This window comes from Chiloscyllium plagiosum, unplaced genomic scaffold, assembly GCF_037043375.1.
Source record: "Chiloscyllium plagiosum isolate Xiang-an unplaced genomic scaffold, Cpla_swu_hap1 HiC_scaffold_47, whole genome shotgun sequence".
Taxonomy (NCBI): Eukaryota; Metazoa; Chordata; class Chondrichthyes; order Orectolobiformes; family Hemiscylliidae; genus Chiloscyllium; species Chiloscyllium plagiosum.
The window spans coordinates 19,445,132-19,733,489 of NW_028270185.1; the positions used below are offsets into that span (position 1 = coordinate 19,445,132).

A 288,358-nucleotide genomic window follows, 5' to 3' on the forward strand; every position below is an offset into this window, starting at 1 on the left:
TTTTTCTGTTTGGGACAAGAGCAGGAAGTGACACCAATATAGTCTTTAGTGTTCCCGGAAAAAAAGGGAAAGAATGGGTCAGACTAAAGAAAGGCTATTCAAGATATTCCACAAAAAGGCAACCAGAACTGGGGCTCACTGGACACCCATAGCAGCAGGATTTATATGGAGGAAGTGAGTAGAGTTAAAGGAGACATTGACCAATGTGAGAACTTGTTCAGCCAGAATTGTGAGGGTTGGGAGCCACTTTGGCCTCGGTTCATGGAAGGTCAGGCAGCATCCAAGGAGCAGGAGAATCGACGTTTCAGACATAAGCCCTTCTTCAGGAATGAGGAAAGTGTGTCACACTTTCCTCATTCCTGAAGAAGGGCTTATGCCTGAAACATCGATTCTCCTGCTCCTTGGATGCTGCCTGACCTGCTGCCCTTTTCCAGCAACACAGTTTCAGCTCTGATCTCCAGCATCTGCAGTCCTCACTTTCTCCTCGGTTCATGGAAGTATTGGATGGAGACTAGAGAGATTGAATGTCCATGGTGAAGAGGGCACAGGTAGCACCATGAAAGTGGAAGTTCATGGAGTGATGTGGAGCATTAAAGGAGACATGGATATGATTGAGAAGAGATTCAGAAAATGAAGGAACAGTGTTGAAAAAAAATCTGCTCAGTCGGGCAGGAACAGTCTGAGATTTCCCATCCTCTAGGGGGTACTGTGGTCAAACCACACATCCTACAGAGTTGATAAAAAGTGGCACTGAAAAGGCACAGCAGGTCAAGCAGCATCGGCGGAGCAGGATAGTCGATGTTTTGGGTCAAGATCCTTCATCAGGACACATCCTGTAGGATGGCCTGTGGATAACTCTCTTGCATCGTAGGGGCTGCAATAAGTAACCCTCCCATCTTGATATGGCTGCTATAAGTTACCCCCCATGATGTAGGGGGTGCTGAGACTGGCCATCCCATCTTGTAGGAGGCAGTAATCTTGCTGAAAATATGAAGGAAAAGGAAATATAAAGTGACCTACTTCAGGGCAGGTGCTGTGCTAAATTCCCCATGCCTCACTTTCCTCCTCAGTTCCAATTTGGATTAATTCTAAAATATCACACTTACAAATTCATCAGCAGCAGGTTTCAAGACAACCAGTGAAGGTTCAGCCCACTCTTATTGTTCCTGGACAGAACCGCAGTCAGATCCACAAAGGAGATCCATTTACACCCATTGACCAGGAGATGTCAGCAAATGCAATCCCTCCAAGTTGTGAAGTTATTGGTTTTACAGAATTATCAGATACTGTATGGCTGCGAGACCATTCAGTCAGCTTGAACTAGTTTCATTATTCTTTGGATCATAGAATTATTACAGCCCAGGAAAAGGCCATTCAGCCCATTGTATCTGTACCAAATCTCTGGAAGAGTAACTCCCCCAGTCCCATATCTATGCCCTTTCTCTATAGCACTACAAATTATGAACATTTTCAGAGTGTTAACCAATTCCCTGAATCCTCCCGTTTAATCAGCCACCACCATATCCCAAGGCAGGCAGTAAATGTGGGAGAGATTCCTGTTCAGCCATGGGATGGAGAGGCCTCTCCCATCACTATGCATAGCATAAGGTTGCAATATGAATGGAAAAGGGTAGGTTGCTACAGCAACTTGGATTCCCTAAATGAATAGTTACACATCACCAATGCATTGCAATAGCGACCACAATTGAAAAGCATTTCATTGGCTGCTTTGGGATTTCCTGAGGTTCTGGATAAATGCAAGTACTTCCGAGAATATAGTCAATTCACAATATTGCTCTCTTCTTATTTGATTACAACCCACTGTTTCGCTTTGTGGTGGGACTTTCCTGACATTTGGTCACATGCTGCTACTACCCGGTTGATTCTGGAGGTTGGTGCTCCTCATACCTACATTTATGGAGTCACTAACTGTCCTCACTCTGTCTGGGAATCACTAAGGGAAACGTACTGATGGATAAGGAGAAAGGTTAAAGTTGTGAAGCATGTCTGGGCCAGGTGTTGGGCTACAGTAGTAACAGCACAGATTACTGGAAGATAGTAATGGAGAGGTAACATCATTACACAAGTGATCCAGGCGACCAGATCAGTGCTTTTAGGATGACCCCTCAAACTCTAATAGCTGGTGGAATTTAAGATCAATAAATAAATCAGGAATTGAAAGCTAGTTTCAGTAAAGGTGACTGTGAAACAATGATCAATTGTTGTAAAAATCCATCTGATTGTTTCACTGATCAGAGAATCCCTACAGTGTGGAAGCAGACCATTTGGCCCATTGAGTCCACACTTGGACTGTGGAAATGGGAGCAAATTTACACAGACATAGGGAGAACGTGCAAACTCCACACACACGGTCACCTGAGATTAAATTCCCTACAGTATGGAAACAGGTCCTTCAGCCCAACAAGTCCACACCAACTCTCCAAAGAACAACCCACCCAGACCCATTCCCCCACCCCATATTTACCCCTGCCTAATGCATCTAACACTATGGGCAATTTAGCATGGCCAATTCATCTAACCTGCACATCTTTGGATTGTGGGAGGAAACCGGAGCACCCGGAGGAAACCCACATAGACACGGGGAGAATGTGCAAACCACGCAGACAGTTGCCTGAGGTAGGACTTGAACCCAGGTCCCTGGCGCTCTGAGGCAGCAGTGCTAACCACTGAATCACTGTGAATCCTTTAAAGAGACCATGCAATGCTTTCCCCCACCTCCCAGCACTTTACAAACTCCAATTTCTAACTTTCTGCCTCCCAGTCTACAAGTACTCTACCCAACTTCACAACATCTAATCTTGCTTGTGGGTATGTTCATTGAGCTGGGAAGTTGATTCGCAGACATTTCATCCCCTGTCTCAGTGACATCTTCAGTGCTTGGAGCCTCCTGTGAAGCACTGTTCGACTGTATCTTCTGGCTCTGTTCGTGCTGCTTTTGGTTGCTGGTTCAGGTTGTCTGTTGTAGTAGCAGTATATTGGGTCCAGGTCTATGTGTTTGTTGATTGAGTCCGTGGATGAGTGCCATGTGTCTAGAAATTCTCTGGCTATCCTATGTATAGCTTGTCCTATGATCACTGTGTTGTCCCAATCGAATTTGTGGTCCTTGTCATCTGTGTGTGTGTGTGGCTACTAGGACAGCTGGCCGTGGTGTTTAGTGGCTAGTTGGTGTTCATGGGTGCAGATTGCTCGTTGTCTGCCTGTTTGTCCTATATAGTGTTTCGTGCAGTCTCTGTATGGAATCTTGTAATTGTGTTTGTCTTGCACATGATGGGTACAGGGTCCTTTGTCTTGATGAGCTGTTGTCTGAGCTTGGGCTGTCGGTTTATGGGCTGTCATGAATCTGATGGTTGGAGAAGGCTGGCTGTAAGTTCCAAGACGATTTTTATGTAAGGTAGCGTGGCTAGTGTGTTGGGTCATGGTATGTCCTCGTCAAGTTGTTTGTCTGTTAGGTATCTGCGGATGAAGTTGCGGGGATATCAGTTCTTGGCAAATACTCTGTAGAGGTGTTCTTCTTCTTCCCTTCATAGGTCAGAAGTGCTGGAGTGTGTTGTAGCCCTTTTGAACAGGGTCCTAATGCAGCTTCTCTTCTGTGTGTTTGGGTGGTTGCTGTTGTAGTTCAGGATCCAGTCCATGTGTGTAGCTTTCCTGTACACTTTTGTGATGCATTCACCATTCTGTGTTCTTTGTACCATCACATCCAGGAATGGACATTGAATGTTGGTTTCTTCCTCTCTCGTAAATCTGAACCCTGTGAGTATGGTGTTGATATCTGTTGTGTATTCTCAATTTCTGTTCCATCAATGACAACAAATGATCAGAGTTTGGGTTGGATTTGTGGTGGGGGGCTGTTTGTTCCAGTCTTTGCGTCACTGTTTCTGCTATGAGCCCAGAGGTGGGTAAGCCCATAGGTGTTCCATCGACTGGTTCATATATTTGGTTGTTGAATGTAAAGTGTGTCATCAAGCTTAGGCCTAGTAGTTCATCCACAGCTTCATCAGCAGATGCCTAACAGACAACCAACACAACAAGGACATGCCATGACCTAACACGCTAACCACTCTATACAAAAGACATCTCGGAACTGACAGCCAGCCTTTTCCAACCACTTGAATTCATGACAGCCCATAAACTGACAGCCACACTCAGACAACAACTCACCAGAACAAAAAACCTGATACTCATCATGAGCAAGATAAACATAATTTACAAGATTCCATGCAAAGACTGCACGAAACACTATATAGGACAAACAGGCAGAAAACTAGCAATCTGCATCCACGAACACCATCTAAATACCATGACCAGCTGTCTCTAGTAGACACACACAGATGACAAGGACCACAAATTCGACTAGGATAATACAACGATCCTAGGACAAGCTAAACATAGGACAGCCAGAGAATTTCTAGAAGCGTGGCACTCAACTGTGGACTCAATCAGCAAACACATAGACCTGGACCCAATATACTGGCCACTACAACGAATAAATGGAACCAGCAACTAGAAGCAGCAGGAATGGAACCAGCACAGCAGCACTTCACAGGAGGCTCCAAAGTGCTGAAGATGTCACTTAGGCAAGGGACGAAATGTCTGCAAACAGATCCACAACATGCAAACCTTGAACTTATCTAATCAAATCTGCCATGCAAAATTATGCCTAACTACCTTTGGGGAAGGCTTAGATTTTGCTAATGAAATACTTTGCTGGGGCTGTTTTCCCTGGTGCGTCGGAGGCTGAGGGGTGACCTTATAGAGGTTTATAAAATCATGAGGGGCATGGATAGGATAAATAGACAAAGTCTTTTCCCTGGGCTGGGGGAGTCCAGAACTAGAGGGCATAGGTTTAGGGTGAGAGGGGAAAGATATAAAAGAGACCAAAGGGGTAACCTTTTCACGTAGAGGGTGATACGTGTATGGAATGAGCTGCCAGAAGAAGTGGTGAAGGCTAGTACAATTGCAACATTTAAAAGTCATCTGGATGAGTATATGAATAGGAAAGGTTTGGAGGGATATGACCAGGTGCTGGCAGGTGGGACTAGATTGGGTTGGGATATCTGGTTGGCATGGACATGTTGGATCGAAGGGTCTGTTTCCGTGCTGTACACCTCTATGACTCTAAAACTTAAGCAACTCAGGCTCAGCACAAAATGGTTAACCTCTGTCTGATCTTTACAATGAATAGCAATCAGGACACCAGAGAACACAGAACTGGAGGGCAAAGCAATCCTCTTGGCATTTTCTACTTAGGTTTGTATCTTAACATTTGATCATTTCCTGCTTTTCTGACCAATTTTCATATTTAAAACATGAACAAATAATTCTTTCTGCTGTCTTAGCAATTCTCTGTTTTTTTTGCAAAATCACTAGGGAGTATCCCAGCAAAGCCTGGTGTGAGTTAGCCTTCCAAAGATTGAAAAGCTGTTTGATTCACATTATGCTTGAGCAGATTATGAGGCCATTTCAGAGGGCAGTTAAGACTCAGTTGCATTGCTGTGGGTCTGGATTCATGTGTAGGGCAAATTCCCAGTCAAAGGACATTAGTGAATCAATCAGATGGATTTTTATGACAATTGATCATCTTTAATGACACTAGCTTTCAATTCCAGATTTATTCAAGTCAAAATCCATCAGCTATTAAGATTTGAGGTCGTGTTCTAACTGACTTGGTCATCTGTCTAGTGATATTACATCTCCCCTATGTCTCCCGATAATCTGTGTTGTTTCTACCTAGCCCAGACTTCCTTCACAACTTTAATCTTTCTCTTTATCATCAGTCACAAAACAGCACGATATCAATATAAGTCTTTCTTCATTGCTTCGAGGTTCAGTTGTTGTTAGCACTCTGGGCTCTGAATCATAAGGTTTCGGCTTCAAGTGGGACTCCAGGGCTTTTGAATACCGGGATCCAGGCTGACATTCCAGTGTGGTACTGAGGGAGCGCTGTAATGTCAGAGCTGGAATATTATATCGAAGTTCCAAATGGTTGTAAAAGATGCTGTGCCACTATTTTGAAGAAAGTAGTGTAGTCCTGGCCAATTTTTATTCCTCCATCAACATCACAAAAACAGTTTATATAAAAGGGACCTGTGGGGCAATGTTTTCACGCATTGGGTAGTGAATATATGGAATGAGCTACCAGAGGAAGTAGTGGACGCAAATTTACAGCATTTAAAAGGCATCTGGATGGGTATATGAATAGGAAGGGTTTAGAGGGATATGGGCCAAGTGCTGGAAAAAGGGACTAGATTAGGTTAGAATATCTGGTCTGCATGGACAAGTTGGACCGAAGGGTCTGTTTCCATGCTGTATATTTCTATGACTCTATGACATTGCTGATTGTGGGAGCTTTCTGTGCACAATTTGCTGAGGTACCAACATTGTGACAATGACGACACTTACAAAAAAGTATGTCATTGGCTGTAAAGTACTTTGTGAAATCCAGTAGACATGAAAGGTGTTGTACAAATGCATACCCTTTCTTTCTCCCCCTGGACAGGCAAACAAGAATACAGGTAGAAATTAATTTTCACTTATTGTACCACACAGTGACAGACAGTAAATCTAGCAAGTTACAGAAGTTAAGCTGAACTCTTTCATCCGTTGTTTTGAATCAGGCCGATTGGATATTGTTTGTGATTACCTCAAATCTTGAAGCGTATTTTAAATAAAGCTTTGGAATACTATTAGTTTTGAGATGAAAGCTACATTAATCATGAGGAGTTAAATATTACTAAGTAATTGAAATACATTGTAGCACTGACCAAGTTTTTATTTTGCTTCCTGTTTTCAAGGCAAACAAAGGGAGCCAGAGTCTAATTTTATTTGAAAAGGAAACATGAATTCCTCAGGAAATCCTTTGAGGTATCCAGAACATTTCCAAAAAACATCAGATGCGCGGGCATATCAGAACTGAAAGGACAGGAGGAGGCCATTCAAGTGCCTTCAACTGTTCAATTAGATCATTTCCGATCTGTATCTTTGACCCTATTTCTCTGCCTTGTTTCCATATCCCTTAAAACTATATCCAGTGACGTCTGCACCTTGTGAAAGAACTTCTAAAAAAATTACATCCTTGCCTGGTTGACAGCTGCAGTAGTAAACAGTAAATGTTAATAGATGTAGTGTACATGCAGAGGAATTAAAGATCAAAAAATCTGTAAAGACTAAACTGCAAAAATGCATGCAGACTGTTGAAGCATTCTGTTGTTCAAGACAAATAGGAGCATTGCCTCACAATCTTAAATATAATACAATACAGCACAGGAACAGGCTCTTCGGCCCATCAAGTCTGCACTGACTCTTAATCCTTACTTAGACCCGCTACTTATTATTCTTATGCAGTTTCCATCCCTCTGTTCTTGTTGAACTTGATACTGAGTCTGGAAGGACTGATTAAAAGAAAGACATTCCTTCAGCTTTGCTGAAGATTTATTGAACAGTGCCAAGGATAGGGAGATCAGGCTAGTCCTCTGCCCTGTAGCCATCTCTCTATCCCCATCCACCCTGCCTGACAACTATTTTCTGAACTCCTTCAAGTTTCACAACATCCTTCCTATAGTAGGGAGACCAGAATTGCATGCCAGAGTCCAAAAGTGGCCTAACCAGTGTCCTGTACAGCCACAATACGACCTCTCAACTCCTACACTCTATGCGCCGCCTTCTTGAACTGTCCTACCTGTCCATCTTCCTTCCCTCCTATCCGTTCTGACCTATCACCATTACACCCCACCTTCATCTACCAATCGCATTCCTAGCTACCTTCCCCCAGCCCCAACCCTGTCCCATTTATCTCTCAACCCCCCTTGGCACGTACACTCCATTGCCCACTCCCATTCCTGATGAAGAGCTTATGCTCTCCTGCTCCTCGGATGCTGCCTGACTGGCTGTGCTTTTCCAGCACCACATTTCTTTTGGCATTGACCAATAAAGGAAAGCATACCAAACGCCTTCTTCACTATCCTGTCTACCTGTGACTCCACTTTCAAGTAACTATGAACCTGCACTCTTTGTTTAGCAACACACCCCAGGACCTTGTTACTAAGTGTATAAGTCCTGCCCTGATTTGCCTTGTTCACTTGTAAAAACTCTTCTAGTGAAAACAAAACTCTATACACACCAGAAATGTTCTCTGTCATACAGCTTTTAAAACAAATCCCACCATGAATACAAAAATGTTTGTAAGCATTTAAACTCCTTCAGACACATAGCCCAAAACCCACATGCCACTAGCTCAAACCTCCAGAATGAACAATGTTGAAATGTAGATAAATCATAAACTTTACATTACACTTCCTTAAAAAAGAAGACAAAAACTTAGTACAGAATATCAAGGTGTGGTGTTATTAAAGTGTAGTGCCATCTAAACCCCACTCAAACATAACAGAAGTCTTTATTCCTGAACTCCACCCCCCTGGAATAAAAAACCCTCGATCCAATCCAGTAAAATAACAGTCTTACGACTGACTTAGAGCATATTATTCATATCACTTTAAAAGCTCATCATCTACAAGATATAATGACCTCACTATGATCCTTATCAATGGATTTCCCCATCGGAACATTTCCCAATGCCAGGGAAAGGCAACTTCCGACGGGATTCACCTAATAATAAAAGCAATAGGATGGGGAGAAAAGCATAAAATCACTACTCAAAAGAGGTCAGGATTAAAGCAGGGAGTCAGACAGATGGCAGCAGACCTCAGTGATACCCTCTTACACAACAGGAACAGAAAATCTCAACGTTGCAATAATATCAGCTTAATGCAGAAGTTAGGAACGAGGACAATATCTTGTCGGTGGTTAGGGGAAGGAAATCCCTGTTTAGCACAAAAGCTCTCACTTTGTTTGGAAAGAGGTTTACCCTGGAGCTTTGGCCATTTTTAGATGCACTGTTCTTAAGATAGTTGAACCAGCAGCCCCTTTCATTAAAACTGAATTCCAATAAAATGTCTGAAGCTGAATAGGTCACTTGCATCCCAGAGCACCTAACACAGCCCTCCGATTCGGTTCCACATTTTGATAAGGTGATGGCTGATCTGATGATCTCAACTTCAGTTTTCTGTCTGCATCCCATAGCCTTTGATTCCCTACTCACTCAAGAATGTGTCTCACTCATTGAACAAATTCAATGGTACGGCCCCCATTGCTTTCTGTGAAAGATAATTCTACAGGCATAAAAGCCTCCCAGAGAAAAGAGTCTCCTCATTTCTGTCTGAATCTTAAACTATGTAGCCTCCCCACCTCATCTTCCCCACAAGAGAAAATGCCCTCTCTGTACATACCTTGTTAAACCACCCATAGGATCTTGGATGCTATAATAAAGTCACTTCTGCTTTTTTTAAACTGCAATGGTTACTCAATCTTTCTTCATAAGAAAATCCCTTTTTCCCAGGAATGAGCTGAGTGAGCATTCTCTGAACTGCTTCTAATATAATTATATCTTTTTTACAAGTAGGGAGCTAAATAAAGGAATGAAGGAAAGGAGGGAATGGATGACCACCTAGTATTCAAAGAAAAATAGGCAGGTAGTGCTGGAGATCCCTGGGGTCCTGCTCACAAATCGGTTTTCCATTCTGGAAGCTGAGAAAGTTGCTGGCACCACAAGGGAGTGCAGTCAGATCCAGGCTTCTAGCATCACAAGCAGCCTGATTATACAGGAGAAGGATGAAGAAGAAAGCAGGGGCGATAATGATAGGGGATTCATTAGTGACGTATTTCAGACAGGTGTTTCTGAGGCTGTAGATGTGACTCCAGGTTGGTGTGTTGCTTCTCATGTGTCAGGTTCAGGGATGTCACTGAGTGGCTACAGGACATCCTGAAGGGGTCGTGATGCACATTGGTACCAACGATATAGGTAGAACCAGGGAAGAGGTCTTGCCTCAAAACTTCAGGGAGTTAGGCAGTAGATTAAGAAGCTGGACCTCTAAGGTTATAACCTCAGCATTACTCCCCTTGCCAAAAAGTGTGATGCTGGAAAAGCACAGTGGTCAGGCAGCAAAACATTGACTCTCCTGCTCCTTGGATGCTGCCTGACCGGCTGTGCTTTTCCAGCAACACACCTTTTGACTCTGACCTCCAGCATCTGCAGTCCTCACTTTCTCCTATTACTCCTCATGTCATAGGCTAGCGAGCAGAGAAACAGGAGAGTGCATGGCATGAGGAGGGCGGATTTTAGATTCTTGGATCACTGGGACCATTTCTGGGGATGATGGGACCTCTACAATGGGATAGAGAGATAGGTTATTGAGCACCAAAGGCATCAAAGTGTTAGAGGGAGAAGGCGGGAGAATGGGTTTGAGAAACTTATCAGTCATGATTGAATGGCAGCACAGGCTCAATGGGCTGAATGGCCCTAGTTCCTGCTCCGATGTATTATGGTCTTATGGTCAGTCTGAAACTGAACCAGAAAGGGACCAACATCCTTGCAGGAGGATCTGGTAGTTCTGCAGAGAGGAGTTGCAGTAGGGCAGGGGTCACAGTGCATGTGTTCAATAGCAACACAGTATAACTTAGAAATGGAACCAAGAAAGAGCGAGTTCAGGCATGTGGTTGTCTCCAGGGAAAAAGGCAAAGCTGGATGGCCTCTACTTTAATGTTGGGGGAATGAAGGGTAATAACCAGATGGGTTATGGGCATGGATTGACAAATGGAACTGTAATGTTGTTACCAACACAGAGGGACCTGACTGGCAACTTAACATTCCATAATTCGGGAAGCAAGGGGAAGGGTGTAAAAGTAGAAGTGGTGTTGTATTATTAGTTAGGGAGACAGTTACTGCAGTAAGGACGGATGATATCTTGGAAGGGTTGTCAAAGGAGGCTTTATGGGTAGAATTTAGGAATTAAAATTGTGCAGTCGCACTGTTAGGATTGTATTATAGGCCAGCAAAAAGTCAACAGGCAATCGAGGAGCAGAAGATACGTAGCCAGTTCATTAAGGTGTATAAAAATAATACTAAAGTAATTATATTAGGGGATTTCAATGACGTCAATATTAATTGGGATAATCATAGTATAAAGGGTTTTAAACGAGGCTGGGCTTTTCCCAGCATTTTTGAAATGTGCACAGAAGAGCTTTTTATATTAATGTGTAGATGGTCCAAGAAGGGATGGTGAAGTGTTGGACCTAATTCTGGGAAACAAAGCTGGACAAATGTTCCAGGTGAAGTGAGGGAGCATTTTAATGAAAGCAACCACAACACCTTACACTTCAAATTTGTTATGGGAAAGGTGAAAGATGGTTTGCAAAAAAAGAGCTTTGAATTAGGGTAAGGCAGATTTTATTAAAATAAGGCAGGATCCGGCCAAAATTTAAATCTACAGCAGAACAGTTGAGAGGGATAGGGGACATTCAGAAAGATAAGGGACAGACCCAACACCTTTTGGGTGAAATGTAAGAGCAATAGGTCCAGAGAACCCTCAATATCTAGGAATGTACAGGACTGGATAAAAAAGAAAAGAGAGACATTTTAACAGGTACAAAGGGAACAAAACAATGGAGGTCTGAGATGAATTTAGGAAGTGCAAGGGGGAGCTCAAGAAAGCAATTAGGAGAACAAAAAGCTGGCATGAGAAAATGTTGGCAGGCAAGGTTGGGGATAATCCCAAAATAGTCTCCAAGTATTTCAAGGGGGAAGAGAATAACTAGGGAAAGAATAGGACCTATGAGGAACCCAGGTGCAATTTGTGCAGGAAGCCAGAGGACATTGGTAGAGTGTTAAATGAGATGTTTACATCTATCTCTACCTGAGAGAAGAAGAATGGCAAGTACAGAATTCAAGAAGATGGCCTGTGAAATTCTTGAGCAGATTGTTATAAAATGTTAAAAATCACACAACACCAGGTTATAGTCCAAGATACACCTGTTGGACTAGAACCTGGTATTGTATGATTTTTAACTTTGTCCATCTCAGTCCAACACCAGCACCTGCACATCGCGATATAAAATGAGAGGAGGTACTGGAGGTTTTGGCAGATTTTTAAAGTGGATTCATTACCAGGTTCGGGTGAGTTGTATCCCAGGCCATTGTGGGAGACGGGGAAGGAAATCACAGGAACTCTGTCCCAAATTTTTATATCATCACTGGCCACAGAGGAGGTGCCAAAGGACTGGAGGACAGCTAATGTGGTTCCAGTTTAAAAGAAGGGTTGTTCTGATAGATCAGGAAACCCTAGACCAGTGAGTCTAACCTCAGTGATAGGGAAACTACTAGAGAAAGTAATGAAGGAGAAAATTAATTTCCATTCAGCAAGGCAAGGTTCGATCATAGTTAGTCAGCATGGCTTTGTCAGAAGGAGGTCATGTGTAACAAATCTGGTGGAATTTTTCAACGAGGTGGCCAAGTGTTTGGATGAGGGTCGGGCAACTGATGTCATTTGTATGGATTCATGGGAAACTGCTAAAGAAGGTGAAAACTCAGGGGATTCAAGATAACTCGGTAGGATAGATCCAAAATTGGCTTAGTGATAGGAGACAGAAGGTGGTGGTAGAAAGCTATTCGTATGATTGGAGCTCAGTGTGCAGTGGTGTACCACAGGGATCAGTGCTGTGTCCTTTACTGTTTGTGATATTCAAAAATGATATAGATGAGAATGTGAGAGGGATGATAAGTAAGTTTACGGATGATGCAAACATTGGTTGGTGGTGGTCAATGATGAGGAAGATGTTAGGTTACAGGAGGATATAATTGGCTAGGTCAGATGGGCAGATCAGTGGCAGATGCAATTTAACCATGCGGTGATGCATTTTGGAACAGGAACAGACAAAGGAGTATTCAATGAATGACAAAACATCAGAAAGGTTAGAGGAACAGGGAGATCTTGGGGTGCTTGTCCACAGATTCCTAAAGGTGGTGGTATGGTTTATTAGGGTTAATTAAGAAAGCATACAGCCTTTATCAGTCATGGCACAGATTATAAAAGCAGGGAAGTCATGTTGGAGCTGTACAGAAAGAACTTTGTACAGGCTACAGCTGCAGTACCATATCCAGCTCTGATCACCACAATATAGGAAGGATGTGATTGTATTGGAGGAAATGCAAAGGAAATTCACCAGGATGTTGCCTGGGATACAGCATTTCAGCGCTGAAGAGAGTCTGGATAAGATCAGGTGTTTTCTTTGAAGCAGAGAAGGTTGCGGGGGGACCTGATAATCATGTGTAAGAATGTGAGGGCATGGACAGGGTGGATCGAAAGCAGCTGTTTCCCTTGCTTGAAGTATCAAAAACAAGGGGACGTAATTTTAAAATGAAAGACAGAAGGGTTAAGGGGGAGTTTGAGGAAAAATGTTTCACCCAGAGATGGTAGAAGTCTGGAATGCACTCCCTGGGGAGGGGGTTGAGGCAAGAAACCAAACAACTTTCAAAGCATATGTTGATGAGCACTTGAGGTGTCATAATGGGCAAGATCATGGGCCTGGTGTGGGGAAGTGGTACTAGTGTAGGTATATTTTCAATGGTATAGACTAGACGGGCTGAAGGTGAAGTAACTTTTCAGAGGCTGGTATCCCATCACCAAGTCACCCTTTATTTACATGTGGAGAATCTTCGACTATAGTATTCCCTCATACAGAATCAAACACCAAAGAGTCAGTAACCCTGACACTCAATCTTTTTATGTCAGCCAGGGCTCACTGATTGGACCACATTAACAGCCCTAATCAGGGGACTCATACTCTAAGACGTCAGGCTGACTGACCTCATTTCAATCAGGACAGAAGAGCCCCTCCTGAACTCTATGATTCTACGACCAAAAACCTGTGGTCTTTCCAAAGCCCTGTACAAATGGAGTAAAATGTCCCTAACATTTTAATCTATTCCCTTTTGTACTGAACACTAACATTCTACTTACATTCCCAATTACCTGTTTGTATCTGTATGGTAACATTTTGTGATTCAAGTATCTGCCACCCAGATCCACTGAGTTCTGCTGTCTCTGCATTAAACAATATACTGCTTCCATATTCTTCCTGCCAAACTGGATGGTTCAAATATTCCTACATTGTGCATCATCTGCAAACTCTTTTTTTGACCTTGAATATACTAAAACCCCACTCACCTTTGTACTCTATGCTACTTTCTCCCCACCCCCACCCTCCTCTCATTTATCTCTCCACCCTTCAGGCTCTCTGCCTGTATTCCTGATGAAGGGCTTTTGCCCGAAATGTCGATTTTACTGCTCCTCGGATGCTGATTGATCTGCTGTGCTTTTCCAGCACCACTAATCCAGATTCTGGTTTCCAGCATCTGCAGTCATTGTTTTTACCAAGTTGATTTTAACCCTACTGCGAACCCTCTTGCAAGGATGCCTGCCTTGAAGAAGTTTTCCTCCTCTCTCTACAAGAATCTCAGGGAGTCCCTCTCCTACTGCAACTCCCAGGTTATTTCCTCTGCCCTGAAGCTCTTCAACCATGTCCTGAAACAAACTCGAAGAACGCCTCATCTTCCGCCTCGGAACACTTCAACCCCAGGGCATCAATGTGGACTTCAACAGTTTCCTCATTTCCCATCCCCCCATCTCACCCCAGTTCCAAACTTCCAGCTCAGCACTGTCCCCGTGACTTGTCCTACCTGCCTATCTTCTTTTCCACTTATCCACTCCACCCTCCCCCTGACCTATCACTTTCATCCCCTCCCCCACTCACCTATTGTACTCTATGCTACTTTCTCCCCACTCCCACATTCCTCTCATTTATCTCTCCACCCTTCAGGCTCTCTGCCTGTATATCTGATGAAGGGCTTTTGCCCGAAACATCGATATTACTGCTCCTCGGATGCTGTCTGAACTGCTGTGCTTTTCCAGCACCACTAATCCAGAATCTGGTTTCCAGCATCTGCAGTCATTGTTTTTACCTACTTAAAAACTCAGTCTTGACAGTCCTCTGTGGTGAACAATTCTACAAATTCAGTACCCAAAAAGAGGAAAAACATCATGTTTATCTGACTTAAATGTGCAACCCTTTACTCTGAGATAATACCTTTTGGTCCTGGACTCTCCCATTAAGGGCAACAACCTCTCTCTGCATTTACCTTGTCAAATCCCCTGAGAATCTTCGTTATCTTCGCCTCTGTGCCCATTTCTTTGGACAAGAGTCTTCTTCCCATCCCACAGACCCTTTCGCCCAGCTCTAACACTCTCCCTCCACCTGGACCCCTTCCTCTGGCCTTCTAACTGCCACTTGATCTGTTCATTGAGAACTGTCAAAGTGACATTGATTGCCTAGTTTCTCTGCCACCCCCCTCACCCAATCCAATCTATCTCCCTCCGAACTGACTGCACTCCATATGCTTAAATGCAACCCTGACTTTGTTATTAAGCCTGCCGATAAGGGTGGTGCTCTTGTTGTCTGGCATACTGACCTCTACATTGCAGAGGCTGAGTGCCAGCTCTTAGATACCTCCTTCTGTCTCCCCCTGGATCATGACCCCAACATGGCACATCAGGCCATTATATCAATGACAGTCACTGACCTCATTTTGTCTGGTGACCATGGATACCCGCATGCGCCCCACTAATGTCTGTCTCTTTGTGAGGTATGTGGAACATTCCTTGTTCCGGTCCTTTTCCGACCCACACCCACAACTCTTTCTCTTAGATATCGATGCTATAATCAGTGCTGCTTTCCTCTCTTATCCAGAATTTAAAAAGTTAATCAATTTCACTTCCAATTTTCACCCCTCCCTCTGACTCCTCTCTTCCTTTCCCTTCCACAACATCTCTGTTTCCATTTCTGGGGATAGACCGGTCACTAATATCCACTATAAACCCACCGACTCCCACAGCAACTTGCTCTGTACATCCTCGCACCCTGCTTCCTGTAAAGACTCTATTCTATTCCCCCAGTTCCTTCGTCTCCATTGCATATGTTCCTATGAGGCCAACTTTGACAAGGGAGCCTCCGAAATGTCCACCATCTTCCTCAATGGGAGATTCCCCAGAACTCTTTTTGACTGGGCCCTCAACCAGGTCCGAACCATTTCCCGTGCTTCCACCCTCACCCCCTCTCTTCCCTCCCATAACAGCGATAGAGTTCTCTTTGTCCTTATTTACCATCCCACCAGCATCCACATCCAGAAGATCATCAGCTGCCATTTCTGCTACCTCCAGCGAGATGCCACCACCAGACACATATTCCCTTTCCCTCCCTTGTCCACCTCCTGCAGGGACCATTCCCTCAGGGACACTCTGGTCCACTCTTCCTTCACTCCCAGCACTCCCACCCACAGCCCAATGTCACCTTCCCCTGCAGAAGGTGTAACACCTGCCCATTTACCTCCTCCCTCCTCAGTATCCAAGGGCCCAAACATAACTTCCAGGTATAGCAATTCTTTACCTGCACTGCACACAATCTAGTCTACTGCATTCACTGCTCACTATGTGGTCTCCTCTACATTGGGGAAACGAAACATAGACTGGGTGACCCCTTTGCAGAACATCTACGTTCTGTCGACAAAAAAGACCCTGAGCTTCCAATTGCCTGTCACTTTAACACACTACCACATTCGCTGGCCAATATCTCTGTCTCAGGCTTGCTGCAGTGCTCCAGCGAAGCTCAGCACAAACTTGGGGACCCAGCAGCCCTCCAGTCCCAATATCAAGTTCAATAATTTTAGGGCTTGAACTCCCTCATGTCCCAGCCCCCTACCTCACACACCAGGCCTTGTTATCATATAGTCATTGCACACTACCTATTGTTAGCCACTAACGTTTCCCACTAACAGCTACTCACCCTCCCAGCCAGATCGTTATCAACTCCCTTGTCTGTCTAACTGTTCTTGTCTCTCTTTGGGCTCTTTCTCTACCTATCTTTTACTGCCACCGCCCCCCCCTCCCCGACCCCGAACCCCACCCTCCACTATCTTCTGCATATAAACCAATGTTTTCCTAGCTACTTTCTACTAGAAGTGCACACTTATCTAGTGGCACTTTCTCAAATACGTTTTCAAATTCCAAATACACTTCCTCTTCATCCTCTTTGCTTGTTATTTTCAACAAAACTCGAAAAAATTGGTGAAACACAATTTATCTTTCATGAAACGATGTGGTCTTTGCTCAATTGTGCTCTGATTTTCTAATTGCCAGGCTATTACACCTTTAGCAATGAATCCTAATAATTTCAATCAAGAAGACATTAGACTAAATGGCCTATGGTTTCCACCATTTTATCTCTCTTTTCATTTACAACTTTCCAATCTATTCAGACCTTTCCAGAGTTTAAAATATTTAAGAAGATAACCAATGCCTTGAACTCAGGTCATGTTTTAAAAAATAGAGTTGCCCATTTAAGACAGATAAGGAAATAGTATTTTTTTCTCTCAGAGGGTTAAGAGTCTTTAGAATTCACTTCCTCAAAAGATGGTGGATCACAAAATACCCTACTATGTAGAAGAAGGCCATTCAGCCTACTCCGACCCTCTGTAGACCATCCCATCCAGATCCTGTCCCCCACCCCATCTCTACATACCCCATGGCTAATCCACCTAGCCTGCACATCCTTAGACACAATTAAGCATGGCCAATCCACCTAGTGTGCACATCTATGGACTGTGGGAAGAAACCAGAAACCCACACAGACATGAGGAGAATAGGCAAATCCCACACAAATAGTCACCCATGGCCGGAATTGAAACCAGGTCTCTGGTTCTGTGAGGCAACAGTGTTAACTGCTGAGCCACCATGTGGATGGAGATTCTTTAAATATTGTTACAGTAGAGGTAGGTAGATTATTGTTTACCAGGGGGATAAACGATTCTTGGGGATATACCGAATGTAGAGCTGAGGTTAAAATCAAATCAGCATGCTGGGCAGGCTTGAAGGGCTGAGTGGCCTATTTTGTTCATATGCCTCTATTATCTCTGCTGCCGTTTCTTTGAAAGCCCTATGATGCATGCTGTCTCATCCAGGGGATTTGTTGGCTTTCAGGTCAAATAGTTTTCCAGCACCTTTTCCATGGAGACAATATTTTAAGTTCTCCTTCATTTCTCCTTTCCATTTCACCTTAAATGGAAAGATAAGCGGCAGGATAGCATATGTGCAGGCAGATTTAAACTTGAGACAGACTGGGAATGCAGCAAAAAGGAAGGATAACTTAGGACATCTTATGACTTCCAATATCTCTAATGATAAGAAAGTTAACATTAAGGCACTTTACCTGAATGCTCGTAGCATTCATAACAAAGCAGACGAACTAATGGCACAGATCATCGTGAATGATTATGATGTGGTAGGCATCACAGAGACGTGGTTACAGGAGGGTCAGGACTGGCAGTTAAACATCCAAGGGTTTTCAACTTATCGAAAAGACAGGGAGGTGGGCAGAGGAGGCGGGGTTGCCTTGTTAGTTAAGAACAAAATTAAATCTATGGTGCTGGATGACATAGCGTCGGATGGTGTGGAGTCTGTGGAATTGTGGAACCACAAAGGCAAAAAAACCATAGTGGGAGTTATGTACAGACCTCCTAACAGTGGTCAGGACCAGGTGCGCAACATGTACCGGGAAATAGAGAAGGCATGTCAGAAAGGCAAGGTCACAGTGATCATGGGAGACTTCAATATGCAGGTGGACTGGGTAAATAATGTTGCCAGTGGATCCAAAGAAAGGGAATTCATGGAATGCTTACAGGATGGCTTTTTGGAACAGCTTGTCATGGAGCCCACAAGGGAGCAGGCTATTCTGTACCTAGTGCTATGTAATGAACCAGACTTTATAAAAAATCTTAAAGTAAGGGAACACTTAGGAAGCAGCGATCATAATATGGTAGAGTTCAGTCTGCAGTTTGAAAGAGAGAAGCAAAATCGGATGTAATGGTGTTATAGTTAAATAAAGGTAACTATGAGGGCATGAGAGAGGAACTGACGAAAATAGACTGGAAGCAGAGCCTAGCAGGGAAGACAGTAGAGCAAAAATGGCGGGAGTTTGTGGGTAAAATTGAGGACACTGTACAGAGGTTCATCGCCAAGAAGAGAAAGATTATCCGGGGAGGGCTTAGACAGCCATGGCTGACAAAGGAAGTCAGGAAATCTATCAAAGAAAAAGAGAGAGCCTATAAAGTGGCCAAGAGCACTGGGAAATCAGAAGATTGGGAAGGCTACAAAAACAAACAGAGGATAACAAAGAGAGAACTAAGGAAGGAGAGGATCAAATATGAAGGTAGGCTAGCCAGTAATATTAGAAATGATAGTAAAAGTTTCTTTCAATACATAAGAAACAAACGACAGGCAAGAGTAGACATTGGGCCACTTCAAACTGATGCTGGAAGCCTAGTGATGGGAGATAAGGAAATAGCAGGAGAACTTATTAAGTACTTTGCATCAGTCTTCACAGTGGAAGACATGAGCAATATCCCAACAATTAAAGGGAGTCAGGGGGCTGAGTTGAGAATGGTTGCCATTACAAAAGAGAAAGTGCTAGAAAAGCTAAAAGGTCTTAAAATTGATAAATCTCCTGGCCCTGATGGGTTACATCCTAGAGTTCTGAGGGAGGTGGCTGAGGAAATAGCGGAGGCATTGGTTGAGATCTTTCAAAAGTCACTGGAGTCCGGGAAAGTCCCAGATGATTGGAAGATCGCTGTTGTAACCCCTTTGTTCAAGAAAGGATCAAGGCAAAAGATGGAAAATTATAGACCAATTAGCCTAACCTCGGTTGTTGGTAAAATTCTAGAATCCATCATTAAGGATGAGGTTTCTAAATTCTTGGAAGAGCAGGGTCAGATTAGAACAAGTCAACATGGATTTAGTAAGGGGAGGTCGTGCCTGACAAACCTGTTGGAGTTCTTTGAAGAGGTGACAAGTAGGTTAGACCAGGAAGCCCAGTGGATGTGGTCTACCTAGACTTCCAAAAGGCCTTTGATAAGGTGCCACATGGGAGGCTGCTGAGCAAGGTGAGGGTCCATGGTGTTCGAGGTGAGCTACTGGTATGGATAGAGGATTGGCTGTCTGACAGGAGGCAGAGAGTTGGGATAAAAGGTTCTTTTTCGGAATGGCAGCCGGTAACAAGCGGTGTCCCGCAGGGTTCAGTGTTGGGGCCGCAGCTGTTCACATTATATATTAATGATCTGGATGAAGGGACTGGGGGCATTCTAGCGAAGTTTGCCGATGATACAAAGTTAGGTGGACAGGCAGGTAGTACTGAGGAAGTGGGGAGGCTGCAGAAGGATCTAGACAGTTTGGAGGAGTGGTCCAGGAAATGGTTGATGGAATTCAATGTGAGCAAATGCGAGGTCTTGCACTTTGGGAAAAAGAATAGAAGCATGGATTACTTTCTAAACGGTGAGAACATTCGTAAAGCCAAAGTACAGAGGGATCTGGGAGTGCTAGTTGAGGATTCTCTAAAGGTAAACATGCAGGTTGAGTCCGTGATTAGAGGAAAGCGAATGCAATGTTGTCAATTATCTCAAGGGGGTTGGAATATAAAAGCACTGTTGTGCTACTGAGACTTTATAAAGCTCTGGTTAGGCCCCATTTGGAGTACTGTGTCCAGTTTTGGTCCCCACACCTCAGGAAGGACATACTGGCACTGGAGCGTGTCCAGCGGAGATTCACACGGATGATCCCTGGAATGGTAGGTCTAACATACGAGGAACGGCTGAGGATCCTGGGATTGTATTCATTGGAGTTTAGAAGATTAAGGGGAGATCTAATAGAAACTTACAAGATAATACATGGCTTGGAAAGGGTGGACGCTAGGAAATTGTTTCCGTTAGGCGAGGAGGCTCGGACCCGTGGACACAGCCTTAGAATTAGAGGGAGTAAATTCAGAACAGAAATGCGGAGACACTTCTTCAGCCAGAGAGTGGTGGGCCTGTGGAATTCATTGCCACAGAGTGCAGTGGAGGCTGGGATGCTAAATGTCTTCAAGGCAGAAATTGATAAATTCTTGATGTCACAAGGAATTAAGGGCTACGGGGAGAATGCGGGTAAGTGGAGTTGAAATGCCCATCAGCCATGATTGAATGGCGGAGTGGACTCGATGGGCCGAATGGCCTTACTTCTGCTCCTATGTCTTATGGTCTTATGGTCTTATGGTCTTATAGCTTCTGTGTTGATGAAAATTAAATGTTGTAACATTTTCTCTGATACAACATACAGTCTATGTGCACTTTATGATTCATATATAAATCTTTATTACTGAATGAAAAATAAACCTTTCATAATGATTTACAAACTACATATAGAATTGGAAAAAGCATGAAAATGTTTGATTCCCAAAAGGTAAGCTTCAACCTTGAGGTTATGGTCTGGATTTCTCAAATTGAGAAACCCCAGTTTCGTTTAAATTCTTCTTAGTACGAGTAGTTGAAGTTTTGTACCCCTGTGAAAATCAACCTTTTTACTTCTATTTTTCCACAGTTATATTATAATCATTTGGAAATGCTTTTGAATCAAAGCAAAACACCCAAAGGAATTGGAAAAAACAAATATTAAAGTACAGTTTATGTGTCATTGATCTGAAGATAAACAACATAAAGTTGTCAAATGTTTGCTGCAACATTTCCAATCTAGCAGAGAAGTAAAGTCTTACCACTGACAACATGATGACAATTTGATTGGGAGATTTTGCCTTTTAAAGGTTTGGTTTCATTCCATTTGTTGCCTTTCAAAACAAAATGTTTGAGAACGGGAGATATAGGAATTACAGGTCATTCTGCAAAAATGCGACAGTTGTGTTCTTCAGCAACCCCATGCTACAGAAAATCACGCTATAGAAAATCGCGCTGTAGAAGATTGCTAATGGAGAATCACTATACCCATTCAGTAGAAAGTTCATGTTATCCAAAAGGCAACCACAATTCGTTAATCACATTGTAGTCAATTTGCGTTGGCGAAACGTGCGTTATACCTGAACAACCTATATCTCAGAACTGATTGCGAGTACTTCAATCTCTAATCTTCAAACATCATGTAATGTGAACATTAAATACTAACTTGATTGAGTGTTTTTGAAGAAGTAACAAAGAAGATTGATGAAGGCAGAGCAGTAGATGTCAGCTGTATGGACTTCAGCAAGGCATTCAACAAGGTTCCGCATGGTAAACTGGTTAGCAAGGTCAGATCACATGGAATCCAGGGGGTACAAAATTGGCTTGAAGGTAGGAGACAGAGGGTGGTGGTGGAGGGTTGTTTTTCAGACTGGAGGCCTGTGACCATGGTGTTCTGCAAAGATTGGTGCTGGGTCCACTGCATTTTTCATTTATTTAAATGACTTGGATGTGAGTACAGGGGTGTGGTTAGTAAGTTTGCATATGACATCAAAATTGGTGGTTTACTGGACAGTGAAGAAGGTTATCTCAGAGTACAATGGGACTTTGATCAGATAAGCCAGTGTTGCATTTTGGTAAGGCAAATCAGGGCAGGGCTTATATAGTTAATGGTAGGGCCCTGGGGAGTGTTACTAAATAAAGGTACCTAGAGGTGCAGGTTCATAGTTCCTTGAAAATGGAGTTGCAGGTAGACATCTGGTAAAGAAGGCTTTTGGCCCGCTTGCATTCATTGGTCAGTACATTGAGTATAGGAGTTGGGATGCCATGGTGTGACTGTACAGGACGTTGGTGAGGCCACTTTTAGAATATTGTGTTCAATTCTGGTCTCCCTGCTATAATAAAGATGTTGTTAAACTTGAAAGATCTTGGGAGTTATCTACAAGCCCCCAAATAGTAGTCTGGATGTCAGATGTAAGTTGAATCAGGAGCTGAAATTGGCCTGTCGCAAAAATGTTACTATAGTTGTTATGGGGGATTTCAACATGCAGGTAGACTGGGAGAATCAGGATGGTATTGGACCTCAATAAAGAGACTTTGTGGAGTGTCTCCGAGATGGATTCTTAGAACAGCTGATGCTGGAGCCCACCAGGGAGAAGGCAACTCTGGATCTGGTATTGTGCAACGAACCAGAATTGATCAGGGACCTCGAAGTGAAGGAGCCACTGGGAAGTAGTGACCATAATACAATATGCGTCAATCTACAATTTGAGAGGGAGAGGGTACAATCGGAAGTGACAATATTTCAGTTGAATAAAGGGAACTATGGAGCTATGAGGGAGGAGCTGGCCAAAGTTCAATGGTGAAATACCTTAGCAGGGATGACAGTGGAGGAACAATGGCAGATATTTCTGTGTATAATGCAGAAGATGCAGGATCAGTTCATTCCAAAAAGGAAGAAAGATCCTAGGAGGAGGCATGGGTGGCCGTGACTGACGAGGGAAGTTAAGAAACATATAAAGTTAAAAGAGAAAAAGTATAACAAAGCGAAGATAAGTGGGAAAATGGAGGACTGGGAAGCTTTTAAAGAACAACAGAGCATTACTAAGAAGGAAATACGCAGAGAAAAAATGAGGTACGAAGGTAAACTGGCCAAAAATATAAAGGAGGACAGTAAAAGCTTTTTTAGGTATGTGAAAGGCAAAAAAATGGTTAAGACTAAAATTGGGCCCTTGAAGACAGAAACAGGGGAATATATTATGGGGAACAAAGAAATGGCAGAAGAATTGAATTGGTACTTCAGATCTGTGTTCACTGGGGAAGACACAAGCAATCTCCCTGAGGTAACAGTGGCTGAAGGACCTGAACTGAAGGGAATTTATATTTGCCAGGAATTGGTGTTGGAGAGACTGTTAGGTCTGAAGGTTGATAAGTCCCCGGGGCCTGATAGTCTACATCTCAGGATACTGAAGGTGGCTCATGAAATCGTGGATGCGTTGGTGATTATTTTCCAGAGTTTCATAGATTCGGGATCAGTTCCTGCGGATTGGAGGGTGGCTAATGTTGTACCACTTTTTAAGAAAGGTGGGAGAGAGAAGGCAGGAAATTATAGATCAGTTAGTCTGACCTCAGTGGTGGGAAAGATGCTGGAGTCTATTATAAAGGATGAAATTACGACACATCTGGATGGTAGTAACAGGATAGGACAGCATGGATTTATGAAGGGGAAATCATGCTTGACTAATCTTCTGGAATTTTTTGAGGATGTAACTCTGAAGATGGACAAGGGAGATCCAGTAGATGTAGTGTACCTGGACTTTCAGAAAGCTTTTGATAAAGTCCCACATAGGAGGTTAGTGAGCAAAATTAGGGCGCATGGTATTGGGGGCAAAGTACTAACTTGGATTTAAAGTTGGTTGGCTGACAGGAAACAAAGAGTAGTGACAAACGGCTCCATTTCGGAATTGTAGGCAGTGACCAGTGGGGTACCGCAGGGATCAGTGCTGGGACCGCAGCTTTTTACAATATATATTAATGATATAGAAGATGTATTAGTAATAATATTAGCAAATTTGCTGATGATACTAAGCTGGGTGGCAGGGTGAAATGTGAGGAGAATGTTAGGAGATTACAGGGTGACTTGGACAGGTGAGTGGTCAGATGCATGGCAGATACAGTTTAATGTGGATAAATGTATGGTTATCCACTTTGGTGGCAAGACTAGGAAGGCAGATTACTACCTAAATGGAATCAATTTAGGTAAAGGGGCAGTACAAAGAGATCTGGGTGTTCTTGTACACCAGTCAATGAAGGTAAGCATGCAGGTACAGCAGGTAGTAAAGAAGGCTAATAGCATGCTGGCCTTCATAACGAGAGGGATTGAGTATAGAAGCAAAGAGGTTCTTCTGCAGCTGTACAGGGCCCTGGTGAGACCACACCTGGAGTATTGTGTGCAGTTCTGGTCTCCAAATTTGAGGAAAGACATTCTGGCTATTGAGAGAGTGCAGCGTAGGTTCACGAGGTCAATTCCTGGAATGGCGGGATTACCTTACGCTGAAAGACTGGAGCGACTATGCTTGTATACTCTTGAGTTTAGAAGACTGAGAAGGGATCTGATTGAGACATATAAGATTATTAAAGGATTGGACACTCTGGAGGCAAGAAACATGTTTAAGCTGATGGGTGAGTGCCGAACCAGAGGACACAGCTTAAAAATACGGGGTAGACCATTTAGGACAGAGATGAGGAGAAACTTCTTCACCCAGAGAGTGGTCGCTGTGGGGAATGCTCTGCCCCAGAGGGCAGTGGAGGCCCAGTCTCTGGATTCATTTAAGAAAGAGTTGGATAGAGCTCTCAAGGATAGTGGAATCAAGGGTTATGGAGATAAGGCAGGAACAGGATACTGATTAAGGATGATCAGCCATGATCATATTGAATGGTGGTGCAGGCTCGAAGGGCAGAATGGCCTACTCCTGCACCTATTATCTATTGTCTATTGAAAGGGTTCAGAAAAGATTTACAAGGATGTTGCTGGGATTGGAGAGTTTGGGCTATAGGTAGAGGTTGAAGAAGCTTTGGCATTTTTTCCTGGAGCATCAGAGGCTGAGGGGTGACCCAATAGAAGTTTATAAAATCATGAGGGGCATGGCTGGGTGAATAGTCAGGGTCTTTCTCCCAGGGCTGGGGAGTCCAAAACTGGAAGGCACAGGTTTAAGGTGAGAGGGGAAAGATTTAAAAGGGACCTGAGGGGTAACTTTTTCTCGCATTGGGTAGTGCGTGTATGGAATGAGCTGTCAGAGGAAATTGGAGTCAAGAGTGTGGTGCTGGAAAAGCACAGCAGGTCAGGCAGCATCCGAGGAGCAGGAGGGCCGTCGTTTTGGGAAAAAGCCCTCATTTTTGCCTGTTCAGGGGAAGTTGTGGATGCTGGTACAATTACAACATTTAAAAGGCATCTGGATGAGTATATGAACAGGAAGGGTTTAGAGGAATATAGGCCAAATGTTGGCAAATGAGACTAGATTAATGTAGGATATCTGGTCCACATGGACAAGTTGGTCCAAAGGGTATGTTGCTGAAAATGTGTTGCTGGAAAAGCGCAGCAGGTCAGGCAGCATCCAAGGAACAGGAGAATCGACGTTTCGGGCATAAGCCCTTCTTCAGGAATAAGGAAAGTGTGTCCTAGCAGGCTAAGATAAAAGGTAGGGAGGAGGGACTTGGGGGAGGGGCTTTGGAAATGCGATAGGTGGAGGGAGGTCAAGGTGACGGTGATAGGCCGGAGTGGGGTGGGGGCGGAGAGGTCAGGAAGATGATTGCAGGTTAGGAAGGCGGTGCTGAGTTTGAGGGATTTGACTGAGACAAGGTGGGGGGAGGGGAAATGAGGAAACTGGAGAAATCTGAGTTCATCCCTTGTGGTTGGAGGGTTCCCAGGCAGAAGATGAGGCGCTCTTCCTCCAGCTGTCGTGTTGCCATGGTCTGGCGATGGAGGAGTTCAAGGACCTGCATGTCCTTGGTGGAGCGGGAGGGGGAATTAAAGTGTTGGGCTACAGGGTGGTTGGGTTGGTTGGTCCGGGTGTCCCAGGGGTGTTCTCTGAAACGTTCTGCAAGTAGGCGGCCTGTCTCCCCAATATAGAGGAGGCCACATCGGGTGCAGCGGATGCAATAGATGATGTGTGTGGAGGTGCAGGTGAATTTGTGGCAGATATGGAAGTGTCCCTTGGGGCCTTGGAGGGAAGTAAGGGGGGAGGTGTGGGCGCAAGTTTTGCGTTTCTTGCGGTTGCAGGGGAAGGTGCCGGGAGTGGAGGTTGGGTTGGTGGGGGGTGTGGACCTGACGAGGGAGTCACGGAGGGAGTGGTCTTTTCGGAACGCTGATAGGGGAGGGGAGGGAAATATATCACTGGTGGTGGGGTCCGTTTGGAGGTGGCGGAAATGACGGCGGATGATACGTTGTACATGGAGGTTGGTGGGGTGGTAGGTGAGGACCAGTGGGGTTCTGTCCTGGTGGTGGTTGGAGGGGTGGGGCTCAAGGGCGGAGGAGCGGGAAGTGGAAGAGATGCGGTGGAGGGCATCGTCGACTACGTCTGGTGGGAAATTGCGGTCCTTGAAGAAGGAGGCCATCTGGGTTGTACGGTTTTGGAACTGGTCCTCCTGGGAGCAGATGCGGCGGAGACGAAGGAATTGGGAATATGGGATGGCGTTTTTACAGGGGGCAGGGTGGGAGGAGGTGTAGTCTAGGTAGCTGTGGGAGTCGGTCGGTTTATAGTAGATGTCCGTGTCGATTCGGTCACCCGAGATAGAAATGGAAAGGTCTAGGAAGGGGAGGGAGGAGTCTGAGGTCGGGGTGGAAGATGTTGGTAAAGTGGATGAACTGTTCAACCTCCTCGTGGGAGCACGAGGCAGCGCCGATACAGTCATCGATGTAGCGGAGGAAAAGGTGGGGGGTGGTGCCAGTGTAGCTGCGGAAGATGGACTGTTCCACATATCCTACGAAGGGTATGTTTCCATGCTTACATCCCTATGAAAGGAATAGGCATAGCTAGCAATCTGTTGCCTGCTCTGTGGGAAGGGGTGGGAGTGGTGAGCTACAAACTCTCTAAGAACAACACAAGAAAATTCCTCTTTCACTGGAGTGAAAAATTACTTGATTGAACAGAAAAAAAAACATGCCCAGTACAATCTTTTTCAAAAAGCTATAATTTCCCAAACAACACAAGGGCTGCCTGTTCATTGAACAGAATCAATATGCATATATTATGGTCTGTGTCTCTGTCACCTCCTCCAACCTGACACTCCCTGAACCTCCACCTCCCCGACTCCCATCTCTCTGTGGCTCCATCACCTGAGTTCTCCTTTCACCTCACAATTGTGTCTTTCGGTTGATTGGCTTCACTCTGAGAGATTCAAATTCCCACCACCCCCTCCCCAAACCAAACTTCTCATGTTCTCTACATCCCTTTTTATAAATTTTAAATGAAATGGGTTTGCCCCTCAGGCTGTATGGCGAGATGAAATGTGCATTGCAAATGTTAAGAGTACTGCAATTGTATTGAGACACTGAAGAGTGAAATGTGCGGAATGGAGAACTGTTGAATTTGATTGCACTTACTGTAATTTTCAAATCAAAATGTTTCATAATGTACTGTTACAAATTTTCTGAATAAAGTATGTTGCTGGAGAAAAATAAATAAAAAAATAAATCCTGGCCTTGGCCAGCAAGGCTCACATCCTGAGAACCAAACAAAAACATAAGGGTAGCGCTCTTATCTCTGAGTTGGTCAAGATACCACTGCAGAGATTTGTGATTATAATCCAGATTGATACACAAATGAAACACAATTTGAGATGTTGTTGTCTGAAGGAGATGCTAGACAAAGGTTGTGTGGTAAATGATCCCACAATATCCCTCCAAAGAAGAGCAGGGAAGTTCTCACTAGTGGTCTGGACAGTGTTAGGTCCACAAGCAGCATTGCTGAAGGACAGTGGCCTCAAACATTTGCTCCATTGAATTGGATATCTAGAATCTGGCTTTACAGGAGTCAGTCAGGGTAAATTATGATTGAGCCACTTCTGGAGAGTTTGCTGTTGATGAGCACAATGTGAAGAGTAGTAACCTGCACACCCAGAAACATGCCGAGTGAGACTGTGATATTAGTTGGTGTTCATCCTTGATTTGACACTCAATATGTCACTTTAGGTCCATATGCCCCTATTCCCACGCACTGGTGAAGATGCATAGCTGAACAGGCTACTGTATGAGGGAACCATAGAGCCATAGACTTGGAGATGTACAGCACAGAAACAGACCCTTCAATCCAAGCCATCCATGCTGACCAGATATTCTACCTTAATCTAGTCCCATTTGCCAGGATTTGGCCCATATCCCTCTAAACACTTCCTATTCATATACCCATCCAAATGCCTTTAAATGTTGTAATTGTATCAGCCTCCACCACTTCCTCTGGCAACTCATTCCGTACATGCACCACATAATGCATGAAAAAATTGCCCCTTAGGTCCATTTTACATCTTTCTTCTCTCACGTTAAACCTATGCCCTCTCATTCTGGACTCTGGGGAAAAGCCCTGACTATTCATCCTATCTATGCCCCTTATGACTTTATAAACTTCTATAGGATCACCCCTCAGCCTCCAATGCTCCAGGGAAAAAAGTCCCAGCCTATTCAGCCTCTCCCTCTGGCTCAAACCCTCCAACCCTGGTAGCATTCTTGTAACTCCTTTCTGAGTTCTTTCAAGTTTCACAACATCTTTCCTGTAGCAGGGAGACCAGAATTGAACAAACACAAGATCATCACAAAAATAGGAGCAGGAGTAGGCCAGCCAGTTCCTTGAGCCTCCTCTTCAATAAATCGATTGTGGCTGATCTGACTGTGGCCTTAACTTCACTTTTCTGTCTGTCCGGCATTACTAATGACTCCCTTAAATCTGTCCAACTCAGCCTTGAATGTATGAAATGACTCAGCCTCTATTGTTCTCTGCAGAAGAGATTTCCACAAACTAATGATCCTCTGAGAGAAAGAAATACTGCTCATCTCCGCCTTCGTACAGAGACCTTCACCGAGTAATGAAGGAACAATGTTTGATGATACAACATCATATGACAGTGGGAGGATTGCATACAGAGGGTTAACACCCACATTTGCAAGGCAGCAGGGTGTCAAAATAATAGGAAAATTAAAAGCCTTTCACCGAAATTTCAAAGGTATGAGGGATCTTCAGGTAACACTTCACAAATGATATTTTCTCCACCAGGAGGTAAGGTAAAACCTTAAAAGTTGATGGATTTTCTTATGCTTACACATTGTCAGATATTTTATTCTTAGCTATTCTTAGGTAATCCTAGCTCTTCTAAAGTATTCTTGAATAGTTATAAATAACATCAAGTTGAATTCTATTAGATTCGATATTACATAACACCATAAGATATAGGAGCAGAATTAGGCCATTTGGCCCATAGAGTCTGCATCTTTTGATAGTGAACTTGTCCATTTAAAATGTACCACTTGTTAATGACTGTTAATAAAATTGTAAAATGAGTTTTAATTTTACATACTTCCTCAAGTGGGGTAGTGTATTTTTTGGAGAAAGAAATCCCAGATTCTTAAAATATCTCAGTGTTTACAGAACAGCAAAGTCTTTTTGAAAGGTAAGCAATCTATTGGAAGAATGATTACATTCTCAGCAGCCTTTTCTCCAGTGGGTTGGTAGTCTAAATCATACAAACCTAAGATTAAGCATTTGTGGAATTAGCTGGTTAAACTTGGCAGACCTACATTAAAAGAGAAGTACTAAGCTCTAAATAAGAGTTAAAAACTGGAAAAAAACTTCAGGTGGTGTCCAATCAGGTGTAATAATTTCCTATCTTGACAAAAATGAACTGAACTGTTTGAACATAGAACGTTACAGGCCCTTCGGCCCTCGATGTTGCACTGATCTGTGGAAGCAATCGGAAGAGCATCTATCCTACACTATTCCATTTTCATCCATATGTTTATCCAATGACCATTTAAATGTCCTTAAAGTTGGTGAGTCTAACTACTGTTGCAAGCAGTACATTCCACACCCCTGCTACTCTCTGATTAAAGAAGCTACCTTGTTTTATTTACAAGTGTTGAAGGAGTGTTTTACTGTCAGTGGTAATAAGACCCTTTGTCAGGTTGTGGGAGACATAGTTTGACATCTGGTTTCATTAAACATATGATCTTCAGGTGGAAAATATTATCTCAAGTTGGTATTAAACCCCTAATTGAGATTAGGTCTGGACATGATGACACCAGAAAGCATAGGCCTAAATGATCCCTTGCGAGAGCCATCAGTTTGTTTTAACAAATGGCACAATGCGATCCCAATTCCAGAGGATCAGCTCTGTTACATTCAAGATACAGGATTTTGATGGTGATGTGAGAGCTCACAGTGTTATTCTGGTTAACGCTTGTAGATGCTATTGAATGGGATGATCAGAATAAAAGCCCTGGGTTCAAATTCCAACTGCTCCAGAGGTGTGTAATAATATTTCTGAACAGGTTGATTACAAAATATATTGTCAGAGCCCGGGTGTCCCTGGAGAAGGAGCACACTGTGTCCTGCAACACCCTCAAGATTTTCAGAGAAAGGTGGGCACTGCAGGGAGTGGAGTGTATTATTTCCCCCTCCAACTCTGTTTTTATTTAATCCTTTCCTGATGAAGGGCTTTTGCCCGAAATGTCGAATTTCCTGCTCCTCGGATGCTTCCTGACCTGCTGTGCTTTGCCAGCACCACACTAATCTTCACTTTTATTTAATCCTTGCCCTCCACTTCACTGTTTGATTACACAGTATTGCCCTTTGGGAAGGGCACTGCTTGTTACTGGCCACGCGGGTGTTTCCTTTCTTCCTCGTGGTGGTACATAAATAGAAACTTACATACTTGTTGTTTTTCACTGTGTCCGACACCTGCACACACACACATGACATGGGTGCGGGGGAAAAATAAGCACTTAGGTGTTAGGTGGTAGTGTGGAGAAAAAGAAAAAAAGGCCTTGACCCACTGACCTCCTTTGTGAATGTGCACATTTTTTATCACTGTCAGGTGCTTTGATGAATAAGGCATGTTGGGGGCTTGTGTATATGGCAGGATTGTAGGCCCCAGCAACCAACATGTGTAGCAGTCAAGGTTTCTGATGAGGTTTCAACCCGAATCTGAGTAGTCATTAGTTCACTACTCACAGCCTCACAGACATTTATAGCAGAGAAAGAGGCCATTTGGCCCAGATATTTGCAACTTGCAACAGGTCTAGTCTAGACCTAACACAGATCAAGCATTTGCTGCTGATGCATGTTTCTCAGCAGCTGCGCTCTCAGACTAATCCCCTCAGCAATGTTAATCTCAATTCCATTGGTGTCATTTGTGTGGAAAGCAGGAACCAATTAATGATGGCAAAACACCTTAGGGATTTTAAGCAATCTTAACAAATATGAAGCTTATTGTCAGGGCCGGAATGCAGAACATTTCCAGCAGCTCCTGAACATGATGACACCCACAGATTTAGTTCCTCCATGCAATCAGAACTACAGTTGGGTTCAAATTTATGATCAAGTCTTCAACGCAACAGAGGGCAGCCCCCATTTATAGCTCCTATTAAATAAATCCTTCACTCTGCAATTAAGTCTAATAGCTTATTTGCAGTTTATTGGTTAGGCAAAGGTCTAGCATGTGACAACTGGGACATTGTGCACAGTTGCTTACTTACCCAGCATTGTAATTCTGCCCTTAGATTTGTTAATGAGTGTGCTTTAAGTGTTTAGCCTGATATCCAGCTGAAGTGGGGTGTCTAACAATTACTTGTGTAAATCACCACGATGGATTTGCTTCTGACTAGATCTGCAACACAACAGCATGCAGTGCAAATTACAGTTACTATGTGGCCATTTCCCACCTCAATAGACCATTCAAGTCTTTGGATTCCCAAGTGGGCTCTCTAAATGAGAATCTCACCAGTGAGCAACCTCACTGGGATCTTCTCTGGGTCTCTCTCTGTTGGCCAACATTACTCAACATCTCAATGCATGCTCCAAGGGCAGCAATTGCCTGGACCTTCAGTCAACAGTATCAATGAAGCACCAGCCTCACTGCATCATCATGGCACATCTCGGATTAACTTATACAATTACTAACATGATCATTCTAAAAGATGGAAGACTTAACCTAAATTTGTTTAATATTACACTCCATGACACTGCAATCCTGTTGCTGTAAAGTTTATGTCTTATGATTCTGCTTCACAAGCACCTGATGAAGAAGCAGCACTTTGAAAGCTAGTGCTTCCAAATAAACCTGTTGGACTATAACCTGGTGTTGTGTGATTTTTAACTTTGTCCACCCCAGTCCAACACTGGCACCTCCAAATAATACAATTTCCAATACCTTACATTACAATGCTGCTGCCAGGTTGCATTATGTTAAGGAACACAGATCCATCTCATGCATCGGCACAGGATTAATCTTAGGATTCTTAAGCTTGCTTTTTTAGCACACATTCACTTTGCATTTATTTAGATGTTCATGGTTATCTCTGCCTGCTTTGTCTTTCAGCACTGACAGAAAACCAGGCAGTTTGACAATAAATACCTGCAATGCACGGACAAGGGTGCTGACAATTGTGTGTGGCACTGTGCTATGTCAATTTCATATCTATAGCATGTGTCAGCAGCTTACATGACAAACACACTGGATGTGTGTCAAGCAAACTGCCATGTCTGCAAGTTTAAGGGGAACAGTTCTCAGTTCAGTCAAGAGGGATAGAGGACAGGAAGAGTTAGTGGTTTTGGAGGGAGGCAGTAGTTGGTAGCTATTGAGGGAAGATGCTGCATGCAATACTGAGATTGGCAAAGTGTGCACAAAGGTAGAGTTAGAGTGAGGGTGAGGCAGCAAGGAGAGGACGATGGCACCTACTGTTGTGGCGCATGGAAGGTCATTAACCTTCCTGCAGCACTGCTATACGTTCCTCTGGACCACAAACACAAGGCTGACCTAGTTGGCAATTATGGCATCAGTGGTGCAAGGTCCTGACACTGGTAAGTATGGCCGCCTCTGCTTAGCATAAGGTTGAACATGAACAGTACAGTAGAGTCAAGGTACACACCTAATGAGGTGAGCCGGGTACAACTGTTATGAGAAAAGTTGCTAGGATTCCCAAACTCTCCAATTTGTGGGAAAGTTCAGCCCTGATTTGCTAATGAATTGCAAGGTATTTCTTCACAGGAACAATGTTATATGATCCAACTCCCTCTTGCAGCCTTGCAGAATGTTGAAGCCACAATAAGATATTTCTTAAATAAAGTGAATCTTTTCCTCACCTCGGCATACACTGTAAACATTCTTCAGTAATGCAAGACCAGGAATATTATACCATCTAACCTTGTGACCCTTGGGTAACCCAGGTACTTTTCCAGTATAACAAGGGATAACGGGTAGGAAAAGATGGATAATTCATAGCTCAGTAAATCACAACATATTCCGAGACAGTCAGACAAATGAGAATTGCTTTAATAGGAATAACCAATTGAATATTTTAACATTAGAAATGCAAACAAAAAAGATAAAATTCCATTCGACAGAAAGCTAAAAGCATGTTTGTACAATACATTCCTTGCATAGTGATGGCAGTTTTGTGATATATCCTACTCAAGGACATACGCTGATTAATGGATCTATTTAAAAGGAAAGATCAACAGCATTAGGCACACAACATTCTCCCATTTAATAACCAGAGACATTCCAGTGCTCCACATTCCCAAATCTGTGAAAAACTTTGCGATACAGACTAGATCAGCCTGGCCTGATTGCCAGTAAGAGTGTGTTTACCTTTACATAGACACCCTCACAGGAGGCAAGATGACAGAAACATTGCAGCAACCAAGCTCTCCGTTTAATTGGTCTCATCTAACTCACTGTGAAAGTACATTAATAGTAACTACAGAGGCCAGGGAGATGGCTGTTTACAAGGGAAGATATGGCATATGAAATGAAGGAAAAAGAGAAACTAACACCTCCCTGACAATCAACTAATGGACAATCTGATACCTAAGCAAACAGTTTTTAGATGGTTTGGACTCAAGGGACAGTCTGTTCAGTTTTGCACCGGACAGTTTGAGTTTTGAGTGGGTGACCAGGAAATTTCTAAACTAAAAAGTAGAGAAATGGAAAAGGTTAAAGAGAAAGGCTATGGCCCCCCTCAGGCAGCTGAAATAAAGACAGCTAATGGTGCAGGAAAAGAAATTGGAGATGCAATGGTAGGCCAGGATTGAAGATGCTTTGAAAAGGTTGTTGGGACTAGAGATGGTTACAGGGATTTGGAAAAGTTATAGAAGTCTGAACAGGTCACAGATTTAGGAGCGGTATTGGGATTGAAGGGTGTTACTGAGATTTGGGAGTTTTAGTGAGGCTAGAAGAGGTTCCAGAGTGTTGGGAGGTTTATAATGGCTGGAGGAGGTTGCACAGAAGGGAGTAAATTTCTGCTTACATTATACAGCTTTGTAGCCCTGGGGTAAACGGTTGGCATCAATAATGGGGACCATGTAGCCATCAGATTGTCGTAAAACCTCAACTAATTTATCTAGTTCGCCAATTGGCATTGTTGTTTCAATTGTTACATATTGTGTATCTTTCTGAATTCTAAACTATTATGTAATCCTACAAAGAATGAAAACATTTTTACAGTCACAAGTTCAAGAATTTAACAGGGTTTTCAAACAATAGTTTAACATTTCTACCTTGCAGTGTTGTATATAATTCTGATATCACCCAGGATTGAAGGAAGTTTGTTGAAGTTAAAGAAGATAAAGTTATAGTTATACTCCATGTCAAATTAAGTTAACGTGACATTCCTTTTAACAGTTCCAGTTTAGCAAGCGGTATATCCGTGATTTGACGAGGGGAGCAGTTTCTAATATTTTCTCTCAGTCTGAGAGTAAGCATTCCCCTGAACTGTCAGCAGCCAACATGATATAATCATGTTTGGACATTCCCTAATCTCTTTGTCATTCTTTCAGCAGCCTTCCACCATTGGTTTATTAGCTTTCTTTATTGTACTAGATCTTGTATCCATCCATAATTCTGAGGACATCATCCAGTATAGATGGCCCTAAATCGAGATTCAAGCCAAGGGAAGATTCAGATCCACTCAGATATGTGTTAGAAGGGAAAAGGGTCTCATTATTGAGGGACATCTCGCTGTTGAAGATTAAGGCTCTCTTTCCATCCAGCTGCTCATTGCCAATGACTGAGCATTCCGAGGAAGTGTTTGACTCCGCCAATAAAGAAACTGAAGACCCTGTTTTGTTGAAGGTTGGGATGGCAAACACTTCTTCAGCACTGTGGAAACATTCTGTTGTACAGCTGACTGACAGTGCCCGTTGACCTGTGCCTTCCTCCAGGTGGAGTCTGGGAGGCTTTGGAGGAGCTTGTTCCTGGTCCTGGCTTTTGTGAGTGCCACCGAATGCCGGAAGAGAGACAGCATTCTTCAGTAGGGTAGGATAGTCACCTGCTCCATTGTTAAAACCTCGCTCATAGTTATATTCTTCATCCAGTCCTTGTCCTGTACTTTGAGAAGTTGGCTTCTGGTTGAGGTTTGGAAGGACATCATACTTGCCCTGTAAGAAGGAGATGTCCCCAAACATGTCACTTTCACCATCCTTCCCAATGTGGGCACTGTGACGGAAATCGCCCAAGGGTGGACTGATCATGTCACTAGACAGAACATCACGCAATCTCATCTTCTTGCCCCGCTTTGGGGTCGAAGTCTTTAGATACATGGGGGTTTTGGCAGGCATGTTGCACCGGGTTTCTCAAGCTAAACGAGTCCTCAAGTGATAGAAAAGCCCAAATGCTAGAAAACAGTTCTTGATTTCTCTTCAGCAAAGCATCTCAAACAGCTCCCGTTTCATTCAAATATTGGCAACACAGTTCAAGATAATTGTCACATTGACAGCAGCGTCACTGATCTTGGTTATACCTCAGATTCCACAGTTGCAAAGGCAAGAGGCAGGACTATACAGCATCTGTCACCTCCTTACACATCGAAGCCTGAAAACACACAAACAAATGAAGAATTAAATATTTATTGCACTAGTTTTACATTGTTAACTAGAAATGTTTAATCCTTTATAAGATTTTAGCTCAATTGGCTTTTCTTCACTACTTAGCCTGTTATGAGTGGTTATTTACTGGGCTGACAGTCCGAATTTAAAGGATTTGAACCAAATCAGAAGATTGCTTCATCATATGCCTTCATGTTGGAGATGGTGGCAGAGATAGGGAGGGCTCCAGACTGGAGGAAAGTATAGGGATAAGGAAGGGTGTTGAGCTAGAGGAAGTTAGGGAGAATTGAGAGGATTATAGACCTGGTGGAGTTACAGAGAGTTGAAGAATTATCACAGCTGAAGGAATTTTACACATTTAGGAGATTAGTAGAGCTGGAGGAGATTATAGAGATTTAGGAAAGATACATGACGAAAGAATGGTAAAGAAAAATTTAGACATCCAGTCTCTACAACTCTAGTGACACTAATGAGCCCAATTTCATAAGTCAGGATCCTCGCGGTGTCAGTGACACCTGGAAGCTGTGGGAGATGAAATTCTGGACACTCATAAAGTGAATTCAATTTCCACAAAATACTACTGCTGTCAATAATAAAGAAAACAATCAATGGGTTGTTCCTTAACTCTCCCAGCAAAGGATCGACACAACAATAAAGATTGTAGGGAAAAAAACACACATTAATTCATGTTTTGTTGCTCTCTCAAGGAACCCTCTTGACCTCAGTGCTAAAGCTCCTGAAATCCTCCACCCACAGTGCTCTTGCCCATTAATATGAATGTTGAAAATTATGAATGGACCCTTGTAAATCATTTCTGCTGAACTTGAAGTCAATTCTATTTCCATGAGTAAAATACTGCAATAATTCCCATTATTTATTTGATTTAAACATTCTACTGCAGGCCAAGTGTCAAAAATTCAGTTGAATTCAAACAGTAAACAAGACCATTGCCAGTTTTAGTCCTGAAAAGATTCCGTTGTTATTGATCAACTGTGAAGATACTGCCAAATTACGGAGGAGAATTTTATCAAAAATGATGGAAAAGTACTGACTTGCCATCATTCACAAATAAGACCTACACTGCTTCACCCAAACCTTGGAGCGGCACCAAGTTGGTCAGTGTTGCCTGGAACACCCTTCTTCAAACTCAAGGTTTTGACATCACATTTGCATGTTTACGCAAATATTCTGGAGTATATTCTCCTCTTTCTTACTATCTGTCCACACACACTGTTACAGCAATAGTGCAGGGCAAGAAAAAGCAGAGAAACACAAACATAACTTTGCATATATAAATCCACCTTTATGATTGCTGAAAGCAAATCCTTAGAGTGAAGAGAGGGTTAACTCCAGGGTCTAGCTTTTCCAATTGACATTTTCTGGACCTTTTAGTATTAAAGCAGTTGGAGCTTGATCATGGACTTTATGGCCCAGAGGTAGGGGCACTACCACTGCAACACTGGAGACAACATGATTTTAACATTAATAAGAAACTTCAGACACAAGTACTTAAAGGATATTAAGTATATACATAATGGAATCACAAATCCTCCTGGGTAGAAGTAGACATATGGGGTCTCAGCCCTCCCTTATTGGAAGCTAGATACGATGAATGATGTTTCCAAACATTCTTACTGCCATAAACTACCAGTTGGGAGTCAACGTTGTGTAAAATGCCTTCTTCAACAGACACTCTTATGCTGATGTTTGATGAGTCCATGCAGGAGAAAATAATGCAAGGATACATTTCACAACCAATGAAGTGCTTTGAAATGCCATCACTGTGATAATATTGGAAACGCAACATCCAATTTATACACTGAAATGCTAGATTACCTAAACTATCAAACCTATTCAGCATAATCTGTGTTTTGGAGGATCAGCATTGTTTAAAACATGACAGATATGTGTTGAAAGCTACGTATAAGGTGGCCTGGAAACCATTATCGCCTGGCTATGGGCCCGCTACAATCAACAGTTTGAATTTTAGTTCCCAAAGATTCTCAATAACTGTTTGTTGGCAGAATGCCCACATTCCCAGAGTGATTGATTTATTGGCCTTCCCAAAGGAGACAATTCAAAATCACCATAAAATATACCCCAAAGTTCATATCCAAGGTGATGGTTTCATTTAGCCTGGAAAATGGCCCAGTTTTTCAACAGCATGCATCATTCAACTAAAGCTATTCCTGAAAGGAAAGGCTAGTTTATACAGATCCAACATCAGAACTGGTTACGAAGCAAAGTAGGTCAGATGAATAAAAGAATTCTCCGAATGATTTGATCCCACTCAATTACTATTTCCCTTTTCTCGAAATGAATCAGGTCTATTCAAGAGTGTGCAATGAATGGATGTCATGAGTGTTTATTAACTTTATGGTTAATATTAAACACATTTTTCAATGAAATACTTTTATTACAGTAATGGTGATGCTGATCACAAAATAGGATAGAGCATTTAGAGTGACTGGGAAAGGTGCCATAGCAGAAAGTAGAAGAGGAATCTAATTTTTAAAAAAAGTGGCAAGGATTCAAAGCAAAGTCAGAAACCAAAATCAGAACCAACACACTTTAATAGAGAGGGCGAGAGAGAATCTCAAAATGCTGAATTTTGACAGGGCTGAAAATGTGTTGCTGGAAAAGCGCAGCAGGTCAGGCAGCATCCAGGGAACAGGAGAATCGACGTTTCAGGCATAAGCCCTTCTACAGGAATGAGGAAAGTTTGTCCAGCAGGCTAAGATAAAAGGTAGGGAGGAGGGACCTGGGGGAGGGGCGTCGGAAATGAGATAGGTGGAAAGAGGTCAAGGTGAGGGTGATAGGTCAGACTGGGGTGGGGGCGGAGAGGTCAGGAAGAAGATTGCAGGTTAGGAAGGCGTTGGATGGATTTGACGGTCGATGGATTTGACTGAGACAAGGTGGGGGGAGGGGAAATGAGGAAACTGGTGAAATCCGAGTTCATCCCTTGTAGTTGGAGGGTTCCTAGGCGGAAGATGAGGCGCTCTTCCTCCAACCGTCGTGCTGTTGTGGTCTGGCGATGGAGGAGTCCAAAGACCTGCATACCCTTGGTGGAGTGGGAGGGGGAGTTGAAGTGTTGAGCCACAGGGTGGTTGGGTTGGTTGGTCCGGGTGTCCCAGAGGTGTTCTCTGAAACACTCCGCCACAGATTCACCTGCACCTCCACACACATCATCTATTGCATCCTCTGCACCCGATGTGGCCTCCTCTATATTGGGGAGACAGGCCGGCTACTTGCGGAGCGTTTGACCTCTTTCCACCTATCACATTTCCGACGCCCCTCCCCCAGGTCCCTCCTCCCTACCTTTTATCTTAGCCTGCTGGACAAACTTTCCTCATTCCTGAAGAAGGGCTTATGCCCGAAACGTCGATTCTCCTGTTCCCTGAATGCTGCCTGACCTGCTGCGCTTTTCCAGCAACACATTTTCAGCTCTGATCTCCAGCATCTGCAGACCTCACTTTCTCCTGAATTTTGACAGGGGTAGGCAAGAAAGATTGGGGCACAGAATCAATTGGTTTGTCTGTCCCTTTTCCTCCCTCTGTTCAACCTGGATTTTGCTGGGATAGTTAGATCTTTAATGTTTGAATATTTCAACCCTACCCATTTATTTTTTTTTAGTTGAGAGCCAGCCCCAAAATATGAGACACTCGGGGAAAAGAAAAAGTTACAGAAAGAATATTTTAAAATAATTATTAGTATATATACTGCTCATCAGAAATCATCTGGAAATTCCCTTGGATTGATATCAAGAGCTAGGAATTATATTGAAACCCACAGTCTGCAGAGATATTGAACACTTAACTTCTCCCAGGTCACAAATCTCAGAAAAGCTGATTCACAATAAACACTGGGAACAACGAAGATGCTTTAGATAACCAATAAATGTATCAGCGCTCCTTTGTGAAATTTGGATGAACTTGCATTTAACTGGTTGGGGATTGCACAAACCAATTTGAAACTTCAAGCATAGGCATTCTATGTTTGGCTTTGGAGACACTTGCTTCTGTATCAGAAATGGACTACCGCAGTACAAGGCTGCAGCTCACCACCTCTTTATCAAGGGGCAACTAGAGACAGGCAATAAATGTTGGCCCAGACAGTGACACACACACCTCATTAATGAATAAAAACAAAAAGAAAAACTCAAGATCCATAACAAACTGCCATGCCTAGACCAGCCTGGTTGAGCTAGTGCTAACCACACTCAGAAATGTTGGTGAAACATAGAACTAGTCTGTGATGCTGATACAATCAAAGCAGGAGCCTTCACTTCAACTGAGGGAGTGTTGCCTTATCAGAGTCGCTTTAAAATGAGACATTAAACAGAGTCTGACTAACTTTTCAGAAAATGCATAAAATATTTCATGGTCTCAATTAAAGCAAGTCCTTCTGATGTCCTGGCCAACATTCATCTCTAAAACAATATGAAAGACAGAATGGGCCATAGCAATCCATAAAAATATTGGGTAATTTATGACATACGCTATTATTAATGTGCAAGACAGCCAGAGATTTTATGGATAAAGAAATATGCTACAAGTTGCAAGTCTCCAGAACAAGCTGTTTGATTTACCTTGCACAAGCATAATCTCATCCTTAATCTTCTTGTTCATTTTAAAAACTAGATTTGTAGTAGAGGGCATATGTTAAGATGAGAGGGAAAAGATTTAAAAAGTATCTGAGGGGCAACATTTTCACACAGAGGGTGGTGAGTGTATGGAATGAACTGCTAGAAGAAGTGGTAGAGGTGATACAATTACAACATTTAAAAGATATTTGGACAGGGACATGAATAGGAAAGGTTTAGATGGATATGGGTCAAATGTAGCCATATGGGACTGGTAAAGTCTGGGAAACCTAGTCGGCAGGGACGAGTTGGACTGAAGGGTCTGTTTCCATACTGTATGATTCTATGAGAACGATACTGGATTTGCACACTAACTGCTATCAGCTTTTTTTTAAATCAACCTGTTTGGACGTGTTATGACATACTTCTGGAGCTGCTGGCACTTGAACCTAGACCTCCTTGCTCAGAGGTTAGAACATACAACAATGCCTCAAAAGCCTCACTAACCATTCTAAAACTTGTCACCAAAAGTAGCGGCTGGTATCTAACAGCAAGTACTTTAGTAATTGTTAATGCAACACCAATAAATCCAACAGGTGCATACTTTTGAACTGTGGGATTCATTCCTGCATGAGGGTGCAGTGGTACTGTCCCTACCTGTAGATAAAGAGGGCTGGGTTCAAGTGCCGCCTGCTGCAGAGGTATGTCATAACATCTCTGATCAGATTGATTTGAAAAAGATTCCTGCATGTGGTAAATTAGGTTAATAAAATTCAATGTTTACACTTCTCAAATTTCAACCTTATATCTTATTTTTTTTCCCTTCCTTTTCTTGTTCATTGTTCACTATCCTAACTGACCTTTATTTATAATTTTACTCTAATTCACATACTTGTTCCATGCTTCATCTTTCCCTTGCTTTAATCCTTAAATCTTACAGTTTGGTAATTCACTTAAGTCCCAAATGCCTTCTTTTTCTCCCTGTCTGACCAGAATGCAGTAGTGAAAAATTATATCCAAGCTGAAATGTGAGGGAAAAGGTCTAACTAATAAACTAACCATGTTGCCAATCCAGAAGGATTTGGTCATTTATTTCATTGCTGTTGCAAAATGGCTGCTCTTTGCCTGTCACAACTTAATTAGTTACAAAGCAATTTTGAAATTTCTGAAATATTTTAAAGGCATTAAATAAATAAATATTATAAAATCTGGTCATTATATTTAATCACGGAATTGTTACAGCACAGGAGGAGGCCATACAGCCTGCCATTACTGTACCAGTTGTTTAAATGAGCAATTCATTTACTGCCTTTTTCCTCCTTCCCCCACGTAACCATGCACATTCTTTTCAGATAACAGTCGAATTCTCTTGACAATGCTTTTCATGAATCTGCATACATCATGCGAGTAGGCAATATATTCCAGATCCTAATTACTTGCTGAGTGGAAAACATGTTTTCCCTTTGTCACTTTTGCTTCTTGTACCAATTATTTTAAAACTTTGCTCTATTGTTCTCCATTCCTTCATTATTGGGAACAGACCCTTCATGATTTTGAGCAAGCTTTTTAATCAAGTTGTTTTCATGCGTAACACACCCCCTAGTCACAGAGTCACACAGCACTGAAACATATCCTTCGATCCAAATCGTCCATGCTGACCAGGTTTCGCAAACTAAACTAGTCTCATTTGCTTGAATTTAGCCCATTTCCCTTTAAACCTTTCCTGTTCATGTACCTGTCCAAATGTCTTTTGAATGTTCTAATTGTACATGATTCTACCATTTCCTCTGACAATTGAAAACCATTAAATGAAGGATCAAGTTATATTGTGCAGTAAAGCAACAAGGTTGAATACAGCAAAAGATGAGATAAATTTAGAAGCAGTAATCTGATTGCTTAGATGATTACAAAATAGAGAGAAACTGTTTCCAATGGCTAATAGGGACCAGAGTACACAGACGTAAGAAATCGAATGCAAAAGTAGGTAAAAGTTCTTTATCGTTAACGTTTGAAAAAGCACTGCCTTATCAGGTGGTGGATACAGATTAAGTAGTAGCTTTCAAAAGGCAAGAGGGATAAATATCGATATGAGTAAAAGTTGCAATGATATGTGGAAAGAGGAGGAAGTCAGGCTAAATTGATTGCTCTTCAAAAGATCCACCACAAACTGAATAGAATGAATGGCCTCATTCTATGGTGTACAAGCAGGAGGCTGGAAGAACACAGCCAGCCAAGCTGTATCAGGAGTCAACGTTGACGTTTCCACCTCCTGATGCTGCCTGGCTTGCTGTGTTCTTCCAGCCTCCTGCTTGTATACCTCAGATTCCAATATCTGCAGGTTTTTTTGTGTCATTCTATGGTATAGCATGATTCTATGATTTAATTACATGAAAGTTTCCAATTAAGTTTGGACAGGAAGTGAAGACTGATTTGGTTAAAGAATGATCCAAATCTGTGGCTCTGGTAAAGAATGAATTAAAGTTTCAGGCAGCATGTTAAACAGGACCGGGCAGAAAATTGCTGTGCAATAATAATAGCAAGTGGATTTACATCTTTGTACAAAATGATTCCATCTCTTATTTTACTGTCTTGATAATTAATTTAAAATAAGTTAATCAATACTTCTGCTAAAATTGTGGATTATAGAATTTTATATCAGTCCCTCATATCACAGGTTGATTCCAATTCCTTTTGCTTAAATACTTAAATAACTCCACAAAGGCCGGAATCATTACCTGTCACCCTTTAGTTGCACGTGCATTGTCCACAGCACTGATCCAGCTAGCTCAGAGCTGGCTCCTAGAGTGAACAGAACTTCTTTCACTCCTATTTATATCTGTCAGGCAGGACTCCCTGATTGCACCAGGTTAAAAGCCCCAATCAGGAAATTCATATTCTCTGATATCCACTTGGCTGACATTGTTCCAATTACTACAAACACAGGTAGAATAAAGTGAGAAGCAAGGAGGGCAACATATTTACAGCTCAGCAGAAACAAGAGTCAAAGTTTCTAAAAGTGCTGGCCACACGAATAGACTACCTACAGATACCTAAGAGGACAGGGGCCTTCTTTATAAACCTGTCTCTACATCAAGTTCACCTTGACCATATTTTGGACTTAAAGCTCAATTAATCCAATTAAGGATGTGATTTATGTAATTCTGCTATAATTCATCACCAATTCCCACACTCAACTAAGATTAAACTGGGGATAATCACAATGTGCCTCCTAATGTTTGTCACCTTTGAATAAAAAATGTTTTATATTTGATTCCCCAGCAATAAAACTAACATTCCATCTGTTCTGTCCATACTAAGAATCCTTAATGGGTTTCTGCAGTGCATCTTGCAGGTTGTACACATTTCTGCCACTGACTGTCAGTAGTGGAAAGAACGGGAGTGAATGTTTGTGGATGTGGTGCCAATCAAGCCGGCTGCCTTGTCTTGAATGCTTTTTGAGTGCTGTTGGACCTGCGCCCATCCAGGCAAGTGGGGATTATTCCATCACATTGCCAGTGGTGGATGGGCATTGTGGAGTCAGGAAGAGATTTGTTCATTGTCTGATTTCTATCCCGTGACCTGCTCTTGGAGCCATAGTTCAGTTTCTGGTCAATGGTAACCCCCAGGATGTTGATAATCAGGGACTCAGTAATGGTAATACCTTTGAATGCTAAGAGGCACTGGTTAGATTCTCCTTTAATGGAGATGGTCATTGCCTGACATTTGTGTAGCGTGAATGTTGCTTGCTGGCTTTCAGTCTACGTTCAAACAATTCCAGGTCTTGATATATCTGGATATGGACTGCTTCAGTATCTGAGGAGTGGCAATTGATGCCAAACATTGAGCAATCAACGGCGAACATCTCCACTTCTGTCCTTCTGATGGAGGGAAGGTCACCGATGGAGCAGCTGAAGATAGTTAGACTTAGTTTCTTAGCCTTTCACATGTCCCCACATTATACTCCATCTGCCAAATTTTGCCCATTCATTTAAAGAAATGATAGAGGGATTTGGAGAGGTTATGTCTTCTTGACAAAGTATTTTCCACTTATCTTCGTGTCACCATAAAATGTACCCACACTCAGTCCTTTCATCCAAGTAATTGAAAATAGTTGAGGTCAGATGCACTGATCCCTGTGACATTATATTTGAACCAGCTTGCCAACATGAAAATGATGTATTTATCTCTACTCTATGGCTGTTGTTAGGTCACCAGCTCTTTATCTGTGCTAACATGTCACACCATTTCATGCTGTCTGATGTCATTTCATACTGTACATGGAGCAGGTGATTACCTTGACTCACTGTTCAACTATGAACTGAAGGCTCTGCAGCTTTTACCTTTAGAAATTTATAACAAATCATCCTGCACCGTTGTCATCTATGTAATGGCAGAGGCCGAAATGTTTGCTGGCACAGTACTCAGATGGAGCCGTACATCTGTTTTATTGGAAAGAAGATTAAATGATTTTTTTAAAGAAGGGGGTGGTTTATGCAGCTGGCCTCATAATAAAGATGCCAAATACATAATATACTTAATGGACCACAATTAGGAGCCATGTAAATGTGAGTGGAACTGCATGGCATTTCACCAGTATAATGAATTTTTAAAAGTGAATGCAACAAATTCTGCCGAGACAGAAATGCTTGCTCTGTGTCCTTGGAAAGCACTTGGGATAACAAATAAGTTTTAATTTTCTTTTTCCCTTAAATGCCTCTTATTGCAAATGAGAATTTTGATTAATTGGACAGCAATAGCAAAATTAGGGTAAATTGACTGGGAGGCATTAATAGGAATCATAGGAGTGAACTATTACCTGCCTGAATGTTTTGAGAAGATAGGGGCTTCCGAAAGGTGGTAAGTCATCTGCTCGCCTTTTGTCTCTGCTTCATGTTGGCATCAGCTGTCAGGGCTTTGACTACTGGAGTTACTTCCCGAAAACTCCCAGCATTTCTTTCCTCCTTTAAGATGTTCCTTAAAACTGACTGCTGACCAATTAGCCCTAATATCTCCTTATGTGGCCCACTATCAGATTTTGCTTTATAAGGCTGCTGAGCTGTGTTTTGGGATGTTTTATTATGTTATAAATAGAATGTGTAAATGTCAAATTGATTTCCACCAATTATGAAATTTCATAATCTACAACAGTAAGTAATGCAGGGGAGACCTCTTCCAGTAATTAAAACTGATCAAGCAACAAAACTAAATGAGTAACTTACTTTAAATATGAATTTTCACAAGCTCAAGTCAGATTACTAGTACATATCATGCTGCTTTGGGAATTTTCACTCAATAAAAAAGAATAGGCTATGAATTCAGGAAGGAGAGGAACTTAGTCCATCGTCTTCTCTTAGCTTCATGGTCTTGACTTCGTGCCAACATGGGGACAGGAAAGCATGTTTATGGGTTCATTTAAAAGAGCTGCTGTTTCTATATTGCACATCTCCCACTGGATGTTTTTCCTATTAAATACTAAGTACTCTCTCCCATTCAGACTGCTGAAATCAAGCACACCATCACCCAAAGAAGCAGCTGGATTAAGGTTTTACCCAGTAGAGGTCAGGGCACTCATAATAAAACCCTGTGTAAGGCAGCATTTTACTGATTCTGGCATCAAGGAGCCCCAAAACTGAATTTTGTGGGAATTGGGGAACATTGGTTGGAGTCATAGCTAGCTCCATTGAGAAATAGTTGTGGATGTTGGACATCAATTAACTCAGTCATGGGAAATTGCTTCAGGAGTTCCTCAGTGTACATATTTTTTAATCAACCTGACCAACGAGATAATTACACACCTGTGGAACAGGTAGGACTTGAATCCAGGTCTCCTGACCCAGAGGTAGGCTAGTTCCACCATGCCATGATAGCCCATAATTCCTCAGGGCAGTGACTTGGACACAACTATCTTTAGCTGCTTTGATACCTTTCCCTCCATCTGGGGTCAGAAGTGGTGATGTTTGCAAATAGTCTCACCAAGGTCAGTATTTTTCACAACTCCTCAGATTCTGAAACAGTCTGTATCCATACACAGCAAGAGTTGGAGAACATCCAGGCTATGGAGTAGTCCCCACTTGCAGCTTGTAAATTGCTCTCGGAAATTTTTGATAATTTAAGTATGAAACATTTAGTTTTACTTTCTTTATCGTTTCTTTATCTTTCTCGACCCAAGCTTTCCCTCAACTTATTTTTCTTACTGAATCCGAAATGAATTTAAATCTCCCTACTTCCTTCTACATTTTTTTTCCTCTTATTTTCAGTTCTTAAAATCTCATTACTTAAGGAGATCGGTATTTGTCCTGTGGTTCACTCTGATCTTAAGCGCTCCACTGACCCCGTTATAAACTCACATTCCAGCACAAACCGTTTTTGAATTGAGAGATTCCGGATAAACATGAATTGGTGCCATACGATTGTGGATCATTAATACCAAAGTAATCCAGGAACGAGAGGGATATCAATAATTTGCAGCCTCTTTCCCATTTGATCAAGAGTAGCATTCAAAAGTGAGAACTTCGCCTCCACTCAATTGTAACCCTTGAGCTAAAATACTGATGGAACTGCGATCAAGAAACATTTTATAACTGTCTACATCTCAAACAGCATGAAGGGAGACTCCAAGTGAACATGACTTAAAAGCTAAATTCAGGCAATCTTTATTTTCAACGTAAAGAGAGGGTCCAACAACACGAAAGAAAATCACTATCTGTACAGATCACTGAAATCTGCTTACCTGAAGTTGTTCCAATGTCTGCATTCAGTTCCGAAATAGTTTTGTTTCTATCTGGTTTGACTGCAGTTGGAAGAAAAAATTGCTGGAGCGACCAGCCGACCGCAAGATGTCTGTGTGTGTTCCAGCTCCAGGCGTGTTCTGGAGCTCACTAAATTCCTAGCAGGCAGCTCACTGCTGAAGATCTGTCCAACGTCAAGAAACAATTTGAGTCACTCTGCCACATGCTTTGAAGTGCGAGAGTGTGCGCAGAGAGCAGGCAAAGCTGAGGGCAGGGGGATTGGGAGGGGTGGATTCTTACCATGTTGCTCCAACCTCAGGAAGCTGACGTCAGAATGATAACACCGCTTAAGCTTCTCCACAAGCTGTCCCTTCCTGCGGCTCTGGAAAATGCTACCTCAAATCTCAGCATTGCCGTTTGACCAGGCAGTGTGCGAGTCGCCTCCTCCTCCTTCTACCAGTTTTATTATGCTTTCAATAGTCAGTGTTACTTCTTTTTTCACTGGAGCATAGGAGGTTGAGTGGTGACCTTATAGAGCTTTATAAAATCATGAGGGGTATAAATAAGGCGAATGGCAGGTGTCTTTTCCCTCGGGTCAGGGATTTAAAGATTAGGGGGCATATTTTTTAGGTGAGAGGAGAAGGATTTAAACGAGACTTGGGGAATTCTTTTACAGTGCATGTATGGAATAGATTTCCAGAAGAAGTGGTGGATGTTGGTACAATCAACGTCTAAAAGACACTTAGATAAGTACATGAATGAGGGATATGGGCCAAGTGCAGGCTAGTGGGACTAGATTACTTTGGGGTTATGGTCAGCATGGACTGGTTGGACCGAGGGGTCTGTTACTGTGCTGTATGATTCTATGACTCTACAAAGGGAGGGCAACCCTTTCCAAAGTGTCACCAGCAGAAATGGGAGAGTATAGTTGTCTCTTCTGGATTATCAAATTGCTCTTTGATTCACACATAGACTTTCCTATGAGTAGACACTGCTTTAATCCTTCAATATACAGGTATCCCTAAAGAGTAGAGAGGAGAAGGGGAAAGAAGAACAGGGCTTGTATGGGTAAATATACAAAATAAAATGAAGGAAAACAAATATATTGTGGATTTTGAATGGCAGCACTGTCTTATAAAATATTGCTTAGCTTCTCTGTTTGAAAACATATGCATGATGATTTAAATCTATGATTAAGAAAATCCACCAATCAGTACATCTATTGATTAATAAAGCTGTTAATAATTAACACAATAACTCCCAATTGGAACATTATCTTTAACTAGAATGAAGATAGTTGTGAAGGTCCATTATTGTGGAAAGATGTTGAAGATTAATGAATGCTATCCCTTTCCAAAGTCCTTGATCCAACATGGACTTTGAAATAACCAGACATTTTTTCCTCCTCCTGTTGTCCAGTTTGGTGAGACTTTCGTCATCTGAGTCGACATGTACACATCCAAATATTATCAAAGTTTCTCTAACAATGCTTCTCTTCTCACTACAACACTATTAGCTTGGGATTTCCCTCAGGGGTCCACTCTTTTGGGTCCTTTCCCTTCCTCAACAACATCCTGTTCTTGGACAACATTACGAGGTAAATTTCCAGATCTGTGTTGATGATGTTCAACTCCACCTGTTATCAGACCCTTTCAGCCCCTTCATACCACTAGACTGTTTATCCAACATACAAGCTTTGTCTGCATGAAATGGTACTTCCATCAGCTGAAGGCTTGGAAGAGTGAAGTTATTGTTTAAGCTCCTTCATCACCAACTGCATCTCCCTTAACTCACTTTGCACCATCAATACATAATCTCAGAAAGTGTTCTCAACTGTTCATGCTCTCTGTTCCTAAAAACAAACACTGATTCTATAGCACTGGAATTTAAATCAAGATCTCAGGACAAGTCTTTTGCCTAAATTATTGACCTTTTCAGAAGCTGCTGTGTATTTACAGCATAGCATTTTATTTGTTCATGGGATATGAGCAAAATTTGCAACCAGCATTTTAGCCCATCCCAGATTACCTTTGAGAAAGTGGTGGTGAGCTCTCTTCTTGAACTGCTGCATGTCACATGGAGGTTATGCTTGCAAAGTGATAGTGTCACTGGACTAGTATTCCTGAGGCCCAGGCTAATACTCTGGGAACAGGGGTTCAAATAGCAGCTGGTTGAATTTAAATTCAATACATAAAATCAAGAATTGAAAGCTAGTCTTATTAATGTTAACCATCACCACTACCATCAGTTGTTGTAAAAATCCATCTGTTTCACTAAAGTTCTTTAGGAAAGAAATAAACAAATTGTGAGGTTCTTGTTCAGATTTATGTAGAGAGAGGGAAGACATTGGAAGTTCGGGTGAGCTTAAAAGTGGCCAAATCCCTATCTCGGATGCGTTAGATCCCAGGCTGCTGTGGGAGATGATAGAGGAAATTACATGGGCTCTGACCCAAATTTTTATTCATCTCTGGTCACTGGGGAGGTATCAGAAACATAGAAACATAGAAGATAGGAGCAGAAGGAGGCCATTCAGATCTTCAAGCCTGCTCTGCCATTCATCACGATCATGGCCAATTGTCCAACTCAATAGCCTAATCCTGCTTTCTCCTCATAACTTTTGATCCCATTTGTCCCAAGTGCTATACCTAGCTGCTTCTTGAATACATTCAATGCTTTGGGTGAAGAATGTCTCCTCATCTCCGACTTAAATGGTCCATCCTGAATCCAAATCTGTGACCCACGATTCTGACGCACCCACAATCGGCAACATCCTCCCTGAATCTATGCTGTCTAGTCATAGAGATGTACAGCACGGAAACAGATCCTTCAATCCAACTTGTCCATGCCGACCAGATATCCTAACCTAGTCTAGTCCACCTGCCCGCACCTGACCCATATCCCTCCAAACCCTTCCTATTCATATACCCATCCAAATGCATTTTAAATGTTGCAATTGTACTAGCCTCCACCACTTCCTCTGGCAGCCCATACCACACGCGCACCATTCTCTGAGTGAAAATGTTGCCCCTTTGGTCTCTTTTATATCTTTCCCCTCTCACCCTAAACCTATGCCCTCTAGTTCTGGACTCCCCCACCCCAGGGAAAAGACTTTGTCTATTTATCCTTTACATGCCCCTCATAATTTTGTAAACCTCTATAAGGTTACCCCTCAGCCTCCGACGCTCCAGGGAAAACAGCCCCAGCCTATTCAACCTCTCCCTATTGCTCAAATCCTCCAACCCTGGCAACCTCCTTGTAAATCTTTTCTGAACCCTTTCAATTTGCACAACATCTTTCTGATAGGAAGGAGACCAAAATTGCATGCAATATTCCAACAGTGGCCTAACCAATGTCCTGTACAGCTGCAACATGACCTCCCAACTTGTTACATTTTGTTCCCTCATCCAAATCATTAATATATATTGTGAATAGCTGGGGTCCTAGCACCAATCTCTGTGGCACCCCAATAGTTAATGCCTGCCAATTTGAAAAGTACCCATTAATTCCTACTCTTTGTTTCCTCTCTGCCAATTAGTTTTCTATCCATCACAATACACTTCCCACAGTCCCATGCACTTTAATCTTGCACAATAATTTCTGATGTGGGACTTCGTCAAATGCTTTCTGAAAGTCCAAATTGACCATATTGACTGCCTCCCACTTGTCAACTCTACTAGTTACATCTTTGTAGAATTCCAACAGATTTCTCAAGCATGATTTGCCCTTCATAGGTTCATGCTAACTCTGTCTGATTCTGCCACTGCTTTCTAACAAAGAACTGGAGAACAGCTAATGTGGTTCCACTTTTGAAGAGGGATGATTGGGTCACAGACTAGTGAGTTTCCCATCAATGGTAGGGAAACAATTGGAGAAAATTCTGAAGGAGAGAATTAATCTCCACTTGGAAAGGCAAGGTTTGATCAGGGATAGTCAGTCCATGCTTTGTCAGAGGGATTGACTGTTAGGTTTACAGTGAGGAAGAAGGCCTTAGGTTACAGAGGAATTTAGAAGTAGTGGTCAGATGGGTATATCAATGGCAGATGGAATTTAATCCTCATAAATCTGAGGTGATGCACTTTGGAAGAAGCAACAGGGGATGGGAGTACTCAATGAATGGCAGGACACTAGGAAACTCAGAGGAACAGAAGCAGTGGTTTTCTACAGATCCCTGAGGTGGTAGAACAGGTTAATAATATGGTTAAGAAAGCATATCGTAGAATCCTTACAGTGTGGAAGCAGGCCATTTGACCCAACAAGTCCACACCGACCCCCCAAACAGTAACCCACCCAGACCTATTCTCTTAACCCTATTACTCTACATTTACTCCTGAACACTATTGGCAGTTGAGCATAGCCAATTCACCCAACCTGCACATCTTTGGACTGTGGGAGGAAGCCGGAGCACCCAGAAGAAACCCACGCAGACACGGGGAGAATATGTAAACACCACACAGACAGTTGCCTCGGCTGGAATTGAATCTGAGTCCCTGGTGCTGTGAAGCAGCAATGCTAACCACTGAGCCACCGTGCCACCCATGGGACATGACTTTATCAGTCATGACATAGATTATAAGAGCCGAGAGGTTATTTATGTTGGAGCTGTACAAAATTTGCTTATGCCACAGCATTTATGGGATGGCATGGTGCTCAGTGGTTAGCACTGCTGCCACACAGCACCAGGGACCCAGGTTCAATTCCAGTCTCGGGCGACTGTCTGTGTGGAGTTTGCACATTCTCCCTGTGCTCTGGTTTCCTCCCACAATCCAAAGATGTGCAGGTTAGGTGAATTGGCCATGCTAAATTTCCCTTATTGTTCAGGGATGTGTAGGTTAAGTACATTAGTCATGGGTAAATATAGGGTAGGAGAATGGGTTTTGGTGGGTTACTTTTCCAAGGGTTGGTGTGGACTTGTTGGGCTGAAGGGCCTGTTTCCACACTGTAGGATTCTATGATTCAATTCTTTATGCTGTTCTGGTCACTGCACAATAGGAGGAAAGTGATTGTACTGAAGAAGCTAGAGAGGAGATTGCCCATTATGGAACATTTTAGCTATGAAGACAGCAAGAAGTTTGGTTTGTTTTCTTTAGAGCAGAGAAGGTTGAGGGGGGATTCAGATTGAGATGTATAAGATTATGAAGGACATAGGCACAGTATATAGAAAGTAGCTGTTCCCCTTATTTGAAAGGTCCATAAAAAAGGGGCACAATTTTAAGGTGAAAATCAGAAAGTTCAGAGGGGATTTGAGGAAACATTTTTTCACCCACACGGTGATGGGAATCCGGAATGCACTGCCTAGGAGGGTAGTTGAGTTGGGAAACCTCACAACCTTTAAAATTACTTGGATGAGCACTTGAAATGCCATAACATTCAAGGCTGTGGGCCATGTGCTGGAAAGCAGGATAATTTTGTACTGTATTATTCTATGATTCCATTTAATCTGTCATTTTTATTTGGGATAGCTGATAGGTGACCTGTAGCAATGTGGTTGACTCTTAGTAGCCCTCTGAAAGAGTCTGAGTCAAAAAGTGTGGTGCTGGAAAAGTCTTCACTTTCTCACAGTCTTCCAAACATGGAATAGGATATAAATCAGAATTTGTAACTGCATTGCCTTTGTGACAATCCACACACAATCATTGGGTACCATCTGGTTTTGACACCATTACTATGGGGTGAACTCATTTTGATTACGTTGTCATTGAGCATGCGTCCAATGTCTTTTTGAATCAGTGCCAAGTTGAGAAAGTTAAGTCTATAGGATTGTTGCTTAATTGGATCAGCATTCCTACATTTGCATCATGCTTACTTAGACTAATACTTCCCAGCTTATTCCCACATATCTCCCCATGAGATTGTAATAACTTTTTCAGGTCATTTCAATTTTCCTCTGGAAGGTAACTTAATAATTTATTCCAATTTTTGAGAACATCCTTATTGTCCAATTTAAATTGAGGAATGTCCAATTCAGAATCATAAGAACTTGGTTCTTCACTCTGTATTGTAACCAATAAAACACATTCTTCTTTTGCTTTCCTTCCATACTAAAATACCTTTTGAGCTTATTCACATGACACACTCCATGAGATTTATTTCTTTTCAATGTTCTTATCAAATAATTCACCTCACTCAATTTCCTTTTGATTTTATATGGCTCACTAAACCTTGCTTTTAAAGATTCACCTACCACTGGAAGTAACACTAACACTTTATCTCCACTAGCAAACTTCTGAATTTTTTCTGAATTTTTGATTTCTTGTCTGCTTCCTGTTTCATCACATGTTGTGCTACTTTTAAATGCTGTGCAGCCAACTCTCCCACTTTATTTAATCTTTCCCTAAAATTTGACACATAGTTCAAATGTGTGGTGTCTGAACTCTGACCCACCAACCTCTCCTTAATTAATTTCAATGATCCTCTCACCTCATGCCCAAAAATGATTTCAAATGGACTGAATTTAATTGATTCATTAGGTACATCCCTAATAGCAAAAAGTACAAATGGAATTTCTTTATCCCAATCCTCTGGATAGTCTTGACTATAAGCCCTTAACATGGTCTTTAAAGATGTCACTGTTCCAATATTGCCTGCGATTCCGGATGGCACACAGTGGATTTGAATTGTTTTATTCCTAAGCCATCCAAAACTTCCTTGAATAATTTTGATGTAAAATTTGACCCTTGATCTGATTGTATCTCTGTGAGTAGTCTGTATCTAGTAAAACATTTCGGTAACTCGTCTGCAATCCTTTTATCCATAATACTGCATAATGGAATGGCCTCTGGAAATCTAGTGAACACATTCATTATGGTCAACAAATTCTGATTCTCACATTTTGTTTTAGATAGGGGTCCTATGCAATCATATAAGACCATTGTAAAAGGTTCTTCAAATATTGGGAATAGGTGTTAAACGTGCTGGTTTTATCACTGCCTGAGATTTTCCAATTACCTGACATTTATCACATGCCCAGCAAAATTCAACCACATCCTTATGCAGTCTGGGCCAAAACGAAAAATGTTTTTAGATCTTGGCTTGAGTTTTCCTCACTCCTACATGACTTCCCACTGGTAATTCATGGGCTCCCTGCAACATATTTTCTATAACGCACCGGTAATACAATTTGATGAACTTCTGCCCATTTTTCGTCTGCCTGAAGATATGATGGTTTCCACTTCCTCATCAAAATGTCATTTTTAAGTTAGTAACATTCAGGGATACACTCAAATTCTTCTTCAGTGTAGCTGTTTTAATTCAACTTTTCACCTTTCTGTTGCAGTCCAGTCAATTTCTCCGAATTAAAAATATCCACTTTGTCCTCTGCTTGTTCTTGATTTTTTTGTCAACCATTTGATCAAACATGGTATCTATACTTCAACTTCCTTATCTATATTCTTTGATTTCTCCTCCAGTTTCAACCTGTGCCTTTGTGACTTTGTTACCACACAGTCAGGAAAAATCCCAGGATATGCTTTCTGTAATACCCTCAGTTGCCTCGTCTTCCGCCAGCTTTTCAGCCACAGAAGATATCACTGTGATCCAGCTATATCATTACCAAGGACAAACTGTATTCCTGGAACCAACAGTTTCTTTATTACTCCTGCCACCATTTCTGCACTTTCCACTGAATTCTCTAGCCTCACTTTATATAATGGAACATTTCTCGTCTCACCATGAATTCCATATATTACCACATTTGCTGGCAATATTCCTTCTGCATTAAATATCCCCATATCTCTCACCATCAAAGACTAGCATGCTCCCGTATCTCTTAAAATTTTAATTTCTTTACCTGCTCCTCTTGCACATACAAGTAAACTCACCCTTGCAAATACATTTTTAAGTGATATGGCACTTACTAAGAAAACCCTGACCAGGTTGTACATTCTGTTGCAGCGTTTTAATTTCCACTGTGCTTTCCTTTATCACTTCAACAAAACTCACTCATTTATCCTGTTTTCCCACAACCGTCTTCCCTGTGCTTGTTCTAAACCATCAACACTGTGATTTCATGTGGCCTACTTTATTGCAGTAAAAACATCTGAACTTCTTTACTTCTCTTCCCCCCTCACAGGTTGCCTTTTTACCTTGTGGTAAACTATCTTCACTACTTTCAATGAGGTCTCCTTTTCCCTTACCACTGGAGGATTTCCCTTTTCCTGAATTTCTATCTCTCAGATTGAAATTGATGTCAGAAGCCAAACTTTAACATATGAACCAACTCGTAATCATTTGCCATTTCCGCTGCTAATCTTCCAGTTTTAATTTTCTGCTCTTTGACACAAGTTGGAAGTGAATTTTTGAACTCCTTCAAAATAATGGTTTCTCTAAAAGCATCACGTGTTTGATCTATTTTCAATGCCCTAATCAAAATTACTTTGTTTGATCCTTTCAAACTCAATGTATCTTTGACCCGATTCCCTCATTAGATTCCTGAAACATTGTCAGTAGGCTTCTGATGCTAGTTCATATGCACTTAAGATGTCTTTCTTCACCTCCTCATACTCCCCAGATACCTCCGATAGTGTTGTAAATAACTTACTATCTCCACCTACCAACTTTGCTTGGATCAACAACACCAACATGTTCACTGGCCATTTCATTTGTTTAGCCACTTGCTCAAATAAAATGAAAAAGGCCTGTACGTCCTCCTCATCAACACTTGAACATATTTAAAAAGGTCTCCTGCAGGCCTTTCTCTATGATGGGAGAAAATGAGGACTACAGATGTTAGAGATCAGAGTCGAAGAATGTGCTGCTGGAAAAGCACAGCCAGTCAGGCAGCATCTGAGGAGCAGGAGAATCAACATTTCAGGCATAAGCTCTTCATCAGGAATGTCTGAAACATCGATTCTCCTGGTCATCGGATGCTGTCTGGACTGGCTGTGCTTTTCTAGCACCACACTCTTCAACTCTTTCTCTATGATGGGTTTGGTTGTCATCACTATCTCCCTCACTAAGCCTAACTTCTAATTCACCTCTACCCTTTTACGTCTACTTTCCTCTCTAATTGCCAACTTCTGAAGTTCAACTCTCTTTCTACTTTTCTTCTGCTAGGGCTATTCGTTCCTTTTCTTTTGGCTTTAATTCAAGCTGCTTCATTTGCAATTGAATTTTTGCCATTTCCAAAAATTTCAATGGCATTTCTGGCAATCATAAATATCAAGCTATTGCTGCAATTATGACCCCTTTTTGCACAGATGAGGGCAAACCCAACTCCAGCTGGGTCTGCCAATTCCAAATCTTTGCCTTGCTCACTTCCTGCAGAACTATGGATGTGATTTCTTCTACTTCCAGAAAATCTGAGTTATTGAAAGAGTCATTACTACATAAGGCACACCCTGTTTACACCGAAGTGAACACCCAAAACAAAAGACACTAACACTTACCACTCACTGCCTTTGAGTCCAATAATCTTAGCCCCAACTTGCACTTAGAAATTTTGATCCTGACAAGAGCCCCCAGTTTGTTATGGACCAGACAAGATCCACTCAAAATATTTTGAGAAGGTATCTTAGATCCTAACCTTTTCTTATTTTAAAGGCAAATGTAAAGTGCTTTGTTCTAGATGCAACTTAACTGGTCAAACTACTCAACATTAAGCAAAACACAATTTATTCAAATACTATAGTTAAAATACAAAAAAAGAAAGAAGAGCTTAGAAATACTTAACTCTATTGGAAAACCTATCAGAATTACAGATATAGTAACTATTACTAATTATCTGTTCCAATATAGTAACATCCCGTAAACACATCCCTTGGCAAAATGGCAAATTCATAAGTAAGATTTGCTCACATGCAACACCCACAGTTGGAAGAGAAACCCCAGCTTCTAGCTATAGCCAAAAGAGGGGAAATAATAGCAGCATCTTCTTCAAAACTCCAGCAGCCTCTGTAAAATCTAAAAGCTAAAGAAAGCCCAGAAATCCTGGTCTGTGAGAGCTGGTCACACCCACCAGGGTGCTTCTATTGTTCCAACTTTAAAAAAAAACCCAAGGTCTCACAAGCTGTTTACATTATCACAGACTGCTCGGTGGCCTCTCTTCAATCTCTCCCCTAAAAGAAATTAGGACAAAAAACACCTTTTAAAGCCACAGCATCATTACACTAGTGACCAGGTTCAAGTTTCTCCATCAGATGTGGTGTGCTTTACATCCAACTCAAGACTTCTCAAGTGTATACACCATGGTAATAGAGCAGCCAATGTACACACAGCAAACTTCCACAAATGGCACAGTGACAATGACCAGATAATTGGCTTTGCATGGTGTCGATTGAGCAATAAATATTAGCAAAAATCTTGGAGTTAACTAAAAACAGAAACTGATGCTGAAAATCTGAAATATAAATAAAAAATGTATTGGCATACTCATCAGATCACTCACCAATTTGAAATCCTTCACTTTTTGTTTCAAGTGTAAATAACTGGTGGGATGCCCCTGACACCAAATCATCTGCTTATCAGGTACATAAGTGGTCACCCAGTGAGCTTTCTCACTGGGATCACTTCCTTAGACAGTAATGCCCTGCCCTGCCTGAAGCTGACAACCAGCGGCAGGCAATCACTGTGAGCTGTGATGTTGGTGGCACAGTGACCCAGAAACCAGGATCTCCTGATACAGGAGGTACAAGGGGGTCAGAGAATCCAGTGCGGAGAGTGTATTCAGCAGACAGGGTAGGGGTTAGCTTTCAGCAGCCACCCTTATACCTTCACCCCAACCCCATGTTATAGATCATTTCTAGATTGCGGAAGATGGAGACACACCCATCCCCAAAAGCAGGCCTCTCTGTTTTATGGTTGAAAAGTTTGCCAGTGCCCTTGCCTTCTGGGAACTGAGTTAATTGCAGCAGTGGCAATAAGAGGCCCTTATTAACTGACTGCTTAACAGTGTCAATTGGTGGCAAGGTGAGGTGGCCTTCATACCCACAACCTAACTCCTGACAAGGTGGCAGGTTCTTCTTGATGTTAACCTGCCCCCTTCTTTTCCCCTTCTGTCACTTTTTAAGAAGGGGAAGGTTCTGCCTGTTAATTCCATTTCTCTCCACAGATGCTGCCTGATTTGGTGAATATTTTCAGCACTTTTTGTTTCATGCCAGGAATCTCTTAGCGCCATATCAGAGCTTGCAGACAAAGTTTCAATTTTTGTGCCCATGTGTTGGAATGGAATTTGAATTCATCACCTTGAGATTTGGAGGCTGGCTCCTAAGCCATAGCTAACTCATAACTAGTTAATCCTTTTTAGTGATTGTGGTTGATTAGGGCACACTGTTTTTCTTCAAAGTAACACCATGCAACCTTACACTCACCCCAGGGGGTCTTATGTTATAATTTAAGCTGAAAGACAGCATCACAAACAGCACAGCACTCCTTCAGTACTTCACTGGGAACTTCAGCCTGGATTACATAGAACATAGAACATAGAAGAATACAGCGGAGTACAGGCCCTTCGGCCCTCGATGTTGCGCCTATCCAAGCCCACCTAACCTACACTAGCCCACTATCCTCCATATGCCTATCCATACTCAAGTCTTACCATGAGACTTCAACACAAACCGTCTAATTCAAAGCAAGACTGATTTCCACACAGTCACACAACTTATTGTTTCTTAATGTTGCAGTAGGTTTGATCAGGAGGTTTGATGCATTTAGGCATGGAGTAATTGTTTGGCAAAATGAAAGCCAGAATCAAGTGGTAAAAGATGGCTCAGTGGTCAGCACTGCTATTGTATAGCGCCAGTGACCCAGGTTCGATTCCAGCCTTGGTGACCGTGGAGTTTGCACGTTTTCTCCCCGTGTCTGCAATGGGTTTCCTCTGGGTGTTCTGGTTTCCTCCCACAGTCCAAAGATGTGCAGATTAGATGGATTAGCCATGCTAAAATTGCCCTATAGTGTGCAGGCTAGGTGGATTAGCTATGGTAAATGTGTGGTTACGGGGATGCTGTTTGGAAGGTCGGTGAAGTCTTGGTGGGCTGAATGGCCTCTTTCTGCACTGTAGGGATTCTATGATTCTAAGTGTAATTATGACAGGGTTAAAACTGTTTTCATAGAGGTATTCCTGTGACCTATGGATTTGACCTGATATAGGCATACTGTTCTGTTCCATATTTGGCCAGAATGCTGAACTTGTTCTGTTGCCAAATGACGTGAGAATCACAAATTCTTTACTCATGTAGAATTAGGATTTCAGATAGCAGCCTGAGAGGCCTTTCTGAGAAAATCAAAACCATCTGCTGTGTGTTTTAATTGGTGGGAAATCTGTAGTTTGACTTTAGGCTATAAAAACTACATCTAATGAACCTTATCCAGGCCTCTTTTTATTTACAAAAAAGTGAAAAATTACTCAAATGTTCACAGTTGATTATTTATTTTCATCTATTATGGATAATTTCACATAAACATACCCTTAAAAATTAACCCTCCTGCACTCTTAGCTTTGTTCTGTCAACTGAGTACAACTTGGTTTTCACAGAGACCACACACTGCTTGTAAACTCTTTTGTTTCAAACTTGCTGACCTGGCGAGTTTTTACATTTGTGAAATTTGGTGGGTAGAGAAATATTAACTTTGGAATTTATAGTAGATTAAAATTAATGATTAGAGAAAGGCTTCCCCAGTCATTATTTTGTAGCATTTAATAACACAGAAGGAGATATTTCAGCCCATTGTGCCTATGCCTTCTGCTTGAATGTGACCCAACTAGATTCACTCCCTGTAGTGACTTTAACAAGGTCAGCCAGCTGGACAACATAGAATATGAGTTCCCTGATATACTGACATTCTGGTGCCTTATTCTGTATGAAACAGTACTATCGTCAAAGACTGTTCACATGTAAATAAAGGGTGACTTGGTGACAGGATACCGGCCTCTGTGGAGTTATTTCAATGGTGACGAGAGTGGGATTTCAACAAATCGCAAACCATTTTTCACAGCTGGATATACACCCAGTCCCTTGGATACAGGGTTTATATGCAAAGCTAGCAGTCGGGCTGTCTTTCGCAAAGCTGAACATGAGCTTCGCATATTTGCAACTCCTTTTAGACCAGGATTCCCTGATATTTGTTACAATTAATGCCCATAAAGTCTTATACCAATATACGAGACTGCCATTTGTCAACTTGTTCAATTTTTCAGTGGACGATACAGAATATTTTGCAGGTGTACCTCAGGTTTCCATTTATCTAGATGATGTCCTGATAATGGAGAAAACTAATGAGGAACACTTACAGAAGTTCGATATAGTCCTAAGACATCTTTCCAAGGCAAGTGTACACTTAAGAAGGGAAACATGCATTTTCTATGTCCCCTAAGTGGGCTAAAGAATCGACAAAAGTGGGTGACACCCATTGAAAGATAAAGTGAGGAGGATCAAAGGTGGCCCGGCTCCCATGTTTGTCCAGAAGTGTAGGTCATTTCTTGAGCTGGTAAATTATTATGGCAAGTCCATATATAATCTAACATCCATCTTGGCACCTTTGCATCAACTCCTAAAAAAGGGTCAGCCTTGGAAATGGTCAAACTAGCTTTCAACGAAGTGAAGACATGGTTATCATGCTTTAAGGTACTGGAATACAATGATCCCAAGAAAGATCTGGTATTGACATGTGATGCCTTCCTGCACTGCATCAGGGTGGTATTAGCTCATAGGTGGCCAATGGAGAGGAATGCCCTAGCATATGTATCCAGGACTTTGCTAATGCAGAGTGTAAGTATGCCCATATAGAGAAAGAAGAATTGGCAGTCTTATCTGGAGTCAGGAAATTCCACCAATACCTTTATGGACAGAAATTTCTGTTAGTCATGGATCATAAACCCTTACTTGATCTGCCTGAAGAGGACAAGGCAGTGCTGCCCATTGGTGGGCTCTAATACTAAGTGCTTATAATTCTAAGTTAGAACACCATCGGGTAGCTGAATAGCAAATGCGAAGCATTGAGCCAACTCCCATTAACAGATACACGACTGGTGATAGCAGAGTGATTAGATTAGATTAGATTAGATTACTTACAGTGTGGAAACAGGCCCCTTCGGCCCAACAAGTCCACATCGACCCACCGAAGCGCAACCCACCCATTCCCCTACATTTACCCCTTTTACCTAACACTACGGGCAATTTAGCATGGCCAATTCACCTGACCTGCACATCTTTGGACTGTGGGAGGAAACCGGAGCACCCGGAGGAAACCCACGCAAACACGGGGAGAACGTGCAAACTCCACACAGTGAGTCGCCTGAGTCGGGAATTGAACCCGGGTCTCTGGCGCTGTGAGGCAGCAGTGCTAACCACTGTGCCACCGTGCCGCCCACGAAGAGTCTGTAATGATATTAAATTTTCTGGATATGCTCTGAGTCACAGTGAACAACAATAGACTTTGGACTCAGTCCTTTCCAAACTGAAACAACTGACATTATTAATAGAGGAAACTAAAGGACCATCACAAGTAGGATTGAAACCTTTTTGGACCTGGAGAGACCAGCTCACTGTGGAGGACAGCGTACTGTTATGGGGGTCAACAGTGATTGTCCTGAGCAAAGGTCACTGACAAATACTGGCTGAATTCCACCAGGGCCAGCAAGGGTCTTCAAAATGAAGATGTTGGTGAGATGCTATGTCTGGCAGCCAGCTTGGACACAGATGTAGCTACATTGGTGAGGCAGTGCCCAGAGTGTCAACAAGGACAAAAATTACTGTCAGCAGCTCCCCCACATCTGTGGAAATGGCCTGGTAAACCACAGACTTGGCTGCATGTCAACTATGCATTCCTTTAATGGGGTCAATGTTTTTAGTCATTGTAGGCACCCACTCAAAGCGGTTGGACATGCATAACGTCCATTGTTCAAACACTGGAACAATGATAGAAAAACTGCGCGCATCTTTTGCAACACGCTGAGTCCCAGAAGTGTTGGTCATAGATAACGGGCCATTGTTTATCAGCAGGGAATTTGATTATTTCTTTAAGTCTAATGGGGATTGACCAATGAGGACAGCTCCATACCACATACCATCTAATAGCTTGGCAGAAAGAACAATCTAAACTTTGAAGGCTGCATTGAAGAAAGAGCCTACAGCCTTGCTAAATACCAAGCTCTCACAGTTCTTGTTTGATAATAGGACTACCATTAATGGAACCCCATGCATAACATGTATAATATTGGAACCAGCTCGCTTGATTGGCACTGAATCCACAAGTATCCACTCCCTCCACCATCGATACTCAGTAGCAGCAGTGTGTATTATCTACAAGATGCACTGCAGAAATTCACCAAAGATCCTCAGACAGTACCTTCTGAACTTGCGACCACTTCCATCGAGAAGGACAAGGACAGCAGAACTATGGGAACACCACCACCTTCAAGCTCAACTCCAAGCTACTCACCATCCTGACGTGGAAATGTATGCTGTTCTTGTCACTTGGTCAAAATCCTGGAATTCCCTCCCTAATGACATTGTGAGTCAACACACAGTAGAGGTTCAAGAAGGCAGCTCACCACCACTTTCTCAAGGGCAAGTAGGGATGGGCAATAAATGCTGACTAGCCTCTAAAAAACTGAATAAATAAAAAAGTAACACCAGCAGAGTTGCTTATAGGTATAAGCCTCCAAACAAGGAGGCTTACACAAAGTCTGACCTTCGTGGACTTGAGGGGAAGTGAGAAAAGGCATCAGGAACTCCAATGCCAGATTGAAGACTCTGCCAAGTGAGAGAGACAGTTGATACAGGGGACGAAGTTTGGTGTAAAAAAACACAGAAATAGTTCTACATGGACAAGAGAAAGTGAGGACTGTAGATGCTGGAGATCAGAGCTGAAAAATGTGTTGCTGGAAAAGCGCAGCAGGTCAGGCAGCATCAAAGGAGCAGGAGACTCGACGTTTCGGGCATAAGCCCTTCTTCAGGAATAGGTCAGGACCAGTCATTTATAAAGTTTGGGTAGGTGCGAAGGTCCAGAATTAGCATGTGGACCATTTGAAAGCAACCAATTCTGAAACGGTGCAGGAGCAAAACATGCCCCGCACCTCGGAACGTTTGGAAATGCTGCCAGCACAGTAGATTCACTCTCTCTGTCAAAGGTTGTTGATCCCTTTGAATCAGAGATGGCCATGACGGAGGTAATCCTCAACACTTTTGCTGCTGGAAAAAGAGAGCAATTGTCAAACTAGGTCCAAGAGGTGAGCTCCCATGCTTTACGTGACACCCGTGTCAGACGCTGAACTGAAGGAACCTTACCCAGTGTTAAAACACTCCAGGAGGCTCTTCAAGAAAAAGTACTGGCTTTTGTCCACTGACTAGGAGGGAGAGGGATGTAATGATTATAACAAGGTCAGCCAGGTGAATATGAGTTCCCTGATTGGGGCTCATGATTTGGAGATGCCGGTGTTGGGCTGGGGTGTACAAAGTTAAAAATCACACAACACCAAGTTATAGTCCAACAGGTTTAATTGGAAGCACACTGGCTTTCGGAGCGACGCTCCTTCATCAGGTGGTAGTGGAGGGCTCAATCCTAACACACAGAATTTATAGCAAAAATTTACAGTGTGATGTAACTGAAAATTATACATTGAAAAATTGAGTATCTGTTAAGCCTTTCGTCTGTTAGAATACCATGATAGTTTCACTTATATCATGTGGAAATCACAAAACCTTTTTTTAAAAAGTTGCATTCTCAGGTTAATTGTTAACAATGGTGATAGCTAGACAATATGTTGAAGGTGTTAGCCCCCTGTGTTCTCTGTCTATACCATGATGTTTAGATTGATTCTAATCTAAAAAGTGAGATAACGGAGTTCTACATGAATGCATGCAGTTTTTGAGCAAAGTACAACGTACCGGGCAAGTACAAATTCACCCCACAAAATATATTTGTGCATGTGGGTCTTTGTCTGTCTGTGTGTGTCTGTCTGTCTGGGTTGGGGGTTGTGTGTGTGAGAAAGTGTATGTGTGTATTTAGTGAGTGCAGAGTGTCTTAAGTCTGTGAGGGGGTGCATGTGTGAGTGTGTATGTCTGTAAGGGTGTGTGTGGGTGTCTGTGTGCACGTCTGTGTATATGTGTGTATAGGAGTGCCTGTGTGTGTGTGAGAGTGTGTGTGTGTAGGAGTATCTGTGTGTGTGTATAGTGCAATGGTGGTCACCTGTAATGTGACATGAACCCAAGGTCCCGGTTGAGGTCCTCCCTATGGGTACCGAACTTAGCTATCAGCCTCTGCTCGGCCACTTTTCACTGCTGCCTGTCCCGAAGTCCGCCTTGGAGGATGGTCACCCGAAGGTCCGCGAGCGAATGTCCTGGACCACTGAAGTGTTCCCCAACTGGGAGAGAACACTCCTGTCTGTTGATTGTTGTGCGCTGCCCATTCATCCGTTGTCGTAGCCTTTGCTCGGTTTCCCCAATGTACCATGCCTTACAGACACACACACTCCCACATTCACACATGCACCCCCTCACAGACTTAAGACACTCTGCACTCACTACACATTCACTTTCTCACACTCACAACCCCCAACCCAGACAGACACACACAGACAGACAAAGACCCACATGCACACATATATTTTGTGGGGTGAATTTGTACTTGCAGGGTTACATTGTACTTTGCTCAAAAACTGCATGCATTCATGTAGAACTCTGAGCTCAAAAACTGCATGAATTCATGTAAATCTCTGTTATCTCACTTTTTAGATTAGAATCAATCCAAACATTATGGTATAGACAGAGAACACAGGGGGCTAACACCTTCAACATATTGTCTAGCTATCACCATTGTTAACAATTAACCTGAGAATGCAACTTTTTAAAAAAAGGTTTTGTGATTTACACATGATATAAGTGAAACTATCATGGTATTCTAACAGATGAAAGGCTTAACAGATACTCAATTTTTCAATGTATAATTTTCAGTTACATCACACTGTAAATGTTTGCTATAAATTCTGTGTGTTAGGATTGAGCCCTCCACTACCACCTGATGAAGGAGCGACGCTCCGAAAGCTAGTGTGCTTCCAATTAAACCTGTTGGACTATAATCTGGTGTTGTGTGATTTTTAACTCTGATTGGGGCTTTAACCTGGTCCAAACAGGGAGCCCTGGCTGACATATCAGATACTGACACTCTGGTGTATGAATCTGCATGATACAGTACTATAGTTAAGGATTGTTCCTGTGTAAATAGAAGAAAACTTGGTGACAGGATACTGGCCTCTGTGGAGTTATTTCACTCCCCTGGTCTTTCCCTAGAGCTCTGCAAATTCTTTTCAAGAACCTATCTAATTTCATTATTATTAAATCTGTGTCCACTACTGTTTCATATCATGAAATCTATACCACAGCAACTCACTTTGTAAAACTTTATTCTCATCTTTATCCTTCCCCAGTTCTTTTATCACCAATGTGTTCCTTCTGCTTAATGGCATTTCCTATTTACTTTCATCAAAGGCCCATACCATTCAGAACGTGATTCCTCAATATTTACAGAGAAGATGGAGGGGAGGCCAAAAGCAGCTGGAAAAGCAAGAGAGATGGAGATAATTTTGATTTTAAGGACAGAATTCAAGAATTCAACTCTATCCGCATTGGTGGCTAGGCCAGCAAGTGAGGAGGGAGGGAACACAAACAGGAGAGATCCAAATATTGGATATTGCACTCAATTCAAAATGAATGAAAGAGCACAGGATAATCAAAACAAAAGTCCAGTACAAGTCAACAAAATATGTTTAAAAGCTTAATTTCAAGGAGAACAATATTTAGAACCTGTCAGAATCAAGCCTTTACATTTTACTTAACCAATCATTTCTATATTTTCTATAAAACTGCGCAGCTCACCAATGGAGTATACTGGTAGGTGGTCCTCAACCTGGGGCCACAAGATGCATATTATTTATATCTGCCTGTATCCATATATGTGTATCTGCACGTGTGTGTGAGAGACAGAGATACAGAGTATCTGCATGTCCATATGTATTTGTGTCTGTCTGTTAAAAGTGTGTGTTTCTGTTGTGTATGTCTGAATGAGTGTGAGCGTGTCTGTGTATGTGTCTATGTGAGAGTGTGTGTATACAATGGTGTATGTGCCTGTGTGCGTGACTGTATTCACAAGTATGTATGCATACCTATCAGAGAGTGATTGTGTATGATTTAGGTCCACTGACTCACTTTATTGGGATTAATGATTCCTTCAGAGTAATTCCTCTCATTATATTGGGATTGGTGATCAGAAAATCAAGTACATGAAACAAAATTATATCCATTATAACCAGTGCAGACAATTATTGAAATTGTGTGATTGAAATTGTTCAAAACTCTCTTCCTGTACACATGCAAAATTGGAAGATTTGGCTGCAAATTGCTTGAGATGGGGTAAATATAGTGGGATCCAGGGCTCATTGGAAAATGTTGAACTATGGCAGTTCACTTATTCTAACAATTGATTCAAAGTTCTACTTTAAATGCTGCACTAATAAAGTACAAATGAACAACTTAAAAAGAATGCATGAACCAGCATCTGAAAAAGTAGGAAAAGTAGTGAGGTCCTGAAGGATGCTTTCATTCCTCTGGAACAAACTAGAAATGGGTGCACCCGAGATCTCTTTTGGCTACATTCTGAAAACGTAATCTGTGCATTCTGAGTAAATTCATCTTAAAAATAACTTCAAAGCAATAATTTATTCCAGAGCCTAATGGTGGTTTGTTGTACCAGTCTGACCTGTGGCTTAGTTGCTAACATCATCACTTGAGAGTGAGAAGATTGTGGGGATTCAATTGAAGAAAAGTTTTAAGAAAAAGAAACAAGTGTGTAACGGGGCAGGACAGAGAAGAATGAACAATATTCAATGTATGACAGGAAGGAGCACAAAACATGAGCAGTAAAATGCAACAAAAATTAAAACCAGAATGGCTAATAACAATAAAAAGTCCAAGCTTTCTTTCTGAATAAGAAGATAGCTGAATTGACGGCACCAAAAAAAAACTAAACACTTGATAGCTATTAAAGAGGTGACCAGGACGGGGAACTCAACATTCAAGGGTATTTGTCATCCTGGAAAAATAAGTAAAAAGGAAAAGCAGGTTGAGTAGCTTTGGTAATAAATATGGCATCAGTGAGTAGTGATATATGTGCAATAGGTCATGATCTAGGATCAGTTTGGGTTTAAATAAGAAGTATCAAGGGAAAGTAGTTACAGATGGGACTTGTTTAAAGGCCTGCAAAGACATGCCTCAGTGTAAGACAAATTATAAATCAAAAAATAATGGAGGTGTGTAAGAAGGTAGCAGAAAGTGAGAACTACAGATTCTGGAGATCAGAGTTGAAGAGTGTGGTACTGGAAAAGCACAGCCAATCAGGTAGCTGGAGAAGCGAAACTTCAAGCATAAGCTCTTCATCAGGAATGAGGGGGTGGCCCAAAGGGGTTGAGAGATAAATAGGAGAGCTGTGAGGCTGGGGGGGGGAAGGGGAAGGTAGCTGGGTATGTGATAGGTAGATGAAGGTGGGGGTAAAGATGATAAGTTGGAGAGGAGGGTGGAGCGGATAGGTGGGAAGGAAGATGGACAGGTAGGACAGTTGAAGAGGGCGGTTCCGAGTTGGAAGGTTGGATCTGGGAAAATGTTGGGGGAGGGGAAATGGGGAAACAGGTGAAATCCACATTGATCCCATGTGGTTAGTGGGTCCCAAGGCGGAAAATAAGACGTTCTTCCTCTAGGCAACGGGTGCCTAGTTTGGCGGTGGAGGAGGCCCATGACTTGCATGTCATTGACGGAGTGGGAAGGGAAATTAAAGTGTTCGGCCAAAGGGCAGTGGGGTTGTTTAGTGCGTGTGTCCCAGAGATGTTCTCTGAAATGTTCCACAAGTTGGCATCATGCCCCCCAGTGTAAAGACCACATTGAGAGGAACGGACACAGTAAATTATGTGTTTGGAAATACAGGTAAATCTCTGTTGGGTGTGGAAGGATCCTTTGGAGTCTTGGACGAAGGTGAGGGGGGACATGTGGGTGCAGGTTTTGTACTTCTTGCAGTGGCAGGGGAAGGTGCTGGGAGTGGAAGGGAGGCTGGTGGGGAGCGTAGACCTAACAAGGAAGTCACGGAGAGAATGGTCTCTCTGGAATGTAGAAAGGAGTTGGGAGGGAAATATCTCTCTGGTGATGGGGTGTGTTTGTAGGTGGCGGACATAGTGGAGGATGATGAAATTTATCAGAGGTTGGTGGGGTGGAAGGTGAGGACGAGGAGGTTCTGTCCTTGTTGTGATTGGAGTGGTGGGGTTCAAGGGCAGAGGTGCGGGAAGTGGAGGAGATATGTTGGAGGGCATCCTCAACCAAGTGCGAGGGGAAATTGTAGTCTTTAAAGAAGGAGGCCATCTGGCCTATGGTGGAATTGATCCTCCTAGGAGCAGATGAGGCGGAGGTGGAGGAATTGGGAATAAAGGAGGCAGGAGGCAGGTTGAGAGGAGGTGTAGTCCAGATTCCTGTGGGAGTCGGTGGGTTTGTAGTAGATGTCCGCATTATGTCGGTCAATGGAAATGGTGATGGACTAGTCCATGAAGGGGAGGGCGGTATCCAAGATGGTCCAGGTGAACTTGAGGTCGGGGTGGAAGGTGTTTGTGAAGTTGATGAACTGTTCAACCTCCTCGTGAGAGCACGAGGTGGCACCAATACAATCATCAATGTAGTGGAGGAAAAGGTGGGGTATGGTGCTGTTGTAGCTGCGGAAAATGGCCTGTTCCATGTACCCAATGAAGAAGCAGGCAAAACTGGGGTGCATGCGGATGCCCATGACTATCCCTTTGGTCTAGAGGAAATGGAAGGATTCGAAGGAGAAATTGTTGAGGATGAGGACCAGATCAGCCAACCAAATGAGTGTGTCAGTGAAATGGTACTGATTGGGTCAGCAGGAGAGGAAGAAACTGGAGGCTTGGAGGCCTTCGTCATGGCAGATGAATGCGTACAAGGTCTGGAGGTCCATGGTGAAGATAAAGTATTGAGGGCTGGGGAAATGCACATGGCGGAGGAGGTGGAGGACGTGGGTGGTGTCCCAAACGTAGGTGGGGAGTTCCTGGACCAAGGGGGAACAGGACGATGTCATGATATGCAGAGATAGGTTCGGTGGAACAGGAGCAGGCTGCGACGATGGGTTGACTGGGGCAGTCAGGTTTGTGAATTTTGGGTAGGCGATAGAACCAGGCGGTGCGGATTCTCAGACTATGAGTTGGAGGCTGCTGGTGGGAGATCCCCTGAGGTGATGAGGTTGTGGATGGTCTGGGAGATGATGGTGATAGGAGGTGAGGTTGTGGTCGAGGGGGCAGAAGGAGGAGGTGTCTGCAAGTTGGTGCCTGGCTTCACTGGTGTACAGTCACTACGATTGTCTTGGGTGCTTTTATTTGTCATATTTACTGGACAAATCAGATAGGCAAGGGGACATGGAAATCAAATTTGTAGAGTGCATCACGGAATGTTTCTTAGAGGAGTACATTGCAAAGCCTATCCGGAAACAGGATATTTTAATCTAGTAATATATAATGAGGTAGGATTAATATGCAATCACATAACTGAGGATTCTCTAGATCTGATTGAGGTTTTTAAAATCATGAGTTAGCTAGATAGAATAGATAGGGTGAAACTATTTCAGTTAGTAAAAGAAACAAGGACGAGAGGGCATAGACTTAAAGTGATGTGCTAACAAAGCAAGGGTGATTTGAGAAAACCTTGCTCGGGTATTGAATGCGGTCTGGAAATCTGGTCAAAGCAGGTTCAGTTGAAGCAATTAAGAGGGCATTGGATGTTCTTTTGGATAGTAACAGTGTGCAGGACATGGGTAAAAGGCAGGAGACTGACACTAAATACAAACTGACTAGATAATAGAGCTGGTGCAGGCATAATGGGCCAAATGGTATCCTTCCACACCATTATAATTCTGTGATTCTAGGGGTAAGCAATCCCAGTAAGGTAGAATTTCACATTTAGTTTGAGGGAGAACAAATTGGATCTCAAACCAGCATCCCAAATCCATGACAGCCTGAACAAGGATCGATCCTGGTAGAGCTGGCACCAATCTGATCCACACCAACCATTCAGCCAACAATGCAACCAACAAACACCATCCCCAATCCCCACTCTCCCCGGCCACAATTCAAGGCGTTTGAATTGCTATGAGAATAGATATTTTTACATGCATGGGGTTGCAGTTTAGAGTTAAGGATAGTGACAGCACAGGCTCCAATTTCTTTTCATCACAGGCTGACCAGGAATCTCTCCCACTCTTATTGCCTGTCATTGGCATAGTTTACTGATTTACAAGGGGTGGCACGGTGGCTCAGTGGTTAGCACTGCTGCCGCACAGTACCAGGGACCTGGGTTTGATTCCTGCCTTGGGTGACTGTCTGTGTGGAGTTTGCACATTCTCCCCACATTTGCGTGGGTTTTCTCTGGCTGCTCTGGTTTCTTCCCACATTTCAAAGATGCGCAGGTCAGGTGAATTGTGTTGAGAGTGTGGTGCTGGAAAAGCACAACAGGTCAGGCAATATCTGAGGAGCAGGAGAATTGACATTTTGGGCATAAACCCTTCATCAGGAATTTTGTGAAGCAGATCAGGTGAATTGGTCAAGTTAAATTGCCCATTGTATTAGGTGCATTAGTTAGGGATAAATATAGGGTAGGAGAATGGGTCTGGGTGGGTTACTCTTCGGAGGGTCGGTGTGGACATGTTGGTCCAAAAGACCTGTTTCCATACTGTAGGGAATCTAATCTAATCTAATCTTGATTCTCAACCTATTTGGCTGTGTTCTGAATGCATTCTCTTTGGTCATTAAATCCTGCATGGTAACTTGAACCCAGAGCGTCTGGCTCAGAGACTACCACTTTGGCACAAGACCTCCTATAACAGTGAGTACACTTCAAAAACTAAGTAATTGGCTGTAAAACACTTTGTGAAGTCCTAAAGGATGGTCTACAATGGCAAGTCTTTCATTCCTCTGGAACAAACTAGAAATGAATGCACCCGAGATTTCTTTAGGTTACATTCTAGATAATTCTAGGTTTCTTTCATTCCTGAAGAAGGGCCTGTGCCCGAAACGTCGAATCTCCTGTTCCCTGGATGCTGCCTGACCTGCTGTGCTGTTCCAGCAATAAAGTTTCAACTACATTCTAGATAATGCCCATTGTGACTGAACATCCATGTACTAATCCCATTTGTATTTAGTGTTTAATCTGTAAGAAGATTAGCAAACATATCATCTATTTATAGCCCAGTATTAGGTCTTGCTCATCCAGTAAAACGTTTTAACGTAAAATCTGTCCACCGCAACTACGCGCAGGTGTTCCCACCAGGAGACATTTAAAAGTGCTGATTCTCCTAAAACTAGGCTCCTGTTAGAATACTTATGGGACTTGCCAGTACAGTGACATGGATTTGAGCAATGTTTCTGACATGGTCCCATATGACAGACTAGTCAGAACCCTTTGGATCCAAGGGCAAGATACAAATTTAATCCAAAATTGATCAGTAGCAGGAAACAAAAGGTAATGGTCAATGGGTATTTTTGTGACTGAGAGGGAATTTCAAGCAGAGTCCTGTACCAGATCACTTTTTTGTGGTATATTTTAATATTTTAGATTTAAGTGTAGGGACATGATTAATACTAAATCATATTCCTTTCTTTTTCCTTTCAATGCCTTCACATGTACAACTGGTGTCACAGAAGATGCATAGGGCCAATTTCTTGGAGGACCACAGTCCTTTTGAGGGCAACATCTTCACTGAAATGGGTGGGAATAATGGGTGACATTTTAAAAATTATTTTTATGGGATGTAGGTGTTGCGCGCAAGGCTAAAATTTGTTGCCCGGTTCTAAATACTCTTGAGAAAACGTGCTGAGCTTGCCTTCTTGGACTGTGCAATCCATCTGATTGGCTCATCTACAGGTCTGTTAGGGGAAAAGCTCCAGGATTTTTACCCAGTGACACTAAAGGAATGGTAATACATTTCCGAACAGGTTGGTGTGTGGTTTGGAGGGGAACCTGTAGGTGGTGGTATTCCCATGTGCCCATTGCCCGTGTGTTTCTGGGTGATAGAGGTCACAGGATTTCAAGGTGCTGTTGAAAGCGGCTCAGCAAATTGCTGCAGTGCATCTTCTGGATGGTACACACAACTGCCACTCAGTGTCAGATGTGAAGGAATGAATGTTAAGGTGTTGAATGGGGCATTTCTTTCCCCTGGATTGTGAGGAGATTCTTGAGTGTCGTTGGAGCTGCACATATCCAGAAAAGTGGAGAGTATTCCAGAGTTTCCAGCTCTGATATGGTCTTACAGTGTTAGTAGTTACATGGCTAGTTTAGTTTAGTTTCTGATCGATGTTAACCTCCAAAATGTTGACAGTGGAGAAAATCAGTGATGGCACATCTCACCACCTTTCTTATACTAATGCTCTCAGCAGGGCCAACCTCTCTTTGTTTCATTGCAGACCCACAGTAGGGTAGAAAGGGTTACATTAGGTAATGGGGTGGCTAGCATTTGTCTTCTGACCCACTACAAGGAGAGAATCCTTGGCTGAGTGGGAGATGATCAAGACTGCTCACATGGTAATGCCAAAACTCATTCCCTGGCATCCAAGTAAGAATTATTATCATGTAATTTTATTGCACAACAGGAAAAGTGAAGAAAGAACAAACCAAAAAGCTTGTGCAAATAAACAGAAGCTGCTTCTTCTTCAGAATCAAGACATTAAGTCAATGATGACTTCACCCAACTCAGTTTCATTAGAAAGGCCTGTCAATGAATCCTGTCTAGCTGAGTGCACCCAATGCTGCTGCGCTCTGTCATGGTTAATGTGATGTTCCTCATGATTAACATCCATATTCCTCACGGGAAGAATGCTGTTGTTCTCATAGCTCCTCATCATCTACTGCATCCCCTTTACAACTGCTGTAGTTGTCCTGAGCACAGCATGCAAGGATTATATCGTGCACTGTGTCTGTAATGTAGTGGAGTGGAAGGAACCCTGTCTTTGCATGGGAACCTCTTGAGAAGGCCCACCAACTGGTCCTTGATGTCCATGGTAGAGAAATAGCTACTCTGCATTTATGCTTGGCCTCAGACAAGGTGTTTCGTTAACAGAGTCACTAGCCATGATTGAAGAGGGTAGCTGTTATCTCCCAGCAGCCATCCTAGTAAGGTATCCAGCTCTTGCAATGAAGCAGAAACCTGAGAATTATCAAAGATAGAGGCTTCATAGTAGCTTCCAGGATACATGGCGCAGATGTCTAAGATGCAGTTGCAAGGATCATGAATAAGTTGAACACTGCCAAATTGAAACACTTACCTTTCAATGAAGTTAGTCGTGTTGCAACATGGAGCTCTCAATGCTATATTTGTATAGTCTACAGTGCCCTGAATCTGGAATGCTCCAGCAGATGAAAAAGTTCTGGTTTGGTATCACGGGCATCCTTATTTAGTGGCAGCACAATGACTCACGTGGAGGATTTGCCATCAAAGGCAAAAAACTGTGGGCATCTTACACTTTCATCGCTTCATGAAGGGTCCTTCTCATATGAGTTCTTCATTTTGAGGATGTTCTGCAGCCGCTGTAGGTTGCTGCTGATCCTAATCTTGTGGACACTTAAATTCCTCAATTTATATGGCCACTTGTTATATAGTGGCAACAACATTCGTGGGCGGCACGGTGGCACAGTGGTTAGCACTGCTGCCTCACAGCGCCCGAGACCCGGGTTCAATTCCCGCCTCAGGCGACTGACTGTGTGGAGTTTGCACGTTCTCCCCGTGTCTGCGTGGGTTTCCTCCGGGTGCTCCGGTTTCCTCCCACAGTCCAAAGATGTGCAGGTCAGGTGAATTGGCCATGCTAAATTGCCCGTAGTGTTAGGTAAGGGATAAATGTAGGGGTATGGGTGGGTTGCGCTTCGGCGGGTCGGTGTGGACTTGAAGGGCCTGTTTCCACACTGTAAGTAATCTAAATCTAATCTAACAGTGATTCTGGCTGCAATACCTGGTTTTCTCTGGTAACAATTCAATGATCCTGTGTGGGAAATTTTAGAATCAAAGCAACCCCTTAGTAAAATGTGATCAGTCAGTAGCTGCAGCAAATACAACTGACAGTTTACCATAGTACTCAATACAGTAGGACATGGAGGACTCAGACAAGGAGTGCAATGGATTGTCTCCACATGGGCCTTTCACACAGTACACCTTATTCAGGTGCACAAGCTATGTTGTACACATACAGTTGGAGATAGTAAATGGGGTAGGATCAATGACACCTTCTCTCCCCACAGTCACCCCTGTATGGCCCAAGAAAGGCAATATTGCATTTAATTGTAAAATATTTACAGTTCAGTGTGAGGAGAAAGAAGCTAAGGGTCCCTGTACAGACTACAATATCTTCGAATGTTTGTGAATTGCTGTCTGCCAGAGGCAATTTATAGCTCACCTGAGATTACTTTGTTTCGAGGACAGGACTAGAATTAATTTGTGATGATTAATATCATGGGCTAGATTACTTATGCCCAGGATTTGTATTCAATATAACTAGTCACTACATGAGGTATACATGTAAAATGCTGTGATTACACATCACGCACAATGCTCCTGCAACCAAATAAAATCACTTACTCTACTCACCCAGGATGTTCTAGCAACTTTTTTTCATTCTCATTATGCACTTGTGATTTGGATGAGGATGAAGTCAACACAGCTAATGCTCCAGAAAGTGAGTTGCAGGTTCTGCATGCTATTCTAAGTGCCCCCTGAAATGTTCCTTTCTACCGCTTCACATTCCAGGGGTAAAAACAGTGACTGCAGATGCTGGAAACCAGATTCTGGATTAGAGGTGCTGGAAAAGCACAGCAGTTCAGGCAGCATCTGAGGAGCAGTAAAATCGACGTTTCGGGCAAAACCCCATTCCAGTCCAACCCTTTTGTTTAATGCTTGACTTCTCCATTTTATGCCGAGCCCCAGGCCCGCAGGATAGTAGCACTTAATAAGGTGATGCAATGTCTCTCCGTCAAACCCAGGGCAAATGACCCCAAGACGCCTGGAGTACTCCCACATTATATCATCTACTTATGTATTGAGTTGTCAGTCTTCACAGCAATTGCCTCCTCTGCATTCCAACATGCTGTATCCTATCTCCACATTTGACTGAACCAACATTGCCACCATAGCAGTGGCTCCTGATAATACTCTCTTGAGTTTCAGTGCATAGATTCCCAAGATTGATTGTGGCCCACTCCCTTGATTGGAAGTCCTGCGATAGGATTAAGGTTAGATGTACCAGAATCCTGACTGATCTCTATTGAACTCCTTGACTAACTACCAATTATCTTAGATTAATTGGACTTGACCTGCAGGCCTGAACATAGTCCATTCCACGAACTCTAACAACACAAATCCCAGACCCTGCCTGACCGTAGTCCCACTTGACTGGACAAAGGACTACTCCCTCAGATTTTCAGACATGGCAATATGGTTGAAATCAAGCAGTGTGCTTGCTACATAAGCTGCTGCCACATGCTGTAGATGTGGCACTGCTATAGTATGTTGGCATAGCAACATGTCCATCCCTTCAGCTGGCAAACCTGACAAGCTGCCTGACTTTCTGCCTGTCCTAAAAGGTAAGACAAGACAGAATTACTGTGATCTTGTGATCTCTGAATGGAGTGGCAAGTAGCAAAAAGCAAGGCAACACAGGGATGCTGTGAACATTCAACTAAGTACAAAATGAGTGAACGTTAAGAAGCAAGCTAAGAGTCCTGATCTGATCGAGTAGATGGGTAATTTTCTCTGAATACAAAGCTGTCTAAAAGCAGTATTTCAAGGAAAGGTTTCGGTAACATCCAAAGTGCAGTTTGAAAGTATTGACTCGTATTATAAGTGACTCTGAGATGTGTGATTATGATGTGGTGATGCTGGTGAAGATGTTGGCAAGCTGCAGCCACCAAGTAACTGTTCTGATTTTCATTTCAGGAATTAGCACCATCTAGTTTCTTACTGTTACCTGGGAAAATAGTGATCTGCATGTAAATAGGCAAGCTTATATAGTAATTAAATGTCAACAAATGTAAAAGGCCCTTGGCCTGCTCATGAGACGGAGTCTCCTTTGTCTGTCCAAAGCTTGTGGGGAAAATCAGATTTTATATCTTGATGTCTAGAATCTCATTTTTTTCATTCTTGTCATATATTTCTCACTGTCCCACCATTGCCCATAACATTTGTAACTGGGAAAATTCCACCTCGAGGCTGGATTTAGAAACTGGAGCAAGAACAAAGAGAGGGAATATTTAACTCAAGAACGATCTTCAAGACATACTTCCCCTGTAACAGTATGTGATGTATTACACCAAATGGACTGCGGTGATTCAAGAGGGCAACTCATAACTTTCTTAAGCACAACTACGGACAGGCAATAAATGCATGCTCACATTTTGTGAGTGAATAGAATAGTTCAATTGTGTTTATCATTAAATGTTTTAGACATAATACTGAAATATAACATTGATAGTAAAGATGGGAGATATATCCACAGCCTATAATGGGAACAATTAGCAACAATCTGGCTAGCAGAGGGACAATAAGACATTCCAAGTGAAGACAGGTGTGCGACATGGCTGTGTATTATTCAGTTTATACACAGAACAAATATTCAGAAAATTAGATATAATTCAAGGATAAAAATTGGAGCTGAGAACACAAATATGTAGTATGTTGATGACGCCTGCAGATTCAGAAGGCACTCTACAAAATATTGAAAATCAAATAAACTCTCAGCTTAGAATATGAATTGAACACAAACACCAAAAATACAAAAACTATGTTAGTCAGAAGGAATGGAAGAAACTAGTGTGATATTGCCGGGCCTACTGAGTATTTCCAGTATTTTGTTTCATTTTGCCTTTGCAATCATCACTACACTCAGTTTTTTGTCTTCCTCCTCAATTGTTATATACACGCTGGTGGTGCCCCATTAATCCAGAGGAATTCATGCTGCTCTAATGTAACCTATTGTAATTGGCTTGCATTAATTTTGAAGGAGGCTTGATAGCAGATTACTAATTATATTCTGGCTGTTCAAAGGGGCGCTTGACTGAATATTGATGAGTATGGCACTTTAGTGGAAATTGTTTGTTGACATTCTTGCTTTTAGTTAACTTAGGTTCAGTGGTGTCATCACTGTAACTTTGGATATTATCTTGTTGTGTTACATCTCACATCTAGTGGGCAATATGCCTTTAAAAGTCATGCCCATTATAACATCACCATATGACTTAATAAAAGTCCCCAGTCTCCACATTACTGGGACCACTTGCAGCACGATATGTTGAGAGAAGCATTCTGTAGTTTGTGACTAATTTGTTGAGTATTAGACTGGACATGGCAGTCTCTGTAATCAGGAGAAAGTGAGGACTGCAGATGCTGGAGATCAGAGTCGAGAGTGTGGTGCTGGAAAAGCACAGCAGGTCAGTCAGCATCCGAGGAGCAGAAGAATTGACATTTCGACCATAAGCCCTTCATCAGGAAGGGCTAATGAAGGAGCAGTGGTCTGAAAGTTAGTGCATCCCATTAAACCTGTTGGACTATAACCTGGTGTTGTGTGATTTTTAACTTTGTATACCCCAGTCCAACACTGGCATCTCCAAATCATGATTGAGATATCAGAACCTTAATAAATGTCGACTGAACCTTTCTACACTATACACGATATGGCCCATGTCTAGTTTTCATGTCACAGTAGCTAAAATATGTATTACTTCAGAAGACATAAATATCTTGAAGGTAAAAGTTCATGACTGCATCCATAGCAGATGATGAAGACACAACAGATTAGGGTTAATAATGTGGCTATTTATAAAGAAATGGCTCCAAGTTATTAGATTATGGTGGCAGCAGTGGGATCTGGATGTTGTTGTCACTATGACATGTGACTTAATAATGAAAAGATTTATTACTTACCAGCTGTGAGACATAAAACATCAAATCTAATTAAGGTTAAATGGCAAATAAACCATGGAGCTTTTCTTAAAGAGCTTAAAATAATTGTACATTTAAGTTTAAAATTATCATGAGTAACAATTAAATAAGTATGAGTGATAGAGATGTAGACATATACTATATTCCTTCCATCACTGATGGACACTGGTAGCAATGCGTTCCATCAGTTACAAAAATATTTCACATTTAATATTTCTTGGAGGACTTAGATTTTGAAGCATTGTGGAAAATGGATATATTTCGAATGCAGAAATACCTGGAGTGGTCTCTTCAAAAGTATTAATTGGAAGGTCTCTGTGGATATTGGAGATAATTTTTAAACAAGGCTTTCTAGAAATTGCATGACCGGTGATACTGCTTGCTTTGTTGTGTCCTCTGCCGGAGCTGTTTGAACAGTGACTGGTCTTCAATTGAAATTAAGAGTTTGAGAGGCAGGGTTATCCAGTCGATCACTCAAATTTCTGAAAAAAAGAAAATCCTTTTGAGTTCAGCTTGTAGATTATTGTTCTTCTGAATGAGTGATTCAAGGAACATCTTAGTATTGTATTTCCTGACCAAGTTGTGTCTGCAAAGACCCGAGAGACAACCACATATGATTAGTGCCTTGACGGCACATGCCAGGATATCACATATTTTGAAATGTCCTACACTTTATCCTCCAAGAACAATCCATTTGCCTAAAATGTTTTTTAAAATGACAATCTCTGCAGAATTTGTAGACGCGGGTGTTGGATTAGGGTGTACAAAGTTAAAAATCACACAACACCAGGTTGTAGTCCAGCAGGTTTAATTGAAAGCACTAGCTTTCGGAGCGCTGCTCTTTCATCATGTGGTTGTGGAGAATAAGATTGTAAGACACAGAAATTTATAGCAAAAGTTTACAGTGTGATGTAACTGAACTTATATACTGAAAAAGACCAGGATTGTTTGTTAAGTCTCTCATCTTTTAGAATGACCATGTTGGTTTCAGCTCTTTCATATGTAAATTGCAAAACTTTTTTAAAAAGTTACATTCTCAAGTGAACTTTAACAATTGGTGTTTACAATAATTGGTAGGGGACAGGGTTGGGGGCGAGGGGGGTGGGGGCGGACAGGGGTGGGTTTTCGCACACAGTGTGCTTTTGCCTTGTGTCCCGAGCGGGGAGCAGACTTCACAGAAAAGTCCGAGCCCCAGAGGAAATCAATTAACCGAATGATCAATTATCCGAACAAAATAGTGCCCGCCCATCTCGTTCGGATAATTGAGGTTTCTCTGTATTCCCCTTTTTTTTCTGATTATATTGATATGTCAGTCACTTGCTTTGAATTTTGGTAAAAACATCTGGATCATAAATTTGTTTGTTCTCTCCACATACCCTGACCCATGGGTCACATGCTTCCCCTTTCTCATCTTCTCCCCTCCTGAAGGCACAACATTGTCAAACTGATAGCAAAGTGCTCTAATCAGCTAAAAGCAGATTAATTCCTGAATTACACAACAAACCAAAATCACTTTTCCTCCATACAAATCCTGCTGTGCAGCTGTTAGATACATTTCCAATTTCATCATGCGTTGAAATCCTGTTTGGTAATATTACTAACGGACGCATTAAAATTCATAAGATTCTGACTGTCATTTAACAGAAGCATTAAGGTATGGATATTATAACAGTGTAGAAAATAATGTAATTTGAACTCAACAAATCTACTATAAATAACATTCAATATGATTTAAAGTCCCTCAAATTAAGAGAGTAATATTCAATTATAAGGTTCAGAAGTTCGTATTACCTTCATGTAAGCACAGGTCTCCAATCTTCTTAAACATCAAGCTTAGGCTTGCCAACTTCATCACCCCGGTGTGTGCTGACCCATAAATGTTTCTGATCATGCAATAGCCTCACCCATTTCAATTTATTTTAACATCCTCTAGATGTACAAATCCCTGAGCATTCTGCGTTCCTCAAATTCTAGCATCTTGATTTGATTTATTGTCACGTGTACCTAAGTACAGTGAAAAGCTTTGTTTGTGAGCTTTACAGGCAGATCATAGTAAGCAAGGACATGCAGATCATAGAGTGAAAAAACTTGGGACAGAGTGAGGCATACAGTTTACACTGCACAGGACATGCATGAAGCAAGATCAACATTGATAAGATCAACATTATTTGAAGTTTAGAGAATCCATTCATCATTCCAATAACAGTAGGGAAAAGCTGCTCTTGAACATATTGGTGCATGAGTTAAAGCTTCTGTATCTTCTGCCTGATGGAAGAAGTTGTAGGAAAGTATTAGTGGAATGGAATGGGTCTTTGATGATGTTGGCAGCCTTTCCATGGCAATGAGAGATGTAAATGAAGTCCATGGATGGAAGGTTGGCTTCCGTGATGGTCTGGGTTATGCACACAACCTTCGGTAGTTTCTTATGGCCCTGGAACAGCAGATGCTGTACCAGGCCATTATACACCTGGATAGTATGCTTTCTATGGTGCATCTGTAGAAGTTAGTGAGGGTCCTTTTAGACATACCCAATTTACTAAGCCACCTGAGGAAGAAGAGGCATTGTTGTGCTTTCTTGACCATCGCATCTACATGGCAAGTCCAGGACAGGTTGTCAGTTATCGTCATTCCTAGGAACTTGACATTCTCAAACCTCTCAACCTCCACTCCATTGATATAAATGGGGGCATATTCTCCTTTCTTTCTGAAGTCAATGATCAGTTCTTTTGCTTTGGTGACATTGAGAGAGAGGTTGCACCACGTCACCAAGTTCTCTATCTCCTTTCTGTATTCTGACTCATCGTTGTCTAAAATCCATCCTACCATTGTAGTGTCGTCAGCAAACCTGGAAATGGCGTTTGCTTGGAATTCGGCTACAAAGTTGTGGGAGTACAGTAGGGGGCTGAGAATGCATCCTTGTTGGGGCTCTTGTTTTGAGGGTTATTGTGGAGGAGATACAGTTGTCTATGTTCATTGATTGTGGTCTATGGGTCAGGAAGCTGAGGATCCAGTTGCAGAGGGCAGAGCCGAGACCTCGTCTCGGAGTTTTGAGATTAATCCGGAGGGTTAATGGTTTTGAAGGCGGAGCTGTAGTTGATGAGCAGGAGCCTGACGTAGGCGTCCTTGTTGTCCAGATGTTCCAAGGATCAGTGTAAGGCTCAGGACATGGCATCCGCTATGGACCTGTTGCATCGGTAGACAAATTGCAGGGATCACGGCAGGCTGGGAATCTAGAGTTGATGTGGGCCATGACCAGCATCTCAAAGCACTTCACCTTTGTGAAGGTCAGTGCCACTAGGTGATAGTTATTAAGGCACGTTACATACGCTTTCTTAGGTACTGGGATGATGGTGGTTGTCTTAAAGCAGGTGGGGATTACAGCTTGTGGGAGGGAGAGGTTGAAGATGGCAGTGAATACCTCCATCAGCTGGTCTGCACAGGATCTAAATGCACAGCTGGGGACCATCAAGGCCTGCCGCTTTTCTTGGGTTGATTCTCAGGAACACCAATCTGACGTCTACAGTGGTGATGGTGAGAACAGGTGCATCTGGGGTGGTCAGGTCAGGTGACACTGCGCCACTGGCATTCTGCTCGAACCGAGCATAGAAAGCACTGGGTGCATCAGAGAAGGATGTGTCTTTGTCTGCTATCTTGCTCTGCTTCATTTAGTACCCTATTATGTTCTTTAGGCTTTGCCACAAGTGGTGGGTGTCCGTATGGTTGGTTTGGGCCTCTAACTTGGTCCGGACTGCCTCTTGGCATCCCTGATGGCTTTTTTAGGAGATTATATCTGGACTTTCTATATAGGTCTGGATTGTCTGACTTGAATGCTGGTCTTCAGTAGGCAGTGGATTTCTCGGTTCATCCAAGGTTTCCGGTTGGTGAACACCCAGATTAACTTCTTTGGCATGCAGGCCTCCATACATTTATGAATAAAGTCTGTGACGATGTTGGCATACTCGTTAGGTTTTCCGCTGAATACTTGAATATGGTCCAGTCCACTGACTCCAAGCAGTTCTGAAGATGCTCTTCTTCTGCCTCGGACCAGCACTGTATTTCTTTCTGTGAAGGACCCTTCCATTTCAGCTTCTGCTTGTAAAGGAGGAAGAAGTGTTGTAATTTGCACCTCCCTGATTTTCACTTCTTTACCATTAATATGTAAGCCTTCAGCTGCAAGATCCTAAGCTCTGTAATACCTCTCCCTAAATCTCTCTGTCTCTTTCCTCCTTTAAGAGGATCCTTAGAAATTACCTCTTTGACCAAGCTTTTGTCTGTCCTAACATGGCTCAAAAAAGGGATCCACTGCAGGCAGAGTCAAGATAACATTTGATGGGGAATAAAGAAATGGCACAGAAACCAAACAAATACTTTGTGTTTGCTTTGACATATGAAAATATTGAAAATACTTTTGTCCAGAAATAATGGAGAATCTAGGGACTAATATAAATGAGGAACTGCAAGATATTAATATTCGTAAAGATAAACTCGAGAGAAATCCCCTGGACCTAGAGTGCTGAAAGAGGTGTCTGTAGAAATAGTAGATGCATTGGTTATCATCTTGCAAAATTTTACATGCCCAGGAATAGTTCCTGTGAATATAACCCAAGAATTTAAAAAATGAAAGAGAAGGAAAAGGGGGAACTACAAATCTGTTAATTGATATCAGAGGGAAAATGCTAGAATCTATAAATAAATAATGTGATAAGGGGACACTGAGAATGTGATGGTAGTATTAGCAAGAGTCAACATGGATTTGTGAAAGGAATATAATTTCCAAACAGATCAGTCAGGGGATTTTTTTGGAAATATAACTGGCAAAATAGATAAGGGAAAACTGGTTGAAGTGGTATATTTAGCTTTACAGAAAGCTTTTGATAAGGCACCAGATAAGAGATTAGTAAACAAAATTAGAGCACATGGGACTCAGGGATTATACTAGCATTGATTGACAACCTGTTAACAGACAGAAAATAGATGATAGAATTAGAGTTAGGTTTCTTGTCATGTGTACTCAAGCGCAGGGATATGTGAGTACTGCAACATACAAGAGTATACAAGAGTCGCTATTTCTGGTGCCATCCTAGGTATAGATACCGAAGCACAAAATTTTAGGTTTAAATTAGAAAAATAAACAAATAAAGGTAAAAGTTCAGCATTGAGTCCTTCTAAAACAGGGAGGCCACACTGGGCTTCACTTCAAGGCTGCGAGTGCACACTGGTCTTCCTCAATGAGGCCAGGAGCCTGTGTTGGGCTTCCTCGAGACCAGGAGTCCATGCTGGGCTTCTTCAAGGAGGCCTGGAGTCCACATTGAGATTCCTCAAGGCTGGAAGTCTGTGTTGAGCTTCCAGGAGGCTGGGAGTGACCCGTGTCCATCCCCACTGGGTTTCCTTGAGGTCGGGAGCCCCATGAGTCTGGGCTGGCTCAACTCTCAACCACCGATGCCATCTGAGGAAATGAAGGTAAGTAGAGAGAAAAGAAGAAACCGAAAGAAATAAAAACACAAAAAGAGAAAAAGAAGGAAAGGACACGATCCAGCTTAGGATCCATATTTCACCGCCATCTTGTCCATGCAATAGAAATAAATGGGTCATTTTCAGATTGGCAGGCTGTACCTAGGGATGTGCCACAAGGATCAGTGCTTGGGTGCCATCTATTCACAATCTATAATCAATTATTTGGGATTAGGAATTTTTTTTATTCTCTTGTGTTACTGGCTGGCCAGTATTTATTGCCCATCCTTACTAGCCCTTGAGAATGTGGTGATGGTGAGCTGCCTTCTTGAACCGCTGCAGACTATGTCTGTTGGTAGACCCACAATGCTGTGAGAGAGGGTGTTCTAGGAGTTTGACCCAGTGACAGTGAAGGAATAGCGATAAACTTTCAAGTTAGGATAGTGAGTGGCGTGGAGAACTTGGAGCAGATGGTTTCCTATTGATCTGCTGCCCTCGTCCTTCCAGATGAAAGTGGTTGTGGTTCAGTAGGTGCAAACTAAGGATTCTGCAGATAGTACACACTGCTGGTACTGAGCGTTGGTGGTGGAGGGAATAGATGCTTGTGGATATGGTGCCAATCAAGCAGGCTGCTTTGTTCTGGATGATATTAGCTTTGAGTATTGTTGGAGCTGCACTCATCTACATAAGTGGAACATATTCCAACACACTCCTGGTATTAGTGCCTTGTAGATGGTAGACAGGATTTGGGAAGTAAGGAGGTGAGTTATTCAATGCAGTATTCCTAGCCTTTGACCAGCTCTTGTAGCCAGTGCATTTATATAGCGAATTCAGATGAGTTTCTGGTGGTAAACCCCACGAAGCTGATAGTGGGGGATTCAGAATTAAATGTCAAGAGGTCGGGGTTGGAATGTATTCTATGTCTCTCCAATAAGAGACATAGATACATAGAGCAGTACAGCACAAGAATAAGCCCTTCAGCCTACCATGTCTGTGTAGACCATGATGCCATTCTGAACTAATCCCAACTGCCTACACATGATCTGTACCCTCTCTATTCCCTGCCTGTTCATGTGTCTATCTAAGTGCCTCTTAAACTCTGCTAACATATCTGCTTCTATCATCTCCTCAGGCAGCATGTTCCAAGCACCTGCCACTCTGCATAAAAACAAACTTTCCTTGCACATCTCCTTTAAACTTTTTCTCTTTCACTTTAAACCTATAGCCCTTTATAGTTGACATTTCCACCTGGGAAAAAGATTCTGCCTACTCACCCACTTCATGCTTCTCATAATTTTATATACTTCTATCAGGTCCCTTAGCCTCCGACACGCTCATGAAAAAAATCCACATTTATCCAACCTCTCCTTATAGCTAATACACTCTGATTCAGGCAATATCCTGACAAACCTTTTTTTGCATCCTCTCCAAAGCCTCCATATCCTTCCTATAGTGTAGTGACAAGAACTGCACACAATACCCTAAAAGTGGCCAATCTAAAGTTTTATGCAACTGCAACATAACTTGCCTATTTTTATACTCAATGCCACAACTGATGAAGTTTAAAATCACACAACACCAGGTTATAGTCTAACAGGTTTACTTGGAAGTACAAGCTTTTGGAGCACTGCTCCTTCCTCATGTAGCTAGTGTGGCAGGATCATAGGACACAGAATTTATAGTAAAAGATCAAAATGTCATATAACTGATGCAATGTATTGGATAAACTTGGATTGTCGTCAAACCTTTAATGACTTAGAATGGAATTTCATTAATTAATATGTAGATCCCAGAACTTCTTTGCAGTCACATTCCCAAGATAATTTAAGGTTTCATAAAAGAAGGTGACATCTCAGCTCAGGTAACGCATTAAAGGTGTGAGGTTAAAATCTGTATTCCAACTTTCAGTCAGACCAGTTTTATTTCCAAAGTAGGAATTTATAAAATGACACATGGACTGATTGCCTCCACGTCACAACTGAAGGTAAGCATGCCGTATGCCATCTTTATCACCTTATCCATTTGTGTTGCTACTTTCATGGAGCTATGGACTTGGATCCCTCTGTACATCAATGTTCCTAAGGACTCTGCCATTTAATGTACACATTTTTCTTGTATTTGACCTCCCAAAATGCATCACCTCACACTTTTTTGTTCAGTACTATACCAATAGAAGTCATCTTAGGGCAGCACGGTGGCTCAGTGGTTAGTACTGCTGCCTCACAGCGCCAGGGACCCGGGTTCGATTCCTGCCTCAGGCGACTGTCTGTGTAGAGTTTGCATATTCTCCCCTTGTCTGTGTGGGTTTCCTCCCACAGTTCAAAGATGTTCAGGTCAGGTGAATTGCCATGATAAATTGCCCATGGTGTTAGGTGCATTAGTCAGGGGTAAATGTAGGGGAATGGGTCTGGGTGGGTTACTCTTCAGAGGGTCAGTGTGGACTTGTTGGGCCAAAGGGCCTGTTTCCATACTGTAGGGAATCTAACCTAACTTGTCCAGATTAAACGCCACCTGCCATTCCTCTGCCCAACTTTCTAACTGACCTATATCCTCAGATAACCTTCCTCACTATCCACAACTCCATCAATTTTCTGCGTTGTCTGCAACTTACTAATGAGACCACCTATATTTTCATCTAAATCATTTATGTATTATAAACAACAGAAATTTCAGCGCCGATCCTAACGGAACACCACTGGTCACCAGAAAAACATCCCTCCACAACTACCATCTGTATTGTATGATCAAGTCAATTTTGTATCCAACTTGCCAACTCACCATGGATGCCTTATTATGAGGAAACTTGCTAATTACTTTCGTAAAGTCTATGTAGGCAACATCATCAATTCCTCAAAACCTCAATCACCTTTGAGAGACCAGATCTCCTCTGCATAAAGCTACGCGGACTGTCCCTCATAAGTCCATTCTTCTCCAAATGCTCCTGTTCCTAAGAATCTTCTCCAATAATTTCCCTACCATTAATATAAGGCTCACCGGCCGATAATTTCCTGGATTATCCTTGGTCACCTTCTTAAACAAAGGAACCACACTGGCTATTCTCCAGTTTTCTGGGACCTCACCTTTGGCTAAAGAGGATACAAAGATCTCTGTACATGCACCAGCAATCTCCTCCCTTGCCTCTTTCAGTATCCTGGGATAGATCCCATCAGGCCTTGGGAACTTACTGACCTAAATGTTTTTCAAAACACCCAACACCTCCTCCTTAAAATTGACATATCCTAGCGTATCAATATACCCTTCCCTAATCTTACAATCATCCATATGCCTGACATATTTATGGCACGAGTGTTACTTGCCACTTGTCAGCCTAAGCCTGGATATTGTGCAGGTCTTGTTGCATTTGAACATGGACTGTTTCATTATCTAAGGAGGTGAGAATGTTGTGCAATCATAAAACATAGAACAATACAGGGCAGAACAGGCCCTTTGGCCCTCGATGTTGCGCTGACCTGTGAACTATTCTCAGCTCATCCCCCTACACTATCCCAAAATCATCCATGTGCTTATCTAAGGATTGTTTAAATCTCCCTAAGTTGACTACATTAGCAGGTAGGGCATTCCACGCCCTTACCACTCTCTGCGTAAAGAACTTGCCTCTGACATCTGTCTTAAATCTATCACCCCTTAATTTGTAGTTATGCCCCCTCATACATGCTGACATCATCATCCTAGGAAAAAGACTTTTACTGTCTACCCTATCTAATCCTCTGATCATCTTGTATGTCTCTATCAAATCCCCTCTTAGCTGCCTTCTTTCCAATGGAGAACAGACCCAAGTCTCTCAGCCTTTCCTCAGAAGACCTTCTCTCCAGACCAGGCAACATCCTGGTAAATCTCCTCTGCACCTTTTCCAATGCTTCCACATCCTTCCCGAAATTTGGGGACCAGAACTGTACACAATATTCCAAGTGTGGCCGCATCAGCGTTTTGTATAATTGCAGCATGATATTGCGGCTCCGGAACTCAATCCCTCTATGAATGAAACCTAACACACCTGCCTTCTTAACAGCACTATCCACCTGGGTGGCAACTTTCAGGGATCTATGTACATGGACTTCAAGATCCCTCTGCACATCCACACTACCAAGGATCTTTCCATTGACCCAGTACTTTGCCTTCCTGTGATTCTTCCCAAAATGCATCAACTCACATTTAGCTGCATTGAACTCCATTTGCCACCTCTCAGCCCAATTCTGCAGTTTATCCACATCCCCCTGCAACCTGTAACATTCTTCCACACTGTCCACTACTCCACCAACTTTAGTGTTGTCTGCAAATGTACTAATCCATCCACCTATGCCTGCGTCTAAGTCATTTATAAAAATGACAAACAGCAGTGGTCCCAAAACAGATCCTTGTGGCACACCATTAGTAACCGGACTCCAGGCTGAATATTTTCCATCAACCACCACTCGCTGCCTTCTTTCAGAAAGCCAATGAACATCCCCATTTCTGACCTGATGATGGAGGGAAGAACATTGATGAAGTAACTGAAGATGGTTGGGCCTAGGACACTACCTTCAGGAATGCCTGCAGAAAATGCCAGGAGCTGAGATGACTGACCATCAACAAGCATATATATGCTGGTAGAGAGTTTCTCTCCTGGTTCCCATTGATGCTAGTTTTGCTAGGGCTTCTTGAGGCCAAACTCAGTCAAATGTGGCCTTAATGACAAGGGCTGTCACTCTCACCTCACCTCTGGAATTCAGCATTTTTGTTCATGTTTGAACCAAGACTGTAATAAGGTCAGGAGCTAGGTGGCCCTGGTGCCAGACTGGATATCAGTCAGCAGGTTGGTGTGAGACAAGTGCTGCTTGATAACACTGTTGATGACACCTCCCATCACCTTATGATGATTGGGAGCAGACTGATGGGGTGGTACCCAAATTGGCCAGTTGGATTTGTCCTGCTTTGTGTACAGGACATACCTGGACAATTTTCCACATTGTCAGATAGGTGCCAGTGTTGTAGCTGCACTGGAAAAGTTTGGCTAGGGGTGCAGCGAGTTCCAGAATATAAGTCTTCAGCATTATTGCCAGAATTTGTCAAGACCCACAACCTTTGCAGTATCGAGTGCCTCCAACTGTTTCTTGATATCACATGGAGTGAATCAAATTGGTTGAAGGCTGGCACCTGTAATGTTGGGACCACTGAAGGAAACACAAATGGATCAGGACTTCTGGCTGAAGATTGCTGCCAATGCATCAGACTTATCTCTTGTATTGATATGCTGGGCTCTTCCTTCATTGAGGATGGGAATATTTGTGGATCCCTTTTGTAACAGTCCCAAGTTTGCAGGTAACACAACACTAAATAATGGGGCAAATTGTGAGGAGGATGCCAAGGCCCTTCAAGAAAATTTGGCAGATGGGATACAATATGAAGAAATGTAAGGTTATCCATTTTAATTGTAAATTCAGAATATATTTTTCTTAATTTTCAAATTCATTAGCTGCTGTTTTAGTGTGTTGGTGGATTTGCGGGCTACCATGATGCCAAAAGGTCTCAATAGTCTGCCAGTCATTTCCGAGATGTTTTTGATGTAGGGGAGAGTACCTAGGGTTTCTGGGCACGTTTTGTTTGCTTGTTTGGGTTTGTTGCTGAGAAATCAGCAGACTGTATTCATTGGGTACCTGTTCTTTATGAATATGCTGTATAGGTGATTTTCCTCTGCTCTTCATAGTTCCTCTGTGCTGCAGTGTGTGGTGACTCATTGAAATAAAATTCTAAAGCGGTTTCATTTGTGGGTGTTGGGATGATTGCTTCTGTATGCAGCTAGTGAACTTGAAAGATCCCATATAGACAACAAACAAAACTAGTGTCATTTACAAAATACCTTGCAAGAACTGTAACAAACCCTACATTGGACAAACAGGCAGAAAATTAGTCATCAGGATACATAAACATCAACTAGCCACAAAAAGACATGACCCACTCTCACTAGTATCCTTACATACAGATGAAGGAGGACACCACTTCGACTGCGACAACACCTCCACCCTAGGGCAAGCCAAACAGAGACACGCACAAGAATTCCTAGAAGCATGGCATAGAATATGTTTGTCTATCAACAAACATATTGACTTGGACCCCATTTACCACCCTCTGAGGAAAAGAACAGAAGATGACATAACCACAGGAAATGACATCACTAACCCAAGGAAACCTAAACACATAAATAGAAAGCGGTCACTAACACCAGTGCTTCACCGGCGCCTCACTGATGATGTTACCTAGTATGGTAGTGAAATGTCAAAAAATGAACCTCCAGCCCAGCAAACTTACATCCAGAACCTCAACCTGACCTACAAATCTTCTCAAAACCCATCACTTAATTTATTATACAAAATACATTACCTTGTAACTTATGCTCATTCTATTTCTAATTCATTCATTAAAAGTACATTAACTTTTATTCAGGCAGGTACATTCCACCCATTCTCACATCTTATCCTCAAAGCTTAAAAGTAGGGTAGAGATGAAATCCATTATTGCAGTCAGATCTAGTGCCCACCTCTTAATTGCTTTGAATCAGCTGCATGTGCATAAAACAGTAAAATAATTGACTATTTCTTGGATAACATTGTTATTTCTTTCCTGAAAATACAACTTTGAAACAATATCAAACATATCAGATTTTCTCATTATACAAATGTAAAACCTTATTTAAATTTTGTTGGACCTTTCTCAGTAAAAAGCATTAAGTTGAAATAATATGTCCTTAAATTGTTTTTGTCAGAAATGACATTTTTAACAAACTTAGAAATGTATAACTACGGTAGCTCAACTGAATGCTGCTGCTCCAGTTTGCTGATCCTCCGACTCACTAACTGTCCTTTCATGCCTGTTGCTTCCCACCTTACCTGCTCTCCACTTTGATCATCAAGTTTCTGTTCACCATGTCTTCCACTTGCTGCTTCTTTACCCATTCCAGTCACTCCCTAGCCTTTTCTCTCTTCTGTACAATTGCTACGAGTGAGGTCTTGGGAGAGGGGTGGTGAGGGAGAAGTGTATTCATTTCCTGAATGATGGGAAATTGGAAGTGTAGATATGCAAAGGGGCTGGGTGTCCTTGTCAATTCATCACTGAAGGCTAGCATGCAGGTACAGCAATCTATTGCGAAGGTAAATGGAATATTAGCCTTTATTGCAAGAGGATTTGAGTACAGCAATAGTGAGATATGACTTCTATTATATAGAAGCTTGGTCACATTGCACCAGGAAAGTACTGTAAGCAGTTTTTTGGTCTCCTTATCTCAGGAAAGATATTACTGCCATAGAAGGAGTGCAGTGAGGTTCACTGGATTTGTTCCTGGGTGGCAAGATGATCCTATGAAGAGAAATGAGCAAAATGGCCCTGCATTCTCTCAAGTTTCAAAGGTGATCTCGATGAAACGTATAAACGGTTTGAGACAGGCAGAGTAGATATTTTCTCCCAAATAGGGAGTCTAGAACCAATGGGCACAATTTAGAAAAAGGGAGATGCCATTTATGACTGAGGTAAGGAGAAATTCTTTTACTTACAATTTATAAATCTTTGGAACTCCAGAAGACTGTGGAAGCTCAGTCGTTGAGTATATTTGAAAACAGAAGATATAAGATTTCTGATTACCAATAGCATAAAGAGTTATATGGATAGTGTGGGTAAAAGGCATTGAATTGTTAGATTAGCCATGATTGTATTAAATGGCAGAGCAGACTCAGTGAGTAGAATGGCCTAATCCTGTTCCTATGTTCTTAAGAGAGGAGGGAACAAGAGGCACTCCAGTTTGAAGGGTAGTAAGGAAAGTGGCAAGCAGAAGAATGACTGGGTGAGAGAGTGGCAGTGAGTCAGAGAGAGGTGGAATGTAGCAGAGAGCTGGTGAGTTAAGAGAGGCAGCAAGCTGGAGGTCAGTGAGTGGGAGTGAGTCAATGAGCCAGAAGAGGGTCAGCTAGCAGGGGAATAAGCATATGGGTGGCAGATGGGGTTCAGCAAGTCACAGAAATAGCAAGTGCATATAGTAAATACCACTGATGTATTCTTCACAGAGGTAAAAAGGTTACTTTGAACGTGAGGACAAGCCTCTCCTAATTGGTACAGAAGAGGTCAGGTGGTGCTCATAGATCTCTGGAACTCAATGACTTTAAAATGCAAAGATGTTGAATGAGATAACTTAAAATGAGCACTTAATGTAGAACAATTAGTGCTGAAATATCTAATTCAGAATATGGCTGCATTCTGAAACCAAAACTGACAGCACTATTAAATGGACAGTGACTTTTGACATAATTCTGCTGGTGACTGGAATATTTCTCCAGCTGTCTTGATACATTTTCACCTCATTTTTCAAAGTATTGTGACCATATTAAATTATACCAGCGAAAACATTTCCCAAATGTTCACCAGATCAATTCAGATCACTAAAGGTACCATAATAATGGAAAGTATTCTCCTATTTCTACAAAAATGCTTGGATAAACTAATTTGGTCCAGATTCCCTCCAGAGATGAAAATTTAGCCTGAATCATTTGGCCGAAATAATCTGTGGTCCAGAACCAACTCTGGGTTGTTCTATCTTCAGACTAACCAAATACTGACTTGTGATCAGAAGAAATATGTTCAATTGGTACTCAAAGAGCACCACCTACAGGGCTTTCAAGGTGGAGCAGCCTGTGTCACAAAATGTTTTTTGAAAACATTTTGACCAAGCATCCACATCAAGAAAGTTAACCTCTATCTGGCCTCTCTACAGATGTTGACAAGCTGTGTGATTTTGGTATGTTCTCTGTTTACTTAGAACAATTATTTGTTACCTTGGGATGGGGTAAGGAAAATAATTTAGTGTGATTGGGGGAGCATAATATCTAGAGTCATAGAGATGTACAGCATGGAAACACTCTTCAGTCCAACTCGTCCATGCTGACCAGATATCCCCAAATTAATCTTGTCCCATTTGCCAGCACTTGGCTCATATCCCGCTAAAACCTTCCTATTCATATACTCTCACCTTAAACCTATACCTTCTAGTTTTGAACTCCTTTACCCTGGGGAAAAGACTTTGGTTGTTCATCCTATCTATGCCCTCATGATTTTATAAGGTCACCCCTCAGCCTCCAACACTTCAGGGAAAATAGCCCCAGTCTATTCAACCTCTTCCTATATCTCAAACCTTCCAACCCTGGTCACATCCTTGTAAATCTTTTCTGTACCCTCTCAAGTTTCACAACATTTTTGCTGTAGCTGGGAGACCAGAATTGAATGCAGTATTCCAAAAGTGGCCTAACTAATGTCCTGTATGGTTGCAAAAGACCTCCCAACTCTAATATTCAATACACTGACCAATAAAGGCAAGTGTACCAAATACTTGCTTCACTATCCTGTTTACCTGCAATTGCATTTTCAGGGAATATTAGATTACCTACAGTATGGAAACAGGCCCATCTGCCCAACAAGTCCACACCAAACTTCCGAAGAGTAACCCACCCAGACCCATTCCCCTACCCTGTATTTACCCCTGACTAATGCACCTATGGGTAATTTAGGATGGCCAATTCACCTGATCTGCACATCCTTAGATTGTGGGAGGAAACCCACACAAACACGGGGAGAATGTGCAAACTCCACACAGACAGTCGAACCCAGATCCCTGGCACTGTGAGACAGCAGTGCTAACCACTGAGCCACCATGCCACCCCACACCCCAAGCTCTCTTTGTTCCGCAATGCTCCCCAGGACTTTACCCTTAAGTGTATATGTTCTCCCTGATTTGCCTTTCCACAATGCAGCACCTCACATTTATCTAAATTAAACTCCATCTACCACTCCTAGGCCCACTGGATCCAGGTCCTGTTGTATTCTGAGATAACCTTCTTGGCTATCTACTGCATTACCAATTTTGATGTCATCTGCAAACTTACTAACCATACTTCCTATATTCACATCCAAGTCATTTATATAAATGACAAAAAGTCAAACGGATCCTTACGGCACACCGATGGGTCACAGGCCTTGAGTCCAAAAAGCAACTCTCCACCACCACCCAAATATGTTCACTGACTGTACTCCCTGGAATATCCTCCCTCAGTACAGCCATAATGTTATCCCTAATCAAAAAGCCATTACCCCTCTTCTCTTGCCCTTCTTTCTATCCTTCACATTGCACCTCTACCCTAGAACATTTAGTTGCCTGTCCTGTCCATCACTGAGCCACATCTCTGTAGCAGTTATGATATCCCAGTCCTGTGTTCCCACCCATGCCCTGAGTTCATCTGTCTTACCTGTCAGGCATCTCACATTTAAGTAAATGCAGTTTAATTTATCAGTTCTACCTCGTTCTCTACTTTGTTCCTGCCTGACTTGCTCCTATTCCCAAGTGCACCATCCTCACACTGATCTCTTTTCTCACTATTTCTCTGGGTCCCACTCGCTTCCCAATCCCCCCACATTACCAGTTTAAATCCTATTGTGTAGCTCCAGCAAATCCCCCCACCAGTATATTAGTCCCCTTCCAATTCAGGTGCATCTCATTCTTCTTAAACAGGTCACTTCTACCCCAGAAGAGATTCCAATATCCAAAAATATGAATCCTTCTCTTCTCCACCAGAAGTAACTAGCCTTGAGGACATGATTTTTGACTTGCTAGTTCATTTCCTTTATTCTCTCCTCAGAATCTTGTCCTTTTTCTCTGCCTATGTCGTTGGTTCTAATTGTACAATAACCTCCTGCTGGTCCCTCTCTCCTTTGAGAATATTCTGCACCCTGACCGAAACATCCTTGATCCTAGCACGAGGCAGGCAACTCACCTTTCTGATCTGTCATCTGTCTGTGCCTCTGACTAGAGAGTCCCCTATCGCAATCAATCACTTGGAACCTGATGTATTCTTTAAAATATTCTTTTCTCAGACTGGTAACTGTCCCTCTACTGCAAGAAATGATTATATTCTAAGAGATTACCTTGACCGGCTGCTGCAGATTGGTACATTTCAAAGTCCAGGACTACATGCTGAGGGATGCACTAAAGCTTGGGGCACGTGCTGCCAAGGTGCAATGGGAAAAGACAGCTGTCCAGGGTCTTTCTGCCAAATTATAACAAGGGCCCGTTTGGTTGTCAGACCTTCTTGTTGCCTCCATATGAACATAACAGCACGGTGGCTCAGTGATTAGCACTACTGCCTCACAGCACCAGGGGTCTAGAACACTTATATGTACTTACAGATGATTTTATGAACAAAGTATATTTTTGAAATTTAAAAAAAGCCCAATTTGTAGCAGACCTCCTGTTTCTGCTGGAGTGCAGGATATCACACCTCAGCAACTAAAGGAAATGGAGCTGTGGGCCCACAGGCCTCAATTTGGTCAGGTAGTACTGATTGCTGTTCCTCCAGCCTGGATATTCTGCTGCTAGGAGGCAACTTCAACATCTCCTAGGGAAGTGGTGGTCAGATGCCTCCTCATAGCAGATACTATGTACAGAATCAATTCTGCGAGACAAATTAACACGTATGCCCCAGCAGTAAAGAGTGAGTGGCTGGTCGTTCTGCAACTGCTGCCATTTTTGCTGGCGATGTGCAAGCCGGTCATTCTGGTGACTTGAACTGTATCATCAATGCAGCTGGACTCAGCTCAAGGACAGAATTCCTGTTTGTGTCCTGGGTATTGTTGAGATGGTGTTCTTCTCTGACCTCTACCTTCTGTTAACTGTCTGTCACCTTCAGGACGATCAGCAAAGGAAAGTGGAAGCTGAACATACTAAGGAGCTCAAAAGGGATTACACAGATTGGAGAACTATGAAATCCCTCTTTGAGTCTCCAGCAGACTGGTGGGGAACAGTTGAGGAGAACATCAAGAGGTTCTTTCATCATTAAAGGTGTTCAAAAGGTGAGAGAGTAAGATGGGCAGTCCTGTCCAAACTCCAGAAAAGCATGCAGAACTTAGTCCTGCTGCAGACAATGGGGGTCAATATCAAGGAGGATTTCCAGGAGATAAACAACTTGCAAGCCTCTCTTTTTGCCTCAGAGACCTCCAAGATAATCTTCTGGTCTAGAGTCCATTCTATACATGTGCTTCTTCTCCCAAAAGATGCACCGGCAGAGCTCTGATCAAAAGCCTGAAGGAAGAAGATGTCATTTCAGTCTGACATCCCAAGGATAGCAAATCCTTTATGCCAGACTGTGTGACACGATGCCCACAGCATGTTTTCTCAGTTGTTCCCATATTCTGTGATAAAGATCTTAAATGATAGCATGTGGGAGAGGCTAGATCAGCCATTAGCTCTGGATGAGTTGACCAAGGCCCTTGAGTCCTTTGAAAAGAATAAAACGCTCGGAAGCGATGGCTTGCTGGCCAGGTTGTATTCAACTTTATGGGTCGTGATTCGCCAAGACCTGCTGGAGGTATACAAGAGCATACTTCTATCAGGTAGCATGTGCGAATCGATGAAAGAAGATATTATTAGCTTTTTCTACAATTAGAAGGGGGAGAGGGAAGAAATTAGATATTGGTGATCAGTTTCAATGTTAAATTTAGATTATAAAATTGTGTCCAAGGTCATCACCAATTGAGTTAGGTCTGCTCTGAGCTCAATGATTCACCCCAACCAACTAATGTATACTGGGCAGGAAGGTCTCTCCGAGCCTTGAGCTTCTCAGGTATATGATCACCTAAGTGCAGGAAAGGGAGAATGGACATCTGTCTAATCAGTTTGGACCAGGATATTGCCTTTGACAGGATATTGCACACCTACGTGAGGGATGTGTCCTCCAAAATAGGCTTTGGGGAGTGAATGCACAAACTACACCATTTTACACCAACATCGGTAGTGGAGTCTCAATCAACGGGTGGGAATAAGAAAGCTTCCTGATTAGATCGGCGGTCAGGCATGGCTGTGCCCTCTCTCCTGCTCTGTTTCTGTGTTGTATAGGGCCTTTTTCTGAGTCCTTCAGGAAGACTACAAGCCAGAGAGGGGTGACAGTTCTGGGCACAGAGACCAGCAAATCAAAGCCTCCCTATACATGATGACGTCACTGTTTTCTGCCTGGATCTGCTTCAGTACACAGACTCATGAGCATCTATGACCAGTTCGAACTGGCCTCAGGAGTCAAGGTAAATCAAGGCAAGAGCAAGGCCATATTCTTTGGGATTTGGGCCGATCAATTCTTTATGCCCTTTGCCATCAGGTCAGATTATCTGAAGGTCCTGGCCATAAGATTCGGAATGGCTGGGTGCGTGCCAAGATGTGAGAAGAGTGTATTGCCAACATGAGGTACAAACTGGTCAAATGGGAGCATCATTCTTTTTCCATTTCGGGTAAAAACCTGGTCATCACATTGTAAGATGTGCTCAGTTTTGCTGTGGCACATTTGTCAGAACTTTCCAACAAGATGTAGCTTGTCTGGTGGTGAGAAGGGCACTACCTGGGAGATCCTTCATGTTTGTGGCACACTGTCTACAAAGAGGTCACACATCTTCTGGAATGTGCCTATGCAAAGTTGTGGAGAGAGACGCAGTTGTTTTGTCAAAGTTCATCCCAAGCAACTCTTGTGATGCAGGACTCTATCCTCTACTGTCTGTTCCCCAGGACAACACTGAGACAAACTTCGACTGCAACCGCAAGATCATCAATGAAAAATGTTCTTTGATCTGCTCAAAAGTTGTTGGTCTTCCAGCACAAATAATTTACCTCAACAGAATGTTGCAGACTGCCACAGTCCAAGGTTCTGGAGAACATGCTGAGGGATGCATTAAACCTTGGGGCATCTGCCACCAAATTGCAGTTGGGCAAAACTATCATGTAAGATATTTCTGCCAAAGTTAAATGGGGGTCCGTTCAGTTATTAGCTCCTCTCATTGCGTCAAATATACTCAAATAGAATCCTTTGAGAGTAGGAAATGCTTTTGGTTTCTTGCACCTTCAGGGAATGTCAAATTCTAGTGTTTACTTTTCTCTATATTGCAAATATTATATAGAACTGCTTTAGTACCTGTGTCTGTGCATAGTTTTTAATGAATAAAGTGCATTTTTTCAATTAAAAAAATCTGTAGACAAGTGTTGGTTGGAGGATTGGGTGCATGAGTTAGTCTAGATATACACACTCTCCAACACCTCCACTTCACCTGTAAGTGTTTCTGACAAAGTCTTTATGCCTTCCTAAATGTACCTTCTTTGCTTTATTTGGTCACAAGCCAAAGATACCCAAGGGTTGGTTGGGATATTTGATGTCTCTAGGGTTATGAGGATTTCCCCCCTAAAACATTTTAGTTATCTTCCTGGTATTCTCCTTCTTTACAGTAATATATTCATCCAAACACTTGGAGATTTAGGTGTGTTCTGTTAGAAGACAATTCAGGTGCTAGTGTTAATACCAAGGTATTTTCCAACAATTACATAATTGTAATTATTGAAAAAAATGTATTTGCAATCTTAAAGGTTCTTTCTTTTCTTGCAATTCTTGTCCCTTTGTTTAAATGAAATTGTGGATCATCAGTGGCACCACACATTGAAACTCACTGATTTACAGATTTCCACTACTCATTCTTTGAAGAAAACCTGCTCATTAGTCATGGTCTCTTGTTCTGGATTCCATTCACCAGAAGAAAGAGTTTGTATTTATTGTATAAATTTATTTTAATCAGATCAGATCACCCTTTAAATTTATATTCAAAGGAATACAAGCCTAGTTTAGGCAACTTGCCCTCAGTTTAACCCTTTTAGTCCTTGTATAATGTGCATTCTGATATGATACACACTGCCATGATGTTTTCCAGTGCATTGCCTGGTGGCTTATGGTTAGCCTGCAATCAATCCTTTTGGTCTCTGGAGCTGTTCAGTATTCTGAGTTGGAAGATGGACCATGAATATGTCTCAGCAGCAGGGCCTCTTGTCTTTCACACATTATGTATTCTATTACATCATAGTAACTATATACAAGTTACACTAACTCTCCACATTATTAACTAAAACAAGAGACCAACTGAATCTCCACCCAGATGCTGATTGATATCAGACCCATCAGGACACAGGACGATGGAAACATGAACCCTTTCACCATCGTGACCTTATGCAATGAACAAATCTGACACAATTCATGGGCTTTCCCAAAAAGTGGAAGGTTCTAGCTCCTAAGTTAGCAGAGCTAATTTCTCCTGATCTTTCAAACTGCTCCCAATAGCTTGAAAGTTAAGGGATGATCAAATCATCCCTTAACTTTCTAAATTCCAGGGAATACAATTCTAGCCTGTGTAGTGTCTCTTTGTAATTTAACTCCAAACATTAAGTAAAATTATGCCTTTTTGATGGTTTAATGTCCAGAACCACTTACAATATACCAGCTATGCTCTGAACCAGGCTTTGTATAGCTATATTGAGACTTGACCCTCAGATTCTAATCCTCAAGATATAAAGGTCAGCCTTCATTTAGGCCATTTTTTTGCACCAGTTTGTGGCATTTTAATAATCCCAAGGATCTTTCTGTTTCTGTAGATTTTGGCTTTTCATTATTTCTAAACTGCTCTGTTCCTACCTTTTGGGTCAAATGAATAGATAGCCTTACTTTTGCTGACATTGAAATCTATATATCATAGTTCTGCCCATCTATATAATCAATTGTTATGTTCAGCTTCTATCCCCACTGCTCATAAATACTGCCTGTCTTTCTAAGTTCAGCAAACATGGCTATTATTTATCCAATAATGAATATAAATTAAAAACAAATACCAAGGCTGTTCGAGAGGTCTTCCTTTGTGAAAATTGCTTGCTGCACTGCCCCTACACTTAAATGATTGTACTTCAAAAGCAATTTTGATTGTCCCAAGATTATGAAAGATTTCACATAAACTCAATACCTACCTATGCTTTAAATTAACTAACCTTAAAAATTGGTAAAATCAACTAATGGTTAGGGGACAAACCACTAATCTATATATGTCACATCCTGCTATATTTTACCAATCCTAATATTTCAGATTCCAACTTTTCAAACTGTTTAAACATTCAATAGATTTTAATACCTATTCTATTATTCAATTTAGTGGATTGATCTGTGTGTTAACTCCATTGACCTACCTTACTTCCATAACCATGGAAACCCTTGTCCAACCAAGTGCAGAACTGAAATTTTGTTTGGTAACTAAATATCGACCAGGGATTTTCAGGAGAACTCCACTGGCCATATTCAAAATAGTGCCTTTTATATTGGCCTGAAAAGGTCATTTAAAACAGTCTGCTCTGCCAGTGTCAAACTCCCACAGAACTGGCACTGAAGACTTTAATGTTACATTCAAGCACTCTAGTGGTAATGGACAGAGGCAGAGTCGAAGTTCAAGGAAATGTTTACACTCACCCCCTCCATTTCAAAGATCATACATCGAACTGAATTGTTATTTTAATCAACTTGGTTGGATGTTATAACACATCTGGAGCAAGTGAGGGTTCACAAGAGCCCCTCAAACTGCATAAGTAGATGAATTTGAATCTCACAATGTCATCATGATCATCTTTGTTGTGTCGGAGAAGAAAAATGCTCCATTGCATTGTCCACCAATCAGATTCAACTTGCTAACTCATGCAGAACAAATGGTTGCTCCCTTTGAAATGTGGTATTCTTGCATCTGTCCTGATGAGTGCAAGGGTTGAACTTTGGCAAGCAGGCCTCTTTCTTTACCAGTACTGACTATCCATAAAAATGGTATTATTTCGAAAATAAATGGTACAGATGCTCGCAAAATTAAACACTCCGCATTCACCTACAAGTAAACCACGCCATTGAATAAAGAGGGAGTCAAATATCACCAGGATTCAGTCAGTTTCCAATCTCAGCTTGTCCAAGTGGTGAAGAGGACATAAAAACAGGGTGTGAGAGAGAGAGAGAGAGCTCACGGCAAGTCTCTCGTCGCCTCCGAGCCTTCCGGGCGTTGCCATGGCGACAGGACAGCACCAATATGGTCCCGATATCGCGAGATATCCTTGAGTCCAATCTCGCGAGATTAACCCCTCCCACCCGCTGTCTCCCGCTCGCGCGTCCTTAGCAACGGAGCAGGGCGTCACATGGAGAGTGGTCACTCGGCTCCCGCCGGCTACGTTTGGGAGCTGCTCCTGTCATGGCGTGACCCAGAAGCTCTCCTCTCCTTTTAACTTTTGTCCTAATGTTCAGTCAGGAGAGATTCAAGGCCATGAGCCTGCTGACGGGGGCCGCGGCCGGGATGGCTTCGGGCTTCCTGGGCTTCTATTACATGTGGCGGCACCACAAAAGCCGTCTGGTGCTGAAGGGCCTGGGGCCGGAAGGTACACTCCAGCCCTTCGCCCGGTCCCAGTCCACGACGCAGCCGCAGGCCAGGCCCCAGTCTCAGCCCCGCCCCCACGGTCCTTCAGAAGAGCATCACGAGATTCGGTGGCATCTGGACTCCATCCAAAGTTGCCTGGACGGTCTCAAGGCAGAGGTGTCGTCTCTCAAGGAGTGTATCCAGTTCATCGTGGAGAGGCAGACCAGCCTGAGGAAACCCAAGAGCTCCAGGAAGAAGAAGAGGAGATACGAATCTAAGCGAGATAGTGACGACTCGACGGAGTCTGTCTCCATCTACTTCACAGCAAACGCGGGGAAAGCCTCAGACAGCGAGAGTGAGACGGGTTTAGTTAGAGTTCCTGCTCCCAAAGGGTGAGTAACATTACCTGGTGCATCATATTGATTTTACTAGCTGTGTGACTTTGGGCTTTGATTTATATCGAAGTCCTCCTGCTGGCCGCCCTCAGTACCCCAGTTGGTGATTGGCTCAAGGGATATAAAATCAGCAGTGGAAAGATGAGATGGCTGTTCCTTGAGCTTATATTGAGCTTCATTGGAGTAGTGCAGTAGTCCCGAGATCAGAGCGGAAACAGTGTAGAATCAAAATGGTAGGCAAAAGGTTACTCTTGCAGATTGAATAAAAGTTTACTCTGCAAAACAGTTAAGCAGTCCACGTTTGACCTTCTCTAATTCTAACAAGCCTTTAAGGTGTGAAGCAAATACAATGTGCTAAATTGGAAAGAGGACAAGTAAATTGTTGCACAGAGGAGGTATACTTGGGGACTTGGATTGTGGAAAGGATAAAGGAAAAGTGTTTCAGAAGTTGGTCTGTTGCAGGTGACTGAGAAATAAACCAGAGTATCACAGAAGAAGCGGACTTAGTAGTGCTGGGAAGGTGATGGAGTCTTGTTTAGTGGCATTACACTTGACATAGTGATGAATGATGTGTTAAACAGAGACTGGTGGGATGGAAGGTTAGGAGAAAGGGAATCTTTTCTGTGGTTCTGGGAGGGAGGGTGGGAAAGAAGTGAGAGCAGGTAAAAACAATGATTGCAGATGCTGGAAACCAGATTCTGGATCAGTGGTGCTGGAAGAGCACAGCAATTCGGGCAGAATCCGACGAGCTGCATGTCGGATGCTGCCTGAATTGCTGTGCTCTTCCAGCACCACTGATCCAGAAAGAAGTGAGAGCAGATGAGGGCAAAATAGAATTGGTTGATTGTTTTTAGAAATAGATGGAAAGAGTGGGACAAGTTGGCGTTAAGATATGCAAAACTACATATTTGAATTTTCTGATGTCCTAGCTCATAAGGGGAATAGTAGTAGCATTTTGACCCCTTAAGCCTGCTCCCCCATTGAACAGAAACATGGCTGATCTGACTTCTTCACATTCACTTTCCTGTGTTTTCCTTGTAATCCTTAATTCCCCTGTTGATCAAGAGTCTTAAGTATATACAAGCACTCTGTTCCCCATAGCTCTCTGTGGCAAGTTCAACCTTGTGGCAAGACTCTTAACCTTTTTTTTTAAGATTACATTACAGTGTAGAAACAGGCCCTTCGGCCCAACAAGTCCACACCGACCCGCTGAAGCGAAACCCACCCATACCCCTACATTTACCCCTTACCTAACACTACGGGCAATTTAGCATGGCCAATTCACCTGACCCTGCACATCTTTGGACTGTGGGAGGAAACCGGAGCACCCGGAGGAAACCCACGCAGACACAGGGAGAACGTGCAAACTCCACACAGTCAGTCGCCTGAGGTGGGAATTGAACCCGGGTCTCAGGCGCTGTGAGGCAGCAGTGCTAACCACTGTGCCACCGTGCCGCCCACCGTAACCTTCTGGCAGAAGAAAATCCTCCTCATCTCAGTCATAAATTGGGGCCTCATTATTCTTAGACTGTGTCCTCTGGTCCTAGACTCTCCTATGAGGGAAAACATTATCTCAGCAATTACCCCATCAGGCCCCTTGAGAAAGTGAGGATTGCAGATGCCGGAGATCAGAGTCGAGAGTGTGGTGCTGGAGAAGCACAGTAGGTCAGGCAACGATGTTTTGGGAATAAGCCCTCCATTAGAAATGAGGCTTGTGGGTGAGTGGAGTTGAGATATTAATGGGAGGGCGTGGGACTGGAGGGTGCTGGGTATGTGATAAGTAAATGAAGGTGTGGGTGGAAGTGATAGGTCGGAGGGGAGGGTGGAGTAGGTGGGAAGGAAGGAAGATGGACAGGTAGGACCGGTCAAGGGGGTGGTGCCAAGTTGGAGGCTTGAGACTGGGATAAGGAGGGGAGGGGAAAATTAGGAAACTGGTGAAATCCACGTTGGTCCCATGTGGTTGCAGGGCCCCATGGCAGAAGATGAGGTGTTCTACCTCCAGGTGTTGGGTGGTTAGGGTTTGGTGAGGCCTGTGACCTGCATGTCCTTGGTGGAGTGGGAGAGGCAGTTAAAACGTTCAGCAACGGGGTGGTGGGGTTAGTTGGTGCAGGTGTCTCAGAAATGTTTTCTGAAATGATCCCCAAGTTGGCGTCCTGTCTCCCCAATGTAGAGGATACCTTATCGGGTGCAACGGATTCAGTAGATAAAGTGTGTGGAAGTACAGGTAAATTTCTGCCAGATGTGGAAAGATCCTTTGGGGCCTTGGATGGAGGTGAGGGGGGAAGTGTGGATGCAGGTTTTGCGCCCTGCATTGGCAGGGGAAGGTGCTGGAGGTAGGGGTGAGCTGGTGGGGGGTGTGGATCTGATGAAGGAGTCATGGAGGGAATGATCTCTCTGGAATGCAGATAGAGGTGGGGAGGGAAATCCCTAGTGGTGGGATCTGTTTGCAGGTGGCAGAAGTGGCCGAGAATGTAGCAATGTATGCAGAGGTTGATGGGGTGGAAGGTGAGTACCAGGGAGTTCAGTCCCTGTTGCGATTCGAGGGGTGGGGTTCAAGGACGGACAAGTGGCAAGTGGAGGAGATGCACTGGAGGGCATCGTCGACCACATGGGAGGGGAAATTGTGGTCTTTGAAGCAGGAGGCCATTATGGATGTTCTATGGTGGAAGTGGTCCTCCTGGGAGCAAATATGGTGGAGGGGGAGGAATTGGGAATAAGGGATGGTGTTTTTACAGGAGATTGGGTTGGAGGAGGTGTAGTCCAGGTAGCTGTGGGAGTCGGTGGGTTTGGAGTAAAAGTCACTGTTTGGTCAATCACTGGAGTTCGAGATGGAGAGGTCCAGGAAGGGGAGGGAGGTGTCCGAGATGGTTCAGGTGAATTTCAGAGCTGAAACTGTGTTGCTGGAAAAGCACAGCAGGTCAGGCAGCATCCAAGGAGCAGGAGAATCGACCTTTCGGGCATGAACCCTTCTTCAGGAATGAGGAAAGTGTGCCAAGCAGGCTAAGATAAAAGGGACTTGGGGGAGGGGCGTTGGAAATGCGATAGGTGGAAGGAGGTTAAGGTGAGGGTGACAGGCAGAAGTGGGGGTGGGGGCGGAAAAATCAGGAAGAAGATTGCAGGTTAGGAAGGTGGTGCTGAGTTCGAGGGTTGGGACTGAGACAAGGTGGGGGGAGGGGAAATGAGGAAACTGGAGAAATCTGAGTTCATCCCTCGTGGTTGGAGGGTTCCTAGGTGGAAGATGAGGCGCTCTTCCTCCAGCCGTCGTGTTGCTATGGTCTGGCGATGGAGGAGTCCAAGGACCTGCATGTCCTTGGTGGAGTGGGAGGGGGAGTTGAAGTGTTGAGCCATGGGGTGGTTGGGTTGGTTGGTCCGGGTGTCCCAGAGGTGTTCTCTGAAACGTTCCGCAAGTTGCACCTACTTTCAGAGAACACCTCTGGGACACCCGGACCAACCAACCCAACCACCCCATGGCTCAACACTTCAACTCCCCCTCCCACTCCACCAAGGACATGCAGGTCCTTGGACTCCTCCATCGCCAGACCATAGCAACACGACGGCTGGAGGAAGAGCGCCTCATCTTCTGCCTAGGAACCCTCCAACATGAGGGATGAACTCAGACTTCTCCAGTTTCCTCATTTCCCCTCCTCCCACCTTGTCTCAGTCCCAACCCTCGAACTCAGCACCACCTTCCTAACCTGCAATCTTCTTCCTGAACTCTCCGCCTCCGCCCCCACCCCCACCCCCACTCCGGCCTGTCACCCTCACCTTATCACTCTCATCTTAACTTCCTTCCACTTATTGCATTTCCAACGCCCCTCTCCCAAGTTCCTCCTTCCTACCTTTCATCTTAGCCTGCTTGGCACACTTTCCTCATTCCTGAAGAAGGGCTCATGCCCGAAACATCGATTCTCCTGCTCCTTGGATGCTGCCTGACCTGCTGCGCTTTTCCAGCAACACATTTTCAGCTCTGATCTCCAGCATCTGCAGTCCTCACTTTCTCCCAGGTGAATTTCAGGTCAGGATGGAAGGTGTTTGTGAGGTTGGTGAACTGTTCATCAGCTCCACAAGCACCTTCTACCCTGACCTCAAATTCACCTGGGCCATCTCGGACACATCCTCTCCCCCCCGACTTTATCCGAGTCCCAAGCCTCCAACTCTGCACCGCATCCTTGACCGGTCCTACCTGTCCATCTTTCTTTCTTCCTTCCCACCCATCCGCTCCATCCTACCCCCCAACCTATCCCTTCCACCCGCACTTTCATCTACCATCACATTCCCAGCTACCTTCCCCCAGCATCACCCCCTCCCCTTTATCTCTCATCCCCCTTGGCCCATAAACCTCATTCCTGATGAAGGGTTTGTGCCTGAAACGTCGATTCTCCTGCACCTCGGATGCTGCCTGACCTGCTGTGCTTTTCCAGCACTACATTCAAGCCGCTTAAGAATCTTGTAACTTGTGCAAATCTTCTCCAAAAATCACAATCTTGTATGCTTCAATCAGACTACGCTCATTCTTCTAAACTCCGGTGAATTCAACTGGCAAACTGTTTAGCCTTTGATCATAAAACATTCCCACTATACCAGGGATTGTCCTTGTGAACCTTCTCTGAACTGCCTCCAATTAAATGATATCTTTCTTTATATATAGGGGCCAAAACTGCTTAAATATGCCAGACGTAGTCTCACTAGCACCTTGTACAGTTGCAGTAAGACTTTGGAACTCATACTCTTGAAATATATGCCAACATTACATCAGCTTTCCTGGTTACCTCCTGCATGTGTACTAACTTTGTGTTTCATGTACAAGTACCCTTAAGGCCCTTTTGTGTTGCAAATTTCTGCAGGTACTCTCTATTTAAATATCTTGTTCTTTTGTTCTCCCTTCCAAAAAGAACTTCACATTTTCTCACATTATACTCCATTTGCCAACTTTTTGCTGACTACTTAACATATCAATATAGCTCTCTGTAAACTGCTTGAATCCCTCTCACAACCTGCCTTTCCATTTGTTTTATGTCATAGTGTGTAGTTGCCTCGGCCTCAAGCTCTCACTTGACCTATTTATATCTCTGTAAACTATACTCCTCTTTCAACTTATCTTTAGCAAATTGGCTACAGTACATTTGCTTCCTTCTTCCAATTCATTAATATATATTGTAAACAGTTGTGATCCCAGCTTCATCTGGAGGCTCACTGATGATGTTACGTAGTATAATGACAAAATGTCTGAAAACGAACCTTCCAGCTCAGCGAGCAAACTTACATCCAGTTGTGATCCCAGCATGGATTCCCTGTGCAGCACCATTGGTTACATGTTGACAACTCGGAAAAGAATACCTTATCCCCACTGGCTGTTTCCTGCTATGAGCCAGTTATCTATCTGACACTTTGATATTTTTCAGTTGCATGGGCAAAACTGCTTCCTTTTCACTATGGGCATCCATTTTCACTTTTCTTCAACTTGCTGCCTATAGCTGGTAGCTATTGAGAATCCTGTCATTCTCACCTTCTCTTGATGCATCTTCTTTTCTTTGCTGACTTATTACCACTCTCTTCAGCCTTGAGCAATGTCATTTAATCCCTCCTGCCCTACTCCTACACCTACATAGAGTCATAGAGATGTTCAGGACAGAAACAGAGCCTTCGGCCCACTCGTCCATGCTGACCAGATATCCCAATCCAATCTGGTTCACCTGCCAGCGCCTGGCCCATATCCCTCCAAACCCTTCCTATTCATATAACTATCCAGATGCCTTTTAAATGTTGCATTTGTACTAGCCTCCATGACTTCTCTGGCAGCTCATTCCATTCACGTACTAGCCTTTGAGTGAAAAAGTTGCCCCTTAGGTCTCTTTTATATCTTTCCCCACTCGCCCTAAACCTGTGCCATCTATTTCTGGACTCGCCCACCCCAGGGAAAAGCCTTTGTCTATTTATCCTATCCATGCTCCTCATGATTTTATAAACCTCTATAAGGTCACCTCTCAGCCTCCGATGCTTGAGGGAAAACAGCCCCAGCCTATTCAACCTCTCCCTATAGCTCAAATCCTCCAACCCTGGCAACATCCTTGTAAATCTTTTCTGGACCCTTTCAAGTTTCACAACATCTTTCCGATAGGAAGACCAGAATTGCATGCAACATTCCAACAGTGGCCTAACCAATATCTACATAGAACATAGAACATTACAGCACAGTACAGGCCCTTCGGCCCTCGATTTTGCGCCGACCTGTCATACCAATCTGAAGCCCACCTAACCTACGCTATTCCATGTATGTCCATATGCTTGTCCAATGACGACTTAAATGTCTTCCCTATTTGTTCTTTTCTTGCCCTGTACCTGCCAGCCGATTGAAACTATTTGAGGATATTTTTAATTTCTCCTTGAGGGGGCACTCGTTCATGTAGGAAGACAGACAAGTGAGTCCACAGATGGGTTTGTCGTCAATGGCAATTGATGCCTGTTGAGGAACCCAGCATTGGGAGGGTTAATTATCTCTATTCTTTTCTCCAGGTTTCTTCTTCCTTGGTCTTGCTGGTGACTCCATTGCATCATTGCTTACCTTTCTCCAATGATCCAAAGCTGATACATTGAGTGAGGGCCCAAGTTTGTTACTGGCCAGCGACCAGTATTCATGATCTACTTCCAGCTGGGCCAACTTTTGGTGGGATTTTTTTCCCAACTGGGAGACGCCCAAGAATCAAATGTTTCCCATGGCAATGTTCCTACTGCCAAGTAGGGGTTTAATTCCCTTCAACTTCTTTGCACTTGGTTTGGAGGGAGTGCCACTAGTTTTGGTGGTGGTTGCCCCATTGCCCTCATTTAATTCCACCTATTAATTCTAATTAACTCTTCACAGACAGTGCTAAGCATTTTCTTGATCTCTTTGAGATCCATAAACTGATACTTTGTTTATGTATGTTTGTATAAATACATATGTATATGTCAGTGTATGTATATTTTTCAGCATACATATTTGTGCATTTAGATAATAAATAGGAAATGGAATATATATTCCGCACTTATCTATATATAAACGTGTGTGTGTGTCTGTGTGTGTGAGTGAATATGTGTATATATGTCAAATGTTTCAACTAAACCATAGAGTCATAGATATATACAGCACGGGAACAGACCCTTCGGTCCAACTTGTCCATGCCGACCAGATATCCCAACCCAACCTAGTCCCACCTGCTGGCATCTGGGCCTATCCCTCCTATTCATATACCCATTCAGATGCCTTTTAAATGTTGTAATTGTACCAGCCTCCACCGCCTCCTCTGGCAGCTCATTCCAAACACGTACCACCCTCTGTGTGAAAATGTTGCCCCTTAAGTCTGTTTTATATCTTTCCCCTCTCACCCTAAACTTATGCCCTCTAGTTCTGGACTCCCACACCCCAGGGAAAAGACCTTGTCTATTTACCCTCTCCATGTCCCTCATGATTTTATAAACCTCTATAAGGTCACCCCTCAGCCTCTGCTGCTCCAGGGAAAACAGCCCCAGCCTGTTCAGCCTCTCCCAATAGCTCAAATCCTCCAACCCTGGCAACATCCTTGTAAATCTTTTCTGAACCCTTTCAAGTTTCACAACACCTTTCCGATAGGAAGGAGACCAAAATTGCCCGCAGTATTCCAACAGTGGCTGAACTAATGTCCTGTACAGCCGAAACTTGACCTCCCAACTCCTATACTCAGTACTCTGACCAATAAAGAAAAGCATACCAAATGCCTTCTTCACTATCCTGTCTACCTGCGACTCCACTTTCAAGGAGCTATGAACCTGCACTCCAAGATCCCTTTGTTCAGCAACACACCCGAGGACCTTACCATTAAGTGTATAAGTCCTGCTAAGATTTGCTTTCCCAAAATGCAGCGCCTCGCATTTATCTAAATTAAACTCGATCTGCCACTCCTCAGCCCACTGGCCCATCTAATCAAGATCCTGTTGTAATCTGAGGTAACCTTCTTCGCTGTCCACTACACCTCCAATTTTGGTGTCATCTGCAAACGTACTAACTGTACCTCTTATGGTCACATCCAAATCATTTATATAAGTGATGAAAAGTAGTGGACCCAGCACCGATCCTTGTGGTACTCCACTGGTTACACGCCTCCAGTCTTAAAAAAAAAACAACCCTCCACCACCACCCCCTGTCTTCTACCTTTGAACCAATTCATCCAAATGGCTAGTTCATGAGATCTAACCTTGCTAACCAGTCTCCCATGGGATCCTTGTCAAATGTCTTACTGAAGTCCATATAGATCACATCCACCATTCTGCCTTCATCAATCCCCTTTGTTATGTGTTTAAAAACTCAATCAAGTTTGTGAGACATGATTTCCTTCGCACAAAGCCATGTTGACTATCTCTAATCAGCCCTTGCCTTTCCAAATACATGTACATCCTGTCCCTCAGGATTCCCTCCAACAACTCCAAGTGGGCGGCACGGTGGCACAGTGGTTAGCACTGCTGCCTCGCAGCGCCAGAGACTCTGGTTCAATTCCCGACTCAGGCGACTGATTGTGTGGAGTTTGCACGTTCTCCCCGTGTCTGCGTGGGTTTCCTCCAGGTGCTCCGGTTTCCTCCCACAGTCCAAAGATGTGCAGGTTAGGTGAATTGGCCATACTAAAAAATTGCCCGTAGTGTTAGGTAAGGGGTAAATGTAAGGGTATGGGTGGGTTTCGCTTCGGCGGGTCGGTGTGGACTTGTTGGGCCGAAGGGCCTGTTTCCACACTGTAATGTAATCTAATCTAAAAAACTTGCCCACCACCGACGTCAGGATCACTGGTCTACAGTTCCCTGACTTGTGCATACCACCTTTCTTAAATAGTGGCACCACGTTAGCCAACCTCCAGTCTTCTGGCACCTCACCTGTGACTATTGATGATACAAATATCTCAATAAGAGGCCCAGCAATCATTTATTTAGCTTCCCACAGAGTTCTAGGGTACACCTGATCAGGTCCTGTTATAAGAAAAAATCTTTTTGCAGAATTCAAGCTATTTTGAAAATCCAACCTGTGCCATAAATTTTATTGTGACATTTAAATAAATGGAAATGTGGAAGTTCTGGACATAAAATGGCAGAGATGCAGATTCCTGTTAATCTCAAAAACACGAAAGAATTGTGGGTGTCAGAAATCAGAAACAAAAACAGAAATTGCTGGAAAAACTCTACAAGTCTTGCAGAGAGTCTTGCATGTTTTGGAGCCCATGACCCTCCTTCAGAACTGTTTGTAGCTCGGAAAAAACTGTTGTGTGTGCTGAAGATGGGGTGTGGGGAGGGGGAGGAGCAAACAATATGTGGAGATGGAGCCCAGAGAACCAGCACAACAATTGGGCGGAAAAAGGAGTGAGTAAAGGTCAGCCTGGGAGAATCAATAGCTGTTAATGGGAACCATCAGTAGCTGACATGGCTGTTAACACAATCAACCACAATGATGATCCTCAATGATTAGGCACTGCTGCATCTCAGCGCCAAGGACCTGGGTTTGATTCCAGCCTGTGTGTGGAGTGACTGTCTGTGTGGAGTTTGCACATTCTCCTCGTTTCCTCTGGGTGCTCCGGTTTCCTCCCACAGTCCAAAGATGTGCAGATTAGATGAGTTGGCTGTGTTAAATTGCCCATAGTGTTTAGGGATGTGTAGGTTAGGTGCATTAGTCAGGGGTAAATATAGGATGGGGAAAGGGTCTGTGTGGATTATTCTTCAGAGGGTCGGTGTGGACTTGTTGGGCCATAGGGCCTGTTTTTACACTATAGGGATTCTATGACAAGGCCTGGTGTGTGGAGGTTGGGATAAAGACATGGGAGAAGGTGCTCAGGATGTAAAATCTATTGAACTTAGTATTGAAGGCTGCAGGGTCCCCAATTGGAAAATGAAGTGCTGAGCTTTGCTGGAGCATTGCAGCAAGCCTGAGACAGACATGGTAGCCAGGGAACATGGTGGTGTGTTGAGGTGGCAGCTAACAGGAAGCACAGGATCATCATTTCCGAAGAAAGGTCTCCGGATCCAAAACTTTAACTCTGCTTTTACAGATGCTGCCAGACCTGCTGAGTTTTCCAACAATTTCAGTTTTTGTTTCCTCTTAAACTAAATGAACTCCAAGCCCTACTTATGGTCCCACCTGATGGCCAGACTGATCAAATGCTTATTTTTTTGTTCAGTTTAGTTACAGTGGTAGAGAAATATACACAAGACTTCAGATTTTTTTTAAATAAATGAGAGGTTTATTACACTAAAGATATATTTTTTAAAAGTAAAGAAGGGAGGAAGATCTCTATGAACACAGCAAAATTGAGTTTCAGAGCTGAAAACTGTGTTGCTGGAAAAGCGCAGCAGGTCAGGCAGCATCCAAAGAGCAGGAGAATCGACGTTTTGGGCATAAGCCCTTCTTCAGGAATTCCTGAAGAAGGGCTTATGCCTGAAACATCGATTCTCCTGCTTCTTGGATGCTGCCTGACCTGCTGCGCTTTTCCAGCAACACAGTTTTCAGCTCTGATCTCCAGTATCTGCAGTCCTCACTTTCTCTCAAAATTGAGTTTCAACCTGTTTGTCTACATAATCCATTAAAGACTCAAGTGCAATATTACATTTGGTTTGGTCTGTACTCATTGGGGTTTATAAGAATGAGGGATGACCTCATTGAAACATAGAAGATTGTAAGGGGACTTGCCAGGGTAGATGTGGAAAGTATTTTCTTTGTGGGAGAGTCTAGGACTGGATGGTAGCGAATCCATGGACATTTTCCCAATTAAGGTTGGGTTGTGATGGCTGAGAGACACTATTTTTAATTAGTAAAGAATCAATGGTTATGAGGAAAAGTTGCAAAAGTGTAGTTGAGGATTATCAGATCAGCCATGATCTCACTGAATGGCCTACTTCTGTTCTGACCTGTGTGGTCTTATACCACTTAACTGACCTTTCCCAGGTTCTTTCCTATGGATTGTGGAGACACTTTAATGAATCCTTCCAAGTATGTCAATGTTAACTTTTCACAAATCTGAAAGCCTGATTTTCCTCAGTTCTAATAATCTGATTTCTGAACAAGTTCTCTAGGTTTGGAAGATTCTTCTGCAGAACGGACTAGTTTCTTAAGCTATCCTGAATTCCTTCTGGGATAGAAACAAAATTTGTTTACAAGCTCAATCCTGGTATATTCTGAACTGAATTAGTTAAACTTAGTGAATTCTAGTTTTTTTCAAATCAGAAATAAAGTTAATGACCTGAAATATTTGTCCGACCAGTGCTAAACCCAAGAGTGTAAACATATTTTTGTTAACACTGGCTGGATCTGAAGGCCCCTTTTTGTGGCAAATGCTAGTGTTAAGTTGCTTTTCCAGAAAGACACACTGATCTTTTTGCTTCATAGAAGTATCTGCTGTTTTGAAACCCAAAGTTCAAGAACAATATCAATACATATAAATTTTATCATATACTCTATGTAAATAAATAAAGGTCAAGTCTCCACAGTCCTATCAGACATTAGGAGAAAGTGAGGACTGCAGATGCTGGAGATCAGAGCTTAAAAATATGTTGCTGGAAAAGCACAGCAGGTCAGGCAGCTTGCTGGAAAAGCGCAGCAGGGCTGCTGTCTCATTAGAGAGAGACAACTGATGGTTTACCCTGAGGGCCACGATATCTCAGGCAATGGGTGTGATAACGTGAACACAAAAGTCATGCACTGTAAATTAAGGTACTGATTTTATCAGTTGAAATGTACTCTAAATGTAAGAAATGAAGTTCAGTGTGGATACTCCAAATTCCTTTCAAGACAGCACATGGAAACTACGTAGACTAGGTCAGCTCCTTTCTAAAGCTTTCAACTTGATAACAACAAATATTCCGTAGTTAGTATTTTGATTAATAATAGTTATTTATATCTTATGTTGTGAGAATGATCTTGATGGCAAGGCATCCATTTAAGATTTTCTTTGTCTCCTGGAATGTTGATGTAGTGAGCCTTTGGTAAGGATTGAAAGTATGTTTCCTTTGTAATTCACAGACAAGTCGAAGTCCTGGCAGAATTAGATTCTTCCATGCTTGCTTTTGCAGCTGAACCATTCACAGATGACAGGACTGGGCTGGATGCTGAGTCCCCATTTCTTCAATATCAGCCAACAGCTGGGTAATACATTGAATTTAATGTTATAGCATTATTCTTCCCTCTCACTGACCATGCTTATCATGTGAAATATACAAAGAGACAGTGACTTGAGCAGAGTACAATGCTCAATAAATGTTCTAATCCTTTACATTTTTAATTGAGTTGTTTCGTGGGAGCTGAAGAGTCACCAAATGTAAGCCTCACTAAACAGAAAATAATGAGTCAGTGAGTTTAAAATTCCACTAGGAGGTAAATAGTTCAGACAATTTGAATGCCATTAGTTAACTTGTTTATGCACCAATTTTTGTGAAACCGTTTTATCATTTTCAGCACATAAATGGAATGCTTAGAACAGTTGTTTAGCTCCACCTAAAGCAATTCCCATGTTTTCTGGAACTCTCTTTGAGGAATGAATTGTCATGAGGCAAAGACTGTACCAATCATGTGATTATTTTCTTGTCAGTTTTGGAGATGATTGTTGGTATGCTTTGGAAATGCAGGTGTCCCTGCTTCTATTCTCAACTTTATCATGCACTTTTCAACTTCGATTTTTCAATAGCTGTAGAGCACAGGATCTTTCTTTGTTGTTTCCTGTCCGCAATCTAGGATCGTTGAGATCACGTGCTATCCCGTTCTGGCTCATATTAACTCACCCAGCAAAGGAGTTGTATTGACTGTTCAGTTCTAAACAAGAAGGAATTCTTACTAGTTGAACTGTGGGGACATCTGTAAATGGGATTTTAATGGTGAAATGAAAATGGTCTTCCAATGATGCTTCACAGCAGCCTGAGAGTTGCAAAACTCAGTACAGGTAGTTCTCCTATAACGCTGTAGTTACGACCCTGTGTTATAGAAAATTGTGCAATAGAAATAATAGGGCCTATAGGGAAAATCAGGGTAGGTGTGAACCACCAAAAATACTAGTAAAAATTGAAACACAAATGAAAGCACAGTCTCAGTAAATTTTGACCTGTTGTATGGTGCAATTCATCAGAATCTTGAACTGATTAATCTTGATTGGCATCTATACCTGTTGGCTGCACTACATTCTAGCCAGTCTTCAGATCCCATCCTTTATCACCCAACCACCCTTTGGTGCCCTTTTAAAAATTCTAGCACCATCATACTATGTGCCATTTCCAAAACAACTCTACATTTCCTGGATACCCCAGAATTGACCAACATCCATAGAGCAGCACCATCTTCAAAAAGATATTGTGCACCCAGACAAGAGTTGTCAGTCCAAAGCTGCTCTGCATAGTTCCTGACATTGGCCCTGAATGTGGCAGATAATGGAAAATTTGTGGCACCACAAGGTGTTGGAGATGCTGCTGATGGGAATGGGGTGATGCAGAGGCAGGACGTCCTTTACTCCCAAGTCATAAGAGGACGCCATTATACTGGAACCACGTCAACCTGGACCAGGGTTACCATATAGGCCAGTGCAGTCTCAACCATCTGAAGGAATGCACAGAACGTAGGAAGAAGATCAATGACCTTTTCCACTCTGCCAGTGAAAATGCCACGATCTCCTTGTTGATACCTCACACCCACTCTATCTCTGTTACTGTACTCACCATTTCCTGCAATATCTTCCCCATTTACTCTTATCTTCAGCAACATCTGACTAACTCTGAACCTCTTCTGCACGGCCTACTGACCCCCTCAGAACATCTCCACACATGCACTGGAAGTTACAGTGTGCCACTTACCTTTCTCTGCCTCACCCATGTGCGCAGTGTTTCCTGACCCTAACCACTCTGAGCACCTGACCGATCATGTCCAAGTCCCTGTACTGGGTTTTTTTTTGCAGTTGGTTACCATTGTCATTAGTCACTGAAACAGATTCACATGAGGTTGCAGATATTCTTGAACATCTAAACACATTTTTTTAATCAAAAAGAGGAAAAAAGCTCTTAATACAAACAACAAAGCCAAGTTTCAAACTACTTAACACTGTCTTTTTACTGTTAAGTCAATTCCAATGAAATTTCATTCTTATCTCAACTCTTTAATTTTTTTAATTAACACATTGCTCCTGGCTTCTTGTCCTCAGGCTGGAGAGACATTTTCATGATGCTTTTCCAAGTGCACTAGCACAAATATTTCACAATATCTTTTCTTCATGAAATAGCGCTCGAGCCGACTGACCACGTGATGCCGATGCGGTGTGCAGTCCTCCGGGCACAGCAGCACCAGGTGTTGGGAATAAGAATCGCGTTATAGTGGACGGGAGTTCACTTTATTTTAGAAAAATGTCGGCAATTTACAAATTGTGTTACAGACGAATCACGTTTAATAAATGCGTGTTATAGGAGAACTACCTGTATCAAGATTATTCATGCAAGCTAGCCTTTGGAGGGCATGCAGAAGACATGAACTAGAATAGATCCAAAGGTGGGGATAATAGTTACTTGGTTAGATTAGGGAGACAATATAAATTGTCGTTGTTCTCCTAGGAGATTTAATATAAGCCTTTAATATCATGAAGGATTTAGAAAAAAGTATATTTTAAAAAAGTTTCCAAAGCTGAAGAGTTAATAACTGGAGGTCACGGATTCACAGCAAAAGAACTAGAATTGACCTAATGAATTGTTTTTTATTTACAAAGACTGGTTAGGATTTGAAACTAATTGCTGAATAGCTTCAAAGTAGCCTTCAAAAAGGTAATGAATAAATAATTGAAGGAGAAAATGTCAGGGATAAGAAGAAAGTATCAGGGTTTGTGACTAAATGGATTATTCTTGAAAAGAACTGGTAGAGCCTCTGGTTCTATCAGCCAAGAAAACACTCATACACTCTATGCTTTATGACAATATTTCAGTCAGTTTTATATTTTGGAAAGTTAATTTAGTTATTGTTCACAAATGACAGTGTTATCATGAACTACTTTTCAGATTGCATCATTTAAATCTTTTCTGTTAGGATCTTGTTGAAGGAAAAATATGTTCTAGGTATCACATAATTACAAAATTAGTCACTCAAAATGTTTTAAGTGCACAGAACATAAACTACAATGGAATGTAAACCTAGAAATTACAATTTCTTATCAAGCTTGGAAATTCCTTCACCCACAATTTGAATTAAAGAATGAGACTCTTTAACTAAATGTCATTTTCAGGTTTAATGAATGAGACAATCACAGTCTAAAGGCATTGAAAATATCAACTTATCACTGATGATGCCAACCCATAACTTAATTTGTTGCTCATTTGTAGGCTTTAGATCCAATTCTACAGATCTTCATAACACATTCTCTGTATGTATGAGACTGTATTAAGTGTTTTTTTTATTCCAGTTTTAAAAAATGAATGGCAATGTTCCAAGGTAAGTGGGTTGCAAAGATATCGAGGCTATCCGTAATGGAGAGTAATGGTATCATATAAATGAAATTTGACTAAAATGAAAAACCATGTAGAATGGAAATGTGAAATAAAAACAGGAAATATAGCTGATAATTTAGCATTTATAAAGGGTACAGATAGATTTTGTTTTGGATGTGTAATCTTTCACAAAATTAGTTGAAGGGTGCATTATTCCCAAAACATTTGTAATTCCTCCTTTCTCAGCAGGTCAGTTAGCACCTGTCAGTGCTGTTTTTTTAAACTTCCATTCCAAGTAGGGTTGGGCGTAAAGTAAGTGAGATACCTGATAACCAACCTGCATGCCCTGGCACAAGAATTTGCTGGATATGTTTTTCAGAGGACAAAACATGAGTCTGAGCTGGAGTATTCTTCAATTATTGCTCCAGAGATCATTTTTGACTCCAGAAGCGCTATGCTAGCAGGCTGTATTCTATTCATCTCTCATGCTTCAACATTCTGTTTCAATATTGCTGACACTCAAAATCTGGTGAGAAGTTTATTGACCATATCTTTTTTCTAATGCCTGAATTTGATCAAGATAGATGAGAGAAAGAGGATTTATTTAGAATTGTAGAATTCTGCTGTACCGGAGACTGCCATTCAGTGTTTCTACAGTGGCTCTTTGAAAGAGCAGACCAATTTAGTCTATTTGTTTTGCCCAAAATCTTGAAAGTTAGACCTAAGTGAGCACATATCTCATTGTCTTTTGAAATTCCCTCAGAAAAATTGCTTCTACAATATTTTCAAATAATGCATTTCAGATCTTAACACTGTCTGTATATAGAGTCCTATTGCACTGAAACAGGCCCTTTGGCTCAAACTGGACCATGCCGACCAAAATGTTCATCCATGCTAACCCCACTTCCCTGCACTTAGCCCATTATCCTTCTAAACTTTTCCTATCCATGTATTTGTCCAAATGCCTTTTAAATGTTATTAATGTACTTGCTTCAACCACTTCCGCTGGCCGCTCATTACATTTGCGTATCACCCTCTGCATAAAAAAGTTGCCCCTTAGGTTCCTTTTTATTCTTTGCCCTCTGACTTTAAACTGGTGCTCTCCAATCCTTGATTCCCCAACTGTTGGAAAAAGACTGAATACATTCACCTAACCATGCCTCTCATGATCTTATACACTTCTGTTAGACCTCTCCCCCCTCAATCTCTTATGCTCGAAAGAAAAACGTCCTTGCTTGTCCAATCTCTCCCTACAACTCAGACCCTTGCGTCCTGGCAACATCCTTATAAATTTCTTCTGCATTCTTTCCAGTTTAATAACATCCACTCAATAGCAAGGTTACCAAAACTGAACACAGTTATCAATTTTTGAGAAGATTTGTAGCTCAGGTTGAGGTTCAAGTTGTAAGTTTGTTCGCTGAGTTGGTAGGTTTGTTCTCAGATGTTTTGTCAACATGCGAGGTAACATCATCAGTGATCTCCGTTGAAGCGCCGGTGTTCTGTCCCGCTTTCTATTTATGTGTCTTGGTCTGTTATGGTGGGTGATATCATTTCTGGTTCTTTTTCTCGGGTTGGTAAATGGGGTCCAAATTGATGTGTTTATTGGTGGAGTTCCGGTTTGAATACCAGGCCTCTGTGCGTGTCCCTGTTCATCCTGTTCTTGGATGAATGGGTTATCCCAGTCAAAGTGGTGTCCCTCTTTGTCTATGTGTAAGGATATTAGTGATAACTGGTCATGTCTTTTGGTGGCTGGTTGCTGCTCATGTGTCCTGGTGGCTAGTTTTCTGCCTGTGTATTTGTCCGATGTAGTGTTTATTGTGGGTACCCGATAAACACAGCCCGCCAATTCTTAAACAACAAATCCAAACAAGAAGACACAACATGCCCAGATACTCTAGCCACATTACCATACATCAAAGAACACCTCAGATGACTATCAGACTACTCCATTCTCTTGGCATCATGGTAGCCCACAAACCTACCAACCCACTGAAACAACCAGCTACTGATGAACCTAAAGGACCCTGTACCAACAAGCAGCAAATTGAATGTCATATGCAAAATACCCTGCAAGGACTGCAACTATCACTACATTGGACAGACAGGCAGAAAATGAGCCACCGGGATACACAAGCGCTAACTAGCCACCAAAAGACGTGACCAGCTATCATTAGTATCGTCACACACAGCCAAAGAAGGACACAACTTCCACTGGGACATCACATCCATCCTGGAATTCCTAGAGGCCTGGCATTCAAACCAGACCTCCATCAATAAATAAATCGATTTGGATCCCATTTACCAACCTCTCAGAAAAAGAACCGGAAATGATATCGTCCACTGTAACAGACTGTGGAAGAAAATCCGCTTCCCTGTCCACCCACAGCATAGCCATGAAGAACATAAGGAACCATGTCTGCCTAAGCCACAACAGAAACTACCCAGAGTGCCTGAGCATTGACCACATTGGCTAACTAAGACACTTGGCAGCAAACAGGAGATGACTCGAGCCACTTCCAGACTGGGGAATAAACTTCCCGAGATAGCCTGACAATAGACTTCCTAACACTGCTGCAACTGCTGCCGAAGCCTTAAGGGCAGCCTCGCTCCTCTCACATACTGGAACTCCATAAAGGATGCTCAGACTGAAAGGCACAAAGGTACCTTGCTACAATGGAAACCCATTAAAACATTAGCAGCTAATCTCAGAGGGTTGAAATCTCCTAACTCAATCACAGACTGATTGCTGCTATCAGACGGCTGATTGCCCTCCCATTGATTATGTTTTACTCTTGATTGTGCTGTAATTCAAACTATATTACTACACCCCTATAAAACTACCTATGGCCTCTGCTTGAGGAATAGAACCCTTGATCTACATGTACTGACTGTTGGTTCTGTGTCAGCCTGGTCAATTTCTCTTCCAGGAGAAAGTGAGGACTGCAGATGCTGGAGATCAGAGCCGAACATGTATTGCTGGAAAAGCGCAGCAGGTCAGGCAGCATCCAGGGAACAGGAGAATCGACGTTTCGGGCATAAGCCCTTCTTCATAAGCCCTTCCTGAAGAAGGGCTTATGCCCGAAACATCGATTCTCCTGTTCCCTGGATGCTGCCTGACCTGCTGCGCTTTTCCAGCAACACATTTTCGGCTCAATTTCTCTTCCAGCCATATCGCTTGTAATAAACAGCTTGTCAATTTCACCTGGTTCACGCTTGTGTGGTCTCTGTTCAATTGAGTAATTTCTCAGACACAGATCAAGACGCACACACAAAGCTGGACAAAACACCATTGCTTCAATAGGGGCTCACTGATGATGTTATCTAGCATGGTGATGAAATGTCTGAAAACAAACCTACCAGCTCAGCGAGCAAAATTACAGCATGAACAATATTCCAAGTGCAGTCCTGTACAACTGCAACAAACCTTCCCAATTTCTATACTTAATGCCCTGACTGATGAAGACCAGTGTGCCAAAAGCCTCCTTCATTGCCTTGTCTATCTGTGACTCGACTTGTAGAGAATTGTGCACCTGAACCCCAAGGTCCATCTGTTCCACAGCACTCCTTGAGACCCGACCATTCACCATGAAACTTGATTTGACTTTCCAAAATGCAAGATCTCACACTTCTTTATATTAAACTCCATTTTCCATTTCTTGGTCTACTTCCCCAGCTGATCAAGCACCTGTTGCAATTTCTGATAACCTTCCTCACTGTCCATGATACCTCCTGTTTTCACGTCATAACAAATTTACTAATCATGCCTTGTAAGTTCTCATTCAAATCATGTATATCAAAAAGCTATGGGGCCCAGCACTGACCTCTGAGACACACTACTAGTCGCAGGCCTCCAATCTGACAAGCATCCTTCCACTATTACCCTTTGCTTCCTACAATCAAGCCAATTGTGTATCCAGTTTTCCATTGTTCCCACTGGATTCTATGTGATCTAACCTTGCAGAGCAGCTTACCATGTGGAACCTTAACAAAGGCCTTACTGAAATCCAGACAGACCCTGTCTACTGCCCATGCCCTTGTCAAACTTCCTGGTCATTTCATCAAAGAGCACTAACAAATTTGAGGTTTGTTGAAAATTAACACATTATTGAAGAAGTCTTGCACTCATCAGGACAATTCATAAGAATACTAATATAAGGGGAAACTAATATTTATACACCAACAGGAGAGTGCTGATTCATTTGCAGCTGGACTCTGCTGCAAATGAATCAGCTTTGACAAAATGTCTTTTTGTTAGCAATATTCGAAACTCTTCATTTCGCCTTCATCTTGCTAATTATTTAATTCCGTGATCAATGGCTAGCAACTCATTTGATAGGAAGAAGATATTTCTCCCACTTACTTCAAAACTTTGCACATAATTAAACATGTCAGTTAAATTTACCCATAATTTTCTCTATTCTAAGCAGAATAATCTCATCCTCTCACATTTCTCTACATAATTGTAGTCCATTGTCCGTGGGCATGACATCCTTTCCTAAGTGTGATGCAACACTCCTGCTGGTGTCGAACCAATGATTTGCAAAGGAATGCCATGACTTCCTTCATTTTGTATTAGATCTACCATTTTATAAAAGCAAGTACCCAAGCACTTTTCCCCTATATCAAATTGTTTCCCCACTTTGTGTGCCCACATTAGCACTGGCAACCATACCCCTCTGTCCTGTTCTTCCCAAAATGCACTATAACACAATTCTCTGCACTACATTGCATCAACTATGCATCTGCCCATTTTGTCACCCTGTCTACATCCTCTTATAATTTTTGTGATCCACACATTGTGCTCTCTTCACCCAAGTCTGGATAATTTATTTGTACCAAAAGAAGAGTGGTTCCAATATCAGTCCCTGGAAGTTCCCACTACATTATTCTTGCTCTTCAGAAAAGTGTTTCTGAACTCGGCTTTTGTTGTAGGGACATCCCAGGGGTTCAATATTGTACGATCACCTCAGTAAAGTTTGAAGTCTGAATATCACTCTCGAGCATTCCATCTAATTATTGTTTGAACATTTTGCATAGATTATGCTATACATCCGCAAATGTTAACTCCTTGGTCCAGATTAGTGATCACACTTTTCTATCAATGTTTATAATCCTTCTTTCTGTCAGTCATCACAATGTAGTTTATGTTTTGGCTTCTAAGTGACTCTCTATGGATCAAGTTTCTAAAGTCTCTCCCAACTCCATTGCTGTCTCATATATGAAAAGAAAACTTACACTCATCAACTGATCTTCCAGTGACACCACTAAAATTTATAAGATATTGTACATTTATTTTCAGTTATACTGCAGCACACACTGACATAGAGCTGGAGAAAGATGAAGAACAGGACAGCAGTTTGGTGCAAATTCTTAATTTCTCCCCTACTCTGGAACCAGGACCAGAGTCTGGGGCTATGCAGTACTTGATATCGCCAGAAGTAGATCAGAATGAAATGCATGCCCTTCTGGAAGAAGTAGACAGACTACATGGTGGAAGCAAAGAGGAACAAGAACAAGGATTTAAAGTCCTTTTAGACAATAAAAATAAGGTAAAACAGTGTAAACTTTTGTTACACAATTAACAACTGAAGCAGCTTTTTTTTGGCAATGATGTGGAGCAATGGGAAGAAACGTTGTACTGAAACAATTTCTTTAGACTTCACAACTTTAGCCCCAATTGTAATTCAGTGACACTCGAACATATTGTTTAGTTACTAAATAAGTAATCTGAAGCCTATGCTAATATTTTGAAGACACAAGCTCAAATCTGATTGTGGCTGTTTGGGAATACAAGCCTGGCATCTGGAATGAATTATGAAACAGCTGGTCTATTTTAAAAACCCATAACTAATATTCTTGAAGGAAGGAAAACTGCTGTTCTTACCCAGTTTGACCCCCTCAAATTTCCAAGTGAGCCATTTAGTTGTATTCAACAAAGCAACTTGCCATTGTCCACTCGAGAAATTAGGGATGGGCTGGCAATATCCACATCCTAAGATTAAAATAATTAAATGTTAATGGAAATTATACTTAATAACCGTTAATAGAAATTGAGAGTGCTACTACTGGCAAGCTCCCTTCCAAACCATAGGCATCCAGTAATTAAAGAAGGCATCTCACCACGATCACCTTCTCAAGGGCAATTAGGGATGGACAATAAATGGACCTAGCCAAATTACCTATTGCTCTTGCATTATTTAAAAGCATTTTTAAAATTAACCTAAAATTTATAGATGGATAAATGTGGAATGCTGAACAGCATTGGAATAGTCAAGTACAGAGGTGACAGGGGTGTGGATGAAGAAATAGCAGCAGGTGGACTGAACCAAGATAAGACCAGAAGAAATAGAAACAGAAGTAGGCCATTCAACCCTTTGAGCCTGCTCTGCCATTTGACAGAATCATGCCTGATCCAACATTCCTCACAACTACTTTCCTGACCTTTCCCCAGAAACCCTTGATTCCCATACCCATGAAAAATCTATCTATCTCAGCCTTAAATATATACAAGGACTCTGCTACTACAATTGCCTGTGGAAAGGAGTTCCAAAGACTCTCAACCCTGTTAGAAGAAATTCCTCTTCATCTCAGCCTTAGATTGATGCCCCTTTACTCTGAGACTATGCCCTCTGCTCCTAGGTTCTCCCGAAAATATCCTCCCAGTATTTAACCTGTCAAGCCTCTGAAGAATCTTACATGTTTCAATTAGATCACTTCTCATTCTTCTAAATTTCAATGAGTCTCAGTGTGTTCCACCGTTGCTCATTAGGCAAACCCTCCATATTGAGAATCATCTAAGTGAACCTCTGAACTTGCTCAATTTAATAATATGTTATAGGGGTGGGAATAGGTGGCCTCTGATGGTATGGATATGTGGCCAGAACATCACCCTGGGACCAAATATGATATGAAATATGCAAACAATTAGGTTTAGCCTAAGCCAGCTACAAGAGAGAGAAATGAAGTTACTGGTGATGGACCAAAGTCTGAAAAGTGGCCAAAGTCTATTGACTGGATTTTTGCAGAGTTAGGAAACTCCACAGACTTCTAAAAAATGTAGGCAAGACCTATTTCCAGAGGTCGATAGTGTTTTCTGAGAACCTCACTCTAAGAAAACAGTCTATAGCTATCAGTAAGAGTTAAAATGAAACTCTATGCTGGACTGCTTTGACTGACAGATATAGTTTAGAAAAGTCATTTTGTTTTGCAGATTCAGTAGTGATTTTCTTTAATGCTACCCCAAGAACTACCATTATGTTATTATGAATGGCTGGCTGAGTTCCAAAATATACAATTTCTCTGGTGGGGTGTTTCCAGTTTGACAACATAAAGAAGCTGTTAAATGATCAGCTGTTTTTGAAGTGAGGTTTTGCTTGAAATTTATATTTATAAGGGATTAACTGCTTGAAATTTAAAGACTTTGAATGGATTTAATCTGAGAGATTTTCAGTATTAATGTGTAAAACTGACAAGTGCATTTAATCATTCAAAGTTGTAAAAATATTTCCACATGATTCTTAAGGTCTTCGCATGGTAGATACTGGAAAGTAGCTATGGAGATGACAGAGAAGGTGTGAAAGGCCTTCGAGAACTGATGGGAGGCATGAATTGACATGGAGGGTATGAGGTGTGGTTGGGGCCATCAGGTTAGGAGATACTATTGGGTTTTGTGATGGGGTGTGAGTGTTACATGACCGAACACCTAAAACACTTTGGATGAAGTCCCAGGGAATCAAGTGGGCCTTCAAGACGATGGCAGAGTAGGACTCCTGAGCCGTGCCTTGTCTACTCCGATCACTTTTTTTTCTTGTCCTTTCCTTTACTTACCTCTTGTCCTGAGCTTGGATGGGGTCAGCGGTAGTGAGGGATCCCAATGTGAACTTGAGTGAGCTCAGTGTGGACCTTAGGGTGGCTGTGAGTGAGTCCCTTCTTATTTCCCTGGAATGGACAATGGGACCTGGCATTGGAATCGGCAGAGATGATATTGTCAAGTTAGGCCCAGTGGCGAAAGATGGTGTCTGAGGATCAGCGACTTCATCTTTGGTTCGGTCTTTTCTTTTTATTCTCTCATGGGATATGGGTGTCACTGGCGAGGCCAGCATTTATTGCCCATCCCTAAGGGAGAAATTAAGAGTCAACCACATTGCTGTGGGTCTGGAGTCACATGTGGACCAGATCAGGTAATGGTGACAGATTTCCTTCCCTAAAGGACATTAGTGAACCAGATTGCTTTTTCCTGACGATTGACAATGGTTTCACGGTCATCATTAGACTCTTAATTCCAGATTTGTATTGAATTTAAATTCCACCATTTGCCATGTCAGAATTTGAACACAGGACCCCAGAACATTAGCTGGGTTTCTGCATTAATAGTCAGATAATAATACCACGAGGCTATTGCCTTTCCTCTGATGCTGGTGGCAGCAAAACAGAGGTCAAAGTGCATCATGGCCACATTCAGGTGAGCCCAGCAGTGAGAGATGTTGACTCTGACACTGGTGGGTGCAACACAAGTTGTGGCAGGTGGTGGTGAAAGAGAATCAGCCGAAAGATGGCACCTGAAGAGTGGCGACTTCGATGTTGGTTGGGTCCGGTGTAGACAGCAGTGAGATGTTGGAGAAGGGATGGTGACGTGGGTGTCATTGATAATGAGCTAGCTCAGGACTGATGGACTTTGGACTATACCTTTCTTCTTTTTTCTTATTTTTAAACTATTCAAAATGGCGCCAGATTGTGGCAATTGTGGAAATTTTCACTGTATTTTACAGTTTTTCTTGCTGTGAAAATATACGTGATGATAAAATCATTCATTCCTTCATTCCAACCCACCCCACCCCCGTGACACTTGCTGACCCATAGTCACTACACTCTGCTTCTTGGCTCAGTGGGTACAACCACATTTCTTTATTTCATGACTGGTATCACCACCATCAATTTAAGAGTTTTTTTATTCTTAATTCAGAAATTTTAAAAGTCAGGTTATGTTTTAGAAGTCTCTTTTTTTACATTGCAAAGTTTTTTTTTTGAAAAGCCGAACAGTTTCTTTTTAAAATAAGCAATTGTGATTTTGTTCTGGAGAGTCCGGTTAGCTCTGGAGAACATCTATTTTTTCCTTCACGGCATTTATTGAAGGGGAATAATTTTTATTCATTTAATCAGTTAAGTGGTTGATTTTATTTGTTTTATATGTTCGATATATATATTTTTAACTTTTTTCCATTTTAACATTTTCGGTAGGTTATAAAGGATAGTTTGTTTTATGTATGAGGTGTGATTGAAACCTTTTTTAGGCTTAATGTTATTAAGGCCATAAGATATAGATGCGATGGCTAGTAGATTTAGAAACGTTATTATACAGCAGGATCAGTCAGATACATGGGTAACTGTCAGGAAAGGGAGAAAGGTAGTTCAGAAGTCTCTGGTGACTATTCCTCTATCAAATAAATATTCAGTTTTTGAAACTGTTGAAGGGGGTAGTATCTCTGAGGAAAATAGAAGGGCCAATCAGTTATTGGACACTTGGACTGATTCTTATGTTCAGCAGCGTTTGACAAGATTTAATAAAATTACTGTTATGGGGACTGTCCTGTCAGGAGCATAGGCAGGAGATTCTGTGGCAGTGAGTGTAAATTTAGGATGGTTTGTTGCTTTCCTGGTGCTAGGATTAAGGAGGTCTCTAAATGTTTCAAGCATATTGTTAAATGTGAGATTAAGAAGCCAGAAATTATTGTACACATTGGTAGGAATGACATTATTAGGGAAAAGATTAAAGCAGTACAGAGTTAATTTAAGAGGTTAGGTAGAGATTAAAAAATAAAATCTTAGAAATAGCCATTTCTGGTTTACTCCCAATGCTAAATTCAAACGAGGGAAAGAACAAAAGGTTAAAGGAGATAAATCAATGCTTGAACAGCTGGTGTATTGTTCAGGAATTCAGGTTTTTGGACAATTGGAATGTCTTATGGGATAGAAAAAAGTTTGGTTCAAAGGATGGGTCGAACCACAGCTGGAAAGGGATCAATATTTTAGCAGGGAGATTTGCTCATTCTATTAAGGAAGATGTTATACTGATTGAGAAGGTGAATGGAGGAATTCTAAGTAGCAGCGTAAGTGGAAGGATTGATGGGGAAGGTTCTGAATTTGAGGAGATCATTTAGATTAGAAAAGAAAGACAAGCTAGTCAAAGCGTGTAGTAACTCTGAAGAACTGAATTGCGGTTATTTCAATGCAAGGGGACTTACAGGTAAGGCTGATGAACTCAGAGCTTGCTTAAGATCATGATATTGGGACGTCATAGCTCTTACAGAAACTTAACTGAGAAATCGACAAGACTGGCAGCTCAGTAATCTGGGTTTTAAATGCTATAGGATGATAGAAAAGGAGGCAAGAAAAGGGGGCGGTGTAGTGAGCGATGGCATTTTGATTAAGGATTACATTACTGCTGTAACTGTGGAAGATATTTCTGAAACATCTTTCAATGAAAATATGTGGGTAGCAATGAGAAATAAGAAAGGGAAGATCACTTTAGGACTGTACTGTAGGACCCCAATAGAGAAGTTGAGAAACAAAAATGTAGGGAGATCTCAAATATATGTAAGCATAATAAGGTTGTAATAATGGGGGATTTTAATTTTCCAAACATTGACTGTGACTACCATAGTATTAAAGGTTTGGATGGTGAAGAATTTGCCAAATGTGTTCAAGTAAATTTTCTTTATCAATATGTGGATGCTCTTACGAGAGAAGGAGCAAAACTCGACCTTCTTTGGGTAATAAGGCAAGGCAGGGGGGAATACTTTGAGTGCAGTGATCAAAATTCTATTACTTTCAAAATGGTTATGAAAAAGAATAAGCCTTCCATAAAAGTTAAAGTTTTCAATTGGAGTAGGGCAAGTTTTATTGGTATGAGACAGGAACTTTCAAAAGTTGTTGGGAGTAGACTGTTCTCAGGTAAAGGGATGTGGGAAGTGTTCAAGAGCGTGATGATGAGCTCAGAAGCATTTTGTTCCTATTAGAGTGAAGGGTAAGGCTGGTAAGATTTAGGAACAATGGATGAATGAAGATTCTAGAGGTTCTAGTCAAGAATAAAAAAGAATCGTATTTTAGATGTAGACAACTTGGTTCAATTGAATCTCTTAATCAATATAAAAAGTGTAGGGGCATTCTTAAGAGAGGAATCAGGACGGCAAAGAGGGGATATGAGATATCATTGACAGATAAGGTGAAGGATAATCCAAAGACATTCTACAAATATATTAAGAGCAAGAGGGTAACGAGAGAGAGGATAAGGCCTCTTAAAGATCAAGGAGGTCATCTTTGTGTTGAATCCCAGGACTTGGCAGAGATACTAAATGAATATTTTGCATCAGTTTTTACTGTGGAGAAAGAAATTAAGTCTAGAGAATGCAGAGAAATAAACTTTGATGTTTTAAAAATAGTTACAGAAAAGAAGGTTGGGGAGGTCTTAGAGAATATAAATGTGGATAAATCTCCAGGACCTGATCTAATGTATCACAGAACATTGTGGGAAGTAGCAATTTGTCCTGAGGCTGAGATGATTTATTTTACAACAGCCACAAGCATCATCATTTTTGTGCTAAGCATGACTCCAACAAGTGAAGCGTTTTATCTTGATTCCCATTGACTTAGTTTTGCTGGGGCTCCTTGATGATACTGTTAGTCAAAGCTGCCTTGGTGTCAAGGATTGTCATTTGCACCTCACCACAAGTTCAGTTCTCTCTTCCATGTTTGGACCAAACCTGTATTAAGATCAGAAGCCAAACAATGGTGAACAGGTTATTATTGTGTAAGTGTTACTTGATAGCACTATTGAGACTAGATTAATGGAATGGTACTTGGCTGGTTTGGATTTGTCTTGCTTTTTGTGGATAGAATGTGCCTGACAACTTGACACATGTTGGGTAGAAGCCAGTGTTTAAGTTGAACTTAAGCAGCTTGACTAAGTGTACAGGTCATTCTTTTATAAAGTGATGGTTGCGTTCTTGTGCAACCCCGTGTTATAGAAAAAGCATGCTTTAGAAACAGCGCTTATAGTGCTGGTGATGTAATCACGTTCCAGCCAACACTTGTATTAAAAGTTCACACTTCAGAAACCGTGTCCCCAATTCGTCAATCACGTTACAGCGAAGTCGCGTAAATGAAATACGCGTTATGGCAGAACGATCTGTAATACCAATTTTAGAGTGCAAGTCCTCAGTACTATTGTCAGGCCTTAGCCTTTGCTGTATCCAGAGACTTCAGCTGTTCCTGATATTGTGGATTGAATGCAATTGGCTTAAGACTGATAATAGTGGTACCAGGGAACTCAGGAGGTTGTATTGAATTATCCACTTAATGCTTTTGGCTGAAGTTAGTTACAAATGCTTCAACCATGTCTTCGTCATTTTCAGAATCCTGAAATGTTTTCTGTGGTCACGAATTCTATATTCTCACTTTAACTGTTCAGGGTTGTGGGTGGAGGTGGGGGGAATGTGGCAAGATATGTCTAAAAATCATAAAGGTGGTAACACAAACTGAGAAGATTGACAGCTTTTTTCAGCTAGATTGCATTAACATGAATAAAATCTTTTTAAAAATTGTCAAGAGAAGTAAGAACTGTTTTTGTATTGTAGGAATAAAAGAATAGCCAGTATGTTGCATGTTATTTGTTCAATTTATTAATTTTATATAAACATTGTCATGCTATGAATAAACTGCTTGAGTGGTGTTGATATTGTCTCTGGATTGAGAAACACGTTTTTAGGCCAGCAACCATTATTGTTTCTAAATTATTCTCAATGTTTTACTAGCTATTTTTTAATCATGAGGTTCATTAGGCTAAAATATTGCCCTGATTCTCCATATTTCAAGTCAATTGTTTTAAAGATTGTCGTCATTGGTTTCAAATTTTATATCTGCCATGGTGGGATTCAAACTTGTGTCCTCAGAACATTACCCTGGGGATCCAGATTAATTGTCCAGTGACATTACCACTATATAATCACCTTGCATAATATCAAACTATAAGTGACAAATGCATCTCAGTAATAGTGTGAAATGACTATTGGATCTTGGTACAGCACTAGTGTTTTGTTTCGGAATGATACAATGGGGCTGAACTTCAGGTTATTAGAATTAAAAATAAGAAAATGCTAGAAATGAAAACAGATTATCATATCTGAAAGAAGGGGATAGGGTAATAATTTAAGTGGGGCCCATTCATCCAATGATGCCAAATGCTAGCCTGTTTTATTTTCAGATACTGTCTGCCATCCTGTGCACATCGAGCATTTTCTGTTCTTGTTTCAGATTTGTAGCAATCGCAATTGTTTTACTGCATTTAGGCATGTTTAGCAAGTCAAGTAGGATGCCGGATAACTCATACCCAACAGAGACTGAAGGGTTCACAATCCACTTGTATTCTGTTTTAGTTCAGTATGGGTCAGCTTCTGCATTGTCAGCCTATAGAGATACTAAATTATCAGTGTACAGTACATGATATAGAGGTGTCTTTCACATGAAAGGTCAACAGTGACAACTTAATTGCTGCACACTTATTGAGAGAGAATTTACCATCATACACATTTAGATGTTCACAGGACATAAAGAGACATTCAGTCCATCATATTTACCCCAGTCAACAAGATCTGGCTATACTAGTCCTATTTACTAGCTCTTAGCCCACAGCCTGGAGGTTGTGGCATCACAAGCAAGTATCCAAATACTATTAAAGTATTGCAAGAGTTTCTGATACAACTGTCAAGGCAGTGAGTTGTAGACTGACCACCTAGATGCAATTCCATGCCTTGTTACTCCTCTCCAAGTGCAGTATCTTTATTTTGTTCACTAATGGGAATTTGACATTGCTGACTAGGCTAGCATTTACTGCCCATCCATAGTTGCCCTTAAAACGGTGGTGGTCAGCTTCCTTCATGAATCACTGCAGTTTATTTGCTGTCAGTAAACCCACGGTGCTGTTAGGGAGGGGGTTCTAGGATTTGACCCCCGTAACACTGAAGGGATGGCACGGTGGCACAATGATTAGCACTGCTGCCTTACAGCACCCGGGTTCAATTCCCGCCTCAGGCAACTTCTGTGTGGAGTTTGCACATTCTCTCTGTGTCTGCGTGGGTTTTCTCCGGGTGCTCCGGTTTCCTCCTACAGTCCAAAAATGTGCAGATTAGGTGAATTGACCATGCTGAATTGCCCGTAGTGTTAGGTGAAGGGGTAAACGTAGGGGAATGGGTCTGGGTGGGTTGCTCTTTGGAGGGTCGGTGTGGACTTGTTGGGCCGAAGGGCCTGTTTCCACACTGTATGTAATCTAATCTAATACTGAAGGAACAATGATATATTGCCAAATCAGGATGGCATGCAGCTTGGAAGAGGAGCTTTCAATTGGTGGTGTACCCCTGTATCTGCTGGTAGTGGTAGTAGGTTTTGTATGCGCTATCAAAGAAGATTGCCTTGGAGAATATCTCAGTGCATCTTAGAGATGGTACATACTGCTGCTGCTGAGCATCAGTGGTGGATGGAGGGAATGAATGTTTGTGGATATTGTGTAAATCAAGCAGCTTCTTTGTCCTGAATAGTGTCAAGCTTCTTGAGTTTTGTTGGAGTCGCACTCATTTAGGCAACTGGGGAGTATTCTATCATACTCCTGACTTGTACCTTGTAAATGGACAGACTTTGTGGAGTCAGGAGGTAAGTTATTTACTGCAGGATTCTAGCATTTAACCTGCTGTTTTAACCACAGTATTTATATGGCTAGTATAGTTCAGTTTTTGCTCAATGGTAATCCCCAGGATTAAGATAGTGATGGCAATGCCATTGAATGTCAAGGAGAAAGTGAGGTCTGCAGATGCTGGAGATCAAAGTTGAAACTTTATTGCTGGAACAGCACAGCAGGTCAGGCAGCATCTAGGGAACAGGAGATTCGACGTTTCGGGCACAGGCCCTTCTTCAGGAATGTCAAGAATTGATGTTTTCTGGATTGAGTTCCATTTGCCACTCTCAGCTCTGCTGAACCGACCAGTTTGTTAGTATCCTCCTGTAATCTGTGGCTATTCTCAACATTGTTTGATACCTAGGAGAAAGTGAGGATTACAGATGCTGGAGATCAGAGTCAAAACGTGTGGTGCTGGAAACAAAACGCCGACTCTCCTGCTTCTCGGATGTTGCCGGACCAGTTGTGTTTTTTCAGCACCATGCTGTTTGCCACTGACTCGACTTTTGGATCATCTGGAAACTTCTTGATTATATCCTGTACATTTAAATCCAGATCATTAATGTACCCAACAAACAGCAAGGGACCCATCACCGAACTCTACAGAACCCCACAAACAGATTCCAGTCACAAAATATCCCTCTACCATCACCCTCGGCCTTTTAGCCAATTTTGGATTCAGTGTGCCACTTTGCCTTGGATCCCATAGGCTCTTAATTTCTTGACCACTCTGTCATGAGGGACCTACCAAATATCTTACTGAATTCCACGTAGAACACGCCAAATGCTTCAGCAACACTCCTGGTTACCACCTCAAAATATTTAATCATATTTGTCAAACACAACCTTCTTTTGACAAATCCATGCTGACTGTGCCTGATCAATCTATGCCTTTCCAAGTGCAGATGTAATCTGTCCCTCATTTCTTTCTAATAACATCCCACCACTGAGGTCAGGCTGTCTGGCCTGTAATTTCCTGGTCTGTCCCTTTCTTTTTTTAAATAATAGGACAATGTTACCAGCCCCCCCAGTTCTTTGGCACCTCACCTATGGCTAGAAATGATTTGAAAATTACTTTTGGGCCCCTTGATATTTCATTCTCCAACAAATTGGGATGCATCTCATCCAGGCTTCTGGATTTATCCAATTTTGCTAAACCTCTAATACCTCTTGTCTGTATAATTTCTTCTAACATTTCACAGTCCTCCACCCTGATGTCTATACCTGCATTGTCCTTTTAGTCCTTGAATACCTCCCACTGCTCTGACATTCTTGTAGCTGCTCCTAGTCCTCCTTAGGAACTTGTATCATAACTTAATAAAATTGGCCTTTCTCTAATTTAGAACTTCTTTTCATAATCTTCAACCTACTTGGGTCCATATCCAAGTATTGGGTCCAGAACTGTCCCCTCCATTACTGGTTAATAAGGTTCTCCTGGATGCAGTGTAAGAATATTGCTCCCTCCCTACTTTGCATACTAAAACAATCCCAGTTAATATTTGAATAGTTAATATCTCTGACTATTCGTGCTTTGATTAATACTATAGTGCTACTATTATGACGCTATTCTGAAATGAGATAACACATCTGATCCTCTACCTCTTCCTGATTGTTTGGGGCCTGTTGTACATCCCCAACAATTTGTTTCCCCTTTTGTGCTTTTCTTCTTCTAACGATGTGCCCTTATTTGAAGATCTTCCAAGATATTATCCCTCCTCGCTGCTATAATTGATTCCTTGATCAATGTTGCGACAAGACCCTTTCTGTTCTATGCTCCTCTTGATGTTGTCTGAATACCCTATGACCAGGATTATTGAGCTTCCAATCCTACCCATCTTTCAGCTTAGTCTTAGGCATAGTTGGAGTGAGAGGGATCAAAGGGTATGGGGTGAAAGTGGGAACAAGGTATGGAGTTGGATGTTCAGTCATGACAATATTGAATGGTGGATGAGGCTCAAATGGCCCACTCCGTTACTATTTTCTATGTTGCTTTGTTACTCTTATCAACACTTCTATTACCCTGTCAAAAAACTCCAGGAAGTTAGTACAATGTAATTTCCCATTTTGAAATCTGTGCTGACTGTTCCTAATGAACTCACCTTTTTCCAGGTTATTACTAATTCTGTTCTGAATAATTTTGTCCAGCTGTTTACCCATCACAAAAGTTAAATTTACTGGTTTGTGATTTCTGGAATTATCTTTCTTGAGTGAGACTGTAATGTTTGCAATTCTCCTGTCTTCTGGCACCTCCCCCACGTCCAGGGAAGAGTGAAGAATTATGGGTAATGTGTGTGCAATTTCTACTCTTTTTTTTCTAAATCCTCCCACATATCTCATCTGGTCCTAGTACCTTGTCAACTTAGATGCCAACAAACTATGCAATCGTTCTTTCTTATTTATTTTGAACCCTCCTAGTTACAGAATTACCTCCTTTGTCGCTATGGCCTGGACAGCATCCTCCTGTTTTGTAAAGACACATGTAATTAACGTTCAGCAACATGCCGGCCTCCAGGCATTTGGCATGTTTGCCTTCATTGCTCAGTCTTTTGAGTATAGGATTTGGGAAATCATGTTGAGATTGTACAGGATATTGATGAGGCCTCTTCTGGAATACTGTTTCTAGTTCTGGTTGCCGAGTTATAGAAAGGATATTATTAAACTGGAGAGGGTTCAGAAGAGATTTGCCAGGATGTTGCCTGGTGTGGAAGGATTGATTTATAAAGAAAGGCTGGGACTTATTTTCACTGGAGAGTAGGAGGTTGAGAGGTGACCTGATAGAATATTTTTTGTTATTCATTCTTTAGGTGAGGGTGTTGCTGACAGGGTCAGCATTTATTGCCCATTTGCCCAGAGGACAGTTAAGTGACAAAATCAGGAGAGATACAGATGGAGTTAATAGTAGTTGCCTTTTCCCTAGGATGGTGGATTTCACGACTGTGCGGCACATTTTTAGGGTGAGAGGAGAGAGATTTAAAAAAGATGAGAGGCAATTTTTTTACACAGGGTGGTTTGTGTGTGGATTGAACTTCCTAAGGAAGTGGTGGATGTGGGTACAATTACAACATATAAAGGAATTTGGATAAGTACATGGATAGGAAAGGTTTGGAGGGATATGTGCCAGGAACAGGCAAGTGGGACTAGTTTAGTTTGAGATTATGTTCAGCATGAACTGGTTGGACTGAAGGGTCTGGTTCCGTGCTGTATGATTTTATGTGTATCCTCTATTTGGTCACTGACTGGCTTACTCCTTTAGCCCCTCTCTTATTCTTTATATGCCTACAGATGACTTTGGAATTACTCTTCATGTTCGATATTTCCTTCTTGTTTATCTTTGGGTTTTTTTATTTTCCACATTCCCCTAAACCTTCAGTATTCCTGTTGATTCTCTATTTAGTTTCTGCCTTACTCTTGTCATAAGCAAACTTTTTTAAATGTTAATTTTTACCTCCTTTGTCGTCCAGGGAACTCGTGATTTGTTTATCTTAGCTTTTCTATTACAGGACATATATCTTGACTTTATCCAACCAGTCAGCTCTTTGAAGGTGGCGCATTGTTCAGTTATTGCTTTTCCCACCAACCCTTTATTCCAATTGATCCTGCTCAACTCTGTTCTTGTCTCATTTAAGTCGGACGTCTGCCAATTGATTTTTGTTACTTTGGATTATTGCATGTCATTTTCCAACACCATCCTCAGCCTTATATAGTGATCTATGTTTCCTAAGTGATCAATTGACATTTGATCCACTTGACCAATCTCATTTTTAAGGACCAGGTCCAACCTGGCAGTGGTATAATAAAAATGTCACTTGTCTTGTAGCCTCGGGTAATGCTTTGAAGACATGAGTTCAAATCCCACCACAGCAACTGATGGAGTATGTAATCAGGAATTGGAGGTCAGTCTCAGTAATGGTCACCAGAATAATTATTCGGGCGCCAGAGTGGTTCAGTGGTTAGTATTGCTGCCTCACAGTGCCAAGGATCCAGGTTTGATTCCACCCTCGGACGACCGCCTATGTGGAGTTTGCACATTCTCCCTGTGCCTTGGTAGGTTTCCTCTGGGTGCTCCAGTTTCCTCTTGCAGTCAAAGGATGTGCAGTGAGGTGGATTGGCCATGGGAAATGCAGGGTTACAGGAATAGAGTAGGGGGGTGGGTTGGGTGGAATGCTTTTTTGGAGGGTCAGTGTGGACTCGATGGGCTAAATGGCCTGCTTCTACACTATAGGATTCTATGTGAGTCCTCATTCCCCAAACTGCAACACAGTGGGGAACTATTACAAAAATTGCTGAGGACTGAGACCATAAGATACAGAAGCAGAATTAGGCCATTTGGCTGATCATGTCTGCTGCACCATTTGATATGTGGCAGATATATTTTTCAATTCCATTCTCCTGGCTTATCCCATAACCCTTGATCCACTTACGAATCAAGCTCCTATCTATCTCTGTCTTAAAAACACTCAATGACTTGGCCTCCAAAGCGTTTTGCGGCAATGAGTTCCTCAGATTAACTACCCTCTGGCTGAAAAAAATTCCTCCTCATCTCAGTTCTAAAGGGTTGTCCCTTCACTCCGAGGCTGTACCCTTGGGTCCTAGTCTCTTCTACTCATGGCAACATCTTACTGATGTCCACTCTTTCAAGGCCATTTCAGTATTCTGTAAGTTTCAATTAAATTTTTCCTCAGCCTTCTAAACTCCCAGAGAGTGCAGACCCAAAGTCGTTAACTGCTCCTCATATGAAAAGCTTTTCATTCCTGGGAACATTCTTGTTAGTCTCCTCTAGAACCCCTCCAATGCCAACACAGCCTTCCTTGGATATGGGGCCCAAAACTGCTCTCAATATTCCAAATGGAGTCTGACCAGAGCCTTACACAGCCTCAGCAGTACATCTCTACTCTTGTGTTCTTGCCCTCTTGAAATGAATACTCACATTGCATTTGTCTTCCTAACTGCCAAATGAATCTGCATGACAACCTTAAGAGAATCTTGAACTCGGAGTCCCAAGTCTCTTTGTGCTTCATATTTCCAAAGCCTTTTCCCATTTGAAAAATAGACTATGCCTCTATTCTATCTGTGAAAGTGCAGAACCCCACACTTACCCACATAGTATTCTATCTGCCTTTCTTTGTCCGTTCGCCTAGCCGGTCCCAGTCCTCCTTTAGCTTCCCTGCTTTCTCAACACTACCTGTCCCTCCACTATCTTTTATGTTGTCTGCAAACTTAGCAATAATGCCCTCAGTTTCTTTGTCCAGATTATTAATGTATAATCGGGCAGCATGGTGGCTGAATGGTTAGCACTGCTGACTCACAGTGCCAGTGACCCAGGTTCGATACCACTCTCGAGTGTCTATTTATGTGGAGTTATGTGCTTCAGTTTCCTCTGACAGTCCAAAAATGTGCAGGTAAGGTGGATTGGCTATGCTAAATTGCCCATAGTATCCAGGGATGTGCAGGCTAGTTGAGCTTAGCCAAAGGAAATACAGGGTTACAGGGATAGGGTATTGGGTGGAGTTTGATGGGCCAAATGGCCTGCTTCCACATTGTAGGTATTCTATGTGAATAGTTGTAATCCCAACACAAGATACAATGGAAGTTGAAGAGAGGGCAGAACCCATTGCCCAAGAAGTGTATCCTCTGTACCTAAAGGCTCGTATATCCTGGATTGTCCTGCTGAATCACCTGAGGAGACATGAATCGTGAAACCTGGTAGATGTCAATTGCATTTCAAGACACTGACAATAATGATAAAATGAAAGATCCCACAGAACCATTTCAAAGACGAGATGATGAATTCTCCCTGATGTATATTTAACCCTCAATCAATATTACTTAAAAGACAAGTTATCTGGTCTGTTATATTGGCACTTGCAAGTTTTTGATATGTGCAAGATGGATGTTCTATTTTCTACATTGCAAGACTTTAAAAAATTATCTTGATTGTAATGAGGTTGAAGAATTGTCTTGATATTGTGAAAGGCATAATATTAAATGCCTAATGGATGTTAGTTAGCTTGCTCAGGTGGAAGATTTGTTTTCAGATGTTTTATCACCATGACTAGGTAATATCATCAGTGTGAGTCTCTGGTGACATGCTGTTAATATTTCCCGCCTCTCTATTTATTTGTCTTGGTTTCTTTTGGTGGGTGATGTTATTTCCTATTTTTTTCAAGGAAAGGTAGATGGGATCTAAATCGATGTGTATATTGATGGAGTTCCAATTAGAATGCCAGGCCTCTAGGAATTCTTGTGCGTGTCTTTGTTTTGCTTGTCCTAGGACATGTGTTTTGCTTAGTGAAAGTGGTGTCCTTCTTTGTCTGTAAGTATGGAAACTAGTGATAATAGGTTGTGCCTTTTGGTGTCTAGTTGGTGTTCATGTATCCTGGTGGCAAGTTTCCTGCTTGTTTGTCTGATGTCGTGTTTTTTACAGTTCTTGCGTGGTATTTTGTAAATGATGTTAGTTTTGCTGGTGGTATGTATTGGATCCTTTAGGTTCATTAGTTGCTGTTTAAGTGTATTGGTAGGTTTGTGGTTACCATGATGCCAAGGGGTCTGAGTAGTCTGGAAGTCATTTCTGAGATGTCTTTGATGTAAAGTAATGTGGCTATAGTTTTTGATTGAGTTGTGTCTGCTTGTTTGGGTTTGTTTCTAAGAATCGGTGGATTGTGTTTGTTGGGTACCCATTTTTCTTGAAAACGTATGGTTATTTTTCTTCTGTTTTAATTCTTGGGTGCTGCAGTGCGATGTATCTCGTTGAAATAATGTCTTGATGCAGCTCCGTTTGTAGGTGTTCAGATTATTGCTTCTGAAGTTAAGTATTTGGTCTGTGTTTGTTGTTTCTCTGTCGACGCTGGTTTGAAGCACTTCAGTAACTGTATGTTCAACTGTCATGTCTAGGAATGGGAGTCTGTTGTTGTTCTCCTCCTCTTTTGTGAATATTATGCCTGTCAGGATATTGTTGATGGTGTTGTATATTTCCTCTAATTTGTTCCATTGTGTGATGACAAAGGTGTCATCCACATAGCCGACCTAAAGTTTGCGTTGGATAGATAGGAGGGCTGCTTATTCTAGTCTCTGCATTACTGCTTCTGCTATGAACCTTGATATTGGAGATGTTCCGTTGATTTGTTTGCAGGTTTTGTTATTGAATGTGAAGTGGGTGGTGAGGCACTAGCTTGATGATGGTGTCTTTGCTGATGATGTTGGTGCTGTCTGGTGTTTGTGGGCCTGGTTTTTCTAGTCGTAATGCCAGTGTTTCTTTGGCCAAGTCGATGTTAATTCATAGAATTATAGAATCCCTACAGTGTGAAATCAGGCCCTTCAGCCCAACAAGTCCACACCGACCATCTGAACAGCGTCCCACCCAAACTCTATTACTCTACATTTACCCTTGAGTAATGCACCTAACTGACACATCCCTGAACACTATGGACAATTTAGCATGGCCTATTCACCTAAGCTGCACATCTTTCAATTGTGGGAGGAAACCGGAGCACCCAGAGGAAACCCTGCAGACAGGGAGAATGTGCAAGTTCCACACAGACAGTCATCTGTGGCTGGAATCGAACCCGGGTCCCTGGCGCTGTGAGGCACCAGTGCTAACCACTGAGTCATGTGAAAAGGGCTGTAACATCAAAGGAGACCATTATTTCGTCCTCTTCTATCTTGGAGTCTTTGGTATTCAGGAATTCTTCGGTGGAGTGAATGGAGTCGCGTGAATCTTCAATTAGGTGGGGTTTAGTTTTTGGTGGAGTTCCTTGATTCATCTGTATTTTGGTGTACCAGATAGAGGGACAATGGGTCTGAGGGGGGCCCCAGGTTTTATGTGTTTTTGGTAATTTGTCGAGGCGTGGTGTGTTGGATCCATCTGTTTTCATATTTTGGCAGTCTGATCTGTTTAATTCTCCATCCCGTTATCAAGGATGAGATTCTGTTATGTAGTTGTGGGGTTGGGTCTGCTGATAAGTGTTGGTATCTGCAAGCAGAGCATTTGCTTTATTGAGATAGTCTGATTTGTTTAGAATAACAGTCATGCATCCCTTGTCTGCAGGTAGGATAACAATGTTTTTGTCTTATTAACTGCCTTATTCTTTGTTTGCACTGTAATATTTTTAAATATATCATAAAGTAGTCTTAGCAAGCCATTATAGTTTAGCATTTCTATTAACTCTGTTACAACTTACAGTATGGTAAAAGAAAAGAGTTTTGTTGGCGGATGATTCGTGCCTACAGTGATATGACCCAGCTGACAGAAGATAAAGAAACACAGAAATGTTATGCTTTGGCTGGTAAGAAATTTCTTATTGAAACTTTAAAATTTAACGTCCTCCCAAATGCTTGCCTCTTGAACATCTCTGATTTTCATTGTTCCACCATCAATGGTGCTGCCTTCAGCTTCTTATTTCCATACCCTTGAATTCCCTTCATAAATCTTTCTGTCTCTCTATCTGTTAAGTGGTCTGTGGGCTACCATGATGCCATAGGGTCTGAGTAGTCTGGAAGCCATTTCTGATATGTCTTTGATGTAAGGTAATGTGGCTATTGTTTTTGTCCTTTACAGACACCCTAAAATAAAGCTATTGCCATTTGTTCTAAGATTGCCTTATATGGCTGGGGGTCAAATTTTGTTTTCTGATATTCTTGTGAAGCATGTTGAGATCTTTTATTTTGTTATACATAGTATATAAGTACAAGGACATGTTCTGGGCTCTCAAATGTGTCTGCAGAGATACTAAGTTATCAGTATACTGATTGTGATTGATGTAGAAGTAACTGTCAGTAAAAGTTGAACATTTACAATGTTATTGTTGCAGTCATTGAAAAATAATTTACAGTTCTTTATTTTGTAGATATTTCTCAGTAGTTATCTACAGTTATAAAAATTGAATTGTCATTATTTTAGATGAGATGTATTGTTAGTAATGCAAAACAACATTGAACAGAAAAGTAGCCAGCTATTTGCTGAGGTTTTTCCAAACATGGGCAGTGACCAAATTTTTCAAGCCAATGTCAGTACTCAAAGAAATAATATTATAACTTTTCTCAAGATACACTTGTGATTATTCACTAACTGATCCAAAATATCGTTATTTACAGTCTGTAGACAGTATGTCTCTAAAGGTTATGATACATTATTACTATGTACATTTGCAAGCCTACCTTGCAGCATTCAGGGTCTGTAGCCCTGTCAGAGGTATCATCTTTCAGATAAGATGCTAAACTGAAGTCCTATCTGCACTCTGAAGTGTACGTTTAAAAAATCCACAATCTAACATCAGCTTCACGGGTCTGGACACTGTACACACATGTTAATAAGAAGCTCCTAAAGCAATCCTGTTTTCACAATTGAAGAATTGCATCCACATTGAAGGACTGAGAAAACATTTTAAGGACACTTCCCCTTCAATGTATTATCTTTCCCTAGGATGTATTGTCTTTTCTTCAGAGGCTTCATCTTTCCTTCAAATGCTTTGTCTTTTCTTTGCTGGCTTTGCCTTCATTGTGAGGTTTCACCACCTGCTACCCCCTCAACTCCCTGACCTCCACATCACATCCCCAAAGTTTCCATCTTTCCCAGTTTGTGTTCAGTCTTTTCACCACAGACTTGGTCTTTTCCCAGAGGTTTCTGTTTTATCTCCCTCAAGCTACATCTTTCCTTCTCATCTTTCCTTTTTGCTCCTCTTGAGGTTTCATCTTTTCATGGCTCAAGGGTCTATTTTGCTGTTCCTTTAAGGTGCTGATGTTAATTTCACAAGCAACAGTAAGTGATGGAAGTCTTGTCCTAATGACTGTTCTTCCTGCTTGAGTCATACAGTGGCTTTTAGTTGGTTATACGTCCATACAGACGTACATTACAATCAAGGTCAATCTTGTCCTCACCTGACTTGCAGGATTGCATGCATCAACAGAAAAAAGAAGATAAAAATCACACAACACCAGGGTATAGTCCAACAGGTTTATTTGGAAGCAGACACAGACAGACTTTAACTTCAGACCTTTAATGCATTGTCTGAACTGAGATGACACATTTTGTTAGAAAATCTGAAGTTATCTTGAGAATGTGACTTAAAAGGAGTTCTGGGATTTACATATTAATTAACCAAAACTAACAAAACCATTCTAAAAGATGAAAGACTTAACCTAAGTTTGTTTAATATATTTCAGCCGCACTACACTATTACCTTTTGCTATAAATTCTGTGTTTGTTGTCCCACTCCACAACCACCTGATGAAGAAGCGGAGCTTTGAAAGCTAGTGCTTCCAAATAAACCTGTTGGACTATAACCTGGTGTTGTGAGATTTTTAACTTTGTCCACCCCAGTCCAACACTGGCTCCTCCAAATCACCAAAAAAAAGATTATGATCAGAAGCAGCAGCCCTGATGATCATCCCACTCAATAGTCCAGTTGTGGCTGCTGATTGTAACACAAATGCTTCTATCTTTGCCGAGTTTTAGCTGACAGTCAAACAACAGGAATCAAGCTATGGTTCCACTTGGTCTATATAGCTCAATTCTGTATGAATAGCATCCTTATCCAATTATGATTTAAAACTATCTTTGAATTTGAGTATGAAAATTTAAAGGTGTCCCCTTAACTGGTGAATGCTAATTCATTTTGTCATTGACCATCCAGTTACATTTAGATCATGAACAGTTTAGAAACATGGAAACATAGAAGATAGGAGCAAGAGGAGCCCATATGGCCCTTTGAACCTGCTCCGCCATTCATCACGATCATGGCTGATGATCCAACTCAAAAGCCTTATCCTGCTTTTACCCCATAACCTTTGATCCCATTCACCCCGAGGGTTATATCTAGCTGCCTCTTGAATATACTCAATGTTTTAGCATAAACTACTTCCTGTGGTAATGAATTCCACAGGCTCACCACTCTTTGGATGAAGAAATGTCTTCTCATCTCTGTCCTAAATGGTATACCCCGATTCCTCGGACTATGACCCCTGGTTCTGGACACACCCACCATCGGGAACATCCTCCCTGCATCTACTTTGTCTAGTCCTGTTAGAATTTTATAAGTCTCTATGAGATCCCTCTCATTTGTCTGAACTCTAGCGAAAACAATCCTAACCTGGTCAATCTCTCCTCATTCGTCAGTCCTACCAACCCAGGAATCTGCCTGGTAAACCTTCACTGCTCTCTCTCGAGAGCAAGAACATCCTTCCTCAGAAAAGAAGACTGGAACTGCACATTATATTCTCAATGGGGCCTCACCCAGGGCCCTGTACAATCGCAACAGCACATCCCTGCTCCTGTACTCGAAATCTCTTGCAATGAAGGCTAACATACCATTTGGTTGCAAGATTCATTTTATAAGCTCACATTTATTAATGACTTGGATGAAGGAGTCGAAGGGTGGGTCAGTAAATTTGCAGATGATACGAAGATTGGTGGAGTTGTGGATAGTGAGGAGGGCTGTTGTCGGCTGCAAAGGGACTTGGATATGATGCAGAGCTGGGCTGAGGAGTGGCAGATGGAGTTCAACCCTGCCAAGTGTGAGGTTGTCCATTTTGGAAAGACAAATAAGAATGCGGAATACAGGGTTAATGGTAGGGTTCTTAGGTGGAGGAACAGAGGGATCTTGGGGTCTATGTTCATAGATCTTTGAAAGTTGTCACTCAGGTGGATAGAGCTTGTAAAAAGGCCTATGGTGTATTAGCGTTCATTAGCAGAGGGATTGAATTCAAGAGTCGTGAAGTGATGTTGCAACTGTACAGGACTTTGGTTAGGCCACATTTGGAGTACTGTGTGCAGTTCTTGTCGCCTCACTTTAGGAAAGATGTGGAAGCTTTGGAGAGGGTGCAGAGAAGATTTACCAGGATGTTGTCTGGAATGGAGAATAGGTCGTACGAGGATAGGTTGAGAGTGCTAGGCCTTTTCTCATTGGAACGGCGAAGGATGAGGGGTGACTTGATAGAGGTTTATAAGATGATCAGAGGAATAGATAGAGTAGACAGTCAGAAACTTTTTCCCCGGGTACAACAGAGTGTTACAAGGGGACATAAATTTAAGGTGAAGGGTGGAAGGTATAGGGGAGATGTCCAGAGAATGGTGGGGGCATGGAATGCGCTGCCTGTGGGAGTGGTAGAGTCAGAATCTTTGGTGACCTTTAAGCGGCAATTGGATAGGTACATGGATGGGTGCTTAAGCTAGGACAAATGTTCGGCACAACATCGTGGGCCGAAGGGCCTGTTCTGTGCTGTATTGTTCTATGTTCTGTGTTCTATTACTGTTGTACGTAACATTACTCAAAATTGTACTAAATTCAGTATGACTTTATAATTTGACACTGCAATATTTGGAATCTAGTAGTAATACAAAGGACAAGGAAATCTGGGGAATACATCAAGATTATTTGCTAAATGATTACCAAACATCTTTTTAAAATGATAATTGTTAGCTCTGAACCATTTACTCATTTCCTATTGTATTCCTAAGTTCTTGTGATTTCCCTTTCCACCTTCATTCTTTATAGGAAAAGATGAAGCAACTGCCAGTCTGCAGGATCATGGGGACAGTATAGAATGCCAAATATGGTATGCACTTTTTTTTGTCCTTTAGTATTGGGGTAGGGGGTGGTAAAACAAATTGAAGCTATATGTCAAAATATAGGTGCTGAGATTTTTATTTTTAAATTTGAACTATGGGGTATGTAGCATGTTCCTGCAAGTCCATCTAATCTGTATAGTCTGGAAAGGGAATAACATAAATTGTGGAATCTTACTTCTTTAAGTGTTAAATTGTTACAGAACATTAATCTCTAATTTTTAAAGAACTTAAATTTTTCTGTTTGTAAATTTCTTCTTTGCTTTTTCTCTTCATGGACCTACTTATCTCAAATTCACCCATTTTTCTTTTCTGTTGTTCTGCTGAATTTTTGAAATCCTTAAATTGCTTAGATAATTGGTATTGTCATTCATTAAGGTCCCAGATTTCCTGTTCCTTCACCATGATATTTTCAGTTCAAATGTCCAGCAACTTACAAGGCAGAAGAATTGAGTTGAAAGGTGAAGGGAAAATTCTGACTAATGGAGCGCTTTTATGATGAACTAAATAAATCTTCATACATGTGATGATATCTTTGCTCCACAAACTTAATTCATTGTAATCAGATATTCATGTAAACAGTTCCTCATTTTAATACAAGATGTTAATTTTTTCATGACAAAGGCTTGCTGTTGTTTGTCGCTATCTGCAAGACCATGACATTGAAGAAGAAAATAACAGTCTCAAGGTCAGGCACGTTTTAATTGAAGTACCTTGAATGTAACCTAGGCTGATAGGCTGGTGTTACAGTTTAGCATTGAGAGAATGCTCTGTTAGTGGACTTGTTGCCCTTCAGGTGACAAATCAAACCAAGACTTCTCTAACTTTTCCAGTGAATTTTAAAGATTCTACAGTACTTTTGGAAGAAAATTGAGTTCAGGTCAATCCTCCTTTCTTAAATAGCCATAGTGAAAACAGATGTGCTCATTGAGCATCTTTTTTGGTGTTTGTGGAATCATGTCCCATACAAAATAGTTGCCACATATACAGATTAACAAGTACTCCAGCAATTCAATAAATACAGCTCACTACCAGCTTCTCCAGGGCTTTTAGGGATGGGTAATACTGCTGGCCTAGCTAGCTATACTCATGTCCCTTGAACAAAGTAAAAGAAAGTTTCAGTCACTTCAGGTTTGATGTGCATGAATATTTTGAAAAGTTGTAGGTGCTAAATAATTGCAAGACCTTTTTTCTTCCAAGTGGAATTCGTATCTTCCAAATTATCTAACAAGTGTTTAGTTTCTTAGGCAGTTTTGTCACAAAAGGTCAAAACACTCATTGACTAGTCCATGAAAAACTCTTCCAACTTCGGCTGTCATAAAGTTTAGTATCTCGCATTGGACCATAATTTGACAAGAACTGAACTGACCAAGTAATGATGCATTGCAGGATAAAATATCCGAAAGAAAGTTGTAATTATTATCAAGGAACATATAAAACACCTGAGAAATGTCACTGAGAATTCCACTAAAACGAATTATGCTTTACTGCTCACTGTTAAGGATATTTAATTAAACAAACAGAATTTCACATGCCCTGCCACCCCACAACTATCACCACCACTACTGCTGTCTTTTCCTTCCTCCCCCTCCAGTTCTGAAGGTGGAGAGTAGGGCATTGATGAGATACAGTTGTATGGGCTCCAACCAGTGAATGCCATCTCACTCAAGTGAACCGAGATGGTGAGTGTTGACAGGTTACCAGCAGCTTTGTCTGCGATCAATCTTGGCGATAATTATATCATTAGATATGACTTGTTGTTGGTCAATAGATGTGGGCATTGCTGGCTGGGCCAGCATTTATTGTCCATCCCTAATTTCCCTTGCAAAAGTGCTGTTTCGTGGGGTAAATATCCATCGCTGGCTCACCTGAACCTTCCCAATTAATGAGTATTGAAACTGCATGCTCACCATCAGCAATTATTTAGAAAATTATCCTTCATATGTGAGCTGTTGGACTGAGCAACATTACATTCATGAATATTGGACAATGCACAAGGAATCCTCACTTAGAGTCAGGGCTGCATTTCTGAAAACCATGACTTTAAGTGAAACAACTTCTAAGTGAGGCATGATTTCCCACCGGAATGAATGTTAAAGCTAGAGTTATGTTTCCAAAGGTAGTTTTTGTCTGGAAAAGTAAATGTAAAAGTTATAGTCATAGAGTCATACAACATGGAAAAAGACCTTTCAGTCCAACCAGATCATGTTGACTGTAATCCCCAACTAAACTACTCCCATCTGCCTGCGTTTGGCCCATAACCTTCCAAACATTTCTTATTCATATACATATTCAAATGTCTGTTAAATGTTGCAAATGTACCCACATCCACCACTTCCTCTGAAAGTTCATTCCACATATGAACTATTCTCTGTGCAAAATAAATAGCTCTGCATGTCTTTTTTAAATGGTAAAGATGTGCCCCCTAGTCTTAAAATCCCCCACACCAGGGAAAGACAGCTGCCATTCACCCTATTTATACCCCTCATGATTTTATAAACCTCTATATTGTCACCCCTCAACCTTCTGTGCTCCAAACTTATCCAAAATGCCCTCAGATACTTGTCACCGGCTGCCATCCTGAGCAGGACCCTTTTCCTGATGAAGGCTTTTGCCCGAAACGCGATTTCGAAGCTCCTTGGATGCTGCCTGAACTGCTGTGCTCTTCCAGCACCACTAATCCAGAATCTGGTTTCTAGCATCTGCAGTCATTGTTTTTACCTCGTTGATTAGGACCCTTTTATCCCCACTCTCTGCTAGCACCTTGCCTCTAACACCATGGGCCCTTCTCTTACTCAGTGGCCTTCTGTGCGGCACTTTGTCAAAGGCCTTTAAGCCCAAGTAGATAACATTCATTGGCTCTGCTTAGTCTAACCTGCTCGTTAGTTCCTCAAAGGATTCTAGCAAATTTGTCAGGTATGACCTCCCCTTGGTGAAACCATGCTGGCTTACCCAATTTTCACCATACACTTTCAAGTATTCAGAAATCTCATCCTTCACAATGGATTTAGGATTTTACCCACAACCGAAGTTAGGCTATTTGGTCTGTCATTCTCTATCTTTTGTCTTACTCCCTTTTTAACTGGTGTCACATTAGCGATTTTCCAGTCCTCTGGGACCCTTCCTGATTCAAGTGATTCCTGAAAGATCACTACCAATGCCTCCACTATTTCTTCAGCTATCTCCCTTGGAACTCTGGGGTGTAGTCCATGTGGAACAGGTGATTTATCCATCTTCAGGCTATTTAGTTTTTCTAGCACCTTCTCCTTGGTGATGGCCCCTGACTCTTGAATTTTTGGGAGATTACTCATGTTTCCCACTGTGAAGACTGACATGAAGTAATTATTCAGTTCCTCAGCAATTTTCTTGCTTCCCACTACTATCTCTCCAGTATCATTTTCTAGTGATCCAGTGTCCATTTTTGCCTCTTTTGCCCTTTATATATCTAAAGAAACTATTTAATCTTCTCCCTCCTTATTTCTTTTCTCTGTTGCACTCTGTGGATCTTTGTAAGCTTCCCAATCCTCTGGCTTCCGTCTGCCCTTTGTCTCATAATGTGCTTTCTCTTTTGCTTTTATGCTATCCCTGACTTCCCTAGTTGGCCATGACTGCCTCATCCTCCCTGTACCATTCTTCTTTTCTCTTGGGATGAATCTCTGCTGTGTCTCCTGAATTACTCCCAGAGACTCCTGCCATTGCTGTTCAATTATCTTTCCTGCTAGGCTGTGCTCCCAGTCAATTCTTCTCAGCTCCTCCCTCATGCCTCTGTAGTTGCCTTAATTCAGCCATAATAGTGTTACTTCTGATTCTATCTTCTCCCTCTCAAATTGCAGTGTAAATTTAATCATATTATAATCACTGCCTCAGAAGAATTCTTTCCCTTTAAGCTCCCTTATCAAGTCTGCCTCACTGCAGACCACTAAATCCAGTATTTTCTGTTCAGTACTGGGCTCCACCATAAACTGCTCCGAAAAGCCATCTTGTGGATCTTCCACAAATTCCTTTTCTTGCAATCTAATAACAACATGATTTTCCCAGTCCACCTGCCTATTGAAATTCCTCACGATCACTGTAATTTTGCCTTTCCTATGCATCATTTCTATCTCCTGGTGTATCTTGCGCCCAGCTTCTGACTACTGTTTGGAAGCCTGTACATAACTCCAACTATGATTTTTTTAACCTTTGTGGTTACTCAATTCTACCCACACAGATTCTACACCATCTGAGCCTACTTTGTTTCTTACTATTGATTTAATTTCATTTCTTACTAATAAGGCAACCTCACCCCTTCTTCCCACCTGCCTAACTTTTCAATAGGATGTAATATCCTTGACTATTCAGCTCCCAAAACTGACCCCTTGCAGCCACGTCTATGTGATGCCCACCACATCAAACCTGCCAATTTTGAACTGTGCCACAAGCTCATTTATCTTATTCCTTATACTTCGTGCATTCAGATATAACACCTTCAGTCCTGTATTAACCGCCCCTCTTCTCCATGTCATTCGTTTGTTCAATGTGCTTGAAATTTGATTGCTAACCCTGTCCAAACACTCTGTCCTACTTGTGTCTGTGCTGGAGATTTCAATACCCTCTCTGAGTTCTCTTACCTCCTCCTTTAATTTGGGTTTTCTAATTTTCCCGATAACTGAAACCCCCACACCCCAATTTAGCTTAAAGCCCTGTCTATGGCCCTAGTTATGTGATTTGCTCAGACTCTGGTCCCAGCACAGTTCAGATGAAGATTGTCCCATTGGAACAGGTCCCTTCTTCTCCAGTACTGGGCTACTGTCCAATGAATTCAAATTTATTTCTTCCACACCAATCTTTGAGCTATGCGCTTACCTACTTTATATTGTTGACACTGTGCCAACTAGCCTGTGTCTCAGGTAGTAATTCAGAGATTATTAGCTTTTTGGTTCTGCTTTATAATTTAGCTCCTAGCTGTTCATATTCCCATAGCAGAACCTCTGTCCTAGTTTTATCTATGTCATTGGTACATACGTGGACTATGTCCACTGAATCTTTACCCTCCCACTCCAAATTTCTCTGCAGCCCAGATGAGATATCCTGAACCCGAGCACCAGGCAGGCCACACAATCTTTAAGACTCTCAATCCTGGTCACAGAGAATAGTGTTAATGCCTCTTACTATACTATCCCCAATTACAACAATACTTCTCTTCTCTCCACCAACTTGAATGGCTCCCTGTGTTACAGTGCCGTGGTCGGCTTATCCTTCCTGCAGTTCCCATTCTTGTCCACACAGGGAGCAAAACTCTTGAACCTATTGGACACGAACAGGGGCTAAGGTTCCTGCAACTCTACCTCCTTGATTCCCCTACCTGCTTCACTCACAGCCACACCCTCCTGTCCCACTGGCTGAATTTGAGTTAGTTTAAGGACTTGACGGTCTTTTGAAACACAGCATCCAGGTAACTCTCCCCCTCCCTGATGTGTTGCAATATTTGAAGTTCATCGACTCTGAGCCAGAGTTCTTCTCATAACCAACATTTACTGCAGACATGGTCACTGGGAACCACAACGGAGTCCACCAGTTCCCACATCATGCAGAAATAACACATCTTAAATCTCCATCCTTATTTTAGTTAATTAGTTTTGAATTTTTAAAAATTCTTTTACAGTTTTTGTATCTCTGCTTATGCAAATTATAAACAATATATAAGTTGTAACCAATAAATGAACAAGATTCAATTTAACACAGACTCAAATTTAGCAGACCCCTTATTAGCCAATTAAATCACAGTCCTCCTGTGATGTCACTTTGCATTTCCCCCCCTCAGAAACAAACTCTTACCTTCCCAGACTGCTGTCCGCTAGCTCCCGCTCAGTTCTGGTCCAGAAGTGAAGGCCCCAAATCCGCGAAGTAAGTTTTTGTATCACTTATCGTCCCAGACTGCTAACGAGAGTTCAGAATCATTATTTTCCTATTCTACTGAAAGGTAAAGCTGGTAGGAAAAGGAAAGCAATGGATGAATAAAGGTAAAAGCAAATTACTGCGGATGCTGAAATCTGAAACCAAAAGAGAAAATGCTGGAAAATCTTAGCAGGTCTGGCAGCATCTATAAGGAGAGAAAAGAGCTGACGTTTCGAGTCTAACCGACCCTTTGTCAAAGCTGCTTTATTTGAACTTTAGTAAAGCCTCTGACAAGGTTCCACATGATAGATTAACTAATTAAGTTAGATCACATGGGATTCAAGATGACCTTGCCAATTGGATATTGTTGCAAAGTTGGTCTGTATAAAATTGTAAGATTGTAAAATGGGGGAAAGCATTATGTGGTCCCTTCAAATGATGGTGTTTTTTCATTGGTAGAGGTAAAGTGGATTAACTGAACAGCAGTTTAAAGTGCAGATGCACAGAGAGTACCTGAATGGAAACATTTTATATTGAATAGCTGCAAACAGCATTTTTACCAAGACAACATGTCTTTTTAAGTTTAGCCAAACAATTTAAATTAAGCCTTTAGATATTGAAAACCGATTTAAATTTAAATCTGATGGTTTTGACAATCTAGTACCAATCCAATTGTAAAGAAATGAATAGGTCACAACGTATAAAAGATGAGGATATTTGGAAAATCAGTGACCTTAGACTCATTAGACTCTGAGCCGAGAAGCCCATGTCAATACACTGGTGACATAGAGTCATAGAGATGTACAGCATGTAAGCAGACCCTTTGGTCCAACCCATCCATGCCGACCAGATATCCCAACCCAATCTAGTCCCACCTGCCAGCACCTGGCCCATATCCCTCCAAACCCTTCCTATTCATATACCCATCCAAATGCCTCTTAAATGTTGAAATTGTACCAGCCTCCACCACTTCCTCTGGCAGCTTATTCCGTATATGCACCATTCTGTGCATGAAAATGTTGCCCCTTAGGTCCCTTTCATATCTTTCCCCTCTCACCCTAAATTTATGCTCTCTAGTTCTGGACTCCCCCACCCCAGGGAAAAGACTTTGCCTATTTATTCTATCCATGCCCCTCATGATTTTATAAACCTCTATAAGGTGACCCCTCAGCCTCCGATGCTCCAGGGAAAACAGCCCCAGCCTATTCAGCCTCTCCCAACAGCCCAAATCCTCCAATCCTGGCAACATCTTTGTAAATCTTTTCTGAACCGATTCAAATTGCACAACATCCTTCCCATAGGAAGGAGACCAGAATTGCACGCAACATTCCAAAAGTGGCCTAACCAATGTCCTGTACAGCCGCAACATGACCTCCCAACTCCTGTACTCAATACTCTGACGAATAAAGGAAAGCCATACCAAATGCCGCCTTCACTATCCTATCGACCTGCGACTCTACTTTCAAGGACCCTGCACTCCAAGGTCTCTTTGTTCAGCAACACTCCCTAGGACCTTACCATTAAGTGTATAAGTCCTGCTAAGATTTGTTTTCCCAAAATGCAGCACCTTGCATTTATCTGAATTAAACTCTATCTGCCACGCCTTAGCCCATTGGCCCATCTGATCAAAATCCCATACTAATCTGAGATAGTAACCTTCTTCGTTGTCCACCACACATCCAATTTTGGTGTCATCTGCAAACTTACTATATACCTAATATATTTCCTATGTTCACATCCAAATCATTTATATAAATGGCACACCACTGGTCACAGGCCTCCAGTCTGAAAAACAATCCTCCACCGCCACCGCTGTCTTCTACCTTTGAGCCAGTTCTGTATCCAAATGGCTAGTTCTCCCTGTATTCCATTAGATCTAACCTTGCTAACCATATCCCGTGGGGAACCTTGTTGAATGCCTTACTGATGTCCATATAGATCACATCCACCCCTCCGCCCTCGTCAGTCTCCTTTGTTACTTCTTCAAAAACCTCAATCAAGTTCGTGAGACATGATTTCCCACGCACGAAGCCATGTTGACCATCCCTAATCAGTCCTTGCCTTTCCAAATACATTTAAATCCTGTCCCTCAGGATTCCCTCCAAAAACTTACCCATCACCGACATCAGGCTCACTGGTCTATAGTTCCCTGGCTTGTCCTGACCACCTTTCTTAAATAGCGGTACCATGTTAGCCAACCTCCAGTTCAAGGGATGAGCAAGAGTTATTCTGATACCATGAATTTTCTTTTAAATCATGTGCAAAAACTGCAATCTGTGGTACCGGCTGAAATCCTCAGATCATAGCTCAAGTAATGATACTCATGTGCAGTTCAAAATCAGATCAGAAGATCAAACAAACAATGCTTTGTCAGATATTAACTATTGAATATGAATTCCATCCTTTCCAGGAAACACCAGTTGAGACCGATTTGCTGCCTGAAGATTTTAACAGGCAAGTTTATCACAAAAAGGTTCGCTGATGACTTGCTCCAATAACCGAGATAGCAGCACCAAAATCAGAATCAATCTTAATCTGTTCCAAGTTGAACTTAGAGGTTGAGTTACACTGACTGTCCAGACTCCTGAACTGGGGAGACTTAACTCTGATGCAGACATTAAATGGGTGTGATTGACTCTAATTCCTTTCCGCTATCAATTCTTGCCCACACTCGATGTATAGGCTCATTGTTCTTCTGGGTGCACAACTGTTAAAAGTTCAAATAAATTTTGTTGTGGAGCCACTTGCATTTAACTTTGGTTCACAATTAAAAAGGCACATTATGATATTATTTGTTACATCACTGATCAAAAAGTTTTCTGCATACTGACTTATGTTTTTTATGAAATAATATCAAATAAATATAATCAATACATTGAATAATAAATGTGTGCATATGTATTATCCATAATTTAATGTAACATAAGATGTATAAACCATAACAATGAAATCAGAACAGGTATTTCCAGTGGGGGAGTTAGCAACATGACAAAAACAATGACAATTTCTGTACCAAAAAATTCATAATTTATGTGATGGGAAATCGTACCCAGTTTATTTATTTACATCAAAAATCAACATCTGCTTTGAAATTAGTTATTTTGTGCTCCAACCTAATGGGACCTTCAGCAGCAGGTGGTGATGAAGAGAACTGAGCAGTTATCCAGGTCTTCCACCAGCTTGTAGTGACAGTCGGGGAAGGCAGTTGAACGGACTCTCACTGGAAAGAAAGGATGCTTTGTGGAGAGAGGCAAGTTGGGAAATGGAAGCAGGTAGACAAAGGAATTGCTCATTCCAATGTAATCTACATGGTCATTCCATATATATAGTGTCAATAATTTCTTGTTTATCCTTAATTTCCCTTTGTGTTTCATAATGGCTTGATGCCAGTGGAATAAAGAATCCTGACTTCATGATCTTTGGGCTGCCTGTGTGTTCAAATTTCATGTTATATTTCCAAAAAACAGAAATTCCAGATTTTTGTAATTGTAGAATATTGGCAGCTGATTTATGAAGTGCTTAATTAAGGGTTAAGCATTCCAGTTTTGAAGTCAGTTTTTACTGAGTCATTGATCTCACTTGGGATGATAGTTAGGGTGCTACAAATGACCTCAACACCTCCGAACTGCAGAAGGATGAAAAGGGTTTCAGTTTAGGTAGCCAGCCCCGATGCTTTCTGTTAATTTCTGTTTGAAAGACACCCGTGTAAACCTCTGGAGAGGACAGGATTTTAATAGGTGATTTGACAGTTGATTAGACTGATGATATGCCTAGACTCGTGCATTGAGAATGAGCACTTAAAGGAATTATTGGAGCTTCAAAGACCAGTGCATTAGCAACTGGCAGCAAAATGTCACCTATGTAAACTCAGTTTTTCCTATTTCTACAGTTACGACAGCATAGTCTCAGATCCTGCCAACATCTCTGAAATAACTGAAGTCACTGACAATATTGAAGAACAGGTAATATTAAATATTTTGTAAATTTGGAATTGCTCCACAATATATAATTGTGAGTTTCGAGATATAAAATAAGAAAAGTGGCCTTTGAGTACAGTGAGCTGATTGAAATTCAATTCTCGTTGCATTGCTAAAACATCAGCAGGCAACAGGTAAATGGGAAAACCATCACTAACTACCAGGTTTGCATTCAAGTTGCCCATCATCTAAACTTCAGCGCATATCACTGTTCCCTTCTTCATCAATAGCCAAAAACTTGGGAAGTACTACCTAACATCACATTGGGAGCACCTTCATCACACAGGACTGCAGCTACTCAAGAGGTAGCTCGTGACCACATTATCAAGGACAACAAATTCTGGTCTTGCTAATGATGACTACATTCCATACTATAAAGCCAGTCTAATGAAAATGCTTTTGCAGCCAGATGGATATGTGACAATTGTAAGGAGCTGCCCAATCTACATGTGGATACCAAAGGAACACCAGGAGGAATGAGGGGGTACATGCTTCCATAGCCAATGATAATGGCTAAAATAGCCTACCCTTCCATCAGTCTCTCAGTCACAGAGATGTACAGCATGGAAACAGACCCTTCGGTGCAATTTGTCCATGCTGACCAGATATCCTAAATTAATCTAGTCCCATTTGCTCGCACTTGGCCCATACCCCTCTCAACCCTTCCTATTCATGCATCCATCCAGATGCATTATAGATGTTGTAATTATACCCACCTCCACCACTTCCTCTGGCAGCTCATCCTATACAAGCGTCACCCTTTGCGTGAAAAAGTTGCCCCTTCGGTCCCTTTTAAATCTTTCCCCTCTCACTCTAAATCTATGCCCTCTGGTTTTGGATTCCCCCAACCCAGGGAAAAGACTTTGTCTATTTACCCTGTTCATGCCCTCATGATTTTATAAACCTTAATAAGGTTACCCCTCAGCCTCCTATGCTCCAGGGAAAACAGTCCCAGCTTATTCAGCCTCTCCCTCTTGCTCAAACCCTCCAACCCTGGCAACATCCTTGTAAATCTTTTCTGAACCCTTTCAAGTTTCACAACATCATTCCTATCGGAGGGAGAGCAGAGTTGAACACAATTTTCCAAAAGTGGCCTAACCAATGTGCTGTACAGCTGCAACATGACCTCCCAGCTCCTATACTCAGTGCTCTGACCAATAAAAGGCAAACATACTAAACGCCTTCTTCACTATCCTATCTACCTGCGACTCCACTTTCAAGGGACTATGAACCTGCACTCCAAGGTCTCTTTGTTCAGCAATATTCCCCCTTACCATTAAGTCCTGTGACCTTTTCTGACCATTTTAAAATCAAGGAGGTTTTGGCAGATAGACTTAATTTATATGGTGGCTTTCTCAATTAAAAAATGTCCTGAAACATTTAACATTCAATGAAGTATTTATGAAGTGCAGTGAAGATCTCTGCAGCAACTTCTTTACAGACCCCAGGATGCTGGCTATTGGGTCCATGGATATATCAGCTTCTAGTCTTTTTCTTTCCTTCTGTCTGTTAATTACTTTAAGTTCCTCACTTTTGGTCCACCATTATTTCTGATATGTTGTTTCTAATTCTTGCTATAAAGGCAGATACAAAATATATTTGCCTACTAACTCTGACATTTCCTTATTCCTCAATATAATGTCTCCTGTCTCTGCTGCTAACAGACCAATTACTTTTGCTACTCTCTTTTTGCATTACAATCTCTATTTGTGCAGTGGACATGACCTATATGGACTTCAGTAAAGCATTTGACAAGTTCCCCATGGGAGACTGGTTAGCAAGGTTAGATATCATGGAATACAGGGAGAACTAGCCATTTGGATACAGAACTGGCTTGAAGGTAGAAGACAGAGGGTGATGTGGAGGGTTGTTTTTCAGACTGGGGTGGGGGGACATAGGTTTAGGGTGAGAGGGAAAAGATATAAAAGGGACCTAAGGGGCAAATTTTTCACACAGCAGGTGGTACGTGTATGGAATGAGCTGCCAAAGGAAGTGGTGGAGGCTGGTACAATTGTAACATTGAAAAGGCATCTGGATGGGTATATGAATAGGAAGGGTTTGTCGGGATATGGGCCAAGTGCTGGCAAGTGGGACTAGATTGGGTTGGGATATCTGGTTGGCATGGACGAGTTAGACCGAAGAATCTGTTTCTGTGCTGTACATCTCTCTGACTCTAGTTTTTCCTCTCATTGTGTTTTTTTAAAGGAACTTTTCATTGTCCTTTTCTGTTTTATAAAATTCTCCCTATCTTCAGGCTAACTACTATTCGTAAGGATATTTTAAGAATTTGATACTACAAATGGTTTACGTTTGCTATCGAAATGCTTGTCTTTAGTGAAATTTTGGCTCACAGTTTGAAGTCTGAGCTTCAGATGCTCTGATACATCAGCAACATGGAAATTTTCTGGACATTTTATTCCAGGAGCCAATCATATCCCTTTACCTGTGATAAAGAACAAGAATGTGTGACTGCAAATGAAGTAACAAGGGGATCCAGAAGCTTATAGAAGTTCTTGTAGGGAGAATAAGCAGGTTGACCATGGCACCATGGTGCAGAATGCAAGTGGGCGAATTTAAAGGAATGTAATTGTAGTAGGTGACTATTGTTATAGGGACCGATGTGGTTCTTTGTAACAGAGTCTCGAGGACTGTAGTGACTGCACTTCTTTGGGTTGAAGAACTTGGGCTGGCAAAGGGAACAATCTACGTGATCACCAACAACATTGGTAGGACTAAGAAAGAGATTCATCTAAGGGAGTATGGGCAGCTTGAGGCTAAATCAGAAAACAAAACAAGGTAATAATCTCTGAAAATTTAGATTAGCGTGGTGCTGGAAAAGCACAGCAGGTCAGGGAACATCCGAGGAGCAGGAAAATTGATATTTCGGGCAAAAGCCCTGCATCAGGAATGCTGGTTTCCAGTATCTGCAGTCCTCACTTCTGCCTAATAATCTCTGAAATACTACTTGAGCCATAAGCAAATTTCTATAATGTAACCAAGGTTAGAGTATGAAATGTCTCAAAGACAGGAATGGGAGATAAAAGTTTCAGTTCATGAGGTATTAGGACCGGTCCTGGGGAAAGAAAGGATCTGATAACCTGATCCATATTGGTACCAGGATCTTGAGAAATCAGGTAACTAGGAATGAAAAGAGGACTTTAAACCGAATAGTTAGGAGGAGGGTTATGAGAGAGAGAGAAGCTTTTATTTGTCGTTTCTACAATATACAACTGATACAGTAAAACGAGACAGCGTTCCTCCAGTACCGAGGATGCTACATGGACAGCACAAACTACACAGTCGTACACAGCATATAGTGCATTAGAAGAGCAAAATACACAAGTTAGAGTGTAACAGAAGAATGATGAATTATAGCCATTTTTCTAACAGTCTGATTATATTGTGTTAAGTAGCCTGTTGGCTTGGGGGAAGAAACTGTTGCAGTCTAGTCGTGAGAGACCAAATGCTCCGGTATCTACTGCCAGATGGCAGGAGGGAGAGAAGGGGTGTGTGGGGTCTTCCACAATGCTCTTAGCCTTTCAGATGCAGCGTGTGGAGCAAATGTCTGTAATGGAAGGAAGAGAGACCTTCTCGGTGATCTTCTCGGCTGTCCTCACTATCCCTTGTAGGGTCTTATGATCCGAGACGGTGCAATTCCCAAACCAGGCAGTGATGCAGCAGCACAGGGTACTCTCAATGAACCCCAAATAAAGTTAGATTAAGTAAACATGATAAAAAGACCTAAGCAAAAGCTATTTATCTGATTGCTTGCACCTTTTGTTACAAGAGGGAAGAATTGAGGATGTAACTCTGAAGATGGACGAGGGAGATCCAGTAGATGTAGTGTACCTGGACTTTCAGAAAGCTTTTGATAAAGTCCCACATAGGAGGTTAGTGAGCAAAATTAGGGCGCATGGTATTGGGGACAAAGTACTAACTTGGATTGAAAGTTGGTTGGCTGACAGGAAACAAAGAGTAGTGAAAAATGGCTCCATTTCGGAATGGCAGGCAGTGACCAGTGGGGTACTGTAGGGATCAGTGGTGGGACACAGCTTTTTACAATATATATTAATGATATAGAAGATGGTATTAGTAATAATATTAGCAAATTTGCTGATGATACTAAGCTGGGTGGCAGGGTGAAATGTGAGGAGGATGTTAGAAGATTACAGGGTGACCTGGACAGGTTAGGTGAGTTGTCAGATGCATGGCAGATACAGTTTAATGTGGATAAATGTATGGTTATCCACTTTGGTGGCAAGAACAGGAAGGCAGATTACTACCTAAATGGAATCAATTTAGGTAAAGGGGTAGTACAATGAGATCTGGGTGTTCTTATACACCACTCAATGAAGGTAAGCATGCAGGTATAGCGGGTAGTGAAGGAGGCTAATAGACTGCTGGCCTTCATAACAAAAGTGATTGAGTATAGAAGCAAAAAGGTTCTTCTGCAGCTGTACAGGGCCCTGGTGAGACCACACCTGGAGTATTGTGTGCAGTTCTGGTCTCTAAATTTGAGGAAAGACATTCTGGCTATTGAGGGAGTGCAGCGCAGGTTCATGAGGTCAATTCCTGGAATGGCGGGACTACCTTACGCTGAAAGACTGGAGCGACTATGCTTGTATACCCTTGAGCTTAGAAGGCTGAGAGGGGATCTGATTGAGACATATAAGATTTTTAAAGGATTGGACACTCTGGAGGCAGGAAACATGTTTCCGCTGATGAGTGTGTGTCGAACCAGAGGACACAGCTTAAAACTACGGGGTAGACCATTTAGGTCAGAGATGAGCAGAAACTTTTTCACCCAGAGAGTGGTGGCTGTGTGGAATGCTCTTCCCCAGAGGGCAGTGGAGGCCCAGTCTCTGGATTCATTTAAGAAAGAGTTGGATAGAGCTCTCAAAGATAGTGGAATCAAGGGTTATGGAGATAAGGCAGGAACAGGATACTGATTAAGGATGATCAGCCATGATCATATTGAATGGTGGTGCAGGCTCGAAGGGCAGAATGGCCTACTCCTGCACCTATTGTCTATTGTCTACAAATAGTAATACATTATAATATAATAGTCATTACAGAGACATGATTGTCATGAGCTCAGGCTAGGATCTGAATATTCAATGGTATTTGACACTTTGGAAATAAATAGGTGGGGTAATCCTGTTAATAAATTATGGCATTGGTATGGCAGTTAGAAATAATGTGAGGATGTAGAGTCAATTTTGATTGAAATAAATATCAAAGGGGAATCTAGAATCGTGGCACACTTTAAAAATAATCCACCCGTTTAAGACAGATAAGAGGAACCCTTTCTCTCAGTCATTAGTCTGTGGGGTTCTGTCCCCCAGCGAGCAATGGAGGTTGGTTATTGAATATATTTAAGGCTGAGTTAGTTAGATTTTCTCGTTCATTGATGGGATGTGGGCTTTGTTGGCTGGGCCAACATTTATTGCCCATCTTTAGTTGCCTTTAAGAAGGTGGTGGTGAGCTGCTTTATTAAATTGCTGCAGTAAATTTGATTTAGGAGATCCACAGTACTGACAGGGAGGAAATTCCAACGTTTTGACCCAGACTAAAAGAAGGGTGATACATTTGCAAGTCAGGATGGTGAATAGCTCAGAGGGGAAGTTGCAGATGGTGGTGTTACCATGTGTCTGTTGCCTTTGTTCTTCGAGATGGCAGTGGTTGTGGATTTGGAAGGTGCTGAATTTCTGCAATGTACCTTGCACATGATACACTGCTACTACTGTGCATTGGAGGTGAAAAGCATGAATGTTGTGTCAACGTGGCACCAATTAGATGGGCTGCTTTATCCTGTATCTTGTAAAGCTCTTTAAGTGTTTTTGGAGCTGCACTCAGCTAGGAAAGCAGGGAGTCACACTCCTGAATTATGCCTAATACATGGTGGACAGGAGGTGAGTTTCTTACTGTGAAGTTCCTAGCTTCTGGCATTTGATTTCCAAGTAAGTCAAGGATTATGGGGGCAGGTAGAAAAGTGGAGTTAATGCCATATGATTCATTAACTGGTGGAATAAGTTTGATGTGCCAAATTGCCTAATTCTCCGATTTCTTATTTCTTATGGTCAGGCATAGTTGCAAGTTGACAAAGGTAGGGAACCAAAGCTTAATCCTGGTTATAAATGATGACTTAGTTAGGTCTACATGCGATTCCTTGCAGACCAACAGGAATTTGGGAGCCTCTAAATTGCTCTCAGAAAAGTCCTAACAAGCCACTTATTCCAAGGACAATTAGGGTTAAACAACAAAAATTGGCTTTACCATAGACACCTACATTCTGTGAAAGAGTCTTTTTACACTTTAGGTTTAAGCTGAGAAGAGAAAAATTTAAAAGGTACCTAAGAGACAATGTTTTCATGCAGAGGGTGCTGCATGTATGGAATGAGCTGCCAGAGGAAGTGGTGGAAGTTGGAATAGGAAAGATTTACAGAGATATGGGCCAAATGCTGACAAATGGGACTAAATTAGTTTAGGATATCTGGTCAGCATGGATGAGTTGGACTGAAGGATCTCTTTCCGTGCTGTACAACTATATCATAATTAAGAGGTTGTGAAGATTCAACTGTGATGCAGTGAAAGCTAAGAACGCAGGCACCAAGCACATCATCATGTGTTAATCCACCAGCACTGTGTTGGAGTTGGCCACCACTTCCACTGCAGAGAGCAAGAGTTTCAAGCTTTGCATGATGGCCTCTGCTGTGCTGTGTTCTGAGTCTTCCACATGCTTGGACAGGAGCATGTAGCTGTTTGGAAGGCCTGCCGATGCCCCAAGCACCTTGGTGACTGTATTCCTTAGAGTTCTCTTGTAGGTCATCCTATCTGAGTTTCCTGCAACAGAATTCATCAATGCAGAAATTCTGCATTATCACTCCAATGCAGACCAAAAATAGAATTTTTTAAAAAGGTTTGACAAACCAGAGTTGCATCAAATACTAACAAAATGTAATATTAATCATTAATTATTTCTCTTGTAGGGCATGCAGACACAACATGAAAGTAACATATTAGTTGATGTCATTAACAGGTGAGTGTACCACAACTTCAAATCACAATTGAATTAATAAAACTGCTGCCACAATGAGTTGTGAATGATATCATCAGGGAGCAAGTACAAAACTCCAAGTTTGGTTTCTACTTTCATCCAATTCATTCTCCTCAGTTTGGATAACAGTTGTGCAGTACAAATAATTTTTTAGTGCACCTGTGATTCCTTGCCCGTACACATCATTGTACACATCAGAATGACAACTTTACATATCTTTCAGTGCTCTGTGCCCTGTTTATAATATCAAGAAAGGAGCATTGTACAAGTGCAGCCTGATCAGTCAGAGAGTCCTACAGGCCCTTTGGCCCAAACTGGTCCATGTTGACCAAAATATCCATCTATTCTAACTTCACTTCTTTGCACTTGGCCCATATCCTTCTACTCCTTTCCTATCCATGCATTTGTCCAAATGCCTTTTAAATGTTATTAATGTACCTGCCTCAACCACTTCCGCTGGCAGCTCCTTCCATATGCATACCATCCTCTGTGTAAAAAACTGCCCCTCAGGTTTCCTTTTATTCTTTCCCTTCTACCCTTAAACTGATACCTTTGAGTCCTCGATTCCCCAACCCTGGGGAAAAGGCTGAGTGCATTCACCCTATCTATGCCTCGCATGATCTTATAGACCACTATAAAGTCTCCAACACTCTAAAGAAAAAAATCCTAGCTTGTCCTACCTCTCCCTATTACTCAGACTCTTGAGTCCAGGCAACATCCTTGTAAATTTCTTCTGCACTCTTTCCAGTCTAATAACAAAACATGGGCTTTAGATTGGTTCCACAGGTCGGTGCAACATCGAGGGCTGAAGGGCCTGTACTGCACTTTAATGTCCTAAACATCCTGTACAAGTTTAAGATAACTTTACTTTTGAATTATGTAGCCCTTGAAATAAATCCCAAGTCTTACAAATATTTCCTATTGTATTGTTGTGATGCTGCTTTTAATGATTTGTTCATCTGTGGTCCTTGGATCCCTTTTCATTTAACTGGGTTGAGTTCTTGTTTTCTAAACTAGAGGTTGCTTTTCTGCTTTTTCTCTCAAAGTGCATCATTTTGCACTATCTCTGTCAAAGTTCATAATGCCATATCACTGTCCAATCTGCAAATTTAGGGCTGATGAGAAGTTTAATTTATTTATCTAATTATTGAGTATGTTATTTGTACATTTCTTTAAGTAATCACAGAATCTTTGAAGCTTCTTCAGGAAATACATTGTGCAAAATGTTTAAAAAGACAGTTGAACAAAGTAATTTGAAATGGCCTTGTGTCCACCTTCTGATTTGTACTGAGAGACCTGGCCGTCTTTGGCCTCCAGCTGGGAAAAATCCCACTTTGCTTATTATCCAGCAATGAAAAGTAAAAGGAAGGATGGCAGGTGCTGATAAGGCTAGACTGTTAAATCCCCTAACCTTTGGATCAATTAACATGTTTACATTCATCACCTTGGCACAAAGTTAACAATCACACAACACCAGGTTATAGTCCAACAAGTTTAATTGGAAGCACTAGCTTTCGAAGCACCGCTCTTTCACCACCTGATGAAGGAGCGGTGCTCCGAAAGCTAGTGCTTCCAATTAAACCTGTTGGACTATAACCTGATGTTGTGTGATTTTTAACTTTGTACACCCCAGTCCAACACTGGCATCTCCAAATCATGACCACCTTGGCACACATCTTTGAATGATCAGTGAACAGGAGGTGCTGGAGGCCTGATGGAATCAATGGAATTCTGTCCTGGCCACTGTCAGTGCCTTGAAACAAGAATGGCAAGGAGAAAAGTATGCATATTTGAACTAGAGGAACTACTAAATCTTTCCATATTTCTACAGTTATGACAATGTGTACACTCAGCACTACACCATGCCTATCAGTGACTCATCCGATGTGGAGGACAGAAACAAAGAAGAGGTAAAAATACATATAATTTATATGACATGTTTGTGAAAGGGACTTTGCACAGAACATTTTTGTATGTGGGCTGTCAAAGCTCAGTATCTAGCACTTAATCCATTGATTTAAGACAATCAAGATACTAGCATCCATGTCACTGAAGAGTTCACATAAATGTGGCACTTCCCATTTGGCAAACCTTATATTTCCTCACCACTAATAATAATGAATGGAATCAGTTAGTATTCCTGTTCTGTAATACTGTAGTGATGCAACAAATCCCAGAACTTCCCCAATGTCCACTATAGACATTTGAGATGTAATTGGAAGTAATTTTGATTTCAGGTGATATCAGATTCGCTATCATGAACCTTTCCCTACAGATTTTCTTAAAATACATATAATGGGAGGCTACTCCAATTTTGATCATTTAATACTATTGCCAAAATCATATTGTCTCTGCTGTGTACTTATATTCTGAACTGTCCTTAAAAGGGACATCAGGCAATAAAAAATTGAGAGGACGTTACTTCAATTTTTTTCTTAACTTGCAATCTGTTACTGCAAACCAGTTGCAACTTGACGAACAACCATAACTGGAAAACAATTCTTTCTGAAAACTTGTTTTTTGGTAGGTTCCATCCATCTGCATTTGTTGAAGAGAATCTTGGCATTATTATCAGCATTATTATGGTGAACTAACATAGCTCAGAGAAGAATATCAGTTGCTGTAGATTAAAAATTTTGAAAATATATATTCCATTGGAGGATTGTTACAATCATGATGCAGGTCTGTCTTAGTGCCCATTAATTGGAAAACTGTAACCACTTAATAAAATGCTTGACATTACCTGATCAAAGCCATCCAGGAAAATCTAACACCAATATTATCAGTCAGTTGGAATCCTAATAGTTAAATTAAAGAGAGTCGAGTCTGGACATAAGGTAACAACAAAAGATAAATGGTAAAAGGAAAACTAATATCGATGATAAGTGATGGAAGGCTGAGTATAACATTGATAGATTTCTCTCAGCACCAGCTGAAGTGATTGATGATAACTGGATTATAATATTCTGATCAGAAACACAGTTTCCAAGAAAGCTAGCCAAACCAGTATCTGTCAATGCTGTCCAGTATTACTTACAGAATAATTGCAAGTTCCATCTGTTACAGGACATGCAGGCAATAGAAGAAGCTAATCTGATGGTTCAGTTCATTGATGGGTAAGTTTACCATACATTCAAATTATAATAAAATGAAGAACAATATTCAGCCATATGGACCTCATGGTCCCAGGGTCAATTAGCTGATGGTAGCTTTTTATTTTGTTTATTCCCCATGTATGTTGCTGGTTAGGACAGCATTTATTATCTATCCCTAATTGCCCTGGAGAAGGTGGTGTTGCACTGCTTTCTTGAATGGCTGCAGTCCTTTGGGCTAGTTCTCTTAGGAAGGGAATTCCAAGATTTGGATTCAGCAATAGTAAATGAACAGCGATTTTCATTGACTGTAATTTTTCTAGGGCTACTTAAGGCCACACCCAGACAAATGCAGCCTTTGTGGAACGCCAAACTGACTGTCAGTGTGCAGGTTTTTCTTTGCAGATACTTTTGGTATAACTGTTGACAACACCTTCCATCACTTTGCTAGATAATCAGGGATAAATCGATATGGTAGTAATTGGCTGATTTGGGACATACTTGGGCAATTTTCAACATGTCACATGCCAGTGTGGTAGCTGTACTAGAACAACTTGGCGAGAGGTAAGCTAATTCTGGAGCACAAGTCTTCAGTAGTATTGCCAAAATGTTGTCAGGGCCTTTGAGGTATCCAGTGCCTTCGGGGTTTTTTTGATATAATGTGGATTGAATCAAATTGGTTGAAGACTTTCATCTGTGATGCTAGAGGCCAAGATGGACCAGCAACTCAACACTTTTGATGCAAATAATTTGGTGTCATCTTTTGCAGTGTTGTGCTGAGCACCCCCATCATTAAAGTTCTGGATATATGTCAGGTGTTTAATTGTCCACCACCATTCATAATTGGATATGGCAGAACTGCAGAGCCTAGATCTGATCTTCTGGTTGTCAAATTATTTAACTTTGTCTCTTGCTTGTTACTTCTCCTGTTTAGCATGCAACTAGTCCAGTTTTGCTGCTTTACCAGGTTGACACCTCACTTTTAGGGGATGCCTGGTATTGCTTCTGGCATGCCTTCCTGCACTCTTCATTAAACCAGGTTGATCTCCTGGCTTGATAGCAATGGTGGAGTTGGGTATATGCTGGATCATGTGACTATAACCTGTTGCTTTTGATTGCCCACAGTGCATCATGGATGGATAATTTTGAGTTACTCAATGTGATATTTAGCATGATGGTAGTGTCACCCCAAAACAATGGAAAACATCTTCATGTGTAGGTGGGACTTTGTCTCTACGATGACAATGTAGTCCTACAGATATCATCATGGATGGACACACCTGTGAGAAGCAGATTGGTGAGGATGACAAACTCAGCAGATCTGGCAGCATATTTAGAGAGAAACAGTGCTAATGTTTTGAGTGCAACATCATTATCTTCAGAACTGAAGATAAGCTTAGGCTTAAGTTTTTCCCTCACTACAGGCCACAGACCCATTCTAGCAGCCACATTGTTTAGTACATGGCCAGCTCAGTCATCAATGGTGCCACCAAATCACTCTTGGTGATGGACATGGAAGTCCCCCACTCAGAGTAAATTGTCTGCTCTTGTCACCCTCTGTGTTTCCTCTAAATGGTGTTCATCAACATGGAGGAATAGTGATGTATGGTAGATGGTAATCACGTGGAGGTTTCCTCGCCTATGTTTATAACATACCATGAAACTTCATGGGGTATGGAGTCAATGTTAATGATTTCCATTGCAACTCCTACTGACTGTTTACCATTGTGCAGCCACATCTATCGGCTAGACAGGACATACAGCAGGATGGTAATGGTCCTGTCAGAAACATTGTCTATGAAGTGTGATTCCAGATCAGTCAACGATGACAGATTTCTTTCCCTTTCTGGTTCGTGAATAAGTTGAGATTTTACAACAATCAATAATGGTTACATACGTTGGAGTAACCTTTGATTTCAAAGAGTCTTAGAGTCATTCACCACAGAAATAAGCCCAACTTATTCATGCCAACCAGGCATCCCAATCTGACCTAGTCCCGTTTGCCACCAGTTGGCCCATAGCTCTCTAAACCCTTCCTATTCATATACCCATCCAGCCTTTTAATTTTACCCACATCCACCATTTCCTCTGACAGCTCTTTCCATCCATACATCAACCACTGCATGATAAAGTTACCCCTCGGGTCCTTTTTAAATTTTTCTCCTCTGAACTTGAACCTATGCCTAGTGGACTCCCCTACTCTGGAAAAAAGACCTCAGTTATTCACTCTATCTATGCCTCTCATAATTCTTTAAACTTCAATAAGGCTACCCCCAGCCTGTAATGCTCAGGGAAAATACCCCAGCCTATTAAGCCTTTATCTGTGACTTAAACCATCCAGTTCCAACAACATCCTTGCAAATCTTTTCTGCACTCTTTCAAGTTTAACAAATTCATCATCTGCCATGGTATGATTCAAAGCCATCTACCCAAAACCTGAAGCTCTTGATTACTAGTCCAGTTATATTTGTGCTATGCTACAGCCTCCCCTTTTGGTACGAGCAGTGGGAAAAGGTGCTGAGTGCTTATATTTATTCTTATAATGCAAACTCACATCTATAAACAAACATATAATAAGTTGGACTCAAATTTGATGAGTTCCCTTGGAGGTAAGACCACCCATAAATGTGTCTGCAATTTATAATTTGATCAAGTCATTGTCAGAAAGGCTCCAAAGCTCTGAGTTCACACTACTGTTTTCAAAGAACTGACAGGATTGATCTGCCAGATTAGCAGCACACATAGTGCTCACATTCCCAAATTCAAAACATTTGAGAGACAGTGAAATATGAGGAAGAAAACTCCAATTGTTGAGGTGTTGCTGGACAGGGAGCAAAGTGGATCATCTAGCTGATAAAATTGGGTGAATGTTAGTTGCTGAAAGTTAGAATACATGCAGCTAAATTTAGATGAGGTAAAGGTGGCTCAGTGGTTAACACTGTTGCCTCGCTGTGCCAGGTTTTGATTCCAGCCTCGGGGACTGCCTGCGTAGAATTTGCACATTTTCCCTGTATCTGTGTCAGTTTCCTCAGGTGCTCTTGTACAATGAAAGGGGAGTGGCAAGTTCTCCCAGCTCGGCTTTTGGCAGTGTGGCTATTCACTGAAACCGTTCAGGCAGTTTGAGACTTCTGAGCCAAGAAACAGCTACATGTAAGAGGGTGTTCCATGCTGTCATCTGTCTCCCTCTTTTTCTCTCTCTCTCTCTCCTGTAAGACCCTGTGTTTGATTTTACCTTTTGTGCCAAAGGGTGTTTATAGGGATTGTTGCAAATGTTGGGAAATGTATCATTAAGTTGATATAATCTATTGGATAGACTAAGTTATTCTGTATTTTGTTCTCTTTTGTTTGTGTTTCATTCGATAATCTTGTAAATAAATTCTGTTATATTTAAAGCTAAATGGTTTAACCAGGTGCACCTCTCCCAGAATATCTGTTATACCTGCTTAAAATAACTAGCAAAGTTAGGGTCTGGGCTACTTTCTTGAAATGTTTTCATGGGGTCTGGCCTGGTCCATAACGGATTGGGACTCTTTGCAGGATTTGTACTATAAATTCCAAATTGGGATTAGGGTTGCTGGACTCGAAAGCAGTGAGTGATAGGTGTTAGTGTCTTTTGTTCCGGGTGTTGAATCCGGTTGGTTTAAACTGTGCTCAGGATAGCACTTTTAGTCACCAAGTGTATTCTCGGGGTGGAATAAGCGACTTTGGGGGTTATGCGAAAGGTGCTTAAGGCCAAGCTGCTGGAATTAGCAGATAAGCTGGAGTTGGAGCTGCCTCCTTCCATGAGGAAAGGAGAGACAATTTCAGCAATAGCTCAGCATTTAAATCTGCTGGAAACACCATCAGAGGCAAAAGACAAGGAAAGGGCGACAGAAATGAAACAGTTTGAAGTACAATTAAAAGCAGAGGAAAGAGAAAAAGAATGAATCACTTTAGAAAACAAGAGAAAAAGAGAGAGGAGAGGAGCAAAGAGAGGGAATTTGAACTTCAGAAATTGGCATTTATACAGGGATTCAAAAATTCACAATGTACAAGCTGGTTAGAGATTGGTTAAGTAGGAAGTGCCAGATCTTCTTTAACCATATATCTGCGAAGATAAGGTTTACTGAAATTGGCCAGGAGCAACAGGTAAAGAGGTTGCAATATTAAGAAATACGGGATCCTCTCATTCTGTGATATTGAAAGATGAGGAGATATGTATCTCTGAAGGACTACTGCCAGAAAATTTACTTGTTACGGGAATTCATGGTGAGACAAGAAGCACTGAATTATGTAAAGTGAGGTTAGAGTATCCAGTGAAGAATGGAGGAGTCATGAACAAACTCTGTTCCAGGAATACAATTTGTCCTTGCTAATGATCTAGCTGGTACACAGGTAGGAGTGCTGCATACTGTGGTTAAAAGGCCAGTGGAAACTCAGGCAACTAAACTTTTGCAGGACATATATCCTGGAATTTTTCCTGACTATGTAGTAATGAGATCACATGGTCACCAATTGAAACAGGAGAGATCAAAGGGTACAGATAAGAAAGTTGAAGTGGAACTAGTAGAGACTCTGTTTGATTAGATGGTCAACTCAAAACAGATGACACAGCAGATATCTTTAGCTCAGATAAATTAACTGAGTTACAGCAGAAAGATGAAAATTTAAAGCAAGCGTATCAAAAACCATACACAGAAAAAGAATGCGAATGATTCCCTGAATGTTATTATCTTAAAAATTATGACTTATTGAGGAAATGGAGACCATCACATATTCAGGCAGATGAGAAATGGGCAGAAGTACATCAAGTTGTATTGCTAGTGGGTTATAAAGTCATAGAGATGTACAGCACGGAAACAGACCCTTCCGTCCAACTCGGCCATGCCGATCAGTTATCCCAACCTAATCTAGTCCCACTAGGTAGCACCTGGCCCATATCCCTCCAAACCCTTCCTATTCATAACCAATCCAAATGTGTTTTAAATGTTGAAATTGTACTTGCCTCCACCACTACCTCTGGCAGTTCATTCCATACACGTACCACCCTCTGCGTGAAAAAGTTGCCCCTTAGGTTTCTTTTATATCTTTCCCCTCTCACCCTAAACCTATGCCCTCTAGTTCTGGACTCCCCCACCCCAGGGAAAGGACCTTGTCTATTTATCCTATCCGTACCCCTCATGATTTTATAAACTTCTTTCAGGTCACCCCTCAGCCTCAGACGCTTCAGGGAAAATAGCCGCAGCCTATTCAAACTTTCCCTATAGCTCAAATCTTCCAATCCTGGCAAGAATGGAGATGTTGCGAGTGCTGCATGAGCTACCACTAGGGAGTCATTTAGGAGTAAGAGAAACTCAAGCTAAAATAGAAAAACATTTTTACTGGGCTTGGCTGCACAAGGATGTAGGTGACTTTTGCCACACATATCACACATGTCAGATAATTGTTGAAAAGTGTGGCGCTGGAAAAGCATAATGGGTCAGGCAGCATCATGTTAAAGGGCTTATGCCCAAACATCAATTCTCTTGCTGCTCAGATGCTGCCTGACGTGGTGAGCTTTTCCAGCACCACACTTTTCAACTCTGATCTCTAGCATCTGCAGTCCTCACTTTCTCCATGTCAGGTAATTGGAAAACCACAGACAGTAATAGTATCTACTCTATCTATGCCTTTTATCATCTCTCAAGTCACCTCTCATCCTTCTTCGCTCTAATGTGAAAAACCTGAGCTTCCTCAACCTTTCTTTATAAGACACACCCTCAAATCCAGGCAGCATTCTGGTAAAGCCCATCTGCACCGTCTCTAAAACTTCCACTTCCTTCCTATAATGAGATGACTGGAACTGAACACAACATTTCAAGAGTGGTCTAGAGCTGCAGCATAACTTTGCGGCTCTTAAACTCAATCCCCCTGCTAATGGAAGCCAACGCATCATACACCTTCCTAACAACCTTACCAACTGAGAAGGAATGTAGGGAATATCTCTGTATAATGCCTCTGTAATGTTGGCATCTCTGTAATTTCCTTGCTGATTTGTTCTCTACATATTTCTAATCCAAAAGCACTTCACCCTTCCTACCGAAGTCATTGTTTCTAACATGGACCATGATCTCTGACTGTTCCCCGCCCCGAGATGAATATTCAAATAAAACCTGCACCTTTAATAACTATTCCTGCTTTTGAGGAACCTTTTACAAGAGTCTTAATTGATTGCACAGGACCCCTACCTCAAACAAAAAGTGGAAATCAGTATTTGTTAATAATAATGGATGTGTCCACTAGATTCCAGTGGCTCTTCTATTACACACTATCACAGCTAAAAGGATTGTAAAGGAGTTACTCAAATTTTTCACGAGATACGGACTACCCACAGAGATACAATCAGATCAAGGGTCAACTTATTCAAGTAAATTATGGACAGATTAGGAATAAAACAATTCAAATCTACTGCATACCATCCAGAATCACAGGGAGTGCTAGAAAGATGGCATCAGACATTAAAGATCATGTTAAAGGCTTATAGCCAAGATGATTGGGATAAAGGAATTCCGTTTGTGCCATTTGCAATCAGAGATGCACCAAATGAATCAACCAAATTCTGTCCATTTTATTTCGTTTTTGGGCATGAAGTGAGACGACTGCTAAAATCAATTAAGGAGAAGTTGGTAATTCAGAGACCACATATTTGAACTGTGTCAAATTTCTGGGAACAATTAAATAGAGTGGGGAGTTAGCATTTATAAGTATCACAGCATGTAATGAAATAGGAAACAGATAAATCAAAAACTCAAAATTTTGCTATTGGGATAAGGTGTTAGTGCTACTTCCAGTGACAGGTGAATCTTTAAAAGCAAGGTTTAGTGGACCTTATTGATTCGAAAGGAAATTGAGTGTGGTGAGCTATTTGATGAAGACTCCAATCAGAAAAAAAACTCACATTCAAGGTGATGTGAATGTGCTCAAAAGGTATGTTGACAGGGAAGGAAAGCCAAAGGAGAATGTGTTATTGGTTACAATACAGGGGGAAGAACCAAGTTCAGTAGATTCTGAATTGGACATTCCTCAAACTAAATTGGACAATGAGAAAGTTCTGAAATATTGCTATAAATTATTGAGTTATCTTCCAGAGGAAAATCAAAATGACCTGAAAGAGTTATTACTATGACATAAGTTGACTTATTTCTAACCTAATTATGCATGATGTAGATATAGGAGGTACTGTTATGATTAAGCAACATCCATATAGACATAACATTCTAAAGTTGGCACAGGTTCGAAAGGAGATTGAACGCATGCTCCAATATGACATAATCAAAGTGAGTTACAGTGACTGGAGCTCACCCATTGTAATGGTGTCAAAGCTAGATGGTACCCAATGGTTATGTGTGGACTAGCATAAAGTCAATGCAGTTAACAAAGACTGATACATATCCACTTCCGCTTTTGGAAGACTGTATGGAAAAGGTGGGACAAGCAACTTATATTTCTAAGTTGGACTTGCTCAAAGGATACTGGCAAGTACCTTTGTCAGAAAGAGTGAAGGCAATTTCAGCTTTCGTAATGCTGGATGGACTGTATAAGTTTAAAGTCAAGCCATTTGGTATGAAGAATATGCCAGCCACACTTCAGAGACTAACTAATAAGGTCATTGCGAGATTACCCAATTGTGTTGTATATATTGATGACCTGGTGATTTTTAGTCACACATGAAAAGAACATTTGCAACATTTATCTGAATTGTTCAATTGACTTCGGAAGGCACGCTTGGTGATAAACATGGACAAAAGTGAATTTGCCAAAGCCAAAGTCACCTTCCTGGGCCATGTTATTAGACATGGACAAATGGCCCCACGGAATGTAAGGACAAAGGTATTCGGGGAGTTTTCCATATAGCTTTTACTGAAAATTCATACCAAATTTTCGCAGTGCGGCTGCTCCACACACTGAATTGCAAAAGAAAGGCAAGAAGTTTCAGTGATCAGAGACAAAAAACTGCAGATGCTGAAATCCAAAATGGACAGGTAGGAGGCTGGAAGAACACAGCAAGCCAGGCAGCATCAGGTCGTGGAGAAGTTGATGTTTAGGGTGTAACCAATCCTGAAGAAGTTTCAGTGGACAGTGAACTGTCAGAAGACAGTTGACAGCCTGAAAGCTGTGTTAACCACTGCCCCAGTATTAGCCATGCCTAATTATGCAAAGCCATTCAAGGTGGCAATTGATGCAAGTGACATTGGTCTTGGTGTTGTGCTCTTGCAGGAAGATGACGAGAAGATAGAAAGACTTCTCAGATATTTCTCCAGGAAATTGACATTCTTCAGCATAAATATTTGACAATTGATAAGAAGACTTTGAGCTTGGTGTTGGCATTACAACATTTCAATGTTTATGTTACCAGTAATGTATCTGAGGCAATCATGTACACTTATCATAACTCATGGAGGTTTGTGGAGAAAGTTAAGGACAAAAATGCCAGACTGTTTCGATGGAGCTTCTTGTTACAGCCATTCAGTTTTGTAAGTTGAGCATGTGGCAGGATGAGAAAATGCGATTGCTGATGCATTGTTGAGACTTGCATAAAAACAGAGGCTTTCGGTGGCAGGAGTGAAACGGATTGAATTGAAATGTAGTAGTGCATGTTAGCATGATGATTGTCAATGTAATGTATCTGTGTGTTATAGAGTACTAACAGTTTAAGATCAAGGAGTTTTAAAATGAAGCCATCTTTGGATATGGATGGGATTTTTAAAGAGGGGAGGTGTGATAATGCTGCTGCTCCTTTAACAAGGTTATATTGTCCTTGTTTTTTCTCGGGAGGTCATAAAATTACAGGTTCCGAAAAGTCTGGGCTTCGATGGGTTTTAGGGCCAATTTGATTATAGCTAACAGATACTGCCCTATGAAAAAAAAGTTTAAAAAGAACACATGTATAATGAAAGGGGAGTGGCCAGTTCTCTGAGCTCAGCTTTTCTCTGGTTTGACTTGGTTTTGGCAATCTGGCTATTCACTGAAAGCAGTCAGGCAGTTGAGCTCAGAAACAGCTCCATGGAAGAGGGTGCTGCCATCTATCTCTCCCTTGTAAGATCCTGTGTTTGATTTTATCTTTTGTGCCAAGGTTTTTGGAGTTTGTTGCAAGTATTGGGACAGCATCATTAAGATGGGTTTTTGGAAAGGTTACATTATTCTGTATTTTGTTCTTTGTTGTTTGTGTTTCATTTGGTAATCTTGTAAATTCTGTTATGTTGCATCTCTCCTGGAATATCCATGTTACACCTGCTTAAAACATCGAGCAAAGTTAGGGTCTGGGCTACTTTCTTGAAATGTTTTGATGGGGTCTGATATGGTCCATAACAAGTCTCCCCAAATAACTGAAGTCTTTCATCTTTGATGCTGTTCTAGTAGATTTTCTCAATTTTCGTTAAGGCTTTGACATCCTTCATAAAGTGTGTTGGCAGAACTGACTCTAGTTGAAGCCTAACTGGTGTCTATAAAGGTTAGTAGGTCTATACTAAAACCAAGAATCCTATAAGACTTTTAACAGCTATCTCTACTTGTCTAAACAAGTCATGTCCACAGACCTTTGTTTTACAACTACAGGTATTTCTGTTCATGTACTGTCCTTTTAAAATTATACCATTTGGTTTATTTTTCTCTCCTCATTCTTCTGATTATATTGCACCAACCACCTCTTTCACTGCCCCCCCAACCCCAGCTCTTTAGACATGCTCCTCTAAAGTCCTATTCCTCCTCTAACTTCTTCTCTACTCTGCCAGTCCTTATTCCTTATCTTCTCCAGCAACAAAATAGCTAGGAGGAAAGGTGTTTTCAGCCACAGCTCCCACAAGATGCCTGTGCAGCTACATATGAGGTGTACAGTTCCCAATTGAGCTTGGCACCTGTTACGCCTGCCAGTGTGTTTTAACTCTTACATCTAGCAAAAGAACTGTGAGTCCACTCCTAATAATAATAAACAACAATATTTATTTAACATAGTTAATACAATAACACAAAATACACTATAAACTAACAATTTACCCTATAAATCTATCTTGTGCTTTAACGTAACTTTAGATGATTGTGTACCACCACACCAGAACTTGGCCATGCTTCATGTGGTGATGTTGTCTGGTCTTCTTCACCCGGTGATCTCAGGGGTACCTTCTCTTAGAGTCATAGAGATGTACAGCATGGAAACAGACTCTTTGGTCTAACCCGTCCAGATATCCCAACCCAATCTAGTCCCACCTGCTAGCACTCGGCCCATATCCTTCCAAACCCTTCCTATTCATATACCCATCCAAATGTCTCTTAAATGTTGCAATTGTACCAGCCTCCACCACATCCTCTGGCAGCTCATTCCATACACGTATCACCCTCTGCGTGAAAAAGTTGCCCCTTAGGTCTCTTTTATATCTTTCCCCTCTCACCCTAAACCTATGCCCTCTAGTTCTGGACTCCCCGACCCCAGGGAAAAGACTTGGTCTATTTATTCTATCCATGCCTCTCATAATTTTATAAACCTCTATAAGGTCACCTCTCAGCCTCCGATGCTTGAGGGAAAACAGCCCCAGCCTATTCAACCTCTCCCTATAGCTCAAATCCTCCAACCCTGGCAACATCCTTGTAAATCTTTTCTGAACCTTTTCAAGTTGCACAACATCTTTCTGATAGGAAGGAGACCAAAATTGCACGCAATATTCCAATGGTGGCCTAACCAATGTCCTGTACAGCCGGAACATGACCTCCCAACTCCTGTACTCAATACTCTGACCAATAAAGGAAAGCATACCAAATGCCTTCTTCACTATCCTATCTACCTGCGACTCCCTTTCAAGGAGCTATGAACTGAACGTGCACTCCAAGGTCTCTTTGTTTAGCAACACTCACTAGGACCTTACCATTAAGTGTATATGTCCTGCTAAGATTTGCTTTCCCAAAATGCAGCACCTCACATTTATCTGAATTAAACTCCATCTGCCACTTCTCAGCCCATTGGCCCATCTGGTCCAGACCCTGTTGTAATCTGAGGTAATCCACTTTGCTGTCCACTACACCTCCAATTTTGGTGTCATCTGCAAACTTACTAACTGTACCTTTTATGCTCGCATCCAAATTATTTATGTAAATGACAAAAAGTAGAGGGACCAGCACCAATCCTTGTGGCACTCAACTGGTCACAGGCCTCCAGTCTGAAAAACAACCCTCCTCTACAATCAGAGTCCTATACCACGGAGACAGGCCCTTGAGCCCAGATTGGTCCATGCCGACCAAAATGTCCCTCAATGCTAACCCCATTTCTCTGCACTTGGCCCACATCCTTCCAAACCTTTCCTATTCATGTATTTGTCCACATGCCTTTTAAATGTTGTTAATGTACTTGCTTCAACCACTTCCGCTGCAGCTCATTCCATATGTGTACCAATCTCTGTAAAAAAAAAAGTCGCCCCTCAGGTTCCCTTTTATTCTTTCCCCTCTAACCTTAAACTGATGCCCTTGAGTCCTCAATTCCCCAGCCTTGGTTAAAAGACTGAGTGCATTCACCCTATCTATGCCTCTCATGATCTTATACACCTTGATAAGATTCCCCCCTCAGTCTCCTATGCTGTAAAGTAAAAAGTCTTTATTTGTTCAAACTCTCCCTGTAACTCAGACCCCTGAGTCTTGGCACCATCCTTGCAAATTTTTTTCTGCACTCTTTCTAGTTTAATAACGTCCTTCCTATAGCAATGTGACCAAAACTGAACACAATATTCCAAGTTCAGGCTCACAAATGTTCTGTACAGCTGCAACATAACTTCCTAACTTCTATACTCAATGCCCTGACTGATGAAGGCCAGTGTGCCAAAAGCCTTCTTCACAGCCCTATCTACCTGTGACTCAATTTTCAGAGAACTGTGCACCTGAACTCCAAGGTCCCTCTGTTCCACTACACTCCTTAAGGCCCTACCAATCACCATGAAAGTCCTACCTTGATTTGACTTCACAAAACGCAAGACCCAAAACCTCTCTATATTAAACTCCATTTGCCATTTCTCGGGCAACTTCCCCAGCTGATCAAGGTCCTGCTGCAATTTCTGACAACCTTCCTCACTGTCCATGATACCTCCTATTTTAGTGTCATCAGCAAACTTACTAATCATGCCTTGTACATTCTCACCCTAATCATTGATATATATAACAAGTATTAATGGGCCCAGCACTGACCCCCTGAGGCACTCCAGTAGTCACGAGCCTCAGTCGAACAAGCGTCTTTCCACTATTACACTCTGCTTCCTCCCATCAAACCAAACATGTATCCAATATGCCAGCTCCCCTGGTTTCCATACGATCTAACCTTTCAGAGCAGCCTACCATGTGAAACCTTATCAGAGGCCTTACTGAAATCTATATAGACTACATCTAGCACCCTGCCCTTGTCAAACTTCCTGGTCACTTCATTCAAAGAACTCAACAAATTTGAGAGGAATGATCTCCCATGCACAAAGCCATGGTGACTATTCCTAATCAAACTCTGTCTTTCCAAATGCATGTATATCATCTCTCAGAATCTTCTCAAGTATCTCACCTACCACAGATGTTAGGCTCACTGCTCTTTCGTTCCCAGGTTTGTCTTTGCAGCCATTCCTGAAAAAGGGCACAACATTCGCTATCCTTCAGTCTTCTGGGACCTCATCTGTGCCTAACAATGATGCAAAAATATTAGCCAGGGCCCACACAATTTCTTCTCTAGCCTCTTGCAGTGTTCTTGGATATATCTGGTCGGGACCAGGAGATTTATTCACCTTCATACATTCTAATACATCCAACACCACCTCTACTGTGATATGGACTGGGCCCCAAGATATGGCCACTGACCTCCTAGACTTCATTCTCCACAGTAAACACAGAGGAAAAATATTCATTTGAGGACCTCGCCCAGCTCCTATGGTTCTACACATACATGTCCACTTTGGTCCTTGAGGGGTCGTATTCTCTCTCTAGTTATTCTTTGTACTTTAATAGACTTAAACTCTTTGGATTCATCCTGATCTTCTCAGCCAATGCTATCTCGCACACTATCCCCTTTCACACTCCTGATTTCCTTCTTCAGTATACTCCTGTATCCCCTATGTACTTCCAGGGATTCCCTTGATCTCAGCTACCTGTTACCTGAGACATACCTCCTTTTTTTCTGGTCAAAGCCTCTTGTCAGCCAGTGTTCCCTATTCCTATCAATCTTGCCTTTCATCCTCACAGGAACATATACACCTTGAACTCGAGCTTGCAACTTGCCTGAAAACAAAACACTCCAATCAGCCCCTGTCAACTTCCATCAAAATTTGCCTTGCCCCAATTTAGAACTTGAACCTGTCGACCAGTTTTGTCCCTCTACATAATTATTCTAAAATTAATAGAACAATGGTCACTGGTCCCAAAGTGCTCCCCCACTGTCACTTCCATCACCTGTCTCCTCTGTTTCCCAATAGTAGGTTGAGTTTTGCCCCTTCCCGAGTAGGACCCTTTATATACTGCTCGATGAAACTTTCCTGAATGCACTTAACAAATTCCACCCCATCTAAGCCCTTATCGCTGTGACAGTCCCAGTCTATGTTAGGAAAATTAAAATCTCCTACTATGAGAACCCCCATTGCTCCTGCAAGTTTCCCTAGTCTCCCTGCATTTTTGTTCGGGGCCTATAGTACAACCATAATGTCACCATCCCTTTCTTATTTCTTAGCTCCCCCACAAGGCCTCACTGGAAGATTCTTTGGTTGTTTCATCTCTGATTACTGTTGTGATAAAAATGCAACTTCCGTCCCTCTTGGCGGTTGGTCTCAAGTTACTGAGCTGAGTGTGGTGTTGCGGTGATTCTTATACCCGAAAGTCTTCCTGCCCTTTTGGGAGGGTCTTCATCATTCACCAATGAATCAATCAGGCTCAATCACCCTGATTGGACCCAACCAGACATCGGCATGTTGATGGCAAAGTGGTCCTTAGGCATCCATTCCTGAAGGTTTTGGGCGCGTGTAGCCTCCTCCAAATAAGGGTACGAAGCACCCCCATGTCTGGTACACGCCTTGATGTTTTCGATCACTCTGAGGATGATATTCCATTGACTCCATTCAAATCCAAATTTGGATGTGTATTGCAAAGGTTGGCAGCTACCAAGTTGTTGCAAACTGTCTATTGGTGGCCGTAGCCTATCTGGATTGTGTTGCATGTTGATTAGCACAGTCACTTTGGTCAAGGCTTGCCTTAGTTTCCCAGCATGCTTTAGTCATTGTCCAATCTTTGTAAATCCATCATAAATTCACCATTTTGAGTGGCCCATGTGCAAAAGGATGGCTGATAGGCTGCACTCTGTATAACAACATGTATTGACCCTGAGCTTTGGAGAAAAAAAAAATCATTTGACTGTGATCAAACCACCTACTTCCACTAGAACATGGAGCATGATAATTTGGTTAATGTCAGGATCAGCACCAGTTGTGATGTTCATCTTCCTCCCTCACACATGAAGAATTATCATTTGATAAGGTGCCAAAGTAAAGTGTTATCCATGGAATTGGATCCTAGTATGACCTATACCTTAGCAGAGAGGAGAAATCCAACATGTTAAGTTTTAAAATTAGTGTGTCCTTGGATTTTATTGTCCATCCCTAGTCACTTTAGTGTGGTGATATTGGTGTTACATGTTGGTTAAAACAATTTGGATGACAGGCTTCCTTACCTCCATGGTCATTTAATTGTGTCAGCCCAGAAATACAAGATTTTGGAATTTATGTTCATATGGTTCTCAAATAGCTAACTGTGATGTATAATAACCACGAATGTCACAAAGCTGGATGGAGGGGCAGGTAGTGTTGAGGAAACGGAGGCTGTTGAAGAAATTGGACAGACAAGTAGGCAAAGAAGTGGCAGATGGAATACAATGTAAGAAAGTGTGAGGTTATCCACTTTAGGAAGAAGAGGTGTGGATTATTTTCTAAATGGAGAAAGGCTTCAGAAATTTGAAGCACCAAGTGATTGGGAGTCCTCATTCAGGATTCTCATGGTTAACGTGCAGGTTCACTTGGCAGTTAGACAAGCAAATGCAATGTTAGCATTCATTTAAGACGGTTAGAATACAACAGTATAGATGTACTGAGGCTGTATAAGGCTCTGATCACACCGTATTTGGAATATTGTGAATGGTTTTGTGCCCCTCTTGAAGAAATAACATGCTAAAGTTGGAGGTGGCCAGAAGAGGTTTACAAGCATGAAGAGGAATGAAGGTCTTATCATATGAGGAGCGGTTGAAGACTCTGGGTCTGTACTCAGTGGAGTTTCAAAGGATGAATGGGGATCTCATTGAAACTGATAGCGGTCAGGATAAAATAAAAATGGAGAAGGTGTTTCCACTGGTCAGAGAGAGGCCACAACTTCAGTGAGGGGATGACCATTTAGAACCGAGATGAGGAGGAATTTCTTCAATCAGAGAGCAGTGAATGTGTGAAACTTGTTGCTGCAGAAGGTTGTGCAGTACAAGTCATTGAGTATATTTAAGACAGAGGTACAGTCATTCCTTCATATTTGTGTTGGTTCTGTTCCTGAGAACCCCAGTGAATGATGAAATTCGCCATGCAGAACTCATTTAAAATTAGGTTAAAAATCGTGGATACTGATTTTTGCTGTTACAGTTTTTAGCATGGTTAGGCGATTTCATGATTCCTGATTTTGTGGATACAGGATTTACAGTAGATAGGTTATTCATTAGTAAAGGCAGATGGTGTTATGGGGAGACAATAGGAAGCTGGGGTTGAGAAATTCATCAGCCACAATTGAATGGTGAAGCAGACTCAATGGGTCAAATGGCCTTAACCTACTCCTACATATTATGATCTTCCTTGTTTTCAGTTATCATGTGACATTCTCAGATGAATGCAATCTCAGCACCTCTGATGTGGCTCAAACAGCAGAGACGGAGAGTGAATATGAACAACAGGTGAGAATTATCTTTTAAAACTGTTTGTTTGGTGTTGTGAAATGAGAAGACTATTTTCCTAAGTAAATTGATCAAAAACACCACTACTTATGGGTTAATATGGTGTGGGGCTGTTTTTGAGATTTGACAAACTGTAGAAATACAAACTTCAAGCACTGAAAGTACTAATGATTGTAGGCTGCAACTGACCATGTTTCATGATAATTCCAAAAATGCCTTAGTCCAGTACAATTGAGCCAGTATTAGTAACATTTATACATGCAGCAGAGTTCATAAATGTCTGATTTGTTATTTTGCACATTATAATTGATCAGTGGTGATTACATGAAAGCAGAACTCACTTTCGTTAATTTATGAAGATTCATTTATTAGATGTTACTCAGTGAATCACAGCCCAAATCTCAGCAGGTAAAATGTTTGGGGAAAGGCGAAGTTGTGAGATCAGAGCCTAACTCTGAACAAAGAAGCACCCATTAAACCAATTCCTCTTATGGTCACCCAAAGCTTTATTTTTAATCCTTAAGCTAATCACAGCTTCCAACCGCTCCCTTCCACTTGCTAATTCTTATCTTTGATTATAAGGATCCTATATAATTAATTGGACCAGTCAAGGCTGGATCCCCTGTATGTACTGACAAAAAGTCTCCAAATTCTTTCTATTCTAATGTAATATTTTGTGAATTTACATTTAGTTTAAAAGCTTGAGCCCATTGATTGGTTCAATTGTTTTGACAGGTTGACCATTAGTCTTTTTATGCTCATTTCTCAATTAATTTATCATTTTCACCCCTTGGACGCAGTTCAGAGAAATTTCAGGAAAGGTGGTTGGAAATGCTTTCTGTAGATGGAGAGGGGAAGAAATCCGTTCTCCTGGAATTCCTATTTGTCCTCAACACACAGACTGTCAGTGCCATGTTAATATATACTTAATGGGAACTGTACAAAGTAGACTTTCTTTCAGTCTTTAACAGTCAGGCATAGAGCTCCCTGTGCATTACAGCAATGTAAAACTAAGCTGCCACATAAGAGCAAAGTGCTGAAAATATTCACATTTGATAGCTTCTGGAGAGGAGAATAGTTAACATTGAATCATTTTTGACTTAAGGCATTAACTCTGTTTACCTCTCCATAGATGCCAGACCTGCTGAGTATTTACAGCACATTATTTTGGTTCAATTTCCAGAATCTGCAACATTTTGCTTTATGCCACTTGGATATAATGATGCCTAAATATAAGTCAGTGGAACAGTGCAAGAAATCTGGCACTACATTGAGTTTGTACTTGTTAGCAAAGTATAAGACAAATATTAAACAAATAGTGAACGTGGATTCACATCGTTTGCTTTCCCTGAACAACGAAAGGAAAATAGGAAAGACGTGCATTTGTAGATTTTATTTCATGACCACAAGGTCTTCCAAAGTATATGTTGTCAATTAACTACTTCTGAAGTCTAGTTACTATTGTACTGTAAGAAATATGCCAAACAATACAACAAATTCCCACAAACAGTGATGCGATCAGCATAACTGAAGAAATAAGAGCAGGAATGGGCTAGTTGGCCCCTTAAGCCTCTACTGCTATTCAACAAGATTATAGGAAAGATGTTATTAAACTTGAGAGAGTACAGAAAAGATTTACAAGAATGTTGCCAGACCTGGCGGGTTTGAGTTAAAGGGAGAAGCAGAATAGGCTGGTGCTTTTTTTTCCCTGGACTTTTGGGAGGCTGAGGGGTGACCTTATCAAGGTTTTAAATTCTGAGGGACATGGATAGGGTGAATAGCCAAGGTCTTTTTACTGGGTTGGGGAGTCCAAAACTAGAAGGCATATGAATTAGAAGGGTTTAAAGGGATAGGGGCCAAATGGGACGAGGTCAGATAGCTATGTCTGGTTGGTGTGAATAAGTTGGGCCTAAGGGTCTGTTTCCATACAGTATGACATTATAAACAATGATCAGGTAATGTTTTTTGTGATGTTCAGTGATGGGTGAATGATGGTCAGGACACTAGATACAACTCCCCTGCAGTTTTCCGAATGGTGGCATGGAATCATTGACATCTCCCCGAAAGGAAGGCACTGGAGTTTCACCTTAGATTGTGCTGTTTAAGAGGAATTTAACCCAAGAAGTAACTGCTGAATCACAGCTGGCACACACTGACAGCGTAACTTCAGGTTTCTGTCATTACTTTGGTATCAAGTCAGTATCCTTACTTTGACAACTAAAGATCAGTCAAGTATTTAAGGTACAAAATAGCATATTTCATGGCCTCAAGACATTCCAAAGCATGTTACAACCAGTAGGAACTTCTGAAGTGTAGTCATATTTGTAAGAAACACATCAACCAGTTGCATGCTGCAAGCTCTTAAGGAAGTAGTGTCAAACTCTCAATACAATGAACCACACTCCCAGACTTTCAACAGGACTCAGCAGAAGAATTGAGAATTGTGAGATTCCATTTGCCTCAGTTGTACAACTTAGTCGAGTTGAGTTAGTGAACAAACCAGTCAATTCATTTGTATTGTTGTCATCTTTGCTTTTAGGACAAAACTGATGAGGATAATGATTTGCAAGACTGAAAGAAGTCTGAGAAACCAACAGAACCAACTGAGGACTGATTGCTGAAGTGATCATGAGCTACCAGTACCATAGACTTTGTCATCCTCCCACAGCAATGGTTAACAATTTGCTTTAAAAATAAAATCAAACAGTACTTGAGCACTGTATAAATAATGAGATTTCTTAAAAGGTAATCTGATGTCCCTTTCTCTCCACAAGAATAGAAACTTGTCATTTTCCTGAGTGGGTCATGCTCCTTCAGTCTATGCTAGGCAGTACTTGCCATGGATATTCTTTTCAGGAAAGAAACATTTTTTAGGCCTAACTATGCAAGGGCAGAGGAATAAGAAATATTCAAATAGTTTTTCTTATGGACAGCAGATAACATAATAGAATTTATTTGGCTTTGAATTGTAGCTCTTTTATAGTCAAACATGGCTGGTGTTTCATTTAATTCACATTTTAGTTTGATAAGAATTCTTTAAATGTAATAAACAAGTTCTATCAAAAGAAAGCATTGTTTGTTGCATCCTATGAGTAGGAATCAACTCAAGGTTTCATTTGCATTCATGAGGTCTGTGAATTTTCATTTCAAAGTTTCTTCTGGCCAAGCAGTGAGGCTTTACCAGTACAGGGATGATGACCAAACAGTTTGTTCATGGTCAATAATAATTACAAACAAATCTTCTACATTGCAGGTATGTTTGCGTGTTTAAAATTGAGCTGTTTACTGATTGAAAATGTCTATTGTTAGAATCCAGTGTGCAAATGAAAATAAGCAAGGCTTTTAAATGGAGGTTGGTGCTATCATTGTGCATTGCACAGTAAAGAGTGGAATAGAGATTCTGACAGGGGTCTCATGACAAACAAAACCTTGATCTCGTTTCTTTTTTAAAAAAAGGAGCCAGTAATGTCATTGAAACGTAAGTTTGAGGTTCATAACTGCTGTCTGCAATAATTGGGTGTATTAATAGGGTGCCAACTCTGGCTGGATATGTTAGTTAGATGTCGTCATATAATTGACTTTTCAACTATTGGTGATCCAATGTCATGGAAATTAGATTGACTCAACTCAAATGTTTGCAAGAGCAAAGATAAAGTTCATTGCAAAGGGACCCAATACATTGGCAAGACGCCTCATGTAAGGGGCGTTTGATAGCTTTCGCATCCTCCCTTTATACTATAGCTCACTTCCCCTCATCAGCACCTGCATGACTAGAGGCCTGGAACATTCAAGTTCCTTTCCGTATATGGAATTATTTTTCTCATTTCTTGACTGCTGATATGGCAGTTTAACTGGCCTTGTAAGCCTGTAGTTAGGTCGGTTTGCCTTTACATTTTTCTTTGTTTGCAGTACCCCTTGTTTCAGTCAGACCCTTACTTCTTTGTTCCCCTATGCTTTTATAGATAAATGTTAACTTTCCATTATATTTCCCCCCTTTTTATCATTTCATGACAACAATGACAAAAAATAAACAGAGCCAGACATCTTTACATCAAACTGCTTAGGGAGCACCCTGCCTTTCCTCAAACACCATTTACCCGTAACACAGCTTTCTGGTGGTATCATCACTTGCTCTGGTGTGCCCTGTACATAGTCCATTTTCACACATCACACACTTCAACATTACTTTTGGTGGGATGCACGCAATCGGGTCTTCCTACTGTGGGGCCTCTGATCGTTTTACAATTTGGTATCTCCCCGTACTCACAAGCAAATGCCGTAGGCAGGTATACAAGCAGGGTCCTATACAAAGCACTATCAGTATGACTAGCCCCACAACTAGTAGAGTGTGTAAGATCCAATACCCCCATTCTCTCCAAAGGGAGGTAAGCCATTGGAACCAGAAGTCATCTGCTGGGGGAAGTTGTCTTACTGCTGCCTTCATAAGATTTATTACACTAGTGATATTCTTGGCGAGCTGGGGCAGCCCGATATTTGTGTGAGGCATCTAGCCACTACTTGCACTTATTTGGTTCCGGTGTCGTCTGATGTCTTCTCGGGTCCAGCTACACGTTCCATGTTTATTCCCAAGTGAACACTGATCTGTTGTAGGGCTTAATTGACGAATGGTGTTCCATCGTCGCTACTAAGCCTTTCAGGAATGTTCCATCTCTGAATTATTTCCGTTAACAAAGCCTTGGCTACTGCACTGGCATCCTGTTTAGACATGGGGAACAGTTCCACCCATTTGGAAAACATATCAACGATTACCAGGCAATACCTTTTCCCTTCACTGGGTGTTAGTTCAATAAAATCCATCTGTAAATGTTCAAAGGGTCTTTGGTGTTGGGGGTGTGCTGCCCGATTCATCTGTATTGCCCTCCCCATATTATTAGTGTCACAGATAACACATTGTTCACAATATTTCTGGGAGTAGTTAGTGAATCCCTTGTTGTACCAGTGTGCCGAAATACTGTTGTATATCCCCCCTTTTGACACATGGTCCTTAACATGTGTCAGTTTGGTATAGAATGAGAATAATTATCGCGGTAAACAGGGTTTATCATTGGGGCCACACTATACCCCTTCCCTCATGCTGCACCCTGCCCTTTTCCACTCACGTTTCTCCTCTAGCGTGGTCTGCGACTGTAACTCCCGTATGTCTGCTGTTGGGGTATAAATTTTTGTCATACACATGTCAAACTAATCACTTGGTTACTGCTGGGCTGCCGTCCTTGCCGTTGAGTCTGCCTTTGCATTGCCTTGAGAAATGGAATCGTTATTTTTTGTGTGGGCTTCACATTTACATACAGCAATTGATGTGAGCAATAGGACCGCTTCCAGGGGTCAGAAATCAGGCCACGGTGTGTGATGGGCTTTCCGGTGGAGGTCAAGAAGACCTTGTGTTTCCACAGGGTTCAAAAATCATGTACAACCCCAATTGCATATCTGCTGGCGATGTAAATAATCACTGTCCATCCCTTAGCCATTTCACATGCCTCAGTCAAGGCAAACAGCTCCATTGCTTGTGCTGACAGATGAGAAGGGAGTAATCCTGCTTTGACTACTTCGTAGGTAGTTACTACAGCATACCCAACACAATTCTGGCCTGTCTCTTTGCTCCTGAATGCTGACCCATCCACAAAAAACTCCATATCCGGATTCTGAAGTGGTGAATCCTGCAAGTCTGGTCTCGGGCTGCAAATTTCATTAGTTACAGCGACAGTCATATGGGTCTCCGTCTGCTTCTGTGGGGAGAAGGCTAGCAGGGTTAAGGACGTTATATCGCTTTATTGTAATGTTAGGCATCTCCAAGAACACAGTATTGTATCTGAGCTAACGTGCTGCCGACATGTATGCTGTCTTTTGCTCGAAAAGCAGGAAGGAAACTGCATGTGGAACCATGATTTGGAGATGCTGGTGTTGGACTGGGGTGTACAAAGTTAAAAATCACACAACACCAGGTTATAGTCCAACAAGTTTAATTGGAAGCACACTAGCTTTCGGTGCGACGCTCCTTCATCAGGTGATAGTGGAGGGCTCAATCCTAACACAGAATTTATAGCAAAAATTTAGTGTGATGTAACTGAAATTATACATTGGAAAATTAATTGTCTGTTAAGCCTTTCATCTGTTAGAATACAGTGATAGTTTCACTCCTTTCATGTGTAAATCACAAAACCTTTTTTTTAAAAAGTTGCATTCTTGGATTAGCTGTTAACAATGGTGATAACTAGACAATATGTTGAAGGTGTTGGCCCCCTGTGTTTTCTGTCTATACCATGATGTTTAGATTGATTCTAATCTAAAAAGTGAGATAACGGAGTTTTACATGAATTCATGCAGTTTTTGAGCAAAGTACAATGTAACCCTGCAAGTACAAATTCACCCCACAAAATATATGTGTGTATGTGAGTCTTTGTCTTGTCTGTGTAGGTGTGTGTCTGTCTGGGTTGGGGGTTGTGAGTGTGAGAAAGTGTATGTGTGTGTGTGTAGTGAGTGCAGAGTGTCTTAAGTCTGTGAGGGGGTGCATGTGAGAGTGTGGGATTGTGTCTATCTGTAAGGGTGTGTGTGGGTGTCTGTGTGCGCATCTGTGTGTATGTGGGTATGTGTGGGTGTCTGTGTGCGCGTATATGTTTGCATAGGAGTGCCTGTGTGTGTGTGTAGGAGTATCTGTGTGTGTGTATAGTGCAATGGTGGTCACCTGTAATGTGACATGAACCCAAGGTCCCGGTTGAGGCCCTCCCTATGGGTACCGAACTTAGCTATCAGCCTCTGTTCAGCCACTTTTCTCTGCTGCCTGTCCCGAAGTCCACCTTGGAGGATGGTCACCCGAAGGTCCGAGGCTGAATGTCCTGGACCACTGAAGTGTTCCCCAACTGGGAGGGAACCCATGTGGAACCAATAGGGTCAATTCACCATAGCCAACTATGTCCCGGGACGCTGCTGCAGCCACAGCTCGCAGGCACTTAGGCAATCCTGCTGCTACGGGGTCAAGTTTTGCCGAAAAATAAGCTACCGGCCTCAAATTTCCCCCATGATCCTGCAAAAGCACAGAGGTCATGCAGACAAGCTTCTCATCTACCATTTGTACAAAAGGCTTGTTTGGATACGGAATCCCCGGTGTAGGTGTAGTTTGGAGTGTCTTTTTCAATTCACAAAGGCACTCTTGGCCTCTGGGGTCCACTGCAACGGACTCTGGCTCTGCAACCCTTTGCCATGGGCTATGTTACTTAGGGGCGCCTCAAGGGTTGCGTAATGTGGGATGAACATTCTACAATAGGAGCACATGCCCAAAAAGGATAGCAATTGTTTCTTCGTGTGAGGCTTTGGAATTTGCTGAATTGCTTGAACTCTGTCTTAGCCAATGGCCTTCCCTTGTTCGGATATTAAGTGACCTAAGAACTTCACCTGTTGTTGCACAAATTGTAGTTTTGAGAGACTAGCTTTGTGCCCTTCCCTCACTAGATGGCAGAGCAACACAAGGGTATCTTTCTCACATTGTTCCTCTGTTGGTGCTGCTATTAAGCAGTCATCTCATACTGCAGAAATGCTGACCCCAGGGTTAAAACAAGAGTCTCCAGACCCCTGCGTAGAGCCTCATTATATATGGTGGGGGACACACAGTAACCTTGACAAAGTCGCGTGAAGGTGTACAATTTTCCTTTGAATGAAAAAGCGAACCAGAATTGGCTGTCTGGGTGTACACTAAAGAAGGCATTTGCTAAATCCAAACTTTATTGCTGGAACAGCACAGCAGGTCAGGCAGCATCCATGGAACAGGAGATTCGACGTTTCGGGCACAGGCCCTTCTTCAGGATTCCTGAAGAAGGGCCTGTGCCCGAAACGTCGAATCTCCTGTTCCCTGGATGCTGCCTGACCTGCTGTGCTGTTCCAGCAATAAAGTTTCAACTTTGATCTCCAGCATCTGCAGACCTCACTTTCTCCTCCAAGATTTGCTAAATCCACAACAGAGAACCATTTACTGTCCTGCAGGATTTGAGACAATATAGTATAGAGGTTGAGAACATTTGGGGCGCGCGGAACAACAGTGTTATTGACTGCCTGCAGGATGCACAAACCTCCATTCCTCTGGTTCACCTGGAATATTTGCCTTTTTGATTGGAAAAAATGGGGGTTCTCACCAGTGAGTTTTCACAGGGGATTATACTCCAGCCTTTAGGAGGGACTCAAAGACTGGAGTAATTCCTTCTGTAGCCTCAGGTTTTAATGGGTATAGTGCCTTGCAAGGACATTACTCAGACTTCGGGGTTATTCTTATTCTTATTTGTATGAGCCCCATGTCATGCTTGCCTTTTGCCCACAACTCAGTAGGGATCTTTCTCAACCGAGACTTCAACTTTATGAAAATGCCAGGCTACTTTCCTAGGCTCTTCAGGGCTACTGGGGGTTACATGGACTGCCCTATCTGCCTGAGTTAGCCAATTTAGTTTCTTCCTGTATGTCTGCATATCTTCACTGAACCAGATAACCACATCGTCCCTCAAGACCCAATCTTTCGTTTTATGTGCCCTTAGTACCCACGGTCCCAAATCCTGCCACTTGTCGCTGGATCTCTTGACCAACGGCACATGAGGAAAAGAACCTTTCACATCAAAAAGATTGCGTCTACTTGCTGTCACAGGAACTTTGGATAAGTTCATACTGACTGCACATCTGTGATTATTCCAGTAGAGCTCACACGATAGCAACTGATCTGGCTCAGGAGATTAATTAAACCAGTCCCTCTCATAAGATTCGTCAGGCTCATCGTGGTGTATCTCTAGGTAGAAAATTGGTGTTAGTAGGATTAACATACTCACTTGCTTCCAGGGTGAGTGAATAGCTCACTGAACTTAACGCTCTCTGGCTTAGTCTCCAGTCATAAACATACATCAAGAGTCGTGGGTCGTATTTCTTAGCCTGTACTGGCAATTCTTCTTTTCATATTACTTGCAAACCCCTAGGGGTGCTTAGTAAATCCAATCCCAATTTCACTGAGATCCCGAGCCTTCAGATTTAAAGGACAGAGTTCCGATAACAAAAATGAAAATTGGGATGTTTCCCCATTACTGGTTTCGCACGACAGGGGTGTGGTGAATCTCATATCACAACTCCTGATGTATCCATTGAGTTCCACTCATCCTTATTTGCGTCGACTCTCTGAACTGGCTTGACTTAAGGACTGAATATGTTTCCCCTGTATCTACCAAAAAGGTAAATGGTGTACCTTCCGCATATAACATAGAGGTAGGCATTGACTTATATGCATTGTCGTTATACTGAACATATGGTCCACGGTCCGCAATCTCAACGCTCAATATGGAGGTGGGACATGTTTACGGTGGTCTGTAAGGTTAGAAGAGATTAGCACAAGCAAGTCTTCGTTGCCAAGCATAAAGAGGCTTACCTGTCCCTTGTGGGCTGCCCACCTCCACCTTAGCCTTCCTCCATCAGTCACCCTGCTGTCCAGCTTCCAGGGCTGACTGAGGCTGTCTGCGCAGGCACTGCCTTTTCCAGTGATCCATTGCTCCGCAAACAAAGCACCTGCCAGATCTACCTCTGCCAGCCCCTTTTTCTCTTCCTCTTCCACGACCTCCACCTCTGCCTCTCCCTTTTTCCGCAATACCTCCCTTCATTGGCTGGGCGACCATTTGCATCATGGTAAGCTGAGCTTTATGTGTTTGCTGTTCCATCTTTAGTTTCCACGTATCTTTCTCGGGCCAGCAATTTCTCAGCATGTATTGCATATTATTCTACCAAATTCAACTTTCCTGTGTCCCAGGTAATACATGTGTCTTTTACCTTTTTTGCTATTTCGTCCTTCATTCCATTGATAAAGCTCTTCCTCAGGTGTGTCTCATACAGTGTGATTTCTGCCTCCGTTATGTCTGCGGGTGGTGTCAGTACACTGTGGGCATTATGGGCTTCAGTGAGGCGCGTAAGGTACTGGAACACTGTCTCACCACTTTGTTGTTTACACATTGCAATTTTGGTCATGTCCATTCATACTGGGAATGCTTCCCTACAGGTGATTGCCAGTGCTGTGACAAAATCATTAAAGTCTCTGTTTGGCTCCGTTTGCGCATCGGCTGCTCTGGCATGAATGTTTGTGCCTGGCCAGTTGTACCTGATTTTGCTGACATCGACACCCAGTTTTCATCCAAGGAGACGTCTCATCTCGTGTGACATGTGACATAACTCGGTACAGAACCTTGTCACTTCTTCGGTGAACTCATTACCTCCAACCTCACGTGGGTCAGGCAACTGTCCATAGGCACTTTCCAAATCCTTCATGGTCCATGGCTGGTGGTCCAACATCGGGTACCCGTCTGGACCTGCAACTTCAACCATTAGTGCTTGCATCTGGTTAGGTGATCGTGCATCAGTATTCTCACTGTCTGACTCATCGTCCATCGGGGGGTGATTGCGGACAGGCCTTGAATGCCTTTCTGTCTTGGAGTGGCTGTCCTTCTTTTGGCCTTGCTTCGATCTGTTGCGGGTATGAGATGCTACCGGTGATTCAGCAGACCCTGAGGCGGCGGCTGCTGACTTTGAATCTTCGGGCCTCGGGTATAGATGTTGTCCTGCCGCTGTCTGCTCTCTTTCTTCCTTGTATGAAGGTGGATCTCATGGGGGGCTGTTGGTCTCGGAGGGTAACCATCATGGTCAGGATCTGAAATATACTTAAGACACTGTACAGCTTCATTAGGTTGTTTTCAGCACGTGTCTGCATGTGCACTGGTGTTTGTACGCGTATTTGATCTATCTTTTACTTGAGATTTTCTTTCTCTGATATCAGCCTCAGCCTTCCACATGTTATAAGCAATCCAATTCACAGGTTCTATTTTTCCCCTCCATTTCTCCTTCTTTCTCTCTTCCAGCTGTGACCTCAGTATCTCCAACTGCCTTTTACTAAAACTCCCTCTCTCTAGAAAACCACATTCTTTGATCCACAATTCTAACTGCTTTACAGGCTCTGGACCGTAGTTATTTAACATATATTGTATTTTTGGTTGTCCATTCCAAGTCTTCTGTGGACCCTCTTTTTGTTTGCTCTCGCTGGAGCCCATTTTAAGTGTTATTGGAAAAGAGTTCAGCTCTCTCTCTCTCTCTCTCTCACGGTACTGTTTTCTTATTTGCCAATATGACCTGCTTTTACCTCCGGAGGTCCCCCCTCATTGGGCGCGCCCACCTCAATGCCTTGGTTTTCGTAAACCAAGAAACCACGTACCTGGTACGTCTTTGGCGAGTCCAACTCAGCCAGTGGTTGTTCCAAGTCTAAAACCACCCTTAGACGTGCTGCTTCTTAAACACTCTAGAGACGGCAATCCTTTCCCTTGAGTTTTGTTTGAATACCACGCGAGAGTTCACTGGACCCTCCTCTTGATTTATTTACTCTCTTAGAACGAGTCTCTATGTAGGATTACTTACGCCACGACTCTTACCCCGATCCTATCCGATACGGATCCCGGGTCTGGGGCAATTCACAGATTCCCAGCCCTCTCACACAAAGGGGCCAATTTAGCACTCGAGATGAAGTGAACGTCCTTCAAAGCGCTGGTGCTTACACCTCCTGGGAATCTTTCCCAGTCACGGGATCCCGGACGAGCCCCAAGTTTACTGTCGTGGAAATTAGATCGACTCAACTCAAATGTTTGCAAGAGCAAAGAAAAAGTTTATTTCAAACCTTTGCAAAGGGACCCAATACATTGGCAAGATGCCTCATGTAAGGGGCATTTGATAGCTTTCGCATACTCCCTTTATACTATAGCTCTCTTCCCCTTATCAGCACCTGCATAACGAGAGGCCTGGAACATTTGAATTCCTTTCCATATATGGAGTTGTTTTTCTCATTTCTTGACTGCTAATATGGCAGTTTAACTGGCCTTGTAAGCCTGTTGTTAGGTCGGTTTGCCTTTACAGTTTGCTTTTACATTTTCTGTTCGTTTGCAGTACCCCTTGTTTCAGTCAGATCCTTACTTCTTTGTTCCCCTATGCTTTTATAGATTTCACAATAAATTTTAACTTTCCATTACATCCAACATGCCAATTATCACAGAAGCCAGTATTTGCAAGTCATTTCAATCAATCTAAGTTTTGACTTTTGAAGATCTGGTCACCCTAACCTTCTGAACTCAACAGCTTCAGACCATGAACACTTTCCTCCATTTTGACTTTTGTTATTTTTCCGAGGACTAATCTGTACCTTTTTATAATTTTGCTTTCAGAAAGAGCTGATCTTTAGTTTACAATACTTACTCTGTACCAATGCTGTTTCTTCATTGCAACTGTTACCATGCGTCAGCTTTTTGTTCCATGACATGTTTGATATTTAATCACTCCCAGTCTCAAATCTATCTCTGATCTACTCTTCTGCTCCACTTAGCCCACCACTTTTGTCTGAGGATAAAATTTATCACATTTTTACTTTTTATCTGTTCCAAAAAATGGATTTGAAGCATTAACTCTGTTTCTCACTACTCAGATGCTGCCGGACCCCTCGAGTTTTTCCAACACTATTTTTATTTTAGATCTCCAGCATCTTCAAAAAGGGAATTGGATGAGCACGTTTTGAGAAGATTTGTAGCTCAGGTTGAGGTTCTGGATGTAGGTTTGCTCACTGAGCTGGAAGGTTCATTTTCAGACTTTTCATCACCATACTTGGTAACATCTTCTGTGAACCTCCGGACAAAGCACTGCTGATGTTTCCTGCTTTCTATTTATATGTTTGGGTTTCCTTAGGTTGGTGATGTCATTTGCTATTCTTTTTCTCAGGGGGTGGTAAATGGGGTCCAAGTCAATGTGCTTGTTGATAGAGTTCTGGTTGGAATGCCATGCTTCTAGAAATTCTCGTGCGTGTTTCTGTTCAGCTTGACCTAGGATGGATGTGTTGTGTCCTTCCTTATCTAGTATTCTTACATACAGTGAGAGAGGGTCATGTCGTTTTGTGGCTAGTTGATGTTCCTGTATCCTGGTGGCTAGTTTTCTGCCTGTTTGTCCAATGTAGTGTTTGTTACACTTGCACTATTTTGTAAATGACATTAATTTTGCTTGTTGTCTGCAGAGGGTTTTTCAAGTTCATTAGCTGCTGTTTTAGTGTGTTGGTGGGTTTGTGGGCTACCGTGATGCCAAGGGGCCTGTGTAGTCTGGTAGTCATTTCCAAGATGTCTTTGATGTAGGTGAGAGTGGCTAGGGTTTTTGGACGTGTTTTGACTGCTTGTTTGGGTTTGTTGCTGAGAAATCTGCAGACTGTGTTCATTGGGTACCCATTCTTTTTGAATACACTGTATAGGTGATTTTCCTCTGCTTTGCGTAGTTCTTCTGTGCTGCAGTGTGTGTGGCTCATTGAAATAATGTTCTGACGCAGCTTTGTTTGTGGATGTTGGAACAATTGCTTCTGTAGTTCAATATTTGGTCTGTATGTGTTGTTTTCCTGTAGATGCAATGACTTGCACCCCATTTACCACCCCCTGAGAAAAAGAACAGGAAATGACATCACCAAAGGAAATGATGTCACCACGTGAAATGACATCACCATCCCAAGGAAACCCAAACATATAAATAGAAAGCAGGAAACACCAGCAGTACTTCGTCTGGAGGCTCACTGAAGATGTTACCTAGTATGGTGTCTGAAAGTGAACCTTCCAGCTCAGCGAGCAAACATACATCCAGAGAATTGGATTATTATTTGAAGAAGAAGGATTTTCAGAGTTACAGGAAGAAAGTGGGGTGATGGCACTAAAACAATGCTTATTCAGACAGCGGGAACAGACACAACAGACCAAATAGATTCCATCTCCACTGCTACATTTCTGATTCCTGATCTTCCAGGATCAAGCTGCCCAGTTAATTGACCATCTTAAACATTCTCCACCTCCATCACTGACACTCAGTGCTAACAGTATGTACCATTATTGCAGGAATCTTTAAGCTATGACTGGCCACTGTAGAAGCTTTGATTTTCTTTCAATTATGTAGCTCCACAGAGATCTCTGCCTTTTTTATCATCTCGCATTGGTATTTGTTGGGATGATTTACAGATTCATATGCAACCTCTTTGGCTGCATTATGATCACACAATCCTTGGCCATCCTGAAATGGTCTCAAACCTGGAGGTTCTTGTTCAGTGGCAGAGATACTACCAGGGTGCTACAAAACTTTAACAATATAAATATATGAATGTTTAAAGATGAACATTTATCCTGAATTTAATTATGCATTAAAATACAATATAAAAAATTAGAGCATTTTAGGAATAGATTGGAGGCATCCCAGTCTGCCCATCAAAAAGCACATAGGGTGGAACCAATATATTGGTTATTTTCAAAAGTAAGAAAAGTTTGCATTATCTACAAAAGTAAAACATAAGACTTTCAGCCCATCAAGTTTGCTCTGCTTCTCAATGAGATCATAGCTGATCTTATAATCCTCTGATGTTCTGAAAAAGGGTCATTGCCAAAATTTTAATTCTGCTTTATCTCCATAGATGCTGCCAGACCTGCTAAGTTTTCCAGCAATTTCTGCTTTTAAGAGTCATGGAGTCCTACAGCATGGAAACAGATCCTTTAGTTCAACCAAACCGCACCGAAAATGTTCCTCGACTAAACTAGTCCCACCTGCCTGTGGTTGGCCCATATTCCACCAAACCTTACCTATTCATGAACTTATCCAAATGTCTTTTTAAACACTGTAACTGTATCTGCATCCGCCACTTTTTCTGGCTGTTCATTCCATACACAAGTGCTCTGTGTAAAAACAAAAGTTGTCCCTGTCTTTTTAAAATCTTTCTCCTCTTACCTTAAAAAATATGCCCTCTAATTCTGAACTCCCTCACCCCAGGGGAAAAAACCTCAATCGTATAATACAATGGGGAAATTGCGCGCCAAAAACCGTTATTCAAACAAGCAACAAATCAAGAATGGACAGACGCGGTAGAACAAGTCATAAACACCAAACAACGACAAACACAGATAAAGAAAAATCGGGACCTGAAGAAAAAACTTGACAAACTCACAAACAAAGACAAAACTGATAACACGGGCATGGATAAAGAACTTATCAGACCGAACCCTATCAGACACAGAAAAAGAGGTACTAGTAAAAGGACTAAATTTCAATTACCGAGACACTGACAAGAAGGATTTCCTAGCAGCATTAGAAACCACGTTGAAGGACAACAAACTCGCGGAAGAAACACAACAAACGATCAGACAAACGACAGTTGCACCTACTCTAAGCCGAAAGAGGGGAAGGAAACAAACTGAACACACAAGAAAAGAAAGCCCTAGAAAACCTCAAAAAAGACAAAAACATTGTTATATTACCTGCAGACAAAGGTCGGCTCAGTCATCCTGAACAGAAGGGACGACATAGAGAAAGCCAATGCACTACTCGCAGGCACCAACACCTACCAACAGGTGGCGCTAGACCCGACCCCACAACTAGGAAACAAAATGACATATCTCCGAAGAAAATTACACCATTCCGGACAATTAAACAAGACGGAATTCCAGAAAATGAAACCAGACGGGACCAACACCCCATGATTCTACAGACTACCAAAAATCCATAAACCAGGAGCCCCCCTCAGACCCATAGTCTCACTACCCGGAACACCAACTTACAGACTGGCCAAAGAACTACACACAAGACTGAAATACCTAGTAAAAGAGTCACAGCACTCCATCCACTCCACCCAGGAATTCCTAAAAATCATCAAAAACACCAAAATAGAGGAAGACAAAACAATGATCTCATTCGACGTAACAGCGCTGTTCACCTCCATCAACATCGGCCTGGCAAAGGAAACACTTACCACACTTTTAGAAGAGACCATTACACACACCCCAACCACCATCAATCACATTACCAATGAAAACATCATGAAGCTAGTGGACCTGTGCCTCACCACCCACTTCACCTTCAACAACATAATCTTCAAACAAACCAACGGCACACCCATGGGATCTCCTCTATCAAGATTCCTAGCAGAAGCGGTAATGCAAAGACTAGAACAAACAGCCCTACCAACCATCAAACCAAAAATCTGGGTCCGCTACGTAGATGACACCTTTGTCATTACAAAACGAAACAAGATAGAAGAGACATTTAACATCATCAACAACACCCTCACAGGCATAAAGTTCACCAAGGAGGAAGAAACCGACAACAAACTCGCATTCCTGGACGTCACAGTTGAAAGAAAGGACAACGGAGAACTACAAACCTGCGCATATAGAAAACCAACAAACACTGACCAAATACTTAACTACACCAGCAACCATCCCAAAACACACAAACGAAGCTGTATCAGAACACTATTCCAACGAGCCACCACACACTGCAGCACAGACGAACTTCGGAAAACAGAGGAGAACCACCTATACAACGTATTCAAGAAGAATGGATACTCAAAAAATACAGTCCGCAGATTCCTCAAGAAGAAACCACGACAAGCAGACCAAACACAGCCAGAAACCCTAACCACCTAACCATGACAGCCAGACTACTAAGACCCCTCGTAATCCTAGGAGCACATAAACCCACCAACACTCTCAAACAAAAACTAACAAACTTAAAAGACCCAGTACAACCCATGGACAAAACCAACGTCATCTACAAAATTCCATGCAATGACTGCCACAAACACTACGTAGGACAAACAGAAAGAAAGTTAGCCACCAGGATCCACGAACACCAGCTAGCCACAAAACGACATGACCCTCTCTCCCTCGTATCCCTACACACAGATGAAAAAACCCACCATTTCAACTGGGCCAACACATCTATCCTGGGACAGGATAAGCAAAGACATGCCAGAGAATTCCTAGAGGTCTGGCACTCCAACCACAATGCCATAAACAAACACATAGATCTAGATACCATCTATCAATCCCTCAGAAAATGAACAGGAAATGACATCACCATAAATCTCAGGAACCCCATCCAGGACAAACATATAAATAGAAAGCAGGAGACAACAGCTTCGCTTCACTTGGAGGTCGCCACTGATGATGTTACCTAGCCAGGTAATGAAACGTCTGGATATCAAACCTACAGCTCAGCGAGCATACCTACACCCTAAACCTCAATTGTATCTCTGCCCCTCATGATTTAATAAATCTCAGTAAAGTCACCCTTCAACCACCTATTCAACCTCGGTGAAAAAGGTCCCAGACTTTCCAGTCTATGTTTGTATGTCAAACCCTCTATTCATGGCAACTTCTTGGTAAGTCTTTTCTAAATCCTCTCCAGTTTAGTAGTATGCTTCCAAAGCAGGGCGACCAGAACTGAACACAGTAGTCTGGAAGAAGACTCACCAACATCCTGGACAACCTCAACATAACCCCAACTCCTTTACTCAAAAGTCTGAGCAATGAAGACAAGTGTGCTATACGCCTTCCTAACCACCGTCTACGTATAATGCAAATTTCAAAGAATTATGTACCTGAATCCTTATGTCTCTTTGTGCTACAGCACTACCCAGGGCCCTACCATTAATTGTATAAGTCCTATCCTTGTTTGTATTACCAAAATGTAATACCTCACATTTATCCAAATTAAAGTCCATCTGCTACTCCTCAGCCCATTGACCCAATTGATCAAGATCTCTTTGTAATCTCAGATAATCATCTTCTCTGTCCACGTTACCACTAATTTTGGTGTCATCTGCAAACTATGCCTCCTACATTTTCATCCAAATGACAAGCAAAAGTGTATCTAGTACTGATCCCTGTAGAACACAGGGCTTTGGTCCAAAAAAAGCCTCCGCCACCCTCTGTTTCCTACTATAAAGCCAATTTTGTATCCAATTGGCAAGCTCACTCTGAATCTCATGTTCAATTTCCTGCAATAAAAACAGAAATTGCTAGGAAAGCTCAGCAGGTCTGGCAGCATCTGTGGACAGAAATTATAGTTAACGTTTTAGGTCCAATGATCCTCAGAACTGACTGTAGCGAGGAATTTTTTTTTAATGCAGAAGATAGGGAGGGGGTAAGGAGTAAACGATAAGTGGTTAACAATGGGTTGTGTACAAAAGCAGATCATATGATAACAAGGCCTGGTGTGTGGGGGCTGGAGTAAAGATATTGGAGAAGGTGCCTCAAGCTCTAAACTTGTTGAACAGTGGAGTTCCCAAGTGGAAAATGAGGTGCTGTTCTTCCAGCTTGGCTGAGTGGCACTAGTTCACTGCAGCAAGCCTGAGACAGAGATGTTAGCCAAGGAACATGGTGGTGTGTTGACCTGGCAAGGAACTGGAAGCTCAGGACCTTTTTTGTACACAGAGTGCTTCTGTTTGGCATTTCACCAGCTTCCCTGGCCAACATCTCTGTCTCAGGTTTGCTGCAGTGCTCCAGCACAGCTGGAAGAACACCACCTCATTTTCAGCTTGGGTTTTTAGGGCTTGAAAGACCTCCTCCCTCACCCTTACCCAGTACCCCCCCGCCGCCTTGTTATTACGTGGTCTGCTATTCACTACTCCCCACCACACCCCAAAGACAACTTTTTCCTCGCCACCATCAGTTCTGAGGAAGGGTCATTGAACCTGAAACATTAACTCTGATTTATCTCTACAGATGCTGAGCCTTTCTAGCAATTTCTTTTTTTATTGTTACAGATTCACTATCACTTGAGGGAAACCAAAGCCTGTCATTTTTGTCTTAAATGGACAACCCCTTACTCTGAGAGTATGCTCTCAGGTCAGGGACCCTCATACCAGAGCAAACAACCTCTCAGCATCTACCCTGCCAAGTCCCCTAAGAATCTTTAATGTATTGATACCTTTATACTGTTTGGTGATGCACATACTGCTTTAACTCAATGTTATTCATATCATTCTTCAAAACTCCAATAAGTATAGTAAATGAGAAGGTAGACAAGACCAACGCTATGAATATAAACAACCTTTACAGTTACCTACACACTTCGCTGCTCGGCAATTCGTGGATTTCCGTGGCAATGACGTTACCGTGCCTCCCCGGAGAGCGCTTCGGGTGCTTTCGGCTGGCGGTGACTTCATCCACGAACGGTGCGGACGCTGAAGAGGGAACAGCACCTCGGGGATTTCCGCCAGCTGCGTTCGTGAATTTCCGTCAGCCTTTTTTCGTTTCGTCTGTGCGTCACGGCGCTGAGCCGGCGGGCGGGCGCCATGTTGTGGAAGGTGTTTTCTTCCTCTTTCAGTCAGTGTGTGTAATGGAGAGACACCCGGGGGTCGGATCCGCACAGAAAAGCACCGAGAAAATAGCTGCCAATATCAAAACGCTTAAACAGTAACAACAGAACCGTTTATTTCCTATTTCAAGAATCAGTGAGAGCTCAATTGCAGTGCCCGGTGGTAATTTTTTTCCAATAAGGAGAGAGATATATAATTTTTGAGTAAAGACAAAAGGGAGAGAGCGAGAGAGAAAATGTCTCTCGAAAGCCTCAGCCTCACCTCCTCCAACAAGCAGTCCCCCCAAAACGAACACAACAACATCAACCTCACTGAGTCAGGAGACGAAAGGTCGAGTAAAAACAACCTTTTTATCCAACATTTCTCTTTTTATATATTTATATAAAAACAACAACAAATTATCCAACAATCTACCAAGGTCAATTTTTCTGAAGGGAAACCTTGGAAACGGAAGGTAGAGGAATGTATCTGTGGATTAACATTTTTTAAAGAAGGATTTTTTTCTTTCTCATTCTAAATCCTCTTGAAAATTGGTTCGCTGGATTTTATATATATATAAATATCCTTTTCATATATAAAAAGAAGGAACTAAGGGGTGATTTAAGGCCTAATCGCATGCTTGGGTGGTGGAGTGCAATGTGGCTATGTCTTTAATGCAAAGGAGTTCTTTTTACAGTAGGGCCTATTTCTGTATGCTTATTAATTTTATTTCATTGATGCTTATTCTTTCCTCTATGGTCCTTTAACAAAATGCAGCCCGGTTAAAGGACATCGGCAATTGACCTTTGAACTTCATTTTTTTTACCCAGCGTCCCCATTGTAAATGGGAAAACATTTATCATTTGTTTTAAACCTGCTTTGAATCTATCTTGATGTGTTTGTGATTTTATTTTAAATATGCATGATCAATTTTCAAACATGACTTTGCAATCGCCTCACAAATACAACTACCCAAGTTTTATTCTTTTTTTAACGTGGCTTCAGTTTGATCCTTTCAAAATCTGTTGTAACCATATTAAAAAAAACCTTCTGTTTGTACAGTATTTGCTGGTCATTGAAACATTCATTCCTTTGTTTGCAAAGAAAAACAAATTACAACTCTTCGTTAATTTCAATGTCTTCAGTAATGAATGCTAACAGGTCCCTTGCTGTACATTTCTTTTGTAGACGTAATTTTATTCCTGTTATGAAAAAAAAGTTACAGCGTTGCCATTAGGATATCAATAAAGTGTAATAATGAACATATAAATTTTTAAAAAATATGTCCATACAAACTGAAAACACTCAACAATACAGCTTAGATTTTACCCTTCCAAATTCAAATTGTTGACTATGGGTTATATAAGTAAATATAGTACTGGTAACATTTGCCACTAATAGAGTAATTTGAGACATTGTCATTTTCTATCAGCAGGCAGATTAGGACAACATTGAAATGGGGGTCAGTCATTGCAGGTTAAATTCAACTACATTTTCAATATTAGTTATGGATCAAAATGCTGCTATGGTTGAACTCTGCCTTTATTGAAAATCACTTATAAACCAAAGTTATTTTATCAATACCCTGGAGTTAAATAACATAGGTAATCCTGATGTTGGCAAAATCATTATATGACTTGAAATAGGTCTCATCAAAGAAATTTGAGGTACATGTAGAGTCCATTTATGGGGTAAGTACAAACCTGAAGATTCGATAAATTAAGTTCGTGTTAATACTGAATAGCTTAATCTTTTAACCTGGACAGTGTAGTTATGATGTGAACAATGGTCATGATTGTATCAATAACTGTTTTGCTTCAGTAATTTATAAAACTCATTGTATTTGGGGTAACATAGAACCTAGCTAGGAGTTTGATTGACATGACAGGATGATAATTTATAAACAATGGATATTTAATGAGGATGAGCCACTTTTTTCTTCATAATTTAATTCCCTCTTTCAAATTGAACTTGCTTTTCCCAATTTGGATCATCAAGCCATCGAAGAGCAGGCTTTAGGTATATTATTACCAAATTTTACATTAAACTTGAGCATCATTCACATCAACTCATTTGCAAAGTCATGGAATTATGCAAGGAAATTTTGGAATGGGGTTGGGAAATTTAGGATCAGTTTGAAAGAGAAAATTAAATAATAAATTGTAGGTAATTCTTGTTAACTGTTTATCTAATTACAAATGACAATCCTGTCATGTTGATCATCATCTTGTGATTCATAATTTTAAGAGTTAGCAACAAAGTTTTCTTTCATTGTTCTTCAAGGACAGGATAATCTGGGTTCTTTGAATTGGTGCAGAATATTTGTTTATCAGGAAGTAGGAAAGATTCTCTCTCATTTATTGAGTTCCTATTTCTGGCAGCGGCAAATGCCAAGCAGTTCAAAAAGTTAGGAAGACTAGTAACTCAATCTCATCTTTTAAATGATTTCTGACAGTGCCTTCAGGCTAGATCAGGTAATATTGAAGCTAGGATGCAATGGGAGTTTAAGGAGAAGGAAAGGGGAATGATATGAAAGACTGTAAATTATTACATCATTGTTATGACTCCATCTGTTGGACTTATTTACCTAAAAGAATGGTGTTTTCCCAATGGCTCAATTAGTAAAAGCTTTGAGCTATGTAGATGTGAAGTCTACAGATAGTGAGGATGCTACAGTGCGCCTTAAAGAAGAGAATATCAGATTGATGTTGGAAGGACAATTGTATGTGGACATCACCTAAGGAGAGGATTGAGTTCTACTGTTATGTCTGCATTATGGAAAAATCAGCTAACCTTCCCACATGAGTAATAATTCTGCGAAGGAGATTGAAGGTACTCAGTACCATGTTGCAACTTCTTCAGTATGATGCAATATCTTCAGTAAATGGGATGGGGAGAAAATTCATTTGTACAGTGAAATAAATTGAGAAAGTTGCATTGTTTGTTTGTGTTGATAGTGAGATTTTGTCGGCAATTTATAAAAATGGTAGAAAATTGTAAATAATTGTAATTGGTTAACATAGCCATATCAAGACTAATTTGTCTCTTCTGTGCCTAGCGGCATATGAGGCATCCTATTTCTTCCACTGCTTCTATATTCAAAAGATCATTGCCTTCTTGAACATTTCCGGTTTTCCACATGATATGTTGTTAACCTGACCAGAGTGTTTCAGTTGCATGTAAATAGGGATTATGATGATCAGGCGTAAGAGTGCCTGATTGGATGTTAAATCCAGTTTTCAGAGACTGGTATGTTCTTTCCTGCTCACTAGGACAAAGGCTTATTATATGAAACACTGTAATGCGATACTTTTGAATGCTTTACTGCATTTGCATCTAGACTTTTCACAGCCTTCTAGATTAATGGTGGTTGTGGAAGAGTTCTGGCTAATAATTGCGGAAAACTGCCATTCTCTCTAGACTGGTGCTTTTTTGAAAGACACCTAATTCCTGGTGTCAATAGAATGCTCCTTTGCCCCATTTAGATGGAATTGAAATGTTCAGCTTCTTGAACCTTGGTTACGACACTCACTACTGTGGCAGTTTTGTTCACCATGTTATTACATTGGTGTGTGGATAATGGAGAGGATGCAGAGGATTTACAAGGATAATATAAATATATGGGTGTTCATATCAGGGAAAGATTGACAAGCAGGGTCATTTCTCTGGATGGAAAAATAGGGCAGTGGCCTTACGGAGGTCTTTAAAATGATGAAAGGTTTTGATAGCATGCATATGGGGAAGATGTTTAATCTTGCGGGGAAGAAACTATATGCCATCAATTAAGATAGTTGCCATGAAATCCAGTAGACAATTCAGAAGAAACTACCCAAGGATTGGTAAGAATGTAGTTTAAGGGAATAGTTGAATTGAATGATATAAATGCAATTAAGAGTATTTGAGACAAGTATATGCTGGGAAAGAGAGCGATTGGCCTATTTTTATGCACTATATACTCCATAATTCTATTTATGCAAATACAAGCTACATAGGTCTCCAGATTTTCCAGTAACTAAAAAATATATTAATTTATTTGGGAAAATGATAGCACAGTCATAATGCCATTGGAGCAGTAATCCAGAAACCCAGGCCTAAGATCTGGGGGGTGTATTCAAGTGCTATCAGGCACCTGGTGGAACTTGAATGCAATTGACAAGTCTGAAATATAAAGCTAGTCTCAGTAATGATGATCGTGTTGACTATCATGGATTGTTTTAAAAAAAAATCTAGTTCACTAGCATCATTTTAGGAATAGAAATCTATTGTCTTTATCCTGGCTGGCCTACTTATGACTCCAGATCAAAGTTATGTGATTGATTCTTAACAGTCCTCTTCAAATGGCCTAGCAAGCTACTTAGGTAAAGGCGATTAAGGATGGGCAACAAATACTGGCCTTACTGCCAACACTCTATGAAAGAATATATTGTTAAAAAAAATTGTTTAGCTGTAGTTTTTGAAGATAAGCCAGAAGTGCTGATTTTATTTTGCGATGTTTTGGTGTGAAGATTGTCTGAGTTCCTTCATTTTGAAAATACACATTGCTCATGAGGCAGCTAGCAACAACCCGAAATGTTTGAAATTCTATATCAAAATCCTCAGTCGTGTCACTAAAGATTTTCCCGCATGTGTGCTGCTAGCGCGCTGAATATGTATTCCTTAGTCCTTTTAGTTTTCAGTCTTAAAAAAAAAAATTCCTGTCATAGAGTCATAGAGATGTACAGTATGGAAACAGACCCTTCGGTCCAACCCGTCCATGCCGACCAGATATCCCAACCCAATCTAGTCCCACCTGCCAGCACCCGACCCATATCCCTCCAAACCCTTCCTATTCATATACCCATCCAAATGCCTCTTAAATGTTGCAATTGTACCAGCCTCCACCACTTCTTCTGGCAGCTCATTCCATACATGTACCATCCTCTGCTTGTTCATTTTTAATATACTCATACTCATATATATAGACCATACTGTTCCTGTTTAAAGTGGGATGTTTACCTCTTTTATATCAGAATTGGGAAGCTGGTACGTTGGATGTAAGATGTTCTCTGACTATTTGTCACTATTTTAAGGTCCTCATATACCATTCACTGTCTCTGAAGATGGACAGGACAGTTATCAGATTTCTGTTAGTATCACTGTAAAACTAGTACTGGGAGGCACATAAAATCTGATTTCTTTTCCCAAAAGAATTCTTTTGGGATAGAGCTTGTTTCTACTCAGCATTGTTCCAGTCCAGTCTCTGTTTAAGTTCACCATAAGTGAAATTCTTCTAGTCTCCTAACAAAGTCCTGATTTCTTTTTAAGCTATAAATTTATATAAAATGTAGTGAATGATGTAAAGGTTTAGGTGTTAAGTCGACTGAAAAATCAACAGCTTGCTTTTATATTAGCACCTTTAGCTAAAGCACCCAACACTTTATACATGACAATAATTATCCAAAAAATTGACACTGAGCTAAAGAATAGGTTTTTGGGACAGATTACTAGAAGCTTGTCCAAGAACCAGATGTTTGAAATGCTTCAGAATAAAGAGCTGGAGAGTGTTTAGGTAGGAATGTCAGAGTTTAGGCCTTAGATGGCTGAGTTCACAGCCACCAATGATGGGATGTGAAAGTGGGTACTGTGTATAAGGGTAGGTTTGAGATAATGCAAAGATCTTTCCGATATTAGTAGACATTGACCTATAGACGCCAATTTAAAGAGGTTTTAAAAAGTTCGAAGTGTTGTTTTCCTAATATATAGTCAGCAAAGTTGCATGCTGTTTCTTTATTGAGCAGTACAAGCCAGGAGGCTGTGAGGTTTGACATTAGTTTTTTGTTTTGGGTTGTTTGATTTTCGCACCAGCAGTGCTTCACTTGGCTTTAATTTTCCAGAGCCAGGAAAGGAACGGGTCAAATGAGGTTCACTTTCCTAAATGCAGTTTAATAGTTGATAGTGGAAAATTTGCTGATATCAGGTGAAGCTGGGTTGGCAAATGGTGTCACAGGTTGTAGAATTGCTTGTTAACTTTCCATGTCTAGGCTTCCATAAAGAACCACCACTTGGTTAATGTATTAGAGGGTGACCAAATATATTTCAACTCCATCAGGAGTAGAGAAAATTACCTCAGGTATGTTCTCATTTAAAATTATCAGACGAAAGTTAGCAGGGAGATTTTGAGCTGTATTGATAGGCTGCATAGACTGGGGCTATTTTCCCTGGAGCATTGGAGGCTGAGGGATGATGTAATAGAGTTTTAAAAATTCATAAGGAGCATGGATAGGATACATAGACGAGGTATCTTCCCTGCAGTGGAGGCATCTAAAACTAGAGGGTGTAGGTTTAAGGTGAAAGGGGAAAGATTTAAAAGGGACTTAAGGGGCAACTTTTCACACAGAGTGTGGTGCATGTATGGAATGAGCTACCAGAGGAAGTGGTGGAGGCGAGTACAATTACAGCATTTAAAAGGCATCTGGATGGGTATATGAATAGGAAGGGTTTAAGAGGGATGTGGGCCAAATGCTGGCAAATGGGACCAGATTTATTTAGGAATCTGGTTGGCATGGACAGATTGGACTGAAGGGTTGTTTGTGTGCTGTATGACTCTATGACAATGAACAATTGCCATTTTAGTGATACAATAAATTTGAACGAAGCTGCTTGATGTTTAATAATAAATGCATGCAAATAGTTTCAATTTTAAGTGTTAACTGTGTATGTTTCATAATGGCATAATTAAACTTACAAAGGCATGTTTGTTAAAGACATAAATGATGGAAGGTACACTGCTTGACAGTCAACGTTTGACAAAAAAATGTTAAAGTTTTGTGCAGCATCCTCTGTCAGAACTGTTATGGTGTTTGGGAGAGAACTGCGGCCTGACAATTTGCAGTTGGTTTTCACCAAGAAGCAGCTAATGGATGTTAGAGCTTTTATAGAGACTTCAGTTGAAGGAAAAAGGTATGAAAGTCTGAACATTAGGTAGAAACCTTGTTCAGGCAAATGAGACTGGGAGTGCATTACCATGTCTCTCTCTCGTACCCATCGAAGCAACTGCACAGAAAATGGAAGTATCTAGGATAGGAAATTGTGTGGCCTTTAACTTTATACTTAAATGTTAGTTACTTACCCAATATCATATAGGTTCTTTATTATACCGTAACTAAGTGATACGAAACATTGCAGTGAGTCAGTGTCATAGGTGGAGGAAAAAATACCACATCCAAGTTTGATCTTCGCTATCACCAATGTGTGTCGACTGCCCCAGATGTTTTGTGATGATCAAGAACAGTTTCACTAGCTTCTTGTTCATTCTTCAGCACAGTGAAACGAAGGTTTAAAAAATTCATAATATTACATAATTCATCAATATTGCTGTTGGCTGAGACCTAACTCAACAGAGACTAGAGATCACTTCTGTTTATGGCAAATATTTTCTTTGGGTAGTATTTTTGACTTATTATTAGATCTTGTTATGATTTAAAAAGTTATATTTTTGAATTTGTACCTTCAAAAACTTGCATTACTACTTTGTGAATTCCACATTGATTCCATATAAAAACAAAAGGCATGTAAACTGCATTATATAAGTCATTGATTGCTTACATTTGCCTTTCGGTTTTTTGCTATAAAAACAACTTCGTAGATGTGCAATTTTTAAAGCAGAAAAAGGTAATGTTTGAATTTTGCTTTATTGTTTAATTTCCTAAGTTTTAATTCTTACCTCGTTACCTGTTCTTAGCAAACCAGTAATACAAAGTAAAATGCCAGAAATGTGAAAACACTTTTCCCTCTGACTTTCTTCCATTTCTGAGCCATTGATTCTTTCTTGCTGGAGTCCAATCTCTTGATGGATCTTACTGTGAATGTGTAGGCGTGATGGAAGTTTAATGTTGGAGAAAGCCATAGCCCTTGTTGCTGCTTGTTTTCGCCAATCATCAGCACATACTTTCCTTTAGGGATGTGTTCAGGGTGGAAACTCTTTCTTCAGAATTGGGAACTAAAGCCAGCATGCAGCATTAGTATATGAACTGTGTTTGAGTTCAATTAGCTTCACCACAGACCAAATCTTGGAACCTCGTTGGTGTACTTGCCGCAAGTATTGACTACCTCAGTGTTGATTCATTGGGATAGCTCTACTTTTGTGGTGTCATACCACTATTGCCATTCTACAAATCAGAAGGTTCAACATTAACCTTCAGTCTATGCCAAGCTCACTACTTTCAATCAAGACGTTGATGTCCTACAATTGATCTGAGTCCTTGTGAGGTTAGAAAGGGAGAAAGTTATTCTGAATTCAGGTGAGGACAGGAATAACTTTCTTGTGTTACCACTTAGGATTCTCACAAAAAATGTAGCTGCTGAAAATACAGAAATTCAAAGGAGTCCTCAATTTCACATATGCTGCCTCAATATAGTGAAACAACAATTGAATTTCACTGTCTGGTCTCATGAGTGACCAATAACCAGTATTTTGAGGTAGTACAGGGCTCTTGAGACATGTGGAACCCAACCCCCAAAGCATTACTGGCATAATTGGAATTGGAAGTATTGCTTCCATAGCAATGTTGTTTATTCATATGATTAATGAAATTGTTCTTTAAAGTTACAGTCAATTTAACTCGTTGGGAGATTATCAAACTGAGCTATGAGTATGTTGCTATTTCTGAGTCAGGTTCTTGATAGAATTACAATGCTATTTCACTTTAGCTTGACGTTAAAACTCACACAATACTAGGTTATATTCTAACAGGTTTATTTAGAAGCACTAGCTTTTGGAATGCGGCTGATGGAGAGCAGAGTTCTGAAAGCTAGTGCTTCCAAATAAGCCTGTTGGATTATAACCTGTCCACCCCAGTCCAACGCCGGAACCTCCACATGATGGCTACTTTAGCTTGGACAGTGAAGTTTGCATCCTGCTTTTGGCTCTGTACTCAGTGGAACTGGGTGGTGGTGAGTTCTGATCCCAACAAAGAACAAATGATTTATTGTTTTCATTCGCTGGATTATAACTGGCATCATAAAGTCATTCTAGGATTTTTTTGCTTAATTGCTAATTAATCACTTTTGTCTCTACTGCCAATTTCTGCCTTTGATGATTCATTTCTGGTAATGTAGGGAAGAAGGAGAACTGGAAGAAGGAGAATTAGAAGATGATGGTGAGGAAGTCGAAGCTCAAGATGAGTCCCAGGAGAAAATTAAAGACAAATGTGAAAAGCAGGAACGGGATCATGAGGATGATGAGAAAGATAAGGATAAGGACAAATCCCATCGTAGGATGAAGAGAAAACGAAAAAAAGAAAGAGAAAAAGAAAAGAAGAGGTCGAAAAAGAAACGGAAATCAAAGCACAAGGTAATCAGCCCTAATATTCAATATCAACTGAACTTACATACATGCAATGCTCAAGTTAAGATAGATGCACAGCTATGTCTCAGGTTAACAATATTGGCTGGGAGTCAAAGGTTGACATGGCAGTGAAGAACGCTTTTGGCACACTGACCTTCATCAGTTAGGGCATTGAGTATTATAGAAAGTTGTACAGGACTTTGGTGAGGCTGCACTGAGGAGTATTGTGTTCAGTTTTGGTCATCTTGCTCTAGGAACGATGTTATTAGACTGGAAAGAGCGCAGAAGAAATTTACAAGGATGTTGCCAGGACTCAAGGGTCTGAGTTATAGGGAGAGGTTGGATGTTTTTCTTTAGCATGTAGGAGATCTTATGGAAGTGTTTAAGATCATGAGAGGTGTGGATAGGGTGAATGCACTTAATATTGTTCCCAGGGTTGGGGAAATCGAGGACTCTAAGGCATCTGTTTAAGGTAAAGAATAAATGGGAACCTGAGGGGCAACTTTTTACAAGAGGGTGTTACATATATGGAATGAGCTGCCAGCGGGAGTGGTTGAGGCGTGTACATTAACAACATTTAAAAGGCACTTGGACAAATGCATGGATAGAAAAGGTTTAGAAGGATATATGCCAAGTGCAGGGAAATGGGCTTAGCGTGGATAGATATTTTGATTGGCGTGGGCCAGTTTGGGCTGAAGGGCCTGTCCCCGTGTTGTAGGATTGTATGATTCTATAACATCAAGTAATGTTGCAAACGTATAAAACGTTTGGGGTATTGTGCAGTCTCCACACCACACTGTAGGAAGGATCTGAGGCTTTTGACAGGGTGAAAAAGAAATTGACCAGAATCAAAATTGAAAGAGCCTCGCATGCTGTAAATCAGAACCAAAAATAGAGATTGCTGGAAAAGCTCAGCAGGTCTGGCAGCACCGGTGGAGAGAAATCAGAGTTAATGTTTCGTGTCAAGTGACCATTCCTTAGAACTGGTAGTAGCTTGGAAAATGTCAGTTTAAATGCAGAAGCTATGATGAGGGGGAGGGCATAAGGAGTAAATATCCACTGTAAACCCACCGACCCCCACAGTTACCTGGACTATATATCCTCACATCCTGCTTCCTGTAAAGTATCCATTCCATTCTCCCATTTCCTCTGTCTCTGTCACATTTGATCCGATGATGACAACTTTGACAAGGGAGCCTCTGAAATGTCCACCTTCTTCCTCAAGAGAGGATTCCTCAGCACTGTTGTTGACCTTGCCCTCAGCCGGGTCAGATACCTGCACTTCAGCCCTCACCACTCCCTTCCCTCCCGCAACAGCGATAGGGTCCCTGTTGTCCTTACCTACCATACCACCAGTATCCACACCCAAAGGATCATTAACTGCCATTTCCACCACCTCCACTGAGATGCTACCACCAGACACATAACCCCCTTCCTTCCCTTGCCAGCCTTCCGCTGATCCCTCCAGGACGGCCTGGTTCACTCTTTCTTCACTCCCAACACCTCCACCACAGCTTCATGGCATCTTCCGCTGCAACTACAGAAAACGTGACACTTATCCATTTACTTCCACCCTTCTCAGTATTCGAGGGCCCAAACACACATTGCAGGTGAAGCAGCACTTTACCTGCACTTGACCCAACCTTGTGAAAGTGAGTACTGCTGGAACCCTGATGAAGGTCTTTTGCCCGAAATGTCGATTTTCCTGCTCCTCAGATGCTGCCTGACCTGCTGTGCTTTTCCAGCACCACTCTAATCTTGACACAATCTAGTCTACTGCACTAGCTGCTCACATTGGGGAAACAAAGCATACACTGGGTGACTGCTTCGCAGAACACTTGCATTCTGTCTGCAAAAAAGATCTTTCAGTTGCCTGCCACTTTAACACGCCACCGTGTTCTCTGGCCAACATGTCTGTCTCAGGCTTGCTGCAGTGCTCCAGTGAAGCTCAGCGCAAACTGGAAGATCAGCACCTCATTTTCTACTTGGGGACCCTGCAGCCCTCTGGAATCAGTATAGAGTTCAACAACTTAAGGACTTGAGCTCTCCCATGACCTTACCCCAAACCCCACACACCAGGCCTTGTTATCACTTAGTCTGCTACTATACAGCCATTGTTATCCGTTAACAATCTCTATTAATAGCTATTCACCCTCCTAGCTAGATCGTTATCCACTCCTTTGTCTGTCCAACTGTTCTTTTGTCTCTTTGGGCTCTATCCCCACCTATCATTTATTCCTTACCCCCGCCCCCCACTCTGTCTTTTGCATATAAACTGACATTTTCCCAGCTACTATCAGTTCTGAGGAAGAGTCACTAAACCCGAAACATTAACTCTGATTCTTCTCCAAAATGCTGCTAGACCGGCTGAGGTTTTCCAGCAATCCCAAGTTTATGAGAATGTTGCCTGGAATAGCGGTGTACAACCTATAAGGAGAGTTTAGACAAACTTGGATTGTTTTAGCTAGACTATCAGATGCTGAAGAGCGATCTGACAGACGTGTATAAAATTATGAAAGGTGTGGATAAGGTGGATAGTTGGTGTCTCTTTCTCATGGTGAACATGTCACATTCTAGGTTTAAGATGAGAAGGTAAAAATTTAAAGGAGAAGTGAGAGGAATGTTTTTTACACAGGATAATAGGTGCCTGCAATGCACTGCTAGGGAAGGCGGAGAAGCAGAGACAATAACAATGTTTCGTTGGCATTTTGACAGAATAGAGGGATATGGACCATGTGCAGGCAGGCGAGATTAGTTTAGAATAGACTCATGTTCGGCACATATGGTGGGCTGAAGGGCCTGATCTGGTGCTGCGCTGTTATATGTAACTTGGATGTTTTTTTTTAGATTAGATTACTTACAGTGTGGAAACAGGCCCTTCGGCCCAACAAGTCCACACCGACCCGCCGAAGCGCACCCACCCATACCCATTCCCCTACATTTACCCCTGCATCTAACACTACGGGCAATTTAGCGTGGCCAGTTCACCTAACCTGCACATTTTTGGGCTGTGGGAGGAAACCGGAGCACCCGGAGGAAACCCACGCAGACACGGGGAGAATGTGCAAACTCCACACAGTCAGTCGCCTGAGGCGGGAACTGAACCCGGGTCTCTGGCGCTGTGAGGCAGCAGTGCTAACCACTGTGCCACCGTGCCGCCCACAAAGGGATGTTATGATCCCTTTAAAATTTACATGCTCATGCAGCCATTTTTCAGTGTGCAATTTCTACTGTGGCGATTCACCGAATTTTTATCACAGAACAAGGCCTATATGATTCCAGATTGCTTGATATATGTGGAGTTCTGAATAAAAAGTTACAACACGAGGGTAGCATTCAGCCCAGTGCGTGTGTCTGTGTTAAAACAAACCTATGTAGTCTAATTCCCACTTTCTATATTTTTTCTTTGTCTGGTAGATTATGGCACCAGCAAAGAACCAGCACAAGAGCAATATGGCCTGAGAGTCATAGAATCTTAGGATGGTTACAGTGCAGAAGAAAGTCATTGGTTTGTAATGTCTAGCTCTCTGCAAGAACAATGATGAATGTGTTTCCAACATGGACAGTGAATTACAAATCCTGACTGCTGATGTAAAATTTATTTTCTTTGTATCAATCTTTTACTTTGTCATTCAACTTGTATTGATGTCTCAGGTTTTCCAACCTTCTGCCAGTGTCTGACATGGCTCCTTATTTCGAATTCCTCCATCAGTTCTTCCCTCAACATTTTCTTTGCTGAAGGAATAACAGTCTGTTCATGTGATTGAAGTCCTTCATTCCTAGAATAATTCTTGTAGATATTTACTCCATTTTCTCCTAAGCCTTTATATCATTCGTGAACTGTGGTGCCCAAAATTGGGGACAATATTTATGAAAATTTATCACTGCCTTGCTTTTGTATGCTATTACTTCACTTTAAAGCCAAGCATCCTGAATGTCTTTTGACTATTTTCTCAATCTGTTCAGCTTTCTATCATTTGTGCACTAATATTTCCAATCTCTCAATTCCTGCACTTAGTTAAGAATTGCAGTCTTCCTATCACAATGTATCAGTTCACACTTTACTGAATTAAATAGCCTCTGCCTTCATTCCCCCTGCCATCCACCAACCACCACCACCACCACGCCTAGAAAACAACAAAGTAAAACCCTGCTGACACTTAATTCACTTCATTTCCCAGAATTAGATCCAACAGTGGCTCCTTCCTCATTGGAACTATACTGATGTAAAGTAACTTTCTTGGCCATATTTTGTAAATGCGTCCCTCTTTGTCCTCCTGGTCTGTACCTGAATAATTGAAGTCCCCTTTATATCTACTGTATAATTGTTGAAGCTATCTATACTGTCCTTCCAAGTTTGCATTTCTCTATTTTTCCCATTAGTAGATAGTCCAATAGTACTTCTTAGCTTGAATCAAATAAATTCAGTCCTTGGTCCTCTCGGCATTGTAGTATTTCCTTTAACCAATCTTGCCACCCTTCTTTCTTTCCTTGCCTGTCTTTTTGGAACATCTTCCAGAAATATTTAGGATCCAATCTTGTCTTTTTATGAGGTAGGCCCCCATTATTGACAGAACATCTGTTTTCTACATGGCTATTTATGCCTGCAACTCAGCAACCTGATTTGTTTAGTTTGTTCGTACAGTTAAATACATATTCAACTAATTTTTAAATGCGATCTTTTCTCTACATCCTTCAGACAATGAATTTTAGCCAGTCATTGCCTTCTGGCTTTTGTCTCCTGGTTACTGACCTATCTGCTAAGGACAGCAAGTTCTCCTTATCTACTGTTATTAGGACTCTCTGTCAATTCCTGAATCCCTAAAATTACAAACTCATAATATACAATCTCTGAATATAGTTTAAATATCCTAGCAATATTCTTATATGTCTCCTTTATTCCCTGCAGAGTGCTATCAGATGATTTCAGAAATGCAGTGAAATGAATTGCACATAGTATCTTCAGTGTGGTCTAAATGCTGTTTTATGCCATTCTAGCATAATTTTACTCATATTCTGTGCCTCAGCTAAAAGATAGTTTCCCATATGCATTCTTGATCACCATAAATACTTTCTGTTATTTTCAGGGATCTGTGATAATGTCTCTTCTTGTTCACTTCTTGGTATGCTCCCATTCTTTATTATTTTAGTTGCTTGTTTCTCATCTTGAAATCTATATCTTCAGGGTTCAAAAAGCACAAGTTTGGTGCAAATGTATTCTTGAAAGCCCAAAAAAGCCTGCAAAAATTCAATCACAGCGCAACCAATAAAAGAAAAGTAGTTGATTTGACAGCATGTTCTAAATATATAACTGCTACTACTGGAAGGTCAAGAGCAGCAGATACATGGAAACACTGTCACCTGTGTGTTCTGCTCCAAGCCACACACCGTCCTGACTTAAAACTAGGTCACTCGTACTTCACTGGGTCAAAATCTTGGAAATCCTTTCCAAGCATCCCTACTGGCCTGCCTACACTCTATAGGACTGCAGGGTTCAAGGACCTCATCATCATCTTCACAAAGATGTGAAGAATGAATAATATATGTTGGCCCATTAAATGGGAATATATTGGCGACAGTATTTATCTTTAATGATCTAATTATGGCATTGACCTTCTTTACATAAAGTAAACAAAACAAGGATTTTGAATGGCCTTGAAATTGAGTGAAATTTCATAGTATACGCGAATGCAGTGAGGCTGCCTCTACTGTTTTGTGGTGGTATAACTTGCAAAATGTTGTTGCCAAGTAAGCATATTGGTATGGCTTCTAGATATGTCATGACACACTGTGGAGCAAGTGGGACTCGATTAATCTGGGTTGTGGGAATTGCTGCCGAGATCAGCATTTATTGACCACTCCAAATTGCCTAGAGGGCATTTAAGAATCAACCACATTGCTGTGTGTCTGGAGTCACATTTAGGCCAGACCAGATAAGAATGGTAGTTTTCTTCCTTAAAGGACATCAGTGAACTAGGTGGATTTTTTTGACTATCAACAGCAGTTTCATGGTCAACATTAGATTCTTACTTCAGATTTTTATTGAATGCAGGTTCCACCATCTGCCATGGCGGGACTTGAATCTGGGTCCTCAGACCATTACCTGTGTAGCTGGATTAATTGTCTCGTGAAAATACCTTGAGGTCACTGCCTCCGTGAACATGGGCTTCCTGGCTCAGAATTAGGGATACTACCACTGTGCCATGGGAGTTCCTTTTAGTATAGTCTTCTATGTTTCGGTCATCTGGTTACAGTAGATAACAACTTAAATGTACATTGGTGTGTTGTATTTTCAGATTTTCCACTTTACCTGTCTTTGCAGAGACATGTATCTTCCAGTGATGATTTTTCTGACTATAGTGATGAGTCTGACTACAGTCCTGGGGAGAAGGGATATCGGAAATATCGGGAATACAGTCCACCATATTCACAGGTAAAGACAACAGAGTAGAATATTAATTCTTTTTGTGCTACCTCACTTTCCACTGCTATCTTCAAGGTATTTTCTCTAATGGTTAGTATAGGTTTGGCCTCAGAAAAGCATTTTCTCTTTGGATGTCTCTTGCCATCACTCCATGCTGTATCAATGACATTAGAATCTGGAGCATAAGTATGCCATTCCATTCCATTCCTTGAATCTATATGATTATGGCTGAACTGATTGTGGCATTAACTGCACTTTCAGTCCATCCCCAACAAACCTTAGCATCCTTGCGGATCAAAAATCTATTTAACTTATCTATTTAACATTGAATATTTTCAATGCCCCTGCTTCCACAGTGTGCTGCAGAAGGGAATTCCAAATGTTTATTACTCTCTTCATCTCTGTTGTTATGACCAGGTGAGAAGATATAACTGTGTTTTCTCTTTTCCTGCTCCTGTTTTCCCACAATAATTTTTTAAATTTAAAAGCAGGATGTTGTATAGCCAATTCAATAAGTATTTAGGCTGTTGCAGATTGTAAGAATTAAGCCAGACACACATTCTTGAAAGAAGTGAGTTCTATTTTGTTTTATTGCTAAACCCACGCAGGTAAAAGTATTGGAAAGACTGTTTAAAAAATGTTCAAATGTATCTTACTCCACACTAATGTGCACAAATGTATGTGCTCCCCAAGTATACAAAAATTGAATACAGGTTTGCGGTGTTTCAGGTTTTTCTTAACATGAGATTCTTGTTCATTCTTGGCCAATTTAAGAATGCAAGTTTTAAAAGAAAAAGAGAAGTTAATGAAGATTCACTAAACCATTTGCTTAACACTAATTTCTGGTGATTCTGTTCTCCTGGAATCATTGTTGCTTGGTTGAAATCTTCCCTCAAGATTCTGTGTTTACAGCAAGGAGGTTCTGATTAATTTTCAAGCCTTAGCCAAATAGACCCCTGCTGCCAATGGCAAGGCCTAAACAACATTAAAGGATACAAAATAAAGCAGAGCAAGATAGCTGACTAAGACACATCTCTCTCTTGCGCGCTCAACGCGGTTCGAGCAGAATACCAATGGCGCAGTGACACCTGCCCCGATAACCCCGGATGCACCTGTGCCCACTGCCACCGCTGCAGACATCAGATCGGTCTTCCTGGGAGTCAAGTTAAGGAAAGCAAAGGGCCTGGACGGTGTCTATGGTCGAGGACTCAGATTCTGTGCGGACCACTCAGTGGAGTTTTTCACTGACATCTTCAACCTCTCTCTACTACAAACTAAAGTCCCCACCTTCTTCCAGAAGATTACATCATCCTACGAAAGCACATTCAATATGCCTTGATGACTACCACCCAGTGGCTCTGATCTCAATAATCATGAAGTGCTTTGAGAGGCTGGTTACAGCCCACATCAGCTAAAGTCTCACAGCCTGCCTCGATTCCTTATAATTTGCCTAAAAATGTAGCGGGTCCACGGCAAATGCCATATCCCTAGCCTTGCACTCACCTCTGGAATATCTGGACAACAAGGACACCTCCGTCAGACTCCTGCTCATTGACTACAGCTCCCCCTTCAAAACCATTATCCCCTCCAGACTGATTTCAGAACTCCAAGATCTTTGTCTCGGCTCCGTCCTTTGCAATTGGATCCTCAGCTTCCTGACCCACAGACTGCAATCAGTGAAGATAGGAAATTGCATCTCCTCCACAATAACACTGACCACTGGAGACCCCCAAGGATATAACCTCAACCCCCTACTATACTTCCTATACATCCTCGACTGTATTGCCAAATTCCAAGATAATGCCGTCTGCATGTTCGCTGATGACACCACTGTAGTAAAATGGATATCTAACAACAAGTAAATATACAGAAGGAAGATAGAGGGCTTTGTGACATGGTGCAATGTCAGCAAAATTAAAGAACTGATCATTGACTTCAGAAGGAAAGGAGGAGAATATGTCCTCATCTGCTGAGGTTCAGAGGGTGGAGAGCATTAGGTTCCTTGGATGTCTGATAATTGATAACCCGTCTTGGATTTCCCACGTAGATGCAATGGTCAAGAAGGCACAACAACGTCTCTTCTTCTTCAGGTGGTTCAGGAAATTTGACATGTCCATAAAGGCCTTCACCAACCTTTATAGATACACCATTGAAAGCGTACTTTCTGGTGCATGATGGTCTGGTATGGCAACGCCCAGGACCATAAGAAATTATAGAAGGTTGTGTGTCGAGTTCACCTTCCATCTGTGAAGTTCATTTACACAGCTCGTTGCTGTGGAAAGGCTGCCAACATCATCAAAGACCCATTGCACCCCTGTAATGATCTCCTACAACTCTTCCATCAGGCAGAAGATACAGAAGCTTGAACACATGCATCAGCAGGTTCAGGAACAGCTTCTTCTAGGTTGGGAGACTGGAGTTGATGTGGCTGTAACCAGCCTCTCGAAGCTGTTTACAGTAGCTTCTTTCATGCCATTATTAGACTGATGAATGGACTCTGTAGTCTCAAATAATGCTGATCTTACTTACATTGATCTTGCCGAGTGCATACCCTGTGCAGTGTAACCTGTTTGACTCTGTCTAAGTCCTTTTACAACATTTGATCTGTGCATCCTTGCTGCTTATGATCTGTCTGTACTACTCGTAAACAAAATTTTCCACTGAACTTCGGTACGTGTGACAATAAATCAACCAATCAAGTTCAAGTCCAACAGTCAGATACAAAAGAGTTAATGTCTCTCCATGTTATTTGTGTATTCCAAAGACTATAGAATGCCCCCATTGCTTCTGTCTCACCAACATGTCATGGCCAAGAGGATTGACTGTGATGCTTAACATTGCATTTTTTATTTTTCTGCTTTGTACCAAGATTTTATACGTAGATACCTAAGATGGTGCAGTAAGTGGTGAACTTGTTAACTTTTCACTGTACTCATATGAGTACATGTCACCATATGAGTACATGTCACAATAATGTAATTCAATAATTTAGTTTCAGATATCGCAACCATTAATCTCGAATAATTCATCCTTCATCTTGATGTAAGAAGCTGAATCCGCAAACATGTCCAGTAATGCCATTGTCTCTAATCGGGTCTCCATGGAGAGAAATGTGGCTTTATAGACACAAATTAGCAACTACTTTATTCAGTAACCTTGGTTTAACACGAGTGTCTTTTAACAAAGCACTCCATAAAGGCCAGCCAATAAAATTACAATTAATCTTTGTTGCACCAATTAAATGTTTTTAAATTGTTCCCCCCAGTTTTAGATTCCCTCCCAGCCTGCCTCAGTCACCATGAGAGGAAACATTTTCCAGCATCTGTCCTGTCCAGCCCCCTCAGAATCTTGTATGTTTGAATATAATCTCCTTCTTCTAAACTCTAATGAGCATAGGCCCAACCTTCTCCACCTTTGCTTATAAGACCAACCGATCTTCCCAGAAATTGCCTTCTCTGAATGACAGGTTGAGAGAGTGGCTAACAAATCATATAGTTTCTTATACTTGAATCACAAATCATGGAGTACAAGAGCAAGATAGTTATGTTAAACATGTCTAAACTTGGCCTCAGTGTCTGGGTGCCATTGAAGGAAAGGTTCAAAAAAGTTAGTGAGAATGAAGGAAAAATAACAAGAACAGAAGTTGGGACTGTTTTTCTCAGAGAAAGGAAGGTTGGAAGTAATTTGCCATAAGATGTTCAAAGTCATGACGTGTCTGGTATCAGGAAAATCTACTCCCATTGATAGAAGGATTGAGAATGAGAGGGCACAGATTTAATATGTTTTTCTTTATTCTTTCATGGGATGAATATGTTATTGGCAAGGCCAACATTGTTGTCCATCCCTAATTGTCCTTGAAGTGAGTGGCTTGCGAGGCCATTTTAGAGGGCAATAAAGAGTCAACCACATTGCTCTGGTTCTGGAGTCATGAGTAGGTCAGACTAGGTAAGAATGACAGATTTCCTTGCTTAAAAGGTATTGGGGAGTCAAGTGGTTTTACAGCAATTGGTACATTAGTTGCATGGTCACTGTTACAGAGACAAGCTTTATGATTCCAGTTTAAAAAAGTGAATTTAAATTCATCTGAACATGGACCAAGGTTAGGCTATTTGGCTCCTCCAGCCTGTGCTGCCATTTAAAAATATCATGGGTGATCTGATTGTAACCTCAAATCTGTATTCCTGCCTACCCCATATTCTCTAATAACCTTTTAACCCAATTGCTCAACAACAGTCTTTCCACCTCTCTCTCAAAAATATTCAAAGTCTCTCTTTCCATCACCTTATCAGGTAGAGTTACAAAGATTCGTGACCCTCTGAGAGAAAAAGTTTGCCTAATCTTTCTTAAATGGGTGAACCCTTATTTTGAAGGTATAATCCTTTGTTCAATATTCTCCTACATGTGGAAACATCCTCTCCATATCTACTTTGTCAAGACCTCTCGGAATCTTATTTTTAAATCAAGTTATCACTTGTTCTTCTAAAGTCCAGCAGATACAAATCTATTCTGTTATACCTTTCCTCATATGACCACCCACCCATTCCAGGCATTAGTCTGGTAAACCTTCTCTGCACTTCCAATGAATTTAAATCCTTCTTTAGATCAGATGACTAATACTATGCATACTACTCTAACTGCCATGGTGGAATTTGAATCCATACTTAGTCGAGGCTTCTGCATTATTATTGTACTACCATTACCACTACATTACTGTCTTCCCATTGGCAAAAGAAGCAATGGAGGCATGATGAGAAACTTGTTCACGCAATGACTGGTAAAGGAGGAGCAAATGAGGGGAGAGTTGTGGGCAGAATAAGGACTCTATGACATGCAGTCAGCATCATTGAGAGGAGCAGTTGAAGTGAGGACCCTCATAGAGAAACAGACAGACCAGTTGCAGACCTGAGTGGAACTTGGGGTATAATCAAGAGCAAGATTTTTGTAGTCTGTTCTTGAATAGGAGCATATTCTTGAGTAGGAGCAAGGGTCTCATAAAACCAAGAGGGTCCATATCCTACGTATTATATGTCTGAGGAGCTTAGGCCCATGATTTGAACATCTTGGACTATGTGGAAAATCCTAGCATTTCTTGGCTAGCTGGATGACTATGTTTGTGTGAGGTCCCTCTGCTTGGAGTGACTCGAATTCAAGGCTTGGAAGCTTGAGCGGCACCTCAGGGCATCATGGTACATTCGCGAGGCTGAGAAGTTCATGGATAGCACATTTCAGGATGTGGTCATGCTGCAGTTTAAGTAATTATAAGCAGAGAGGGAATGGGTGACTGCCACACGGAAGAAGGGGACCAGGCAGGTAGTGGGGAATCCCCCAGAGTGCAACTTGCTTGCAAGCTATTTTTCAGCCTTAGAAAATGGTAAGAGAAAATGTTTTCCTCTGGAGATTGGGCAGAGCCAAATCTATGTTATTGTAGATGGTCAATTGCTCTGGGAATTGGTGAAGGTGGGCAGGTATGATAGGGCAGTAGTGATAGGAAATTCATTAGTGAGGGGCGTAGACAGAGGCTTCTGTACTTTACAAGTGACTCCCAAGATATATGTTGCCTCCCGGGTGCGAGGATCAGTGATGTCACAAAACAATTGAAGGGCATTCTGAAGGGTAATGGATGGCCAGAGGTTGTAATTATAGAGTCATAGAGATGTCCAGCATGGAAAGACCAACCCGTCCATGCCGACCAGATATCCCAACCCAATCTAGTTCCACCTGTCAGCACCTGACCCATATCCCTCCAAACCCTTCCTATTCATATACCCATCCAAATACCTCTTAAATGTTGCAATTGTACCAGTCTCCACCACTTCCTCTGGAAGCTCATTCCATACCCGTACCACCCTCTGTGTGAAAAGGTTGCCCCTTAGGTCGCTTTTATATCTTTCACTCTCGCCCTAAACTTATGCCCTCTAGTTCTGGACTCCCCTACCCCAGGAAAAAGACTTTGCCTAATTATCCTATCCATGCCCCTCACAATTTTGTAAACCTCTATAAGGTCACCCCTCCACCTCCGACGCTCCAGGCAAAACAGCCCCAGCCTGTTCAGCCTCTCCCTATAGCTTAAATCCTCCAACCCTGACAACATCCTTGTAACCCTTTCAAGTTTCACAACATCTTTCCGATAGGATCGTATTGGGACAAATGATATAGGAAGAAAGAGAAATGAAGTTCTGCAAAGCAGGTGTTAGGGAGTTTGATAGGAAATTGGAAAGCACGACTTAACGGTCATGTTCTTCAAATTATTCCCAGTTCCAGGCAGGAGTGAGTAGAAGGATAGAGCAGATGAATATATGTCTCAAGAGGTAGTGCAAGCGAGAGGACTTTAGATTCATAATGCATTGCTACTGTTTCTGGATGTAAAGGGACATCAAGATTAGGATTAAGAAAAAAGCAGTTTATGGCAGATATGGAGGGATCAATATGATAGAGGATTATAGAAAGTGGGGGACAATATTAAAAAAGAAGTTAGGAAAGCAAAATGTGTGTATGAGAAAGCATTGATGAATAGAATAAAAGAAAATCCAAAGGTTTTTTTTTAAAAGATGTAAAGGGCGAGACACAACTAGGGAAAGAATAGGGATCAATCAATAGAGATAATCTGTGTCTGAACCTAGAAGACAAGGCAATCTTCAGTGAATACTTTGTGTCAGTCTTCACAATGGAAATGGACGACACAGGTCTAGACGTTAGAGTGGAGCACAATAAAATATTCAATTAACATAGAAAGAGGAAGTACTAATGGGTTTAGCAGCCTTCTAAGGGGATAAATCTGCAGATCTGGATGAGGTGTACCTCAAGCTGTCAAGGGAGGAGAGATCAGGAGATACTGTAGATGCTAGAAATCTGAATCAAACACTGAGAATGCTGTGCAAACTCACTAGCTCCTGTAACATTTGTAGAGAGTGAAATAAAGTTAACATTTTAGGTCTGGTATGATTTCTTCTGCAGAACTGGAAGGTGTTGGAAAATGTTTTTTTTAATACATAACAGAGGCAGAGGCTAAATTCATTCAGTTCTGAAGAAGAGTAATGCTGAACTTGAAATGTTAACTGTGTTTCTCTCTCCACATATGCTGCCAGACCTGATGAGTCTCCCCAACATTTTGTGTGTTTGTAGGACATGTCAGGGACCCTGGCAGTAATTTTCAAGTCCCTTGGTCAAGGGTGCCAGAGGACTGGAGGACTTCTAATGTAATCCTATTGTTAAAATTGAAGGATGGGTTAGACCAGAAAATTACAGTCCTGCCAGTCTAACCTGGGTGATGGGGAAGTTATTGGAAAGAATTCAGAGAAACAGAATATATCTGCATTTGGTAATGTGGATTCATCAGGGGTAGTGAACATGGATTTGTGAACGGAGGGTTGTGTTTGATAAATTTGATTATGTTTTGTGAGGAAGTAACCAGGAGTGTTCATGAGGGAAATCTGTTTAATGTAGTCTACATGACTTTAACAAGACTCTTGATAAAGCTGGCTTGGCAGACTGGTTAGAAAGTAAGAGCCGATGGGGTGCAATGAAAAGTGGCACCCTGATCCAACACTCGTTGAAGGTCATGAAGTTGAGGTGATGATGGAGAGATGCTTACGAGACAAAAAGTCTGTTTTCCGTGGGGTTCCACAGGGCTCGGTGCTAGGGCTCTTGCTGTTTGTGCTGTACATAATGATTTGAACTTTAATTTTGCCATCAGGAAGTTCATAGATGACACAAAAATGGATAGAATGGTAAGCAGGGAAGAGACTACCCTTAAACTACAGAGGAATATCAGTAGACTGCTCAGGTGGGCAGAGCAGTGCAAAATTGAATTCAACCCAGAAAAGTGTGAAGTAGTGCACTCAGGGAGTCTAATAAGGCAAGGGATTACACAATGAATGGTAAAATCCTGGAAATTATTGATGATCAGAGGGACCATGCTGTCCATATCCACAGATCTCTGAAGGTAACAGGCAGATACATTGGGTGATTAAAAAGGCTTAGGGGATACTTTCCTTTAGTAGCAAAGGTATAGAGTACAAGAGCAAGGACCCCAGCCTTGACATTCACAGTGTGAAACCTAGAGAATAGGAGCAGGAATAGGCCATTAAGCCTTTCAAGCCTGCTTCACTATTCAATATGATCATGACTGATCCCCCATCTAAATGCCATGCCTCTGCACTCTATCTGCACACCTTGGGACTTTGATCAGCCATTTCATTCTTGCTTCTGCAGTGTGACCACCTCGCTGTAGGAGTTAACCACAAAGATCTCAGCTTTGCCGATCCTCCACAGTGACTTCATCTGAGAAGTGGGTATCAGTAGCTGCAGCTGGAAATGTGCTGCACACATGATCACCATGTACACAGGAAGTGTCCCTGATTTCCCACAACTCAAAGGAGAGGAGCAACTTACCTCTGGCCAAGCTGCCTTGCCATCACTTGCTCTTAAAATACTCTCTCCGTTTACTTTGTATTAAAGAATGTAAATATATGCCAGGGAGCTGGTTTTATTATGACTCTATTCAAGACGGAATTAGATCATTATCTGAAAAAGAAAGAATCAGGGTTATTGGGAAAAGCCAAGAGGATGACATTAGCTGAATTGCTCATTCAGAAACATGATGGGTCAAATGGTCTGTGTTGCAGCAATTCCAAGATTGTTCCAGTGCTTCCAGTTCTAGTTAGAGTTGATTCACCAGGATGTTACCTGAGCTGGAACGTTGCAACTATGCAAATAGAATAGAGAAGTGTAGTGTAAGGAGGAAGCTGATTGCGATCGATAAAATTAAGAGGCATGGATAGGGAGAAACTTAACCCCTCGTAGAGGGGTCAGTAATCAGAAGCCATATACTTAAGGTCAGGAGCAAGAGGTTAAGATGGCGTTTAATGAAGAATTTTTTGATATTTGGAATTTGCTGCCTCAAAGGACAGTAGAGGCAGAAACATTGAAAACTTATTTAAATGAGAACTTGAAATGCTGTACCATACAAGGCTGCGGGCTAAGTCCGGGCAAATGGGATTGGAGTAGATAGGCACTTAATGACTGGCTTTGATGCAACGGAGCAAGTAATCCATTTTTCTCGGCTGTACAGCTTAAATTCTGGGCATGGTCTCATTGTTCTAGCCACTCTATCCTATTTTTTATACTCCATTTCCATAAATGTGACACAACAATCCCAACCCTTACTTGGGGAGCATATCTCTCATGCTGCCATTATCGTTCAAAATTAGGTTTTGTAACATCCGTTGGTTAAGAGTTTTAGTGAACTTTTTAGTGCAAGATTTGAATTTCCTGTTGGTATTTAGGAGATATTAGAAATACTATGTTAGATTTATTTTTAAAATAATGCAGATGTGCTATTTTGAGAAATAAATCACTATATTCCCCCAAGACTCTGCCTAAATGTAACTGAATAAACATTGAGAACTAGAGCTTGTTTAAGAATTGAAGACAAAGACTGGCATTCGCATAATGCCTTTTAAGATGTTAGAGTGTCTCAATTTGCTTTACAGTCAACCAGTCATATTTTAAGGTATAGGCAGTGTAGTAATGCTGAAACAGCAATGTCTCACTAACAACAGTAAAATTATACCACATAATCTGATCTGGTGATGTTTGTTGAGGTACAAAAGTTGATCAGAGCACCACTGCCATGGGATCTTTTAGGTCCATCTGGGAGGGTCTTGGTTTAAAATCTCATCAGAAGTGTAGCACCTCCAACTATGGTTAATTCTCTCGGGACTGTACCACAATACCCATTTCAGTTTTGTACTCAGATCTCTATAGTGAGACTTCAACCTAAGAACGATTCCACTGATCATGGTTGACATCATTATAAAATATTCTGGCTCACTTCAATCAGGGTAAGTTAACTACATTATGCCAATGAATAGTGAAGTATAGAAAATAGGGTGGCATGGTGGCTCAGTGGTTAGCACTGCTGCCTCTCAGTGCCAGGGACTCTGGTTCGATTCCAGCCTCAGGTGACTGTGTGTGTGGAGTTTGCACTTTTAACCCATATTTGTGTGCGTTCCTCCCATAGTCCAGAAATGTGCAGGTTAAGTGAATTGGCCATGCTAAATTGCCCATAGCATTGAGGGATGTGCAAGCTAGGTGGGTTAGTCAGGGGAAATTTAGAGTAATAGGGTTGGGTACTTGCCTGGGTGGGTTACTCTTTGGAGGGTCACTGTGGATTTATTGGGCCAAATGACTTGTTTCCACACTCTATGATTTCCTTTCTTCTTAACTTCTGTACTTGTCCTCTGTCAATTCATTTCCTAATTAATTATTGCTGCTATTGTTCCAGATCTTGTTTTACTGGTATGTTCTTTTTTTAATCCATCCACTCTTCTTTTCTTCCTTGTGAGTTTTTTTTTGTTGTATTGATTTAACAGGGAGATGATGGAGAAATGATTCTCTCTATAGTTAATAACAAGCAATAGTAAATTCTCTTGCTTACTTGGTAATAGATTGAAGCAGGAATTCAGAAAGAATCAGCAGGGGATGGTGCAGAATCTTCCCAAACTATTTATTTGGTGATGGAGAGAGAGAGAGAGCAATACAATTTATGGGAAGAGTCTGAGAGAAGAGATAATATGATTTTATTTGCGAAGTTAGAACATTATAACTGAGTATTCCAACTTACCTGAATCACTGAGTAAAAAAAAACCAAGGAACTGCAGATGCTGTAAGTAAGAAACAAAAACAAAATTGCTGGAAAAGATTCCATTTTGGCCGGAAAAATAAAAGGGGAAATTATTATTTTAAATGGGAATCACAATCAAAGTGCATCAGTGCAGAGGGATCTAGGTAGCCTTGTGCGTGAATCGCAAACAATGGGTGCGCAGGCGCAGCATATCGTAAGAAAGGCAAATGGAATCTTGGCATTTGTTCCAAAAGGACTGGATTATAAAAGTAAAGAAGTATTGTTACAATTACATAAAGCATTGATGAGACCACACCTGGGGTATTATATACAATTTTGATCTCCTTATTTGAGGAAGAATGTGGTGGCACTGGAGGCATTTCAGAGGAAGTTCACCAGATTGTTTCCAAAGATGAAAGAGCTGTCATACAAGGAGCGGTTGAACAGTTTGGGCTTGTACTCCCTAGACTTCAGAAGAATGAGAGGGGATATGATTCTGATCTATAAAATGCTAAAGGGAATTGATTATATGGATGTTTAACAATGTTCCCCATAGTCTCAAACAAGAGGTCTTGATATTGAGTGAGAGGAGCTAGGCTCAAAACCAGATGAGGAGACACTACTTCTCTCAGAGGGTTATGAATCTGTGGAACACACTGTCCCAGTGTGCAGTTGAGGCAGAATCAATCAACATATTCAAGGAAGAAATAGATCTGTTTCTGATGAAGAATGGGATAAATGGCTTTGGGGAGCAAGTACGAAATTGGAGTTGAGACCAGGACAAGATCAAAGAACAAAGAAAATTTACAGCCCAGGAACAGGCCCTTCAGCCCTCGAAGCCTGAGCCGATCAGAATGTAATGTCTAAACCTGTCGGTCAATTCCTAAGCATCTATATCCCTCTACTTGCCACCTACTCATGCATTTATCCAGACGCATCTTAAATGAATCTACCGTGCCTCCCTCTACCACCTCTGCTGGCAACGCGTTCCAAACGCCCACCTCCCTCTGTGAGAAGTACTTGCTGCATGTATCCCCCTTAAACTTTCCACCTCTCACCTTGAAAGCATGACCTCTCGTTATTGAGTTCTTCACCCTGGGAAAAAGCTTGTCTCAATCCACCCTGTCTATACCCTTCATGATTTTGTAAACCTCAATCGGGTCCCCTCTCAATCTCCTTTTTTCTAATGAAAATAAACCTACCCTACTCAACCTCTCTTCATAGCTAGCACCTTCCATACCAGGCAACATCCTCATAAACCTTCTCTGCACCCCCTCCAAAACGTCCACATCCTTTTGGTAATGTGGCGACCAGAACTGTATACAGTATTCTAAATGCGGCCGAACCGATGTCTTGTACAATTTTAACATGACTTACCAGCTCTTATACTCAATACCCTGTCCAATGAAGGCAAGCATACTATATGTCTTCTTGACCACTCCATTTCCACCTGTGCAGCAACCTTCAGGGTACAATGGACCTGCACTCCCAGATCTCTGTGCCCATCAACTTTTCCCAAGGCCCTTCCGTTCATTGTATAATTCGCTCTAGAATTAGTCTTGCCTAAATTCATCACCTCACATTTGTCTGGATTGAAAACCATCTGCCACCTTTCCGCCCAACTCTCCAGTCTATCTATAACCTCCTGTATTCTCTTACAGTCTCTTATGCTTTCTGCTACTCCACCAATCTTTGTGTCATCTGCAAACTTGCTGATCATAACAACAGTGCCCTCTTCCAGATCATTTAGGTTTATTACAAACAACAGTGCCCCCAACGCTGACCCCTATGGAACACCACTTGTCACCTTTCTCCATTTCAAGAAACTCCCTTCAACTACTACTCTGTCTCCTGTTACTCAACCAGTTCTTTATCTACCTAGCTAGAACACCCTGCACACCATATGACTTCACTTTCTCAATTAGTCTACCGTGGAGAACCTTATCGAACACCTTACTAAAGTCCATGTATATGACATCAACAGCCCTTTCTTCATCTATCAACTTGGTCACTTCCTCGAAGAACTCTATTAAGTTGGTAAGGCATGATCTCCCCCGCACAAAACCATGTTGCCTATCACTGATGAGCCCATTCTTTTCTAAATATAAATAGATCCTATCCCTCAGTACCTTCTCCAGCGACTTTCCCACCGCCGACGTCAAGCTCACTCGTCTGTGGTTACCCGGAACATCCCTACTACCCTTCTTGTACAGGGGGACAACATGAGCAACCCTCCAGTCCTCCGGCACCTCACCTGTATTTAAGGATGCCACAAAGATATCTGTCAGGGCCCCAGCTATTTCCTCTCTTGTCTCCCTCAGCAATCTGGGGTAGATCCAATCCAGTCCTGGGGATTTGTCCACCTTAATAACCCTAACCTACCCAACTCATCTTCCCTACTTATGTCAACGTGATCCAGACTAATCAAACTTCTATCTCTAATCTCAACATTAATCATGTTCCTCTCCTCAGTGAACAATGATGCAAAGTAATCATTCAGAATCTCACCCATTCTCTCAGGTCCAATACACAGCCTTCCTTTGTTATCCTTTAGTGGACCAATCCTTTGTCTAGTTACCCACTTGCTTCCTATATAAGAATAAAATGTTTTGGGATTCTCCTTAATTCTGCTCGCTAAAGCTATTTCATGATCCCTATTAGCCCGCTTGATTCCTCGTTTAAGACCTGTCCCACTCTTCCAATATTCTTCCAGGGCCTGTTCTGTTCTTAGCTGCCTAGACCTTATATTTTTTTTTATTTTTATTAAACAAGTTACAAAAACAGTATACAACAAACAGTTACATTTACAGCTGCATACAAAAGACAGCAATTTTACAAGGGAGAGGAGCAGCAAAGCCAGGCCCCAAACCCCACAGTTCAAACAGTTTACAGGGACATGAGGACAAACCTCAAATCCCAGTTTCATATATAAAAATATAAAGAGACATCAACAATGACGTGTACATTAGACAATACTGTTACATACAAAAGTGTAGACAATACAGACCCAACAAGCCCCCGTCCCTCCCACCTGCCTAGACCTTATATGTGCTTCCGGTCAAGTTAAATGAGGGAGTGAGGTCGAAGGGCTAAATTGTCTACTGTTATGGACCACACCAAACCCCCTTCAGATATAACAACGAGATAGCCTAGACCCTAACATTTATCTTATTTAAAGGCAAGTGTAAGGTGCTATGTTCCAGATGTAATTCGATTGATACGCTTCTCAGCTTTAAGCAAAACATTTTTTATTCTTATCCTACAGTTAAAATGCAAATAAAAGAAAAATAAATTGGTATAACTTTAACTCTGTTTGAAAACTTAACAGAGTAATAGATTATTTAACCACTAAACAGCAACTGTTTCAATGTGGTAATATCTCATAAACACACCCTTGGCAAATGCAAATTTAGTTAAATAGACTGTCTCCTGTGCAATGTTTCTCCAGTCCAAGAGAAAAGAAAATCAAGAGAAAAGTTTGGCAGAGAGAGAGAGAAAGAACTCAAGCATTTTGCTGTAACAGAGACATGTAACAGCTTCCACAGCTAACTTCAAACTCCAGCAATTACTGAAAGCTAAATTAAAACCCCTTGACTCCACCCATTCATGCTGCTTCTATTCCAACATTTTTTTAAAAACTCCCAAAGCCTCACAAGCTATTCGCTTTATTGGCTTCGAATAGACCACTTGTCACCTCTGTCTCAACTTCTCTTCATAAAACAAATAGGACAAAATACACCTGTTAATGCCATAATATCATCACACTGCTCCCACTCCTAATTCCTATGTTCATGCAGCAGGCCTGGGACCATCTGTGAAGAAAAAGCAGAGTTGACGTTTTGGATCTTGTGACCCTTCTTTAGATCTGAATTTTCTCCCTCCAGATGCTGCAGACCTGCTCAGCTTTCGAGCAGTTATTGTTTTTGAACTATTGACTGGTTGTCCATAAAATTCTCGCAGTGAAGTACCAATCTGTGGTTGAACTTTAGCTTTATAGCAGAACATATTATTGTATAGCAAGTTCCTAAACTCAGTTGTGCTTCAGGGGCTGCAAGAATAAACGAATGTTTCCGAACAGAAATCCACCACCTGGACTGTTGACAAGTTGCTTGTGAGCTGGCTCAAGCGTATGTGGCAGACCAGCGTGATCAGGGGACCAGCTGACCTCTAAGTCGGGAAATAGTATAAGGTTAGGGAGGGCTACATTGAGGAAGAAACAAAGCAGATTAAACATTGAGAAAATGTGGACTATTCCAAGGATGATAAGTGAATGGGACAAAAAGGGAAATTTTAACTTCATAATCAGTAAGGACCTTTGCTTTTAGGTTTTAACTTTAGATATTTTCTAATTAATCTGTTCAAAAATGTCATTACACACCTCTGTGGAACATATGGAACTTGAACCTGGACTGCCTCGTTCAGAGGTATAGATGCTACCAGTGCACCACAAGAGCCCTCGAAGGGAATGAAAGGATGTCTTAGCTTACTGTGTTATCAATATTAAAAATCACACAACACCAGGTTATAGTCCAACAGGTTTAATTGGAAGCACACTAGCTTTCGGAGCGATGCTCCTTCATCAGGTGATAGTGGAGGGCTCGATCGTAACACAGAATTTATAGCAAAAATTTACAGTGTGATGGAACTGAAATTATACATTGAAAAATTGATTGTCTGTTAGGCCTTTCATCTGTTAGAATACAGTGGTAGTTTCACTTCTTTCATGTGTAAATCACAAAACTTTTTTTTAAAGTTGCATTCTCGGGTTAGCTGTTAACAATGGTGATAGCTAGACAATATGTTGAAGGTGTTAGCTCCTTGTGTTCGAAGTCTATGACCTGATGTTTAGATTGATTCTAATCTAAAAAGTGAGATAACAGAGTTTTACATAAATTCATGCAGTTTTTGAACTCAGAGTTCTACATGAATATATGCAGTTTTTGAGCAAAATGCAATTAACTCTGTGCAAGTACAAATTCACCCCACAAAATATATGTGTGCATGTGGGTCTCTGTGTGTGTCTGTCTGAGGTGGGGGTTGTGAGTGTGAGAAAGTGTGTGTGTGTGTGTGTGTGTAGTGAGTGCAAAGTGTCTTATGTCTGTGAGGGGGTGCATGTGGGAGTGTGGGTGTCTGTGTGCGCGTCTGTGTGTACCTGTGTCCGTGTGTATGTGTGTGCAGGAATATCTGTGTGTGTGTGTAGTGCAATGGTGATCACCTGTAATGTGACATGAACCCAAGGTCCCGGTTGAGGCCTTCCCTATGGGTACCAAACTTTGCTATCATCCCCTGCTCGGCCACTTTCCTCTGCTGCCTGTCCTGAAGTCCACCTTGGAGGATGGTCACTTGAAGGTCTGAGGCTGAATGTCCTGGACCACTGTGTTATCAATATTTACTTTACTGATGTGGTTCATTTCTGCCCTACACCTTCAGTTGCTGATTTGACTAAGGTTTGGAGCTCACATTCTGGGTTATTGGTACAAAACTGTATTTTCCAATTCTGTGCCATAATGGTAACTTACCAAACAAATGTGCAACTGTTATGTCATTTCTGGTGCTTTGGTAAGTCACTGTTTTTCTGTGCTTGAACTAATTACATTTTATTCTATGCTTAATGCAGCCACCTTATCCATCCCCGTCAGGGGCTCCATTACCAAAGAAGACATATGTGAAAGCTGAAAAGATGAACTATAACATGTATGAGGAGTATGAGGATGATCAGTACGTTGACTATGAGGAAGAGGACGAGGAAGTACCAGATGAGGAAGAAGAAGATTATGATGATTTTGCCAAGGAGTTGAGCCAGTACAGGAAAGCAAAGGAGGCTTCTCAGCAACAGCATCAACACCACCAGCAGCAGTCCCATATGCCAATGGGACACAATAGGGGGCGTGGAGCATCAGGTATAGCTTGTAGAAAGTTGAAATTTTGTGTGTTCCTTTCTTTACCTTTAATTTATTTTCCATATTCTGAGGTGGTGGCCAATATTTGGGTGTATTGTAATTAACCTGTTGGTTAACTATTCATCTGTGACAAGGCACAAGGTTTAACTGTCAGAGCTTAACATTAAACCACTAATCTGTCCCCATTCTAAACTTGTTCCACTATAAATTATTGGGTGACATCCTAGCCCTGGGAGTGGTCTTTTCTTTGGTTTTGGGGTATTAGAATTGCAGAGTCTCAATGTCCTGCCCATCTCTATGATGTCTTCCAGTTCTGCATGCAGGTTTCTGCATTTCTCCAATCTGACCTCCTGCACAGTCTAAATTTTCATCATTCCAACAATGAAATTATTTGTGTCCGAAACTCTGAAATTCCATTCTTGAATTTCTTGACCTGAGCTCTTTTATGGTACACCTTAATGTTCAGTGGGATCTCAATCTCCCAGTGAGTCAGAACTCAAGAAGCCTTTCCCTTGTGATAAGGTTTATTATTTAACAGCTATATATCTCATACCACATCTCTCAGTGTCACCTTTATTGAACTATTTTTAGTCAAAATGTAGGGACACTGACAGTATGCCACAAACCTCATTTGGACCACTACTTCAATCAGCACTTAACCCTTAGTGTACTGACAGATTCCTCTTAAAGAGCCACAAACACCTACACCATAGAAAAGTTGAGGGAGGCAGGTAGGTCAGTTGATTAAGCAACTAGATTGGGGATCAGCTTAATGCTGACACATTGCAGGGTTCAAACCCTGCTTTTCTAGAGAGAGATTCAGAGGCAACCTGTAATAAAAATATTACAGCACAGAAAAAGGCCCTTTGGCCCATACTGTACGTTCCAGCCAAAAACAACCACCTAACTATATTTACATAAAGCTTTTAAAGACATACAAACAATCAACAGAAACTGATGAAAAATGAATGTTTGTTTCATACTGTACATACTTTAAAAACCTTCCCTTTCTTTAAACAAACAAAAACACTCATGAAGTTTAACTTATTTTTCTTCATATTCTTGTAACTTCTCTTTTCAAGGATCTTCAATAATTTCTTGAAGCAAGTGCCTTTTTTGTAAAGCAGGCTTGACAATTAGTAACTGGTATTCAACACTGTCAGCAAACAACACTTATTGTAGTAATCCACCAAGAATATGACAGATCCTGCCATGCTCAGAAGATCCCACTAGAAGATTGACCTGTGAAGCATAACTGGAAAGAATTAGCTTCTTGTCATCTGAATTACCCAAGGCTGGAAACCTGAGCGTTCATTTTTCTAAACCTAATTTCATTAGTGTTTTATTTGCTCTCAAGGCTTCCTCATCAATAGCCTGCTTCATCATTGTACTTATTTAGAATAGGCGATGGTCTAGTGCTGTTATTGTTTGACTATTAGTCCAAAGGAACAGGTAATGTTCTGGGGACCTAGCTTCAAATATCGCCTTAGCAAATGCTGGAATTTGAATTCAATGATAATTTGTAAATAAAAATCTAATGATGACCATGAAACTATCATTGATTGTCAGGAAAAACACATCTAGTTCACTAATGTCCTTTAGGGAAGGAAATCTGCTATTCATAGCTGTTCTGGTCTACATGTCACCCCAGACTCAAAGCAAAGTGGTTGACTCTCAACTGCCTTCTGGGCAATTAGGGATAGAAGTTAAATTCTGGCCTAGCTCATGATACCCACATCCCATGAATGAATTAAAAAAAACACTCTGCTGCAATACACCGTAACTAGCATTGGCTCTAGCCTGAGTGCACAATCAGTTAAATATCTTAATTGATGTGTTTCTTTCCTTAGTGCTAAATCATTTTTCTTGGAGGACTTGGCCTGATGTATCAGGATGAGATAAATACTTTCCAAGCAAGACTGTTGAATTAAGTGTTACATGTGATTTATTCTGGTTATATGTAAGTTTGTGTGTTTAATGACCCCCAAGCCTGATTGTAACCTTAAAATTAATTTTTACTTTTTCTTTCACACTACCAAAATCCATAGAACCTTTCCACAGAAAATCAGTAATGTGCGTTATAAATTGCCTGCCAGAACTATGTGATCCAACCAATTTCCAGCAGGACAGCACCTAACTGAGAAATACTAGACCCTCCCTGCACATTCACCTTTTAAGAACACTGGCTTAACTTCCAAAACTTCCCTTCTGTATGCATTGAAGAAGGCATTGGATGGTTATTTAAATTAACTTAAAATAAATATTCACAATTATGAGGAAAGGACAGAGGGTGACACTTAGTTATAATGCTTATTCAGGGAGCTGGTGCATAATCAATAGTGGGAAGGCCTCTTCTTGTGTCATAATAACTCTATGATTCTGTTGATCACCTTCTTTAGGTGTTTTCAGAAATGCTTCCTTTTAATACTTTTCACCTTCTGGAAATACAACCTTTATATTGATTGGCTTACATTCCCAGGGGTATGTTGTTAAAAGGGCTGAGAAGATCTTAAAGTTCATTTTTCTTGTAGGGGGAGAACCCTCTTCAATATCTTGATCACTGAGTCTTACATCAAAATCCCATGCTACTGGAATGGCTTTAGTCTTATATGTCCCATCAGGGGGCGCTTTTTCTTAGCATCTTCATCTGTCTAATAAGGTTGGCTATTTACTGAACCAAATTCATCCTAGCTGTTCAACTCTTTTTATGGCTCTGTTATTAATTTACCTTCCAAATTGTTTATAACCACTGAAGTATCTTGATCATAAAGTCATGAACTTCCCATAGAATTCCCACTCCTTGTTCTTGTCAAACAGTGACAGAATCACAGAGGTCTGCAGCATGAAAGCAGGCCCTTTGGCCTAACTTACCATGCTGTCCAGTTTTCACAATTTAAACTAGTCTCATCTGCCTGCATTTGGTCCATATCCCTCTATACCTATCTCATCCATGTATGTGTCTAAATGTTTCTTAAATGATGAAATTGTACTTGCTTCCACCACTACTTCTGGCAGCCCATTCCATGCACTCATCACCCTCTGTGTGAAAAAAGTACCCCTGTGGACCTTTTTGTATCTCTCCCCTTGGATCTCTGGAAACAGTACACCAAAATTGGGGTAGCATGGTGGCTCAGTGGTTAGCTGCTTCATAGCACCAGGGACCTGAGTTCAATTCCCGCCTCAGACGACTGTCTGTGTGGAGTTTGCACATTCTCCCTGTCTCTGCTCCGGTTTCCTCCCACAATCCAAAGATGTGCAGGCCAAATGAATTGGCCGTGCTAAATTGCCCATAGTGTTAAGTGCATTTGTCAGGATAAATATAGGGTATGCAAGTGGGTCTGGGTTGCTCTTTGGAGGGTCAGTGTGGACTTGTTCGGCCAAATGGCCTGTTTACACACTGCAGAGAATTTAATCAAAAGAACTGAGGATGCTGGAAATCAGAAACAAAAACAGAAATTGCTGGAAAAACTCAGCAGGTCTCTCAGCATCTTTGGAGAGAAATCAGAATTCATGTTTGAGGTTTATGGACCAGAGACTATAGTTCAGAATTATGATTTCTGCAAGTTGTCCTACCTTGTTCAGGACTACTGCTTCACAATCTCACCCTCCTATGAGTAGAATTCCTTTCACAAGTTAATAATCTTTACATGGGCCACGTTCATTTTCTTTGCCAATCTATGGATATTACTTTCTATTCCTCATCTTGCACATTTAACCAATGTCTGTACTTATGCTGCCTTTCCCTGCTGTTCCTATAATGGTAACATTCCTTCATTCATTAGACTCTTTTGGTATTTTTTGTTTTGGTGCCTACTTTTGGTTCTTGTCCTCTGCGATCGATAGCTTTGTCCTGGATTTCTGTATCTCCTTGCTCATCCTCAATTGGCAATTCAGTGTCTGTCATCTGATTCTCAGCATTGCCCAATGTAGTGGGCATGTGAAATGCATGGTACCTCAACATTTTATACCATCAGTGCATATTAAACTTGAAGAATACACCCTATTCATTTTGTTGCTTTATTGTAAATTTATTGTTTTTCATCACAATCTTTCCACTTTTTCTGCCACTCTCTTTTGTATTACACCATGTCCCTTGGATTGAAATTTATTTCTCATGGCCTTATATGATGCTATAAGGCTCATTAAATTTCTCTGAAACTCAGCCTTAATGAATCCCCCTCAATTTGAAAGCTGGGCATTCAAGTGCTTACAAAAATGCGGAACTAAATATAGTCTGATCCCACGCCGACGGATGATGGCTCATTATTGAAGGAATTTTTGACTTCTCCCAAAAACCTATTGATGTGAAGTGTAGCCCCAATCTTTCATACAAATTCTTTGCATGGACTGCCCATGCCAGCACAGATGTGAATTTCAACTATGTTGATCCAATAAAATTTTACGAAGCATCTTATTTCTCACCACATTATTTCTTTCATACACATTATTATAGAGTCATTGAGTCATACAGCACAGAAACAAATCCTTTGGTTCCACCAGTCCATGCTGACCATAATCCCAAACTTAACTACTACCTGCCTGCGCTTGGTGCATATCTCCAAACATTTCTTATTCATGTACTTACCTAAATGTTTTTTAAAATGTTGGAACCGCATCCACCACTTCCTCTGGAAGTACATTCCACATATGAATCACTTGCAGTGTAAAAACCTTGCGTCCCCCCCCAAGTCTTTCTCCTCTTAGCTTGAAATCCCCACTCCAGGGAAAAGACACCTACAATTCACCTTATCTATAGCCCTCATGATATAAATCTCGATAAGGTCACCCTTCAACTTCCTAAGCCCCAGTGAACAAAGTTCCAACCTTATCCCGCCTTTCCTTATAACTCAAACTCTCCATTCTTGGCAGTATCCTGGTAAATCTCTTCTGAACCTTCTCCAGCTTAATAGTATCCTTCCTATAACAGGGAGACCAGAACGGGACACAGTGTTCTCACCAAGGCCACCTACAATTTCAACATGACTTTCCAACTCCTCTCCTCAAAGGTCTGAGCAATGAAGGCAAGCATTCTAAACATCTTAACTACCCTATCTATATGTAATGCAACCTTCAAAGAATTATGTACCTGAATCTATAGGTTCTACAGCACTACCCAAAACCCTGCATTTAATTGTATAAGTCTACCCTTGTTTGTTTTACCAAAATGCTATACCTCACATTTATCCAAATTAATCTCCATTTGCCAGTCTTTAGCATATTGACCCAATTGATTAGTACTGAAGCAGCTTTCTGATTCTGTATTTATCACCACGATTTTCATGTTTTCACATATTCCTAAATTCAAGATTGACATATGTTCCCCCTGGTGGTGGTAGGGATACGTGTTTTTGGTTTTGGGTCGCTGGGGGCATGCTGGTGGTGCTGATTTGGTGGTCTGCTTTGTCTTCAGTGGTGACAATCTTCTTGAGTGTTACTGGAGCTGCCATCATCTGGCAAGTGGATGTTATTTCATTATACTCCTAACTTATAGGACATATTCTCTTCAGTAAAATGATCATTACTAATAAAAACAGTATTATGGTGTAATGAAAGTAAAGTGCTGGAGAAACGTAATAGATTTGGCAGCATCTGCAAAGAGAGAAACAAAATTAATGTTTCGAGTCCAATATGTTGCAACTTTGCTCGACTTTATTTTGCATCCCATTGCAGACATTATTATTTATTTAACTTGTTCATTATTATTCCAGTTTGCTTTTCAGTCAGTTGTGTCCATTTTTGTTCTATCCTGACTTTATTCTGACTATAAATTCTATTGTTTCTGCAGGTCCTGGTCGAGGTGCTGGTAGAGGACGTGGTATGCGAGGCAGAGGTGGCCGAGGAAGGGCTAGGGGACGGGGTGGAAGAGGAGGCAGAGGAGGAACACATGGCCAAGTGCATGGACCACAAGGACATGGGTCGGGGCCAGGTCATGGACCATCAGAACATGGACCTCCAGGACATGGGCCAGGGCCTGTGCATGGCCCCCAGGGACATGGTCCCCCAGGTCATGGACCAGGATCAGGACCAGGACATGGGCCTCCTCCATGCCATGGGCCTGGGCCAGGACATGGCCCGCCTCCATGCCATGGACCCGGTCCAGGGCATGGACCCCCTCCAGGTCACGGTCCCGGTCCTGGACATGGACCTGGTTCTAATCTTGGACCACCAGGGCATGGGCCTGGTCCAGGGTATGGATCCCCTGGGCATGGGCCTGGACCAGGACCATCATATGGATCCCCTGGTCATGGACCTGGGCCAGGACATGGACCACCAGGACATGGACCACCAGGACATATGATGGATCCCATGGGTGAATGTGATGATGACCTTTATGATGAAGAAATGCAGGTGAGTAAAATCTGAAATTTTTGGGTATTGAATTATTACTTGATGAGTTGTTACCCTTAAAGAGCAGTGTAAATATAAATGTTGCTAAGTCATACAAAAGATATTTATTAAACCAAAAGAAATTGTGTAAATATTGTAAAAAGGTCTTTGTTTAAATTGTGGAGAAAGTGTGGACTGCAGATGCTGGAGATCAGAGTTGAGAGTGTGGTGTTGGAAAAGCACAGCAGGTCAGGCAGCATCTGAGGAGCAGGAGAATCGACGTTTCAAGCAAGAGTCTTTCATCAATGTTTCCTGATGTAGGGCTCTTGTCCAAAACGTCAATTCTCCTGCTCCTTGGATGCTGCCTGGCCTGCTGTACTTTTCCAGCACCACACTCTCAACTTTGTTTAAATTGTGTAATGTTCTCATTCCTCTATAACCAGCCAGCAATGATGAATCTTGATAATGTTTTTCAGCTTTTATTGTATGACTAATACACGCTTGCACACTGAGGTAGACGGAACTTGTTCTGTGCCAGTAATGAGCTGCTAAAAATTAAGCCATGTACTTAAATGTTGTTTCCAATGCCACCTTATCTTCCACTCGTGAGATCTAACTTCATTTGTCATTGAAGTTATTTAACAATTTGGGTAAGACTAATAACTCTTCTGGGAGGAAATAAAGTTAAAATCACACAACGGCAGGTTATAGTCCAGCAGGTTTAATTGGAAGCACCAGCTTTCGGAGTGCCACTGCTTCATCAGGTCGTTGTGATAAAGGAGCGGCGTTCCGAAAGCTAGTGCTTCCAGTTAAACCTATTAGACTATAACCTGGTGTTGTGTGATTTTTAACTTTTACACCCCGGTCCAACATCGGCATCTCCAAATCGGGAGGAAATAAAGATGCCAACCAGCATGTGATGGTTCTATAACTTAAGACTTTGGCACACTGGTGGTTTTGAGGTCATAATGCTCCGTGCATTGAGTACTGGATCTCAATGCTTTTACCTGTGGAGGGTACCAAATCTCAATACAGATTTCTCATAAACCGATGGTTGGTATCTCACTAAGTATAATCCATGGAGAACACCAGATCTAATTAGCCATGTTTCAGCAAGAGAGAGGAGAAAAGTGGCAAATTTATCACCGTGAGATTCTATTATGTTAGTAGATATTGGCCATATACTGACTTTATGGTCCAGGTGCATAGTGGACAATGTTAATTTTTTTGGTCTAAGTCTTCGCAGGACCTCATTATTTCCCTCTGAGCTACTGTAGCTGCATGTCTGTTTAAAGCACAGAGAACGATTGACACAGTCAGATCTGAATTTCAAAATTGTTCAGTGCAAAGGAACACATCATCCGGCAGATAATGTACTCTAATCACTTGAAGACGTTTCACAATGCTGGGTGATTTAATGATAATTTCTCTTTTCGGAATAAAGTCCTATCATTAATCACTGTATTAAAAACATACAAAACTTATACGCTATTTCATTGTTGTTAACCCTTCTCTTTTCTTGGGTATCAAATGGTTTCTGCTTCCAAACCAGGACTTTTCCTATGGTTTGCAACAGCTTTGAGCTGGTGTAAATCACATCACTGTTGAAATTTGCCCAACTCCATTGAAATTTAAATGGGGGAGGAGTGGGATCTGAAATTCTTCAGTGGAGTCAACCATTTCAATCTTTACCACTGCCGATTTCTGTCAGTGTGAATGGAGGAGGAATCCCAGAATTTGTTGGGCCTACAACTTCAATCTCTATGTCACATGGAATAATTCCAGGCCATTGATTAAACATAACCCTTAGATATTTTCATGTCCCTTAGTGTGTCTCGTTGCTTATAATGATTTTCTAAATCAATTAGAAGCACTTTCATTTTGAATATGTTTTTCTCTTCACTTGTTTCTGATAACATGCTGGATGTGAAGCTCTGACATTTTCCATTTCCTTTTCTTCAATATTAATTTTGTTCATTCTTTCTTCACATGGTTTTCTAATCTTCATATTTTGGGTAGCCAAGACTCAGATTCTTTACCAGTTACTGAGCAAAACACAGACTTAAGGTTCTGTCTTTCATTTTACTATTTCCTATCCTTTGATTGTAATGTTTTCTGTAATGTTGATTGAACTAAAGGTAGAAAAACCACAGATTTAGTCAGGTGGATGGTTGACCGCTAAGGATGGTAGGAGAGGGAGCGAGGTAGTGCAGGAGTCCCCTGTGGCTATCTCCATCTCAAATAGATATGCTGTTTTAGAAATTGTAGTGGGGAATAGCTTCTCAGGAAAATATAGCACTGACAGCCAGATTTCTCGTACCTTGACTGGTTCTACTGTAATGAGGGATTTGTCAGGTTTCATGTGATCAGTTGTAATAGGGGACAGTCTAGTCTGGGGTACAGAAAGACATTTCTGTTGCTGTCAGTGAGATATCAGGATGATGTGTTGCTTCCCTGGTGCTAGGGTCACGGATATCTTGAAGAGTCTATAGAGTATTCAGAAAAGAGAGAGTGATCAGCAGGAGGTCGTTCTGCACATTGGTACCTACAGCTTAGATAGGGAAAGAGATGGGGTTCTGCACAGAGAATAAAGGAAACTAGGCAGGCAGTTAAAAAGTAGATCTTTGAGGGTAGTAATACCTGACAGCTACTGGTGCCTCACATTAATGAGAGTAAGAATAGGAGAATAGAGCAGATGAATGTGCGGCTGAGAAGCTGGTACAGGGGCAAGGATTCACATTTTTGGACTATTGGGATCTCCTTATTGGTAGAAATAACTATAAGAGGGACGCTTCTACATGAATTGGAAGGGGACCAATATCCTCATGGGAACATCTGGTGTACTTCGGAGGCTTTAAACTTCTATGAGGGGTGGGGTTGGGGTGGGGGTGGTGGGGGTGTGGGTGTTGGTTGGTACTGAGAAAAGGCTAAGGCTGGTGCAGTCGATAAGGTGAGAAAGTCAAATAATCGAGTCAGAGAATGAGGTAAGACTGATAAATTAAACTGCATGTATTTCAAGCAAGAGGCCTGACAAGAAAGGCAGATGAACTTGGCGTTGGTGGGGAACATGGGATTGGGATATCATAGCTGTTACAGAAATGTGGTTCAGGGATGGACTGGAAACTTAATGTTCCAGGGTGTTATAGGAACGATAAAAACAGAGGCAAGAGAAGAGTGGTGCTTTTGGTTAGGGATAACATTATGGCTGTACTTGGGGAGGATGTTCATGGGAGATTGTCCACTAAAGTTATTTGGGTGGAACTGAGAAATAAGAAAGGAATGATCATCTTATTGGGATTGTATTATTGGACGCCCAAATAGTCAGCAGGAAATTGAGAAGCAGATTTGTAAGGGGATCTCAGATGTTTGTAAGAGTAATAGGGTTATAATGGTAGGGGATTTTAACTTTGCAAATATAGACTGGGTCTGCCGTTGCGTTAAGGGCTCGAACAGGGAGGATTTTGTTAAGATTGCATGAGAAAACTTTCTTATTCAATATGTGAATGTATCTATGAGAGAAGGAGCAAAACTTGATTGTCTGTTGAAAATAAGGCAGAGCAAGTAACTGATGTGTCAGTGGGGGAGCACTTTGGGACAAGTGATCATAATTCGACTAGTTTTAAAATAGTTAGGCCTGATCTAAAAGTTAAATTTCTAAATTGGAGTAAGATCAATTTTGACGGTATTAGACAGGAACTTTCAAAAGTTGATTGGAGGAGGCTACTCACAGGTAAAAGGACAGTTGGGAAACAGGAGGCCTTTACCAATTAGATTATGAGTTCAGAGACAGTAAGTGTGACAGTTAGTGTGTAGGGCAAGACTAGTAAGCGTAGGGAATATTGGATGACTAGAGAAATGAGGCTCTGGTTAAGAAAAAGATGTAGGCATGTATGAGACATAGACAGCTCGGATTGAGTGAATCCCTCGAGATGTATTAGGGCAATAGGAGTATACTTAAGGGAGAAATCAAGAGGGCAAAAAGGGACATAAATAGTTTTGGCAAAAAGAAGGTTGGTAAGAATCCAAAGAGATTCTAGAAGTACATTAAGGGCAAAAGAGTAATGAGGGAGTAAACAGGCCCCTTAAAGACTAACGTGGCCGTCTATGTTGAAACCACAGGAGATGGGTAAGATACTAAACAAATATTTCTTGCCACTATTTACTGTGGAGAAGAACATGGAAGTTAGGGAACTTGGAGAAACAAATAATGGTGTTTTGAAAAGAGCTGATTTCGCTGAAGAGGTGGTGCTGGAGCTCTTAAAACACGTAAAGGTGGATAAGTCCCTAGGAGCTGATCAGGTGTTTCCCAGAACTTTGAGGGAAACTAAGGAAGGGATTGCTGGGCCCCTTGCTGAGATATTTGTATCATTGACTGCCATGGGTGAGATGCCGGACGACTGGAGTTTGGCTAATGTGGTGCAATTGTTTAAGAAGGCTATAAGGAAAAGTCAGGGAACTATAGACCAGTGAGCTTAATGTCAATGATGGATAAGTTGTTGAAGAGAATTCTGAGGGAAAGGATTCACATGCATTTGGAAAGGCAAGGACTGTTTAGGGATAGTCTGCATTGCTTTGTGCATGGAAAATCAAGCCTCACTAACTTGGTTGTGTTTTCTGAAGAGGTGACAAAAAAGATTAATGAAGGCAGAGTGGTAGGTGTTATCTATTTGGATTTCAGCATAGCGTTCAACAAGGTTCCGCATTGTAAACTGGTTAGTAAAGTTAGATCACATGGGATCCTGAGGGAAGCTAGTGCTATGAAGCGGAGGCCGACACCCCTCTGATAATTAAAACCAAAACACCCAGAGAAGCTCACCTCGCCTCGTAATCTGATAAAAGAAGTGTAAAGAGTGGTATAACCTACCTCTTACCCCCAATCTGTTGTAAAGAAGTGGTTAAATGAAATGGAATCCTTTCACCCACTCTGTAATTAACAAGCAACAATTTATTTATCTAACTTCAACAGTGAACAAGTTAGCACAATTACCAACAAACCAAACAATCCCTCTCTAACTACCTATTCCTGAACAAAACAAGATTCTAATAGTACACTGTTCCAATAACACCGGTCCCACTTATATACATCCAAGTAATAAGAAAATAATAAATTAAAATTTAGTCTCTCAAAGTTCACACAGAATGTGTCTTCCTGAACTTTCTGTATCTTCTTTTGTTGTCTTTCTCTGTCTGATATGCCTTCTTAGTCATTTTCTGGTTCAAGAATATTATGTAAGAGAGCCATGTACCTTTATGAATAGATGGTGCTTTTTTCCTGAGAGCTGGAAAGTTCTTATCTCTTCAGATGGTAATTGGCTCTCACCTCTCAGTCCAATTGCCCTCGTCTTTGTAACTGTGACTGACATATTAATTTCTTTACAACCAGATTGGTTCAAGGTTATCAACACCATCAGATTTAAATTTAATTGGCTTTCAGTCTCTAAGTGCTTGGTTTAAATTAATTGGGCTAAATTTAAAAAAACTTGTCTTGGTAAAAATGCTGCTTGGCTGTTTGATACAAAATGTTTCAATCTGTGCACCTGCACTTTAACTGCTGTTCAGATATCCATTTTAACAATAAGCACCAAAAAGAACATCATCTCTTAAAGGGCCATGCACTGATTTCCCCCATTTTACAATCTTAGCATTTTTATACACCAACTTTGCAACATTAGCCAATTGGACACAAAGTTGGCTTGAAGGTACGAGACAGAAGGTGATGGTAGAAGATTGCTTTTTGGATGGGAGGCCTGTGACCAGCAGTGTACCACAAGGATCGATGCTGGGTCCACTGCTGCTTCTCATTTATATAAATAATTTGGACATGAATATAGGAGATTTGGCTAGTAAGTTTGCAGAAGACACCAAAATAAATGGGCAGGGAAGAAGATTACCTCAGAATACCGCAGCACCTTGATCGGATGGGCCATTGAGCCGAGGAGTGACAGATGGGGTTTACGTTAGATAAATGTGACATGTATTTTGGTAAGACAAACTAGGGCAGGACTTGTACGGTTAATGGTAGGGCTCTGAGGAATGTTGCTGATCAAATAGACGTCAGGGTGCAGGTGTGTAGTTCCTTGAAAGTGGATTCGCAGGTAAACAGGATGGTGAAGAAGGCATTTGATACACTTGCCTTCATTGGTCAGAATATTGAGTATAAGACGTGGATGTCAGGATATTGATGCCACTTTTAGAATACTGTGTTCATTTCTGGTTGTCCTTCTATAGGCAAGATATTGTTAAACTTGAGAGGGTGCAGAAAAGATAAAGAATGATGTTTCTGGCACTGGAGGGTTTAAGTTATAGGAAAATGTTAAACGGGCTGTGGCTTTTTTATGTGGAGCATTGGAGGCTGAGGGGTGATCTTGCTGAGGTTTATAAAGTCATGAGCGGCATGAATAAGGTGAATAGCCTAGGTCTTTTTCCTAGGGTGGGGAAGTCCAAAACTAGAGAGCATAGATTTTAAGGTGAGAAGGGAAAGATTTAAAAAGGACCTGAGGGGTAACCTTTTCATGCAGAGGGTGGTGCGTGTATGGAACAAGCTGCCAAAGGAAGTAGTGGAGGCAGGTACAATTACACCATTTCAAAAGTATCTGGATGGGTATATGAGTTGGGCTTGTTTAGAGGGATATGGACCAAATGCTGGCAAATGGGACTAAGACAAATTGGGATATCTGGTCGATGCAAACAAGCTGGAGCGAAGGGCATGTTTCATGCTGTTTGGCTGTTATGTGACAAATTGCAGTCTGCTATGTTCTCCGGATAATGAAATGTGAGGAAGTATAAGACATTATCTTGAAATGGGATTGCAAGTCAAGCTATTCTTTCTTTTGGTTGCAATGAACAGTAATGAATAATGGCTTAAAACCATGTTTCTTAGTGTTTTTGAGGATTTTAATGTCAATTGCACTAATATTTTCCAATTTGGTTGTATACCAATCCTTGTTACATCTCTGATTCACACATATTTCTTTTTGATGGTAAGCATATCTGTTGATCATGTTGAACATGATTAAATCCCTCACTCTGTCTTCCTGAACCTTGTTTTTTGCTAGGATTTTGGTGAAGATATGCATAGGAGAAATGTGCATGACCTAGGACATCAGCCGTGTGGAGAGAAGAAAGGGAAAGTACTCTGCAAATTCTTTGTCGAGGGCAGATGCTCAAAGGTGAGGATGTACATTTAAGAATTATTGCTTCTGTAACTCTATTCATAGCTGAGGGGTCAGTTATTTTAACATAAACTAGAAACGGAAAATGACACTATATTCTATTAACCAAGTTCACAGTAATCAAGCCTTGCATCTGCATTCACACACCTGATGTTTTAGTTGGGCTGACAATAGTTTTTTAAAAAATAGAATTGATTTTTGAGAAGATTTGTAGCTCATAGAATTGATGTTTAATATCCCCTCTATCTTAGAGATGCAGGTATGAATTATAAACAATACCTCTGTCCATAACCCATGGGTCAGTTATTCAACACAGACTAGAAATGAAATTCCAGTTTATTAAACATATTTTCAGCCCAAAGTTGACCTTTTAAAAAAATGTTTGCATATATATATATATCAGCATATTATGTAAGTATTTGCAGCTATTCCCTGCTGATGAGGCTTAATTCCACTGATAAGTTTCAGTATTTGAGCATTGCACGTAATTGAGTCTGAAACACAGCTTTCAGCATTTATGAATATGAAGCCAGCAATGTGTAGGAACATGATATAGATCATTCATGTATAATGAAACAAAGAACCATGCTTGTAAAAGAGCTGAAACATGCAAAAAAAACCCAGAAACAGAGCAGATTCATTTTGACAAATGGCAACTGGACTCAAAATTTAAAATGCTGTTTTCTCCTCACAAATTCTGCCAGACATGCTTAGTTTCTCCACCAATTTCAGTTCTGTCTGTTTTATTTGAGTGTATGTTCAACTCTGCACCTGAGTTGGAAAATCTGGTTAATAAATGTTCCAAGTTGCTTCTACTGAATTATATGTCAATTAGCCCCAAAATCTAATTGCCCCAGTTCATACTCTAGGTGACAGCTGACAGAGATTTATGCCAAAATTTCAGAAATAGTATTAAAGCACCAGCCTAGGTAAATTTGTTTCAACATCTGAAATTAGATTAGATTACTTACAGTGTGGAAATAGGCCCTTCGGCCCAACAAGTCCACACCAACCCTCTGAAGAGCAACCCATCCAGACCCATTTCCCTACATTTACCCTTTCACCGAACACTACGGGCAGTTTAGCATGGCCAGTTCACCTAACCTGCACATTTTTGGACTGTGGGAGGAAACCGGAGCACCTGGAGGAAACCCACGCAGACACGGGGAGAATGTGCAAACTCCACACAGACAGTTGCCTGAGGCAGGAATTGAACCCGGGTCTCTGGCGTTGTGAGGCAGCAGTGCTAACCACTGTGCCGCCCATGGCTAAAGCAAAACATCACCTAGTTGTTTGCATTTTGGTTGTGACCATGAAACTATCATTGTTTGCCATGAAAACCCTTGTGGTTCTTTAAAACCCTTTAAGAGGTGTGCGGTGGGTAGCATCTCTCCTGTGTAGCAAGAATGACCCTTGTTCACATCCAGTTGTGAGACTTGATTGTCACAGATGTTTTGTGCATAAAGTGACTAAGCAGGTTAAGTACCAATCTGCAAATCCTTCCAATGCATCTAAGACAGGTGATAGGAGTAGGATAGTATCCTTGACAGGGTAAAAACAATGATTGCAGATGCTGGAAACCAGATTCTGGATTAGTGGTGCTGGAAGAGCACAGCAGTTCAGGCAGCATCCAAGGAGCAGTAAACTGCTCCTCAGATGCTGCCTGAACTGCTGTGCTCTTCCAGCACCACTAACCTAGTATCCTTGACAGCCATGCCGGAGGAGGCGTTGGCATAGTGGTAACTTCACTGGGTTAGTACCCTCGGCAGATGCTCTGGGACCAAGGTAGCTGGTGGAACATAAATTCAATTGCATATGGAGTTAAAGGTTAATCTCAATAATGTAGAAACATTGTCAACTTTAGCAGGTCTGGCAGTATTTATGAAGAGGTAAAAAACTCAATGTTTCGAGTCCAGTGACCGTTCTTCAGAACTGACAGCAAATAGGAAATAATCAACTAGGAGAAAGTGAGGACTGCAGATGCTGGAGATCAGAGCCAAAGAGGGTGGTGCTGGAAAAGCGTAGCCAGTCAAGCAATGTCCAAAGTGCAGGAGAGTCGATGTTTCGAGCAATAGCTCTTCATCAGGAAATGGGGGCTGGCCCATGGGGGTTGAGAGATAATTGGGAGAAGGGTGGAGCTGTGGAGGAAGGTAGCTGGGAGGTGAATGCGACAGGGAGGTGAAGGTGATAGATCGGAGAGGATGATTGAGCAGATGGTAGATGGACAGGTAGGTCAGTTTAAGAGGACAGTGTCAAGTTGGAAGGTTAGATCTGGGATAAGGTGGGTGGAGGAGTAATGTAGAAACTGGTGAAACCCACATTGATCTCATGTGGTTGGAGGGTCCCAAGGTGGAAGATGAGGCGTTCTTCCTTCAGGCGTCGTGTGGCTATAGTTTGGCAATGGAGGAGGCCCAGGACATGCATGCCCTTGGCGGCGTGGGAGGGGGAGTTGAAGTGTGTTCCAGAGATGTTCTCTTAAATGTTCCGCAAGTTGGCGTCCTGTCTTCCCAATATAGAGGAGACCACATCGAAAGCAACGGACACACTAGATTACATGTGTGTGAAAGAGGAAATAATGATATTTATGTTGATGATGGGTACAACTGAATGGATAGGTGGAGACTGAGCCAGTAGAGACAGAGAAAATAAGTTAGGCAGACCAAAAGATTATAGATGATAAGCCAGGCAAGAAGAGAAGCCAGATAGGTGATAATGGGGATCAATAGATGTGAAGCTGGAAAATCACAGCAGGTCAGACAGCATCCGAAGAGCTGGAAAATCAACATTTTGGCCCAAAGCATTGACATTTCTGCTTAGACACTGTCTGACTTGCTGTGCTTTTCCAGCTTCGCACCAACTGACTCTGGCTTCCAGCGTCTGTTTTCCTTGCGATAATGAGGGATGTGTAGTTGTAAATACTTTAAAATCACACAACACCAGGTTATAGTCCAACAGGTTTATTTGGAAGCACAAACTTTCGAGCCGCTGCCTCCTCATTAGGTGGTTGTGGAACATGACCATATGACACACAATTTGATTAGCAAATTGAAAGTAGTTTGGCAGTGTTGAAAACAACCCATGTTATGACAGGGCCTGGGATGTGGGAAAGGGTAGTAGACTTCAAAAGAGATGGTTATTCTCAAAAATATTTGACTTGATATTGAGACCTGAAGGCTGTAAGGTTTCAAGCGAAAGATGAGAATTTGTTCTTAAAGCTTGTATTGAGCCTTGTTGGAGCACTGCAGCAGACTGGAGACAGAAATGTTGTCATGGGAACGGGCAGCTGAAAACTTGGGGTCATTTTTACAGACAGAACATAGGTGTTCTACAAAGCAGTGACCCAGTCTGTGTTTCATCTCCCCAGTGTAGAGGAGACTGTATTCTGAGCAGTAAATACATAGACGAGATTGAGTGAAGAGCAGGTTTCATCTGAAAGGAGTGGCTAGATAGTGAGGAGAGAGGATGTAAATGGGCAAGTGTTGCACCATTTTGTGATTGCATAAAAAGGTGCCATGGGAAGGTGTTGGGAGTGGAGGAGGAGTGGTCCAGAGTGTCCTGGAGGGAACGCTCCTTGGAGGGAAGATGAGGGAGGGAAGGGAACTATATGTCTGTGGTGGCATCTGGCTGGAGGTGGCAGAAGCATGGCTTATGATCCTTTGGATGAACATAGAATAGGTAAGGTGAATTGGCCATGCTAAATTGCCCATAGTGTTCAGGGATGTGTAGGCTAGGTGCATGTGTCAGGAGAAATGCAGAGTAATAGGGTAAGGAAATGGGTCTAGGTTGGATACTCTTTGGAGGGTCAGTGTGGACTTGATGGCTTCTTTTCACACGATAGGGATTCTATGAGAACACAAAACAGTATAGCACAATATAGGCCTTTGGGCCCTTGATGTTGTGCTGACCTTATATCGCACTCTTGGACCAGACAACTCTACATACCCTTCATTGTATAATCTTCCATGTCCCTATCCAACAGTTGTTTAAATGTCCCTAACGTATCTGACTCTACTGCTACTGTTATCAGTGCATTCCACGCACCCATCACAAAGAACCTGCCTCTGACATCTCCCCTAAACCTTCCTCCACCTAGACATTGTGCCCCTTTGTGATATACATTTCCACCATGGGAAAAAGTGTCTGGCTACCCACTGTATCTATGCCTCTCTTCATCTTGTACACTTCTGTGAAGTCACCTCTCATCCTTCTTCGCTCCAAAGAGAAAAGCCCTAGCTTCCTCAACCTTTCTTCATAAGACATGCCCTTCAGTCCAGGCAGCATCCTGGTAAATCTCCTCTGCACCCTCTCTGAAGCTTCCACATCTTTCTGTAATGAGGCGACCAGAACTGAACACAATACTCCAAGTGTGTGGTCTAATCAAGACTCGATTAGATTAGATTACATTACAGTGTGGAAACAGGCCCTTCGGCCCAACAAGTCCACACCGACCCGCCGAAGCGAAACCCACCCATACCCCTACATTTACCCCTTACCTAACACTACGGGCAATTTAGCATGGCCAATTCACCTGACCCTGCACATCTTTGGATGGTGGGAGGAAACCGGAGCACCCGGAGGAAACCCACGCAGACATGGGGAGAATGTGCAAACTCCACACAGTCAGTCGCCTGAGGCGGGAATTGAACCCGGGTCTCAGGCGCTGTGAGGCAGCAGTGCTAACCACTGTGCCACCGTGCCGCGATAGAGCTGCAACATAACCACACTGCCAAGAATCTGCCTTTAACCTTGTACTCTCCATTCAAATGCGACCTTCCAAAGTGAATGACTTCACACTTTTCCAGGTTGAACTCTGTCTGCCACTTATCAGCCCAGTTCTGCATCCTGTCAATGTCCTGTTGCAACCTACAACAGCCCTCCACACTATCCACAACTCCACCAAGCTTTGTGTCATAGAGTCGGTCCAACCCATCCATGCCAACCGGATATCCCAACCCAATCTAGTCCCACTTGCCAGCACCCGGCCCATATCCCTCCAAACCCTTCCTATTCGTATACCCATCCAAATGCCCCTTAAATGTTGCAATTGTACCAGCCTCCACCACTTCCTCTGGCAGCTCATTCCATACATGTACCACCCTCTGTGTAAAAACGTTGCCTCTTAGGTCTCTTTTATATCTTTCCCCTCTCACCCTAAACCTATGCCCTCTAGTTCTGGACTCCCCGACCCCAGGGAAAAGACTTTGCCTATTTATCCTATCCATGCCCCTCATGATTTTATAAACCTCGATAAGGTCACCCCTCAGCCTCCGACGCTCCAGAGAAAACAGCCCCAGCCTGTTCATCCTCTCCCTATAGCTCAGATCCTTCAACCCTGGCAACATCCTTGTAAATCTTTTCTGAACCCTTTCAAATTTCACAACATCTTTCCGATAGGAAGACCAGAATTGCACGCAATATTCCAACAGTGGCCTAACCAATGTCTTGTGCAGTCGCAACATGACCTCCCAATTCCTGTACTCAATACTCTAACCAATAAAAGAAGACATACCAAATGCCTTCTTCACTATTCTCTGTACCTGCGACTCCAGTTTCAAGGAGCTATGAACCTATACTTCAAAATCTCTTTGTTCAGCAACACTCCCTAGGACCTTACCATTAAGTGTATAAGTCCTGCTAAAATTTGCTTTCCCAAAATGCAGTACCTCGCATTTATCTGAATTAAAATCCACCTGCCACTTCTCAGCCCATTGGCCCATCTGGTCCAGATCCTGTTGTAATCTGAGGTATCCCTGTTCGCTGTCCACTACACCTCCAATTTTGGTGTCATCTGCAAACTTACTAACTGTACCTGTTATGCTCGCATCCAAATCATTTACATAAATGACAAAAGGTAGAGGACCCAGCATCGATCCTTGCGGCACTCCACTGGTCACAAGCCTCCTGTCTGAAAAACAACCCTCCACCACCACCCTCTGTCTTCTACCGTTGAGCCAGTTCTGTATCCAAATGGCTAGTTCTCCTTGTATTCTATGAGATCTAACTTTGCAAATCAGTCCCCCATGGGGAACCTTGTTGAACGCCTTACTGAAGTTCATATAGATCACATCTACCGCTCTACCCTCATCAATCCTCTTTGTTACTTCTTCAAAAAACTCAATCAAGTTTGTGAGACATGATTTCCCACGCACGAAGACATGTTGACTATCCCTAATCAGTCCTTGCCTTTCCAAATACATGTACATTCTGTCCTTCAGGATTCCCTCCAGCAACTTGCCCATCACCGACATCGGCTCACTAGTTTTAGTTCCGTGACTTATCCTTACCACCCTTCTTAAACAGTGGCACCACATTAGCCAACCTCCAGTCTTCTGGCACCTCACCTGTGACTATCGATGATCCAAATATCTTAGCAAGAGGCCCAGCAATCACTTCTCTAGCTTTCCACAGAGTTCTCGGGTACCCCTGATCAGGTCCAATGTGTTCCAAGACATCCAGCAATTTCTCCTCTGTAATATGAACATTTTGCAAGGTGTTGCCGTCTATTTCCCTATAGTCTATATCTTCCATATCCTTTTCACAGTAAATACTGATGCAAAATACTTGTTTAGTATCTCCCCCATTTTCTGTGGCTCCACACAAAGGCCACCTTGCTGATCTTTGAGGGGCCCTATTCTCTCCCTAGTTACCATTTTGCCCTTAATATATTTATAAAAACCCTTTGGATTCTCCTTAATTCTATTTGCCAAAGCTATCTCATGTCCACTTTTTGCCCTCCTGATTTCCCTCTTAAGTATTCTCCTACTGCCTTTATACTCTTCTAAGGATTCACTTGATCTATCCTGTTTATACCTTAATATGCTTCCTTTTTCTTAACCAAACCCTCAATTTCTTTAGTCATCCAGCATTCCCTATACCTACCAGCCTTTCCTTTCACCCTAACAGGAATATACTTTCTCTAGATTCTCGTAATCTCTTCCTGAAGGCTTCCCATTTTCCAGCCGTCCCTTTACCTGCGAATATCTGCCCCCAATCAGCTTTTGAAAGTTCTTTCCTAATTCCGTCAAAATTGGCCTTTCTCCAATTTTGAACTTCAACTTTTAGATCTGGTCTGTCCTTTTCCATCACTATTTTAAATCTCATAGAATTATGGTCTCTGGCCCCAAGGTGCTCCCTCACTGACACCTCAGTCACCTGCCCTGCCTTATTTCCCAAGAGTAGGTCAAGTTTTGCACCTTCATTAGTAGGTACATCCACATACTGAATCAGAAAATTTTCTTGTACACACTTAACAAATTCCTTTCCATCTAAACCCTTAACACTATGGCAGTCCCAGTCTATGTTTGGAAAGTTAAAATCCCCTACCATAACCACTCTATTATTCTTACAGGTAGCTGAGATCTCCTTACAAGTTTTTTTCTCAATTTCCCTATTGGCAAACTTACCAACCCACCCTTCTACTTCGTCATTCAAGTTATTTGTAAAAATCACAAAGAACAGAGGTCCAAGAACCCTTTCTTGCAGAATACCACTGGTCTCCAAACCCCAAGCTGAATACTTTCCATCTTGTATGGGCGAGTCAGTTCTGTACCTAGACAGTCAGATTTTCCTGTATCCCATGTCTCCTTACTTTCTGAATGAGCCTACCATGGGAAACCTGATCAAACGCCTTGCTAAAATCCATGTACACCACCACTGCTGTACTTTCATCGACGTGTTTTGTTACATCCTCAAAGAATTCACTAAGGTTTATGAGACATTACCTGCCCTCCTCAAAACCATGCTGACCATCTCTAATCAAACTATGGTTTTCCAAGTAGTCATAAATACTGTCTCTTGGAATACTCTCCATTGCTTTGCCCACCACAGATGTAAGAATGACTGGTCTGTAATTCCCAGGATTATCCCTATTCCCTTTCTTGCACAAGTGAATAACATTTGCCACCCTCCAATTTTCTGACACTGCTCCAGTGGACAGTGAGGACGCAAAGATCATCACCAAAGCCTCAGCAATCTCTTCCCTCACTTCCTGTAGTAACCTATGATATATCCCGTCCGGCCCAGGGGATTTATCTATCCAAACTTTTCAGCACATCCTCCTTCTTAAATCAGTCAGTTTGAGCATATCAGTCTGTTTCACGCTGTCCTCAGAAATGTCAAAGCCCCTCTATTCCTAGCCTCACTAGCCTGTGGTACCAGTAGCAATCCTGAGATTACTACTTTGCTCATCCTGCCTTCTAGCTTCCAACCTAACTCCCCATATTCTGTTTTCAATTCCTCCTCCCTTTCCCTACCTATGTCATTGGACTGATGTGTACCATGACTTCTGGCTGCTCTCCCTCCCCCTTAAGAATCCTCTAGACTTGATCCAAGACGTCCTTGATCCTGGCACCTGGAAGGCAACATACCATCCAGAGTCTCAATCACGACCACAAATCTCCTGTCTGTTCCTCTCACAATTGAATCAATCACTATCCCTCTCCTATTTTTCCCTCCTTCCCTTCTGAGCCACAGAGCCAGGCTCAGTGCCAGAAACCTGGCCGCTGTGGCTTTCCCCTGGTAGGTTGTCCTCCCCAACAGTATCCAAAAACAGAATACTTATTATTGAGGGGAACGGCCACAGGGGATCCCTGCACAGTCTGCCTATTCCCTTTCCCTCTCCTGACTGTCACCCAGCTACTGTTATCCTCTAACTCCTCTCTATCACCCCCTCAGCCTCTCAAATGATCCAAAGTTCATCCAGCTCCAGTTCTCTAACGCGGTCTGTGAGGAGCTGGAGGTGGGTGCATTTCTTGTAGGCGAAGTCAGCAGTGACACAAGTGGTGACCCTTACACCCCACACCCTGCAAGAGGAGCATGCAACTGCCCTAGCCTCCATTCCCTCTGCTTTAAATTGCCAAGAAAGATTGAATAAATGAAAATAACCTTACCTTACCAATCCTCCACACACAGTCTTTTTTTTTGGTTAGAGGAATAGGAAGGGTGGGAGGCATGTCTAGTGTCTCAGGTTTAGCCACAGCCTGAATATGTCGATTCACGTGCTCAGCAATCCCTGTGCCTGCATCCACTCCTGTTGAGTCTTTGCTCTGCCGATTCATGAGGTAAGTGTTTCAAAGGGAAATTTACCTTCCTGGCAGCCCCCTGGTCCACGCTCTCACCACTCCCGCTGCTACAAATATGATGAAGAGGCTGGTAGAATGGAAAGTGAGAATCAAGGAGACCTAGTCATTGTTAAGGAAAGCAAGTGAAAGGGTGAGGGCACATGTGCAGAAAATGGATTGGACACTGCTGGTGACCCTGTTTACCATGGTAGCGGCAAGTCTTTGGCTGAGGGAAAATACATTTCTGAGGTCCCCGTGTGGAAGCTGTCATCATTAGAACAGATTGGCAACAAAAGAGAAAGTTTTGGAGAAACTGGTTCACTAATGTTGTTTTGGGGAGGAAAATCTGCTTCTTTACTTCATCAGGCCTACACTTGACTTTAAAACTACAGGAATGTGGTTGATTCTTAAATGCACTCTGAAATGGCCTAGCAAACTACTCAGTTGTATCAAATTGCTACGGTGTCTAAAAGGAATGAAATTGGACTGACTACCTAGGCACTGGAAATGACAACGATAAACCCAGACCCCTCAATCCTGCAAGCCCTTCTTGCTAGCATGTTGTACATTTGTGCTAAAATTGAGAGAGTTGTCCCTTGGCTGGTTGAGCAACGGCCTCACCATTGTCTGTAAGGTATGATTTGATGAATATGACTATGTCCCAGACACCACACTGCCCCCAGGTTGTCACTGGTGATTGAAATTGTTCATGCTCAACAATAATGACTGAGCAGCATTTTGTATGGCTTTCTATTTTTTCATCACTTTGCATGTTGTGCAAAGCCATACTCCGTTTTGTCTTTTAATGGGATTTATTTGCAACTATGCATTGTCTGCATGACTCAAGACTTTAAAGTGAATACAACTGAATAATCCCTTTGTTACTTGACAAGATTTTGTAACTTTTTAAACCTGACCTCAGTTACCAATGTGTTTATCTTAAAAACACATTTGCCATATTTTGTTTTGCACAGTTATGTTCAAATGAGAATGATGAAGAAATAATACTTTTTCTCATTTTTACAGGGAGACCAGTGCAATTTCAGCCATGATTTAGGCCCACCAAGAAAGCGGGAGCTCTGCAGATTTTACTACAATGGATTCTGTGCGAAAGCAGAAAATTGTTTGTACATGCACAATATCCTTCTGTATTCTGATTTTGCAGTGGTGCTAAATTGATGGTATAACTCAGCCAGGTTGTGATAATAGGACTGTAAGCCATGTTGATGCAAGACCTAGGAAAAGACTACTATATCTTGATTTGACACTGTAAAGGCTGTAGTTTCAGTGCAGTATTAAGTACTTTCATGGAGCTTCAGATTTCTGGCACAGCTGATAATCTTGTTTTACAAATACTGTGTTGATGAAGTGCACAATCTTGACTGTGCTACCAGCATATTCCGAGTTCATTTTCCAGGAGTGAAGCTTTGAGAATGCATGTTTTAATTTCAGAAAACTAGCGCCATGTCTTCACCTTAGTTTTATAAAAGCTGGTTAATGCAGAGGGACTACTACAATTTTACAGGAAAATAATATTTTCTAAAAAATTGTAATATTACTGGGTTTAAACACTCGCATAAACTATGTAAATAAATATGGAGAATTAGAGAAAGTACAGGAAAATAATTATTTTGGGAGGGAGTTCACTTTTTCTTAACCTAAAAGGTTTAATCAAAATTTTTATTTTATATGTAGTCTTAAATGTACTTCTTATATTTCCTTCAAGTGTTGCTCTTCAATCCTGTAAATATTTTTACATTAGCATTCAGTCATTCTTCAGACACTCATCCTAGTTATGCTTATTTCGATTGGATTAAATTTGTGATTCTTTCTCGCTTGTTCTAACAACCCTCCAAGGTTTTTTTGACTGGCCTGTAATTGTTTGGCTAACTCCAGAATCTGCTTTTTGCTAAACAGTGCCACTTTTTAAATAGTTATATGGAAGCAGCTGTCATCTTTTCTCAGCTTGCATGCCAGTCTGTTTTTCACCAATTCCTAACTTTGAAAAGTTCAAAACTGTCCATAATGTCCAATCCATATCATGCTGCCATGGCTGATATTCTGTGAGCCAGCTTGAGTGATTGTGTTAGTCCAAGATTTCCCCAGTTTAAATTCATAGAATCACGCAGTATGGAAATGGATCCTTTGGAGCAAGCATTCCATGCTGACCGTGATTCCAAACTAAACTAGTCCCACCTGCCTGCACTTGGCCCATATCCCATCAAACATTTCTTATTCATGTACGTATCTAACTGTCTTTTAAACGTTATAACTGAATCTGCATCTATCTCTTAATTTGGAAGGTCATCACATGCACGAACCACAAAATAGGGCCCCTTAGACTTGAAATCCCTCACCCTAGGAACCAGAAACCTGTCATTCCTATTATCTATAAAGTTAAAAATCACACAACACCAGGTTATAGTCCAACAGGTTTAATTGGAAGCACACTAGCTTTCGGAGCGACGCTCCTTCATCAGGTGATTGTGGAGGGCACATCTGTGTTACGATCGAGCCCTCCACAATCACCTGATGAAGGAGCGTCGCTCCGAAAGCTAGTGTGCTTCCAATTAAACCTGTTGGACTATAACCTGGTGTTGTGTGATTTTTAACTTTATAGATAATAGGAATGACAGGTTTCTGGTTCCTAGGGTGAGGGATTTCAAGTCTAAGGGGCCCTATTTTGTGGTTCGTGCATGTGATGACCTTCCAAATTAAGAGATAGATGCAGATTCAGTTATAACGTTTAAAAGACAGTTAGATACGTACATGAATAAGAAATGTTTGATGGGATATGGGCCAAGTGCAGGCAGGTGGGACTAGTTTAGTTTGGAATCACGGTCAGCATGGAATGCTTGCTCCAAAGGATCCATTTCCATACTGCGTGATTCTATGAATTTAAACTGGGGAAATCTTGGACTAACACAATCATTCAACTTTGTACACCCCAGTCCAACACCGGCATCTCCGAATCATGACTGTTATCTATACCCCTTGTTATTTTATAAACCTCTCTAAGACCACTACTCAACCTTCTACTCTTCAGTGAAAAACCTCTGAGCCTATCCAGCCTTTCCTTATAACTCAAATCCTGCATTACCAGCAACATCCTGGTAACTCTCGTCTGAACTCTCTCCAGCTTAAAGGTATCCTTTCTATAACAGGAAGACCAGAACTGAGCGCAGTATTCCAGAAGAGGCCTCACCAATGTCCCACACAACCTCAAAGTAACATCCCAGTTCCTATACTCAAAAGTCTGAGCAATGAAGACAATCCTGCTCAGCACCTTCTTAACCACCCTATGTATATGTAATGCAAACTTCAAAGAATTATGTACATGAACCTTAGGTCCCTCTATCTACAACACTGCACAACACCCTACCTTTAATTGTATACATGATGCAGAGGTGCTGGTGTTGGATAGGGTTGGACAAGATCAAAAATCACACAACACCAGGTTGTAATCCAACGGGTTTATTTGAAAACACTAGCTTTCGGACTGCTGCTCCTTCATCAGGTGCTTGCACTATAAGCTGGTGTTGTGTGATTTTTGACCTTTAATTGTACAAGTCTTGTCTTTGTTTGTTTTACCAAAATGCAATACTTTTCATTATCCAAATTGAACTCCATCTGCAACTCTTTTGTCGGTGGACCCAATTTTTCAAGATCTCTTTGTATTCTTAGATAACTTCTGACAGTGTTTTTCACCTGTTGAACCATGTCCTATGCCACCCTTTCAGAACAGCCAATCTGCAAGCTTCCTCCTGTCAAATAACCAGATAAGCCAATATGCAGAAGAATAAGAAATAATGATGTTGTATGGACAGCAGTTTGCCTCCATTATGATATGTAATGAAACTATGTGCAAATAAGGATTTATTATCACCATAATTTGATCTCCATTGCATAATACATTACCTCTTCTAAAATCATGGTATATCGTTAGGCTGGCTGCAATTTGTGTGATGAGACACCTACTTAGGTAAACAAGTACAGGTGTATATAGAAAGAAACTAATAATGTCCCCCCATTTTTTAGGATAAGCATCTTTTTCTGTGGACTCCTATCTGTTTTCTTCCAAGAGTTCTAACTATTGAACAAATTGCCTTCTTCCTGAGGTCTTTTAAAACTTTTAAGCTTGGTGTTAGCTAGTCAGTATTACTCAAGTTACTTCTCTTCTGCTATTTCCAACCTTGGTGCTCTGCACCTTGGGTCTTGGCTGTTCAACTCAGTGCCACTAATGCAAAGATATAGCGTAACATCCAGTGGCCTTGATCTGATTCCAGAGTGTGGTGGTGCTGGTACACCTCAGTACCTCACTCTGCTGCAGGCCCACAGATAACCTCCGGATGCTGCACTTCTCTATCTTCCACCCTAAACATGTTAAAGAACATCCCTGTGCCTCCACTTCTTGCCTTAAAACAACTGCCAAACCTTAAAGAGACTATTGTTCCCAGTAATCTACCCAGGCTTCAGGACAACATCGACCACAATACCACGCTACTCTGCCGTGGCAACCTGTGCAAGACATGCCACATCATCAACATGGATGCTACCATAACACGTGTGAACATCACCCACCATGCAGATGTTACAACAATGGATGAATGGACATTATGCAACAATCGCCAGACAGGAATGTTCCCCCCCAGTTGGGGAACACTTCAGAGGTCATGAACATTCAGCCTCCGATGTTTGGGTAAGCTTCATCCAAGATGGCCTTCGAGATATACAGTAATGCAGAATTACCGAGCAAAAACTGATAACCAAGTTCCGTACCTATGAAGACATCCTCTTATTGGGTTCATGTCTTGCTGAATGTAATCCCATCATACTGTTCTGTATCTGTTAAATCTTCCTTCGTGTTCTGTTTTGACGCATCACCTTGATAACTTTTTTGATCTCTCTAATTAGTTTATACAGTTTTGGATTACTTGTTACTTTGGTTCGACCCTCGACATGTGACTCTTATACCTGTCATGTTATTCCAGCCATTTGGTTTTCTCCAGCACCACCTTATTTTGAATTTTTAAAAATCATCTCTGCATCAATCAATTGGATTATAGGTCATCCATTGTCTTGCGATTCAGCTGTTGACACTTTACTGTTACCTACTGACACTTTTGATCACCTGCAGAGACTTATTATTCAGCCTGTTGACATTCCACTCAAGTCATTTGTATGATCTTTTGATCTTCCTGTTTATAAGTTCTGTGCCTGTGTGCTTGTTTTCATTTCACCTGGTAAAGGAGCAGCGCTCCAAAAGCTTGTGATTTCAGATAAACCTGTTGATATAACCTGATGTTGTGCAACTTCTAACCTGATTCCAGAGTGGTGAGGTGTTATTGGATAGAGGTCAGTTTAAGAGTGTGGTGCTGAAAAGCACAACAGGTCAGGCAGCATTCGTGAAGCAGGAGAATCGACGTTTCGGGCATAAGCCCTTCATCAGAAATTAGGCTTTTGGGCCGGAGGGCTGAGAGATAAATGGGAGAGGGGTGGAGTTAGGGGAGGTAGCTGGGAAAGCGATAGGTGGATGAAGGTGAGGGAGAAGGTGATAGGTCAGGGCGGCAGTGATGGACGGGTTCGGAGGGTGGTGCCGAATTGGAGGCTTGGAACTGGGATAATGTGGGGGAGGGGAAATGAAGAAGCTGTTGAAATCCACATTTATCCCATGTGGTTGCAGGGTCCCAAGGTGGAATATGAGGCATTCCTCCTCCAGGTGTTGGGTGGTAATGGTTTGGCAGTGGATGAGGCCCAGGACCTGCATGTCCCTGATGGAGTTGAAGTGTTCAGCTACGGGGCAGTGGGGTTGGTGGGTGCAGGTGTCCCAGAGATGTTCTCTGAAACGATCCGCAAGGAGGCGTCCTGTCTCCACGGTGTAGAGGAGGCCACACTGGATGCAACTCAGCACCACCCTCAGGACCTGTCCATCTCTATCCCCTCTGATCTATCACCTTCTCCCTTACCTTCATCCATCAACGTTTTCCAAGCTCCCTCTCCCCAACCCCACCCCCCTCCTATTTATCTTTCAGCCCCCCGGCTAACAAGCCTCATTCACAATGAAGGGCTTATGCCCAAAGCACGATTCTCTTGCTCCTCGGATACGGCTTGACCTGCTGTGCTTTTCCAGCATTGCACTCTCAACTCTTATCTCCAGCATCTGCAGTCCTCATATTCTCCTGGAGCTCAGGTATAGAATCATACAAAATATTATCTGCTCTGAGCTATCAGATAAAATTTGAAAGTTTTTGCGGATCCTAGAACTTTCTATATACTCCATAAACTTAAGCAGATTTTTTTCTGCTGAATTTGTGCTCCTCTGCAAATGTAAACCTGAAGGTTTACTGTCGGCGAATGTTTATGAGTATATGAATAAAGCTAACCCTAACCTTCACAGTTTAGAAAAGAGACAAGATCTAATATGGTACAGGTTATGATAGTTGTAGAATTAACAGCATCAATTTTTCATTGCGGGATAAAACTGAGAGGTTGTCGACTCATACATTTATTGATCCATTTGAAAAATATCAAAGTAATTGATAAAATTTTGGTTGAGTTCCTGTAGTTATAAAAATCAAGAAAGTCATTGTCCTTAATATGCCTCACATGAATTCCCTTGTAAATTCTATCATACAACTGGAAATTGTTACCAGGGTGATGAGTGCAAATTTTCCCATCGACATTTAACTGAAGAAACCAGGGAGCTTCTGGACAAGGTAAAGCAAATTACAGATTTTCTTTCACCCAGTTTTCTCCCTTTCTGTTAGCAGTGACTATCAGCAAGATGTAGTTGCCTCCAGTTGATACATTGCTCTTTAGTACATTGCTCTAGTCAATTCAGTTGTGATTCTGGACCTTATCTACAGATTATTTTATTTATGGATTGAAGAAAGTATATTTGAATGTGACCATGTTCTCTCAAATATCTATATATGAGTAGTTTTCAGCAGGTGGTCACTGGGTGATTTGGATAGAAGGAATTATGGCTGATTTGTGAGATCATTATGACTGCCTAAATCAGCTCACATTAAAGGCCGTGAATTGAACAGGAAAATGTCAAATCTTCATTGACAGCATGAATTACTGCAGTATATTTTTCCTTCAGTTCTTTTGGTAGCACTGAAACAGATAGATTTGAATTGTTTATTTCAGTGAACACAGTTGTCATATAATTGGCAGCCAAAATTATTACCTTCACACGGGGAAATTGCTTGTCTTCGAAAGAGGTTGCAATAAAGCTATTCCAGTCAATGATATTGTAGTTTCTTATACTTTGATTGCACATCCACAGTTTGAATGTTTAATTTCATGCCAGCAGAGCAGGGCAAAAAAAAAATACTTTTTCTGGTTTTTCTGGAAAATTTGTCTCTTGAGGTGGCTCTCCTGTCCTCTAGTCCACCTGTATAGCCTTATTGAATTCACTGGAGTTGACCTACATTACCAGCAGAGCAATAAAAGAGAATTTTACAAATCTATGTACGTTTATATCCGTAGGTTAAATGATTGTATTCCACGAGTGTGTAAGGAAAGTTAGTTCTTTCCATTTGTTAGCAAGGTGTTGGCTGTGTTGCTGGGAGTATTGAACAGTGTTGGTTTTACAAGTCTCACAAACAGTTAAATAGTAAAATGGTAGTCAAAGAAGGGCAGAGCTGTTTATAGACCAGAAAAATGATTTTACGAAAGCAGGTGGATGGCTAAGGTATGAAATGAGTAATTTCCAGGTGTTTGGATCAGCAAAGCTAGCTGCTAGAAGATGGTAGAAGGTAAATTGGATATCATAAAATTCAAGAGGATGTCAAGAGAATTGTGGTAGTGTAGTTGTAATGTCATTGGAATAATTATTCAGAGGGAACATGGACTGAAATTCCACCCTGGAAACTAATGGTGTAAATAAACTTGTCCTTTAATAACGGGAAGTGGGTCACTAGAGGCTCATTGACGATGTTACCTATTATGGTGATGAAACATCTGAAAATGAACCTTCCAGTTCAGCGAGCAAACTTGCATCCAAAATGTCCTTTATATACCTAATGTCATTTTGGGAAGGAAGTCTGTGGTTCTTATCTGGTCTGGCCTGCATGTGACTTCAGACCTGCAATGATGCAGCTAACTGTTAACTGCCATCTGAAATGGCCCAACATGCCTCTCTGTTCAAGGGCTGTTAGGGATAGACCAGCAAATGTGGCCCACATGCCATGAATGGATTTGTACAAAAAATGCATTTAAAAATGTAGTAGTCTGTAATTTGAAAAATCTCCAGATGGGATACACCTCAGGAAGCTAAAAGAAAGTAAGGGTGTGAAATTGCAGAACCTCTTGCCCAAAGTTTGCAGTGAGACTCAGAAATTTAGTGAACAATAGGAGGATTGTAATAAATTACAAGAGGACATAGATTTGTAAAATTTAATGTGGAGAAATGTAAAGCACTGCATTCTGGTAGGATGAATGAGGAAAGGCAAAATGAACCAAATGGTACAACTTTAAAGCAGGTCAAAACAGAGAGACCTGAGCTGTAGGTATACAATCTTTAAAGGTATAAAACAAATAAGGGAGGCTATAATTAAAGAGGACAAGAGCAGGGAAGTTGTACTAAACATTTTCAGAGCACTCATTCGGTCTCAAATGTGATATTGTTTATTTCTGGCCATCGCACTTTATTAAGGGGACTTTGCTTAATTTACAGAAAAAAAATTACTAGAATAGACTATGATTGAAAGACTTGCAGTTCTGTAGAGAATCTGGAAAATCAAGTGTTGTCCTCCTTCCAGCAGAAAAGGTTAAGAGGAATGTTAATAAAAGTGTTCAAAATCATAAATTGTTTTGATAGAACAAATAAATAGAAGCTGTTTCCAGTGGCAGAGGGGGTCAATAATCAGAGGACATTAATTGACAATGATTGGCAAAAAGAACCAGAGCAACATGAATTTTTTTTTACACAGTAATTTGTTATGATTTGAAATGCATTGCCTAAAAGTGAGGTGGAACTTTCAAAAGGAAATTGACCCTGACAGAAGGAAAATTCTAGGGCTATGAAGAAAGAGCAGGACATCAGATGAACTCATTAGTTCTACCAAAGAATCAGCACAGGCATGACTAGCCTCCCCCTCTGGTGTATCATTTTATGGTTCTGTGAATTGGTCATTAAATTATTAATTTTTCATCTTTTCAATCAGATGCTAGCCAGTGAGGCAGAAGCTGGGGCAGAGGATGAGAAGGAAGTGGAAGAGCTAAAAAAACAAGGAATCACTCCCTTACCGAAGCCGCCACCTGGAGTTGGATTGTTACCCACACCACCTCGGCCTCCAATGCCACCACCTTCGAATATGCCCAATGTCCCTCGGCCTCCCATGATGGGACCACCTCCCCCACCTGGTCCCCCACCACCTGGTCCCCCACCAATAGGTCCTCCGCCTCCAGGCCCTCCACCCCCTGGACCACCATGTCTTCCAGGCCAAAAGAAGATCCCCTCGCTCTTTGAAATTGTTGTTCAACCCACTCCACACCTGGCACATAAAATGGGAATGAGGTAAATATTTCATGCCATATTCTTAAATTTTGACACCAATCTATTAAACTTTCTTAAATGGCTGGTTTCCAGTGCAGAATGACACCAACAGTGCGGGTTCAATTCCTTTACCAGCTGAGGTCACCAGGAAGGTCTAGCCTTCTAAGCCTCTCCCTTTGCCTGTGGAAAGATGACACTCAGGTTAAACCTGCCACCAGTTGTCTCTTTCAAATGAGACAGCAGGCTGTGCTCCTTTGAAACTGCGGCAGTTTTCACATACTGTACATACTTGAGTAATGGTTGATGTCTAAAAATGGGCCCTGACTTAGCAAAAAAAAATCATTAATCTTTCATGTACAGGTTGACCCACAACATTTAGCTCTATTTACTTGTTGTCTACTCTATTAATGTCAAATATGTCGTGGTGCAAATCTAGTTAGTAGATTCATAGTATGTCACAGCATCAAACATGGCAGTTCAGTTTCTTATGTCTACACATGTGAAAACATGATGCCAAGGCTACTACTTCACTCGTACTCACTTTGTTCCTGCCAATCCCACCTTCCAATAGGAACATGGTATCAATAAGGAATGGTAGATGCAAAAGTGTGAGTTGATAAAGAATGGCACTGGAAGAGAGACAGCAGATCAGGTAGCAGGTCTGGAGCAAGAGAGTCAACATTTTGGGCTTCACCTTTCATCAGGATGAAGGGTTGATGAAGGGTTAACCCTGAACTGTGAACTATCTTGCTCCTCAGATGCTGGCTGACCTGTGCCTTTTCCAGTGCCATTCTTTATCAACTCACACTTTTGCATCTACCATTCCTTATTGATACCATGTTCCTATTAGAAGGTGGGATTGATACCACACTTTATCGACTCTGACTTCTCAAGCATCTGCAGTCCTCACTATCTCCCAGATGCACAAGCGTATTTAAACTTGGTCATTGAGTTTGCAAAGCAGGCAATAATTGTTCATTCAGCTATATAAATGGAACATGTTTAAAAAGCTAGAGAATTCAAAGTATTGGAGAAGATTGCATACAAGAAGAATCTCAACTTTGACAGAATACATATACAGCAGGGGAAGGTCTTGCAAGTGGCTGCAGTTGGAAGATGAAGTTACAAAACAGCTCTGTGAAAATCATCGGTACGGACTCTCAGTTTCTCACATAAAAGTTGACACCTTGTTTTTGACTAAAAATTTAGGTCTGTTCATACCTAAAACTAATGTTTACAGTATAACATTTTGTATAGAACTTTACAATGTGACTTTACCACATTTTGGTCCACTGCTAGCCTGTTGTTTCCATCCGTGATCTTAAGATTCAGGGGGATTTATATAGTACAGCAAGATATGTAAACTTAATCATGGATGAGATCCACCATTACTCGAGTATTTATAGTATATAAAAGCTACCATAGTCCCAGATGATCACAGGCTGCTGTGTCATTCGAGAGAGAGAACTGATGGTGCTGTTATCCTGAAGATTGTCAAGTCTCAGCAGAGGGGAATAGTAGGCAGTCAGAATAGCCAGTTCCTTGATAGTGAACATTAACAACAAAGTTGATATTTGCTGAGGATAAAAGCAAATGAATCAAAGGACTTGCTTCACCCAAGCCAGCCTTCAGGTGGATGTTTCTAATATCACAGGTGGAAAGGTTCATTGGAAGTATTTGATGCTGTTAGAATTTTTATTTCTTTATACCTGCCATTTCAGTCCTTTCACCTCTATGTGGAGCTGCTCAGTCATGAGAGCTATGCAATTATCTTCATATAAAATTAAAATAGTTAGAATACAGTCAGGACTTGAAGTTAAGGCAGAGTTGCTACAGTAAACAAAAACAAATGGACAACCACTGCAGATCTAGCAACATCTGCAGAGAGAAAGCAGAGTTAACATTTTAAGTTCAGTGACTGGCCCTTTTTCAGAATTCGGAGTTGCTATAATGTTTGGTTTAATGCTAAAGAATGCAGCTGTCCTCAAAGGATAATGTTGTAAAACAATGGCAGTTGCAAGCTAAGCATCAGTTTTAGAATGAAATTTATTTATGCTCTTTTTCCACATAGGCCACGGTTCCCACCACCGCCCCCTGGATTCCCAGGGCCTCCAGGACCTCCTGGGCCATCAGGACCTCCCATGGGTCCAGGACCTGCTCCAGGTATGGGACCAGGTCCCATGTCTAGCCCAGTTTCTGGACCTATGCCAGGCCCTGGCCCAGAGGAGATGTCTTTAGGCTCTGGAATGAATCCAGGACCACCAGTAGGACCAGGCCCTCCCGTAGCATCGTTCATGCAAGGAGATCCAGGAATGATACCTCCTGCCCCTTCTGATCCCAATTTCTATGATAACTACTATCAACAACAGGGAATGCAGATGGACCTTGGTCAAGATGGAGTAGAAGGTAGGACACAGGGTATGAACCTTGTCTTTTCCAGTCCAGGCCATTGATGAATTATCTGTTTTAGTATTGAAAAAAAAACAGAGTTGCAACAGAAGATTGCATTTACCTGAAAATTTGGAGGATTAACCCTGACGATCCCTAATTGACCCATACTTTTCCAAGTGGATATTCATTCTCTCCTTCAGAATTTTCACTAATAGTTTCCCGCCAAGGTGTGGCGCTGGAAAAATACAGCAGGTCAGGTGGCATCTGAGGAACATGCAAGAGTCAACGTTTCAGGCAAGCCCTTCATCAGGAATGTCTCCTACTCCTCAAATTATGCCTGACCTGCTGTGCTTTTCCAGTGCCACACTTTTCGACCCTGATCTCTAGATTTTGCAGTCCTTACTTTCTTCCTACATGGTCAGCAAAGCAAATGGAATCCTATGCTTCTTAGTTGGTTGCATTGAGCATAAAATCAGGGCTGTTATGCTGAACCCTCATAAAATGCTGGTTCTGCCTTAACTGCAGTAGTGTATCCATTTATGTGCACTACTCTTTAGGAAAGACATGGAAGCCCTTGAGAAAATGCAGAGGATATTTCCAGAATGGTTCCAGTAATAGGGCCTATTAGTTGCATGGCGAAAGGGAGGACTGCAGATGCTAGAGATCAGAGTCGAGTGTGGTGCTGGAAAAGCACAGCAGGTCATGCAGCATCCGAGGAGCAGGAGAGTTGATGTTTTGGGCAAAATCCCTTCATCAGGTGTATACAATAATGATAGGCTTAGTTAAGTTGGATGAGGAAAATCTCTTAAATTTAGCTGATGGTCTGAGGTCTAGGGGACACAGATTTAAAATTTTAGGCAAGAGATTCAGGGGGATGGTGAGAAAGTGCATTTTATGCAGCAAATGGTCATATCTGGAATTTAATATCTACAATAATTCAAAAGGGAATTGGATGAACATTTCATGAGGGCTGAACTGGGAAATGGGATTAATGGGATCTGGTATGGACTTGATGGGGTTAATGGCCTCCAGAATGAAAGGAAGTGATTGACAGTACTGAAATTATGTATATCATTCTTTATGTCTGTCCAGTTGTACAGATATATAATATTTGGTGATTCCCTCTTTTTTTCAGCCAACTGATATTTCAGCTAAGGCAGCGTATTTGCACACTGGCAGAGAGCATTGGGATTTTGGATTCCATTCTCTATTCTCATTCATGTTGAGTTACCATCTAACCTCTTTTTGCCATTGTTTCAATGGCAAAAAACACTTGAAGAGGCAATGTTTCCCAGCAGATGGTCAAAGAGCGCCTTTGAAAAAGGTCTAGAGCCAAAGTGCATTTCCATCTTCTTTTGCAGAAACTAATTTGCTGGTGAATAGGAAATGGAGGAATCTGTACCTTCACAAGTATTAGATTAGAATAATTGCCACCTGTTTGCCAAATGATTTCTACATCATTATAAACAATACGGAACAATTGTCCCTTTTAACTCCTATGAGCAGGGTGTCAATTCCAAACAATTACTCTTGAACTGTATAAAACAAATACACAGAAAAATAACTTTCTTGTTGCAACAAGAAAAAGTTGATAGGTGTGTGAGAATAATCACCCAAATTCAACATAAATCTTCTTTATCTCTCTTTGATGTGGAGGTGCCAGTGTTAGACTGGGGTGGACAAAGTTAAAAATCACGCAACACCAGATCATAGTCCAACAGGTTTATTTGGAAGTACTAGCTTTCAAAGTGCTGCTCCTTCATCAGGTAGCTGTGGAGAAGGATCACAGGACACAGAATTTATAACAAAAGATCTCAGTGTCATGCAATTAAAATGATATATTGAACAACCTAGATTGCTGTTAAGTCTTTCATCTTTTAGAATGGGTTGCAGGTTTCGGTTCATTAAACATGTAAATCCCAGAACGTCTTTCCAGTCACTTTCTTGAGATTGCTTATGGTTTTATAAAAAAAAAAGGTAACATCTCAGCTCAGACAATGCATTAAAGGTGTGAGGTTAGAGTCTGTTTGTATCGCAATCTTGAGTTTTTGTATAAAACCATAAGCAATCTCGAGAATGTGACTGGAAAGACGTTCTGGGATTTACATATTAATGAACCGAAACCTGCAACCCATTCTAAAAGATTAAAGACTTAAGAGCAATCCAGATTTGTTCAATATATAATTTCAGTTGCATGACACTGAGATCTTTTGCTATAAATTCTGTGTCTTGTGATCCTGCTCCACAGCTACCTGATGAAGGAGCAGCACTTTGAAAGCTAGTACTTACAAATAAACCTGTTGTACTATGACATGGCATTGTGTAATTTTTAACTTTACCTCTCTTTGTTCACTCTTCCTGTTCATACCTCTGCCAGGTGCTTATGAAGAGATGGATGAAGGAGATGGCCAGCCAGTTCTGCTTCCACATATTGAGGAAATGGAAGGTGAAGAGACTGAAGGTGATTCATCCAGTCAGAAGGGCAATGTAAATATTCCTGACTTTCTTCCTGCGGCCCAGCGAGCACTTTTCCTCCGCATCCAACAAAAGCAACAAGAGGAAGAGGAGAAGGCGAAGAGGAAAGCAGAGAACAGCCAACGGGAGAAAGAAAATGAGGAAGGTGCACATTACTTTTATATTCTGATTAGGTATTATTAATTATCTGAGTGTAGCCATAAAGAAACAAGTAAGCAGATGTTTTACAGTTATCCTTAAATGGTGCCTAATTCTTACCTACAATATTTGAAAATTTGTTGTGAATCTGAAGAATTTATATCTACTGTATTCAAATATGTTAGTCAAAAAGAATTAGCAGCAAGAGTGGATCATTCAATCCCCATTTAATAAAATTATTGCTGATCTGATTGTGTTCTTAATTGCAATTTCCTATCTGCCCCCTTCAGAACACTTGACTACATTGTCAATCAAAAATTTATCTAACTCAACCTTGAACACATTCATGAGCCAGCCTTCATTACTTCCTGGGGAAGAGAATTTCACAAATTCTGTAAGAATAGAATTTATCCACATCTTCATTTTAAATTGGAGCCCTGAATCTTTGTCTCATCATTCCAGACAGCCCCACAAGGGTAACATTTTTTTTCAGAATCATTGTCCAATAACCTTCGGATTTTTTATTTCAATAACATCATCTCATATTCCTTTAACCTCCAATGGATATGGGCATAAACTACTAACCTTTCCTCAGAAGATAACCTCTTCATCCCCAGGAATTTTTGAATTAATTATTTTCTGAATTGCTTCTGATGCAGTTCTATTGTTTCTTAAATACACAACACTGTATATGTGTTTTCCTTAAGGCTGTGTACAGCCGTAGCAATACTTCTTTATTTTTGTGCTCAATTCCCCTGCAGTAAATGACAACATTCTATTTGCCCTCCACTTGCTGTGCCCATTTTTGTGGCTCATACCAGAACACCCAGACCTCTTGAAAATGTTTAGCTATGCAGCCTAGGAGAAAGTGAGGACCGCAGATGCTTGAGATCAGAGTTGAGAGTGGGGTGCTGGGAAAGCACAGCAGGTCAGGCAGCATCCAAGGAGTATGAGAATCGACGTTTCAAGCAAGAGCCCTTCATCATTCCTGATGCAAGGCTGTTGCCCAAAACATTGATTCTCCTGCTCCTTGGATGCGTCCTGAGCCTCTGTGCTTTTCCAGCACCCCATTCTTAGATCTGCATCCTCTCCTTTCAAATAGTATAGATCAACCTCGATTATCCGAATTGACGACGGGGAGTATTTTGTTTGGGTAACTGATTGTTTGAATAACTGAACTGATCGTAAACAAAGGAACCTTGAAATCTTGTTCAGATAATCCGAAATTTGGATAATTTATGTTCAGATAACCGATGTTGTTCGGTATACTGCTTTTTTTATTCTCCCTGAAGTGAACAAGTTCATATTTTTCCACATATGCCCTGCTGATTCTTTTGTTCATTCATTTAACCAATCTTTGTCCTTGCTACTATTTCTTATGTGCTTTTGACAGCCTAATTTTCCACCTATCTTTGTTGGAAAATTTAGTTACCATAAATTGGGTCTCTTCATCCAAGAGGAAGCTTGATTATCCAGATTTGATTATCTAAATATTGGATTATCCAGGAATATCGCAAGGTCCCGATACTTGGCTAAACTATGTTATCTGGCATTTGATTATCCGGAATTCGATTAACCAAAGGAAATATTCCCCGCCTGTGTCCTTCGGATAATCGAGGTTCCTCTGTAGCTTGTTGAGGCCTAGGACTAATCTGTTTGCACTTCATTAGTTACAAAGTGTCTACTCGAAAATGACCCAGGTATGCCTACGCTATGTTTCCTGTTAATCAATCAATCCTCAATCCATGCAACCTCCTTGGCTGAGGCACTTTACTAAAATACCTTTTGGAAATGCAAGTTTATCACATTCACAGGTTCCCTTAGTCCATCTTGCTTATTACTTCAAACATGTCGAGAACAGTTTCCTTTTCAGAAAGCCATGTTGATTCTGCTAGATTGTTTTATGATTTTTTAAATGTCGGACTGTGAACACCTTAATAATGGATTGTATCATTTTTCTGTGCTAATTGATAGGCTAACTGGCCTGCAGTTGGTTTTCTCCTTTCTGTCTTCCTCCTTTCTTGAAAAGATGTTAGATTTGTAATTTTTATATCTGCTGGGACTTTTGGAAGTTTGCAAGCGATGTATCCACTATTTCTGCAGCCACTTGTTACAAGACCGTCAGATGCTGGCCAACTAGTCCAGGAAGTCTGCCAATCTTCAAGTTTTTGTGCTAATTTTTCACTCATAATTTTAATGAATTTAAATTTCTCCCTCCTTTTTTCTTAGTCAAAAACATCTAACACTAAACTTTATTCATTGGGATTGAATTTTAAATCAGCAGTCCAAGTCTTAATTTTGAGAGTATTGATGGTCCTTGCCAGGCTGTAAGGTTTGATAATGGGTTGTAATACTCATTTACAAGGAGTCTTGTTTCCCCCACCCTGCATAAATTGCATCTCCTTCTGCCTGATAAAGACCAACATTGACACCACTAAGCCTATGTTTTTAAATGGAGAATGCTGTCCATTTATCCATTAAGGGTAAATAGATTGAGGGGGACAAGCTGGCATGCAAAGTTAGTAGTCAGAGAGTGAAGGATCAGGAAATGGGATTGAAGGGCTCACAAAGCAGGTTCAACTCTCCTTTCCCCAAACTGCATTGCCATCTAACTCGTTGCTGAACAGTTCTTGCAGCCCCCACATAGACTGGGCATTAACATGGCAGGTAAAGGTTGGAGATGTACTGCATTAAATGAAGACTCTCAATGTCACTTTCAGCTCTTCAGCAAATGTTTGCAAGTCCCTGCTGCACCAGGTCAGACCTTCCAGAGTACATCAACAATCGTTCTGCTCTGTCTAAGCTTTCTGGATCTGATCATCCCCAGCAAGTTACTTGGTGAATTCCCTTTTTCTAACTTTTCAAGATTCTTGTGTGTTCTGTTCCCCGATTTGAACAGAAACTGCCTTCTTACCAGCATACAACTTGGTCTTTTTACACGGTTTTCTTCTGCTTCACTACAGCAACAAATTCTATTCTATCATCTGTGTTTACTTAAGAGATGCTAAAAACTGCAATAGTCAATAAATATCTCAATAGTTTGTTTCACTTGCTTTCCTCATGGAAACCAGAGATCACCTGGGCACTTCTTTGAAATTAAATGTTTATGAGGAATTCACAATCCCCTCCCCCTCCTTTCATTTTCAAACCTTTCATTTTGCTTCAAGTGAAGGTATGTTTTGAAGCATAATCATCCTGGAAAGGTCACCATTTAAGACAACATAAACATTTTTACTATCTGATATACCTCTTAGTCATTTTTGTGGGTTTAAACTGCCTCACATTGCATGACTTAACTTGAAGTAGCAAAGTGGAGAAACCAGGGTTGTGCAGTATATTACACCACAAAATATATTGAAAGTTTGTGCACTTTCTTAACTTTATTATTCTATCATACTTGAACTAAAATAGCTCTTGCAGTATTTAATAGGGTGTTGTTCTGTGCTTTATAGGTGATGGTGATAATTGGTACTCAAGTGATGAAGAGGATGGTGGAAGCAGTATGAGCTCCATATTAAAAACACTTCGTCAGCAATCTGCTAGCAAGTCTCAAGTGCAAGCCCAGAGGATGGTACATAACAACAATGGTAATAGCCAGAATGCTGTTGATCCACGCCTTCAGAAAGAGAGGCAATCAAATGTGAATCGACCTGTGGACCCTCGGATTTCGAGGGACCCCCGGCTTTCTCGAAGCATTGAGAACACATCAGGAACTCCTGCTTCCGATACGCTTGCTGCAGAAAGCAGGACTGTGACTGCTGTGAAGACAGATGCCAGTAATCAGCCGACCCCTGCTATTGCAAAACCTCAAACCGCAATTAATGAGGAGGAAGGAGAGAGAATTCTGAGAGACAGGGCTGTCGCCATTCCTCTTGATCCTTTGCTGGGTTCTTCACTCAGGGATCCTAGGTGTCAGCTGAAACAGTTTAGCCACATTAAAATGGACATCTCCCTAGGTAAACCTCATTTTGCTAAAAGTGTTTTATGGAGCCCAGAGGACTTGATCCCTCTGCCTATTCCTAAGCCAGATCCTGTAGCTGCTCCTGCACCCTTCCCAGTATTGGATCCTCGAATAAACCGTTCTCCACAAACTGGTCCTTCAGATCCTAGGCAGCGTATTGCTGATCCAGTAGTGGAGCCCCCCCAGCCAGCAGCAAGTCCTGCCCTTCCAGACTTGAGCTTATTGTCCAGATTACTGAAGAGTGTGGATGCTTCAGCAACCAAGGTGACGGCACAGAGTGACAAACCTTCTGACCCCAGGATGCGAAAGATACCTGCGGATCCAAGACTGCAGAGGTCCTCTACTGGACTCCAAACCTCTAACTCACAATCTGGAAAACTTGTGGAACAAACTGAGTCCCCTGTTACCCCTTTAGGGAAGGAATCGAGTGCTGGTCTTGCACCATATGATCCCAGGTTGGTTACTGCTGGTGGTCAGAGCAGAGGAGGAGCTGGAGGACAGAGCAGTATGCTGACTGGCATTAGTTTGTATGACCCAAGAACTCAGAGCACCCAGGGTGCAAATATCAGAAACGTAGAGTCTTCCAGTGAAGGTAACCAGCTGAAAGGGTCAGACATCCCTAAAAGTACCACTAAGCCAAAAGAGCCATTGTTTGTAAGAAAATCAGCATTGGATCAACTGGAAAATGATAAGTCAAGTTCAGAAACTTCCACAGACAGATATAATAGTTACAACAGACCTAGGCCAAAACTAGCCACACCTGCTGCCCCGTCACAGGATTCAGGTCAGTCAGGAGTGCATAGCCTCCCAGTGCCATCTCTGTTTGGACTGATTCACCCCCAATTTTCTGAGGTGAAACAGGTCACTAAATCTGGCTCAGGTAGCCCCTTTGGTGGGAACAGTCCTCACGAGGAGAGCGAGCAGGACACAACCTCCCTGAAGGATGTTTTTAAAGGATTTGATCCGACTGCGTCACCGTTTTGTCAGTAAATTGTAAAAGGACAGTGAATTCTGCATTTATTTCTGTATATTTAACCTCATAGCAGGGGCTGGACACAGCATCGGGCAATATTTTATCATATTCTTTAACTTTGTAATTTAATACATCGATAAATGTGAATATGCTTAGAAAACAGGTGATAGAATTCATCAAGTTGAAGTTTAGTGGGTTTGGCAGAGCAATATCTGAATCCAAAATGTGATTCAGGCAGTGATTCAGACTCTTCAAAATCAAAACAAGCAAAAATGTGCTTTTTACAGCTATTAATTTTGAAGCATTCTTTCTAAAGAAAAGTCAGTCTGTCTAATAGCAGATGCTTGTCTGTCACAAAATACAGAGATCCCACTGATTTGGACATTTTCTTTTGACTGGACACAGTCTTTTAGAAGTAGTGCAGTATAATTAAACGTATAAGTACATAATTGACATCAAATGTATATATAATATGTTCTGAGTTGAATGGCAAACTTGGGCAGTGACCCTTTGACACATTCAGATGAGTCTTGTTCTGTGGGTTCCTGAGTTTATCTCTTCCCACTTGACCTGGGGAGGAAGAGGTTGAAGCTGGGATTTATCAAATGAGTAGGCCTCCTGCAGCCTGTGCCTCACTAGATATTCCCAGTCTGCGAGGCAAAACTCCCAAAAATATTTCACATATAAGGCTGTGAAATATTCCAGAATTAAACAAAGAACCCTATCAGAAATATTGAATATCTTAAACATGTATTTTAAAAATACACATATATATGTATATAAACTATACTTTTGCTAAACTGAGGGACATAATATTCAAAAATAACAGAATTTTTTTTATCAAAGATAAAGAGCTTATATTTAAAAAAAAGAAGCACCTGGTTGCAGCCATGGTACCTGGTTCCCCAGAAACTGTGGCAAGAACTGATGGTTCTTTGTTAACATTCCTGGAACATGTCCAAATTGGATACGTCTTCCAGGTTACCAAGGCTTTCTCAATTTAAGGATTCCACTATCCATGAAATTTCCACAACTGACTCCAAATACTATATATTGAAATATTTCTTCTGTGGAGAAATCATACACAAGGTGCTGCTTTGTTTTACTTTTGTTTTAGTATCTTTATATGGTAAATATGTACAAAATGCAGAGAAAAAGTCAAGCATTCACATAGTTTTAGACCTGTTTGTATCTGTAGCTTAGACACTGAAGAATCAGAGACTGATGGATTAGTGTAGAATAATCTGTGAATAAAATGCTTTTTTTTTCTGTTTGTAAGGCTCCCACATTTCCTAAAATTGAGATCAGATAAATAGCGACAAGATAATTTTGGTTTAATAATACGTGTAAATACATAGGGTTTGCTGTTAAAATTTACTTGTAACAAAGTTTCCACTAACTCTGTGTTAATTCCTTGACCGAATTATTTTATTTTTACAATTATTATCGGTTCGTGCTTTTATCCACTGGTCCATCTGGTACGCCAAGCTAATTTCCTGTTACAGTGCTGTAAAATTGATGCTTTGCTTCCTTGTCAGATGGTTATAACTTCTCAGAGTTGCCAATCAAATCCAAACAGACTAATTACCTTAATCGGTTTCAACAAGCCACATCCAATATTGTCATGTCTGGAGTCAGGTTATAGAGTAAATTCATTCTCAGCAGATGCTGCTAATTTACTAGCAGAGGCGTGTTGACAAGCAAACAAGATAGCAAGTGCAAAATTAACCTGTCAGTGTCAGCAAGGTGTAGAACTTGTCAACAAGATTTATATTATGATCAGCTAATGTGTTGACTGTTAGCTTTGGGGTTTAACATTGCAGGGTTAATATTTAGGATTATGTGATAGAGAAATATGAATAAAAAGGTTCAAGTAAAGCTGAAGTATTCACCTTGTGGTGGAAAGAAGGACGGTGCATTCTGGTGAGTTAATCTTGGATGTACTCAATGCAACATAGATATGACCTAGGGCAAAATGGAATGGGTTTTGTTTTGTTGGGCTGCGTTAAAATCCTGTAGTGTTACATATACAATAAATAATTTAATAATGTGGATTTCGACCTGATACTAGGAGTGTAGATAACCTGATTTCCAATATGAAGACTGTCTGGAGCTTACTTTGCAATGATGCTGTCTAAAAGAGCGATAGCTGTATTAGTGTTGGGATTGCAATGACCTTGTACAGTTCTGCCAAATATATTTTTGTTACGCATATAGTATAGTGAATTATCTGTGGTGTACTCCATTGGTGTAATTAACATTTATTACACAAGGTTGTATGCTTTTTGACCTTATGATACCATTCAGTATCTAGTATGGAGCAGCTGGCTGACGTCACATAGTGCAATATTCTAAGTTGTATTTACATTGTGTTTCAATTGTACAATATTTGATACTTTGAATGTTTGACAGGTATATTCCAATATTCGGGCTCATGGAGTTATAAAATGCAGGAGCACTGATGCCATAGAAGCTGTTGATCAGGTTCTCAGCCTTTTTAAATTCACTTCCCAAGCATTTGTTCTATATCATTAACATTTTGGAGATGATGTCCTTTTTTAATGAGGTGTATTTATATATTTTATGTACAAATTACTAAGGATCTGTATAAATTGTTTGCTTTTCTTCATTTCAAAATATGTGTGGGGTATTTGAAATGTCCTCTTCTTGGACGACACGTAAGTGTAATCAACAAGCCATTTATTATAAGTTAACAATCTTTAGCCGTGATTTAGTAATTCCCACACTTTTTATCAACTTTCATTTGAAGCACATTTTATCTTTGGTGCATGAGTATTATCACTGAAATAATTATGAAAGTTAACTTAAATTTATTGTTTTTTAAAGTCTCATCAAAATAAGTCTTCCTCTTTTAAGAATTATTCTGTCTATAACTGATATTCAGAATAGAAAATGTCCAGAAAGATGAAGTTAATTTGTGGACTTTTTGAAATCGTGTCCCTCGGACATTTTTAAGTGAATATGGTCAGTCATGGTGCCACCTTGTTTTTTTTTGCCAGTCATTGAAAGGAGAAGCAAGGTATAAATTCCATATCACATATCCATTCTATGTTTCTTTCTTGACAAGATAACAGTTTTAATATACCAAATAGGAATCGTTCCATTTTAAGAAATTTAAGCTACAAAAGTGGAGATAAATTCTTTGCACAGACAGTATTAACAAATGGAATATTCAGGAATGAGGAAGTTTAGTTTACAGATGGATCAAGTTCACTGGTGACAAATAAAATTGCCATTTGGCTATTTTCACCAGCTTTACTGAAACACCAATTGTGATCCGATTTTGAGATGATGTGAAATGTGATTTACTACATGTGAGTAAAAATATAGTATATCCACCATACAGAGAAATTGAACTGCAGTTTAATATTTAGGGTTGGCTAAAGTTTGAGCAATCTCTTTTACCAAGTCTGTATCTTCTGAAGTCCCAAGATGTTACCTATTCCAGAAGGTATCAGATGGGACAGTGTAGGCTGCATTGTTCATGCAGCATCACTATGCACTGTTGAAATGGGAAGAAATTGAAGGGCTTCTGTTCGTAATTCTGTAGCTGAGTGGTACTCTGACGTTTCACTGAACTAGCTTGGAATGGCACTTCATATGTGGTTTTACAGGGAACAGTATTATAATAGGGCTATTTGTACTGCAATCTTACTGCTTGTAACAATTGACATCTGAAGGGAAACTTCATACAGTGCAAGATCAGTTGCAAATGAGAAGATCGTTTAAAAATTTAGGTTGACTGTAAATGAAACGTATTCTTTACACAGCTGTATTATCTCTTCAGTGAATTTGGATTTAATTTCATTTGGATTCATTTTTGAGTGGCCAAATATGCAGCCTGTGCTTCCTTTGTGTGTGTGTCTGTATGTGTGCAGATGCCTTGATTTGTCTTGTATTGCAAACACATTTTAGGCAATTTATCCTTGGATTATTCAAATGGTTTGAGACTGCAAAATGATAATCAATTTTTGAAAAGGAAGAGCATTCAAAGTTACATTGAGAAGTCAGAAAAATGGCGCTTGGTGAATTACTCACTTGGAAAGCTCGTGCAGACATGATGGACTGAATGGCCTCCAGTGCCATAACAATTCTATGAATCTGTAATTTAATTGTCATAGTTATGCTTTGTTTAAAAGTCCATCACTCTTTCAACTCGAGTGTTAATCACATCAAAGTAAGTGAGTTTGTTAAAACAGTACAATATGATTTTTTAAAAAAAAGATCATTGAGTTAGGTTTGCAGGCTTATACTCCTTGAAGTACACAGGATGAAAACCTCATGGCCAGTAGGCATTGCTGCTTTGATTTAAATCCACTTTGTGACTCTGCTAACATTTAGTAACATTAGTGTGTTCAACAGTTTAAGATATCAAGTTGCACTTGTTTGTAATACGTTTAAACATTTTCCATGTACTATAGTGTGCCAATTCTGAAATGAATTAGATAAATTTGCAAAGATCTGAGTGGTTGCTCCAAAATGAATTTCAGTTGTCTTAATTCAGATCTTACCAGTACACACTGAATTCTTTATTGTGGATTGATTATTGATTAGATTTGATTGATGAAAAGACTGGGATTTTAATGGTTTGGCTAATGTATATACACAAAAATAGTCAACCACATGTTCTCTTGGGCCAAATACAACTTCTGCACTGATTCCAAAACAGGTTTTATAACTGTTCTGCTAATATAGAAAGCAAACACAGCTAATATTTACAAAGTACTTTGCTATTTGACTTGTGGCAGCTAAAATTACCACACAAGAGATGTCCAATATACAAAGTGTTGCCTCATGCTGGGTCCAGCCTCTTCACACAGCTCCCACAAATCTGTTTTCCTTATGTGTAAAAGAAAATCAGTCTTTGTATTTATCTGTCTTTGAAATGATCGTATTAATTAGTTAACTATATATCTTCCTTTAAACAAAAGATGCTATTTGAAGAGACATCACAGCATGCTGAAGAAACTTGTGTAAGTGTGTTATGTTGCATCCTTAAACCATCAATATCACATCTCATTTGTGATAGGTAGATTGTATTGTCATGTATCTTTCAACTTTTTAACCAACAACTAATAAAACATACAATATTGACATTTTATTCTTGGTGATGGGTATGTCCTCTTAGTTTTTTTCAGGTTGTGATTAGCTATAGTGCTGGTTGGTTATTAGTCACATTTTTGATCAAGACCTAGTGACCATTGCTAGAAATGTATGTACTAACCATTGAGGTTAGAATCAGGTTCTGTCATGATTGCTTCTTTGGTGAAGAAATTTATTGTCTAGGTCGCTGTCAAATAAAGAATTGTCAGTTGGACAAGATATTGAAGATTTGCTGCCACCTGTGAAATTATACATAATGTCAGAGCCATGGTAAAAGGAATAAATAGAGGGAGCGGGGAAGCTAAAAATCTGGGGAGTGGGGAGTCTCTAAGTTTTCAGTTGAGATACCATTCACTGAAATATCAAACGAGGTCAAGAAATAGGAATGGAAGAGATGGTGCACTACTTTAATCCTAGCTGATAGAGTGGGAGACATTTGTAAGGTTATGGTGTAAGCGGGGCTATGGGACTAATCAGGATTGCTCTTTGAAAGGTGTAGTTGCTGGACAGGTTTTGGGGAGTCAGGAGATGACTTACTCAGTGCAGAATGCCCAGTCTCTGACCTACTCTTATAGTCTCAGTATTTGTATGTCTGGTCCTGAAGAAGGGCTTATGCCCGAAATGTCAATTCTCCTGTTCCTTGGATGCTGCCTGACCTGCTGCGCTTTTCCAGCAACACATTTTCAGCTGAGATCAGTTATGATCAATAGTAACCCTCAGTAACAAAGAACTCTTATCTAGCAGCTCCAGCTCTGTAAAACTCAACTTCAATCACTGAAAGCCAAAACTAAAATCCTGGGTCTGTAAGAGCCTGGAGCCACCCACTCATGCCAACCCACTTTTGTCCAATTTTTTTTACATCCCATAAGTTATTTACTCTGCTTTCCATGGAGCAGACACACTTGGTATAATTTTTTTACAACACTCCCCTTCATAAGAACGAAGACAGACAAATCCCTTTTAAAGGTGCATATTATTACATTGTACATGATTCTCAAAAACATTATGCAAGAAATTTAGAAGAGAAATGGAATGTTGGCATTAAATACTAAGGGTATAGATTAGAAAAGGGGCAAAGACTTTCTAAATTTCATAGAGCTTTAGTGAGACTTTAATGAACTGAGGTGCTGTCCAACCAGATCCCACAGCTCAACTCTTACCCCAACAATTAAGATCAGTGATGAGATCTTGAAAAACTTGGATAATTTTCCATACTTAGAAGCAATTCTTAATGGAAGCTGACATAGATGACAAAATTAATTCATTACTCATAATATGCCAGATCAGCTGCTAGTTTTATGACACACTCAGGATTTAGTTGAACAAGACTAAAACCTACAAGACAACTGAACATATTTTGATGTTGTAAATCCAGACATTTAAGTAAAAGAAGTGATAATTAAGAAACCAAGGCAGCAACATGACAACTTGTTGAGCCTTTACTTTCCATCTCAGCTTTGTGCAAATTTGGAGATATTGGTATTCTCAGTTCTTCTGCTGTGACTACTTCTATACTTATTTGTTTTCCCAAGCCACATGCTTTAGCTTGCTTTTATCAAATCTACAGTTTCCATCTCTGGGACATTTCTTTGTTTCTGAGCAGTTAGACTTGAACTCTGGGGTTTGAACCCTTTTTGATTGACCATCTCATGTTCAGAGCCAGCCTAGCTGCTGAGTAGCTGAAGACATTTTGTGCTCAATGTCTAGTCTGTTCTCGATCTATAAAGTGCCTCATCTACAGATGAGATGCTGTTTTCTTCAATTTGTATTCTGGTTCACTGGGATATTGCTGTTAGATGAGCACAACAATGATAACGAGAACACAAGGGTGAATTGGTAAGCGACTGAAGATTGGGATCATACTTCCTTTCCGCAAAATGATTGCCCAGTTTGGGTTTGATCTCCCCAGTGTTGCTTTATCTACTTACTTTATCTAACTGTAAAATCTGATGTTAAAGACAATTGAAATCTGACAATGGACTTGAAAAGACAGAGTTTTTACTTTTACAAAATTAAGCAATATTCTAACAAAATAAAGCAAAGAATTGCAGATACTGGAAATCTGAAACAAAAAACATAACTGTTGGAGAAACTTTGCAGGTCTGGCAGCATCTTTGGAGAGAAAGCAGAGTTAATGTTGAGTTGAGTGACCATTCTTCGGAACAGGAAGGTCAGCTTAAGTCTTGAAACAAGAACCTTTGAATTAAATGTTACATCTGGTCAATTATAAATGTGAAACATGAAGCAGTGGTAAAGATGAAGAAGTTCAACAGCTTCATGTTGTGATGCTTAATAAGGATCCTAAGGGAAGCTGAGTCAAGAAAAGAATTAACAAAGGAGTATTGAATGAGACAGGAAGAACAAGAGAACTCATCAATAATATTGAGAATTACTAATTAAATTCTTTGGACATATTATTCATACATTAGAGTTGACATAGCTAATCACCACCACAAAGAAGAATGGAAGAAGAACAAGAGGCCAACAGCAAAGGAAGCAGCTGTAAATCTTAAAGAGAGTGACTTAATCAGAACATTAGCAATGATTGGAAATATTTTAAACAATTCGAACATCTGTAAGCGTTCTATCCTTTACAGTCATTCAGCGTAAACACTGCATTTTTGATGAGATGAGCTTTGCAAGTTCCCGAAGTTATGGAAAAAGGGGAAGAAACTCATTTCAGTATCAACCAAGGAGGTCATCAAATGTATGAACTGGGAGTAGTCCATTTGACCTACTCAAGCCTGCTCCATTATTCAATAACATAATGGCTGATCTGACTGGCCACATTACATGTCCCAAACTGCCCTGACATCAAACCACAGTTTTTAACAAAAAAGCCATGTTACATTTAAAGGACGTTGATTATCTTTGATTTAATTGCTTCCTCTTAAAAATAATTCTGATTAAAACTGGTCAGTAGCCCATATTTGTATATTTTTATTTTATTTAAATTATTCATTCACAGGACATGGATCCCACTGGTTAGGCCAATCTTTATTGCCCATTCCTAATTGCCCAAAAAGCACTTGAGTTAACCACATTGCCGTGCATCTGGTGGAGCCACATGTAAGCCAGACTGGGTAAGGATGGCGATATTTTTCCCAAAAGGACATTAGTGAACCAGATGGGTTTTTCTTGAAAATCAATAACAGTGTTATGTTTATCATTGGATTCTTAACCCTTGAATTTTTAAAAAATTGAATTCAAATTCCACCATCTGCCGTTGTGGAATTTGAATTTGGGTCCCCTGCACATGAAGAAGGGCTTATGCCTGAAACGTCGATTCTCCTGCTCCTCGGATGCTGCTTGGCCTGCTGTGTTTTTCCAGCACCACATTTTTCAACTCCCCTGCACATTGTCTAGGTCTTAATAATTGGGTGATAATCTAACAAAGCCATTGCTTCCTTTTTGAAGAAATAAATTGTTCTGCAGAGTCCCAAATAAAATGCAGCTAGATATAACTGTTTGATCTGAAATTATGACTGAGAATTTTCACTTTCAAGAGTCAACAGAAACACAAAGAGGCAGTTGGACACCCAGACTTAACCCTATAGAAAATGTATATTTTACATCTGCACTTATCCTTATCAAATGAAGTCTCTATTAGTTTTTTTCTTTCAAAACTAAACTATTGTAACCATTCAATTAAAGTTGGGGGAGAGCTTATGCTCATTTTAACATAATATTCTGAATGTATTTTGGTTTATTGGAAAATACAAATGGGGCTTTTATTGTGGAACGGCAAGAGATAATGCCATCATTTTCATAAGGAATTTTATTGATTTTTTTTTAGAAATTTCAAGGAATGAAAGTGTTGCTGACCAGACCAGCGTTTGTTGCCCATCTCTGATGGCCCATAGAGCAGTTAGTAATCAACCATATTGCTGTGAATTTAGAGTCACATTTAGGCCACATTGGCACATTACCTTCCCTAAAGGACATTGATGAAACAGATGGGTTTTTAATGGCAATCAGCTCTGATTACATGGGTGCCATTAGCTTGTTTAAATTGTAGATTTTTATTGAATTCAAATTTCCCCATCTGTGCTGGGACTTGAACTCATGTCCTCAGAATATTTCTGGGGAGTTCAGAAGAAGGGTCACTGGACTTGAAACCTTTGCTCTGCTTTCTCTGCACAAATGCTACCAGACCTGCTGAGTTTCTCCAGTAATTTCTGTTGTTTCCTCAGAACATTAGACTGGGGTCCTGTATTACAACTACAGTGACACTACCAGCTTGCCATTGCCACCTCCTAAATGATATTTGTGTCTTGCACTATCTCGTTGGCAGCTCCTCATCATTTCCTCCTCTTCATATTCCTTCCTTATGATGTGAATATTCCATAATTTCCAGGTGTTTTTCTTTCCCCATTATCAAAGCAGTAACCGTTGATTACTATGGCAATTACTCCAATGATTCCACCATTTAAAAAGATCTAATATTGCCTGAATAGATGGTTAGCACAACTGTCTTCGCTGATTCTGCCTATTGAAATTCTGCCAAGAATAGATTGGTTGAGGAGGATAGTTAACAATTTTCCAGCTGATTTATAGATTCTTCCAATAAACTGTTTTGGACTAAATTAATCAGCTCATTATCTGGAAGTAGATACCACTTAAAATTAACCTGACTCCCTTCTGTCAATCTTTGACACTGATGGACTGTAACTATTGTCAGCAATGGAAACAAGTAAGAACTCAACTTCAGCAAGCGTTTCTTCTGTTAGCTGTTTTATGAACGGGGGAAAACCACAAGAGTAGTTTCCTCATTTGCACATAGAGTCAAAAACATAGATGGCAGGGAAACAGACTCTTCGGTCCAACTTGTCCATGCCAACCAGATATCCTGAATTAATCTAGTCCCATTTGCCAACACATGGTCCATATCCCTGTAAATCATTCCTATTCATGTACCCATCAGATGCCTTTTAAATGTTGTAATTGTACCAGCCTCCACCACTTCCAGTGGCAGCTCATTCCGTATACACAGTACCCTTTGCATGAAAAAGTTGCCCCTTAGTTCCCTTTTAAATCTTTCCCCTCTCAGCCTAAATTTATGCCCTCTAGTTCTGGATTCCCCCAATCCAGGGAAAATACCTTGTCTGTTAAAACTATCCATGCCCCTCATGATTTTATAAACCTCTATGTGGTCACCCCTCAGCCTCTAATGCTCCAAGGAAAACAGCCCCAGCCTATTCATGTTCAAAAACAGATGCATTCTTAAATTGTTCTGGCTTCCTTGAATGACAAGAACCTGTTTTCAAAAAGATCAAAAACAAATAATGTTTTTGTAAGTTTTGAAAAGTTTAAATGTTTATTGTTCAGCCATGAGTATTTTCTCAGTCACAGCCAGTTACACACAGAAGAAAATATTGTGATTACGAAAAAGTTGCATGTACCTTGTACTTTAAAGTTCATACCTCTCTGTCACACTTGATTTTTCTGATATATTGAAGCATTGCAGTTTCTTCAGTACAAAAATGTCTGGAAGTTTAAGGAGATGAATTTGTTGTGGTTTATTGCTCACAGTAGCACATTTCTCTTGATCCACTCTGGTTGGGGACCAATTGAACCTTGCAGTGGAAAACTTTGGTTCCACAGATAAAGAGGGAAAGACCTGTTATGATTCTGTTCCTTCGCTTGTCTGGATCTTTCTCCCTTATTGTTCCAAAAATGCACTGCATTGAATATCCTCACCTGAAAATCTAGTTTCTATCATGCGACAAGAGTGTTTTTGTCTATTATCCTCATGAATGGCTTCCAATGACTTGGATTTGACACACAAAAGGGTCTGAGTTTCATCCACTCATGTTGTGATAGAAAAGGGTTTGTTCCAACCCCATCCTTTATAATTCCACTCCAAACCTGAAACACCTGCAAGCAGTATTGTGAACCAGTTTCTTTAACTATCTATAAACATAAATACAGAATAGGAACTGAAGTAGATCATTTGGCCCCTTCGGTTCTCTCTGTCCTTCAAGATCATGGTTGATCTGTTTGTGTTTTGAATTCCATTTTCCCTTCAAACCCCATAATCCTTGATAGTCCTGCATAATAAGTATCTATCTACCTCAATGTTAATTTAGATTAGGGCAGACATTAACCACAGGAAAGGTGTGTTGCATTTTAATTACTTCTCAAAAGTAGTTTCTGAAAGTTTAATTGCGTTTGAATGTCTTAGAGATGTGAGAATTAGTTCCAGGGCTTTGTGTAGTTTGCTGCATGTTAACAAGAAGGATGGTTGCGACTCATCTCCATTTTTTTGTTGTAAGTATTTATTCTCCATGCTTTTTAGAGTAACATATCCATTTCGAATTTCTGCCCTATGAATTTGTATTGCATGTCTGCGATAACTGCAACAATTGGAATATGTTGAAAAGTAGCAACTTTTCTAAAAGTATGCAAAATTGAGTGTGTTGATTTTATGATGAGATTAGATTAGTTACAGTGTGGAAACAGACCCTTCAGCCCAACAAGTCCACACCGACCCACCGAAGCGCACCCACCCAGATCCATTCCCCTACATTTACCCCTGCGCCTAACACTACGGGCAATTTAGCATGGCCAATTCACCTAAACTGCACATTTTTGGACTGTGGGAGGAAACCGGAGGAAACCCACGCAGACACATGGAGAGCGTGCAAACTCACACAGTCAGTCGCCTGAGGCGGGAATTGAACCCGCGTCTCTGGTGCTGTGAGGCAGCAGTGCTAACCACTGTGCCACCCATGACAACTGGCCTTGTTCTGCATTTACCTCGAATCATGGTTGACTGACAGCTGCTTGTAAATTCCATGCTCTACCCAAGGTCAGATACAACAACTTAAATTTATGTAACGCCGTTAAACGTCCCAAAGTGCTTCACAGGCACATCATAAAGCAAGTTTGACAATGAATCAATTACAGTGATATTAAACAGAAGATGACCAAAATCTTGGTTGAAGAGGCACAATTAAGAAGTGCCTCATAGAATGAAAGCGAGGTACAGTAGTATAAAAAAGGAATTCCAGAGCTTGGGACTCAGGTAACTGAAGGCAGAGCCACTAGTGGTAGAGTGATTAAAATTGGGAATGCACAGATGGCAACATGATATTGTTGGTGGTAAATATTCAAATATGAACTCTACTAGGATGATATGGATTTAGACTTTAATGCCATATACTCAAGTACAGGACTACAGTGAAATGTATAATGTCACTATATATGGTGCCATCTTAGGTGCAAAGATACCTAGATACAAAAAAAACTTTGGTGCAAAGTAGTAGAAGAAACAAAGTTAAAAATGTTAAGCATTACCTTCAAATAATAAGTAGAAAAATAAAGAAATAAGGTAATAGTTAACACTGAAGTCCTTCCTAATATAAACTGGAAAAATAAAGGAATAAAAGTTCAGTCTTTGATGAGTTTTCTGTTTGGCTCGCTCTCTGGGAGACTTCAGCTGCTTGTTCTTGACATCGCCGCAGATACTAGGGGGACCTCCCTCACTGCTCACTCTTCCCATTTTGGCCCACGATGCCATCACTGCTGCTGCTGCTGAAGCTGCCATCTCCCCAATCTCCTGCTGCCTCTGCAACATACCTAAGCAGACCAAGTTACATACCAACATGCAGGGCCGAGAGACTGCCACGGGCTGGGCTGAGAAGACGCATTGCTGGATCTGTGCTGAGGCTGGGAGTGAAGAAAAGAAACATTAAGAGAGAAAAAAGGAGAAAACAGACAAAACAGATGAGCTCCAGTTGAAGCATCCAATTCCACCACCACTGCAGCTGTGTCCACTGGAGAGATTCAATGCCACTATTCTTTCTTACTGGTATTAGTATAAGTTACTGAGAATATGGAAGGATCCTACATAGAATTCTCAAAAGTGAAGCTCAGGCTTGGTACGTAGACTAGGTTTATTAAGTAGTGTTTAATAACCAGCTGCATAATATTTGAGGTGCAAAAGAATCCTTTTTAAGACCTGAGGCTTGACATAAGAATAAACACAGATTACTATTAGCTACATAGACTTAGCACTGAACTGAAACCAAATTAGAATCCATTGGTTAGCTTCAACCAGGGCAAGTCCTCTATTTAAGAAAGGAAGTGCATGATCAATGTGCTTCACATGAGTAATTTGGGGAGAGCACATCCTGTTTGAAACTCAGCCTGCATGGTTGTGTTTTGGGAATTTGGAGCACAGTGGGAATTGAACTAGGAAGTCTTTCTTTTAAAGTTCAGTAGTCTAGTTAAAAGATTATTAGGGTAGTTGACTCAGCCAATTGAGTAGGAGAAAGTGAGAACTTGCAGATGCTGGAGTTCAGAGTTGAAGAGTGTGGTGCTGGAAAAGTACAACTGGTCAGGTAGCATCTGAGGAGCAGGAGAGTTGACGTTTTGATCATAAGCTCTTCATCAGAAATGAAGGAATGGTCTAAGAGGGCTGAGAGATAAATGGGAGTGGGGTTGCGATAAGGTATATCAAGGTAGAGGAGAAAGTGATAGGTCGGAGAGGAGGGTGGCATGGATAGGTGGGAAGGAAGATGGACAGGTAGGACAGTTCAAGAGGGCGGTGCTGAGTTGGAAGGTTGGATCTGGGATAAGGTGGGGAGAGGGGAAATTGGGAAACTGATGAAATCCACATTGATTCCCTGTGAGGATGTGCAAGTTCTGGGCATCCTCCACTGCCAAACACTGGAGGAAGAACACCTTATCTTCCGCCTTGGGACACTCCAACCACACAGGATCTATGTGGATTTAACCAGTTTCCCCACTGAAGCAGGAGACGCAGTGCAACTTCAGCAGCCCACAAGTGGCTTCCTCTTGGACTGGGATTGGGTTGAATGATGACTTCTGCAAGATAGGAATGTGTTGTGAGAGTGTCTAGGGGAGCTTCACCACTCATTCTGTGTCTCCATACAAGTAAATACAACATTTGTAAGCAGTCAATTAATCTGAAAAAAGGTGTATCCTTGAATTGTTTGTCTCATTGGAGTGTCTTGATACCGAAAGAACCACTATGCTACAGTGATTAGAGAGGATTTAAATTAAAATGGCTGGGAATGGGGATCTATTGAAGGTGTCAGACGAAGAGGAATCAAGACCAATAACAAAAAACAGAAAAGAGATTAAGAAAATGATAGGCAGAGAAATCAAGGGCCAAGATCAAACAGGTACACAGTGAAAAATAAAAGGAATGGGACAATGTTAAAAAGTCAAGTTTTTGCCTTAATGTATGCAGCATTTGCAATGAACTGGATGAATTGACCATGCAAATTGATGAAAGCAAGTAAGATATAGTCAGCATTATGAAAACAAGGCTCCAGGATCTCAAGGGTTCGCATCTGAATATCAAGGGGTATTTATTATTTAGAAGTGGCAGACAAAAAGGAAATGGCAGTGGAGTTGCATTGCTGGTTAAAGAGGAAATTAATGCAACCGTGAGAAAGGAATGTCCATTCTACTGTGTGGAATCTGTACGATTAGAGGTGAGAAACATCAAGAGGCAAAAGCCATTA

The 288,358-nt window shown here is 41.5% G+C and overlaps 3 protein-coding genes across 5 annotated transcripts; 2 read left to right on the forward strand and 1 right to left on the reverse strand.

The window, feature by feature from the left end:
- Positions 1-33,729: 33,729 nt before the first annotated feature.
- Positions 33,730-100,861, reverse strand: LOC122542888 (cdc42 effector protein 2). Of its 3 annotated transcripts, none has more exons than XM_043681009.2 (4): positions 100,347-100,861; positions 78,836-79,040; positions 47,616-47,797; positions 33,730-36,289 (listed from the first exon to the last, which is right to left on the reverse strand). In XM_043681009.2, the coding sequence occupies exon 4, from the start codon at positions 36,034-36,036 to the stop codon at positions 35,296-35,298; it is 741 nt and encodes a 246-aa protein (XP_043536944.1). In that variant the 5' UTR covers positions 36,037-36,289; positions 47,616-47,797; positions 78,836-79,040; positions 100,347-100,861; the 3' UTR covers positions 33,730-35,295. The 3 variants fall into 3 exon arrangements, with proteins under 3 accessions (XP_043536944.1, XP_043536945.1, XP_043536948.1); XM_043681010.2 differs by lacking the exon at positions 100,347-100,861 and adding an exon at positions 80,350-80,927; XM_043681013.2 differs by lacking the exon at positions 47,616-47,797.
- A 147-nt stretch (positions 100,862-101,008) lies between these two features.
- On the forward strand, positions 101,009-183,648 carry LOC148135999 (regulator of microtubule dynamics protein 3-like). Its single transcript, XM_087984115.1, has 13 exons — positions 101,009-101,657; positions 113,665-113,787; positions 122,389-122,638; positions 139,991-140,093; positions 144,300-144,360; positions 144,995-145,058; positions 152,658-152,701; positions 154,137-154,209; positions 161,214-161,263; positions 163,113-163,191; positions 164,348-164,397; positions 180,226-180,313; positions 182,853-183,648. Exons 1-13 carry the CDS (start codon positions 101,149-101,151, stop codon positions 182,886-182,888), a joined length of 1,530 nt encoding a protein of 509 aa, XP_087840241.1. The 5' UTR covers positions 101,009-101,148; the 3' UTR covers positions 182,889-183,648.
- A 15,857-nt stretch (positions 183,649-199,505) lies between these two features.
- zc3h4 (zinc finger CCCH-type containing 4) lies at positions 199,506-278,854 on the forward strand. Its single transcript, XM_043681006.2, has 12 exons — positions 199,506-199,814; positions 208,560-208,794; positions 215,111-215,221; positions 231,454-231,736; positions 237,522-238,084; positions 245,119-245,232; positions 255,321-255,432; positions 260,901-261,010; positions 263,468-263,820; positions 265,871-266,205; positions 268,568-268,810; positions 272,256-278,854. Exons 1-12 carry the CDS (start codon positions 199,720-199,722, stop codon positions 273,752-273,754), a joined length of 4,053 nt encoding a protein of 1,350 aa, XP_043536941.1. The 5' UTR covers positions 199,506-199,719; the 3' UTR covers positions 273,755-278,854.
- The last annotated feature ends 9,504 nt before the right edge of the window (positions 278,855-288,358 follow it).

What these genes read in the sequence shown, in the direction of transcription:
- zc3h4 (XM_043681006.2), top strand. Translation starts at nt 199,720, where the DNA reads ATGTCTCTCGAAAGCCTCAGCCTCACCTCCTCCAACAAGCAGTCCCCC. An exon ending in TTTATGATGAAGAAATGCAG is followed by an intron (nt 238,085 to 245,118) that starts GTGAGTAAAATC and finishes GTTTTTTGCTAG; the next exon opens with GATTTTGGTGAAGATATGCA. An exon ending in CCAGGGAGCTTCTGGACAAG is followed by an intron (nt 261,011 to 263,467) that starts GTAAAGCAAATT and finishes CTTTTCAATCAG; the next exon opens with ATGCTAGCCAGTGAGGCAGA.
- LOC148135999 (XM_087984115.1), top strand. Translation starts at nt 101,149, where the DNA reads ATGTTCAGTCAGGAGAGATTCAAGGCCATGAGCCTGCTGACGGGGGCC. An exon ending in TTTTAGACAATAAAAATAAG is followed by an intron (nt 122,639 to 139,990) that starts GTAAAACAGTGT and finishes TACAACTTACAG; the next exon opens with TATGGTAAAAGAAAAGAGTT. An exon ending in AGTATAGAATGCCAAATATG is followed by an intron (nt 144,361 to 144,994) that starts GTATGCACTTTT and finishes TTCATGACAAAG; the next exon opens with GCTTGCTGTTGTTTGTCGCT.
- LOC122542888 (XM_043681013.2), bottom strand. Translation starts at nt 36,036, where the DNA reads ATGCCTGCCAAAACCCCCATGTATCTAAAGACTTCGACCCCAAAGCGG.